Below are 288,358 nucleotides of genomic sequence, written 5' to 3' on the forward strand. Positions count from 1 at the left end.
ATCACTTTTGGAAATTGTTTCCAAGTTAAGTTTGGGTCTATAAACTGTCGTAGTGGCCTACAGTGGGTTGCTATATATTCTACTTTCACAATGTACTAGGCCTAACTAGGGCAAACAGTATGTTACCAAAACATTATGTAGAATATTAAAGTGAATTATGATTCATAACCTTTAGGTATGGTGAGTGCCAATTTGCTTCAGGCCATTTTAAAAGGTGTACAGTATTGCACTTGAGCACACTCACTTTCCTTAGTCTTGAGAAAGAAGAGGATTTGAAAACTAACTAAGCTTAAAGGACCACTTCGCCACTTTTCAACCTACTGTACTTTCATATAATTGGTCCTCACTAATGTTCATGATAAAATGCCACCATTTTTTCTACTCGTTCTGTCTCATGGGAGGGCTGTGGTCAGTTCAGTGACATCATCGATGGGGAATCCAAGCTAATAGAAACTGCAGGCTTTCTATTCCTGAACTGCACTGCGATAATGGAAGTCATCGTTCTCATGATAATACAAATCAAATTGAAATCTTGTTAAAAAACAAATCTGCCAAACGATGATGTCACTGGTGGACTTTGGGTTTCTGAACTGCCCAGAGCCCTCCTATGAGACACAGACTGAGTAGGAAAATATTGTGATATTTTATCATGAAAATTTGTGAGGACCAATTATATGAAGATGAGTTGAAAAGCGGTCCTTTAAATAATTTTCTGTTAAAAATGTTGATTGAAAATAAAATGTCCTTAAGCTGGACGGCTTATATCACACTTTCTCTAAGACTGACCCCCCTAGCATCTTAGTTCTCATGTTTCTGAGGATTCCCGTCGCCTGTCAGGAGTCTGACAGTATGCCCGAGTCCATTCTGGAACTAAGCTGTCGCTCGTCAAGCGGACCCTTCTCCTCAAGGCGCTTTCCCATATTTGAAAAACAATGGATGGACTGAGTATTTTTTTAGGCTTTGCCAATTATAGCACATTCCTTATTTGTTTGATAAACAAACTCCCACAGATACTTATTCTGACAAGAGCGAAGTCAGCCGAGGGTCTCAGCTTGAAGGGCTTACTACTGGAGCTGGCAGGGTAAGGAAGACCAATTCAATTCATCTTCTTCTCAGATATCAATGCTGAATAGCCTGTTGTCGCAGGATCATCTGTCTAATGTGTTTTTGAACTGTTGTATATACTAAAATAATAGGCAATGATGTAAAATAATAGGCAATGATTCACTTTTTTTTTTTACTATTTAAAAAACAACAGGTGTAACTAACCGGTGTCATGCTATCAGTGTAACAAATGGCTGGCCTTAATCATTCAACAGCTGTAATGGTACCTCAAAGAATTTCAGTTACCTTTCATTGTTTCTTCTGTGAGTTGATTCAACCTGTTATTGCCTTTAACACCAAGGCTTAACCTTACTAATGAGTACATTTACTTAGATGTAAAAACAACAAATAGCATTTTCTAAATGTTTTTGCTTAGTTTTTTAGATTTGGGATGTCACCGAACGTAGCTATTTGACACCAAAAGACTGTGGGTAGGGAAAAGTCAAAATATGAATTCTATACTGCTCTCAGTATAGCCCAGCAGCTGTGGGGCCCTGCACCTCTGACATTTCCATATGCTGGTGCAGTAAAGGTCAGCATACTGTAACTATGGAATGTCTAAGCGGTGAAGTGGCAGGAGAGATGAAGAGTGATTGGACAGTATAGGCGATGACGGCATTGTGCAGTCCTCAAAGGACGTCTGACTCTAACTGTATGTACAGTACCAGTCTGTTAGAGATGAGAACATGTTGCATGCACTACAATGTAATGGACCTGAATTTCCCCCCTATAGAGCGTCTCAGTCAATGTTTTGGGCCGATCAAATAATTAGAAAGAAGAAAAACACCTGCACTTTTTTTCTTCTAATTATTTGATCCTCACAAAACATTGCGTTTATTGTCATGATTTGTCACAACAAGAATTGGCTTTGTCCGAGGCTTAAAAGGTCTTTAAATAAATACTTTTTGAAATGTCTATGGGAAAAATGAAATGAGGAATTCTATTCCGGGCCTGTCGTCGGGGGCGGGACTGCGACGCTTTATTGAGTCTAGATTTATACTGTCAGTGTCTGGTAATAATAAGCATAAGGCAATCCATTAGCACCCATTCTTATAAAAGAAAGGAAATGGTCACAACATTCAAGAGCATCACTAAATTAGGCTGCCATATCGGCCCCTTTCAAAGAGACCATGCAAGGATAAAATACCAGTTATTAATTTTCTTTTAAAGTCAGAAGAGACTTAAATCAGTGTTAAATTAAAACTAAGGAGTTTACTGTGTAATGTAACAAGAAATGTCAATTAACAAAACATTTGCAATTAACTTTAAATTAAATTACTGTAGTAGGATATTGTAATACTAATTCCACCAGGTTTAATTCTATTGTCATTGCAGATACATTGTGTATACTATCTATCAGCTGTACCATGACTCTCCAATCTCCGCATATGCGGAATTTCCAGCACTCATTTTGCAAGGTAGCCTACAATGAGTATTTTCATGTCTGTATTATGTGTGCTTTGACATCTGAGCAATATCATATACTGTGATGCTAGTGTTCTTATACAACAGCTTGAGTGTGCTAAATTAAACTCTGCCTCTTCTATTTGTTTCAGACACCATATTGCTGTTTCTCATCCTCAACTACAATGGAAGCTTAAGAACGGGCCTAATCTACAGTGTACTGTATCCTCTGCTCCATTAATCTACTTTATCTTTGTCTTTTGTCTTACAGTATATATGCTGTATAGTGAAAATCCACTACAAAAATCTACTAGCTAGCTACTAGCTCATAATTAATCGCATCAATGTGTTAACATTTACAGACTGTTGTAGCCTTTAAATATTTCCTCCAGATTTGTAGGCGGATGGAAACTACTGACATTCCAGGGATGGATCATTGATATGGCCATGGTAAGCTTTCTGAAGGACCTTCCCCACGCCCCAAAAATACAAGAATTACTATTACTACTACTAATAATAAGTGTTAAGGAATGTCATTGTGAGAAGAGAAAATCTGGCAATAATTATCAATTAGATATAATGAACAATATCACTGTATAAATGTTTTACTCTTTTGTTTTGCCATTTGATGTCTGAATTCACAAGCTCAAATCACTGAAACAGGATACCAAACAGATAATGTAACACAGCCCACATGGGGAAAAACAACACCCATTAAAATCCCATTAATCCCCGGAACGAATGGTCCGCTGCATTAAACAACTACACTTTTATGGTAAATAAAAAGATGGATCAGGGGTCAATAAGTAAGAAAGAAAAAAATCTAATCAACTTTGACAGCTTAAAATAATTGTCATACTAGTGTAATATATACTGTAGTGCAAGCAGAGTTCAGGTAGGTTTATGCTGCAATACATTCCATACATCATTGTCTTTTTTTTCCTGCCCCCATCAGAGCTTATGTACATTATTCAGTGCCAGCAGCAAGCTCATCCACCTGCAGACTCTGTGGCAGTCCAAGGACTCATCCAACATTAGTGCCCTCTCCTGGAGCATGTCCCTCTACTCCTCACTAAGTAAGGCCTAATACTTGTATGATGTTAGACTTGTATGGCAAGTATTTAGCCTTTATTGGTTGCGTTATTAGAGCTCCTATTCTTCCTCTGAGCTTCTTCATTAGTGAGTACTGTGTTTATGAATGTAATGTCTGTCCTGTTATTTTCTTGTATTTATTGTTACTTATTTTGCCTCTTCTCTTGGCCAGTTCACACTTGTAAAAGAGACTTAATTAGTCTCAATGTGTTTTTTTCTCGTTAAATAAAAGGTTAAAAATGTTGTTTTGTTTATTAACCCAAAATACTACTGTATATACTGTACCTGCACAAGACTTCTGCAATTGTACTATTAACATTTCAAAACATGATTTATTCAACATATTTTCTAAACTAAAGTCTGACTTAAAACATAATAATACCAAAGTTATCAAATAACTTCATTGCCATTCCATACTGATTTTTAGTTTGTAGGTATTAACCCTGAATATCCCACTTTGGAATGAAACTTACCCTAATGTTGTTCTTCTGTGTTACAGCAAGGGTAGTAACTACACTGCTAACATCAGCTGACAAGCAGGGTTAGTATTATGGCTTGTTCTACACACACACACACACACACACACACACACACACACACACAGGGGAAGAGTAATGATTTGATTATATTATTCTCTAGGTTGTTTTTACTTTAATAAATACTGTGATAAATACTTTAACAAATACTTGCTTAATTTACAAGGTAAAACAAACAAACTCCTGGGTACATTTCTAGGAATAAGGTTTTGTAATTTTAAGTTTTCATTTGACATGGCTGGAATGCCTATAAGTTCAATCAAATGCATTCATGTTGGATATGTTCACGCTGAAGCTCATAAAGGGTAAAAACAAAGAAATGTATTACCTTGTATGTCTGGATCTTTGTGTCCTCCAGTGCTCCTGCGGACCTGTGTCTTGACAGCGTTGAATTCCTGGATGCTAGCGGCCATACTGTGCTACAGACGTAGTAGCCGGAAACAGGAGTGACTGACAACATATAAACCCACCGACATACCCATGTCCTGCACACTGATCTTAAATGTATGTCTGTCTAAATGCAGAAGTGGATTTGGAACTTCATGGGGCCAGTCCATTCTACATAGACTTCTATTGGTTTGTCCCTATTTGAAGACTTCAAATAGGGACAACCGGAAGTTTACGGAATGCATTGCAGTCTATGGGCTCACGAGAGTACATGAACCACGTAACCGGGCTGTATTCCCCCTCAATATCGCAACTCTTCTATTAGATGGTCCTGTGTTCAGTGTGTGTGTGTAGTAAAGTCCTTGCGTTAACCTAGGTGGAAAATAAATTAGAACAGTGTTTAATTTGGTTTATAGACTATACTGTTTTTCATATACATTATTTATGGACTTATGGTAGATCGTTGTAGGACGTCCTCGAAATGTATGAAAATTGTGTTGTAGCATGGCTTGATTTGTGTTTCCGAGCTCTTCTTTATCAATATATTTGATTATTTTAGAGGCTCCCTATTTGTGTAGCTAACAAAAGGTCTAGCTGTTAGCTAGAATGCATTATCACAAATAATGTCACATCTAAATATTTATGACTTTAATCCCATATAGACAAATATGAATCCATTATTCTATGTCAGAGAAGCAACATTTATTTGTCAAGAATGGCAAAAGGAAAACAAATATACAATTACACCATTCCTGTTCACATTATTTTGTATCAGTTTGTTCTGTATCAACTGACACTTGGTGACAAAGAGCGTATATAGACTGTTTATAGTGTTAATACAGATCCCATTCGGTCTTTTCATACATTTACAGGCAAGGAGTACATGTGCAGTTATATTTGAATCCATAAAAATAAAACTATCACATACTGTAAGAAAACCTCTGTGTTGCAATACACTGATCATCATCACTCATATATACAAAGATTCACACATGCCTAACATTTTACAAAATCCAAATTGTAACTCAGACAATGAATCTGAGAAAATACTAGTAAAAATAGTCATGCCTATAAAATAACCCATTTGTAATCACCTGTGGTAGTGTTGCGTTGTTAACGTATTCTACTGATGGTGGATGTCATGACATCTATAAAAATTAAAATAAAACATCACTGTGCTTATGTTGTGTTAACCCATTTAGGCCTGACGTCGAAATAAAAAAGAATTCTTCTAAATTCTGACGGTTTTCTGAAATACCTCATGTTACATCAGTGGTGCTCAATATTTCATGTCAAGGACCCCAAAAATCATATGTAATTGGCCTCCGACCCCCATCTGAAAATATTTTGTTCCAGGAACCCCCCAGAAGCAAAGATTTGAGTTAAAAACGTTATATATAAATATATATTCCAAATTTGCGGCACATTTTCACGACTTTTCAAAAATAGACCTACAAGCTCGTAGCGCACGCGCTATGAGCTTGTAGATCTGCTATTTTTCAATAGCTAAATTATAACAATGTTTAAAACCCCAAAAGGGGTTCCCGCCCAAAATGCGTTGAAGGCACAAGGAGATTTACAATCCCCAGGATGACTGCAAAGGTTTCCGTGCTTCCATGCTTGGCATGATGATGGCTAGATATGTCCCTGCACGAACCCCATATTGCTGTAGAACCCTGCTGGTCAACGATCCACATGTGTGAAAATTCACATCTTTGACTAGCCAGGGTTAACTGTGAAGACATAAAAAAAATGAAAGTATGTGAATTTCTTGGAGGATAGAAACAACACTGTCACACCATGGCAGACTTTCAAATGTACGCCCGCCCACACAGCAAATCCACACAAATATGCTGTAAGGAAAGAAACGACAACCTACCCAGAAGTCACACGGTGCACAAATAAAAACATGCCTATAAAAATCTGCTTGTTTAAGAACAACAGTCACAATGGTGACCTTGTATCACACAGTGCAAAATATATCAAAACCAAGATGTGCATGCCTACTGTAGATTTTAAATCACACAGTACATGCATCTGGCCACATGGCGCCCTATTAACTGCAAACACACAACCTTTCCACAAAATGCAGTGGTGCAGTTACCCTTTCTCCCCCCCCTCTGTCACTTCCTCAGAAGAAAATATCATCGTCATCTTCGATTGACCAACTCCAGTCTTTCAGGCCAAACGCAAGCAATCTGAAAAAGCATCAGGTTCACAGAGCGGTGAAACTAGGATTCCTAGTTTGGATTCCTAGGTGAAACTAGGATTCCTAGTTTCACCTGCTTTCCACTGCAGGCACGACACATGCCCACTAGTTCAGTAGGAGGAATTACAGAAGCATGATGTTCACGTGCCCATCCAGTTTAAGCTAATGGCTAAGTACTAATTGATATAACATGATGTCATGAAGGTTAGTTAGTGGTTAGACGTTAAGAGTACATCACAGCAGCACAGCGCAGACAGACAGACAGACAGAGAAACTCTGGTCCACTACTTACAGTCTCCCAGCAAGAGAGACATTAGATAGGTGAGAGGGTCAGAGGCGGGGAGGTCAGGGGTCAGTGGAAGATGATGCGGAGCATTGGGCCAGTGCTGAAGGACGAGAGCCAGTTCAATTGTGACCGAGCTATGAGGGCGCATACTGCAATACCTTAAATCAAACACGCATGTGTGATGTAAACTACAAAGCTACAGTTAGTCGATTCCGTTGAAGTCCAGAATCTTTGGCTATTTATTTTTATCATATTGTTATTGAAGAAAGGAGGGACACCCGCACACTGCCACTTGTTAGGTTAACGTAACAACCTTTATTTAAATAGCAGAGCAACGTTTCGATCTTGCGTTGCGGCTTCAAGCCTGAGGAAGGTCGCAAGACCGAAATGTTGCTCTGCTATTTAAATAAATGCTCTTTAACCTAGCAAGTGGCAGTGTGCGGGTGTCCACTCCCTCCTTTCTTCAATGTCTATTATGCCTTGTCACCATCACACCAAATTGGACCAAATTGCTAACTGTGTGTACGGAAGCCTTCTCTTTAATCATAGTTATTGACATGATGTAAATACATCGTAATGGTCCATAGGCTATGAACTGGGCTGGCCTTACTTCATACTCAGAGGTTGAAGTATGAAGTAATGGCAAAATGGCTGCGAGGTGATTAGGTTAATTTGAAAAGGAAGGGTTGTACCTGACGAAGGCCCGTAAGGGTCGAATCGTTGTACCAAATAAAAATGTCCTGGGAGCAGAGACACAGTGTGCGGACAACCCTTCCCCATTGTACGTATATTTTTGTCCAGCACCTGTAGAATTTCTGGAGATGTGCGTGCTTCCTTTTGGATCCTATCTCGATTATGGTTAATTTAACAGAGCTCAAAGCATTAAGCTACAGCAATCTAGGGCTAGGCTGTGCTATATATACACTCAGTATCGGTTTGATTAAGCATGAATATTATAGCGTTATGCCAATATTGATGGTTTAATAGGCAAACAACCTGCCTGTTCCAAGTCACAGCTTTGAATCTGAAACAATGATTTCAACATTGGGAGGATCATTTTCTTATGGCAAAATGAACGGAACGTTTGGAGAAAGCTGGACAATTATTCTGTCTTTAAAATGTAGGTATGTAGGTAAGAAGCGATGTCTCATGGTGAAAGCTAAGAGACACTAATATTTCCAACCGTTTTCATTGCATCCACCTCAACAAATAAAGAAAGGCATAAAGAATGTTAAATAATCAGAATTGCAATCTTTTAAGCTGACAGTGAGAGGCAAATACATTAGTCATTGTGAGCATGGGTTTTATTTATGAATGAGATGGTGTGTTAAATGGAGCCAAATGGAGGAAATACCTAATGTTTTGTAATACATTCAAGCAGGAGTAGGGCTAACTTAAAGGATTTCACTGATGTAAATAGTCTCCCCAGTAAAGTACTCACCTGGTCTTGCCGGCAGGCTGCTGCTGCTGCTGCGATGATCTGCTAGGCTGGATCTTGATGGCCCCACGATGCGGGGAAAGGCTAGGGGAGCTCCTGGGCGAGGAATGGGGCGAGAGGTGAGGAGACGAACGTGGAGCGGGTACTGGAGCGAGGGCTTGTGCTGCAGACAGCGGGCTCCCCGCTGGGAGCTTCCTCGGGATGCGTTTCCTTATACGGCTAACCCAGCGCTGCTGGTCCTCCTGGGAGCTGGCCAATAGCAGCAGGTCTTTGGCGGTGGACATGTCATAGTTCACTGTAAGAATAAAATTTGTATTAGTACATGAAATAGGAAGATATTATATATGTTAATTAGGTAATTAGGCCAGTCTCAATCAGATTTATTTATTATTTATTTCTACTGGCTTTAGGCATTCCTGGCCTTGTTTGATCCTGTGTGTGTGTGCCACTGAGCCCACATGGAAATCACATTTTCATAGAAACAAATGTCGGAAACGGCTCCTGAACAAAAAAAGAAGATAGTTGGCACCACTGAGCGCCAGACGACACACTGACCCTTGCACGGCGCAATGACTTCCTCTTTTCGGTCCAGGTGGTCTTTGTGGCACTTGGTGTGACAGCGGCGACACTCTAGGGCTGGCGGGGGCTTGAAGACGTTCCATAGTGGCCGCGTGCAGGCCTCACAGCTGGAGGGGAAGTGATAGAGGGTAGGGATGAACTCGTGACCCTTGTGGCTGATGTAGGAGGGGCGTTCACCAAATGGCAGGGGCAGAGGCTCCGCCAAAGATTCCTGCTCACGCTTAATTTCTCCTTCATTGGCATACAGGACCTGAAAAAAGGACAAGCGGCGTAAGTAGTTAAAAATAGATAATGTAATAGAGAAGCAGAATATCTGATTTATCATGATAGACTGGCAAAGACAGGAACGGGAGAATAGCATGCTCCCCCAATATAACATGATTAGTTATGGGATTAGAGTAAGCCACCTGGAATATTCTTGGGATTTCTTTGGCGTCTGCACGGTACACATCAGTCTGCGTGACGGGTCGGACATGGAACAACTTACTGTACGAGGGAAAGAAATACGACAATTAGGCTCCTTTGATACCTAAAATCACTGTGTTTACACCATAATATGATGACTACAGTATATACAGCCAAAGATGTAAACCATATAGCAAAATTGTTAACTTTTCTTTTCCTTTTACGGAATAACTCTGATTCTTTTGCTGCACTGACAAGATGCAAGATAGTCAAAATTGTGCTTACAGGAAAAACTAAGTTTACCATTAATTAAATACCATTAATCTGACAGACTCACTCAATTTCCAGTGTCATGAACGGGTTGGACTGCTCTTTGTCCAGTTCACTGTTATAGAACAGGATCTTCTTACTGCTCACTACCACATACTAGAGGGAATAATACAGTTATAAAATAAATAATGTTGACAATAATGGGGATTACAGTTTGTCAAGCAGGGATAATGAAGTGTTACCTTTCTGTCCCAGCCAAACCTCTTGGTGTTCTTCGCAGGAAGTGACAGCCAGCCCTCCAGCCTGGTATCTTTTGAACAGAGAGGAAACAGGAAGATGTGAGAGGGATGACTCGCTTTCATGTGCACAAACACTTCCGGCATTTTAGAAGCTTCCGTCACAAGACACTAAGAACGCTGTGGGAAATAGTTTCCTTTGAAAAAACTAAGCGTACACCTTGTTGTCTGAAACTGTTGGTAGTGGTATGCCTTTCCTTATTGAATGAGGAATGTAAACCGTGGAAATAGGATATTCTGGGGTAAATTAAACTAATAATTTAGACATTTGTGGCAAGTGTCTGGTGAGGAAAAGCCCTGAGGACGAGGTTGCGCTGAAACAACAGAGCTTCTTAATACGGCACAGTTGAGAAGCAGGAGTTAAACTATTAATCTGGTGTCCATGAGGTCAGATGTAGAGTTGCTGGCCTGCTCCATATGTAGGTGATGATCTATTCTACATCATGCTCCATATATGAGCATGATGTAGAATAGCTCATGATGAGCTTTGAGTGTACAGGGTTTGATGAGGTCAGATCAACATATGGAATGTCAGAACAGGTCAGCTCCATATATGGAGATCTACAGGTGGCAGCAGGGGCAGTGTCTTGAGTGTACAGAGTTTGATGAGGTCAGATCAACATATGGAATGAATTCTGTATTGGCCATATATGGAGCGTTTCACGAGGTGTGACTGACGGACTGGAGGTTTTCATAGTAAACTGCGACCTACAGTCGCAATTATGGTATTTTCGGAGTACTGTAAATCCACACAGCAAACGTCACACAGTCAAATAGTCCAAAATGTGGAGGAAACTTTTCCCGTTACACATTTCTTGAGGTGGAACACACCTTTTTAAAAGCAAGCAAGGTGAAGCTGCGTGTATTTGAATATCAAAACAAGATTAAAGTGCAGCAGAGAGAGACAGAGAGGCAGGTAAGCAGGCAGGCAGACAGACAGAGTAAGAGAGAGAGAGACAGGTAAAGACAAAAATAATATGGGTTACGCAGGGACATTGTCAGATAGTTGAGGTCAATTCACTCTGAATTCAACCAGCTCAAACTGCATAGATGGGAAATCGAATAAATAAGTTACCCTGGTACCTGCCATTCAGAAATGTAGGTAGGCACAGCTTATTATCACCAAGAGCTCAATACTTCTACTATAAATTATAGCTGTGCATGTTATAATAATAACAGGGAGATGGCTGGGTGATATGGACAAAATCAAATATATTATGGACTATTGGTGTGTTCACAAAATATTTATGAAATTGTTGGTAAATAATCATCATAATGCTTACAGTATAATAACTAAGTGGGTAAGGGAAAATAATAGAACAGCTAGACTGTATGTTAGGCATGTTCCAAAAAATACATCACTTTACTGTAATGCAGCCTTTAAAACCAGGAAAAGACTATACTTATGTCATATCACGGTATTAAGATTGCCAGGATCCCAGACGATATCAAGTCTCCTAAGTCTACAATATATTGCCCAGGCCTAGCAGGCGGCATGTACAAAATATAAACTCAGGGCCTTGGAATACAAAAAGACATGTGGGAAATAAATTATTTCAAATAATGTATGATGCAAAACCAAGGGTGCACATTTTGAGTGGCTCCATTGATTTGTAAATCTAACTGTTCGGAATAAAGGCCCTCTCATTTTTACGTGAGCCGTCGTATAACATTTCTATTTCAAACTGAGCGGAACAAAAGTGAATTGACCCCGTCAGAGACAAATACATTAGTCATTGTGACTAATGTGTTTAACATAAACATGAACCACCATGCAGTGTCACCTGCATGTTCAGGCTCTGGGGGACGCTCGTAGGTGAGGGCGAGAGGACGACAACCCTGCCTTGGGCGCCCATCCCGCACATCTCCTTCCTCCTCCTCCTCCGTGTCAGAGTCAGAGTCAGAGTCAAAGAGAGTGTGAGCCGATCGGAGGGACGGCCGCGTGCCGATATGGACAGATTTCTGAGTGCGCTGGTAGGTGAATGACATTGACTCCGAGGTGTGGGACTGAGTGATGTGCACTGCACCACATCCATGAGGGGGATGGGAGAGGGGGATGGGAGTGACATGACGTGAACAGAAGAAGAGTAAAGTTGAAAACAAAAAGAGGAAGGGTACGAGAGGAGATGGTCTAAAAGAAATTGAACTGAAAGGACAAAGACACTTGGTGAAAACAGGAAGTGACAGAATGGAACACAGGAAAAGCCCAGGAGAAAAGACTAAACAAAGAGTAATGCAGGAAGTGCAGATTTGTGTGTCCGTTTGCATTTAGAACTGCACGTTGGTGCAAAAGCATTCCATAATGAGCATTTGGAGGAAAAACAAAACAAGTTCATCGGTCTACCTGGGTACCCATCGTCATCCAGGTCGTTTCCACTGCTGATGCTGGTGGAGTCTAGGGAATGAATGCTGAGGGAAGTGATCTGACAACGAAGCTGCTCAATGTCACTGTCCTTACTGTCCAAAGCCATCTGAAGCTCAGTGCGGGTCTGGGTCTCGTCTGCTATGAGCTGAATATCAGACAGACACACAGACGATCATCAGACGTGTAGTTTGTAGCTTGTATTTATAATGGAAGATATACAAACAGAGGGATTTTTCCCCCACAATTTTCAATTTCAATATTTAAGAAGAGTCAATAGTCATTGTGCAACATTTTAGCACATAATATGTGCTAAAATCTGAATGTACTATATTATAGTACATTCAACTCCCTATTGCACAAACGTCTCCATTGTCTCCACAGCAGGATTCTAAATATCCCTCCCTCACCAGAATAGATACTGTGTACATATTGAGAATAGTCACATGGCCGACATTTTGCCCCTGATGGACTGGGCTGGCTCTCCCTCCACCTCCTTCCCACAGGAAAATAGCAACCACGTTGCTGTATATACCTGTAGTATATTCAGTTTTTACATCCACCCTTAATAACCAATTAACCGTGATGAAGGATCCAATGAAGAATCATTGGATCCTTGCACCTAAATATTCTTTGTGTGTTAACAATGGAGGACAACTGACCGCCTGCATCTCATTGAGCTCTCTCTGGTACTTGAAGATGGTGCTGTTGAGCTTCTCCTTCTCCGACCTCAGCTCCAGCTGCAGCTTCCTGTTCTGTTTCTCCTTCCTGCGCACCTCTGTCGTGTCGTTGCCGCGGTGACCGCCGCTCACAGAGTCCCTCCGGTTCATGACCTCCGCCAGCTTGTTGATGGCCTGAGAGCAGCGGGAACAGAGGAGCTTTACCAGAGATGCTTCCGTACGTTAGGAATACTTTCAGAGAACAGGAATACACATGCCATGCGCCTGCAATCAATTCCTTCAACAACTATTAGGTGATTAGAATGGTTAGCGAGAATAGCTCGTCTACAAGCTCAAGCCAATCCGACATCTCACGGAAACATGTAGATCTGCTAATTTCGCAAATACAGTTTAGAATATTTGAGGATCTTTTTACTTCTTTTTTAAAACCTTTTCTGTAATATCACACTGAAATTAGGGACGCCTATTTGAATGGGTTAATGACTTGACCAAAGGAATTTGTTCAGTGTTCAACATGATTTTGAACATCAACCTAGCCATATCACTGTCACACAATAATAACAATAACAATAATAATAATATAAACAATTATAGGACATGCATCATGTGACTGCAGTGACATGAGTACCATACTTCTTAAAAAGATAACGCTGTCAGTATGGATGCTTATGTTTACATTTTCTCTAAAGTCATTATAAAATTGTCAAATGTACCTGAATAATTGATTGAGTGTTTGTTAAACCTCACTGCCCGGTTAATATTGTTATGAACATTAGAATTTTCTCTCAAGACTATTTTCACCTAGCCCTAGACATTCCAAATCAATTCGCACTTCAAAATGAATTAAAAAGCAACATGAATATGACCCGACAGAAACAGCACAGTAAAATGTAATTACCTACTGTATTTCAAGCAATGTTCAAGTCATTGCAAGTAGATTTTATACTGCACTGAAATAAACTGAAACCAGTGGCTTCCTCTAAAATAAGAAAAATGACTTTGAAATATGGCCGGCAGTAAAGTCAAGTATACAGTGAGTCGTAGTTAATGGGCTAAACATGCCAGACCACTGGTATGTTCGTTTAACTCCTTAAGCCCCAAGTTATTTTTATAACTCCGGTTCTCTGATGATAGTATTATATAGTTTGTCATACAATGGCGTGTCGTGCACGGAAGTGTGGTGTCATGCGGTGAAGCTCACAGCTTGTATATATATATATATAATACAGTATATATTCCATAAATTCTGCGTATAATGACAATGACTTGCCCTAGATGATAGAGCCAAATGGACCCTTATGGATCTGTAACTCTGGGAGTGTACAAGTGAAACCAAACTGGGGGTCCTTGAAATTAAACGGGTTTAGAATCTCTGCTAGAGCCGTAAAAATCTTCTCTTATGGGGGGATCCCTGGCATATCTTTTCAAATGGGGGTCCGCAGGCTAATGAGTGTTAATTTGGGGGTCCTCGACATGAAAAAGTTTGGGAACCACTGCTCTATTTGGTTAAATTTGTACACTCAAGTTACTTTACTGTGCATCCATACTGTCACAAACCATCACATACAGTATAAAGTAGAAACCACACACCTGAATCTTTAGAGTCCTCTCATTCTGCAGCTGCTTCTCAAAGGAGAGCTTCATTGACTGCTGAACCTTCTCATCCTCCTTGGCTTTCTGGCGATCTGCATAAACAGGAGAAGAATGTCAATCACATACACATCCATACCGGGCTCCCCCACATTTTGACCTTTTCACGACTATGACATGACATACAGTCCGATATTTTGTTAGATATGGTCAAAGGGTTGCGCTCTGGAATCATTTGATTAGTCTCTGGCCAGAAGGCTAAAAAGCACTTCCTGCTAATAGTTTAAAAAGTCACAGAACATCAAAGTCACAAGCAGGGGATCAGAATATATGAGCTAAGATTTCGTCACAATCCCACATCTCAATTACATTAGCCACATTGAATATCGGAAGAACATACAGCATGTTAAAATAACTAAAAACAGAAACATTAATAGCTACAAAGTCAAATATTTTTGTAAGTCAGATTCTGTTAGCTAATAGTTGAAAATACATTTGTATGTGGTTAATTGTGTCTTGGTCCATTTTCACCATGGCGTTGAACCCTGAGCCACATCGCGACTTGCGACTGTAGGGAGCGCCACATTAATAAACTGCACTCTACATATTTCTGGGATCGGTCTCAGTACAGTGGAACTACGACACTTACATTGCTGCATTTCCTTCAGATGGTTGTTTAGTTCTTCTTTCTCGTTGGCCAGGTTGGCCACATCCACTGTCAGAGTGCGGTTGGACTCCTCCAGCTATAAGGGGCAGCAGGGACACAAGTTAGTTTCCTCATCCAGAGAATGACTTGATATAGTGTAAAAGACCGTCAAATCTGGTTTCTTCACAGAATCACGACGTATTCTGTTCTGTATTGTACGTGTCAATGTTGGGGAATATTCAACATGAATTTGAAGTATCAATCACATACTAATGATAGTAGAGCCTCCAAATTAATTGGACATAGGAATCTTGCATAGCAAAATATGTGTGTTCATGTGAAGAAATGCACACCATTAAGACACCCTGAGGGCAAGAAAGTGCGAGGTCACGCTCAGGGTTGTGCTGAAACTACAGGTATGGCAATGCCCATATAAAAAAAAAAATTACGTTTTCAAGCCGGGTAGGGCGACAAATGTGTGCTAATTAGTAAGGCCAGGCGGGGCCTCAGGCCAGCCCAGTTAGGGCCCAGTAAAGTCGGTGGGGCGAACGGTTCTCGAGTTAAGTGGATTAAATGGTAAATGGTGCATTTATATAGCGCCTTTATCCAAGGCGCTTTACAGAGATTGTGCATTACATTCACCCACACATTCATACACCAATGGCAGCGGAAACCATGCAAGGCACCAACTAGCACATCAGAAGCAATTAGGGGTTCAGTGTCTTGCTCAAGGACACTTCGACACTAACTCTGGGGGAGCCCAGGTTCGAACTGGCAACCTTACGGTTACCATCCAGCCACTCTACCCCTGAGCCACCGCCAAACCGATTACAGACGTACAGACACACACACAGAGACATGGTGCATTTATAGATAGATAGATATTCTAGCTGCTCCCAAACGTCCTCCCTTCTACCTCCCAGACTCACTGAGCTAATGGTGGCCTCTTTGTCACCGAGGTCCTGCCTGTGTCGGGCCATCATGTCTTTGATCTCCAGCTCCTTCATGATCTTCTCCTTCTCCAGGTCGGAGTACTGCTCCTCAGCGATGGAGCGAGCCAGCTGCTCAGAGTCGGCCTTGGTCAGGCTGACCTCCAGCTGACTGGCCAGGGAGTCCCTGTGTGAGGAGGGAACATCAACACCGTTAGTATGGGATAGCAGGAACCTGGGGCTCTCAGTTATTACTGGGGGGATGTGGGATAAAAACCTGGGGGTCTGTTAGTATGGGATAAATCCTGGGGGGTTTCTTTTAGTATGGGATAACAACCTTGGGGTCTGTGTTAGTATTTTCTCTTGAAAAACCTGGGGTCCATAAGTATGGGCTAAATACTTGGGGGTCTGTTACTATGAGACCTGGATCTTTATTAGAATGGGATAAAAAAAAAAACGTGGGGGTCTTATTTGCAGGACCATATCCTATCATAATTCTCTCCAAGGGAAGGAAGGGAGAGCAAGTGTGTTAGCAGTGTGTAGTTAAATGAATGGTGTCCATGCCATGGGTCATATCATCTGGGAAAGCTGCGTATCCATTTAAACTCTTACCGTACCAATCCACTTAAAATCCTCTTAAGCTGGTTACAGTAGGCTAAAAAAAACGCTAATCAAGATTATCTTGGTTAATTCTTAAAGGTCAAACCGATGAGAATATTTTAGTAATGTTATAGAATAGATGATGATTCCTTCACTGCTCCTTTTGTTTCTGTGGCAGCGTAACTAACCAGTTGCCATGTATCTCATAATTCTTTGCTTTCCATGCCAATATGTCAGTTATTCTGCATAGGGCCAGAGTAACATCAGAAAGGGGAATTAATTAGGTTGATCCAGAAAATATGATATCAGTGTAAAAATCTCAACATCTTTGTGAAGATCTTTACTCAAGAATTGCATTTGAAAATTATTCAGGTATTTGCATGCCATTTCAACAATATTCTTGTCATTTACATACTTACATACTTTAACTATTTGTTTTGCTTAAAATACAGCATAAATTCACAATGTTAATCATGCATGTCAAATTATTTCACTGTAAGCAAGAGTTCTTTCCCATTTCAAAGTGTACCCAAATCAGATGTTTGGCCTATCTGGAATAGTCTAAACAGCACAAAATCACATGGAAACTGTTCTTTTGCTAATCATTTTTTAATCACATTCCTTGTTCAGACTGCATTGACCAACCCAATCTGGATAGGAAACACACCTCGTTAGAAGTTGCTTCTAGACCAGCAATGGTGACGGCTATTGGTCAGAGCAAAATGTTAATGCATTACCTTTCCTCCTGGTATTCCTCCAGTCTTTGCAGTGCATCTTTGTAGAGTTTATTCTTCTCATCACACTCCTCCTTCAGCTCCCGAATCTGTGTCTTGTACAGGGTCTAGGGAAAAAAACAGTCAGCATACATTTGGGTAATGGCTTTTACTGAAAGTTTATGGCACAGCATAGCCCAGGTAAATAGAAGAAACCACATAGATTATATAGAACTTTGTCAAATCTGAAGCATTTGTTTTTATTCAGAGTTCTGGCTTCATTAAATAGCGAGTGCGCAGTGCCAGCCGATATTTGCTTGATACTTTATACTTGCAAAACCAAATATATCAAATATAATACATTTATTCCAAGGCAACTTCCATGGGCAGAGAGAGAGGGCATAAGATTGCACTGGGGATTTAATATTGTAACGCAAGGCTGGTGTCCAAGATATCAACCTGGACGGCCTATACAGTAAGACACATACTGTAAGCCAAGGGGACAGCAGCAGAGAGCCGAAAATAAGATAAACGCAAGTTACCGTGAAATATTGCTCTGCCTCCAGTTGGTCCTTTAGTTCCTTCAAGTGTCCCTCAGCCTCCAGTCTCTCTCTGTGATAGGACAAAACAACTGTCAAGTAATGTATAACTCTCTGTAGTCCTGTTTTTGTCAAACAGGGCAAGGCAACGAGCACTAACCTGCAAAATACTGAGTTACTGTTAATTTGGCTCAGAGAAAGTGTAAATGTAACCAAGCACTACTTCCTCTAGTCATTTCTTGACAGGTGCACGGTCAAGAAAGGTATTTTACAGTCAACAGCACTCACTCATTCAAAAATGTCCTTCAGGATTACTACCCAATCCAATTTAAAGGGCATGAAACCCTTTTCTTTCTTTATTTGTAGTTTGTTTTCCAGTTTATGTTAAAAACGAATCATCATATTTATAATGGAAGTGATTCTAGAGTGTGTCTGTTTACATTGACAACGTTGACTACTCTCTATGCTTGCAGACAGTGGCACAACCATGGTTCAGTCTGGACATGCACCTAAATGTAACACCAATATACATTTGATTAGCTGCAGGGCAGTGCAGGCTGTGTTGTTTATACGGTCAGTCTTATGCAGCCCGCCATGACTTTACTCTGCTATAGTTTTTAACCTGAACTGGATAACAAACTACAAACCAGCCTAGGGATTAACCTCCCTTTAATAAAAGTAGCCTACCTGAAGGGCATGATGCAGAACAATCCCACTTGCTTGTATCTGGACTAGTATTTCATGCAGGTTAGAATTAGAACTAAACAAAACATACTCTCCCCCCATGCCTTAGGCCTGGTGGAGACAATAATGAAATACTGTGACTCAGGTTCTGTGTGGATGTCTGTGCATGTGAGCTCAAGTAAGTGTGTGTGTGTGTGTGTGTGTGTGTGTGTGTGTGTGTGTGTGTGTGTGTGTGTGTATGCGTGCATGACCTGCGTAGGTCGTGGGTCTGTTTCTCCAGGGTCTGCTTCAGGGTCTGCTGCTGGTTGAGTTCCTGTTTCAGCTGTTTCTCAGAAGAACGCATAACTGACACCTGCTGCATCTGCGTCTTCAGGTCGTTCTGACTCAGACTTCGCTTCTGAATCTCCTGCTCCAGACGCAAGCTCAGGTTTGTCACCTGGAACGGATGCACACAAACCCAGAAAAAAATATAGTTAAAAAATGGTAATGTAACATATAATGTTAATACCACATCGGTGGATCACATTGTGAGCTAGATTGGCTATTTTTGGCAAGTCTGTCATGGATTGTGATCATCCAATGTACTTAGTTGACTGGGGTTCCCCGAGAGCTCCATCTCTTCCACAAAAAGCTCTTCGCATTTGTGTTTTTAAGGAAGAACACCATGCATCCGATCTGTAGTACATCATAATATCTCAACAAATCTCTCCTAATCGTCCTAATCGTCGACTGTACACGTTTAGGAGTACAGTACCTGCACACCTAAAATAGGCTGTCCCAACTAAGGCTCAAGCCCCAACTATATCCATCTCTAACATAAACCTAACCATTTCATTGATGGAGCTTGTTGGGGGAAGTACAATTTCAATTACAATTTAGATATTAAGCAGAAGCTTAAGAATGGCTTACAATAAGCAAGGTACATAATCACATACACTGAATGCAGCGAGAACAGTAGTGGTTCAAGAATCTAGGACACCAGGCAAACCATCTCTAAACCACCTCTCTAAATAACATGCCATCTAAATTACATTCTTAATGTTTGTGGGGGATCCGCTCATCATCCGCACGTAATACCGACGGAGCATTAGTCCGGCATGCGGGAACCGCTCGAACATGTGCTGCTCCCGTGCTTGCGGTTATGGTTAGGTTAGGGTTTGAGGTAGGTTGTCGTTTGTTGGACCAATGACTAGTCTGAACTAAGTACTGCACCCTGTTTGTGGTCAAGAAAAACAAACCTAAGAAACAGTACACAGCCTCTGAGTAAATGTTGCCCGAGAGATATTTAGATTCAGGGCAAGAAAGTCCCTTAACCAAGAGCACGGGAGAAGGCTCAATGCAAAATGTCACGCACACACCTCATCAGAGAGCATGTCCTTGTTTTCCTTCAGCTTATCCAGCTTTTCCTGGGACTGCTTGTAGTCACAGTCCAGCAAGGAGTGGTCTTTCTGTAGCTGCAGCAGCTCACTCTCCACCTGCAGCTTGGAGTTACGCTCCTCCTGAAGGCTGCGCTCCACCTCTGGAACACGCACAAGATAAAGAAACAGAAACATGAGGCGACTAATGATACAGATTAGCTCAATTGTCCTGGATACTAGGGTTTGATCTGACAATACAAAAAGCATTCTTGCTGCTTAACATTTTTGCCTAACGTACTGCAATTAAGGTCAAATAGTTTAGGAAGTTAGTTTTAGGATTGATTTATAGAATTTACAGATTACTTTAAAAAAACGATATGGCTCGGCAGGCTCAGGTTGGGTACATTAAAAAGGGTACTGGCCTGGCATGCAAACATATCTGATAATCACTCAAGGCAACTGTACCGCATCAGTAGCAGTATCGTTTGACTGTAGACAATGTAACCAGTGCTACAAAAGATATGTGGAAAGTGACAAAACACCAATATATATTTCGAAACCTGAACAGTGGCTTGTGGCCAGAAGGTTCCCAGTTAAATCCCCCAGACTGGCACGGAAAATTACACGTTGAATGAGCAACACTCACCCCTGCCTCAATAATACAGTTGCCCTTGAGAAAGGCATATAACCCCCAAACTGCTCCAGGGGAATGAATGCGTGGGAATTAATGGGTGTAACTTCATGCGAGTGTGAAACAGGGCGTCAACATCAAGCTGATTTTTGGGACTGTGACTGTACATTGTCACAGTTACTTGACAATTCGCACACATTAATCTAAATATAGTCTAGAATTAATAAGTATGAAATTGCATTGAGGTGTGGCACCGCTCTGCCATTCCGCCAGCCTAATCTAGAATAATCAAGATTCAAGAAGGTTTATTTGTCTTTACTGAGAGGTGAGGTCCGCAAGACTGTGCTTACAGCAACAACAATAATAACACTGGATATGATTTTTTTTAAAACATACTTTTTAAATTAAGGATCTATGCTGAAAAAGTATCAACATCAGTGTAGTGTACTGTCAGTCTGTCACACAGTACACTTTACAGTGTGTGTCAAATGCTTTTTTAAGAATTGCAGTGGCCTGTGCTGTTCAGTTTTCTTACATCTCTTTCCCCTCCCTCATAGTCACCTTTCAAGGCTCCGGACTTGGCCTCCTCAATGGACTGGTAGATCTTGTTTTCATCAGCTAGCTTGGCTTTGGTGGCCCTGTGTTCTGCCTCCTCCTGTTCCAGACTCTGCTGCAGGGTCTTCAGCTTGAAGGTCAGGTCGATCTCCTGGTTGCTCTTCTCCTGTGGAAGCAACAGGACCAACACGCTCACTTGATGGTCTGGGATTTAAGAACCATGATGTGAATATGGCCAATTACACATGATTGCACTATGGCATGATTAGTATCTCACTTGTGCTATTGTGAACTTATTGTGTGGTACTAAGGCAAATTTCCTTAACTGTCGATAATACAGTCAATCTATCATCATTAAGTTAAAATGTTAAAAAAAAGAGTGTCTGTCTGTGGAACTGGGCAGGAATCTGAATGACTGTCTCAATATTAATTGAGTTGTCTCAATATTAATTGAGTAGTGTAGTATCTACTAGGTTATTAGAATGTTATTAGTAGTATCTTTAGTGGAACATTTCTTTTCTCAATGAATTGGTTGCTATAGGATGCTACTTAATGTTGTCTATTTGCTCTATGTCTGTCTCACAGGTGGATGGTGCATAGCTCTGTATGTATCTGCCAATGGCATCGACAACACCAAATTCTGGTTAATGTAAATGATATTCTTTAGCTTCTTGGAATGTTGGCACACTAAACTAGTAGCACATTTGTTGCATTATTTATATTTATTTTCATAATTTAGTTTTCAAGCTAACCTTGTACCATATACATAGAATATGGAATCATACTTCAGGATACCATGCATATTTGAATCATGAATTATGTTAAACCTGGGTGGAGAGAGTCGATAATTAAGTCTCTATGTGTGCTTAAACAATGGCTTTTGTAACTCCAGGGGAGCAGTGGCTGCAGATATTGAATTGAATCTCGTTAAACAATGTTACCCGGTCAAGGTCAGTAAGTCTCTTTTGTAGCTGCTTCTTCTCAGCCTGGGCCTTGGAGAGAGAGGTCTTCACATCCTTCACCTCCTCTTCCAGACCTGAGATGCGTCCTGTAGACAAGAGAGACGGGGTTGAGTGAACAGGGAAGAGCGAGTGAGAACAAAAAGTCTTAAAGGCATGTAATGGACATGTGGTTTTGATGTTGCTGGCTGGGATGTGTTATTCTGCCTTGAATTGGTCGAATTAATTATCATTTTGCAGGTTAATAAGGATTTGGCTTGACGCAACCTTTTGGAAATGCAGAAATAGGAAAATGTGTTGCATTTTAAAATGCAGGCGATCATCATACATTAGGTGAGGCATTGCACCATCCCCTGCACAACTGTTGCCTTCTAATGTGCCAAAACAACACACACTTTCCCTAGCACAAACTCCACCCAAATTTGACAGGGAGGGGAAAAAAGAAAGAAAGAAAAAAAGAGACATCATCAGTGCAAACAGGCAGCGCTTTTGTTACAATAATGCCCCCTCTTAGGGAAATGCCTTGTTTTTATATATTATGTCCCCTCTTAGTGAAAGGCCTACTTTGCAAGTTTGCAAGGACCAAGTATTCTCAAGTTCTTGAACAAAAGGGTCTCACAAGAGGTACTGGCTCTGGTCTAGGTTTGGCTTTTATAAACCTCTGGCTTTAGTCAGGGCCAGACTAAGCCCTTTGAACAGATGTTTCCATCAATGATCAGCTCTTTCCCCAGTCAACAATCTACATCTAAATCTGGGTCCAGCTCTGAGGTCCAATTTCTGTGTAATTCCTTTTTTTCCCTGCGACCATTTGCACATACTGTACAGTAGTATACTCCAGCAGCGTCGCCACAGCTGGCCTATTAAGTCCTATTTTTCACGTCCAAAACAGTTTAATTAACTACAGTATAACAAGGAATGGAAGCCAATGTCTACTGGATGCAATAATTGCATGGAACATAATATACCATTAAATAAATAAATAAATAATTTTAACCATGGTGGTAAGGTCTTTCAGTCATGTAAGGTTTCTGCTGAGCATACCTCTGGAATTAATATGCACCGAATATTTTAACAACTAGCTACTTTTTCTTTACTTAATAACCTGAGAATTTGCATTCCCTTTCAAGTCCTTATCTGCACACAGACCTCACTACACATTACTAATCCCCAGGACCAAGCCCCCACCATCCACCCCCAGAAACGTGCCTGCACAGAAATGTGATGTGATGTCTTCTTACCACCCCCCCCCCCCTCCTATGCGTCTGCCCCTATCACCCCACCCCTTCTTTGTCTCTCTCTTCTGCTTTCTTTTTCTTTGATGTTGCTAGAAAGTAGAAAGATGTATTTTTGGCGCTGCTCTGCGGCGACATGGGCATAAGGGCTACGCTTGCCTGCGGGCCCCTTGTCTAAGACAAATTTCTTCCTCGGGAGACAAATAATAAAGAACCTTGAACCTTGAATCATTACCATTAAAATCAAGCTGTATTTTATCAATGGCTCAAGGCCCCCCATCTAAAAGGCTTATCACGACTCTCTTTGGAGTGGTTCGACCTTGTTAAGGACACCTGGGATGCCATCTCTATAGAGTGTCGCAGTTGGCTTTGTCCACGGCGTAAACGTCTTTAAATAAATACTTTTTGAAAAGTCTATGAGGAAAATGAACGGGGAATTATTTTCCGGGTCTCTCGAGGGGGCGGGACTGCGATGCTCTATTCCAAGTGTTAACGGTCTGCGATGTCTCACCCTGCAGGTCAGTGATGGTCTCTGTCCCCAGGCTACGGTCATGTCTCTCAGACTCCAGCTCTGCCTGCAGGCCCATAAGCTGCTTCTCCAGCTCCATCTTGGCACTTTCCAGTTGACTGCATTTGTCCTGCAGTTCCCTGAGGCTGACCTCCAGGCCCTGAGCCTGCCTCTGAGCCTCCGACTGGCTCTTCCTGAGTCGCCCTGCACCTTCCTGCTCAGCCTGAAGCAGAGCGCTCGCCTCCTCCAGCTAGAGATGAGCAAAACAGCATTTCTTGCTTATGAAATTACATGACTGTTCAATCACATGATGTAGCACAAAGTGTGTGTGTATGCTAGGCCGACAACCAAATCCAAGATCCACACAGCCACGCCATTCCCATGTGAGATCCACATGGAATTTATATACCATGTGTACTACATATAGTACTACACAGGCAGGCACCCCGTTCAATTTACCAGCCAGTATTGTTTTTTTTTACCTATCAAATATTTAATGGTCTTTAAACGACCAAAACACTATACCGTAGAAATGTAGTATTTTTAATTTTAAGCAAATCTTCCAAATCATGTTTCTCAGTTTTCAATTGTCTACTGCTGTATTATGAAACAAATGGACAGGAATGGTAGGTAAATCACATGCACTATATTATACAGTATGTAGACTCAAGGTAACAGCTGTGCTCCTCACCTGTCTCTGCAGGTGTATGTTCCTCTCATTGGATATATGGGAGTTCTGGTTCCTCCTCTTTAGTTCCTCTAGCTGGTCCCTTAGGTTGTTCACTGGGAATGATCAGGAACAACGGTTAGTTTCTTATTATTCTTTGAGAAACACATACGGGTATTTTGGTGCGTGGCCGAATACTCCATTTTCCTTCATGGGGTGAAAATCTTAGAGTATATATGAATAGAGACGGCACCCGGAGGAAACCCTGAGGCGGAATGGACATAGTGGCCGGATTTGGTATTGCAGTTTGAACCCAAACACATGAACGCGCTGGTCCGTTGACTATCATTGCGCACGTTCATGATGACACGTGAACGCTGTTTCATACGTGAACGCACGTGAACGTGTGCAATGATAGTCAACGTCACCGCGTTCATGTGTTTGGGTCCAATCCATCCCAGAATGCACTCTGTTCCTACTCAGAAGGAGGAGTGAAATAGCCTCATGCACTTTAGAGCAACTTAATGCAAGTGGATGGGAGGAGAAATCCGGTGCCGTCTCTATTCATACTCTAAGGTGAAAATAAGTAGGAGACCCCCAGGGGTCTATACTAGGGCCCCTCTACACTAAATATATTTGCCAGAAATACCAGATCTACAACCTCACAAGCACTGTGGCGCGTTGTGAGCTTGTAAATCATTTATTTTTGCTGAATGTTCCCTAGAATATGGAAGCTAGCTTCATTAACTCATATGTTCACCCATAAGGATAAATTGTTACAGGATTTTATTTAAGTTACGTTACGTCAAGTCATTGGAACAAAGGAGACCGCAAAATTATGAGTTCCTCACATTCATTCTCCAGAGTGCGTTTCCTGTCCGTCTCAATCTCCACCTTTCGCAGGTTCTCTGCATTCTGGTGCTGCAACAGAGCTCTTTCTCTCTCCATCTGTCTCAGAGAAGACTCCACACGCTGCCTGCTGCTCATCTGGGCACACAGAGACAGCTCAAATGAACAACCTGGCATCACTATTCTGGGCATCTCATTAGGAGCAAAGTTTTAAAACATTTTCAAAAAAGAAAATTATTAGAAGATTTACAGGCTTTATACAGGTTGTTGCATCGGCTATTTTCACTACACAACAGCATCGTACAACAAATTATAAATTAGACATAAGTGGTTAAGTCCAACTTAAGAACAATTAACAAAAGCTAAATTAAGAACTTTCCGTCTACAGTATCCTGCACCAGCCCTGGTGACTGTAGGATAAATACAACTTAATGTAGGGCCTAAGGAATCGTTCATTAATATCGATCCATCGGTCCGTTCATCCAATCCTTTACTGTACCTCATCTTCTAATTCTTCTACCAACTTCTCTAAACGGCTGGTGGAATTTCTGTTGACAAAGAGCAAAGACAAAACCAGAGACATTCACGTGATTATACAATTTGATGTGATTATATTCAATTCAGTTTTGATTCAATTATATATCAAAACATACTAAGGGCACGGTCATACTGAACTTTTATTTGACCCATGAGGGACGGATTCTGCCAATGCATTTCAATGGATAGATAGGGGCAGGTATCAATAAGATTTATCTTCTTCCTGCTCCTTTTATTTTCTGTTATGGAATATGTAAAAAAGTACAAAGTAAAATGAATACCGGTATATATCATGTAAAGCCCAGACCAAGAGCATGCTTAGACTGTTGCCCTTCATGAGGCGGTTTAGAGTCCCTAAAAACAAATGGAAAAAAGGGGAAAAAAACACTCCATTCCCATTGGAATACATTGGCAGAATGCACCCTCATAGAGTAAAAGTATACTGTAGACAGAGAGTGACCGTGCCCTTATACTTTTTTAAAGACTATTCAAGCTTGTGTCTCAGAAGTGGTATTGACAGTGAGAATCAGACCCGTCTGAAGTGAGTGGTGCTGTACTGTACTGTACTGTACTGTACTGTACTGTACTGTACTGTACTGTACTGTACTGTACTGTACTGTACTGTACTGTACTGTACTGTACAAGCCTCCCTGGCGTGTATGTGTGTGTGTGTCTGTGTCTTAGGCTGCGCAACAGCGACACACATAGCTGTTATAGGAGTGGCTAGCACCACTCAAAAAAGGTGTCAACAACACTCAGCCATACTTGTTCTTCTGCTCCAGGTCATGTTTGGCCTGCATCTCATGGTTGAGCTGATCCTCCAACTGCCGTTGCTTCTCCTGCAGCTAATACATACACAGAGCAAACCTCAATATACTATCATCATCATCAGAAAACAAACCATTATCACTGCATCATCGGTTAATGACACAGAACAAACCTCGTTATCACGGCATGGTCAATCTATTCTCTATACCAGTGGTTTTCGTATCAAAGCCCATTATTTATTTGTCATTTGAGCCACGGGCCACCATTTGATGAAATTTAGCCTCTCAGACCCAAAACTAAAGAAGTTAGTTGAAGTTGGATAAGATTTTGTCCACAATTCCATGCTGTAATGATGTGGTCCCATAGGGGAGATAACAGGGAAAATAACAGTGAAACGATCAAAATAAGAATAATTTGTGTGTACTTCCTAATACAGGTGTTTAACAATAATTTAGCTCTTGAGAACGTAAAATGCTATGTTTCATTTTACACTCTCAAGAGTTAGACATCTAATAAAGGTCCATTTGGTTACCAACTCTCCATCATTTAGCTGGGGACCACCTGTAGCCCCCTCAAGGACCACTCTATATTCATGTTAAATGGCAATATCATGCAATCTGAGAACATTTGTCCTGAATTTTGCAGCGTATGCCCACGGTTTGATGACGTACGGTGGGGAAAAAATCAATCATCATCTTCAGAGTACTGTGTGCCTACAAACCTATAACATGCCAGGAATACCTTACCTCTCTCTTACTGTCTGAGCAATATTCTTTTTTTTCTGAGCTATCCACAGCGTCTTCAGAATCTTTGCTTTTATTTGCACTCAGTAGCCTGAGAGGAAAGGGAGAATTAGAGAAGTGGGTATGAGACCAACTTTACCTGAGCATGATTTTCACAAGTTATGCCAATGTCTCTCTCCCTACTAACCAGGTCCATGCCCATTCACTGACCAAGGACACGCAACAAAAACCTCTTAATTTAAGAATTTGAAATCTACCCAATACCATAAGGTCTTCATTGGGAATATTTAGTTATTTAATTTGTAAGGGACCATGTACAGTGTTAAACATAAAATAGTCCCTCAGCAGTCCCTTTGACAGCTCACAAATAAAAACATGTTTTTGTCAAATGTTTGCTTGTCAAAATAAAAGCAAGATTATTTGCATACATGAAAGACCATGAGATAAAATGTCAAATGTTGTTTGGTGATTACCAGACATTTTATTTTTTGTTTTAAAAGTAGCTGATGGTACTACATAATGAAGACAGAATGTAAACCCAGTAACCATTGCAAACTCCAATACCGCTATCTTATTCTTAAACTTTCATTATGTCACACTGTGCAATGGTAAAAAGGTAAAATCATGATTATCCACCATGTCATACAAAATGTATATTTTGTATCATCGCAGTGATCGCACACTGTGCGATGATTGATGAAACTACAATCTATGTCAGCCAAAGAATGACAGGGCAATGTTTTACCTCGACAAAACACCACAAGAAGAAGAAAAAAGAAACCCAGTCTAGACTTGTCAGAAGAGGACAACATAGTTTGATCATTCTCCAAAAAGAGAGCCGATACCATTTGCTATTTTTTCACAAAACGCTAAACTGTATGCATATTCTGTGAACTAGCAGATAGTGATTGATTCCTTGTGCTTTAACAGATATAAAACTGGTCAAATTGCTGCAGTAATTATTTTCAGAAAAGGTATTCCGCTTCACAACTGATGGCCTTTCCGATGTTGGTAGCCGTTATAACGGTCTCACGTCAACTATTGGCATAGCACAAAAGATTCAGGAGCTGCCACAACTCCAGGGCCTAATATGGCATGGGCCGACTGAAGGACACAAAAGTATGACGAACGTTTGAATCACAGTGTGGAAATTTCATCTGAGACACCACTACTATCATACACTGATATCTATGGTACAGTATATGCCACTATAAGAGAGCATCAATGCTTTAGTGTGGGCTTTGTTCCCCATTTTACTCACAGATGGCCATGAACGAGGCGCCAGTCTGGTAGAGAGGCCAAAACTACATGAGGTGCTGGAACAAGGCAGCAGTGTGGAGTGGGGACAGGCATACAGTGTCTGGCTGCTTTAAGGCAGTGTTAAGGTTAGGGGCGTGATGTCGTATTAACTCTTTGAGGCTTTAGGTATGGCGATGACCTTAAGCCCATTTCCTGAGAGCACAGAGGTTCTTACAAATGGTGCCCTACACGCAAACTATGGTTTTGCTAAAGACAAAATGTCTATAAAAGATACGATAACAAATGTAACACTTGTTCTAAATAAAGAACAGAAAATATGCAAGACTAGCAATTATGGTTTGAAAGCTGTGACAAACAAGGCATGAGCCGAGTACAGCACAAACAAAAAACAAAATACTAGCAGCACGCTATACAGAATGAAACAAAACACTTACTGATCCTCCTTGAAGTAAGTAAAACCCACAAAGGGGAGCTGGTTGCCGACGAAGGCTCTGGGCGGAGGAAATCTCTCAGGATCACCTTTATCATCCTCGATATCATCAAAGTTACTGGTGTCTATGTCACTTTTCAGTTCTGGAACTACTGGGGCCACAGCTGAGAGAGAGAGAGAGAGCGAGAGAGAGAGAGAGAGAGAGAGAGAGAGATATTGGTTAAAAAGGATGCATTACATCAACCGCACAAGTCAAGACCAAAACGAATCACTGCCAATTAAGAGATGTTAACAATTAGCACCTCTTTGACAAACACTTTATGAACCTTGAATAAACACATGTATTCCTCAGCAGTGTTCCTGAATGTAAGCTATGCCAACTTGGGCAGTGGTGGTAGAAATTTGTTCTGTGCAGGTTGGCGTAAAGTACTCCTTTCCACCTACAGTACCCGCTTTGTGCCCTACATACACAGCGCCTTTCACACGCACAGCCTAAACACACACAGAGTATGTTCCTTCTCCCTCCTCTGCAGAGCAGACACTCTTTTAAAGGCCCTGTACAGCAGGCAGACAAACAATGTGTCAAACAACCAATCCGAGAAAAAACTAGCACTGGCCATTTATAGCACAGTATTGGCAAACAAGAGAGAAACCATCGATTCAGAGTCAAAGGTGAAACAAGTTTGATCACGCTTGTGTCAAATCATATCTCTTCGCTGTACCAAATGCAATTCACAAGATGGTGGATGAAAGACACAGAGGGACAAAGACGGAGAGATAGATTATGCGCCGGAATGAAACAAATAAACTAAAGACAAACGGCGGAGAAGAAAGAGAAAAAAGCCAAAATGTGGTGAGACAGGGAGAGACAGGCTGCTCCATGGAGGCCCTTGTGGCACGACTTCCCAGCATGCTCTCTGATAGCGGGTTGCTAATGACAGGCAGCTGTAGCCACAGTGAGAGTGAGAGAGAGGGAGCAACCCTCGATCTTGGGCGTCCCTCTCATTAGGGCCGACCCACACGGGCCGCACACCCTGCCCCGCCTGACCCTGGGGGGGCACCCCATTCATTCATCCATCCATCCCTCCCTCTCGTCTTCCAATGCGGGCCAGAGTACTGGCTCCTATGCGCTCCTACATCCCAGAGCTTTATTTTTGGGAAAGGGGAATGGGGCTCAGCTTTTGGGGGCAAAGGAGCTAGACAGTTGGGAGGGAGTGTGAGTGTGAGTGTGTGTGTGTGTGTGTGTGTGTGTGTGTGTGTGTGTGTGTGTGTGTGTGTGTGTGCAATAGCATTTTGAGAAGTACAGCCGTGACACAGTAGTGGTTTCGAGTTCCAGACCACCAGGCACTGATCAGAAGTTATGTCTGTCGTCTTAATCAGAGCCAGGTGAAGGGGAGAGAGAGAAGAGACTCGGAGACTAACAGTACGTTTTAACAGCGGGCGACAGCCAGACGAATTTTCCGGAAGTGCATTATGTGTCTAAGGGACTCGGCGACTACCGCCAATAGCAGGCGAACGGCCGATAGTCGAAAAGTGGGCGGAGGAACGTCGCCCGGAAAGATCAAAAAATCATCTTTTCGGCCGATACTGGCCGATTAGGCGATGTGTCGGCCGATGCTCGCCTGCTGTTAAAACGCACTGCCAAATTCCAATACCCCAAATCTCTGCCACTTGCTCACTCACACTAGGTGAAATTGGTGACCTTCTGAAATATGTGACAATCGTATAGACATCATGCTGGAGTGACTGAGTGTGCAAGGAAAGAGCAAGGAAAGGAGCCTGCGTGTGATTATGCACAGAGACAGAGGTCCTGTTTGAATTCCACTCTTTATTCCTCAACATCTTCCTCTGTAGAAGGTAGTCTCAGCAAGGATTCAGGTCACAGCGTGCAATTATAAAGTACCAAGTAAAAGAGTAAGAAAGTGCAGAGTAAAGTATACAAAAATATAATTAAATGCACCAGATGGTGAATGGATGCCATCCACAAAACCGGAACATGGCATACTAAAAACAAACTGGCATATTTAAAGAAAGATCACGCAGGTTTAGTATGGCTGGTGTCGTGATGGGGGCCCCATAATGCCATGTTCTACCCATAGAATTACATAGGATGGCAACATTGACCCACATACAACCTGCCACTCTTGACTGGCACAAGCCAGAGGAGTTGAAACTAAACCTCACAAACGATGTGTCCTGTATATTCCTGTGGTATACTATATAACTATCTCAGAGTTACAAAATTAATTTAACACTGACAATTGTTACTGTATATGCCTGGTGTCTGTGTCATGAGCTTAATCTTAGTTCCCTACACAGCCCAAAAAGGGTGTTCATTTACCTAAAGATTTACTGTATCTCATATTACACATATACTTGTGGATGCGGTGTTATCATGCAGGGATGTTGCATCATGTGCGCTACTGCTGTGCACAATATCTAACTTTATATCATGACATCATGTAGTGCACACATATGGTGATCATATGGCATATGCAGCCTATACTGTATGCACACTGCGTGCGCAATGTCTCTGGAGATAGAAATAAGTCATGCCGTGAGACGCTGTAAATGATCAAAATGATAAAAAGCATGCAATATATGCTGACGACAGTGGGCTTAGAGGTGAAAATACTTTCAGAACTATGTGGGCTTACTTCCAACTCAACCGTAACTTCAAATAAATACAAAATAAAATAGGAATGACACGCACACACACACACACACACACACACTCTCTCTCTCTCTTCACTCTTATTCCCTCCTTATTCCTGCTCTGCCTAGTGCCTACATACATATTACACATTAAACGCATACACTTACTTTCTCTAATGTTGTCAAATGTCCACTGGTCGTTCTTGAAGAAGGGGTGGCGTTTGATCTCATCCACGCCGCTGCGACCCAGACGCACCTCCCTGTACATAGCAACGGAACGGAGTGGTCAGAGAACTCGCTAGCACAAAGCACCACTCTACCCCCACCTACCCCCTGTGCGCACACGCACGCACACATGCACGTGCACACACACAAACAACACACAACACAACACAGTCTGCGGACTGGCCACTAGGCACTGACCACAGTCCCTCTGCTGACCAGTGTGGAGAGCCACATGACCGCGGGTGGACACTGGACACGCCTCAGGGCCTCCTCCTCCTCTGGCCAGGGAGTAGCAAGGGGCAGCGAGATAATAGATAATACAGATCCAGGAGAACAGAGGTGGAAGAAGAGCACTAACGCAGGTGAAGGAGGCAGCAGGGACCAGTGTATATGGGACAGCACATCAACAGTGCTGACCGACAGACTCACACTGTGCAGCTACAACCACTGCTGGGGTTGCACTTTACCCCTCCCTACCTCCTCCTCCTACTCTCTCACTACACACACTCTTCTCTTACACACACACACACACACACACACACACACACTCTCTCTCTCTCTCTCTCTCTCTCTCTCTCTCTCTCTTCACTCTTATTCCTGCTCTGCCACTGCGTACAGAGCTGGAGGGGTGCGGCAGTTTGGGCCTGCCACGTGTGGGACATTCCAGACCCAGCCAAGAGGAAGAGGAAGGCAGGGGAGGGAGACGGAGTATGGGGAGGGGAGGCCAGAAGAGGTTTTTTCAGCCCTGTAGAAAACAGAACCTAAGACCACGCCAGACTTCCAGGCTTGCCCGGAATTATGGGAGAGCAACGGAGAGAGTGACAGAGAACAGGGAGATGGAGAAATGGAAAATGGCACAAAGTGTACTGTAATTTCATTTTTTTTATAAAGTAGAACATGGCAAACTGGGAGCAATCAGAAACACATGGGAGGCTGGGCTGGAGTTCTGGCCCAGAGAAGAGATGCAGCGGCTTCTGGAATGAGTGATGAGTCAGCGAGGGATAGCAGCTAGAGTGGGCGACTGGGCGTCAGCAAGGTTCAATTTGCTGGGGGGGGAATGGAGGAAGAAATCCATTCCTCTGCTATTGATATCGCCCCATGTCATTCATTTTATCGCCAGTGGGAATATTTTTTATCCTGCTTCTGGTCTGATTGTTTGATAATTTAACAACCGGTTAATTTAAAAAAGTAAAAAAGGGACATATTTGTCAAACTTTTTCATTCATCACATATTTCAATTTCTTCAAAGAATAAATAAATTCAAAGATAGCAATGCATCACAATGAGGTGTTGTCATACTGTAGATCGTCTATTTTTGCTATACATTTTGTCATACAAAGCAGCATGGCTTAAGAGGTTCCGAAAATGCTCTCCCCCCTGACCCGTATTTTATTTTAAACAAATCAAAGCCTGGGCATTAGGAACAGATGTTGTGGGTAAACCTCATGTGTGTGTGTGCAGTCGGCAAGGTGTGCGTGCACGCACGTTTGCATTTGAGAGTATGTCTGCGCGGTGAGAGAATGGTGAGCAAGAGTGTAAATAAACTGAGTGACGCAGAATGAAAGGCCGCTCTGTGCAGAAGCAAAAAGGGCCTGTGTCTGACTGAGCCCTCCACGGGGGCGGAGCGTCTAATGACAACAGGAAGTGGTCTCCACCTGAGGGACGGGCCACTGACCCTGAATATAACCCCTCAACTTTACTACTGACAGTGTACTAACACCAATACTACTGCTACTTCATCCCCTCAACTTTACTACTGACAGTGTACTAACACCAATACTACTGATACTTCATCCCCTCAACTTTACTACTGACAGTGTACTAACACCAATACTACGGATACTTCATCCCCTCAACTTTACTACTGACAGTGTACTAACACCAATACTACTGATACTTCATCCCCTCAACTTTACTACTGACAGTGTACCAACACCAATACTACTGATACTTCATCTCCTCAACTTTACTACTGACAGTGTACTAACACCAATACCAAACTGATACTTCAGGCGGGTACCAAGTATAGACTTGTGACTCTGGTCAATGAAATATATACGATTAAAGTGGTTAACTTTAATAAAGACCATGGCCGGGGCCTAACTGATAACCGGCTCCTCAACATTCCACACACTGTTGCTACGTTCAAAATCGTTCTCTGCGGTCCAAGGAGTGTCAGCTCACCTACTTACTGTAGCTTGTATCACAGAAAACAATGCATATCATGGAACAATTTATCAGAAACCCACAGCATTCAGTACTTAAACCCTGGACAACAGGATATATGAGAATAAGTAGCGCACATCCCCCGGTCTTGGTGCTGAGCCAAACTGTTAAACTAACAGATATCATGAACAAAAGCAAGGGCTCGCAACTCACTTTGTAATGCTCCAGGTTAATTTATTCACAATCACAGCAGTGATTGTGAATAAATCTACCTGGAGCATTACAAAGTGAGTTGGGAGCCCTTGCTTTTGTTCACAAGGATATATGACTTTGAGGAAGCATGTAGGTCGCATAGTGGCAGCTGTGTCTGATTATTCAGTTGTCTGTACGCACCTGTATGGTTGTGTTTGTAACAGTTTTATTTTCACCATGCCCTGCGATGGCTAGTCAGCTGGTGGGACTGCCACCTTGCAGCACGCTGAGGGACTGTGAAACTGCTCATTAGTGCCATCCTGGTGCCGTAGCATGTCACTAACCAGACTTTAAGAGAGCAATCCCAACAGATCCCAGCATCTCGCCTCGCAGCCTGGATGTAATATCCCAGGACCTTAAAGCATGTAACGTGACTTTGGCACAAGCTCAACCACAGACCCAGATGGAGAGACCTGGTGGCTATGGTTGGCTCTACGCGCCCTGAAGTGCAAGAGGACTAATATAAGTAAGTAAGTAGGTACGCACCTGTCAGACAGAAAGTCACAGATAAGGTTTTTGGCATCCTGACTCATCTCCATGTCATCTGGGAATTCAAGGGAGTTCTTGTGGTCCATGATCTTCCCATATGTTCCCACTAAGGAATCTGCATAGAAAGGCGTTTCACCTGCACAATGTTGAGAGAAAAGGCGTAGAAGAGGATTGTGTCAATAAAGTTAATTCTGATGTGCCTTCTCCTGCTCACTATCCACCGCTAAGTCCTCTTTTTAAGATTCAGTCCTCTGCCTAACCCAAGGAAGCTCTTTTCCACCTAGCAAGTCAGATTATGGGTTCATTCGTTTACATGGTATTTTTCTTTGAGGGACTATATAGTTGTTTCTGCACTCTTCTTGGGTGAATATTTACAAGTTCAAGCTTACTCTGATCTCAAGTCAGTCACTCTGGATAAGAGCATCTTCTAAACACCTAAATTGCTAAAATATGTTGTCAGTTTGATTAACTAACCATATATTTAGCTGACAACCTAAAATGGACTTGTGCCGGCATCTACGTATATCCGAGATTGGCTGGTACAGCTCCTTCCTATAAGATGGAAGAACAGGAGCATTGTAATTGGCTAGTTATTAAGTAGTAAAGAAAGACCCAAATTGCACGATAGACAGGGTCCCGTTTGGCTAGATCCGGGCCATAACCGCATGGGACGCATTTCGAATAAGCTGGAGGGACGATTTCAGTGCAATTATGAATTCACAAAAGTGACAGTCTCAGTTGTCATTGACCAATTTGAAAAAGACTCGGGAATTATAAGGACATATTGGTCTGCTGGCAGCGTGCACAAGAAATGGTGCTCTAGTAGTATGTGAGAAACTGTGGACAGAGATACAAACAGGGGCAAATGCAATGCATGAATCTCCTGACGGACATTAGCTTACTCACCAACAAGCATTTCGTAAATGAAGACGCCCACAGACCACCAGTCGCATTCGCGGCCGTAATAGCCATCGCCACCTTGGGACTTCAGCACCTCAGGGGAGATGTAGTCTGGTGTGCCCACTGCTGTGTCACAGTGCACCATACCAGTCTATAAAGTGACAAGAAAAACTGTTGGCAGACGTTTTGGAGACGTTTTGGGCAATACAAAAAAAGCAAAATGGAAACCAAAATGTACGGTATCACTACGAATATACAATCTCTTTAAGTTGAGAGGTCTGTCTTATCAGACATTCTAACGTGTTTCTTCAGAATGGATACAAATTACGTCCATGTCCATGTTTACTGGTATATTAGATTTTAAGACCAATGAATGCTTAAGTAGCCATTATGAAAAACTCCTACTGGTAAAATGAACAGTGGATAAATCACTTCCTGAAACTTTGTACTCTGTAGGTAACAAACAAATAATCCCTGGTATTTTCAAAACAACCTGATGCTGGCATCTTTGGTATTCTAAAAACAACCTGATGCAATACAGTAGCTCTGCCTTGACATGCTTCAATTCACAATCTGAACACTTGGTGGTGCAATGGAGCACAATAAACATGAACTGGGCTCAACAGGAGATGTTTCAAGAAGAACCATGCCAGACATATAAATTAGCATTTTGTACAGACAAATGTGAACATTAAAAAGAAAGAAAGTTAAAGTGACCTGATGTTAGGGCTGCAACAATTTTCTTTGAATATATATCAATTAATTCAAGTGAGGAATTCGGATAGATTTTTATAATTGATTAAACCACCTTATTAATAACACCTTATTTAATACTTTGTTACAACAGCGTCACACAAAAGTAGCGAAAACAGCTACATCTATAAACTCACAGCGCAGGCAGCGTGTAGATCCGACTATTTCAGCTAAAAATGTATAGTGGATTAATGGGTTAAATTGAGTAGTTTGATTAACTGCCCCAACCAGAATGAGATCAAAAGCCCAACCCACCGAGTCCATCTTCATGCATGTGCCGAAGTCGGCCAGCTTGAGATGCCCGCCTCCATCCAGCAGCATGTTGTCCGGCTTGATGTCTCGGTGGATGAAACCCATGGAGTGGATGGCGTCCAGCGCCAGCACCACCTCGGCCGTGTAGAAGCGGGCCCACTTCTCTGGCATGTCGTAGTTCATAGTGAGGGTCACTAGGTCGCCACCAGGCATGAACTCCATCACCATGTAGAGGTGGCTGTTGTCTTGGAAAGCACAGCACAGCTAGGGGGAGAACAAACGTGCATGTCATGCGAAGTATGCTCTGTGTCGCTGTGTGTGTGTGTGTGTGTCGCTGTGTGTGTGTGTGTGTGTGTGTGTGTGTGTGTGTGTGTGTGTGCGTGCGTGTGTGTCTTTCACACCTGGACAACCCAGGGGCTTTTTGAGAAGGCCATAATGTCCCTCTCCTCCCAGAAGAACGCAGAGTCGGAGCGTTTGATCATCTCAAACTTGCTGAGCTGTTTCATGGCGTAAACCTTCTGAGAGGTCTTGTGGCGCACCTACAGCAGAGAAGGGCGAAGCAAAACGAGATATTTAGCATGCAAATACCGATAACAGCACAGTGGTGCAATTAACCCCTTAAGCTTATTTTATACTTTAAAAAATGTTCAAAATGAGCCAAGTATCCGATCTACCTCACAATGCATTTTCAGCCTGTAGCTTATTTAATTATTTTATATTTTCTTTTTGGCCTTTTGTGTAAAGTGTAAAGAGACAAGACAAGAGACAAGTGAGACAAGACAAGAGACAAGAGACAAGACCAGACACAAGACACAAGACAAGACAAGTGAGACAAGACAAGGGTCTCAAACCCAGGTCCCCGTATGAGTCACCATGCAGCTGATGGGTATTTTCTTATTGATGTTTTAATTGTATCATATTTTATGTTCACATATTATTACTATGTTAAAAAAGACCTTGTAAATATTCTTGTATCTGGTGGACAGGACTGCCCTGTCACCCAGTGATGTCATATCAATATTTGCATGTGTATTAATTCTATCAGCTGTCACCCACTCCAGATTGATTAAAAATGGAGAACAACATAAAGATGAGGATAAAAATACACTCTCACCCCATGAGATAAAGCGTCAACAACAGAATCCTAATCACTGAACGTGATTAAAGTAAAAAACAGGATTCAGACTAGCGGACGCTCATGACCGCCTGATGACACCTTACTCTGATGAGGCTTCTCGACCTATTGAAATGTGACAACTGAATTCTGAATCTATGACATGTTTTCCAGTATTGTATTTTGTTTGTGCAAAATGATGTGAAAGGAGGTTCAGAACACTTACAGTACGGAGAATTCTCTCTCCTACTTTCCTTGACATTTCTTGTACAACGCTTAACCTGAAGAACTTGATCACTAAAAATCTGATTGTTTTACATGGTTGTCTGTGTGAAAATTCTTTTAAGGTCTTTTCCTCTCTAGGCTCACTAGAGAGAATACTTTTGGGTGATTGATTGAGGTTTCTCACGTTCCAAAGGAAGAATAGATAAGGTGGAGTTGATTTATTCCTAACAGCAGCCACCCCAGAGCTGCTAGTTTTGATCAACAACTCAATAAGCTAGTTTTTAACATGTTTTGAAAAAAACAAACATTTCTATTATTATAATCACATGCCCAAAATGATGCTCATGATACAAGGATAACAATGGAGTATGTATTTGCCTATCCCAGTGGATTTCAAATCGATTAACTGAAGGAGAACCAGAGATACCAACAGAAATCTTATAATAATAGGCACACGCCCAAAGAAAGACGTGCTTACACAAGATTTGGACACATACAGAGCCCCTGGCCCCCTGATCCACCCCCCCCCCGCCCCACACACACACACACACACACACACACACACACACAAACACAACACTAACACTTTAAACACAAAACCACCCCCTTCCTCTGTCACGAACTGGGCCTGTCTAAACGTGTCTCTATGCACACAACAGAGGCCAGAGCCAAGCTACTATTACACACTAAACACTATAAGTTACTGCATAGTGCATACATTCGATTTTAGCCATGCCACAATGTTTAAGTTCTGCTCCCGCAAGAGTTTCAATTTTTTGTAAAACAATGTATATATTTGAATACTTGGTGGTGCAAGTGTTAAATGCTCTATCGATTGTAATCATTGTGTGTGTTTGTTCAGTAACAGATGTCTCACCGTCTCCCCAGCTCTTTAGTAAACAGGAAATATCAGGAGAAACAGAATACAGGAGAGAGAGACACGTGAAATTGGAAGTGATCAAACAAAGAAATGAGCAGGCAAAATTCTAAGCGAAACAATATCCAATTGAATCTGCTGAATGGGTTTCCTTTCCCGATTGGATGGAATTGGTGGTGACCCACCCGAAAATGTATTTTCTGTTTAGACAGGGAGACGCCCGTTACTGAGAAAACACTCTAGTCTAAAGCAATTACAACAATCAGAATGTGGAGTTTTAAAAGGTAGGGTATTTCTTTGGTTAAATAAAAAAGTGTTTTGTTAAAACTCAATATTCTGATAGTGATCATTGCTAGTGTTTGTTCTCGAACCATCTCTCCAGCTCGTAGGTGACAAATTGCTGCCAATCAGGAGAGAGTACCCATTTTTTTGTGTTCTCTATCCTGATTGGATCAAATTGGTATCCTGATCTGAAAATGCATTTTCTGTTAAATAAACAGCTGGAGAGACCTGGACACTTCCGTTATTGAACAAACACTCTATAGCAATGAGTATTATCAGAATATACCATATTTTAACTGAAGAAAAGCACTTACTTTTTGACAAAAATGTTTTGGTTTAACCAAAAACGATCACTTACAGCACCTAGTGATGTCACAAACGATCACTTATAACACCTAGTGATGTCACAGATTTTCGAATAACCTATAAACCTAAAGCCTAATTTATACTATTATTTGATAGCAAGCCTCACTGCTGCCAAAAGGGAGTGGGGCAGAAAACAAACTGTATGTGGGACCACACTTTACATCCTGTTAACCAAGGGAAAATCATCTCACCAGTTGCACTTCGCCATACGCTCCTCTCCCAATCAACTTGACTTTGTCAAAGTCTTCCAGTTTCACCTGAAGATCTCGTAGCCGTACCACTGCCTTCGCATCTGGTGGACAGGAACAAAAACACAGAGGTCACGCGGGTCACCATGCCAACATAAAGGTCAAGCTTTGTACCATTTTGGTTCAATGTTGTGGGGTCAGTTATTTAAAACTAGGTCATAGAAGAGACTGACACCAATGTTTGACCCAAATGTGCACTGCAATGAAACTACTGTAACTTAAAAAAAATAGTTTAAGTCAGGACTGCCCTTTACTGCAGAATTGACAGATCTACAGTACCAGCAAAACGTCATTGGCAATTGTGGCTTCAGTGTTGACCATGTGCATGCATTTAAAATGACAATACAGTATTGGGGACAGAATTGACTGAAATAACAGCAATACTGGCAATATTATCTACTTATCTGCATTAAGTAGAGATAATAAAAAGCTGTGGAAGAGTGAATGTGTTTTTAATCTACCAGGCCATTAGATGCTTCTAAGACTTTTAGTTTAAACCCTTTCTACAAACATGTCTTCAGACAGGGAGTTGTTGTTGTTCATGTGATCACTTTGCCTAGTTTTCAAGTATTACTTACATCGGTTAAGGAAGGCATCTATGTTTTTGTTTTTCCGCAGGGTGGGGTAGTCCAAATCAAGGGCCAAAGCGTTCATGGAGTCCTGAAAGGAAGAAAATGAAAGTTAGGAATGTAAATACACTTAATGCACTCCCTGAACTTCCAGGATTTCCTCAAGAGCATATGGGCCTAAAAGGAAGACCACTTCAGTTTGCCTCCCCATCTGGCCTCAATATTAAGATAAACCATAACTACTGTAGTAAATAAAGTACAGAACCACAGATCTACAGACAGGTTTTCAAATCAATTATTTTACCACAGCATTAACATAGGGCTTGATGGAATGTTTCATTACTCTATTCATCAGGCTGACATTACATATTTACCACTGGACCCATACCAGGTCTCTGTGGCCTGCAGCTACCACCACAAATTGATTTTCTTTGGAAATCCTCGCACTTAAATTTAACTGACACTGAAGAAAACGGAAAACGTGATGTTTTGTGGTGTTTTATGCCCTCCATTCTGTTACAATGCTAAGTTACAGGGTGCTGTGAAATGTAACGTGGATGGTAGAGAATATTCGGGAAGTGACACGGGGACAATGAGGGCATGTAAAAACACAGTAGAACATTCAACATCATCCTTCAAAAAAACAAATCTCACAGTGACATGACATGATGACACAGACTTTGCCCAGACCATTTACATTGTGGTCTATCATATCTACAGTATCAGGGCAGGGGCGGTCGTGGCCTAGGCCAGGGTGTAGTTTGTGGGTACTGTGTAGACTGTAGAGATTTCATCTGGTAATCAGAAGGTCACTGGTTCACATGCTACAGTTGAAGTGGCCCTGAGCAAGACACTTGGATAAAGACTGAGACAGCAGAATTTGAGGGATTAATAAAGGTGCTCTAACATTTCACACACACATCTTGTCTGTATGTTACGGGTCCCCCTCTAAAATGAGATGCTTCATTCATATCTCTCACACACACACACACACACACACACAGTCCATCTCCCTGAACACAAACAGAAAGGTGGTGCTGATCTCCAGACTAAAACGCTGAGGCCTTAGTAATGTCATCGGTGCTTAAAGTAGTGGTGTGGAGTTTCACATACAATCAAAATGTCATCCCAGTCCTAATGTGCGAGGCTGGCGAGGGGGTTGATAGGGATGTACTGTGCCACCCCACAAGTTCCACAAATGTGGTCGGTCAAGTGAAGTCAATCAGGTTAGAAGTGTCTGTTTGTCTGGGGCCATGTGAGTGGGTGGAGTAACCAGGCATGTGGAACAATTTTGAACCTTTATATAAATAGAGTGTGCCAGCAGTCGAGAGAACTCCCCTGGAGCAGCCATGTGCAAATAGACCTGGAGCTCAGAGGCTATAATGGGACAAACAGCTTATCTGACTGGGTTCAGACTTTAGTGGGAATTCTACGAGCACTGGGGTCCTTTTGCGCATGCTGTGTGTGTGTGTGTGTGTGTGTGTGTGTGTGTGTGTGTGTGTGTGTGTGTGTGTGTCCAGAAGCCATGCAGAGACCACCTTTTAATTAGTTTTCTGTTGAAGTTACATCTGACACACATGAATGGTTTCAGAAAATACAGGAAGTGTGTGTCTATATACATAATACACGGTGGGGTGAATTACTTTTTTGTATTGTTATGTTTATATGATAAGGACCGACATTTATCTGCTTGACCAGTAAATACATTTGTTGATACACTTGACGCCATGGCCATCAAATACTTTATCAGATAGACTGACGCCTGTGCACAATGACACAACATGCCTCTGTTGATTTCCTACTCATTCTGTTAGTATCATTATCATAATATCATTATTATTATTATCATTATTTATTTATTTTAATTTCTCATATCTTCTGGTCACGTCATGTCTGTCTCTGTGTGTGTGTGTGTGTGTGTGTGTGTGTGTGTGTGTGTGTGTGTGTGTGTGTGTGATAAGCTGTAGAATTCGAGTGTGATACTGCCTGGTGTCTGCCTGCCCTGCGACTCAACTAAACCATCATTCATCACCGTTAGTTAGAGGGAGACTGTTAAGAAGACCACACACATTATTCATTCATTGTCCGGCCTGGCAGAGACAATGATCATCATTGTCATCCAGAGCACAATGAAGCATAGTGAAAACAAGGCTGCAATCAAATATGACTGATTCTTGCATGTTTTATAAACCAAACCGATCAAAACTGAAACAGTGAGCCGTTATTTATTAATCCTACTTTTTGTTAGCTTCAGATTTGAACATGCTGTACCAACCCCCTCAGGAGCTACTGAGACTCACTTTGATTCTGTCATATTGGAACTGAATAGGGATATCTGCAGTAGCCAAGGTTTAATTAATTCCAGTGACACAGTTAGAGGATCCCTAAGAGCAAACTGAATAATTGGTTTATCCTTGCAACGTTTCTGAACATACAGCTAGATTTTGCTACATTACCTCTGTACAAACTCTGGGTTTTATGTCTTGTAACTGGCTACAGTATGGGTCCATTGTATTATTAATAACTAGTAGTTATTAGCTTTGAGTTATTAACCTTAAGGATAGATTTAGCCTAATCTTCCAAGAAATGATCTGCTGACTGAGGATCATGAGAATTTGTTAAATCATTGAAGTAAGTTTAATAGATAACTATTAAAGACTGCATACAGGATACACTTTACACTTTAAAAGGTTGGGGTTGCCTCAAAAAATAAACTAAAGGTAGAAAAACAACAATCTGGACTCATCTGCTGCATACGTTTTGAGAAGAATATAAAAACAAAGAATAGAAATTGAAAAATAAGAGAATTGGTGACTTTATCAAAAGTCCATTAATGTATTGCGTCCTCATTGTAATTACTTAAAAGCACTTTTTTTGCTGAAAGTTTATTGTTCAAAGCCCAGGTGTGCACGAACAACGTATACACACCTGGGCGGCGAGCGTGTGCACGTGTGTGAACTCAGCTCGTGTTGATCCCCACACACATGCTCAGGCGCGTTCCTGGTTTGTACATGAGACAATTGCAAGTGATTTTTAAAAGTTAAATATTCAGCATGAAAGCAGAATTTTGTTATGAAATTACTGAGCATACGACTGGATAAAGGATACTTGGGATTACTTGTTTTGTGGTAACACTTACTATGCATCCCATGATGTCTAATTCTATAATGCATTATAAGCATACTTATGATTCTGCTTATAATACCATATAATTATAGTTGTGAAATAACTCAAAAATACTCATGCTTTATTTTGGGGTTTTCAACAGGTGGTCCATGGACCACTGGTGGTCCATGAAGGTGTTGCATGTGGTCCCTGACCATGCATTTATTTAGTAGTCTCTCGAGACAGACTGTTGACTCGTAAAATTCAAAGGAAAAGAGGGAACTGTTTCTTTTTCCTTTGTTTTCCTTTGTTTTTCCAATGTGCACTTAGGAATGTAGCAAAGTGAAGATTTTGCACTAATCTTTTGTGCACTGTCCCGCGGAAGTGCGTCAATGTTGTCAGTTACTGGGAAGTCTGACGTTCCACAGAAAAGGGAGTTAGAATCATCATTACTAGAAAATGGGACCATATAATCATAAACATGGGATGCATTTAGAAACACTGCTTGTTGCAGAAAACTTTTATTTGAGGGGCGTCGATGGCCTGGTATTTGGGTAGGCACTGGTAGTTGCTTTGGCACTGCCTGGCAGCGAGTCGTGGGTTCGATTCCCGAGCCAGGCAGCCTTTGTTGTGTGTCACTCCCTGTCTGTCTCTCTCTCTCCCTGGGCCCGTTTCCTGTCCCTCTTCACTGTGGTGTCCAGTGGAGGCAGAGGAGCCCAGACAAAAAGAGGAACGTGTCTGGTCATGCGTGTGGGGGTTCAACACGAGCATAGTTCACACGCACAGAGAGACCTGGCCAACAATAAACGTTCAGTGAAAAAACTGTGTTTTTGAAGAAAGCTTGATTTTTGATCAAGCTTTTCTGGACCCGTATTTCTTCCGAACTATCTTCTTCTATTCTTTGTTTTTATTTTCTTCATTCACTGTAAAGGAATTTGATAATTCTACATATTCAATCAAGCCTTCACAGTGTGAGTAATTCATAGTGGAAAAAAATACATTTAGTGGTAAATATTTTAGGAAACATTTTGGAAATGTGTCATTTTATAGGGCCAAACAATAAAGAACAAAATAAAAGCCCCATCTCTGTTGATACAACAAAATTTGCGAACAAACAGGATATAGTACTGTGAGGTCACTACGGCTTATCTCCAGACAGTCAATTCCAGGATATGACTTCAACATCCTGTGGGGTTCCCTGCATTAGGCAGCATCATTGTTGGGGCCATTTAGTGCCGTTTGGAGTTAGACCTACGGCTAAATACATTGTCATCTGTGTTCAAGTAACTCTGAGAGTATAAAAAAATAAATAAAAAAAAGTAACTCTGAGAGTGTAAATATAGATTATTATTATTGTTATTAATTGCGACCGAAGGTTGCAGATTACTATGAAAACTTGCAAACTATTATGTCGGTCACGCCTCCATATATGGTTGCCAGTCCATTTGGCCTCGTGACGTCACACCTACAATCCCTGTTATGCCCATATATGGAGATCCCTGATGATCTCCATATATGGAGCTGACCTGTTCTAACATTATGTTGAACCTTCCCCACCCATCCTTCCTCTTCGATGTCTCCCTTTTGACTGATAGCTGTCCATTCAAACTCTAGACAGGCCTGGCCTCAAAGTTATTTGTGTAGCCGTGCCCGGAAGATGGCAGTTCTTAACAGGCTCGAAAATTAAGACCCAGGCCCACTTGGGCCCTCGCCAAACCCTGTACACTCAAGATACTACCCCCACTGCCACCCTTAGATCTCCATATATGGAGCTGACCTGTTCTGACATTCCATATGTGGATCTGACCTCATCAAACCCTGTACACTCAAGATACTACCCCCGCTGCCACCCTTAGATCTCCATATATGGAGCTGACCTGTTCTGACATTCCATATGTGGATCTGACCTCATCAAACCCTGTACACTCAAGACACACTCCATATATGGCCAGTACAGAATTCATTCCACATGTTGATCTAACCCCCCATGACAAAGCACCAGCGCTCACCCAGCAGTCTGCCATCACCCAGGCGGATGCGTGCACGCTTCTCGCCCTCAGGGCGATATATTTTTTTCCTCATTTGTACAGTCAAGATTTAAACTTTTAAAGGAACGATGAAGACTTGGTGTCGAATAGTATAGCTAGATAAAAGGCTGTTTAAGTGACACTGAGCACAGTGAGCAGGGTAGAGAAGGACATATGTGCATGTGACATTTTGTGCATTTTTGAAGATTGAGTCAGGGTTGATTGACTTTGCAGTGACAGGAATATAGACTATCTATTAACAAACACACCGTTTCTCAGTGAAGAGCACTGGGCTAGTTGTTACATTTCTATGGGCCTTGCTTTAGTTGTGAATGATGCAGAACCACCCAGAATAGACAGTTTGCTGGCAGGTATACAATGAAGAGTCATTCAGTCTTGTAGACTCAGGGCAAGTCGTGAAATGTCACCCACTGACCTCAGTTGTGATTTCAGCAACATTGCGACTTTTGTTTCTTTGCTCTTCATCTTATTTAATCTCTTTATTTCACATAATAAAATACATCTACTCAAAGTTGAGTAGATCATCAGCAATCTGCTGATGATCTACTCAACTTTGAGTGGAAGACAGCATAATTCTGTAATCATCGACAGATAAGAAGCACATTTATCCTCCAGACTAGATTTTTACCTTGTTCGTAGCGTAGGCTATTGGACAGACACACTGTTGCATGAGAAAGTGGTTCGCCATAATCACAGGGGATGAAATGTTATGAGGAAACACTTTGTGGCAGGTTACAAACTATGTGTAGAATTAGGCCAATGTCTGACAGCAGAGGCGTGTTAAGAGTGTGTCTAAAGAGGTGTGTAACAAAGTGACTCCATATTAGTCCTCCATATTAGACTCCATATTAATGTGCCATGTTTGTCATCTGAGACTGCTGCAGAGTTCTAATTAACTCTGACAGGTCAATGTGGTTCCATTTGTACACTTTAAGAGATTATCATCACTCAGGATTTTACTCTGTACCTACTTGTCTGGGGCATTCTTTGGACAGGTCAGGGAGAGTTTACACCTACAGTATCAGGTGGTCACAAGGGGTTTGGCAGTCTAAGCCAGACAGGTAGCCTATATATAGTTGCCACGTTATTGGAATATAGTCTAGCATCTTTGGGAACTTATTTTTCTTGAGGTGTAGCTTATGAAAACGCTAGAGAGAGACTTATTGTCTTTTGATTTGGTAGGTGTGTCTGGTTTGTACCGTTTAAGGACCGTCACCATAATGACCATTATCTTTCACATTGTGACATTGGTCCTGACATTTGTCTATTTTCCTCATCAAACGGTTAAAATAAATCATTACTGTTGTGTTATCACTTGTTATATCGGTCACTGACTCTACATAATGCTGCTGCTGGCATCTGACCAAACCACATTGTAAACTTACCAGCAGGCTTTCCAAGTTGAGCGCTGACTGTGGGTCCCTCATCATAGATTCCAGCTTTTTCAGTCGACTGTCATGTCTCCTCTCGGCTCCAGACATGATGGCAGTTTATTGTATCCAGTTCCAGTTATTGGAAAGAGTTCGTTAAGATTTGAAGAACACCTGTAGTGTAGTTCTGTACTGTGTACTCCGCCGCCTCCGTCACGACTTGCTATGCGAGTCTGCGACTGCTGGTTGTTGGAATATCATGTCAGCTGCCTGCTCCCAAGTAAACTATACTGCACAGTCACGGCTTGTTGTGACAAGATTGTAAGGTTAATTATTCAACCGCCGCCAAGGAGTAAACGTCTTTTAGGACTTTTCTATGTTTGCCAAGTTGCTGCATTTAAGATCAGAGTGGACTCGAGGAAGTAGCCTAGACTCCACGTTCAGGTGCGCGTTTTTTCGCTTCAAGGTGAGCGTTCCAAAATCTATGCCCGAAGCGGAACGTGGTGAACCTGTAGCCTACTATAACCGCGGGCACAAAGAAAAATGAAAAACCTGTTTGCTCTCCTTATTGTCACGCTCTTCATTAAAAGTTAAAACATCCGAACAAGAGTGACCGGACCGGTATATTCCTCGGTCTCTTGCGTGCCCAGCTAGGCTATTAGCCTCATACCCTTCTGAACAAGCCTACACATTTCTGCTACCCACAAGCCCTCGGCGAAGCAGGAATTCCAGTCCTCTTATCTCATTGATCTCTTTTACCGTCCGCCCCGATTGAGCTCCACCAACTTTCAGTATTTTTGGAACGCTGATACGCTGACTGACGTGCACACTCACTGGGACAGTGGGACTAAAAATAGACCATTACATTCATTGACTATACGAGCTGTCCTTATCTATCATTCACTATAACCTTCTTTAATTAATTAAAGCATACGTTAATAATTGATCATTTCAAGAAATTGATCTGTGTGTGTGTGTGTGTGTGTGTGTGTGTGTGTGTGTGGACTAGCAGTAGCAAAGTCCCTGGGTGGGTCAAAATGATATTTATCGTTTACAATTTTCATTTTTATACGACAGCCTATAGAGGTCATATGGCCAGACTTGCCACTGTATCAATGAAATAGGTAGGCCTATTACTTACCTATAATAGGCTATATAATGCCACTGTAGAGCTGTACAAAACATAAATATAACAAACAATTAGGGCAGAACTTGTTGCTTGTACAATAACTTTTATTTACTTTACAAATTGGTTTCCATCAAACCTGGTTACTTACTTACTCTTCAAATACAAACCATCTTTGAACAATCTATTCACACAGTAGGCTAAATGTAGAACAGGGACACCAACAAGTGTGGGTTTTAGGCAACAACAATAGCAATATAATTTCTGACACAAATAATTTGTCAAAACATTGGGTTAAAGAGACATAATGGTCAGCAATGGCAATGATAATAATGTGCAACAAAGTGATAATGGCAGTCTCAATGTTGGCCTCCAGGGTTAGAAACAGAGGACCACCTATGATGTCACAGCTATTTGCATCGGGTGATATCATCACTGAGTCAGATGAGCTGTTGACATAGTCCCCTCCTCTGGCCATCTGTATATACTGTAGATAACAGTGACATAATGGCATGGCCTACACAGTATAGTGAGGATATGGACTGGAATGAGTGGGGATACAGTGAAATGTGTTTCTGCCATAGACACACACACACACACACACACACACACACACACACACACACACACACACACACACACACACACACACACACACACATACACAGAAAACTAACACAGCATGACATTTTCTTTTGGAATGTGGTTGTATATGCTGGCAGGGGTGGATCAAATTAGGGGTTATTCTGCCAAGGATGCCAAAATTTGTAAATTTGTTTGGCCATGGACCCCCCCCTATTTTTTTGTGATTTTTAAGATATAGCCAATCAAGCTCACAACATGTCACATGACGACACATGAGCTTGTTGTTTGTCTACATTTGAATACACTAGCCAAAGTATAAAATGGGGTTAAAGTTGTGAAACAGTTCCTCATTTTGCTGGTGACCCCGAACGCCCTCAAGGACCACTGGGAGTCCCTGGACCCCACTTTTAGAACTTATTGTAGGTCAAGCTGATTGTGTATTTATTCCTGGGCGAATAACAGCATCCCCCTTGAAGTTGTGTTGAACTATTAATGATATTAGATTCTTGGCAGCCTGATGAGTCTTGGAGGTATCGTAACATGAGAATAACATACTGGCAGCAAATATAGGTTAGATCAGTGTATGTGAGAAACTAGTATCTATCTGGCATGAACTATCAAACATCAGTTGGCATTGAGTGCAGTGTTGTGTGCAACATGAAAGTTGCAGACTTTTGGTCGCCCTGGCCTATTCTGTTAGTTGCTTTGCTTGTCCAAAACAGGCAGGTGCAAAAGTTCCAAAGTCAAACACTGCACTCTAGTGGGCATATATTATACAAGATTTTTGCAAAAAGGGCAATAAGAGCTTCGGCACTCATTAAAGTACAATCGTGAAACAACAAAAACAGAACAACTTACAAACAAATAAAGCACTTTTTAGGGGAGGTGGGGGTCTGCAGAAGCATCATCCATAAGTTAATAAGGTCAGAGAAGTATCTGCGTAAAGTACAACAAAACAATGAACAAATGAAATCTTAAATTGGGATGTTGACAAGACAAGAGTCCCGAGATGCTCTCACAGGATCAAATGTCATAACGTATCCCCAGAAGAGGGAACTGTAATACTGATAGCTTCACACTGCAGCCATTGACGGTTGAAAATAATACCACATTTGGTAATATGACTACCCTGTTGTCCAAAATCTTCGGATAACACAGATAACACAAAAGGATCAGAATCAGTATCACTCTATTTGCCGCGTACAACGAACACAAAGGAATACGCCGCCAGGAAACATTCCTGTACGTTTATAGTACACAGTAAAATCCTCACTGTTATTTAACTCTGACAATGTACAAAATGTAGCCCTAATGGATCCTTGGTTATATTTAACTCTCAATAGTAATAACTAAATGAACACTGACGATTTTACTGTGTACCCAGAAATCAAAGTGATCCTGATTTTCTATGATCAGGCTTGGCAGATCGAACAAATGGTTTGGGGGCTTCTGGGAATCACACGTTTATGGACCAGTGTCGTTAAGACCACTGAACGCTCACATAGGGCTGGGCAATATATCGATATTGTGATAAAAAACTAGGCTAGATATCGTCTGGGATTTTGGGTATCATATAATGATGTTATATGGTATACAGTAGCTGTTGTCCTTTACTGGGTTAAATCACTTAAGCCCTATTTTACTTTCAAATATTTTAAAAAACAGCTATCCGATCTAAATGTGCCACATTGTGAGCTTGTAGATTTGCTATTTTTGGAAACCTTTTTAAAGAAAAAAAGTTTGATATCCTCACAATATGATGATCTTCACAATATCGACATTGAGGTATTTTGTCACAAATATCTGAATATTTGATTTTGTGCACACCACATAGCCCTACGTTCACAGACTATCTCAGGTGGCATAGGCGTCCCCTGCACAGCCTAGCCCGTGTAGATTTACACACAGTTGTGAGCAGGCAGAAAGAGGAGCATCCTGTCTCCTTGGAGATTACATTACATCGCTCAGTCTTCCCACCTAGCAGCCTGAGAGAGACTCTTCTCCGCACCGTGTGTAAACTGCCTGAGGATGGAGTCTCAATCTCAGCAGAATTTCTCTCCTCCCTTGAAGGAGGTTGAAAGGAGAGTGTGAAAGAGGGAGAGAGAGGGGAGGGCAGGGGATCACAGGCAATCACTTGTGAGGGATCAAGCCTATAAAGAACTAGCATGTTCTGTGTACTGTATTTAGATTGGGAGGAGAGAAGGTGCAGGCAGGAGCGTAGGGTAGACTAGAGAGATATTCCTGGCTCTCGATCAAAATAAAAAAGTTTTAAAAAGTTTAAAAAAAAAAGAAAAATAAATCCTGAAGTCTGAGCACCCGTCGGCCAGGTAACCCAAAACCTGGAGTGGGGAGTCAGCGTGGGATATGGGGAGAGGAACAATGTGGCTCTTTGTGTGAGCCGGGCAGAGAAAACAAACCGTTTCCCCTGGAAAGAGATCATGTTCAGGCTCCATCTGAGAAGACCACACAAGGCTGATCAGAGCTCCGTCTGCTGCCGCACGGAGCAGGACCAGGAGCGCATCCGTACAGCCACGCTTGCACGTGCACACAGATAACACACGCACATTCGCACTCACACTTTAGGGCAAATATTTGACAGGCAAAGGATCAGGGATGCTCCGCATCATGTTCTCTCTGAACACAACATACCACACTGGCCAATAATACTTATTTTTTTCTTTTTCTTCCTTTTTTTTTGGTCCAGGACAAGACGTGTGACTGTGCTGTGCTCGTAAGTATTCTGGATTTCCCCATGTTGGCTTGGGATGATGTGGCCATCTGGGCGACTTCCTGCTTTGGCACCCTGCTGGGCATGTGGGAAGAGCTGGACACTGCAGGCCAGTCTGGATGGGTTGACAGACTGGAGGGTGTTAGCGCTGGTGTCGTCCACAAGAGGGCATGTCACTGGTTCTGGCACCACGGTACAGTGTTAAACAGGGAGTCTGTTCATCACATTGAAGGAGAGAGAGAGGAGGGGGGGGGGGGTTAGGCAGTGGAGAGATATTAGACTCTCGTCTGACTGTAGAATTTCCATTTCTACCATATCCAATATCAACCCCTCCTTCACTTCCCTCTCCTTCCCTAATCCGCCCATTCCGCATAAACACTGTGAGAATGAGGCTTTTAGACATGTCAACACTCAGATAACTGTCGCACAGCGCACAATCAAACGAAGAACATCTGGACTCTTTTCTCACACACTAATACAGTTTCATTCAAACATGCATATTAAACATATACACATACACCCTCCCTCGCGCCACGCACGCGCCACGCACGCGCACACACACACACACACACACACACACACACACACACACACACACACACACACACACACACACACACACACACACACACACACACACACACACACACACACACACACACACACACACACACACACACACACACACACACACACACACACACACACACACACACACACACACACACACACACACACACACACACACACACACACACACACACACACACACACACACACACACACACACACACACACACACACACACACACACACACACACACACACACACACACACACACACACACACACACACACACACACACACACACACACACACACACACACACACACACACACACACACACACACACACACACACACACACACACACGTAAGGTCCAAGCCAGGATTCTGTACTCCCTCTGTCCCACTGCGTTTTAGTTTCAAACGCTCAGCGAATACCCATGTGGAGAGATCGGGTTACACGGGGCTATAAAATATCCCAAATAAAGGCAAGGAAAACTGAGACGTAAAACCGGGCTATTTCCTGAGGTGAAATCCTCCAGTTGGCGGCGGATCCTGTCAGAGTGGGTGATTTTTTTTAAAGACTTTTAGCAGCAGAGACAATGGAACAGGACAGCAACATTCACCTCCGCGCACAGAGGTGCTGAACTAGAGTCATTGGCGCAAGGCAGCCAGCTCCCATTACACACAACACAAGGCCATAAATCCGCCTGCACAACGCTAGCAACACGCTGTGATTTCATATGTATCGGTTACTAAGGGGACGCACAAAACCACAACAAATGACAAAGGGTAAAAGTGGGACCTCATTTAGTGAAAGGGAATCGTTTAATGCTTTGGCACATAACTTTTGGAGTATAAGATAACAGGTTATGTAGTGCTCTTTCCACCAGGCAGTCATCTTTTTCAAACACCATTATTATTAAGGTGACCTTTTGGCCTTATGGAGGCTTGGAGAGGGAAAATGGAGGGAAGTGAAGCACAGTGGAAATCTAAACCCTCTCAGTTCTTTCGGCGGTTTAATCCCAGGACATACAGTAAAGTGAGAACATGACCTCATAATGGTGGATAGTTTGTAAAAAAAAAACGATAGGTGGTGTTGGGGTCATTTGGATTTCCAATCAGGCAAGTGAAATGAAGAGAACCCTTTGATTGGCCCACAGAAAGGAGGGGTTTCTGTTCTGGTCTGGTAACAACAACATCTGGTTGGCAGGAGACAGCGGTGGTGAGTGAGGAGAAGGAGGAATAGGGGAGGAAAGTGGAGATGGGAGACGAGTGCTAAACTCATACATGGGAGTGAGACAGGGCAAGGCCAGAATAGCGTGTCATTATGACATACGTAACCGGATCGCTCCAACTCTGCCCCTGCGTTTTCTAATGAAGCCCCAGAGCTCCATCACCATGGGCTGGCTCTCATATTCACAGCGCCTTGTAGTCTGCCTGACGATCACCTCTGTCTCCAAGGCAACCCCAGGAAAGAAGGGTAGCGTGCTTGCCTTGTCTGCTCGCCCTGCAGGAGGCAGGCAGTTCAAAATCACTCACTGGCAGTCCCTCTCGCACATCTATGACTTTGAGCTCTCTCAGTCAACCTGGCTTCAACTTCTCCCTCTCTCTCTCCCTCTGTCTCTCTCTTGTTCTCTTCCTCTCACACACAGGCAGACAAATGCTCGCGTGTCCTGGCAAAGCCGGGTCTATGAAACAGGCTGCCTTGCAAACAAAGCATTGTGACTGTCAGGCCGCACTGAGGTGATCTCCTTTCAAAGTGACTCTCTCTGTCTCTGCCCTCCACCTCCTTCCCATACTGTAACCCTAGAGGACAGAGGAGTGCCAGGTTACTGGGATTCTCTCTCTTTGGCGCCATGCTGTTTAGTGACCATGCGCATATTGTGTGACCTATGATTGCCAATGTCCTGTGCGTGCATGCGTGCGTGCGTCTGTACAGTATCTATCTATATGTGTGATAGGCATGTTCAAATGGTGTCTGCAAATAATTCCTGTACAGTAAAATCCAAAGTGTTTATTCATCTCTGTGGTGTTTGTTTTAACCTGCTTGGAGCGTGGCACACAGGGAAAAGCATTGAGAGCTTGGGATGTTTGAAAAATCACAGCTAAGTGTTTCTGTAAACGATCTAGAATGCTTTTCTGAGATTGGAGATACAGGACACTATTTGATCTAACCTCCACCCACCATCCACCAATGTGGTGTTCCTATACTTCAGTTTGGTTTGGTGTATCTATCTCCAGTATGGAGAGGAGGTATTTTGTTCCTTCTACTATATCTATCCCTATATTCAGTTAGGTATCTAATACATAGTACTACAGTTTGTTGATTATGGTTAATTTATGATTTTGATGACAGATGTTTAACAGAAATTATTTTGAGTTAAAATAAGATAAAGCATATATATATATATATATATATGCTTTATCTTATTTGAATCAAGTCAGAACATATAAAATAACATATAAGTCAGAACTTTGTAAACAAGTCTCACCTCCATCCCCTACTTATTCTGATCACGGATACGTAGGCAGCGCCTTTTCAGAGCTGGCTCCATGTCTCCCGAACCTGGTGCACTAGGAGTAGGAGGGCTCCGCAGGGCACCCTTGTCCCTTAATTTGGGCAAGAGCAGCGCGGTGGTGGTGCCCCCCCCTGTCTTTGGTGCTGTAGGCAGAGCGTAGGCATGGTCCTCATCAGGCACATGAGGGTCCTCTCCTGCCTCCCCGCCCACAGCCAAGGTCTCCTCTGATTGGATGACTGTGCCTTCAGCCCGGACAGGGCCGACCACAGAGCAGTTGTTCTCTTTGATGGCCTCCAGCTCGCTAAGCGCAGGGTCTGGGGGCGGAGCTGCTCTCTGGGGTAGGGAGGAATCTGGGCTGGGAGCGGCAGAACCTGAGGTCATCCCATTTGGACCGTGGTCCTGGAACACCGGGGAAGAAGACGTAGGGTCGTTGGGTGGGCTGCTCCCCCTGGGGCTGGGCAGAGGCTGTGAAGGTGTAGTGCTGGAATTCTGCGGGCGGTAGGCAGCATCATTTGAAGGGGACTGGGGTCGAAGAGGAGTGGGCTTGATAACATCATGGAGCACTGCCCTGGTACCCAGCCCAGGTCCTGACTCACCTGGCCCTGACAAGTCAACCACCCCGTTGGTGTTGGGCTCCACCTTCACTTGGGTCCTCTGGAGAACCCTCTGGATAACCTGTCTTTCCGGCTGCTGATGCTGGGTAAGATTATAGTCTGTCACTGTCTCTGATCCTGGGACAGAGGAAGGTGATTCGTTATATCGGGCACTGGGGGAGGATGTTCCACTATGTGGCGTGGATGCTGGGGATGAGAATGGCCTTTCTGATTTAACCCAATCTGTGTCCCTTCTGTTGGGCTCTGCAGGTGAGGGGAGACCCTGAGTGGAGGTTCTGCCCAGTCTGTTGGCTCCTTGTCTGCTGTCCCCCATACAGAAACTGGGAGATGGCTGCCTGGCGCCCCAGGATCTACCCCTGTCTCCTCCCTCTGGCACAGGTTGGATGACCCCGCCATGGCTTGGGGCCTCTGGGGTTGTTGATTTAGCAGGGATTAGAATGGGGATAGGGATGGGTATTGGAACAGGGAGCGGGACAATGATGGGATAAGGCACCAGGATGGTGGGCTGAGGGAGCAGAGGGCTAAAGGAAGGAATACCATTCCAGTTCATCATAGGATGCATCGGGACAGGCCCCCGAGGCATCATGTTGATAGGAGGAGAGTGAAGGCCAGGGAAGTAGGCACCTGGGAAGGGATGCCCCATTCCTGGTGGGTTCATCGATGAGGCTGTGGGGGGCTGCATGTGGGGAGAGTGGGGCGGGCGGTGGATGGGGCTGGAAGCAGGTCCCGGGTGTCTGTGAGAATTGGTGACTGGGCTTTTCAGGCCCTGAGCATGAAGAGGAGGTCTGATGAAGGGCATGTGCATTTGAGGCATGGGCTGGTGCTCCATGATGAGACGAGGATGAGCAGGAGGGGGATGATGAAAGGTAGGAGGAGCAGCAGGGTTGGACAACACCTCCACAGCAGGGGGATGCGGAGGGGGTTGGATGGGTCTCTCCAGCAATCTCAGCCCAGAGACGGGGACCTTGGAGGAGGACGAGGCTGCCTCAGATGGAGAGACAGAGGCGGATGCAGCCGATCCGTGGATGGGCATGTGTCCTTTAGGGGATACATTTCTGTGACGGAGTTCCCCTGTGCTGCTGCCGCCGCCGCTGTTCCATGATTCGGGGGTGAGCAGCTTCTGCCCCACCTCGCTGCCATCCGCCCTGCCATCTTGGCTGGCTCTGCTGGGACTGGAGCTGGTGTTTGTGAGCGCCGCCCTAGCCTCTCGGTAGAAGACGTCCATTTTGTATTGATTCAGACACTTGGTGCTGCAAAACTGGACCCTCTCCTCACCAGATCCGAAGTCCAGGTATTCTTTGGTGTGACGGACGTGCTTGCACCAATCGCATACCTGCGGTGCAGGGGAAAGAGACTGTGGAGGGTCACTTTAAGTGATATGCCAGATCTGAAAACATGTTGATAAAAGGAGTGAACCATGAACACATATAATCATTGTTTGAACGTAATTGGAGATATAAGTAAACCATGCAACAGGAGAACTTAAGCTCTGAGATAATGGACCACTGAGACTTACACTGTGTTAGTGTTTCATATGTGTAAAATAATACAAAAGGTACATTGATAGTGTGTTCTTCTTACTCTGACATTGCTGTTTATCTTCAGCACCAGCCTGGGGGACTCCTCTGTTTGGGGGTGCTGGGGAGACCTCTCTCCATGCAGATCCTCGTCTCTGGCCTGACACACAGGGAAAGAAAACACAGTTTGACACCCAAGGCATGATCTATTGGGGAGCATTTACTTGATCACAGTAGCCTGGATGGTTAAAACCACCAACTCATCTGATGGTTACTTTAAATCATAACACCATGTTTGAATCATCCTGTGGTCATTAAACCAAAAGTGGGACGCTTCTTACATAACACGAACTGAAATAGCCTCCGATGCAAATCACTGGCTTGTCATCAATCTCGGAAGCAGCAAAAAGGTTTGTGAAACCATGGATGTAAGGTCAGTTGTGTTGTGAAATAGACACAATGCAACTGATTGGGGAGATAAGTGTAGATGATGAATTGTCATATTGTCAACGGCCTTGCCGTATGAACATAGGAAACTCCATTCGATTTATGTAAACCGATGCTGTGTGGATCTGAGCGCTCCCCCTTCTCTGTCGCCCATTGAGTCGTGTTGAGTTACGAAACATGAGGCAGCTGCAGGTAAGGTATGCGCTGAAAGTGGACACCTCGCCCCAGGCCCCCTGCCCTTCCTCTCAGACAAGCACGGACAGGCCAACGGCAACGTATTGCTCCCCACCTCCAAAAAACGAGAGGCCTTGTTGCACGCAGACTGCTCTTTTGTCTCTGTTGTCGTGTGAATCAACCAAGCGTAGCATAAACAACAGCGAGGGTGAAAGGCGATAGCCCTGCCTGCCACCTCGCACCTCCAAAGAGCGGGTATCCATGTCATAATGGATGGTGAAAAGTTGTGGCAACGCGTATCAGAGCAGTTCTATAGAGGTACCACTTCCCTTTCCTCTGGACGAAAGCCACTTAATGACTGGCCACTCCTCCATTAACACGAAACTGATACCAAGTGTCCTCTCTCAACTTTGACCTCTCTCACACCATTCCTACACTAGCCCCTCCATTGGAAACCAGAATACCGTATGTGTTCTCTGAGATCTCGCTTTTTAAATTTGTGTAAATTAATCTGTCCAATATGACCTCACTGTCAAGATCAGTGGTATCTATTTCTGAGGGTTTGTTTACCTGCCAGAATCCTCTGATTGGCTGTGTCTACTACTTACTGTATGTGAACACTGAACACCTGGCACTGAACACCTGGCGCACACTAACACTGTGCGTGCGACGTGTGTGTGCGTGTGTGTGCGTGTGTGTGTGTGTGTGTGTGTGTGTGTGTATGTGTGTGTGTGTGTGTGTCCTGCTATACTTAATAATTGGTCCATCCATACATCCGAATACACAATCCACAATCTTAACAAGTGTTTCATCTAGTGATTTCTGTTTTGCCTGAATTGAAATGTCAATAACAAACCCAGGGATATTATGTTAGTTATGTTAGATTGTACTGTGATCAAGAGTGTGACATTTTCATTTTCCAAATTTGACCTGCCTAGCATTTTAGACTATAGAGTCCCCTCTGTAGGCTTTTGCAGCAATTAGATGAATGTGTCCAATGCATATAACGGTATGCTCCTGAATGTTTTCTTCGAAAGTAAAAAAAAAGCACTGTCAGTGTTTATCACCAGACAGTGAGTAGCCAATTCCATATCATTCAAGGCATTGTGCAGTAATGCATTATTTATATTACATCAGCTGGAATGTCATATCTCTGACCAATGGGCCAGCGAGATTGCTGAAACAATGAGTTTTCCTCGTTTAACTACCAACCTTGTTGCGCTTGAAGTAGGCCCGTCTGCATGCAGCGAAGCACTTTTCGCTGCAGAAGCTCTTGAGCTCCGAACCCATGCATAGGGAGTAGCGCTTCACTCCTTCCTTCTGACACCATACGCACACTATCTGCACATTTTGAACATCCTCCACTAGAGAGGGGGAGAGAGCGAGAGAGAGAGAGAGAGAGAGAGAGAGAGAGAGAGAGAGAGAGAGAGAGAGAGAGAGAGAAGAATCAACAAAGGAATTAATGCTATGGCACTTCCCCGTCATCCCCAGTGTTGTGGTGATTTTTTAACAGGTGGGATGCTGTGCGCACACACATGCATTGTAATTTAATAATGGTGGATAAATTGTACTTAGGTTTACTAGTGCATAAATAGTAGGAAACATGTTTGTATAGGAAATCACTAGTTTTTACATTGCGGACATCAGTTAGTTCATGAATCCATCAGCCACTGTTCCAAACATTCTCTTTAGACTGCTTCAGAACATCTGACAGTATACCCACACCTACAGTACTTAGCAGGTCACACAATGGACCATTGATGTGCATCCAGCCAGGGTCATTCCTACTGTATGTTAATCCACACTGTTACACTGACACTCGTCACTTTTGTAAGCTTTGGTAAGAGGTGGATCAATACGCGAGGTTGCCACAGTCTTGCGGGTACGCACGTTCACATCCTTGCATGTGCGTGCAGCCGTGCACGTGTACATCTGTGCCTGTACGTGCACATGCTCCTGCTCAAAAGACTGACGGGACGCCGTGGTACCACGTGCAATGAGCACTGCACCACTGCTCATTGATGTCATCACCAGTATATACCCATATGGGCATGGTTATCTCTGAGTCACAGTGACGGGGCGCTGTGGTCCACCCACTGGCGGGCCGATGGCGGGCTGGACATTAGTCAAATTTTATATAGGATAGGATATATAACAATATCAGTGTATTCTGTAATGTAACGACACTGTGATTGTGTGTATTTGCCTAACCACGGAGGATACTGTAATGACACTGTGACTGTGTGTATTTTGCTCTGTCTGTCTGTTTGTTGATTGATCGATTGATTGATTGAATATTTTCTTTTTACACTTTGTAATTTGTACAGAGGTCAATGTGGTCCTGTCTGTCTGTCTGTCTGTCTGTCTGTCTGTCTGTCTGTCTGTGTATGGTATCTTTCTCTCTCTCTCTCTCTCTCTCTCTGGTTCTGCAGTTCTGCACTTATAGCCTATTTAGTGGGAGGGGAGGTTAGGTTTAGGGTGAGGGTTTGAGATAGGTTGTAGTTGTAGGACTAATGACTGGTCTAACCAATGACTAGTCTAAACCAAAAACTGAGAGTAATAAAATATGGTGGGATGGGGATGTTGACAAACATTGGTCACTCTTTTGTCACTACGAGTCTTAAGCAACCTGTGGCTGTCCCCTCTACTATGCCTGACCCTGACCTGTACTTTGGTCTCAATGGAGGAATACCATGTGTGCAGGATAATGTGTGCTTGTGGGTGTATGGCGGGACTATGTGGCAAGAACGAAATGCCAATGACCTTGTGAAACATGAGAACAAACATAAACGTAGTATCGATCTTATCACAGTGTAGTGATTCTCCCCTACCTGCAGAGGGCTTTATGAGGGGCACGATGACAGGGGCGCTCTTGTGTTCCTTCGGGCTTGTCAGGGATGAGCTTGGCGAAGACGAGGAGGACGAAGAGGAGGGGACACAGGAGGATTCTCTCTCCCCACTCCTCATGGCCAGAACTGAGGGACCCACCTTGCTGTCCAGGCTCTTCGGTTTTGGCAATGAGTTTTCTGGAAGACATAAACACATAATCATATAATCAACTTTCATTTTTTTCATGGAATATGATACCTTAGCTGCATACATGTCCTTGGCACGATATCGCAACATCTTTTGAAACCATAACAATTCCCCTTACAGGCTTATAGTACAAACATGTTGTGAAACTATAGACCTAACATAATGTATGAAATGTGAGTCTCGACTCAATTGCAGCGACAGTGATTCGGTGTCTGCAGTATGACAACCAGTAGAACCTGTTACTGTGCTCGCTGTGTATCGAGGGTGACCCGGTCTTAAACTGTTGTACTGTATACAGATACCTGGTCTCACCTTTTAGCACAGACACGTGCTGACGTCGTTCTCTGTAGTTCCGGATCTCGCCGGCCTCTGAGTCTCGAAGTTCCACCTTGTCATATCCATACCAGCCTAGCAGCTCGTTCATGGTGCTCTCAGCAAATGTCTGCACGGGATAAAATGGCCAAATATATCACTGATTAATCACTTTGTGAACGGGGACGGGATAACTGTGCCTCTGCCCACCTGTGAATACGAATCTGCACATGACCTTATATTGTATGCTGTCGTTAGTGGAACTTTTTATCCATAGCCTACACTTAAAAATAATCAGACCTTCCTAACTCCGAATCAATGGACAGGGTTCTTTTTTTGCCTCGGCCCCAGCCGGAGAAATGAATACGAGCACAGTGGAGTACAGTATGGCACTTTTTCCATGATGTATTCAAGTTGTTTACTCTTGCTAAATCTGAGACGGAAAGGTTGAAAACCTAACACCAGTGTGAAATCTATGAATCATCCTTTGTTTATTACGTTTAATTGGAAGAAAGAAAAAAAAAGACAGAGAAAAGAAAACTGTTCTCCACAGATGGGACGTGTGGTCTCTTTTTTTTATTACGACCAGATGAGAAAAAAAAAGAAAAACACAAAGGTCTCTCTCTTCATCCACCCACCTCTCTCTGTGGCTTTTGGGAGAACCGGATTGGAGGAGAAATCCGATCCGGAACGGGCAGAAATCAGAGCGGGACACCCTACACCACAGCGAGGTCCCACGGTTCTCGGAAATGCCCCTCTCTCCTCTCCCCTCTTCTCTCTCCAGTGTCCAGCGCACACGCACGTCTCACACACTCTCTCTCACTCTCTCTATCTGTATACAGTCTTCTCTGTCCCTCCCTCCCCTCCCCTCTCTCTCTCTCTCTCTCTCTCTCTCTCTCTCTCTCTCTCTCTCACTGCCTCTCCACTAGCCCCCTTCCTCCTTCCCCTCCACCCCAGCACCTTCCAGCCCTGACACCCGACACAACGTAGCCTCTCAGGTTTCAGTCTTTTCCAGCACAGCCAGTCTGCTGTGGTGGTGTTGTAGTGCTGTAGTACTGACTGCACATTCTTTCCTCTGCTTCCCTCACTCCGACCTCTGCTCTGCACTATAGGGCCTCAAAGAAACTGATCTCTCCCTCTCTTGGTTACTCTGTGTGTGTGCCTGTGTGTGTGTGCGTGCACGCAGTCGTATCATATCCAGCTAAATATGCCTAACCATGATTAAAGTCAAGTATCTGGTGTCTGGGAGCTGTGCACCGGTCTGACGTGGAGAGCGCGGGTCCGACTGCGGTGTTGAAACAGATTCATTACTGTGACAACACTGGGCCGGATTGCGGCCCCACTTGAAATTACACTGTTTGTCTGTCTGTCTGTCTGTGTGTCTGTCAGTTACTCTGTGAGTCAGTCTGTCTTTCTCTCAATCGCTTGTCCTCCTTGCTATTTCATTGTTTGACACTTGTCCTGTCCACAGCCCCAGCCTGTGAGCCCACCGTGTCTGTGTCAGTGTTGTTGTTGGGTAGATCCATGTGCCTATCTCATCTCAAAGCAGTGCAGTGTTCTGCATTGATTACTACTTTCGGAAAATAAAGAATTTCCATCATCAAAACCTTCCTATATGTTACAGTACATTCAGTTCAGTTGTCATTTTGTCTTGCTATTTTCTCATTAGTGAAAGACAGGCCGTTTTCCCCTCCCCACCGCTTCCCACAATGTTGTTTTTGTTTCTTTTTGGCAGTTCAGACAAACATCTGCTTTGTGAGAGTGACAAGCCATATCCCAAACCACAGAGAGAGTTGCAGCCAAAGGCAACAAACCAGGGCCGACCTCAAGATTCAGCCCAGGCAGGCTTACATCAAGCAGGGATAGCGTTTCACATGTTTTGATTAAAATTAGTTAAGTTGTAACACTACACCTCCCCTGGATATCAAAAGCTACAATCCAAACCACTTACACAAAAAGAGCACATTTCCTCTCTCACGAAGACCAGAATCTCCAAAACTGCTTGTCCTTTTAGATTTCTCCATTCTTACTTGAGGGAGACTTGGATATCCCTTACGCCCAAACGCACAGGTCTCAAATAGCCAGTTTCAAAACCCAAACAAGGAGGCAAACCATGGATTTGTTTCCCAGTAGTAATAGGCCTGTATTGGTAGGACAGTCAGAAAGAATCATTCACACCACTTTGAATGAACTTATCTAGCCACATGTGCCCCCCTTGACAAGAACAGCACTTGATTCTTGATTAGAGGAGACAGTAGGTTATTTAAAGTATATTATAAACGCTCTCGTTTTGGAAGAGGTGCGGTATAGGGGAGAACAAGTGCGCGCATAACAGAAGCGGGGAAGAAGTGATGTGTTTTTGCCGTATGGTGACGCACATCTGGAACTCCGCTGGACATTACAGCTGGCCTGATATCGCGTCACTGAAAGGCAAAGGCTAACAGCCTGACACTTTCATTTAAACTCACTGAACTTTTTTTTCTCCTTAGTTTTTTTTTCATATATTTTTTATTTCTTATATTCTTTGGTGACAAGGAGCCAGGTCAAGAAAGTTACTTTTCCGTGGCAACAACATGATCACATAACTATAATAAATACTATTTAGGCAACTGTGTCCGAGCCTTCCGAACACTGATTTGTGCGCTCATTCTGGCCCACGAAGACGGTACAAACATCACTAAGTTATCAACACGTCAATAAACATGTCAGAAGATAAACACCGGCTTTAACAGCATGTCACTGACGCTCTCACCTTCATCTCCTGGTTGATCTCCCTCTTGACGGGGTGCGCGGGTTTCCTGCTGCGTTTATTTTCCGGCGGTCTGCCCTTCTCCATCTCTGGCATAGTCCTGGCTGGATCCGTTTGGCCGAGAGAGAAACGAGAGAGCAGCGCGTCACTTGAGGCGACTATAGTCAAGGAGCACAGAGCGAAAGCTGTCACTCTCGGTGACAGCGGCTGTCATTCCCAATCCCAGACGTCTGAATCCGTCATCTGGGGCTTCTCCCATTGAAGTCCCACTCACTGAACATGCGTGCGCTGTGGGCTGGTGCCACCGCCGAAACAATCCCTCTCACTCTCTCTCTCTCTCTCTCTGGGCCTGGGTAGAACAGGGAGGGGCCTCCGAATGTAACCCAACACCTGGCGCCCACCCCTCCCAAATCTCAACAGATACATTTCATTGAGGAATGCAAGGACTGTGTTTTATCTGGGGGGGACAAAGTACAAACACTGTCTGTATATTCTTGTCTTAAAATAAAGGGATGAAAAAGCCGCGCGTGTAAATGATACCATGGCAGAATGTTTGGGGCTTTCTCAAATGGCATCTGTTTGATGATGACGTGCGTGCGTGACTGTTAATTTGTTTCTTTTGCACTTTGTCTCTGTGTTTTGTGTAGCACTTGTGTAGCAATTGCCTTATTGAGATTCAAATATGATATGCAAAAACTCTTGCCATCTGGGAAATAAATAAATATTCAAATCAAGGCAAGGATTTAATTCTAGGCTACTTCTGAGAAGTCAGAGTGATAAATAGGTATGGCTATCAATATCTATCCCTCTCTTTCATTTCACTTCACTCATTCACTCATCTCCCCCCCCCCCCCCCCCCCCCACACACACACACACACACACACAGCGCACTGACACAAGAGAAACAAACCCAACACCTGGCTGAAATCGCCACATTTAGCCCTTTGGCTCTCCCTGCCTGAGGAAAAGTACCACAGACAGATATAGAGGATGGTGTGTTCCTGCAGTGTCCGTGCATAGAAAAGAGCGGCCTTCAAACGTTTGTCTCAACATGGATGAAATCAGTGGTGAACACTAAACCAAGTAGGCTACAAGTAAATGTAGGCCTACTTGTAAATGTATCGTAAATGTACCGTAAATACAGTACATTTACAAGATTCCTTTACAGGATCTCCTCACTGGTCAACAAAAACACCTTGAAGACCTTAACAAGAGCCCTCGTACAAGGTTTCTTTGACTATGCATGCACCTCTTGGTACCACAGCACCTCAAAGGCCCTTAAAACAAGACTCCAGACCTCCCAAAACAAACTGGTCAGGCTTCTACTTGGCCTCACCCCCCCGAACCCACCTCACCCCTGCCCACTTTGACAGGCTGGGATGGACAGAGTACAGCATCTTGCAATGGGTCTGGTCCACAAGATTCGATACACCACCAAGATACCCATGTACCTGTCTAATTACTTCCTTAATGTGAACGAAGTCCACACCCACAACACCAGAGGGAGTGCAACAAACCATGTACAACCCAGATTCGGCACAAACAAGGGACTAAATTATTTTCGCTCCTATGCCACCAAAATGTGGAACGCCCTACCAACAGTCATTAAGACATGTGAATCCCTTGACTCCTTCAAAACCGCTCTCAAAGGGCACCTATGGACGGCTGCAATTCGAAACTGGCCCCCGTAAAATCTGAATCCCCCACCACCACCCCCCCCCCCTTTTTTTCCTCTCACTGTATATGTTTCTTTTCCCTTTTTGCTTCCGTTATGATGAATTCCTGTTCTGTTCTTTAACTATATAGAAGTGTCTATTTGTGTACAAGTGTAATGCTTAATTGGGTCGTCCACTCACAGTTAACAGTCTTTGTATTGAGTTTGTGCTTGAAATGTACTGTAATTCTGCAAACTGTTAATAAATATTTCAATCAATCAATCAATGGGAAACTGGCGGTCTGGGGTCCACAATGCAGCCGAATACTGATATATTATTGATTTCAGCTGTTACAATTCCAAACAATCAAACATGGCCCGCTTTAATTACTTCAGTCTATATTAGTAGCTTAATAGGTAAATGTTATGGTCTATTTTATGTCCAATATATTTGTATTTAGTTCATAAAGTTAACATACCGGTAACTATAATTAAAGGCATTTGAAAGACATTTGAAATTAAATAAAAAAATTGCAAAGAATTCAGGATTTCAATTAAAATATAGCAAAAAATACCTGATCTACAAGCTCAAAACGCGTCGCAATTTTTGCTACTAATATGCATTATGGCCCTCTGCATGGAGCAGACTGCTGGGCGTGCGTTTTGGCATGGGGGGTCAGATGAACATGGAATGAATTCTGTACTGGCCATATAAGGAGCATGTCTTGAGGGGATTGATGAGGTCAGATAAACATATGGAATGTCAGAACAGGTCAGCTCCATATATGGAGATCTAAGGGTGGTAGTGGGGACATTCTCTTGAATGTACAGGGTTTAATGAGGGCCTTAATTTTCGGGCCTGTTGAGAACTGTAGTTTTCCTCGGCTGCCGGGCGTGGCTGCACTAATAACTTTTTGGCAGGTACGTCTATAGAGTTTGAATGAATGGACAGGTATCAGTCAAAAGGGGAAGGATCAACATATGAAATGTCAGAACAGGTTCTGAGTTCTGACATATATTCATATATGGAGATCTAAGGGGTTGAGGTTTGAGGTCAGATGTAGAGTTGCTGGCCAATATTGGTGATCTCCATATGGGCTAAATTGCGACAGCAGGTCGCATATGACAACAGGGATCTCCATCCCTGATGATGTCACGTGATGTCACGACTCACAAGACCATCTGGGGGATAATAAGTGACTGACTGACTGACTGACTGACTGACTGACTGGAAATGGATGTTTTCATAGAAAAATAAAGCTCACAACATGCAGCAATGCGATGTGCTGTGTTTATCACAATTAAGTTTTCTTTTCTTTGAATCTTTGAATGTTTTGGGAACATGACACATTTTTTATACAGCAATGCATTGATATTAAAAAGAATAAAGTGCACTTTGTAATATACTTTACCTCAAGAACAAATTTGATTCACCAACTTTCACTTGTAGATGAATGATATTTGACTCAATACCAGGGTACTTTTTACACCGCTGTAAAATCCTCAGGACTTGCACCTACACATCAACTCAGTTGATGTGTAGGTCACACATCAACTCAGTTGATGTGTAGGTGATAGGCCTACTGTGATTTTTGTATGACTATATCCCAACAGGCTGCCTTGCACACACACTCACACATCTTTCTTTATTCCTATCCCTTTCTGACTTGTTTCTGCTGTTCACCCTCATTTGAATGGCAAAATTCAGTGAAGAGAGAGAGACACACAGACAGACAGACAGACAGACAGAATTGGAATGAAGTCTCAGTCAGAACCTCTCTTTTCCAGGCTTCATCTGCCCCTAGCTCTGGTTCGAGGAATCCAGGGACCAAGCTCATGTAAACAGAAATCCGATCCAGAGTGCTTGGCTTGGGTTTCGCCCCCTTGTAGACCCACTGATGATACCCGATCTGGCCCAGCTTTGGGAACAGGGCTTATCTGATGCCTCACAAAAGGCCCCTCTCCCTGCCTCACGATAACAGTGCACATCTGGTGCGTTTGCAGGGAATTCTGTCTCTGTCCCCTCGGTTTCTCTTAGGAGAGGAAGCAAATAGGGGGTCTGACTGACTTGCAATTCCACCCAGAAATTCACTTACCCAAATGGCAGGGGACTAGAGACAGTATTTATAGGCCTAAAGTTACAATCCAGAACATCTGGATTTAATAAAATAAAAAAGAATTGGCCACTTTGTGTACCCTAATGTAGGCCTATCATTATTTTCAATACTGTCCCACAGACAGATGATTATAGTGTGTATCCACCCTGTCAATGTAATATGATTGAAAATGTTGGTATAAACAGGTCTGTGAGTGTGTTTAGCAGAGAAATGTAAGACGATACAGCCGTGATTTGGAATGATTCGATGTTGCCATTAGAGGGCGACATCTACTAATGTGTTGGCACTGCTTGCCATCGAACCATTTCCCTACATCTAATTACCATACGGTAACGGTATTACCCAAAAAAATTAAACTATAAAATATGACTGGACTATTCGTCTTAAAGTCAATCTACTAAAGTCCTGGCACTGTACCGTTGCATTTGTATTAAATGAAATGCAGCATGCCTACCTGGCTGGAAGAACCATGCAGACTTGCAGAGGCGTTTTCTCTTTGGTCTTGTGATCATTCAATCAGGCCCAATAGTCTACACTAGATGTCGCTCTTGTCATGTCGAAATAACTTTCAATGGCGATGCAACAGGTTGCGTTACAATTCCCATTTAGCTTGAAATGCATTGTAATTAGTTTTCCATTTTTATTTAATTTAAGCCTGTAGTAGATTACTAAATCAGCAAAAAAAAAGTAGAACATTCAGTCCAAAGGAAACGTTTTCAATTCCTCGGACACTGCCTCTGAGTTTTTCCATTTTCAATTAGCATTTAATAGTAATTAAAAGCCTGGCTATATTAATATTTTAAATGAAAGTATTATAAATTACAATTTAAGCCATTTCGACAAGGCGTACGTTGCTTTCCTGCATGTATGGCGTTAACCTCAGTTGTTACTTGCCGTTGCGGAGAGTCTGTGGAGGTTGCTGCTACGTCACTCAGACATGATGCTGGTATAAAAAGCTCCGTCAATTGCCGCGACCACATTGGAAAGAACCAGCGTCAGTGGGCATAGTGCTCTATCTAGCCAAATCCTTGAATTCCTTGAAAATATGTCAAAAATGATGATTGTTCAACTCGGAGTGGTTATTTTCGCCATATGTTTATCGACACAGGTATGTTATTCTATTCACGTGTTCATTATTTCTTAAGCAAATTTTGGGTAGGCTAAGTTTTTACGGTGATGTTTTTTGTATTGTGATGATGTGTGGTTCGCTTTAGAACGTTTTCGCAAGACAAGTGGATTTAATAACATATCGGTCTAAATAAGTTGATAATAGCCTAGATCCAATTCCACGAGCTGCTTTCTTATTAGAGTTGCGGTTTATAGATTTTTCTCAAAAATACCTGTCATATTTTTTTTAGATTCAATTCAAGTGAATAAATGATTTAAAGGTAATGTATATAGTCGACTGTGCAACGGGATCTGGCTAAAGTTTCTCTCGGTGGCGTGCCAAAGAAACCTGAAACGTAACAGGCTGTTAGTTTGCCCCTCTCCTCTCCCAGGGCTACCACCCACCGGTTCACCATCACCGATTGATTACATCATTAGTGAATTGTTAGAATCAAACCATTTTTTTTCTCCAATGATAAAACAGAACAGAACAGAGCAGAATATAGGCTAACCGAATGGAACAGAATGCACTTATAGTAGTGGTTCAATTCACAATAGTCATGCAGTGTTTTTATTTGCACTAATTTTGTTTGTTCTGCACAAATCCTATAGGCTAGCCTACTCTATGTTAAAGCTCTATGTGGTAACTCTTCCGTTTTATAACATCTATAGCATCTTTAGTTGTTAAATGATTTATTTATTTCTTTAAAGCTCAGATTTTGTAGGAAAATTGTAGTTTTGTATAAAAAAATCAAAAAGGGGAAAAAAAGAGAGAAAAAACTGTTTTTGAGAAGTGTGGAGTTCTAATCCTCGTGCCCCTCCCTTTTGCCCACAGATGGTCTCCCAGGCAGCGAATGCGAATGACACAGCCCCCACGGCAGGGGGCAACTCCACCGCCAACGTGACCACTACCATGGCGACAGACACCTACAGCAGCTCGGCCAACTCCACCTCCCCTACTGGAGCAGGCGTGTCACTGCAAGCGGGAACCTTCTCCCTTCTGCTCCCCACCATCATGGCAACCTCTCTCCTGCAACGCTACTGTTGAAAATCCTCCACCGGACCAGCCTCTATATGCCCCGCCACCCATGCCCCACCAAGCCACCATCACCGCCACACCCTGCCCCACCCTATACTCCCTGTGCACCACCATACCCCTTGGTCCCCTCTACGCCGCACTGAACAGAGACCACAAGACTAACATCCAGTCGCCACAATGGACTCTACAAACCCTCACCCCATTCCTGCCCCAGTTTAAAAAAAAAGATGAAAGTTCATGAGGCTGGCAATTTTTCTCTCAAAACAGGGGCGTAATATTCACTGGAGGCCATCACCCAGCTCCTCTCCCCTCCCCCAGCCCACCAGATGGGAGTCGAAAAGGAAGAGCACTCCTTGTACGGCCAACTCCCGTTTGTCCAGCGTTTCCATTGTCACATCATCACATTTTGGAGATGCTCAGTCAGGGCTGTGGTTGTCATGTCACATGTCTCGCTTAAAAAAAAGAAAGAAAAAAAAAAGATGATGTGGACCACTTGAGTGTACAGAAGTACTTCTTGTAGTTTTAATTTCACTTGGAAATGAATATCAGAATGGTTTTGTATGTGAAGTGAAGGTTGGCACATGAAAAAAATGAAAAAGCAACTACTGGAAGTCTGATAACATTTTGGTCGGGTTTTCATAATTTGGCTCATGGTTTTTGTTATTGGACATGTCAAAGAGATGTATGTTACAAATAAGTTGCCACAGGACTTCTGTCAGTTTTGCCTTGTGATTTTTAAAGTTATGGTCCTTTACAATGAGGGTATGACTGGCACCTTTCCGCCTTTGGTGCATGGGTTAGCCCCAGGAAATGACTGTACGTAAACCTACGGGAAGGTTTGATGTTAGATTTATATTTCCCCCCCCTTATAGTTTATATTTTGTATAAATGGAAATGTTATAATGTTTGTTAGTTCGAATAATGGAAGAAATGACGATGTACAATAAATTATAAAAAATAATTATTGTACTTGTTTCTGTGACTCTTGTTTTGGCCGGTTAATAAAGAACATTAGACTTTTAAGTTACATTAGTACGTTACCTCATGATTTGTCTATCAAATAGTGCATCACGCACCATCCTACTGAAATAAAGGCCAATTCGTACTTTGTCGTACGATTGTGTCACAGTCTGTAAATAAGAGATTTGATTGCCTCATGTTCTTCAGTTGAAAATTATTTTCAGTGAGCGACACACTCCTATATAAATTAACTATATAGCTCTAGTTGTTGTCCGCACCAAAGGCACGTGGATCTCTGTCCACTAAGTCTTTCTAATACGGTTGGCTTTAGGAGTGTAGTGATGGTGTATTCATTGATACTGAGCTGCCAGAGGGTCTAGACAAGCAGCTGCTGAGCTGGCTGGAGTTGGAGCTGGACTCAGCAGCATTCCATGATGCCCCCTAGATCTCCTCTGGCCTAAAGCCAAAGCAGCACACAGGCAGGCAGGGTACAAAATAGCACAATAGCATTCTAGCATGGGACATATACATTTTGCTTTGTTCATTTGACAATTATTATACAGTAAGAGGACCCATGTTCAGAATGGCAGACAAACACTATAAAGTTGCCCCTGCTCTGACTTTAAAAGTTGCATGGCTTTTCAGCCTTTAGCCAGTAAAATGTGAGGATGCCTGCAGTTGAATAATTTCCTATACGATTAAGAGTGGAAACACGTTTGCCATCTCTCTGGTCCATATACAGTAGCACTGGCTAGTTTTTTTCCTGAATTCTCCAAGGAACATGAGCAGAATACTGTGTTCTTATTAAGTGCACAATTGAATTATTCCTTGCTCTTCGGATTAACCATCACCCTTCAGAAAAGGACGGTTAATGAAAAGGATATCTCCCCACCTAATTAAGCACACAAACAGCACACAAACAGAACAGAACAAAACAACATATATTTGTAATAACTACAGCAAAGTTTTCTTTTTGTCTTTCTCTTTTTCTTCTCCAGGAAGTCATTAACTAAAACACAAGAGGGAATTAAAAAAAAATGTAGCCAGGAAATATTGCTGCTGTGAGGTCTGAGTGAGCATAGTGACGCCAGCGTGAATAGAGTGCCGTTCGGAACTGCCTCAGCACCAGTAAAGCCATAGCCTCACGTCTCATTAGACCAGACTATTGTCTCTCTATCCTCTCTGCACTATTAACCTCCCTCTGGCCAGCAGCACCACTCCATTTCCCCACCATTCTCCCTTCCCTTTCATTTCCTTTTCCCGGCTCTATCTGTGTTTAATTTAGTCTCTTAGTGCTGTACATACTGTAAATTAGGCTTCTCAGGAACTATCCAAGATAAAAAAAAGAAAATATATATATATATCGGAGAATTTCTCAGCCATGATAATGGATTTGAGTTAAACTTCAGGGCTGATGAGATGTCTGTCTCACTTGTTAATTGAGAACCACTAATGAGACCGAGTTATCAGTTTTACTACACATAGCACTCTAGAGTCTAACTAGAAGTAACTAATTGACCAATATAAAGAATTATTTATGTTCCGGTTCAGGCCATCTTTATTCTCATCTCAACTGTAATTGCATTTCTCCTCCCAAGACCTAGACCTTTTGTCATTAAAACAATGCTCAAGACAGGACACATTTATCTCATTCATTTCCCATCCAGATCTTTCCTGATTTACCTGCATGGTCCCCAGGGATCAAACCAGAAACTTTCTAGCCACAATATTTAGGCCACTGTGGCCTATATAGTGACACATAATTCTGTCATCTGTCATGTGCACATATTTAGTAATGATCATTGAGTTCAAACAAGGATGTACTATATTACGGTTAATGTTGTATCTTATTTAATGGTGGAAACTGGAAAGGACTCTGTTGTTGTTACCAGTCTAAGTGCCCTTATTATGTACTGTATGTTTTTGTTTGTTTGTTTTTTTAAGTAATTGTATTGTCTGATGTATTATGTATTGTTCTGTTGTATTGTCTGTTTGTACACCTGTCCTGTTCTAAAGTGTAAACTGGATAATTCATGAGGCCACAATCCCTTGAAGAAAGTGTAACCACATACTTGGTTACAAAAAGTGCTGAAACGTATTGGCCATTTGGCCAAGTCATTTATATATGTCTTAGAATTTTTTTGGAATGAGAAAGGTTTGACATAGATGCTGTGATGTTAAATTAATCTGGGTACATCATTTTCAACAAGCTACTATGTTTGTTTGCAGGGCTGGACTGGGACACGGATATAGCAGATAGCAGAAACTCTACCGCCCGCTCCGTCGAGGCACACACAAACAAACAAGCCCTAATACCACCACTTTTACATAAATTATACAAACCAACAGACAACTACACAACCCTTTGTTGCTCTCACAAGAATGCTGGCAAAAGGATTCAAGATACAAGAGGGTTTATTTGTCACTCACTTTGCCTGCCTGTCAATTGTTTTTATGATTATTTTGTTTTAATCATATCATAACCTGAGCGGTCCCCTGCGGTCTCGGCCAACCGGTATGTCCTGTGGCCAGTCCACCCCTGTTTGTTTGTCTTCTCAAGAGGCGGCTCCTAAGCAACCTTTAGAAACTTGACACAGGGCCACTGCCTATAATGAAAGGAATAATTATGCCTATTGACATAATTGTCTCTCCTTAGTTACGTGCGTGCATGCGCGCACACACACACACACACACACACACACACACACACACACACACACACACACACACACACACACACACACACACACACACACAGTTTTGTACTAGTTTTACGTTTCAAACCTCTACGAACTGCTGTAAACCAAATATTTCCAAATTTCCAAATAACATGATTTTGCCTTCCTCCAAGAGTTTAACTCTTCCAAGAGTTAAAAAAAAATGTCCGACTAGCAAGTTGTGCTGCTTCTTACACCCCAGTGACCCCACATGACCTACAGGGGTTGGATGGCCCAACATTACCATCCTTAGATCCCTGCTATCCTTAGATCTTGCAAGCAGGACTAGGGGCGGCTGTGGCTCAGGAGGAAGAGCATGATTGTCCAATGATCCGTGGGTTGGCGGTTCAAATCCCGGCTCCTCCTGTCCACATGTTGAAGTTGAAAGATTGCACGCTGCGTTCATGATTTAAGGCTTTTTGTTCAAAACGGGGCAATCTTGCAAACTTTGAAAGGCAATATTAGCCAATTAGGATGGAATATGAAATATCGGACAGATCCGTCTTGAGCACATGACTATAGAGATACTGTGTAACGAGTTTTTGGACAAAGTGCAAAACATACTCTCTCCCCATGCCTTCGGCCTGGTGGAGACAACTAGAAAGTGTGCACAATGCAGAGCAGACTTCTGCCAAGGAAGCAGCTTGTGAATGTTGTGCATTCAAGCCAAGTCCAATGACACCCCAAAAAGACCCCCAGTATGGTGGCACCACTGTGCCAACCCATGATGACAAACATTTTCTCAAATGTTGGTGGTGTAATATTAAATTTGTTTGTGTTTTGTGGTGTTGCATGAAGTCATGTGTCCTCATGTGATTTCCCGCCTCTAAAATCAATAGCTCTGTCTTTTGTTCATTGGCAGTCGGTAGCGCTGTCGCCTCACAGCTAGAAGGTCCTGGGTTTGATTCCGGCCGGGGATGCTGTTGGTGCTGGGGCCGTGTTCTCTCATCCGTGTCCATGCTCTAGGTGGGGTTGGTTTGCATGTTCTCCCCGTGTCCCCTACGGTAGGTACCCTCACAAATAACATGCGGTAATGCTGGTCTCTTTACTGCCTCGTCAGCCAGGGCGTGTGATGGACGGGTTAAGGAACTCGTTGGAATAATGTGTTCCTTCCACCCGTTACGTTTTTATGGATCTTAGTGTCTTACCAACAGCAAGAAGTATCCACCACATTGTTCCAGCCACCGTCCACAGGCTGTTGAGAGCCATTATTTCATGTACAGTATTGCGACAGTTTCCTTACATAGATACATTTTTGGCTGTTTATATGAACGTCTTTTAAAACTTTACCAAAGCAAGTTGTATGTATGTATGAGCATGTGGAAAAGGGAGGGGTACATCTCCCTTGTGTTGCAGGGAGCGCAGAGCCAGCGTGAATGGTCTGTCAGGAAGGGAGTCGTGAGCCCTGGATACTAATACAGTATATTAGAAGCAGGGAAATACAAGCCTAAAAACAGCATGATGGGATGTGGAGAATCATCTGTTAAATTATCCACTAGGAAAGCCCGTAATTTACAATTTAGGCATTTAGGCAGTCTAGATCAGAAGGTGTAAAATGCTAAAGTTACACTCAGACTTAAATCAACACTGGCTGTGTATCTGACCTAAATGCAGCATATGACACATTTACATACTTATGTCAGAGATGGGTGCTGTTCAATTACGGTATCATCATTCATCACGTGTTTTAGGAGAAAAAACAACAAAGCCATTCAAATCCCACAGGGGAAACAAATTTACAATACTGCACTGCAGTCTGAAGCAGCCAGGTGACATCTGTGACTGCAGGCAGCACACTATTTGCATGAATTTACACATCTTCAAAAATATTCCATTGCAAATTTGCAAACTTTCCTTCTCTGGAAACACCACTTAAACCCTATTGTATATACTACGGGGACAGGTTACCACACAGGTCTATACTAAGACCCTTCCTTTTTTCCCTCTACACCAAATATCTTTGCCGAAAATCACAGATCTACAAGCTTGCAATGCAATGCATTGTGAACATCTGTAATTGTCGCCAAATGATTCCCCCCAAAATAGGGGAACTGACTTGTAAAAGGTTATTTACATTGTCAGAAATGTGCTCCCTCTGAATATTTGGTGTGGGAAAATTATACAGCTAACACCTTGCCATCAAGAAATCTCATTAGCCTTAAAAATTATGAGAAGCTCCAGCACTTTCATCCTGGTAATTTAATGGCCTAATACCATCACAAATGAAGTGCTCTATAGCAAATCACACAACAAGAACCAATTTAATCCCAAATTAAACACAGGAAATGGGGCTGGATTGGGCACACCCTGAGGAAACCATCCTCCAACACAAGGTAGGCCTTAACCTGGAACCCTCAGGGGAAAAGAAAGCCAGGAAGATCTAGAAACAGCTGGAAAAGGTCTGTCGAGGCGGAAAAAAGGAACATCTTGGGAGGAAGCAGAGAACACCAAACCAGCTGGAAGAAATTCAGGAATGACCTATGCTCCCCAAGTCAAGTAAATCATTCACAACTTGCATTGTTCCTGGGTCCATCTAGACTAGTTTAATAAATGTATATATTAAAAAATGTATCAGTTTTGAGTGGTCCTTCTCTATAGACAAACGTTGTAATGACAGCGAAGCTACGCAAGGTTTCATGAAAAGTAAAAAAAAATACCTTCGTCCCAGGTGGGACATAATGCCTTAACGATCTTCCTCCATCGGGACCTGTCTTGTGCTGCATGTTGTGCCTCGCCCCATGTCAGGTTCATGTCCTTCAGTTCGGCACCAGGTTATTTTGGGCTGACCTTTCTTCCTTTTCCCTAGTCCATCCTAGAGCGACCCGATCCTGTGCCATCCTGAACACATGCCCCAGCCATCGGAATCTGATCTGTTTGATCTCCATCACTACACTGTTGCACTTGGTCATCCGGTGACGTTAGATACCCTATCAGGCCAGAAGATTCTACAGATTTTCCTGAGGCATTGGTTGTGAAAGGCATCGATCTTCTTCATATCCTGAGTTGTGACTCGCCAGTCGCCAACATTCAGATCCATACAACAGCACTGACTTCACATTACTGTTGTAAAGTCTGATCTTGATTCTTATAGTGTAGGCCTACTGCTTAGACTTCCAAATAGATTGGAGCCTAACAAAACACTGTGAGCCTTCCCTAGCCTTGCTCTGATGTCCTTTTGTGTTGCATTCTCTTTGCTGATCAGACTTCCCAGATATGTGAACTCTTCTACACATTCAAGTGTGCCCGTTCACAGTGATTGGTGCACTTGGAGTGGAATTGATGCACATCACCTGTGTCTTAGAAGTATTTATGTTCAACCCTGTTTGTTCAGCAAACATATTAAGTCTGTCAGTTTTCTCCTGCAGATGGGTGTAAAAAAACACATGTTTTATCTATGACTATCTATAAGTTTTTATATTGGGGGTCACTAGGGGGTCACTGGCTGGGGGGACACTGGCTGGGGGGGACACTGGCTGCGGAGGGTCACTGGCTGGGGGGGCTCACACATGGGGGTGTCACACTGGGAGGGGTCACTGGCTGGGGAGGACACAGGGGAACACTGTGTGGATTTACTGTCACGTATAGTTCTTATAAGTTACAAAATTATATAGGTTTCACTTTACCAAATATTACTATTACTTATATTAGCTCTGGTCCATAGCCTTCTACTGCTTCTACGATTCTGCCCTGCAGTATAAGGCTATGGGATCGGTTTTAAATCTCAAATCGAAATCAGACCAGCCTCTCCTCTTTAGTGGAAATCTCACAAACGTTTGACCTACTCACCAATACAAAAACCGGTTGTGTCAATAGAAAGCCTACTTTCCTTAGTGGACGCACTCTGAGCCCCCACCACACGTATAAACGGTACTTTTTGGCCAAAAGGGGATTTTATTTCCACCGGGAAAAAAATACTTTTAGTTACTCCGCTGCGCTACCGATATTGCCCAGATAATTGCCTCCGGTGAAAAAAAATCCCTTTCTGGCCAAGAAGTACCGTTTATATGTGTGGTGGGGGGCTCAGAGTGTGTCCACTAAGGCAAGTAGACTTTCTAATGATACAACCCACCTTTGCTTTGGTGAGTAGCAAAAACGTTATTTTTATTTACGTTAAAGACGAGAGGCTGGTCTGATTTCGATATATATATTATACTGCAGGGCAGAATCGTAGAAGCAGTAGAAGGCTATGGACCAGAGCTTATAAATTACAAAATTATACAAAATAAATACTATGGATCATCTGCTTTGACTGTATATTAACTACAAGTTTCACGTAAAACATATACACCTCAAATCAATCAACAAAATTGATCCCAGTAGGTCCATTAAGTGAAAAGACAGCAGCTGGAACACATACAGTATGCATTGCTTTTGTGAATGTCCCAAAATTGCCAGGTTTTGGAGTTGATGAAAAGTATCCAGTATCTAAAGTAGGTATATATTAGACTCTCAAAGATCTAAGCTGCTTAATAAACTTCTCTGTTTAGCTAGAAACTGCATAGCATAATAAATAAATAAACCTCCACCTGTAACACAGTGGGCAGTAGGCACAGAGTAGCCTACTTCAAGACGAAAATAATAGAGAAAGAAAACAGCTTTATACACATTATCACATATGGTGGCCACTGATAAATTACCAGCTCCAGAGGCCTTCTACAATTTAACCTATGAGGCTATGATTATTCCAAATCCATTTCTAAGGTATGAAGAATGTGTGTTTATGTGCTTATGAAATGTCTACATGACTATTACATGTTTGGATCCCAAGGATTAGTTCCACCCACCCAGCCTGACTTATTTTATTTTATTTCATCAAAGAAAACTACAGCTAAAGAAATCTACCTCCTTCCAGGAGATTTTTTTGGTTCGTTGGGTACTGCGATTCTTCTGCCCTACCCGCTGTTGCTTTCAGACACAATGCTCCACCCCTTTACCCATGAATTATACTTTTTTGTTGTGTCGTGCACCGAAAATAGACAATCTACAACCTCACAACACATCACCCTGCGACGCACTGTGAGCTTGTATATCTGCTGTTTTCTGTGTTCCACAGCGGCGTGCAACTAAGCATAAAACAGGCTTTTCAATATCGAAAGACAGCCTTAGTGAATCAATTAGTGTAGACGGCTCAGTCCATTGTGGGCCTGTCTGCATCCTAGCTCTGTTTGCTAATCACTTTAAGCTTGTGAATTAGGACCGCATATGGCTCCCCTGTTCCTCTGTGCAGTTTCCCTGATTCATATCAAGTGGCTGCTGTCACCATGGAAACCAAAGAAAGGAGAGATATTCAGTGGCACTGCTGGGGGAAAAAAAGAACTATCCTGTCGGGAACATGTGTCCTTGTTGGTTTAGACCTCAGATATTTACAGAATGTGTCAGGGAACCAAAACACGTTGTCCTCTCGGACTGGCTGAATGGCTGTTGAATGGCTCCAACTCATTTTCAGCTGCTTATAAAGATTGGTAAACAACACATAGGATATGATGCTTTTGTGGCTGCATTCGTCCTGCTATAATGAGCCTTGCTTTGTGAGCCACAGTAGTGTAGTGTGACCTGTTTAACATGAGAGCGAAGAGGGCCCACTCGACTAACCTGATTTTATAAGCAAATCAGGTTCTACCCCAGATTTCACAGTGCTGCTGTCCCTGTGTCGGTGGCCAATGTGCTGTGCTGTGCTGTGCGTCCTCAGAGACTGCCTTTGATATAGCTAAATGCATATCTAGGACGAGCTCCATCCCGTGCTGTCTCTCTTTTAACCTTTTGGAAGGACACCTGATGCCACCCGCTACCACCTGTTTGCTGGGAACAGCTCCCATCCAGTCTGTCTACAGCGGAGTGTGTCGAAAGAAGAGGCTTTACGACAAAGGCCCAGCCAGGAAACTACAGTGTACATGAATTAAACACGACTACGCAATAACTGCTGAATACATGGATGTGTGACTGAGAGAGTAGTCTGTGTGCCTCTGCACCATCTGTTCTGTGATTATGTTTGGGGAAAATAGAGAAGGGATGCCGTTTACTTCCATGTTCGATTTACCTGTCAAAACCACCTGACAGATTTAAAGGCTGCACATAAGCCTAGCACACATAACAGGCTTACGAGACATCTCTGAGCAGATTGCTCTAAATTTAGAAATAACATTCAGAAATATAACAATTATCATCAGCACAGAATGTCAGATTCAAAAACATGCTATAAGAGCATCGCCTACCCCTAATAAGCTGTACACCTGTACTTTAAGTGCCCAACTGTGTGACAAAATGATGGATGAAGTATTAAAAAAGTGTATTCAGAACTGACGTTTATGTTTTGACGAAAACATTCCAGTTTACCTTCCAATAGTATGGACTGAATCTATAGTCTAAATATCTAAATAGCATCCAAATTATGTTGGGGGAGAGTTTTAACATCTGTCTTTTGTGATGTGTTTATGTTTATTTTCCATGTAGATTTGTATTTATGAAACTTAAATAAAAGCAGTTGATAATAAAACATAAATACCAACCATGATTTGTGATTCAGCCCACTGATTGGTCAGTGTAAAACAACACAAGGAAGACATTTTTGCCATTTTGTCTCAGAAATGTCAGCTTTAAATGCTTCACATCAAGCCTATAGTGTATAGTATATGATGCATTCCACAAAAACAAATATCACAACAATAAAGACCACCGGTTGCATACACATTTTGCTTTTACTATTTCCCCAATTTAGTCATTGCCAATTCCCATCATGCCACTAATGCTAACCCAGATACCCTCAACTAATTGCCTTTTCAGTACAAGAACACTGTATTCAACATGAGGAACACAACAGACATGTCAGTGTCAAGCTTTCATCAGTGCCCATTTATGTCTGGCACACAGTGTTGATAAACACACTAATCCGAGTTAATGAAACCGTAGTGTGAAATTGCACAGACAACTGCTTTTAGAGACGATATGGCCCGATTAGCACGATGTGCCAATCAGCCACCATAGTCTTTCTAAAACAATTGTCAGCAAAACCCTGGGAGCACAACAGAGAAAACCATTCAAGTGACATACTCAACAAACACAACCAGTGCGCAGATAGCAGAAACTCTACCACCGCTCCGTCGCGGCACACACAAACAAACAAGCCCTTATACCGCCACTTTTACAGAACAACATAGGCCTAAATGATACAAACCAACAGACAACTACACAACCCTTTGTAGAGGGTTTATTTGTCACTCACTGATACAGGTACAGTGAAATTATCATGATGGCACTGGCAGAATGGCAGCACGCCCGGACCTTTCCTGGTGGCCTGCCGCCTATTGGCCTGCCTGCCTGTCAAAAATAATAATAATTATAATACTTTTTTTTCTTTTTTTAGTTTTTTTAATCATGGTGGCCCCCTATGGTCGCGGCCCACCGGGAAAATGCCCGGTATGCCCGGTGGCCAGTCGGAGTCCAGCCCTGGACATACTGTGTGTAGATTCCAACTCCCTGCAGTCAGTGTTAGGAACAGAGACCAGTTGGCAATATTGCAGACAGAGGTACCTCTGACTGATGCACAGCCAAGCTAATTCTCTCTCATAATTTCACAAATAAGTCAAGGATTGTAGATTGACTATTGCATTATAACACTCTCCACATCTCTGAATCCCTATCCACTATAGTTTAATCACTATAACTCCCATGCCCTCATCTCAGCCCGGTTTCTTTTCAGACATCCGTGGAAGGAAGTCCTGCATCATTGTGTGCTCCTTGTGACATTCTGCAGGGCCCTGCTGTGTATGTGGGGGCCACTGTCTCAGCTCCAACATGGCATAACACTTAATTACTGTACGCTGTATGCTGTAAGTATCAGACTTTAAGCTTGCCAGTAGTTCGGCCGCTTATTCTTTTCAGCTTTATATAGGCTACAGTACACGCACGCACGCACGCACGTACGCACAGACACAGACAAACAGACAGACACACACACACACACACACACACACACACACACACACACACACACACACACGCACACACACACAGAATAGGTGAATGTGAGACAAATTGTGACTGTAAGTGCTTTGAGTGGTCAGAAGACTATATATAAGCCGTAAATGCATTCTACTCACTATTCAAATCATTATGACAGAGCCTCACTTCCTGTTCAATCCTACAGAATCTGTAGGCGGAAGGCGTATGCAATGGGACAGACAGAGCACCTGCCATCTTCAAAACAGGAAGTGTATGTGAGATTTGAATGGTAAATTAGATAGATACCTGATTGGCAGAGGAAACATTGGAGCGTTCTGAACGCTGTTTGTGGAGTACGTGAAATGCAGGGGGCTGGCTACATTTGAGTGGCTCCAGATGAAAACCTGCTATCTGCACATGACAATCAGGCTAATAACTTACTCATCACAATGGTCCACAACTCATCATGTCCCTGATTGACCTGATGCACACTGGAGGTCAGAGGACTGAGGGGCCATTCGTCTTGACAAAATCAGAAGTAGGTTGCCTGCTCCGCTGACCACCTTGTGTGTCCTTCCCTGCTAACACTCCACTTGTAGGGCATTTTGTGTAATGAAGCTATTTTACTTTCAGACGTGCCCAATTGAGTGTCATACACCGTGGCCTGTGGCAAAGGTTTTTGAGTGTTTGTGCAAGTGGTTTGCAACTTTGCAGGTTCTGTAGCTATATGGTTGAAGCATATCAAGGATCACTTTCAGCTTTTTCATGTATACAAAACAGAATAAATAACTGACAGCTACATACAGTACAGTTATATACTGTATAGTAAATTCAATATCCACATGAATTCTATCAATGTTCCATGTAGTATTTTAATTGTCCCCCATTCAAAAACACTGAGGGAGTATCAATTCGCTGTGGAGAGAGAAGGGAACGCACATAAAGATGACGTCAGGGGTGCAGCCACTTAAGTCAACACTTGCTCAAACCTGGATCCATTCCACTTCCACTGCCTTCCTCCATTCCTCGATGTCCAGATGAACTGGACACTTTGTCCCACAGCGAAGCACAGAAGAGTGCATGCAAAAACTCAGCGTCCCAACTGGCCCACTTGCATATAGTGGGGCAGAAAAGGTACAAAAAAGAAAGGTACATGAGAGAAGAAAACAAGACCTCACACTCACATTGTAGTAGTTGGGGAGGGAGTGTACTGTGTACTGTACTGTATACTGTCGTGCACATGTTTTGTGAGTTTGTGTCTGTAAACTACTAAAGCATATATGTACATTGTACAGCATGCTTAATGAGTATGGGAGCAGGTTGTCAAAGTTGGAAGTTCCCTCTGCCTCTGGACCGTTCAAATTGAGAGCAATAACTCAGCCGTCAGCCATCAGCACATACTATGCTCCATAATCCCCAGGATAAACAGAGCCTGCATGGGCTGTGTGTTGTATATCTGATGCTGCCTTTGCAGTATGGAGGAAGCCAGTAGATAAGATGCTATCTGTGCCGTGAATGACAGAATGCACTGTGCTTCCTGTGTCACAGACTCCCATCTGTGCGGTGACCGTGACGTGCGTGCATGTGTGTATTTGTGTGTGCACTGCAGTCATAACACAACTGCACCAGGCAGGCATTACGTAGTGTAGCTCCGTTTGGAACCTCATATCTACGATTTAGCTCCGAAAAGAGGTTCCGTGTCAGGATATCCCTGCATGAGTAGAAATGGGGTTGAGCCCGTCCAAAAACAGTGGCGAAAACCCTTTTCGCAGTATCGTTCCCAAAAAGTTAAGGTATCAGAACCGAGCTACAGATGATAAAGTTAGGACAGACACATACAATCTTAAGACAGGGGTGAAACAACTGCTTAAATGTAGTCCAGTCAACCCCCATCCGCATGCGCAGTACTGCTTCCGTAAGACTGCATTGGGAAAACATGGTACTGGCTGACTTCATTAGCTTTGTATGCGGTTGATTCACCTCTGTCTAAAAATTGTCCTAGGTTTATCATCTGTAGCTAGCCAGTTTATGGAAACGATACTGCAAAAGGGGTTTTCGCCACTGTTTTTGGACGGCTCAACCCCCGTTGAAAATGCAGCGATATCCTGACACAGAACCTCTTCTCGGCGCTAAAGTATAGATATGACGTTCCAAATGGAGCTATATATAGTTGTATATTCCACTATTTTGTGTTTGGAAGAACTCATGAATAATGTCAAAACCTCCTTAGATGCAGTATAATACAGGCTGACAGACATGAGAAAGGTGGATGCGCTAAAAACTCGCTATAAGCATAGGGGATCTGGAATTACATCCCTATATTTCCTGTAGTAATTTATCTGAGCCATGTCAGAGACTTTATGGCAACTAAAAGGTCTCACGTTTGTTGCTTGTAGCGTTGATTTTATCCACTCTGGCACACTGGTAAAGTGTGCTTGAGCACTGACTGAACCCCTATCTGCTCTGAGTGCACTCTGGTGCCTGTTAACTCTGATCTCTCTGGTTCAGGGAAAACATGCATTATGTTGGTGTAGAGCAGAGACATTTCTTGAAATGGAGAGGTGCCCTAAAACAAAACTCTCAATGAACTCTCCATAGATGAACATAGGAAACAATGTGCTTCCTCTGTGTGAGCAGGCTCGGCTAGCAAAACAACAGGTCTGTTAGCGCATAGTTCTCTGCCAGAAGTCACAGTGACAATTCATTGCCCTGTAATGACGTTCTACAAAGTGCTCTATATGCAGAGCTCTAACTCTTTGGATATCTTCCCTGCAGTCATCCAGATAAGCTGTCGGTGAGTTAAGTATCCAAGGCACTGGACCTGTGGACCATAGTGTCAGTCTGACCTAATCAAGAACAAGTGGGGCAGTTTCCAAGGAGAGCAATCACTCGTTCATTCTAAAAATATCCTCCCAGAGCCCAACCAGCAAAAGGTGGCCGTGTGCTGCTATCCTTTCCTTTCTGTCTTGGCTCAGAAGAAGCCTTTCAGTGACATTGTAAACAAGATTTCGACTCATTATCCTCCCCTGCTCAGGGAGCAGTGAGATGCCCAACCGTATTGCAGACTCATTATATGGCTGTGGTCTGCCAGGCATCTAGAGACTTGATTGATAATTGGTTTGCCTGATTTAAGAGAGAGAGAGAGAGAAAGAGAGAGAGAGAGAGAGAGAGAGAGAGAGAGAGAGAGAGAGAGAAAGAGAGAGAGAGAGACAGAGAGAGAGAGAGAGAGAGAGAGAGAGAGAAATATGGATGGATATGTAACCACAGAAACGGATGACAGCGTGACATCACAACATGACGTCAGCCCCAGCCCCATGAAGGGCCAGTCATGGGGTTGGCCGGGGCTGAGCCAAAACAATAATAAAAAGTAATACAAAAAAGAAATACACAGTAGCGTCTTTGGGCCGGTGAAGACCACAAATGTCAGGACCGATTTCCTGCGGCAGTCCATGCCTGGACGTCACATTACCTTATAAAGCTGGCGCATAATGAAGAATACTGCACAAGCTTTAGCGCATTAAAGTAAGATAAGAAGCAAGAAGAGTCTGAATAGGGACTATCCAAGAAATCCTTGGATTCAAGTGATTGTAACCAGCTACCCATAAGTAATAGAATCCTTTTCTTTTTGTTGTATTTTTATCTAAATTTATCCCACGATTTTGCAACCCATTTTTTCACCCAGTGTCAATTATCGAATGTAATCCTGGGCGCTAAACTTACCTCAGGAGGGCAGCAGACTGACCTCATGCTCCCTTCTATGCATGAGGAGTCCAAGCTGCTTCTTTTCACCTGACAGGTTAGCGTTTCCCCGGCCGGACGTAGCGCGTGGAAGGAACACGTTATTCCGACCAGTTCCTTTCGGTATAGAGGCAGTATAGACTCTATACTGCCTCTATACCGAAAGGAACAAAAAATATGCAGTAATACTATAGAGGATTACTCGCGTATGGGCACTGATGACACGGAGGAGAGAACACGCCCGCAGCGCCCACAGTGTCCCCAGCGGGAATCGAACCCAGGACTTTCTAGGTGTGAGGCAACAGCACCACCGACTGTGCCACCGTGCCCCAATAGAATCCTTTTCAGCTACAGGTTCTCCCTAACAAAGAACCTCGGCAACAATGGTTCAGATGAACGAAATAGGGAAGAACAGTAGATGGACAGACATTTATACAGTACTGAATGCATGCATGAATTGCATATCATATCAAAGACACTGTAGGATAGAGGAAAAATAATGAGAGAAGGACTGCCAGAGATAGAGAAAGAGAGAGAGACAGAGAGAGAGAGAGAGAGAGAGAGAGAGAGAGAGAGAGAGAGAGAGAGAGAGAGAGAGAGAGAGAGAGAGAGAGAGAGAAAGAGAGAGAGAGAGAGAGAGAGAGAGAGAGAGTATTACTTGCACAGGAAAGATGTGGCCAGATGCCCTGAGGGGAGGATTAATCCATACTCTCTATCTAAACGTCAGGTTTAGTGGTCATTACAGCAGCTATCATTGGTCAGATGGTGACAGTGCACATTTGCAGTCTTTTCTGCCTGACCATTAAATTAGATAAATTAAGAGCCTTGCTTTATTTAGAGTAATTATGTGATTTTAGGCCACTGGTCCCAAGACGGCGAGGAGGCCCAGATAACCATGGCTATACTTTCCAGGAAGCAGGGCGATCTTCCACACAGACACACTTTTTAGATAGTTGTGACTCTAAAGCATACTGTATGACACGTCACAGGACAATGTCAGTAGCTATAGGATGCAACTAAAATATGAACTTACTGTCACATGACAAAAGTATCAGGTGAGTCTGACCCATTCTTGCTGATGGGGGGGAAACGCTCTAATCATTCTGGCTATGGTTCAGACTCAGTACTGAGAGACTGCACCCCAGCTCACAGCAACATCAAACTGAGGGCTTGTTTGGTCTGATTTGGCTGCATACTGACAAACTGAACTTCATTAGGCAGGCCCACTGTAATGAGGCTGCAAAGACAAAGCACACAATAAGTGGTGTGTCCTCTGGGTGCTCTGATAATAGTGGAAGTTCTGTTTGTTGCGCGGTGTCATGCTGAATCATGATTATAGTCTACTGCTACAGGGTCCCCTAGGTCAGTCTCTCTCCCTCTCTCTTGCCTTTATTCTTTCTTTCAGCAACCAACCAAATTCCTTGCAGTGTCACTGCAAAGTTGCCAAGAGATCATGAGAGTGATTATATGGGTGAAAATATATACATATTGCTAGAGATCATCTTGCTTATTGCATTATAGGGGTGCAAGCCCGAAGCACTGAAACCCTACTTAGTGTGGTTGCCAAAGGCAGCCAGACTATAGGCCTACTAATTGCCCAACTTTATTTATATATTTATTCCGTATAAACCTTTTAGGGTCCCTGTGATGTTACATCATCTTACTTTACTTAGCGAGCTAAGTGTGGTCGCCGGTCGGTGCAGACACACTTTTTTCCCCCAGAATTGCACCCTTCTAGTTGGTGTAATTGCACAACCAGACTAGCTTGGCTCCAGCCCTGAATCACTACCATTAAAAAAATATGTCCTGGCGACTTTATTCCAGATAAACATACCGTATAAACTTTTTGTGACATCATGTGGGTCAATACATCCTCATCATACTGTACCTAGCGAGCTGCTTGAGGGAAATTGCAACCAAATTGCAACCGCACTTTTTCAGAATTTCACCTTTCTAGTCAGTGTGGCAGGGCAATCAGACTATTGTTATAGTTGGTTTATTATGTTTATAGAGTTCTGAACATCATGGGGTCTATGTGGTTTTCCATTATTATGACGTATGTCGTGTTTCTGACATAATGACATACAGTATGACATATGACATCAGCATCTTCCCTTAGGTAAACACTGATACAACGTATCAGTGTTTACGTAAGGGCAACCACACTTGCTACACTCACCACACTATCACTTACCACACCTGAAGTTCAGTCATGCGAGAGAATCAGAGTAGAATAGCTGGAAAGGAGCCAGCTTAGGTGGTTCAGGCATCTGGTAAGGATGCCTCACGACGAGCGTCTCCCTATAGGCAGGTCCTCGATGCGGGTACAGGCTTTAGTTCCGACACTATAAAATAAAAAATATGCAGTTGAAGATGGATAGATGGAATGGATGGATGGAACCACACTTTTTTTTCACTTGCAATTTCTGGGAATTGGTATTAATATTTGACTAGATGGTTTTTATTGTTTTCTTTGTTTATTATTAGGGGTAAAGCCCGAAGGGCGTATAGAGTCCTTATTGTTTTCGTATGGATTCCGCCATTTTTCACAGTTTTGGCAGTTCTGTGCTGTCGTTTTCCTCGAAATTCTGAAATCTGATAGAGGATCGTGAGAATCGCTCAAAAAGCGAAGCTCGCAGTCATTCATTAAAGGATCTCTGACCTTTAGATCTCCCAATGGCTCAATGAGTCAATTATGTGATTAGCTTGATCCACCTTTGACGACATCAAGAAATCGATTTCGTAGCCTAGTTATTGAAATCTTCAAAGGCAGAAACGCCTAATTTAGAAGACGATAGTAGGCTATATAACATCTTGGGAAGACCTCGTGCCTCTCTATATTACCAGTTTGATGCTGCTTGCAGCTATATTGTCAATTTGTCACTTGAAGTTAAAGGTGAAGTCATGTATTAGTTACTTGATGGGGTTTTCCATTATTATGTGTTATGTCACCATGCTGATGTCAACCTATATAATCTATAGGTTTTCCATTATTATGATATCATCACAACTTCCAGAATAATTGTTTCAACCCTATTGATGAGGCACGTGTTATCTTTAAATTATGGTACCACACCCACATCAACACCACCATCCGATCCTACTTCCACCTCAGAAACATCAACTGCCTCCGCCCCTCCCTAACTCCCCACAGTGCCGCAATCCTGGTTCACTCTCTTGTCACTTCCCGCCTGGACTACTGTAATTCCCTTCTCTTTGGTCTCCCCCACAAACTCCTCCATAAACTCCAACTAGTCCAGAACGCTGCTGCCCGTATCGTCACCAGAACCCCTGTCATCAGTCACATCACCCCTGTTTTACACCAACTCCACTGGCTCCCCATCAAATACCGTATCGACTTCAAGATCCTTCTCCACACATTCAAGGCCATTCATAACCTCGCCCCCCCATCCCTCCCTGACATCAGAAACATGGACTATATCACCATATTTCAAACTCACCTCAAAACCCACCTGTTTAGGCAGGCCTATGACTCTGTGTGACCTCTGTGTCTTCTGCTGCAAGCTGTGCCCTAGTTTTGTTCCGCTTTTAACTGTGTTCTTGTACTGTTTTTAACCTGTACGGCGACATTGGGTGCCCTGAAAGGCGCCTTATAAATAAAATATAGTATTATTACTTTCAAGTGCTTAATTTTTCATGCCCTGTTAGACCTCTAATGATTTTGCCGAAGCAAACCTTCAACTTCTTTGAAGACTGCACGTTTTGTTTTCCTGACTCAACCGAGCAGTCTCATTGGCTGCTGCACTGAGTTCAAAGGGTATGACTATTGTAGCTAGGGATCAGGATTTAGAAGAGTATCATGCTAATTGGTAATAATGGCACTCGTTTATTTGTGTGACGAATAGCGAAGAGCCTTTCGCCCAATTTAGCGGATAGTATCTACATAATACGGCATGCCATGCATCCGTAATGTGTCCTATCTTGACTTGCATAACATTCAGTGAGCGCTCAGCGCATGAGCCAACCTTGACATGCTAACATTAGCTGGATAGCTCGCTAGCTAGTGTCCTGCGACTCCTGTACTTCCAAATGTCTCTGTAGGTTAGGTTAGGTGTTAAAAGGATCACTGTGTAGACCAGACAGAAATAGTACTTAAATGGGGTCTGTCAGACTATTGACATCGATAAGACTTTTGTGTCCTTCCTACAGGACAGCGGTAGGTTCGACCAAAACATTAGCCCGTGCAAGATGCAATGTATATTGCAGAAGACATTTTTGCAGGTCTTCAAGACAACAGAACTGTATGCCAGCTTGGGTTGTTGACGAGTATGGTACCAATGCCGTCTTGAGGTTCACAGACGAAGCCACCATCCCCACTGTTACTGACAGTGATGTGATGATCCAGGTTCATGCTGCTAGCCTCAATCCAATCGATATAGCGATGAGGGGTAAGTGGTTACTACTGTGCACTTATGCATTCATGTTTTAAGATTGAATGTTTAATAGCGACTCATGGTAGTCAGGTTTGGTGCATTTTGTAGTTTTAATGTTACAACATTTTTAACTATGTTACAACATTTTTAACTATACTATTACAATGCAAAGAAATGCAATCAAACTATCAAATGCATTAAGAAACAGTAACAATAAGAGACATTTAAAAGGAACTATTGAAGTTTTGACATGTGTCAACTAGAGATTGATTGATTAAAATATTTATTAACAGTTTGCAGAAGTACAGTACATTTCAAGCACAAACTCAATACAAAGACTTAACTGTGAGTGGACGAACCATTAAAGCATTGCACTTGTTTACAAGAGGGTCCACCTTGTTGAATTCATCAAAACATTTAGAGACGTACAAATAGACACTGCTATATAGCCAAAGAACAGAACAGGAAAGGAGGTAAAAAGGGAAAAGAAACATAAGTGAGGGGAAAAACCGTCGATTCATGTTGAACCAGTCAACTGGTGTGTTCTTAGCCCTAGAATGGCTCTGTTACATACATTGCAAAGTATTTCACATACAGAGCCATAGAACATCCAGGTTAATTTCTGTTCGGGCGCAACATGGCGGCATAAATGTGATAAATGCTCCGTTTGTACTCGCCCATTAAATAATTCCAAAGATGTGGAGTGAAATATGGTCCTCTAGTTTCATATCCATGTGAAAGTTCTGGCACAAAACGTGTGTTTAGTCAATTATCTCCACCTTTTCACGAGATGCACATCTTTCTCTCCGGGCAAAGGGGCCCGGAATGACAGCTGGACTTAATTTATCAAAATTTCTCTGATCACCACAAACATGATCACCTCAAACGTCACCACCAATTGACCAGGGAAGCACAAATGTTTGGGACACACAATTGGCAGGTGCCTTGCGATAGGTGCTGGGTAATTAATCACACCACTTTCCAATTGTGTGCCCCAAACTTTTGTGTTTCCCTGATCAATTGGTGATGACGTCTGTGGTAAGCAACAGGAAGTATTGGTAAAATCAGTCCATCGATCATTCCGGGCCCCTTGCCCGGAGAGAAACACGTCTGTGTGCATCTCTTGAAAAAGTGGAGATAATAAATGACTAAATACACGTTTTGTGCCAGAACTTTCACATGGATATGAAACTAGAGGACAATATTTCACACCACGTCTATGGAATTATTTAATGGGCGAGTACAAACGGAGCATTTATCACATTTAATGCCGCCATGTTTCATTATTTCATGTGCTTCATGCGAGCGCAGGAAGTCGAAAGTCGCATAGCTCTACCGGCATTAGAGCTATGGATCAGGTGACAGAGGCTTTACATTTTAAACACAATGCGTTACTTTGATTTTAGGTGGATATGGGGCTACACTGCTGAACCTCAGGCGGGATCCAAAGATATTGATGCAGAATGACAGTGAGTTTCCTCTGATACTGGGCCGTGATGTCTCTGGCGTGGTGGTGGACTGTGGCTCTGGAGTGACCCATTTCACTCCAGGAGATGAGGTAATGGTCTGGCCTGTCCCCTCATTGTTGGATCCGCCCTGCAGACTTACAGTTAAAACAAAACATGTATTTGACCAAAGAGGAAATGTGATGACGCAAAGTGAACAATAACATTAATTTGACATTATGTATTACTTATTTAACCCCAAACAACAAAGAGTTAGCTGCCAAATTGCCTGTTTCAGGTGTGGGCTGCGGTGCCTCCATGGAAACAAGGAAGCCTTGCAGAGTTTGTGACTCTTACAGAGTATGAGGTACAGTATGAGTTGATTCTATCTACACACACACACACACACTATTGTATTTTATTTTATGTCCAAAAAGTATATTATACAGAGAATCTGGGGTCCTGCGAGGCTTCCCAGACTGGAGAATAGACATTCACCAACGCAAAACAGGCTTTGTTTCGATGAGTGACGTGACGACGTGGTTTTGTTTATTTTTGGTAAAGTCGGATCCCTCGCACGGCAGTGGAATTTTCACCAGTGAGCAGCAGAGGCTTTCCTGGCAGGGCATTGCTGAGAACTTGTTAATGCACTGGACCAGGGCTAACACACACACACACACACACACACACACACACACACACACACACAACGTCAACAATAAATATGGCAGATTAAAACAAATGTATAGTAGAAATCCCAAAACAAGGTGCTCTTTGGTACAATTGAGTGACAATGTTAAATGGCAAAAAAGGAAAAAGAGCAAGACACTCTAGTAGAAAAATAGAAAAGTCTTATTTGAATTGGCTACAGCATGACAAGAATATAAAGTAATGCAATCCATTTTTTGCCAATAAATATGTCAATTTACCTTTTTTATTTGTTTTTCTTTTTATTATTATTATCTTTTTTACTGCAAACTGACCAAAATCCTGTAGGACATTTTGTTTATTGTCAGACCTTTCGACCTTGAACAGAATGAAATTCCATATGATATCTCAGTTTTCAAGCGAGCAGCAAAAAGGGCATGAGTGTCAGAACTGTGAACAGCAAAATGCCTGGAGGAGGTATGCCCTGTTATGTTATCCTGCAGCCGTTTACGGTACGTTAATTAATTGGGATTACGTTATTCTGGTTGCGTGAGCCTCTGAGGCAGCAATTAGGCAGATAGACAAACTGCCCTGTGTTTCCTCTGAACCCCCTGGCTTGTTTGGAGTCGTTCCCTTGGCTTGTTGGAAGCTCTGTTCACATGGCAGCTTCTTGGTAGTTCTCGTCACACGCACTAAAATCCTCAGTGTTAATTTAAACCTTGAGAGTGTAACCATTTCGTTACATATGTATACTCGGCGAGTTATAAATGGACGAATTAACACAGATTTTACTGTGGCCACTTTGACACTGCTTGTTGATATTGAGCTGGTGTTTGTGTGTTACAGGTCTCCCACAAACCAAAATCGCTGAGTCACATGGAGGCAGCATCCATTCCCTATGTAGCCTCTACAGCCTTGTCTGCCATCGTCAATGCAGGTGGCCTTTGCAGAGACAACTGCTCCGACAAAAGGCAACTCTCACTACAGCATGGTTACTTAAATTAGATGCATTACCCTTATTTCCAAATAATCCCAATTGGTGTATGTGTTCCCAAACGTTTCCATGCCAAAGACCCCCAAATCACTAGTCACTAGCCTTCTGAGGTGTACATCGGCCTTTTGCTAAAAAGACGCCCAAATAGCCATAGTCTCTGGCTGTGGGCTCCCTTTTTGCGAAATGTTTTCTAGAAAGTCCCCCAGAAAATAGCCTATCTACAAGCAAATGTTTGACAGTGATTACAGTTCCAAAATAGGTACACCAGGTTGAAAGCAACAGATTCGTGAAATACAACCGATAATCAAAGTGGTTAAACTAGCACAATTATCTTATGAATTGAATTTGAGTTGGAAAGAAAATCATATGTACATAATATTTTTTACCAGTGTTGTAGTTGTACTTCTGTACTGTAACTGACTCTGTATTTCCCAATTGTTTTTCTTCCAGAGTTTTGATCACTGGAGGATCGGGAGGTGTGGGAACATTTTCTATTCAGGTAAGTCAAACTCCACAAGCTCCATCAGCAATCATATCTGACCATTTTAAACTCTGCGTGAATATGCGCCCACAGCACTCGGGTGGAACAGTGGTAAAGTAGCTGCCCACCACCGCAGAGTCGGGGCTCGGGGCTTAGAATGCACTGTGGTGCATCCGGCTTTGCCGAGTGTTTATACGAATACAACAGGCCAGTGTGCGGCGGAGGGAAGCCGGGCAGAGAGGGTCATAATTGTTACTGCATGTACACCTTACGGGTTGGGGTGGCGCCTGTCAGAGTGTTGGGCGGGAGGAGTAGGGCGGAGGCTTTACATCCTCCTGTTGGGGGCTCCTCAATGACAGGTGAGTCGGTATGTGGCTCAGGAGGTAGAGCAGGACGTTGCAATGATCCCTGGGTCGACGGTTCGAATCTGGTTGGTGTGAGCTTGCCACCATTTATGTGGGAAGTGAGGACGCTGGCGTTGACTGTTCGCCGCTTCACCTCCCAATGTATGAATGAATGAACCATTGTAAGCGTTTTGAGTAGACACGTAGTGCATAGAAAAGCGCTATAAAAATGCAATTCTTTATTATTATTATTATTATTACAACAGCAGAAACAACACAGGAATGTGTGTGGGGAGGGAATAATTGGCATAACTAAATTGTGGAGATAAAAGTTTTAAAAGAACAAGAAATAACATGTGTGCACTGATTGACATGTATATTTCTTTACCTCTGTGTGCGCTGCCAGTTATTGAAAGCTTGGGGTGCCCACGTCACTGTAACATGCTCTCACAACGCGGAGGGACTTGTTAGAGGGCTGGGAGCCGACGAGGTGGTGGACTACACTGCAGGGGACGTGGCTGCACAGCTGGAGATAATGGAGAGGTATGTGTGATTATGCTGGAAACCGCATTAATGCCCGGATATCGGAGCGTGTTTCTAAAGAAGGCTGGAGGAACAAACAGATGTAATGATATCCTTGGCTTATTCATAGAAGAGTGAATGAATTTGAGCAGAGAATGTTCTCTTCCAGAAATAGGCCCCTGTGTCACCATGTCAGTTTGTCTTCTTAAGATTTTATGTCGGGTGGAGTGTGGAGGAAGTACAAAGTAAAAAGAGTTGTGTGTGGCTCTAATAGAGCCTTCTCTAAAAAGCAAGGAACATCTGATTCACTTCCTGTTGTTTCCATGGAGACCTGACGGGATACTAGATGCCCCTATTCGCCACCCTCACATCTTTTTATCGAAATAAAATCACTCAACCATAACCTCCTCTCTGACCCAAAAGGAATTAGCACATTAACAAGCGATTTGTCATACTGAATTTAGTCCACGATCTTGTAACTCATCATCCCATCAGGATGTTGTGTGTTGTTTTTAAATATATTAATCCACGCGTAGCAAAGCTGAAAAGGATTTTGCCTCCCAGATACTCCCCTGTTCATAAGGCTGACACTGTGCAGGTTTGATGTGATTCTCGACAACGTGGGCGGTGAGACGGACCAGTGGGCTCTGGGCCTGCTTAGGTCCTGGGCTGGGGCCAAGTACGTCACCCTGGTATCGCCCTTCCTCCACAACACTGACGCCATGGGCCTAGTGGATGGAACCATCCGCTCAGGCTTCTCCCTACACAACAAGGCCATACAGGTAAACAAGCATTTGAGCTTACTTAGTTAATTTACTCACATAAAAAGTTAAAACACATAGGGGAGTGATGAAGTGAAGTGAGAGGTAGGTAGAAAGATGTATATATTATTTTTTTTACTGACTTGTCTAACCACCTGCCAGAAGAAATATTAATTGGCGCCTGATTCGGAATACAATACAGTTCAGTGAGCTTTGGGAAAACAACAAGCAAGTTGTAAAAGCAACAAAAAAAATGTCTGAAATTAGTTACTTTTCTTTTCTCGATCTAAGTATTTTAGATTTGTTTTGATTGTCCTATTGGCATTCATGTAGATTAACATATGTCTAAGAATGTATAACTATATTTAGGAAATGGAGATTGGACTGAATAGAATATTTAAAAACTGCCAATGGAAAGGATTTTTTGCGGCCCATTTAACATTAACCAGCCGTTACTGTTTAATGCCTCAGAAATCACCTTTTTGTTGGAATTGGTAATCAATGATCAACACAGTGCACAATGTCAAGAATTACACAGTAGTGCCATGCCACGCATAAAAGCTTAATGACCTTAACAAAATGAAATGACATCACAGTGAAGTGGGTGTCCACCTGTTGCAGCTGGTGGATGTTTTTGTTTTGCTCTGATTAATTTTCAGCCTCCACATCAGACGGACTGATGTTCCCTTGGTGGATTAGGCAACAAAGAGGCTTGCAGGAACCTGACTCTGCTTTTGTAATGGATTCTTTATTCACGAGAGTTTCTGCTTGATCAGCTGTAGCATACGCTGAAGGGTGTAATTTAAACCTGACAGCATATACAGTATGTGCAGAAGAGGGAATCTCAAGACTTAATTTGTTTTTGGTTTGTGTGTGTGTGTGTGTGTGAGAGAGTGAAAGCTCCTTGTTTTTGGGACGTGGTCCCTTTAATTCCAACTGCTCTGTTTGCGGAGCATGTGTGTAATAGGTGTAGTGAGTTTGGACTGAACAGAGAGTGGATGAATAGTTTGGAACAGGGTGGGGCTGCTCTGGGGACTGAGTCAAGTTATCCTTGGGTTGTGCAGGCATGGCTGACAGCAGAGCTGGCGGCATTAGGGTCGTGTGTGTGTGTGTGTGTGTGTTTGTGTGTGTGTGTGTGTGTGTGTGTGTGTGTGTGTGTGTGTGTGTGTGCGCGCGTGCGTGTCATTTGCTGAAGCAGCAGTATTTGGGCAGATTGTGGCTGACTCTCTCTCCCCCTGCAAATACCAGTGTTTGTGTGTTTCCCACCAAGCCTCCGGGGCCCATTGTCCCCCCCCCCCCCCCCCCAGGAGCAGTCGCCTGGTCAGTTTGGCGGAGCTCAGACCTATGAGTCAGTCACACCCAGTGCAGTCAACACTGGACAGTGACTCTTTGCAAATGGGCAAGTACAGCCTAACAGCACCCTCTGGTGGATAATTTGAGAACATTGTTGAAAGAAGCAGAAAGACATGAGCCTCTGCTGTCTGTTTGGAAACTGGCCCCAGTGTTTCAAAAGCCTTAGAGATGTGGCAAAGTGAGGCTCATAATTAGCATGAATTATTAAATAGTATTAACCACTTAAACCCTATATGCTTTGCATATCGACAAATGGTCAATCTACAAGCTCAAATTGCATCACGAAAGGACGTGTTGTGAATAATGTAGATCGGCTTGAAAGAGTGAGCATGTCGATCGGCTATTTGTGCTGATTTTTCGCCTAGAAAATGTATCACAGACTGCCCAGAACATGTTGTGTACACACTCATTGTAACAGCTGCATGTCACCTGGCTTCTTAACACCTTTCTAAATCTGTGCATAGCTGTAGCTTCAATCTTAAATTTGTTTGTTTTTCTTCGGTATGTCATCAATAAAATGCCAGAGGTGGGATAAACAGCCTATTAGTCACTGGTGACTTGTTTTGTTGGTTGACATCTAGTAGCAAATCTAAGTATTATACTACTTTGCCTACATCCACGTATATTGACTTCATGCATTAACTATGCATGAAGGTTTGATTGTCGTACTTTGGTGGCAGATGAGACGAACATGAATGAGTTGTTTTATTATTATTTATCCCCAAGCTCAATACTATTTGGAGTGCTGTAGATGTATTCTAATTTAATTATCATATTCTCATATAAGTTCTCTCAATAAGTTCTTCTAGCAAGTAGCAACATAATTGTCTGAGGGGAACAGTATTCAGTGCACTGAAACTTGCACCATCACATTAGAATTCAAGGTGCAGTATGAAAAATCCATACACGGCAATAACCAAATGATGATGGCAGCCATCCAATGATATCCCTGTTGTTGTCCGGTGTTTCTTAGTGTCGTGACATAATGATCTATCTTGCATCTTTAGTTATCGTCTCCTCTCCTCTCTGATTGCCTCTCAGAACATTATGTCACACGGGGCGTTTTACCGCTGGGGATTCTTTGCTCCTGATGGCCCTGCCCTGGACGAGGTCTGCCAGCTGGTGGAAGCAGGAAAGGTATATATATTTATTTACTGTATATACCTGCAAACTGACCAACCTACACTGAATGACAGGGGAGAAGGGGAGAAGATGTGTTATGTAGCAATTTTGTCAGACTGTGTGCGGCATGCAAGTATGCACCATCGATGCAATGGGAGATTGTACACCAGACTGAACACAGGAGCGTGCCAGGGATGCCGTGCATTGCTTGCTGCCCTATTCAGATCTCCTCCTCCCCGCTGTGCTGGTTGGTTGTGGCTGGTTTGCCAGCCCGATGAGTCAGGCGCCCCCGGCAGGCTATGAATGGGTTTTCAAACAGTGCTGAGCAGCCATTCGTTAAGCGCACCGGACCTCAGACCTTTTGTCCTAGGGCTTACAGCAAGCAGCATGCTCGGATCTCTGTGTGTGTGTGTGTGTGTGTGTGTGTGTGTGTGTGTGTGTGTGTGAGGTGGCCGTGTGGTGGGAAGTCGTATTGATGACCCACACATACACACACACACACACACACACACACACACACACACACACACACACACACACACACACACACACACACACACACACACACACACAACAACCTCTGACTCCATATCTCTGGTTCTCATTCAGACGTGTGGACTGGAGTGGACGGTCTGCAGTGTGATGCTGTGCTCCCCATTCATTGAGAATGACGGGAGATGCTGACAAGAATAACAAGTCCGGTTGGAGTGGTGTGTGTGAGGGGTGGGGGGGGGGGGGGTAGTGGGGTGGGGCGTGTAGTTAAGTATTGTCCAGCCTCATCACATTCTAAACCCCTCCATCTCTTTCTTTTTCTGTTTCGTTGAACACTATGAATGCAACGGTGAATGACTTCGTTGCTGGGGATGATTTGGCATTGGCAGGAAATGCAGGATTGTGGACATTCTTACCCCGATATATTTATAAAGCAGTGATTCCCAAACAGCGTGCACACTTTGTGTGCCATGTGACTAGTCCAGGTGTGCCTTGGGGATTTTGTGACAACCACACAATATTATTGCAATATGCAACTATGCACAAAGTTTACAGTAGTATTGTACATCAGTACTTTTCCCCCCAATTTTAGGCATGTCATTATATTTCTTCTTTTTTTAATACTTTCTACAAGGTTATATTCCGATACTCATTGGTCTTCAATAATAGGGGTCTCCAAAATGTGTTTAAGTCAGTGAACACACAAATACCAGTACAAGAAGTGGTGACACAAAAAAATGAGCAGACAGAATTGGAACTGGAATACTTGAAAATTGAAGCTGATAAACTTTCTCCTGATGGGCTGAAGATTTGCCACCCACCTGAAAAATTTCAGTAGCACCGAAGAGACTCTTTAGGACGGTACCCGCCCCCCCCGAACCTAAAATGACGTCACATTGTAGGCTCTACAGAGCCGAACTGACTTTTATTCGGCTCTAAAATAGCAGTATGAATTGGCCCTTAGGCGATATTTTTGCACGGATATGAATACAGGTGTTCCCTGAGAGATTGACTTGGCTTGGTTATCTATGATAACGCTTCTCCTGGTCCACCTCAGATTCTGCCGGTGGTGGAGGCCCAGTTTCCATTCGCCCAGGTGCCTCAGGCCTTTCAGAAGGCAGAGCAGGGCCACGCCAGGGGGAAGACGGTGGTCAGAGTGGTAGAAGAGGATGAAGGAATCACACAGGTCAAAGAGATGGCCGAGGACCTTCCCAGAGAGGTTGGAGATGCAGAGCATATCATGGAGCGAGCCACACTAAGATAATAGACAGAATGCGGAGAGACTATATTTTTCTTTGCGATCTCCCAAAGACAACTACTGAATGGGAGTGAGCTCAGCTGTCCAGAGAGACAAAGATCACGGGGGATGTGCAGTCAACAGCATGCATGACTTCACCTTACATGAATGGTACAACTTGTATCCAATGGCTGAGGGTTGTGGACCATGTGGTGTCAATGTGACAGCTAGCCGCATACAAAGTAAAATCCTCAATGTTCATTTAACCCGTAGGGTGAACTTTTTTTTACACCCTCATAGTCTTCAAATGGATGAATTAACAGGATTTTACTGTGTAGGAAATGACACCTCTCACAACCTTGCTAGCCTCCATCCAGGGTTTTTCAGTGATGTAAAAGTGAACCAAAGTAAAGAATTCAAGCTACACTGGGGGAATAAAATGGTAAAAGCCTAACTTACAATGTTGTAATTGTTTTGACTGGTTATATCTGTTGGTTACAAAAATAAAATAATAGATTTATCACTGGATTATTATTTTTTGATTGGGGTTTCCTTTACTTTACTAAGCGTGGCTGAAATCATGCTTGAAAATGTAGTTTGAAATTATTGGCTGATAATACACATTTTATTTTATTTTATTTTATTTGAAAATAACAGTTTGAGTGTAGAGTACAAGAAAGTAACAAATGAGGGGATTTCATCATCACTGATGTTATTTACACAGAATGGAAAACGGCAGGAATAAAATACCTGTACCAAAAAGAACATTGCATTAACAAGGTGTGAGCGAGGCATTTATAATATTACACTTGCAAGCAGCTTAATTCATTGGAAAGAAATACTATATAGACCTCATGGTATATTACTGGATGTGTAAAACAATATACATGTGCATTACAAGTTAGAGTCCTTTCTCGTAACGGTAATGAATGCCATTTCTTTGTCCTTTTCTTTTGGTGTGTAAAGTGGCTAGTAATACAATCTTATGGATTTTTCCACAACTCCCCCATGTTGACCTTCTCATGGGAAATGATATGGTTCTTTAGCAGGACATGTCCACATGCTGACGCCAACATTGCATCTCATCCTTGCCCCAGAGCCCGCGGGCACAGAATGCTCTTTCAGAGAATATTGGGGCTCCAATAATGCTGCTTCCATGGGGCTCCAATGCTGCTTCATAGGTCTTCAAAGAATCTCCACTGTCCATCTTTGGGTGAGTTTCTTTGGATCAAAAGTGTTGAGAATCACTTGGTTTTTGTCGTAGTTATGACCCCCTGCAGAAGAGAGAGGAGATTGCTCACCAGTGAGTGTGTTTACATGCACATGAATATTGCAGTAGATGTATTAGTTTTCTTTTTGGTGTGTTCATTTCCTTGAATGAGCTCTGTGTTATTAGAAATGTTTATATTGCACACATCTGTACTTTAAGAAATGAACAAAGCTATAACATACTGTAGTCTTTTAGGCTATAATTTATTCTTACTCTTTTATAAAGGCATTATTGTAATTAGGGTCTGAAATGTATAAACATTTTAAACATTACTTAAATGAGAATGATCTAGTGTCTGTTAACCTCGCGTCACCAGGCTTTCCACCTCGGAGGAAAGCCTGGTCTGTGTTACAAAATTGCTTTATTGAGAAAAATTGGTTTGAAGGACAGGAAGTTCCAGATTGATGGTTCCTACCTGATGACTACAAAACAATGACTAGAACGTGATGCAACTATATCATCCGCTCCGGACCGGATCATGAACCCGAAAAGGAATACAGTGTGAATGTAAACCTACTGTATCTTTAACACTAGCATGGTTTATTCCACAAGGTGTCACTAATTCACAGTGATTCCAAAGGAAGCCTCTTACAGAAACACCTGTGAACTGATTCTAAATTTAATTCTACCTGATGTAAGAGTCTAAATTACTTCTGAATGATACAGAGACTTACTCAGTAATGTACCATAGTTTGAATTTTCTGCTGTGTAATTTCATATCTGTGCAAAATACAGAATTTCTTTTAATCTGCATGGCGTATTAGAATTTCAGTGTGATTTGCAACATTACAGCATTGAAGATGGTATCAAGTTAAACTTCAACAGAAAGGCTAAATATGTTGACTTTTAATTTCTAATGTTGTCTAAACCTGGCTTCTGGCACACATTGTATTATGCTAAGTGACAAACCCAACTTGTCTAGTACTAACCGATAGTACACACACACCAAACATCAAAGGAAGACACAAATCAAAGAGACACATTTACACATCACACATCAAAGAGAGTCATTTGGAAATATTTGACACGACATCGAATAGGTGGTCAACAAGTCACAAATTCACTATCACTCCAGCCCACCTTTAGCCTCCAGAAGCAGATCAGGGGAGGCAGTGAATCGGATGAGACCGTCAGGTGTTATGCTCCACAGCTGCTGTTTGCTGGGCTCCGGAGAGAGACCCATACGGCTCCCTGCCATGATCACACTCCCACTGGGGCTCAGGCAGCACTCCTCCAGCAGCTACGCACAGTACAAACACAGGGGGGAAAGGTTAGGATGAGACTTCTGCTAGGGTCTAACCATCTATCTAAGCCCTGTATACTGATAAAATAGCCAATCTATAAGTTCTTCTATAGCTAGGTCAGCTATTTTCGCTAGTGGTTACATTTCATCGATGAAACTGTTTGGTTAAGCTGAGGCATAGCACATTTCATACACAGGGAATACAAAGTGCTTTACATAAGGTGTAAAAGGCATTTAGGCCTGGGCAATATCTTGATATAATATTGCATAAGTGTTGTCTTATCGTGGTTTCTACACTACAGTAAAGTCGTAATTCTGAACTTGGGTTCATTGTTTACCTGGTATAGTAGTTTTTAAGTTGTAGGTATAAGTGTCTGCTAATTTGTCAATTTGTAATTGACAGAAAAGTACCTCAGTCACTGTTACTCAGTATATGCAGTCCATTGCACCAACCTCTATAATACTGTATAATAGTCTAATGGAGTCATGAACTTTATACTATAAAGTACTGATTCCCAAACAATGGTTCGGGACCCATTTGCGAGTCGCAGAACATCATGGGTAATTTCATGAAGCTATTTTCACTAGTTTGGGCCCCGGGTCTAATCTAATCGTCTAATCTCTTTTGGGTCTCGAGTCTCGACCTAAAAGGTTTGGGAACCACTGCTATAAAGTACTGTATGAACAAATCTCTATATAAGAGAGACTTTGACTTCTCATTGATTAAAATGTATGTAGTTGACCTTAGATAATCTGAACTGGGGTAGGGAGGGGTAAAAGCTTCACTGAGGTCATCAGGTGGGCACCCTCCTTCATAGGTGTTTCGTTGATAGGCCAATGGGTATATGTCAATTATGTAAACAGGCATAGCATTATGTCCTAGGACTAGGACCCAGTGGTTTGATTTTCTGCCCAAAGGGTTTCAAGATGCAGTTTAAAGCTGAGTCATATTATGACTCATATGATGAGAGACTTGATGAATCTGCGTTGCTCCGTCTCACACTTGACATTGAATGATACTGGTAAACAAGATGAGATAGACATTTTGTTGAAAGGTCAAGGGCCCAACAATGTCTGTACCTCCACAGGCGGTTTAAGAAATTCAGCATGACCCTCTGGATAATTATGCTGTACTAGCAACAACATCAAGGGTGTTCTGACCAGCTGCATAGTAATCCCTCAACTGCTTTTGTTGGCCCATGCATCCAGCAAGCCCAACCCAGTAATCACTTTGAGTGGCACCGCACAAAGCCACAGGTGAATGTATGTACTGTGTGTCAGACATTAGTCAGTCTTAACCGGCCATGTATGTCAGACTCCGTAATATCAGTCTTAACCGGCCATGGTCTAAAACTTTACTTTATCGGCCCACAACTATAAAAATAGTGGCATAAGCAGGATTCAAATTCAGATTTCTACTGACTAACGAGCAATGCTACGAGCTGGCTGCCAGAATGGTTTTCCAGACTCTAGTAGATTATGACAATGCCCAACTCATGTAAGAAAAGTGTAAGCTCATATTTCTTATTTCTGACAGAAGGCGTTGAGGGCTGATGTCACCCTTCTGCACACAGCTATCGACTGTAGATCACTACAGAGGCTGTCAGGGGTACGCAACAGGCAATATGGTGATTAATATTGTATCGTGGTAAAATGTCTCCACAATATCTCTTTTCAGAGATATATCGTAATACAGTGAATGCGCATTCTATGATTTGCAGTTCTATACCTTAATTTATACTTTTGTAGAACGTTAGCGAAAATTAGTAGTATTTGTCTAAATGTTTGTTACTCCTTTTTCTTTTAGTTTTTGTTACCTTGTAGGAGGTTGTACTGTTAAATAACTTAAGGAACAATAACCTTAAAAAACCCGCATGAAAGAATATTGTGATAATATCATGTATCGTGAAACAGCTTGAAAAAATATTGTGATATACATTTTTCCATATCGCCCACCCCTAGGCTGGTGTAACTTGTCAGAGGTGAGCTTTGACCTATAGGAATATACGTACACAAAGTGTTGTTTGGCTAGGCTAAGAAAAATAAATGATATTATAGAACTATTGTTCTATCTTTATAGAATAGTTGGCTTGGGATAGTTTTGACAATGGTACTGGTACCTTGCAATGGAGATGTCCTTCACTGTAGAACCAGACCTGCTCAACTCCTCCTGTCTCCTCTAGTTCTTGAATGCGCATGAGTTTCACATCCTCCAACTCCCCAGTCACTGACATCAACATCCCAGTCGCATTGTTCCTCAAATGGAAGGGAACCTGCTTCTGCTCAGGGGACACATGCAATTTCTGTTAATTTGGAGTATCTAGAGGCACATCTATACAGAGTCTGTCCGCATGAAAATATGACATCACCAGTTTCACCACCATCTTCTGCACAGTTAATATTTATTGGTGTGTGCATACAGGTACACAACACAGTATGCAGCGTAATAAGTATGTGAGAGTTTGAGGTAAATAATGCCCAGAATGCAAAGTCCAGTCCCTTGCATTATATTTTTACTTGTGTCATGTTTATCATCTTAATGATTTTAAGCAGCACGTATCAAATGACAGCCCATAGTTCTGCCAGTACAGTACCTTGTCCACACACAGGGTTGTACAATTTTCTTGTGTTTGTGGTCTGGGTTGACCTTTATTATGGTTTGATGGCTGTTCAATGGCGCTAGGATAGAGGCTGGTACAAGTTTAAGTTCACACAGCAAGAAAATGATTGTACCACAAAAGGAATGCTTCCATCCTGACCCAGCTCGTTATTTGTACAGTATGTACGGTGCCAGTGCTCTGCTTTTCATATGTCATCATCATTGATTTTGATGACCATAGCGGACACTTTTTCACGATTGGCTGCCTCTAAGCCAATGGGAGACTTATCCGTAAAACCCATAGCCGGAACGGCATAAAATCCCATACTCGCCGCAACATGAAGCCGTATTGGCTGCTGTTGTGTAAGGGGTTTGTATGAGAAAGCAAGTGAGAAGTGCGAGTGGCAACAGAAGCTAATGTTATGAGCTAACTGAGAGCTTGCTGCACCTGGCAGTTATGATTGAGTCAATCTTGTAAGTAATTGGATGACCTTTATAACACAGCTGTACATACAGGAAAGCTTTGTCCATCCATGGTGATACTAAATACCCACTCCATACTGAGGTTGATTTGCTGTTCTCAGAGTGACACTACAGACAGAGAACTAGTGGCGATAGGGTTCATGTGGGTAAATGGCTTGGCACGGGAGCAAAGAAAACTTGACCTGGACAACTTTAGATTATTACAAATACATTAAATCTGGGAATAAAAATAAAAAATAATTTGGACTTGGAAAAATGCAGTATGCAAGTATTTCAGATGTCTATATTTTCTGAAATGTGAGAGTTTGTCTTCTTTATCTTCCGGCTTTTCCCTTCAGGGGTCGCCACAGCAGATTTAGGTAGATCTCTTAAATTACTCCGATTGGGAGAAAATCGGCTAGTCCGTTCCTAGGCTAATGCTGTAACTTGATCACTCAGTCAGTAACATATCCATCTGATGGGCTCACTCACTCTTTCATGTTCCAGCCAAAAAACACCCTTGAAGTAGACGTAGTGCATGTGACCTCTTACCTGGATAAGGGGGCGCAGGGATCCAATTCGCTGCCAGCTGCAGAACGTGTGCCAATCAGGTACTTCACTGGGCTTCAGCAGAATCTGAGCTCCCCGATAGTTTATACCCTCGTATAGAACCCACCTGTTAATAAATTAATCATGTCAAAACTCAGACATTCAAAGGATATTCAGCAGCACACATCGCCATATCTAGCATGCCTTCCTTTGCTCTTTGATTGTGACTGCCAGAAAGTTCAGCTGTTTATTTGAAAGCCATTGTTTAGTACAAGTAAAGATCAATATTGTTTTCAAGCCCCGGCAGTGGCGTAACCGTCTGGGCACCCGACTGGTAATCCAGTCGCAGTGTGCCGCGGGTTCGACTCCCGAGCCAGACACGGCCTTTACTGCATGTCTTCCCCCATCTCTCTCCCGTTTCCTGTCAGCCTACTGTCTGTCCCTTCAAAAAACCAATAAAAGGCGTAAGCCAAAAAGAAAATGTTTTCAAATGAATTCTTTTGTAAATCATTGACATTTATTTGTTTCAATGCTGCCATGCAATTCCTTGCCCACAAAACGTTTCCCACAATGTTTCATACATTTTAGGCAAATGGATATTTCAGTGATGCCTGCATGCACTCAATGGCTCCATTCTCTGGCTGAATCCCCCTCTCTCTTGTGGTTGGAATTTGACACTACACAGACAGGTCTGGCCTTCTGTTCCCTCGGGGTGAACTGACAAGTGCCATCTGAATCTCGCACATCACCCTCACATTTCCACTGGAACTGTATCTAAATCTGCCACATTACACTACATTTTATAAACTGTCAGGTTCCAGGATATACAGTGGTCCAAAATCTGCTACTCTGATATTTCAAAAGAAGCAATTATGTAAATGCTATTCAAATGAAGTTTCTTTAAGGAATTGCTATGTCAATAATGTATGTGCTCTCTGTGGTGATGAATAGCTAAAGGGAAGAGTTCCATGCACTCAAATCCACACCACACTGCTTGACAGGTTTGTCCGTGTCTGTCCTCAAAACTGTGTGAGCACTGTTCTTTTTATACCAGCCACCCCAACGCTGAGCTACCAAGTCTTTGTTTGAAGGGCATGTGCAAGATAATGGATGTTCTGTTTCACACCTAACTGACAGACAAAAATTGCTTCAACAGCATAGTGAGTTCTGTTCCAGCCACCTTCCCCCCCCCCCCCCCCCCCCCCCACACACACACACAAATGTGACACATTCCTAATAACATCATGCTGGCAATCTCAAACTATAGGTCGAAATATTAGCTTGATAGCAAAACATTTATTACATTCAGGGGTCATCAATATGTCCATACACGACAAATGACACAAAGTTTTGATTTTCTGTTTTACACACCATTATGTTATTATTTTGATCATAATACCCAATTACTAAGTCTCCAGGTTTTCTTCAGAATATGTATGACAAGGATCTACTACAAGTTCAACACAGTCCACTAGTACTAGTGGTTCTCAAACTTTTTATTTGCAAGGACCACCATAACTCTGAGAGTATACAAATGGAACCCCATTTGTACACCCTCAGAGTTACAGACCTGTTATGGTCATTCAGGGCTATCTCTTCATGTGTTTTCTGGTAATATTATTGACCGCTCATTTTGTATGTCCGTGGCAAGCATTGAATTTTGACAAAAATGGCCACCACAAGCCAACATGGTTATGACTTATGACCCCTGATTAGTCAAACGGTCAAAGAACGGTACTCACATCCCCCCCTCCACTTGGACAGACTGGACTCGGCCACAGCCCCCAGCCAGCTGGAGGTTGACGGAGCCGGCCGTCAACACCACCCTCTTTCCCCGCAGACCACAGCGCTCAAACAGAATTATGGACGGCAGTGAGAACTCCTACGGAGAGTGAGAGAGTGAAGAGACAGTGAGAGAGTGAATTCTGTGGGAGGACGATTGGCCGCCATGATGCTGCTTTCTTTAGGTACAGATTTATTTTAATGATCTCCACCTGGAACACGCCATGTGGTTAGAATGATTGTAAGTGTAAGTGAAACTTACAAAGCCAGTCGTCTGCAGAGAGAGGATGGAGGAGGTGGGATTCACACAGCCCACTGATCTCAGATCAGGGTAGTTCCCCACTTCTAACACATACATCTTGTCAGTGAACTCCTGGCCCTCGTATGCCAACCAGCTGAAACACACACACAATGCAATAGATCTTACTTTTTTAATAAATGTTAAATGAAAGTCATCACACATCTGATTAGAATTTGACAGAATGTAAGTGGTGTATGGGTTGGATGCATCAGGAATTCATATTTCCAAAGCATGGGTAATTAGTGCCTCTTATAGAATATTTGTCATAAAGTTATGTCATTTAACTGCATATTTCCCTTGTAGAAATTTCAGGCATGTCTTTCCTTCTGTATTGGTTATGCTTGTAGATTGGCAGGTATTGCAAATGGTCAGTTTTTGTTAATTGTTTAAAACAAGGAAAACAACACTTATTATGCCACATTACGATATTATTTATTATTTAACAGTGGTGGAGTAGTTATTATAGGTAATGTAAGCTGCCAGGTTAGAGCAGTCAGGTGAGGAACATATAAATCACACACAACACTTGATGCAAAGTGATGTTAACGTTTGGCAATTCACGGCTCTAACTATGCACACCTCTAGGTTTGTATGGATCCTTGTCCTCCTTCCATGGACATGTTTTATTTCATCTTCTACTGTGTCCTAAGTTATGTACTGTATACGCTGTTCTTTCCTTCAAACTGTAAATTAATATAAATGCAATTAACATACAAAACATGGTGGTGTACTCTACTGTCTATACCAAGTCTAACACATCATTGCCACCAATTGGAAAACCACTGGAAAAGTGACGATGTAATGTTAAAAACGTGTTATGCATTGAATCACAATTGAACTGACTGTGAACAGTCCCATTTTGTTAAAATGGTGGAGCCGTACTCACTTGCCAGCTAGCACTCTGCAGGATGCCATGGAGAAGCTGTCCTGCAGGGAAGATGCAGTGTCCTCCAGGATGAGGCCAGAGCCCTGGAAGTTAGGCTCAGAGAACAGCAGCACCTGAGATACACACACAGCGACCCACAGCACAACAATGAGTCTTAACTTAAGGTGAGTTGAGGGGCGCGACAATGCAAGCGTAAAAAACTAAAAGCTCAACACAATCCAGGTCTAGTGCACGAAACGAGCACGCGTGCGATAATTTTGAGGGTCCGTGCCCACGTACATACGCTTTCGTTATGTACATATGCTTTTGTTGTTGTTGCTCGACTTCTCTGCGCGTACCAAAAATAACATGCAGGTCTCATTGAAAATGAATTACTAGGTGCATTACTGGCTGCCCATCTGAAAGGGGCTTTAGTCATCCAGTCTGACTCATCCCAGATCAATAACTCCCCAGATTTAGATAGATTTCACCCAAATTTCACCTGAACAAGTGAAGCTCTGAACTTATTTTGTATTACTCACCTTAAACTTGGATGCATTCTCATAGTCATCCTGAAATAAACCCAGAAAATCAAAGTGAATACAAATCCAACCTTTGAATGAGATCAAGGACCTTAAGCTTTTATATTAGACCAGTAGAATGTAGAAGATTTTCGCACATATTTTTCATATTTTTGAGCGGTGGGCACACCACCTCCATCATGTAGCTTTGTGTGTCCCTATGTCTGTCTGTCTGTTTAGGGTACCAACCAACAAGTGAGAAAGTGGTGCTGTTGAGCTTCACACTGTGCACAGGTGCATAATGGGAAGCTGAGGGTTTTTTTTAAGTGAAAGATTATATAGATTTGCTGTGAAAAAATATAGATTTGCACACATTTTCAGGTCTAAATGGGTTAAGGGTGTTTATTTAATTATCAAGCCACCTTGACCTTGCTACCTCCGAAAATTGGTAATGTGTCAGGGTTACGTGTGAATCACTCTTACCAGCATGACAGGCATCAGTGAGGCAATTCTGGGACGCAGCGCCCCCCAGTCCTCTGGGCTTCCATACAGGCCTTTCTCCAAGACGTATAGCTCGCCAGAAAAGCCTGGCTCTTCAAACACCACCCATCTAGGGAGAGAGAACACAGGAATGAAGATGATTGTAGAGCAATTCTCACACCGATACATCATTCTATGTAATAGATACTGCTGTTGGTGTGGACGTACAGTAGTGTCAATTTCTGGGATTGGTACACATACTTTCATGTCTGCAATGCTCTGCATATGCCTTATGCTTATACAATCAGTTTGTGATGAGAGGCATAATTTGTGTTGGTAATTTACTGTTCTAGTGCAATGTTAGGGGTGTGCCCGCTGTTCAGAACACATGCATGCCCAATTGCCCATCCGGAGCAGGCCAGTTCTAGAAAACTGCTCATCTGATCCAAGAACAGACATAAATACAGAGACAGAGATTCCAGGAATTTATAGATGGATGCCAGTGGTTTAACAGTTCAGTTTAACAGAATCTAGAGTGAGGTTACTCTACCACATTACAGACAGTGGCTGAATAGCTGTGCACACAGTACTACAGTGTTGTGTACCCTCGTAAGAAATGTTGCTGTTTGGCAGAAACCTTTTATGTTAAAAAAATAAGTTCCTTTTTTATTATTATTATTTTTAAAATACGAAGTATCTGTGAAAAAACAGGTTTCTGCCCGACCGCAACAATGTCTTCTTCTTTGGCACTAGAATGTGTGTTTGTGTGTATTTCCTTCCCATGTGAGCATTTCCACTAGAAAGTGAAAAACAGGCAGAGAAAGCACATTTTCAAGTGTGTGTGTGTCAGTATGAGGAATGAAAATAGAATAACTGCAAGACAGACTGATAATATGTTTGCATTGCATTTATACAGTACGTCTGTGGTGGTCGTGTGTGTGTGTGTGTGTGTGTGTGTGTGTGTGTGTGTGTGTGTGTGTGTACGCACGTGTGTGCGTGCATGTGTTTGCATTTGTGCGCACTCGCGTGCAATAAATGACTCTCTATCTGCAAGGCTGAGTCAACAGACTGAGCCACACAGATTAGTCAAAAGCTCATTGGGCCATGGCATGAAAGGGCGAGGTTGTATAATGTAATTACAGGCATAGCACAAAATACTTCAAGACTGCTAGAGCCATGCCTCCTAAAGCGGGGAAAATGTTACACTCTGTTGGCCACCATTATCATGCATTATGAGAGTTTCAAATGGGTTAAACTTATTTTGTCTGTAGGTTGATAGCTTCATTATAGTCTGACCAAGAATGAAGAAGAATCAATACGGCTATATTCTTTTTTCACAAAAATATTACAGATTCAATAGAGATATTTCAGCCAGAGAACTCTAAAAGAGTGAATAGGTCTCCACCAGGACAGGAGCAATTTTGGAAAAATGTCAAGTGGCATTTCTTCCTCAGCCAAAACGGGCAATTCCTGAAATGTTTGGAAGCCAATGTTAGCCAAATCAGGATGGAATATGAAAAAACAAACAGACCGGTCATGATCACATGACTATCATGTGTACCGATATGCATGAGATTTGGATAAGATCTGGTGGCGCCTCTTGGTGGCGCTATAAAGAGCAGATGTGACAAATGCAGGTCAAAGGTTTTTCCTTGGCTCGGGAGTGTGCATACAAAGTTTTACACGCAGTTATAGTAAAAACACGAATGGGCCAGTTATAGCGCCACCATGAGGCTGAAGTGGCATTTCTTCCTCTGCCTAATGGAAATGTGCATGCAAAATTTCCCTCAAATTGCACTCGTTCATGATTTGAGGCATTTTGTTCAAAACTGACCAATCCTGCAAACTTTGGAAGGCAATCTGGGGATGGAATATGGGAAAGCGGACAGGTCCGTGTTGATCACATGACTAGAGATAATGTACCGGTATACCGATTTGCCTGATAAAATGTGTACGAGTAATGTATTTTGCTAAATTCGGCCTCATGGTGGCGCTATAACAGGCCATTGTGGACAAATTGGGGCAGAGGTTTGTCATTGGCTTCCAGGGAGTGTGTGTGCACAGTTTGGCATCGACCGGGCCAACGCCGGTACCAGAGATCATCTGGTAACAGACGGACACACAGACGGAGTGCAAAACATTCTCTCCCCATGCCTTTGGCCTAGTGGAGACAATGAATGAGGCGAGCTTAATTACACAGACAAATTGGACAGCTGCTTGACATATATACATTGCCCACATAATGGTGCGCATGCATGTAAACCTCTCGAGTGCATCTGCCTGAACCAACTTTCCATAGTCCTTCCCAAACAATAATATCGTTTTATGTGTTAACAGAACATGATACGCTTTAAAAATAATAATAATAAATGAAGCCTACTGTAGGCCTATAGGGCTCTATTTTCGTCTAAGCTTTCTAAACCCACTATTTGGGGATTTTGCATTGGGGAAGCATTTAGATTTAGCATTTGGCATTGCGGCTTACGGGCGCCTAGACTCCACTAGGCGCCTTCCCAAATGTGTGTGACCAAAATAGAATTAGGACAGAGCAAGCTCCTATAGTCGTAATTTTCGGGCAGTGGCTGACTTGTGGACAGCGTCGCGAGTAACAGCAGGGACGAAAATAGAGCAACTTGTCTGTGACACCTCCAATGTCGAATTAGCTGGTGCCTATAGCTACTGTAGGTGGTATGAAAACAAATAATAAGGTAATCTGTCAGTGCCATGGTGTTCCTGTGACTCACCTGGCTCAGCAGTCAGATAAAACTGTCAAACTAGGCGTTGTGGATCAAATATGCCTCAAGGGTCAGCAACGACATTGCATATTTCTCACCTCAAATGTTTTCACAAACATATTTGAGCTGAGATTTTATTCTTCATTTTCTGGTTATTCAATCACATATTATGATGGGTCAAGTTTCTAAATAATTTAATTTTACTTTTAAACTATTATTCATCAGTATGGTCACCTGCATCCAAAACAAATCTCTCACAGTCTTACAGAACAGGGTCAGTAGAACCTTTTCAGTATAATTAATTCAAAGATACCATAATGTATATTTGAAATGTGTTACAGTATGTACTGTATACCATGTCAGCTGTAGTAATGTGACTATCGGAGGACTTGAGTTCCTCTATAGATTGATCGGCCCTTGTGGCAGACACATTATGCCAATTCTGATTTGCCTCATTAGGCCCATGTCACTGCAGTGCTGATCCCTCCCTATTGTTTGGACTTGGCAAGGGTGTAGAGACACACGTGGTGTCGCCAGCCACTACTTTTCACCTGACAGTGAGGAGTGCCATTGGGACACATTGTGGAGAAAAGCGCTATCCTTCCAGTTAGGCTCCCTGCTGAACAGGCACCTTGAACATTCTTTAGGAGTCGCTAGTAGTGCAGAAACCGAGATCGCCCTCTCCAATCGGCTTCCCATCCATGCAACACAGCCAATTGTGTACATTGGAGCCAGGTACACCGTGGAGGCTTTTGTGTGCTTTTTATTGGCTTTTCTATTTCAAGAGCACATTGTATAGGCTTCAGGGTATACAATGCGTGTCAAAGTCAATAAAGTGAGTCAATAAAGTGAACCTACCGGTACTTTGGTAGAGGTTTGGGTTGTGTAGTTTACACTATGTAAGTCAATGAGGAGCATATTTTGAATTACCAATTTCTAATCAATGGAGCAATTATGTTTTTATTTCTTGCCCACATTTAGCGTTACATCAAGATAACCAAAATACACAACCCAAACCTCTACCAATGTATTCTTGCACTTGTCACTTTAACCCATGTTAGTCTGAAGTCTGATTTCAGTAAATGAAGATATGGGGCTGCATTATTTACTTTTGTAATGTAAAGAACTATCAAGATATTTGCCATATGGCAAATAATAGTTCTTTACATTACAAAATTAAATAATCAGATATTATAATATTATCTGACTCTTCCACCATTCTTCATACAATACATGATAACACAAAATGCCTGATAAGCTGAGATCATTTTTTCATTGGTGGCTTTACCCAGCTAATCATGTCTTTATCACTGATCTGTGATAGTCTGCCACCCTTGCGCTGATTTTACATACTGTACATGCATGGCCACGTGTGCAGGGTGTGGTACAGTCACATGGCCAAATAATAGTGGAAGACTTTGACAAGACCAAACAAGGGAGTTGCAACCCGGCAAGTCATTAGGGATTAGGCAACTACACACCTGAACACTTGAATGAACTAGTAATATAACTGAATGAAAGGGTCGGGTAGAAGAAAGCAGGAAATATACCATAGCTGTGTCTATATTTGTCAATATACATTTTCAGTACTAGCTAAACAACACAGACAGGCAGCTGTTTTATGGGTGGAGAGTTGTGCATGCCTTGGCACAAAGCAGGTAAAACACAAGCAAGCCTCAAGTATGTCGAAGGGGGAAGAGAGCGAGGTGTGCCAACACGCAAGCAGAACCGACGGATAATATGTAAATAACCTCAAACCACAGAAATGATAACAGGTTTTGAAGACGACAGGGGCTTTCAGTTCCAGAGGAACACCCTGGAGGCGTTTGACTGTGTTATCTTCCATGATAGCACACGTGACCCATAAGAGAGGTGAGACTTACACGCTCCCCATGACATCGACAGACTGCGTCTTCAGCCCGTAGTCTGTGTCCTCCATGTTGGGAACAGGAACCACCAGGTCAATGTTGACACCCAACTCGCTGAAGTTTCTGTCACTGAACATTTTAATACGTGGTGTCATGAAATCCTGGAATAGAGTCAAACAAACCAAATAAGCATTATATTATACGGTTATACTGTGTTTCATACTGTACATACAGCATCTGGTTGTCTACAAAATAATGTGCAAACCGATTATTTACTTATCAATTATTCTATTGAATTACTTTTTTGATTAGTCAAATAATCGATTCAGAACTTAAGCATTATTGTATAGTTACCCGCACAACAGTGTCATGCAGAAATAGTGGAAATAGCAAATCTACAAGTTCATGCGTTGTGAACTTGTGAATTGGCCAATTTCACAATTATTGACATTTTGTTTATGAGACATGCCCAAATCAGGGATAGATTATGAATCGTTTATTTAATTAACTTATTAATTAGCAATACATTTTTTAATCATAGATTGTATTGTGAGTGAGCCCAGTGTGAAACCTACTGCCATTACTGGTCGCAGTGACAACAGAGGCTGCTCGGAGTCCCCTCCCCAGTCCCGCCAGTCAACATATTCTCCTTCCTCCAGGATATGCTGTTGGCCTTCAAAGCCTGGCTGGCTGTAGCCCACCCATCTGAAACAGGGATTACATCAGATTTGCTAATTATGGAACAGTTATTACCAGGAAAGTAATGTGAATGGACAAGAGGCTTACACTGTATAACTATGCAGCCGTGATTATGGTGGTTTCGTGCCTATGACCAATTATTGACTGCCATGCTGATATATGGCACTTAAATCACATTTCATTACTTTGATGACATGTTTCATTGCATGTTTTTGTAGTTGACATTTTGCATTTGATTACTTAGGGCAGAAACCTTGTGTCTCCATATCTGATCGTTTCATAAATGAATGTCCTGTTTTATACTTTATTGAAAATAGCTGATCTACAAGCTCACAACTGAACTCATCACATCACGATGTGAAAGAAAGTTTTGAACAAGTTTCATCTCGACAATGATGATGTACTGTACTGTATCGTGAACTTCATTGTGTATGTATGTATCTACAGTATAGGCAATTTGTTATGGCGTCATTAACCAAATTGGGAATGGCAATAACTAGAGACATTGCGAAACAGACATTTCTATGTTGTGGCGTTTTCAAGTCACGACTGCATTGTGTAACCTCAAAATATCCTGCTGGCATCAAACCCACTCCTAAATAAACTCTATAAGTTCTCCAGCTCTGTGGTTGGCAAAACCGAGCCAATACAAGCAATTAGAGTAAAAGCGTAGCACGATGAAACGTTAACAACTCACAGTCCTCCAATGATCTTTAACGAGCCCACAGATTTCAGTTCGTTTGAGTCGAGGCTTGTTCCATTTCTAACATTGTCGCTTTGATCATCGCCAATGCTGAAGACATCACAGTCAGTCTCCAGACAGATGCCCTCAAAGCCAGGCTTCTCATATAGCACAGCCTGGACAGAAAGACAAAACAAGTATTGGAAAACCATTTGTTCTCCCCTCCCAACACAGATATACAGTAACCAACATGTTAAATGATGGTACTACAATAGTAGTACGTACAATAGTATTTACAAATATAGAATGAATAACCTTTTTATGCCCTTTTTGCAAAGCATTTTGTAAGTGTTCAGAAATAATAACATAACAATAGCAACAGTGATTTAGTTAGCTGCTCTCAGCCCAACTCACAATTTGAATACATTGTGATAAATGCAGTTGAAATGTGGTGTACTTATCACTAAAGCTTATTCAGAAATGTACACGGAACATACCTTGACTTCATCAGGATTCTCCACTTTCAAACCACCCTGGAAGGCACACAGACATTATTAACAGCCAACATCTACTAACACCTAATTTAAATGTACAAGGTATAAATAAATAAATAAAAAATAACTCATAGCTGTGCAGAACAGCACAGGAAGGTTAACAAGGTTGCTTGATTGTAATGAAGTGAGAGTAAAATTATTATGAATATTATCTGTCTGTTGACCTGTGTAACAATAATAATTCTGAAAAGCCTTGATACCAAATAATTTATATACAGGAGTGTCACATCATTAGTGTCTACAAAATCCAAAGTGAAATGGTGAGGTCCTTTTGAAATGTAAATTGTTCCACACAATAGCAGATTTGTGACATTCATGAATGTGTTTTTGGGGGTCAGCACAGGAAGAATATATTGAGCACCTAATAATAAGGACTCATGATTATGGCTAATTTGATTTGATTTTATTGTGTCCCTGAGCCTGATGGAAGGCAAGATAGGTTGTATAATATTCTTCTTATACTAAAGATGAGGGCAAGGTGCAACAGCTACTGAAATAAAATGTATGAATTACCCAGTTTCACAATGACATAATTAAAATCATAAAATCATAAATACTTTAGATTTCTTGAGCCCTACAAACAGCAGATTGACATGATTTTGCAATAGTCCGTCAGAATCATAATGCTCTCTCCCCTGGAGCATAGTAGCGTACATTATGACACTGGGATTTAGACCTGAAACACCTACAGTATACGTTGTTATACCTTCCACGCCAGGAACACCTCTGTCACTTTAGGTGTTGCTATAATTTTATAATAAGGTTTTTCAGAAAACTTACAGTAGGTCAGCGGTTTTAGAATTAGCCTCAGATCTGAATGGGTTAGTGAAGGTTTATCTTGTGTTATTAATAAATAATGCTACCCACCATTTTGAGGGGTCTAAGAGATCCAATGAAGGGTGAGGTGAAACCCCAGGATTCGGGAAAGGGGTACTCGCCCTCCTCCAGCACCGCCAGCAGGCCTTGATAACCTGGATCACTGAACACCAGCCATCTGTGCGTTGGAGGAAAGAGCAGGTATCACACATACTGTACTGGATGTCCTTTCATGTTTCCCCCGAGCTCTTTACAGTTGTATCGTTCACTTTTAGCATGGTATTGGGTAGGTCCTGGTGGGGATTGAATCCCTAATGCTAGTTGTGTAAAGACCAAGCTGCAGTCTTTTACATAGGATGATGCACAAAGTTCACATACGGTAGGAATGTACCCGTCACTAACTACAGGAGGAGAAATCCACCCAGCTCCACCGATATAAAACTGACAACTTATGATGACGAACGTAGTATCATAAACAATGAGGCAATAATAGTTTGTTCAGTTACTCTGTCCAGGTTCTCAAAACTACATCTGTTGAGCAGACATCACACAGATAACTCAGTGTAAGCATTCTTGGAGACGTGCTGATGCTGATTTATTCCTGGATGTACTGATGAATTCTGCATGGCCATCTGGGAGTAGTTGACTTTCATTTGAGCTTGAGGAGCTAAAGATGTATTCTGGGATGGAGGAGGCCTTTAAACAATTTGTGAAATGTGGCTTTTTTAGCAGAGGTGCCAAGGTAAACCAACAAAAGGCGTGACTGGGTTGTGAGAAGAGGTCTACTGTCATTAAAGTTCTTTCAGGGGCAGGGCACAAAATGTCCTGAATACCTCCTGCTCACACGGAAAAACATGCTCTCCTTTGCCAAAACCACCTTTGTCTGAGAGAGCAAGAGAGGGGGGGTGGAGACTGTGGTAGAGCCACAGTCTCCACCTCTCACCCCCTCTTTCTTGCTCTCTCTCCCTCTATATCAATGCCTCTCTCTCTCTTTTTCGGCCTTTCTCCCTCCCTGGTCTAACATGTAGGGGCAGGAGGAACATTCCGCGGAAGGCAAATGAGTAAGAGTGAACTGAGGCCACAGAAAAGGATCAGCACTACAAAAGGCAGTAATAGTTATCTGTTTCCTCCGCCTCACACTCAGTAGCTGCCAGGTGAAGGGAGAAATTAGAAAGAAGATAGTAAAAACAAAACAGCATCGATCTGATGTTTTTCCATATCCCTTTCACTGGATTGGGTCCAGTGACCCTTGCCCACCAGTAGTGACAACCAGTAGTTTATGGTATTGTATTTCAATTCAAATTCAATCTCTAGCTCACTCCCAAAGTAGCATTTTCATCGAAAACAATAGCAATCATAATGTATGCATAGGCTGCATGACTCAATTTTAGTTGTTTTTTAGAGCTGTAGGAGATGCAAAAACTCATATCTTATATCTAATCATTTCGAGCAGTGATTCTCAAAGTGGGGCCCGGGGACCCCCAGGGGTCTTTGGGGGATCCCGGGTGGTCTCCAGCAAAACGTGCTCACAGCTAAACTAGCTCACAGCAGTGCTGTTATCTTTTGAGGGTCCCAGGCACAAATTATTTTGAAATGACGTCCAAATACGTCAATCAATTTGGGGTTCCTTGACATGAAAACGCCTGAGAAGCACTGGTTTAAAGATGGGATACACTTACACTCCTGAGTGGACTTTGATAGAGGCAGTATTCTGTAGGACGCCGAATGAGCCGGTCTCTACTGTGTCATCGTGGTATGGTGTTACTCTGCCGTGGCCCTCTGGATCAGTAAATGTGTCAATATGGGGAATGCTATAATCCTGCAAAATTAGGGATAAAACAATTAACCGTCGTGGAACAAATTATCCAATAACCCAGTTAACCAATATTCATTCCTTAATCACATGATCCCTAGCGTACCTATTCTGGAGTAAACATTTGGTAAAAATAGCAGATCTACAAGTCGGAACAAGTACTATAGGTAAAGAGAAGTCCTGCACGCTTCAGCCAGCAGAAGTTAGAAGGCCGGGCTATATAGGATTTAAACTTAAGGCAACACAACAGATAATTTTAAATGCTGGAAACAACAACACAACTGTGTTTATGTTATAATTTGACATTCTCATAAACAAAAAAGTTTTGCCTCATCCCAACATTCAATAATTATGCAGTTGATTTGTGATGTCAGGAGTGACATACTCGTACTGGTCACGCTGGGCGAGACCTGCTAGACGAGTGTCTAACTGGAAGTACCAGAAGTATCGCCCAAGGAAGTAACGTGCTTTGCAGATCTGAGAGAGCTGACATTCCCAGACATAAAACCCACGTTCTGACATATTTCATTACCAGGCTTTTCTCCTTGTGAGATGAGACAAGCCTGGGAAAGGTTAACCCTGGTAAACTCATTCTAAACTCCTTAGGAACAGATACAAGAATGTTTACGTGAAGCAAAATTACAAATTTAATTTAATTAAAGCAAATGTTGTACCACCTATGCACACTAAATACAGTATGCACAACTACCAACGTCCTCCAATTCTGCTACCTGTAGTAATCTTTTCAGAAGTCTCAGTCGCCCTGAGACTGGAAGATTGGGGTTCAATCCTGGCCAAGTCATACCAAAGACTATACAAAATGGTAGCCAATGCCATCATTGGGGGTAAGTCCCTGCCACATAAGTACTAGCATCATGTCCGGGGGGTGTACTTGAGCATCAGGCTGCCGCTTGAGCTATGAAAACAGGAGACCTATGGGCCACAAGGCTTGGGAACTGTTGGTTCCCATGGCTACTTACTATTTAAAAAAGAAACTGATATTGTTGTCTAGATATGGACTAGTATGTAAATATCCTAAGTTGTCCCTTATCGTTACACTACCTCATAACATGGAATCTATTTTATTTTCATTTTACAGTCTTTATATTTGTTCTTCTTTTTACAGAGTACAAACACTTGAAACACAATTAGCTAACGTTGAAACCCAAAGGGAGGTGATATAGATGATATAGACAAAGGAGGCAAGAGTATTTGACCAGAACACTAACCCAAACAGCCAGTCGAATAGATCCAATCACCATGGGTGGGTGTGGCTCTGTGCCTGGCTCTGCCCAGGCGTTTGCCAGTTCTATACAACCCTCCTCCAGGGCAATAGACCGGCCCTGGAAGCCAGGTTTCTCATATAACACCCAGCTACAATGGAGAGACAGACAGTGAATCACATGAATCACATGAAAAACATCAAATGAGGAACTTAAACTGAAAACATGTAGAACACAAACAATAATGTACTGAACAACGCAGTAGGCACAGAAGGACATAAGGATTCTGTATGCAAGTTGTTTTTGTTTAATTCTTTGATGTTACCTTTTGAAGTAAAATGTGATGTGATGTAGTATTTTTTGTTACAGAGGTTCAACACTTTTGTTTTAAATGTGTTCTAAATACATTGGATTGGATGTGTCGTCTTAGGATAGGCCTTATAAGCTGTAGCTTCAGCCTACAGAAGTTGCAAACTGCATGTGGTATTGCATTGTTTTCCATTGTGGTTATTTGAGTATCTATATCCTTTTATATATGTAGGCCTATATGAATTTGTATTTTTGTTAACTTATTTTTGCTAGCCCAGCTTTGAGGGTCTGTGTAAACACAAACATTGAATACAAAAGTGTGTGTAAAAACAAACTTTGAAGACAAAAGTGTGTAAACACAAACATTGACGACAAAAGTGATGACGCCAATTGTGATTGTCCACTATGGCCAGAATGAGATGATGTTTGATGATGTATGATGATAAGAGAGCCCCCTCACATGGGTGTGATTTTGTTATTACTGAATGGGGAACCAAAATACAATGGCTCTTATTTTGAAGAGGAAGAAGGAAGTCGTTTCAGTTGTAACCAAGCTGCCATGACAAGCTGTTAGACTAACCAAGTAAACAAGAACCCACGTGGAAATTATAAGTTCATATATTTACAACAATGTACAATACACTTAAACAATGTGCACACTTTGGAATTACGTTAAAGTTTGGAACCTCCGCGCTATTAGGTGAGTAATTCATTTTAACTGTGATGGAGTATGTCAGTAGGCTACGGCTGCAGTATTCATGTGTAATCTATCTCATGCTGGCTAAAGTAACATTGTGGTAGAGACCCCCCCCCCCCCCCCCCCCAAAAAAGAAACCGTTATGTGCACCCCTGATTATAAGGCTTTTATCATAATGGCGACTGTAACAGAGGGTGGTGGACCATGTCACTCACCATCCTCTGACGACCTTCACAGAGATAAGGTGGGAGAAGTGGAGAGAGGTTGCATCTTCCAGGTCCCTGAAGACCTCATAGTACTGGCCTTCAAACGGAGCTTTCTCAAACAACACCACCTGCATGGAGATATGGAGGCAATAATTAACTTGCTTAAGTGCTGTGACGAATTTCAATGAGAAGATACATGATGTATGCATGCATTTAAGAAAAAGTAGAACGGAGTAGTATTATCTAATCCAGTGTCATGGTTCTTCCTTTTCCCCAGTTTGTAATTATTATTATAGTGAAAACAGTGGGGGGGAAAGCCTGAATGTCAGTAACAACTTTTTTTTTAATGTGAATTATGATTAGAGCATTCTTCACAAACAACTAGGTCTGTCATAATTACATAATCAGCTAATTATTTGAGGTAATCACAATTATATTGCATAATCGTCATAATTGTTTCCATGTGGAAAAATGTTCACACATTTTCAAATATTGTGGAAATAGCCAATCTACAAGCTCACAACATACACACAATGGGACACTTTGTGAGGTTGTAAGTCAGCTATTTCCACCATTTTATGTTTTACAAATTGTGAGTATAAAATGATTAAATATGGCCTATTTTGGCAATGAATCGTCATGTAAAGTTTCACGGTCGTGACAGTACAATGCAGCAACGTATCACTGCACTGGAGTGCCTGCCATCTTAATCATAAACAGCTGAGCATCAGTACAGTTCTATTTCTTGTATACTCTGTTTACCCCTAGAAGAAATATATATATATTTAAAACAGATGTTGTAGAAGAACAATACATTCTACATTCAAATTCCTCTTTCATTGCTTGCTTTATTCTCTGTGAGGGCAGAGATGTGATTACCTTTCCGGGGCGCCTGTGAAGTCCTTTGACAGCTCTTATCTGAAATGCAAAAAACACACACATATAGTTATTATACCACTGCATAATGCTAAGCATGAGAAGCATTCTTGAACTGCTAGAGTAGCAGTTCACTATCTTTGTATTTGACATTTACATTTGGTTATGATTAATATTCTAGTGACAAAATAAATCCTGCTAAATAAAGTCTGCCAAAACACAGTTTCTCTCTCTCTCACACACACACACACACACACACACACACACACACACACACACGCACACACACACGCACACGCACGCGCACACGCGCGCGCGCGCGCGCGCGCGCACACACACACACACACACACACGTCTGGCACACATACATAATTTTTATGCATCCTCTCCCTCTGTGGTTCCACCAAATGCTGTTTGAGTCCAGGCAGTGTAGAGTGGGTGGGTAGAGGAACCGCAGGCATTCTTGGAAGTGCTCCATCAGACACTAGAAGACCTGATTTCACTTTATTGTCTGCTCCAATACCAAAGCTTGAAGTTGCTCCATCAGGCAATCGAAGACCCGTCTTCACTTTCTGGTCTGCTCCCATACCAAGTAAGCTTGGAGGTGCTACGTCAGGCAATGGAAGACAAGGCTTAACATCATTGTCTGCTCTGCCGCCAGTGACTGACAGCGCCATCCCTTCAACAATCTAAACAGGAAACAATCAAATAAGGAACAAAGCAATTTCATTGGCCGCTCTACTCCCAACATGCAGTTGATTTACCGGGTTGTACAGTAGTAACATTTTACAACAGAGAAAAGTGCCTCTATAAGGAATGCCTCTATGAGGAATTCCTCTGTTGCTACAGACAATGCATGTACATTCTTGTATGTTAGCATGATACCCTTGCTAATCGTGCTAACATGTTACACTTGGAAGTATATTTTATCTGAGTTACCTTATAAATGGATGTAAATTCCAAAGTGGTATGTAGCTAGCTACTAGCTAGTTATTTAAAAAACAATGTACAGTATGTGCAAGAGCAATACGTGGCTAAACTGACCTCTGTGTTGAGCTGTTTCTGCTTTTCAGTGCTCTGCTCTGATTTCGCTGGCTCTCGGGGGAGGTATTTCTCTAAATAGTCCGGCAGCTTGATGTCGTTAAAGGAAGGAAGTGGAGGGCCTGAGTCACTGACCACAGACCGGGCTGCCTCACCATCAACCAGGGCAGGGTTCTGGTTGGCGAGCATCTCGTGGAACGGGGCTACATGTGTAGGACTAGGCAGCAGTGGTTCGGGCACTGCTGGAAGTCTAGGCTGGGGGGCTTCGGTAGGTGACACGTCTTCAGTGTTTGCCTGGGCATGAACCTCATTCCTCTTCCCCCTGGAGGTGGCAGTCCGGAGGCTACTGAAGATGCAGCTCCCCTCCAAGCGAGACTTCACCTTCACCTCTGCCGACTCTTCTTTTTTCTCCTCTTCTTTTTTCTCCTCTTCCACCTCCTCCCCCTCTTCTGTGGTCATCTCCCGCAGCCTAGAGCGAAGGTCCAGGCTGTTAAGCAGCATGCTCCTGTCCGCTACGCTGACTCTGGCTGGCTTCAGGCCAGCTTTTGTGCTTTTGCTATGGAGCTCGCTCAAAAAGCTGGAGGCCGCGTCCAAGCTGTATTCCTTCCTCTTCCTCAAGCCAAACTTGAATTCGTCAGGGTCAAAGGTTTTTTCAAAGCGATCCTCCTTGATGGCTGGCAGGGCAAAGGAGGGCTGTGGGGGGCGTAGGTGGCTGTGTTTACGAGGCGGCAGGGAGAAGGGAGAACACAGTTTCTTGATTTTCTCTATGAACTCGTCATCGTCGAGGTCACCTGATGCGTCCAGAAGGTCACTCTCACTGACAGAAGAACTCAGTTTGGGCTCAGATAACCGGAACTTCGGTTTTGGAAAGTCCACATCTAGCCAGCTGGAGGGGGCATCTCGTTGAGATGAGGAATCACCTCCACTTAGCCTTCGTGATGAAAGTAGCTTATCCCGGGAAGGACGCTGGGCAGAGTCTGAGCTCAGTTTTGTGGTCTCAGTTGAAGTGGCTTTGAGAGTTGCAGCTGAGCACAGGAGTGACCCAGGCTTATCATTAACTTTGTTGCCTTGTGGGAAGGGGTGGATGTCACCATTTACAATGGGTGAAAGTTCATTGGCCAGAATAGCAGATTTGTTATCATTTGTCTCCACCGTAATTGTGGTGGTGGTGGTAGCAACAGAGGCTGAGTACTGTGGCCTCTCTGTCATGTCCTCTTTGTCTGTGTTACTTTTCTGTGCCCCTTTTGACATCTCATGCTGTTGGTGGATAGCAGTAGCTTTCATTAAATCCCCTGCACATTTGACTTCTGGGGACAAGGTATTTATAATTGAACTTTTATTCACAACATGTACTCCCTCACTGCTCGTAGATGAGGGAAGACATCCTTGCTTTTCTGATGCAACTGGTGCTTCTTTCCACTCCATTTGGTGTGTTTGGACATCATTGGGAGAGTTCAGTGACATATCTTTATTTGCTGTTTTTACACTGCCCCCTTCGACCGCCATAGATGCTTCAACAGGCTTAGAGTGGGAGAATTCCTGCGTAGCATCACAAGTTCCATGCGTATGTGAGTCATCATTAGATTGCTTTGTTTTTGCCACAGACACAGGCTTAGGCTGTGGTTCCCCCGTGACCGCTACTGGCAGAGTTTCAGTTCCAGGGCCTGTTGTATCTTTTATAGCTGCCCCTTCATTAAGAAGTTGTTTGACAAGCCCTTTATCACTGCCTGTCACGCTTGCAGTGTAATTTGTCTGGGAGCCATTAGCATTTGTGTTATCGAGTTGTGCTGTAGCTACCCGACTGCTGGGCTTTGTCTGAGAAGTGAAGTCTAACAATCCGATAATGTTTCCCAAACTTTGTACCACTTTCTCTGGTTGATTGGGTGCAGGCTTTGATACATCTTTAATAAGCTTTGTTGCTTCTTTTCCCTTCATATCAGCCTGGCTACTCTCTCTCTCCAGGGTGTCCGGTCTACTGTCTGAGGCCGTGCCATGAATCATATTTTTATCCAAACTCATAGAATGTTGGCCACGTTCATTCTTCTCAGCCTCCAGTGTTTTTGCTGTGTCATTCTTAATCGGTTTCAATGTTTTCTGTATGTCTTTGCTTTTAGGCTGATTTGTGTTTGCCGTGTCATTCTTTACCGATTGTGATGCATTCTGAATGTCTTTATTTGCATTCTTATTTCGTAATGTTGTGCCTTTGCTTACTGGTTGTGCTGCTTGCTTTATGTCTGTTTTGTCTGACTGATTTACCTTCACTTTTGTTTTACTTTCAGGCTGCCTTATTGGCTGCTGGTTATTTAATTCAGCAGGTGCACCTGGCTCTTCAATAAGAGGCTGTACCAGAGGCAAGGGGGAGGGGGCTGATGTTTCACTGTTCTCCTTGGAAACATTTTCCCTCTCTTCAACAACAGAGACCCTCTGCTCCACAGCTCTCTCCCTCTTTTGAGGTAAAATATTCAGATTGCTATCAATAGGCTCCTTTGTTCCACTGTTGCAAACAGCAGTATCCTGTCTGGCATCTTTGTTAACAGGGGGTTTTGTCAATACCCCCTTCTCCTTTGCTGGTTTGTCAATGTTGTCTTTTTTACACAACACATTTCCCTGTTTGTCTGACACATCTAGAGCTTGCTGGCTGGTTTCAGTGGGTAACTGTTTCTCCACATTTGATTTACTGTCTAAGGATTTGTGTGAGGGTAATGCTACTGTCTCTACAGGCTGTACTGTGAGTGAGGCAGGCTCCTCGGTGCCACCAGGTTTCTCCAGCATACAGACTGAGCTGTCTGGTTTGATGTCATTATTTTGACTGATGGGGCTGGTTGGCTCTTTACTTTTCCTTTTCTTCGAGCGGGAGCCTGTCTTGTTTGGAGCTTTGGATTGTGCGCTAATCTCTGGCTGTTTGCATTGACTATCTGTTTCATCAGGTTTTATAGGTAACTCGGTTTTTGAGGCCACTTTTGTTTTGGAAACAGCTTGGTGTTGTTTAGCAATAGGAATGTTATCTACTGTAGTGGCATCTGGTCCTGCTGGTTTAGAGCATGTCTTTAACATATCTATAGTTGGTGTTTTGTCTTTACTAGCAGGTTTACCCTGAACATCCCGTTTTGATAACTCTGACCCAGCTGTTGTGACAGAACTGGAGGATTTTGGGGGCATTATTTTCATTGCTTGCTTTTGATGTGCTGTTTTGTCCTCAGATTTTTCTGTGCATGCTTCAGAAAAATCCCTTGCACGCTCTTTTACTGACTTCAGTCTCTCTGTAGGTGGAGCGGAGCTGGACCTGGCATTGCCATCACGTTCAGCTGATTTTGACCTGTGATCCGGCCACCCCATTTCTCTGGTGACATCTCCCTTCAGCTTGTTGGTGACCTTCCGGGCTGGGGACACATCTGCACTCCTGGGGCTTTGGGTGGCCTTCCTGGCACCCCCCAAGGCCTGATGCTCAAAAAGACTTATCTTATCAGCAATCCTTCCAATGGCTGGCTTTGATTCTTCATCGATTTTCTTCAGGTCCTGTGGTCTGAATATGTGAGGAGATCAAATGTTTTAATGCAATGACAAATGTTTATAACCAACAATAGCACATTATTATTTAAAAGTAAACTTTTAAGCTAAAGTCTGAATTGACACATTCTTTCAATGTGTCATGAGTCATGAGCTTTATTTTAGTGCATTCATATAAACAAAAGGGTTGCTATGTTTACATTATGACTCACTCAGTTTTTCCTCAGTATGTCATACCACTGGGTTTCCCCAAAACCTTAGATACCAGCATAGCAACTTAATACTTGATCATTTGTAATCAATCCATTTTTCTAATTGTAAAATGGTGCATTTGTTCATTAAAACAGCTGACTGCATAGCGGTTGATATAAAAGTGACTATTCATTGTTTCATTCAGAAATAAATGACAGTCGGGCTATTATCTTCATGAATCAAAGCAGACACCTTCGAGGGTAAAACAAATACATACCTTGTGTATGGGTCAGGTTTGGTCTTCTCAGAGGCTTCTTCTTTGGTATTCTCTAGTCTTGACTGAAAATGCTGATTGGGGTCCTCATGCATGTCTGTTGGTGGTCCTGTGGATTCAGTATTCACCAGGAAGTTCTTTGGAAAAATCTTCACCTCACTCCGAGAAACCTTCATACTCCTGCGTTTGGACTCTGAAGTCTCCGTCTTCCTCTCCACCTTGTAGGCAGCATAATCCATGTCCTCCTGATCATCAACCACACAAGCCACAGTGGCTAGAAAGGTTGAGTCCTGAAAGTCTTCCTGTGGCATGCCCATAGGTGTGTCCTTCCTACCAGCGTGGGAGGCAGGCTTGTGTTTCCCTCTTTCAGGTGAGGCCTGAGAGCTGGATTCCTGTATGGAGGAGGAGTTTGCGCAAGCCTCTGCCTTTGCAGCCTGGGGACCAGCCAATAGGTTATCTGATGTAGGCGAGACGTCGGGGGCCATTTGGGCCTTAGAAGGCGTGCCCTCCGGGTGCCTGCTCCCGCTATTTCCCTGGATGTTCTTCCGGGATTTATTCCGGCTCCCTGCATTTTTACGCCCCATGCTGTCAGCGTCTGTCTCCTCAGGTTCAGGTCCTGACACTGTGTCTATGCGCGGTTTCAGTGACACTCCCGCAAGGGCACTGTAATGAGTTTGTGCACCGAACCGCAGAACTGTCCTTTTCTGCTCAAACCCCTCTGGCAGGAAGACCTTTGGTGAATCAACACCCTCCAATGATTTTGATTTGGAGATAACTTGGAAGCTCTTCTTGACTTCCTGTACAGAGCATGTATCATCCCCGCCGTGAGTCACACTGGTCTCCTCCAGGTACACCTGGATCCTCCTGCCTGTCGGGGAGTGAACCTGACCGTGAGCCTGGAGTTGGGTGTGGGCCTGGTCAGAGTGCCATGCCTCTCTCCGCTCAGAAGAGGAAGACAGATGAGTCAGATGACTTGCATTCCTCCCAGAGGCGGGACTCCAGCTCGCTGAAAGACCGTTGCTGCTGCTGTCCACCTTCTCCCCGTCCTGCCCTGTTCTCTCCTCTACAGCTTCCACAAACTCCTCCTCTGAGAGACTTGCTTCTGTTGGCTCTGTGCTGTCCTCGGGTGGGCCGTCTCTGTGGGCAGACTGCGTGGCGTCCTGCCCTTCGCCAGAGAAATTATCCTTGGAGAGACTGCGGAGCTGTTGGGGCTTGGAACTTTGTCCCTCCTCCTCCTGTTGTTCCCCTGCCCGGGGGCCTCTCACATGCTCCTGGTTCTCCTCGTTATTTTCTCCCTCTGACCTGGGACTCTGCTCGTTGGCTGGAGAGTCATCCTCGCTAGTAGGGCTCTGGGGACCCCTTCCTCGCCAAGGGGAGAACCAGCTCCCAATACGTCCCAAGACTCCAGGACTCGGTGGCTCCTCTGGGCTCTGGGCCTGAAGACAGAAAGTGAATTAACTCAATATAAATATCTCAACTTGAGAAATGTGAATTTTGGTGTATAACTGTGTTGCAATGCGTCACATTTCAATCTGTTATTTTTGGCAAGCAACATGGTCATACAAAATGATGCCTAAAGTACAAACCAGCCCTTATTAAGCATGCATAGGTTTCAATTGTATAATAAGCACACTTCAACTGAGCTGATCGAAGCACAGGGGTTAAATGGTAGACAGTATAAGTAGGCTACTATATATATGGTATACAGTATGTCACAGATCAAACTTTATCAAACTTTGTGCACAGATGGTGCACAATGATCCATGGATTATAGATAGGCCTACTGAAAATACAGCATATGTTTTATGTACAGGCTCATTTAGCATAGCCGTGCATCTCTCGAGTCTCAGCATGAACAAAAGCGTGCAGCAGGAATGCTTACCGTAGGAAATACCATATCATTCAGACTCTGTATGTAGGTGAACATGTTTTTGGTTTAAGACAAAAACACCTACAGACCATAGAACAAAAACATAATCATTCCTCTTGCGTAAAAAAGAAAAGAAAAAAGGGGGAAAAGGAAAAATAAATGGCTCAAAAAAAGTTGTTCTGCCTTGAAAGACGTGAAAGACCCGAAAATATTCATCTGTAAGTAAAAGAACAAACTCACCCTCAATTAGACTATGGAAGAAAAGTTTTTTGTCTTCTCCAGCATATAAATTGACAAAAGTCCCGCACTTATAGTGCACTCATTCTGCTCAATAGAATGCATATAAGATGCATGCATGCCTAACGGATAAACTTCACTAATGTGTCAAGTCAGACTCGAGTGCAGATCAGTTATACAGAACAGCATGCGTGCGGTTGACTGGAATAGAAGGTATGTGCGCTGTCTGGTTAAGTTCTGCAATTCGGAACGGTGCGCACACGCAGCCTAGTGGTGGTGGTAGCACATTATGCTCCATCGTCCCAGCAAAACTTTTCCAATGTCCGCCGTTGCCATGTCCACAATGTCTTTCTGCTTGTAAATAGCCCATTTTTTTGTAGTTTGGGACGGGTTTGCGTATTTTTGGGCTTGTTTCCTAGTGTTTAAACCAGTGGTTCAACAGGGGCCACCATACTAGTCCAAATTTGTGTTAAAATGTTTTCCCCCTATATAATGCCTAATACCTCTCTCATATATATATATATATATATATATATATATATATATATATATATATATATATATATATATATATATATATATAATTTGGAAAATAGCAGATCTACAAGACGCATTGTGATCTTGTAGATCGGCTGTTTTGAAATAGCTTAATTTAAAGCGCTCATGTCGTCTGTCACCGTGTCATTTAGTGGCTTCTGTTGGGCTTGTTTTCATAGACCTGGTTGCTTATTTCTGTCGCAATATCTGGCAACACTGGAAATGACGCATCGACATTGTAATTTTCGTACTGTAAACTGCTGCAGACAGAACACTGTCTGGCCCGCTTGGTTACATTCAACGTTCTTTCTTTCATTTGGCGGGCCGCTCAAGTCACATTTTCCATGCAGCGTCGAGGAACTTATTATTAACCCTTTAATCAAATGCCCCGGGATTCGGGGTAGGGTATAGCGAATCGTTTCTTCTCTATTCTCGTCAGATAAAAACAGTTTGAGCTGAGCTCAGAGTAATAAAGCTAAAATGCTGGGTAGGCCAAGAAAGACTACTTGTTTTTCTCTTTCAGAAAGTCAATTTAGAGCGCAAACCTTTTAAAGTAAAGCTTTGTGTTTTAATTAGCTCATCGCTGTGCTACCAGTTGATGAATTGAAAATGGTGGACCCTGTTTGTAAACAATGTACTGCTTTACCAGTAGTGTGTCATCCACAGCTGCACAGCATAGATATATATATAATCTTTGAACTTTGATCCACAGTAACAGTTTTTGTATGGAGTTGTGCTTTCATTTGAAACGAGCTTATTTGGCTACTGTAGTATTTTCCTGATTTAGCTAATTCAATGGACCCTTTTAGTCATTGGAAAAAAGTAGGACAATACTAGGCTATGATGAACAGTGCCCCTTAATCATAGAGTATGCGCCCTTAATAGGCAAAATAACCCAAGCCTGAGTAAACTAACTACCGTAATTAAATGATCTTGCTAGCCTATCAGCGATAGGCCTACATAATAGGCTATGCAAAACAGCTGGTTCACACAAGAGAAGGGTATCTTACCATGATTAGGCGGTTAATGTAATCCTTTCTCCTATAGAACCTTGTCCAGCAAGTTGCAACACGCTACAAAAAGCGACTTGAAGTTGAAACCCCCTCCTGGCCTCGAGCAGTGCCACTGCCTCCGCCTCTCTCTGGTGGTGGTAAGTAGAGTAGACCTGTGTCTGGTGGTGGTGGTAATGAATATTTATTGTAGATTCACTTCAATGAGAGAGTACATTTTGAAGCAATGGCAATCATCGCACGATTGGGGCTGGTGTAGGCTACAGGTGGAAGGAATCTGGCCGGACCAGGTAGCACACCCATGGCTGCCTGGTGGTGACTCAGCGGGCGGTTATTGTGCAACAAGCTGTTTACATAAAATAAACTATTTAAATGGGAGAGAGAAAACTATTCACTCACCCTATTTTTGACCACCCCCCCCCCCCCCCCACACACACACACACACACACACACACACACACACACACACAGCAGCCTACAGTTTTATGAACAATTTGGCTATATTTATTCTGACAAATGTAAATGTGTCATTATATGTGTGACCCACTGTTTACTTTATTTCGACAGGACATTAATGGACATTACAAATGGGGTGGCAGTGGCTCAGGGGTAGAGTGACCGGATGGGAACTGCAGTGCAAGGTTCCCAGTTCAAACCTGGACTCCCCCAGTGTCGAAGTGGAAGTGTCCTTGAGGAAGAGTGTCGAAGTGTCCTTGAGGAAGACTCCCGGTGTGCAGGTTGGTGCCTTGTATGGTTTCCCCCGGACTCCGGCATCGGTGTGTGAATGGGTGAATGTAAAGCACAATCTCAATCACAGTGAAGCACATCACACTAGAAAACAAAGCATAAAAACATACATGGAAGAACAATGTACAAAGGTATAAATTGCATCTATATGGAGCAGCCACCCTATGAATTATTAATCTGCTGCAGAAACTGAAACCTGTCTTCTAATCTCCACCCCATGAAAAATGCACACATAGTAGGTTGTGTTTTCTTTCTTATAACAAAGTGCCTATAAACAGTGGGCTTATTCACAAATACAAAACATGTTTTCTCACTCAACAGTAAACAAACCAACATAGTCTACATAGTATAAGACTATAAGTGTATAGGCTATAGAGTATCTGCAGATTCTGCACATTTCTAAAGTGACAATTTAAGGACCTTTAAGACCTTTTTAATACCAAATTGTCAAATATTACGCAAGAATGAGGGAAATATTGTTAAACGAAAATCAAGCTCTGTTCTGATGTAATACACCACATACCATTGCCTAACAATGCAGATTTTCCTTAATATTAGCCGTTGCCCAACAACGCAGAATTTGTGTTGACATCTGGCATTTCCAGTGAATATATGAGCATATTTGCTGATTTGGTAGACATGTCCACTCCCATCCGTATATGGGCATACAAAAGCTGAGTGCCCTACACACACACGCACACACACACACACACACACACACACACACACACACACACACACACACACACACACACCACCTGCCCGCAACATACACTGCCACTACTTGAGCTTCATATTATATACTGTATGTATAACATACAACACTGACAGCAATATAGTATATTGTATCTGATATTATCTAGAAAGAGTTTTACTGTAAAAGTTATACATAATTGTATACACTCTTGAGAAGATGTTACAACTGTTACCTATACACAAAGTAGATAAACTTCTGGAAGCTGATTTGTTGTAACTATAAAATTGTGCTGACTGGCTGCTCAAGCTTTTTCTGACCCACCTATGTGGCAGTAGTAGTGGCTCCTTGAGCAACACACTGAACTAAGTGGTACTGATGAGCCTTGCATCATTGCCTCTGCTGACCGTGTGTGAATGGTTGAATGTTTTGATGAAGTTGCTATAGTAGTCCATTACCTGTTCATCGATATTTGAGTGAAACAAATAATTTAGCTTTATGATTTATTTCATTTTTGTAACTGTGACTGATCCAGGTAAGCTGGGGTTTTGCTACACATACGGATAATATCTCTGCTGTTGGGAAGAAACCACCTAACTCCAAAATGTTCTAATAATTTCCTGATGACACCTACCGTACCTAACAGTGATGCAAAGTGTGTTGTATGTATTATTTATTTGAATTAACATCTGAGTGACAAATATAACACCCATAAGCTTCCAGATCATTAGACCTCATCAGAAGTTCTCTCTATCTTTCGCTTACTCTCTTATTACAAAGATGGACAAAGAGAACCAAAGGGAATAATATAGCATGATGAATGATTCAGCTCAGGTAGGCTCAAGGCATGCATACATAACGTAATCCAGTAACATTGTTACTTGACCTCACAAATGGCAACAGCTGTTTCATTTGTATCGTACCCCTGTGACATACAAAAAGTATTAATGAATAATGCTATGGAAAAATCCCAGAAATTAAAAATAGCCACAATTATTTCATATTTGAAACACTGATTTATAATGCCACATGTAGGGTGTTGTAGGGGATGAGAAGTAATTTTTTTTGTTTCATTCTCATTCGAAACATATCAAGGACACAAAATCCATTGAGTTTGTTACCCACATTATGGGGAAAATGCCTAGATGGAAAGATAAAAGATAGAATCTCTGTTTCCTCCTGCACTCTGGAACCTCGCAGGGGGCTGGACTCTTGTGTGTGGAACATTGAAGTCTTTTGTTTCATGTGGCTTTTCGTTTAATCTGCTCAGCATTGCTCCAGCAACAGGTGGTACATTATAATAACATAACATCCTAACATGTTTTTGTTGTTAGCTGATTCATTTCCAGTACCACTGCGTAGGCCTCATTCTATTTGTCATAAGGTCCCTGGCTATAGAACCGTACACACTTGCATTGTTGAGACATTCGGTACTCCGTGACCCAGAAGTAACATGACACCATCTGTATCACTCTCATTACTGGCTACCTAAGTAAGCCTAGGGAAGTGAATGACCCGTCCTTTTTGCTACTTTTCATTCGTTCAATATTCAATATCCAACACACGGACGTAAAGGGTGTTCAGTGGCACTGAGTTCTTAAAAAGAAATAAAAAGAATAATAAAATAATCAAAAACCTCAAAAATGGAGTTTCCTCCCGACAGCAACAAAGTGAAATTGATGTGAAGATCTCGCCTCATATCAATGCATTTACCAGAATGGGGATGTCTGAAGTGGACAGTGCTGGAGATGTGTCACAACAGATGATGATTGCAGTTTTTTCACATATTGTATATTATTTTACCCCCCTTATACATTTGAGTAATTCATCAAGTAATAAAATCATCAAAGGTTGGTCAGGCTTTTTATTTTGATGAAATGACAAATGTTGTCAACACTTCTGTTGATTAGCTATCCTTACAGGGTTGTCCTTAATAATTTCCTGATGACACCTACTGTACCTAACAGTGATGCAAAGTATGTTGTCTACCTTGTTTTAAAATTACACCAACAAGATTCCAAGATAATTGAACCTCAAAGGTATTCTCTCTCTCTCTCTCTCTCTCTCTCTCTCTCTCTCTCTCTCTCTCTCTCTCTCTCTCTCTCTCTCTCTCTCTCTCTCTCTGTAGTTCACTCTCCCGTCTTTCGCTGTTCTCTTTTCTCTGACAATTCTCCATTGTTCCTGTGCTGTTTACTGTTCCTCAAATGATTAGATTTGGCAATTAGCAACTTAAACCCTATGGTTGACCGGAGGCCTGCTAATCTTTTCCCTCCAGTCAAATATCTTCACAGAAAATAGGCCATCTTGTCTTGATTCGTCTAAATAACAAGTGGTTAATATCAGTGATTAGATTTGGCATTTAGTGGAGTGGGATGGGATGGACTGGAACACAAAATGTGTCCCTACATTGCTCCACCCAGTGGTTGTTGATACTTATTACAGCCATTGAAGGCCAGTCCTTTCATTGGAAAAATGTGATAAAGCCCAGTTTTGAGATGAGTCACTGCAGATGTGAACGCGTACGCGGGGCTGTGTGGGTGTACCCATTGTGTAGCATTATCTTAGCAGACCTTGAAAAACAACACCCGCAAAGATCTCCACCTATCATTTTCACTTCCATTTAACACTTAAAAAAGGGGCGCGCATCGTACATCATCATGACGTAAAATAGACAGTGTATTTTATGATATAAATTGTCCATTCATCGTCGATGGGAATTTAATGTTTGTAGGACGAAGTTTGTGCACACACACCACAAGCTGGATATAGGAGGGGCCCTCAAAAATGTCATCTTCATCTGGTGGACTGGAAACATATGCTATGTATGCTTCATATACATACTGTACCTCACATCATGTTTGAGGGGTGCTAGCCCCTCCTATGTCCAGATTTTATTGTGCGTGTAAACAAACTTTGTCTGTCCTAACACAAACATTGAATGCCATTGACAATGAATGGCCGGTTTTGAGTGTTTGTGTAAACACAAACATTGCGTAAACACAAACATTGAAGACGAAGGTGAGGACATAAATTGTGATTGACCGGATTGAGATGATGTAAGAACGCCCCTCACTTCACACGGGAGTGATTTTTATATTTATCTATCATTTGCAGAATTCTTTCCCTTAGCTTTGGGACTGTTATCTTGACATACATGTGTATGTCATTGTCTTTTACAACATGGGGTTTGAGAGAACTAAGCAGCAATAGAGACAAATTGTGTGTGAGGCATGTGCATGCATGTGTGTGTCCGTGCGTGTGTCTGTGCTACTGTAATTGGAGGATTAAGTCTGGAAAATGGAACTGCCCTCCCCTGATTGTGCATTGTTTGTCTCCCCAGGACCCAACCTTATTTTGTCTGTCATTATAGCTGGGACATGGTTATGGATGAACATACTCTCCTGAGAATGTACCAACTTACAGTACAGAACAGATCAGAACAGTAGCACCACACAGACATTCTATGTCTTGTTGTGGGTGAAAATCAGTTTCGCAGGGCTGTGTGGGTGTACCCATTGTGTAGCCATTGTGCTTTTCTGGGCATTTCAATCCTCTTAGCATACATTGAAGAACAGAATCTCCACCACATCATCATTTTCACTTCCATTTAACACTTAAAAATCACACCTGTGTGAACTAAGCGGTGCAACTATGCTTTGTATGCAACTATGCAATGTATGGTATTTATCATATCATATACTAATTTAATTTAATAATTAAATCAATCCATTCATTTATGGTTGGTATAACATTTGTAAGCCACTTTTTTGTTTGGATGCCACCAGCAATACCCTCAGTAAATACCGATCCTGCTTTGCAAATTGAAGTCCTTCCAGATTGATTTTAAAATCAAAAGGAATGTCAACAGACTCCACACCAAAAACTGCTTCCAGGACATTGTGAACACTGTGGACACCAGTGCAAAAGAAACGACTCACATTTTCCAGCTGAATTCTCTCCATGTGGGGGAACTAGTCATTTTCCACTCATGTTTACATATTCTTTCCCATTCTTTTGTTGATATAGTAAGGTTGCCCTCTGTGTCCCATTGGCAAGTGTTGAATTCTTAATTCTTCTTAACTTCTTTGCTGGGGACCCCCTGGAACCTCCTCAAGGACCCCTGGGAGAACGCACAAACCCACATTCAGTGTGATCACAAGTGGCAGTGTTCGTGGGTGGGAAGCTGGCATGTGTTCTTGTTATCTAATTCCTACTGGTGATAGATACAAAACATAGCCTACATTACTCACTTCAGCCCTATACATTTTGGCCATTTAAAAATAGCCAATCTACAAGCTCACAATGTGTCACAGATCTGCTATTTTCAAAAATATTTGTATATATTTGAAATGGGACACTTTCTACTTTTGGTGCTTTAAGTACATTTTGATGCCAATACTTTTGTACTTTACTCAAGTATATTTTGAATTACAGACTTAACGAAGTAGTTCTACATTGCAATATTGATACTTTGACTTAATTATAGATAAAAACAATCGAGTGCTTTTTCCACCGCTGTTGGTTGGGGCACTGGCCTGTCCAGCAGGGAGGGCCAGTGGGGAAGAGCGTCATAGCGCAACACTCACGGATGCTAAAGTTATATTTTGTTTAATTTCACTTGCTTTTCACGTGGTGCCTCCGCTCCATTACGCAGCTATGTGTGTCCCTATCTGTATGTATGTATGTCCGTCCCAGCACGGAAGAGCACGGAAAGTTGCAACACGATAACTCATTTCTCGACCGTTTTGGACACAGGAAGGTTCGCCAGAACCGGGCATGCCAGCTGGCCATGTTCCTGGGGGTCCGGATGTTCTGGGGGTCCCCTGTGTCCCTATGTATATACAGTATGTCTACGCATCCTAGCATGGAAAGCTGCAACACGATAACTGTAATTTCTCGACCCTTTCGGACACGGGAAGGCACCGGAACCGGGCCAGCCCCGTGGGCGTATTCCTGGGGGTCTGGATGTTGCCCCCGGGGACCCCCACACACTACAGTTGCACCACTCACTTCACACAGGTGTGATTTTCACTTTTCACTTGCTTATAATGTATGCCCTGATTGGGAATAGTACAGACAGAGGCGATGTGCTGTGTTTGCTGATCGTGCATCTACCACTCATCCAAAGGGGAGTAAACCCGTGGCCAACACAGATATTTAGCTGCTGGGCTTTCGACAGGGTTATAATTTAAAGAATCATTGAATAAATTGAATAGCCTTCCCATGTAGACATCTCTAGGGAAACAACAAATAACATTTGTCCTGCCATGGTTTATCTGAGTTTTAAAGAACATTAGTTTTAAAATGAGAACATATACAGTTCTTATGGTGTTTGAATAATTGCTTTTCTTGGTCCCCAAAATTGCACAAATAATTGGCTATTTGTCACCCTCGAAGTGACTGATTTGGACGACCTGTTAGTGTTGTTTTAACACTGATAGACTTGCTGGCATTCTCAACACATCCCTTTGTTAGTCACAAAATACAGCTTGATCATTTGCTGACAAGTCAAATAGCAAGTTAGCAATGTTCCAATGCATAATTATACCGCCATTACATAAACTAGAATAATATGTTTACGTTGCTTAAAGGTTCTTCATGCATAAATAAGCAGATGGGAGATGCTCCGTGGCATACAGTACACACAGATCACAGCAATATTTGTTTGTTGTTGTGGCTGAATTGAAATTCTGAGGGACCTGTTTTAATTATTGTTTAGCTGAAAAGCATTGTTTTATTCTTTGGCTATTCTAAAATAGCAAGCTTGTAGATCTGCTATTTTTGGAAAAGAATTGAAAATGTGTGCAAATCTTTGAAAACATTTTATTTATTTATTCAATTTTTGCTTCTGGGATCCCTGGAACAAAATATTTAGATATGGGGGTCTGTGGCTAAATACATACGGAAAGCCGAGATTTATTCACACAGAGATACCCTTGATCTGTCATAAGGCTCATACATAGTCTGGATTTTCGGTGGTTAGGTGACCACCGAACTACAACATGACGTCACGAGCCGCGGTGAAGAGCAAACCACCGCCACCGCTCGGGGGGGGTAGGACCAAGGGATTTGGGATTTGTTTATAAACATTTTGGTATTTGTTTATAAACATTTGTGATTTGTTTATAAACATTTGTGATTTGTTTATAAACATTTGTGATTTATTTATAAACATTTTGGGATTTGTTTATAAACATTTGGGATTTGTTTACAAACATTTGGGATTTGTTTATAAACATTTGGGATTTGTAAGTCTCATGGGGGGGGGGTAGGACCACTACCAGTTGACCTGTAGTAAGTCTCATGGTCGGGGGGGTAGGACCAAGGGATTTGGGATTTGTTTATAAACATTTTGGTATTTGTTTATAAACATTTGTGTTTTGTTTATAAACATTTGTGATTTGTTTATAAACATTTTGGGCTCTGTATAATATGTTGCCTAGGGCCTCAAAAGGCCTAGAACCGGCACTGGCTCCAGCCCTTCTCTCTGTTTTTACTCACCACCGCTCAACGTTATTTCAGCTCCGGTGGTCAGCTCTCCACCGGAGCGGTGGTCACCTCACCACCGGAGCGGTGGTCACCTCACCACCGAAAATCCAGACTATGAATAGGCCTATAGTAAATCAAATAATTTAAAAAACATTATATTGTATATCTGTATTGTACTGTACTGTACATTCTTATCTTAACACATCCTTTTGCCCACAAAATACAGATCGATCATTTGCTGGTCTCTCTCTCTCTCTCTCTCATATATAGAGCACCGAAGTCTGACGTCACTTTCAGTAGAGGGCGTCAGTCCCCAGGTTCATGTATTTTTTTAGTTGCATTGAACTCCCCATAGGAGGATTTTAGATCGCTTCATATAAGAACTGTGTTTGAAAAATAAACCGATCATCTCGGCCTTTCTGTCAGGGGGGTGGCTGTGCGTCGTTAATGATGTCCATTCATATTTTATACAGCCAGTTTCTGGAGAAAATGTGGCCGCAAAAGCCTTGAAAAAGCATTGAAACTACATATGAAGGCAATGTCGCTGCTAATATACGTCACGCCCAGCAGTCAACATATTGCGTTCCTGAGATTCCTCGTTGACATAAGCTCAGCTGGTGGTGACTCGACTCGTACTAACCACGAAACATTAAATATCAATGAAATAAAAATAAACGTAATTAACGTTCAGTTTCTGTTGTGCGACGGGCAGATGCAGCCACCCGCCTACCCCGGAAATGTAGTCTCTGAGTTGTTTGACTCGTTTCTAACGCTTATTTTGTTACTCTTTGGGTATATTTGTACATTTCCACCTTCAGTCAATGCTTCATATCCATATGAGGCCGGGGTGATCGGTTTATTTTTCAAACACAGTTCTTATATGAAGCGATCTAAAATCCTCCTATGGGGAGTTCAATGCAACTAAAAAAATACATGAACCTGGGGACTGACGCCCTCTACTGAAAGTGACGTCAGGACTTCGGTGCTCTATAGGCTACGCATGCACACACGCGCACGCACACACACACACACACACGCGCGCACACAAGATTACAGAAGATGCTCAGAGATCCTGAGCATGGGATTGGCTGTTGTTGGCCAGACTGACAGCCGGCTCACAAAGCAGTAGGTCATGGTCTTCCAGTGTAGAACTGTGGTCTGAGGTCACAAAGTTAGGGATGTTAAACTGAGGCGAGAATACCCTTTCATTGTTTAATTTGGCCTCTGCTTCTTCTCCTTCCTCAAGCATATCCTCTCTGCCATATGAACCAATACCTTGAAGCCTCCTGTGTCCCTTTGGGGCTTGGGTCCCAGACTCGCATTGCCCCCGGGCCTGTTCCTCCTCACTGACGTAAAAATGTAACAATGCCAGTGGGGGGCGACAGAAGGCCTTGCCAGTTTCATCCTGGGCACTGTTGATGTCCACCACACAGTCACCTAGACGACGATGGCGCTTCTCGGCAGGCTCCAGGTTTCTGTCAGGATGGGATATAGAAGATAATAGGAAAAGAGAATCGAGGCAGGAGAAAGACAATAAACATGACCCCAACTCGAGTTTCCACCTAGCAGCTGTGTGTAGCTATTTGTCTCTCCCCTCCTGCAGCACAGGTGACAGACGAGACAGTAATAGTAATACCCATCACTACATCCTGCTGCATGTACAGTATAATCGCGGAAGCCGTCTGTTCTTTTTGTGAGTTACACTGTAGGGTGTAGGCTACTTGGATATTTGTGATCTTCTCTGTCTCGTACCTAAACACTTCCAGGGATTGGGTTGCAGGCCAAGCATATCAAGTTGATGCTCGCAAAGGATAGGTTTGTTGTCTCTCACAGATAAAATGAAGAGCTTTCATGTGACGAGCTGCTGAAAGTCAAGTTCACTATAGTCAGCCCTTCGCCAAGTTGTGGAGTACCCAGTGTTGTGCAATGCTGCGCTGAGAAAGCTTGTCCCCTTCGCGTCGCATTGTTGAGGTCGGCTTTTTGGCATTGACATAAAATATAGGCCTATACACATCCGACTCTTTCTCAGCACAACACAGCCACGTATCATAGAACTGTGTTCAGATGTAGCCTACAAGCAGAACCTTCTCAGGAGTAGATCACCCAAAACATGACTTATTTTCTATCACCCATGAAGCCTTGAATTCATGGAGATTTGTTTTGTTTTTGTTGCATTCCTAAGCCATTAATTGAATGACCGGGTCATCGTCCGAAGTGCACACGTACTCTCACTCACACATGCACACACACATACACTCACACACACACACACACACACGCACACACACACACACACACACACACACAAATTGAGCAGTACTGTCTGAATACCAGCACCCACAAATTGAGTAGTTTTATTAGCAAAATGTTGGGGTACTTGGATTCAGGAATTAGGGACATTTGCGGCCTGCGAGGCGCCCCCTTGTGGCCCCTGGAAGAATATAATAATAATAAAATAATATATATATTTCATTTTTATGGCTAATGAAAGTTACAGGTATGGTGTGTGCGATATGGATTACCATAATGACAGTAATCCTTAATCATATTCAACGGCTTTTGGCACCAAATGGACCATAACAGGTCCATTTGGTTCCATTTGTACTCTCTCAGAGTAAAGTAAGCCTAACCCTGACATTGATTTTACTATATAATTTTTTTTTTTTTTAAGTTATAATAAATTGAGGTCCCAAATATAAATTAAATGGGGGTCAGTAGCCTATGCATGACAAACTGGGCATCCTTCAAATTAAAATGATGAGAATCACTGCTAGAGCACTGCCATATCATTTGAAATGGGGTCTTGCCCTGAAAATGAATTAATTTTACACTCTCAAGAGTTGAAGATCTATAAGGGTCCATTTGGTTACCAACTCTCCATCCTTTAGCTGGGGACCACCTGGAACCCCCTCAAGGACCACTGGTGGTCCCCAGACCACTGGTTGAGAACCACTGTTCTAGGCCTATTCTAAGCTTAATTAATTCATGAAAAAATAAAAAACCCCAAATCAGGTAGGTTGTTGTCGGTCGGACCAATAGTATGTCGGAACTAAAGCCTGTACCCCAAAAGTAATGCAGTAATTACATGCAGTGGCTCTAGTAATACTGCCTCTCCTTGGTCAACCAGGGCACTGATGGAGGGGAAAGGAACTGCATGGTTGGAATAACGTGTTCCTTTCACGCGCTACGTCCTACCGGGGAAACACCCCCTGTCAGGGCGGCCTGCTCACTCCTCATGCATTGAATGAAGCATGAGCTCAGTTCTGGGCTCTAGGTTGGCAGAGGGAGAGTAGCACTCCGCTCAGGATTAGGCATTGGCGTAGGAGCAGTTTATTTCACTACGCCAGACCGCGCAATTGCGTAGATCCCAGAGGCAGGCCCACCTCCCGCCCGCCTTTCGCCGCATCAACGCCCGCCTACCCAAGGAGTCCCCTGCTTCAACTTAGCTGCGAGTCCCCAGATTGTTAAATCCGCCACTGGGCACCGGGTGAAGGAATGGGTTACAAAAATCGGACCTAGCACACACAACAAATAAAATAATAATTATATACATTTTCAAATGAATTCATAGTCAAGCAGTCAAGGTTCGGACACAGAGCCCCCTCCAGCTGTATATATATATACTTCCAGACCAGACAAAGGATCTCGGTGCTGACACGCCCTCCCAAATCAGGTGAAATAGGACAAATATCTGCGTAGCCTTTTTAGTGGAAAGAAATGCTCGTTTGTCATGAGTGCAAATAAATGAAACATGCACCTAGGTCTCTTATATTTTAGTTGATCATTATGCACTAGCAAAAAGCAGTAGCCTAATTTGTTGTTGCTGTTATTGTTAATCTCTGTCAGGGTTTGACTGTCCCGTTAAAGTTATCTGAGGAAGTTGGAACTGTCAATGGTCTTGGATAATGCTCGGCAGTGAAGTAGAACCCCCTCCCCCCTTTCCTCCCGACATAAAGAAAGACACTATATAGGCTTAATAAATTAATGTATATTTGTTGTTGTTGGTTGGAGCCTTTTCTCCTTTTCCTCCCGTAAGGAGATGGCAACATAACAAAGACACTAAAGCCTATGAATGAATGCTCAACTATATTTGTTGGTGAATGGTGGTGTCCCTTTCCTCCCGCCGTGGAGATGCTCAACATAATTGTATTGGATCGTTTTGTTGTTGGTGCATGCAATAGTGTTTCCACATGTGTTTCCACATAATTGGAACTTATGCGTGTAGCTATAGGCTAGTGGTGTAGGCTTTTGTGTTGTTGTTTATTGTATATGTGAGCATTTGCTTGCTATTATGGGTGGTGAACTTGAAAAATAAAGTGCCCCCTTTGAAAAAATGAAGGCCCCCCCCCTGCTGATTATTCCCTGGAGACGGCACTGGACAGGAGCGTTGCGATTACACTAAAGGCTCATTCATAGTCTGGATTTTCGGTGGTGAGGTGACCACCAAACTAGAACATGACGTCACGAGCCGCGGTGAAGAGCAAACCACCGCCACCACCCCAGCCCTTCTCTCTGTTTTTACTCACCACTGCTCAACGTTATTTCAGCTTCGGTGGTCACCTCACCACCGGAGTGGTGGTCACCTCACCACCGAAAATCCAGACTATAAATGAGCCTTAAGACTTTGTGCATGGTTGACACATTATACTGTACATCCCAAATCCAGTTCTTAACACACACGCTATACAGAGATAGTTTAGTATTTACCTGTCCAGAGAGAGAAAGAGAGAAGAGAGCTTGATAATATACAAACCCCTTGCAGTGGAAGGTACAGGTCAGGTGTTTTCTTTGGATTTCATCAAGCTGACCCCCTCCACCACCTCCCCCAGATGTTAAACATTGATGAAAGGATAAACTCACTCTTGATGTGGGGCTCCTGTTTTCGTCAGCAGCGTGAGAACAAAGAACATGAAGATGACAAACACAGCAAGTCCGACCCAAAACCCGATGACGATTGAGTCTGCAATGGCAGAGAAAAACTTGATTTCACTCCTCTTTTCTTCCAGTCCACACACATACACATATACAGACAGGCTGACAGCAAAGACTCGAGGGAATGGAAGTGCATGCTATTTGCTTTTTAAATGTAAGGCATGTGGGGCAATTAAATGTAATGTGAAATGAAAATGTTGTTCAACATACCAAATAGGCTTATTTGTTAGATATCAAAGTGAGACCAACAGCAGAATGGCTGTTATAAAATATATTTTTATTTACATAAAATTAACACACGCACGCGCGCGCGCACACACACACACACACACACACACACACACACGCCATTAGTAAACAAATGATGACACAAATTAGTAAAACACTAAAATAGTCAATAATCAATGTAGGCAATCTGCTTACATCTATGAGCTTTGAGACCCTCAAAAGACACCGGCTCCTCATCGTCATAATATTCATATTGCCACACGTAGTCACTGCGGCGAGAGTTGGCTCGGCTTTGGTTGTAGAATTCGGACATCTTATTTGGACGAACCTTTTAAATGAAAAAGAATACGCCTACGAGAGGCAGACGAGACTACAAAACCCGTTTCGGACCGTCACCGACCTATCAACAAAAGTTTTCCAAGCGAATTTTCATTTTCCTGAAACTGCAAAAATAAAAATCGCTTTACCTTTAGCCTACGTTAAACCACTCTTCCATCAGGACATGTACAATCGGGTTGGCAAACTGATGCGCGCACACACAGCGAGTGTGTATTGTTCTTTCTGCTTTGGCAATGTAAACGTATGTTTTCTCATGCCAATAAAGCCCTTTGAATTGAATTGAATTGTGTCGACTGACGAGAGCATGAGAGCAACACGAAGCAGCGCGCGCGCTCTCACACACACACACACACACACACACACACACACACACACACACACACACACACACACACACACTTAAACTTGAAGTCATGATGAGTATAGGATGAGTAGCTGCTTTCTCATCATAATGGCAGTTTAGTATCTCATATTTATGACTTATAGATAGTATATCTGTCATAATTAGCCTATGACTTATATCATGACTTAATTAGCATATCATAACTATGACTTACTTAGTAGACGGTAGGCCTACCTCTCATAATTATGACTTAAAGCATCTCATAATAATGAGCTAGTAGGCTATCTCATAATTAAGACTTAGTATATCATGTGACTTTAAATAATAATATGACATACAATTAATAATAATAATAATAATAAAACTTTATTTGTATAGCACCTTTCATGACATGAAATGCAGCTCAAAGTGCTTTACAGAACAATGGAGAATAAAAGAAAAGCAAGCCAACGACATTAAAAAACAAGCAGTAATGCAATACAGTGAGGACATGAATAAAAATATGAGTATTTTCTTATTTAATGAAAGCAACGTTTCGGTCCCTCCATGCAGACCTTCCTCAGGCAGGGACCGAAACGTTGCTTCATTAAATAAGAAAATGCTCATGTACCGAGCAAATACACAGTGTGCGGGTGTATCTTATTGCTTTCATTGATGTCCACTGGCCTACGCCAGTGGACATCAGTATCTGGCTAAATATCTGGCTCACCAAGTAACACCATTACCTGTTACCTATCCACTTCGTGCCTTCACAGAGTGCTTCCACCCTTCACAGCTGCTGCCATCCTCACTTCAGATCATGACCTCCATCCTGCCTCTTGTCTTTCTTTCTCAACAGTGCGCCTCCAGGTGGTCTTTGGTCTTCTTTTTCTTCGTTTCCCTTCTGGTGCCCATGTCAATGCTAGTATAAGTAACACCATAATAACTGATAAAATACAGGAGCGTAGACCTGCCCCATCCTACACAGCTGCAGGAGGAAAATGTATTTTTTTCTTTGAATTATTTTGGTTTTTGTTCCATTCCTAAACCAATTTGGTTGCTTCTCTGATGATACTCTGTCTAATCAGCACCACTGATAATATTTCTAATGTCATTACTCCGTCCTCAAATCTTCTATTAACGGCTAGGTGTGCTGTCATGCTCATTTCAGCACGGCTGGAGAGCCTATTTCAACGAATTGCTTGGTCTTTTTTGGGCAACTCCTCTGTACCACTAGTACCAGTGGTTGGGAACCTCTGCTCCAGTCCAATCCGGCTAATCACTTGTGGCGTCCTCAATTTTCTGTCCTCACTTTTTATCTTCAATAGTCAATACGTACATTGCTCAGCCAATCAAATCATCGCTATGGGGTACACACAAACACACATCTGGGCATAGGAGAGGCCCCCATTTTTTCTGGGGACTGCTTGCCCCCATCGGTTCTTGTATTCTTGTTTGTTTTACTGAGGTTAAGGTTAGGAACAAGGTTAGGTTTAGGCATAGTTTTACTGAGGTTACATTTAGGAATAAACTATAGATTTAGGCATAGTTTTATACTGAGGTTTTGTAATACTTGGTGGCACTCGTTCTGAGGTCACCAGATTTTATCCGTGGCGAGTGTAATTTAGGGGTGAAAATTCTTGTATTCCAGCCAGGTGTTCAAACACAAACAAACACTTTCACCATGAACCTGCCTTCACTACTCTTCTAAGTCTTCTCACAAAGCCAGGGACCCATGCACAGAACACACACTTGAATACCAATTTCCTAATTCAAAATCAGAGCATGTGCACTATAAACTAAAGGACTCATGGGTGACTGGCACAGAAATCATTCTATCAAACATCAAAATGCATAAATGCGTCGTAAAGGGATGTGAATCGCTACTCTCCTTTGAAAGCACTCTTAAAGAACAATTACAGCTAGGTGGCTGCAATTCGAAATGGGCCCCAGTAAAAAGTAAAAACCCTACCACGCAACAGGCAATAATGATTCAAGTTTTTTTATTAGGAAAAAGACCCCTTGAGATGTACCAGGCTCCCAACACAGATACAGATGTGTAAACACAGACACAGATGTGTAAACAATAAGACAAAACAAATTACATACATGGACAAGACAAAACACTAAACATTGCAAACACATTTTGACAATACTATGTCCGATACAGTGAGTGCAAAAGATAAATAATAATAATAATGGTAATAATAATAATAATAATGATAATAGTAATAAAAAGTTTAAATGAAATAAACATGGTGATATAATGGCATATTTATTTACCGATAACAAGAACATACAACTTCAAAGTAAGAAGACAGTGCACGCTTACAAACTGGGAATGTTGAGATGGATCTAATGTTGATTGGTAAAGTATTCCAAGGGCTTTAAAAGAAAAGGCATGTTTACCAAATTCAATACTAACCAAAGGAACAGAAAAGTAAACCTAAGTGTCTAGTATGTTGTGTTGAAGGAATAAATGTTAAATGGCGTTTGAGGTAAATAGGATAGTTTTACCTTAAACTTTAGCCCTATGCATATACTTGCAATTTGATATTAGCCGATCTACAGTACAAGCTCACAGTTTGTAGATCTACTATTTTCAAAGCATTTTTATTCAATTGGAAACTTGTGAAATGGGATATTGTGCAATGTACTTTCAGTACTTAAGTATATTTTAATACGAATACTTTTGTACTTTTAGACATCTATTATACTGCAATGTTTAACATTGCAGTATTGACTTTTACTTAAGTAAAACTGTGTTGAAACATGACACTGCATATTAGGACTTTGTTTTTCTTCACCAACAAGGCAAACATGTGCACCTGCTGTGTCCTTAAAGCAACCCTTTGTAATGGCTAAAAGTACTCCTATAATGTTTGACGTAATTACATTTCCTAGGTTATGAGAAGAACACATTTGCTCTGACTAATATTTGTTCGGACTGCTCTTGTATTTTCTTTCTCTCTGTGTAAAAAACAAGCAAATGGAATGGATGTGCAGAGGAAAAGGTGCACATTAGCTGCAAAAGACAGCTGTTCATTACCTCTGAAAGCCTTCTGTTACCATGGGAATGAATGGAAGTATCAGAAATGCAGGATTGCGATTAGAACTTTTCATGTTTGTGAGTGAGTGCATCATGGGTGTGTTCAGTACTGTATCATCTGTGATGTGTTCCATTATGGCTGCAACTATCGAATATCGTATCAGCCATTTATTGATTAATCAAATAATGGAAAAGCACCGTTTTTCTATTGTTTTAAAAACTAATTTTACAACAACTAATTAATATCCACCATAGTGTTATTTTATCCTTTTTTATGAGTAGAATGTATGATCACTGATTCACTATGCTAGTGCAGATACAACTTTCTTCCACAGAATTACTAAAAGAAAGACTAAAAACTTGAAAAGATTATGCTTACAATGTGGTAGGTGAATAGGGAAAAAAGTGATCTAATAGCTATCACAATGAAACTTCTCCAGTTGATTACTTATATTAAAACTAAGATCGTTTTCTGAAATTATATGTGTAAATATGCAAATTAGGCATTCTATTTACATTTCGGGACGATAAATCTGAAGATCGGATAAAGCCAGGTTAAAAATTATTGTTTTATTTTGTTGACATATTAGAGACAAAGAAAATTACAGAGGGAATTTCAGATATCTCTTATCACTCCACAAACGGGCATAAAAACCTCAATTTTCGGCATGTTTTTAGGTATAAAATGTGATGTAAATCAGGCTGTGAATGATATATCAACAAACCCCTATGTAAATTCCTGCAGAATATAGTTATGAATAAGACTTGGTGTATGTGAGTGCAACTGAAGTGGAGATTCTTTGTCCCAGGCATGAGGAAAACTCATTTTGAGAAAAACCCTTTAAAGATTTGTATTCCAAAACGTTTTATTTGAAGCCACTATTTTGAGACAAAAAATCTCATCCAAACCTTGGCAACAACATATAATGCCATAATCATTGGAAAGGTCTGGACCTCGAGCTGACTGTGGTTTGATCCAAATATGGTCACTTCCTTTGTACCAAATTATGAAAATAGAGAGGGTGGATTTTCACCCAGCAAAACGAGCTGTCATTGGCTAAAATAAACTACTAAAAAAGAAATCAAAATCTGTATTTTGAATTTTTATTTTGCTTTACCCGACATGGGGTCCAATAGACCCATGGTTCCCAAACGTTTTCACGTCAAGGACCCCCAAATTTACACTAATTAGCCCGCGGACCCCCATTTGAAAATATATACCAGGGACCCCCATAAGAGAAGATTTTTACAGCTCTAGCAGTGATTTTCAACCCATTTCATTTCAAGGACCCCCGTTTGACATGCATTAGTCTACAGAGTACAGACCTCCATTTTATGGCATTTCTATCGCTGGGACCCCCAATTTATATTGTAAAATCAATGTTAATTTAACTCTCAGAGTTAAATTAAACATTAAACATACATTTGTTTTGTACACTCTCAGAGTTACAGACCCATAAGGATCAATTTGGTTCCAAACTATAATTTAGCTGGGGTCTGGGGGACCCTCTGGAACTCCCTCAAGGACCTCTGGGGGTCGCCGGACCCCACTTTGGGAACCACTGCAATAGACAGAACGTTTGTTTGGAGGCAACAGATGGAAAGTGAATGCTGATAGAAGAGTTCTCCCCCTCTTCTACAAACAGTTACCTGTAATGGATTAATCCAGGCTCAGCATGCCCACTTGCCCAGCATGGCTCTGCCACCACCCCCTAGCACACAAACCACACATGCACACACACCTTGACCTCAACACATGGTTTGAAATGTACCCATACTACATATTGTGAAACAAAAATGTCAATCAATCAATCAATCAACCACATGCTGTAATAATAATAATAATCTATATTGTCCCGAAGGATATTCATCTTCACAGGTTTGTTCAACACCAACAACAAAAGCAGCACATAGTACAGAAACAACATAACACCAAGACAATACAAAAAAAAAAAGAAGAAAAAAAAACATGAGTTCCCCACTGTGTACAGAAACCATCCTATCGGCGGGGAAGTTTGTTTAATGCAGCGATGGCTGAGGGGACAAAACTCCTACTGAAACGAACCTCCACTGATTATTCAAACACTAGTCTACCGGAAGGGGGCAGGGAATTCAGACGTGCAAGGCTGAAACAAGTGTTTTAATATGTAATAACCATATCTCCATAATGGTGATTTTAGCTATGGGAAATTCAAGACAGATTTGAATCTTATTATTAATGCACAAACTGTATTGTTGGACTGCTAAAAGGCTGACATGTACTTTACATTTCTGAGCTATACAGCAGGCGCGTAGCGTGGATCAAATGATTGACTGGGCAAATCTTAGTGCCTGATATATACATCAGTGCCCATCTCTGAAACATAGAGCGAGTAGATGGAAATAGTACCATCTAGATCCATGCATCCATCTTCTACTATGTTTATCCGGAATCAGGTCACTGAGGTAACAGTTCCAGCAGAGAATCCCACACTTCCCTTTCCTCGGCCCAGTGTTGATTTCGTCAACAAATACTACGACAACCTTTTCTCACTGACGAAAACGAAATGGAAACTAATTGAAAACTTAGCTATGAACTAAGACAAAATTTCGTCAACAAATAAAAACTAGACTAAAGTATAGGAAGGGACTAGTGGACAAGAGATCCAGTATACGTCATTTTACACTTGGTTGCATGCTGAAAATAGCAAGATTGTAGATCGGCTATTTTCAGCAAGTGTAAAATCAGTCATCAAGATCAGTCATCAAGGCCTTCCAAAATACATTTTAGTCGACTAAATCAACTGTAGATTTAGTCGACTAAAATATTCATGACTAGACTAACACTAAAACATTCCAGGAGACTAAAATGTGACTAAAACTAAATGTAAACAATTCAAGAGACTATAACTAAAACTAAAATCTGTCAAAATCAACACTGCTCTGGCCACATTAGTTACTTCTAACTGGGGATCCAGGCGTTCCCAGGCCAGTGTGGAGATAATATCTATTATGTATACAATACCCCACCACCAGCAGATGAGGTGTACACCTATATACACCTACCATTATGCAGTATTAAACATTAGTGTGGAAAGGAGAAATCAGTACTATTATTATTGTTGACATGCAGTTACTATGTCTGGAGGGAAGTATAAAGTGACAAAGTGTCTTGCCAAACAAGTGTGTGTGTGTGTGTGTGTGTGTGTGTGTGTGTGTGTGTGTGTGTGTGTGTGTGTGTGTGTGTGTGTGTGTGTGTGTGTGCTTGCCTTCCCCATGCTGACCATTCTGTTTCTCATTAATTTCTAAGGAACACTGCTCTCAATGAGATCATTATCACCTTCACAGTAAAAGCCAGGTTACAGATCCTTCCCACTAAACTCAACCTTTCCCTCTGGTTTCCCTCCACCCATGCACCTCATTGCTTGCATCACAGTCACACCACAGGGCTTGTTACAGAAACTATGTCACACATTCGGAATGGCTGTTATGACTATACATACATGCATACCACGACAGAATAGTTGATCTCATAACAAAGGACATATCTAAACATTTTGCACTGTCTGTGAGAATGTGCAAACATTCCTGTGTCAAACCTTCCATGTTTCAACTCTGTACTGTAGGAGAAACCTTTCGCACACCTAGAAATCAGGCGTATGCACAGGTGCGTAGGCCAGTGGACTACGCAATAAGGTACACCTGCACACTGTGTATTTGCTCGGTAGCCTACATGAGTATTTTCTTATTTAATGAAGCAACGTTTTGGTCCCTCCGGACTGCCTGAGGAAGGGTCCGAGGTGCGCTGGGGGTCGGGAGAGGGTTGGGGTTAGCTTTAGGTGTGCTTCCCCGGGGGAGGTTAGGGTTAGGGTGAGGGTTTGAGGTAGGTTGTCGATCGGATCAATGCTCCGTCGGACCAAACACATGCACTCGGAAGGTCTGGAGGGACCGAAACGTTGCTTCATTAAATAAGAAAATACTCTATACCGAATACTCTATATACACCACTGTGTATATACACTATACACAGTGTGCTTTCATTTTTTTTATTGCTTTCATCAACTCTGTACTGAAAATCCTGACATTTTTGCACATCTCTTTCTGCTAACACACCGTGAATGGCCTTCATCAGGTGATCACCTGATGAAGATGAACAAAAGATGAACAAAAGATGAACAAAATGAACAAAGATGAACAAAATGCAAAACAATCACCTGCTGCCCTCTGACTCCACCTGCTGGTTGTGTTTGAGTTTTGAGTTCTTGGTTGGTTCCCTTTTTCAAGACTATACCAGTAAGACCATAGACATATAAACGCCTCTTCCGGCTCTGGGGCATCTGTATCTCAACGGAAGGCAACATGGAGGCAACGGGAGGCAATGGCGATGCGTGATTGTATTGCATTGGCCATAGCTTTCCCGAGATTCCTTCCGAAGCATAGCGGAAGCAAAACGGAAGAACGGAAGGGGACATTCGGTAGGCCAATCAGAGGCTCGTGTCCCTTCAGGATTCCGCTTGACTTCCTCCTTTCATTGGAGACAGATCGCTCCAACGAACTGCAGTGACCAATGAGGCATCATCATTTTTTAGAGCCCGGGCAGGGGCCTTTTTGGGGTGGTTCTGGACAACCGTGGGTCAGACGGACTCGACACTGGGCACTGTGTCCCCACGTGTGTGTCGAATTTGAAGTCGGTGGGGTGAACGGTTCTCGAGTTATGTGGATAACAGACGTCCGTACAACACACACATGCACACACTTTTTACATCGGTGTTGAGTGCATCTCAATCAATTCTACACCTGACCATCTGCTGTACTGTCACATGTAATTGTCATAAACACATGTTCTTGTCTGCATGCATGCATCCATTAGCCTCTTTCAACCTGCCGTACCGATTTTGGGCATGTCATTAACAAACATTTTCAAACATCTTCTTTTTCCCCTAGAGAAACGCTCACAGTATGGATCATACTTTTTTGTCATTTAGGACTACTGATTGGATGGATGTTGCAAGATGGAGAGAGAATGGAACAAAGAGAGGTCTGTGTACAGTCAGTGACTCATTTACTTCTTGAAGAATGTGTATAGAAATTAATACTATTTATTCATGATACTCCTCATCACTGTTCAAATAACAGTGGGATAGGCCTAATACACTGGTTGTCTGGGTTTGACTTAACTTGAGAAAAACGAACATTGCCTGCCAACAGTCTGCACCTAGACTGCGGACACGTCTGCCTGTCTGTCTGTCTGTCTGTCTGTCTGTCTGTCTGTCTGTCTGTCTGTCTGTCTGTCTGTCTGTCTGTGCGTGCATGCGTGCGCGTATGTGTGTGTGTGTGTGTGTTTTGGATTGTGTGTATTGGAGTACAAAACTCTGATGCTAGCCTTCATAGCAACCAAAGGTATAGCACCCTCATATCTCGCAAGTCTGATCGGACCCAAACCCTCCCGCGTGCTCAGATCAGCCAACGCAGGGAAGCTGGAAGTACACGTCCCAAACTCTTCTCCCTTCTGGCTCCAAAACTATGGAAGCCTGGAAGGCACTTCCCATTGCAATCAGAACAGCAGACACACTAGACTCCATCTTAGCCTGTATAGCACTTGCCGTAGCACTTGCCCTAGCCTCGAGGACCTTACAGGCATATATGCAAAGGCTCAATTTACGTAACTTGGATATAGTTTTTGTAGATATAGCACTCTAGAATGTTTTGTTCTTGCTTTCTGTAAATCGCTCTGGAATAAGATGTCTGCTAAATTGTAAAGTGTGTGTGTGTGTGTGTGTGTGTGTGTGTGTGTGTGTGTGTGTGTGTGTGTGTGTGTGTGTGTGTGTGTGTGTGTGTCTCTCGCGCGTATGTGTTAAATCTCACAAACGGGAGAGGGTCCCTGGAAACATTAATTGCAAATGAATATTTCATAGAAAAATAAAATTGTGTTCATGAATGAAATAATTTCAAACATGAAGTGAAACATGAAGTATCCAATATTTATAAATTGTTTGGAAATATATGGAGTATTTTTTTTAAACCACAAAATAAGTAACTCAAACTGGAGAAGGGCCTTGGGAACCACTGAAGTTGTGGCTGAACATTCACCCCTAGGTGTGTATTTCTCACATTGCACCCAAATTAGCACCAACAAAAACACCTTGGCCTGGGAAAGGACAACCAAGGAGGGCATGAGAAGTTGAACAGCTTGAACTGGAACGAAGTTCGTGAAAGTTCAAGATGTGAGGTCAGAGAGGACAGGTCCAGGGCAACATTTTCTGAGGTGCCTTTCCAATACAGAATCTGCATTGAAGTTCACTCAATGCAAGAAACAATTAAGCAAACAACAAACAAACAGGAAAAACTCTTGTTTGTGTGGGAATAATTTAGATGTAGCCTATATGCATAGATACATTAATTTTCATAATTATATTATATTTATAACCATTTTTATTTGTCATGATCAATGCGGGAATATGATGATTTATTGTTTTTGTAGCCAATAGAAGTATATATTTGTAGGCTCCTTAAATGTTGTGATAAATTGATAAAAACTGATATATGGAGGACCCTGGTGTAAACAACTACTGTTTTTTTCTGATTTTATCCTTGTAGCAGTTTTTACAAGGTGAATTTACAAGGTGAATACAAATTTCAATCAACCAAAACACAAAACAATTTATTTTTACACTAGCAAGGCTAGGCTATACCAATTATGTAGCCTGTAATAGCCCACTTTGGGGAACTATTACGCATGCAATCTGATTAGTCTATGGTGTTACTTAGGTCAATAAATCTTATCAACCACAGTCAAAGCTGCAATATAAACAAGACTGGCGCGTGTTCGCTATCTCTATTCCCTCCACGGTCCACCCCCAACAACAACAATTCTATCATCAACCCCCAATGGACTCTTCACCTCACCATGTAGCCTGTTGCAGCACGTGCTTCTTCACACCTCCAAAAACAAACGGCTGGAGGCAGCATGCGCCAGGATTTGTTATTCTTTTTTTAAATACAATTTAGAACGTCTGACCACAGATTCTGAATCTGAATACTGTTGAATGACAAATAATAGGTTTAAATAGGCATAGGCTAATCCTGATTGGCAATGTGGTTGAATAGAAGACATACAATAGCCTATAGCTGTTTCACTCTAATTGGCATGCACGTGGCGGCTAGCTATACACACGTGCCTTAAAACAGTGGTTCTCAAAGTGGACCCATGGGTGCTTGATTTGGGTTCCATCATTCATGAGTTTGACTAATGTTGTTAACAGCGTTTAAATCAGTTTAACCACTTGAATCCTATAGAATTGTACATCTGCTTTTTCTATTGCTACAAAAATGTTTGGAACATTTCAAAAACACAATTTCTTTATGGGGGTCCCACTTTTATGGGGGTCCCCATGCCAAATATATTTGGTCCTTGACATTAAAATGTTTCAGGTGCATATAGGGTTAATGGTTGTTAACCATTTCAGCCATTGTGTTTATTATTAGGCTATCCCACGAAAACCGTTAATTTCATTTAGATTAAGCAAGGAAAGGACATTTACCAATGCCATATGGCTCGGCTGAGGTTTGCTGAAGTGTGACTTCGCACCTCGACACGGTGGCACATGCAGGACACTTGGAGACGTGTCGGTGCGCAGTTTGGCACGAGTTGTGCGTCGCCGATATATAGCCCAGGCGTCCATGCTGACTCCATTCCATTCAGATTTTCTAACGGGACATACCAAGGAATAACCATCACAAGGAGTCATGGAGACCTTTACCGCACAGAGTGGATTAACTTCTGCAGGCCTATTTACTACTGGACAAAACGCAGTTAACCAGCAGGCTAACGCTTTGTGGAGACCATGGACTATCGAGGCCACGGCCGTGGCACATAATATGGTAAGTCCTCCACGAAGTGTTCAGAAACATTATTTTGTGGAAAACGCGTGTATGATTATAATGATATGATATCATATGATGATAGATGATTAACATGAAACATGTGTGTCCTCTCCACAGCCTAACTCTAAGCATGGAGGACGAGTCTTCCCCGAAGCCAAACAAGAACACCCCAAGAGCCTCCAGTTCACTCACCCCGTGAAGTAAGTTTAAATTCAATCTCTAAATATATTCGAGGGATTTCGAGCTGTTTCCTTATAACCACTAGCCTTTTTTACGACTATAAGTTTAGAATGTCATGTGTATTTATACCATGTTTTGTTCTCCTTTTTCCAGGTTATTCTGGCCGAAAAAGAAATGCTTCGATTATCTTTACCAGGACGCAGAAATGCTCCTGCGTAATTATCCATGCCAAGCGACCATCTGTGTCTATGAAGACTCCAGTAGTGATGAAGACATGAGTGACGACGACGAAGAGGAAGACGACAAACAGCTCAATTAAATGGCTCTTCTGAACACCTTTAAACGAATCTTTGTACAGTGAAATAATATATTTTGTTTAATTTATTTTTTTGTAAATAACTGTAAATATGGCCTCTTTTATATATCATTTGACAAGCTTAGCTGTCAATTTAAGTTATTGGTGACGTCTACCTGCTTTTGTACTTTTGTATTGGAATAAAATAATTGAAAAAAAAACAAAAAACTGTCTTATTTGGGGTATTGGCCTAGCCTGCAGGTGAGGTGAATACAAGTAAAGAAGGGCAAGAATATACAGGTTCAGTTCAGATTCTGACAACTTCATTTATCCTAAAGGGCAATTTACTTTACTGTCCACATACAGACATCCCGTGGGCAAGGCATATGTCAAACAAAGGCAACGGCTCAGCACACAAGGTCATCAAGAAAAAAAACTAATAAATAAACAACACACACATTCAGAGATAATAGCTATATGTTTTTTGTTTCTCCAAGTGGTGGAATTGGAATAATGTTAAAACGACAGGATAGAAAAAGCCAACCCACCAATGTATAGATGGCACGGGATTGGAAGTGACACCTGGCCAGTTGAACTGGTCAGGTGTCACACTGTCACTTCCATTCACGTGCCAATGTTTAACACAAGGTTTGTAGCCTGTGCCTTTCCCTCTTGACCAACTGGGGTACGTAGCTTGTAGCCTATTTCCTTTACATTGCTGTCTTGGACATCATTTTTGCATGATACATTTTGCTATTTGTAGCCTAAGCCTACTTAACATTTACGGTATATGGTATGATGTGCTGCTAGGAGTTAATCTGACAAATTGTTTTTGAATTTAAATATATAATAATAATAAAATATATAATAACAAATAATAATTATATACTCGTATATATATATATATATATATATATATATATATATATATATATATATATATATATATATATATATATATATATATATATATATATATATATATAGACGAATTTGGAAAAACGTTGCCATACAGAGCTATACTTGAACATTTCAATCCCCCAAAATTCCCCAAAGTGTGAAATTGGTGCAGGAATTGCAGGGTGCGAAATAACACTGACTGCTGAGTGCTACTACACAGTAGGAGCACCTGGCATTTCTGGTTGAGATGAAGTCGAAAATTGACCTGAGGGTATACAATGCCTATTTGTGCAGCCAGGGCAGGCTTACAGATAGGCCTGCATGGTATCCTTCACGTTTTAAGAAGTCTGAAATGAGCCTGAGATTTCAATTATGGATTATTATAACGTCTGCAATTGCGACTGCCACATCATTCTTTCTTTCTTTCTTTCTTTCTTTCTTTCTCCATTTCAAATATTTCCATCAGCCCAGCTGTTTGACCTCTTCAACTTGCCCTGGTGTCTAACATCCTTTCGTGGGAACCTATGTGTTTTTGGAGGGTGCAAAGTTTACACACCTTGCGCATGGATCCTGCATGTAAAGCAAGTTGGTGTGAGTGTAGCCTACACTACAGTACCTGAACTTGTGATCAGTGTTGCCAACTCTCGTGAGTGAAATAAGCCAAATCTCCCCTCGTAAAATAAGCCAAAACAAGCTCAATAATATGGCCATTATGATCCTATAAAAAATATTTGATGCATTTCTCATTATACTGTAAGTACTATGTACTGTATGCCTATAATAATTAATGTTTTGATCATACACACATACTTTTGCCAGGGCTTAGAGACAACAAACTGATTCTGTCACTCAATGTGATCGAATATATTAATAATCAAAAAATAGATGAGCTATTCTGACACATTGCATGTGATTCTATATGACTATATCGTACATTATATGTATACAGAACTTTAATGAAATGGATGAACTCTGCAACCCCTGATGGTTTGCATGCTTTCCCAGGGTTAGGTGTGAGGTTGAGTGATAAATGCCACTTAAGTGGGTGTGATATTTGCTCACCTCCAGGTCTAGATGGCAAGGCATGATGTTCATCCTCCTGACCTATCAACTGAACCTATATGTAGGTCATATGTAGGCCTATATTGCAAGTTGTTGCTAAAGATAATTGTTTTATTCATTGCTTTCATATTCCCTGTACTGTATATGGGCATCCCTCCCTCTACTAATACATTTTAATAATCAAAATAAGGTCACAAAATGAAAATCATCTTTGCAAGCTTCATGGTGTACTCACTGCAAAAATGAATGCTTCAAAAAGCAGACTTTCTCCAGCTCAAACATGGTCACATTTATCTTCCGCTGGACTTATTCTTGACTCATCTAGTCTAGTCTGGTGAACTTTCATGAACTTTAAACCTGGTCAACTTCTCATGACCTCGGTTGTCCTTTCCCAGTCGTAGGTGAGAGCTGAGAGTTAGGCCAGCCGCCAGACTAGAGTCGGTGCTCATCATTTAGGTGTGAGGAATACACACCTCACACGGTGAACGGTGTTCAACCACACGTTTCCTAGAAATTGGTTTTATGGACCCTCTCCTATTTCAGTATGGATATTCTGCTTGTATATCCAGACAGTATTTTAGATGTAACATGCATAGTTGAACAATTTACCTGCCTGTCTGTGGTGTCAGACATCTTTTCGTGGGAACCTATGTGTTTTTGGAAGGTGCGAAGTTTACACACCTTGCGCATGGAGCTTGCATGTAAAGCAAGTTGGTGTGTACTGTGTAGTGTAGCCTACACACTACAGTACCTGAACTTGTGATCAGTGTTGCCAACTCTCGTGAGTGAAATAAGCCAAATCTCCCACCGTAAAATAAGCCAGAACAAGCCCAATAATATGGCCAAATATAAAAATATTTGATGCATTTATCATTATACTGTAAGTACTATGTACTGTATGCCTATAATAATGAATGTTTCGATCATATTTACACACTTACCTTTGCCAGGGCTTAGAGACAACAGACCGATTCTGTCACTCAATGTGATCGAATATATTAATATTCAAAAAAGTAGATGAGCTATTCTGACACATTGCATGTGATTCTATATGACTATATCTATATGTACATTATATGTATACAGAACTTGAAATGGATGAACTCTGCAACCCCTGATCGGTGCATGCTTTCCCAGGGTTAGGTGTGAGGTTGAGTGATAGATGCCACTTAAGTGGGTGTGAAATTTGCTCACCTCCAGGTCTAGATAAAAAGGCATGATGTTCATCCTCCTGACCTATCAACTGAACCTATATGTAGTTCATATGTAGGCCTATGTTGCAAGTTGTTGCTAAAGATAATTGTTTTATTCATTGCTTTCATATTCCCTGTACTGTATATGGGCATCCCTCCCTCCACCTGCCATTACTTACTTGTCCATGCAGGCTAGCTATAAGGATATACTGTAAGATTAGACTTGTATTGACCCACAAGGGAAATTCAGTTGCCAAAGGCAGCACAGCAGTCACGATACAGTTACAGGGCAAGGAAAAGGTACTGTAGCAGAAAAATAACGAAGCACCATCAATAATGAACAAAATATACATAACCGCATACACCCTCACCTATAACCAACCCAAACACCAGAGGAAACAAATAAGAATACACACTGTAAATACATTTTAATAATTAAAATAAGGGCACAAAATGAAAAGTATCTTTGCAAGCTTCATGGTGTACTCACTGCAAAGATGAATGCTTCAAAAAGCAGACTTTCTCCAGCTCAAACATGATCACATTTATCTTCCGCTGGACTTATTCTTGACTCATTCGCCAGTCCAGTCTAGTCTGGTGAACTTTCATGAACTTTAAACCTGGTCAACTTCTCATGACCTCGGTTGTCCTTTCCCAGTCGTAGGTGAGAGCTGAGAGTTAGGCCAGCCGCCAGACTAGAGTCGGTGCTCATAATTTAGGTGTGAGGCATCCTTTCGTGGGAACCTATGTGTTTTTGGAGGGTGTGAAGTTTACACACCTTGCGCATGGAGCCTGCATGTAAAGCAAGTTGGTGTGTAGTGTAGCCTACACTACAGTACCTGAACTTGTGATCAGTGTTGCCAACTCTCGTGAGTGAAATAAGCCAAATCTCCCCTCGTAAAATAAGCCAAAACAAGCCCAATAATATGGCCATATGATCCTATAAAAATATTTGATGCATTTATCATTATACTGTAAGTACTATGTACTGTATGCCTATAATAATGAATGTTTTGATCATATTATTACACACATACTTTTGCCAGGGCTTAGAGACAACAGACTCTGTCACTCAATGTGATCGAATATATTAATAATCAAAAAAGTAGACAAGCTATTCTGACACATTGCATGTGATTCTGTATGACTATATCTATATGTACATTATATGTATACAGAACTTTAATGAAATGGATGAACTCTGCAACCCCTGATCGGTGCATGCTTTCCCAGGGTTAGGTGTGAGGTTGAGTGATAGATGCCACTTAAGTGGGTGTGAAATTTGCTCACCTCCAGGTCTAGATAACAAGGCATGATGTTCATCCTCCTGACCTATCAACTGAACCTATATGTAGTTCATATGTAGGCCTATGTTGCAAGTTGTTGCTAAAGATAATTGTTTTATTCATTGCTTTCATATTCCCTGTACTGTATATGGGCATCCCTCCCTCCACCTGCCATTACTTACTTGTCCATGCAGGCTAGCTATAAGGATATACTGTAAGATTAGACTTGTATTGACCCCACAAGGGAAATTCAGTTGCCAAAGGCAGCACAGCAGTCACGATACAGTTACAGGGCAAGGAAAAGGTACTGTAGCATAAAAATTACGAAGCACCATCAATAATGAACAAAATATACATAACCGCATACACCCTCACCTATAACCAACCCAAACACCAGAGGAAACAAATAAGAATACACACTGTAAATACATTTTAATAATTAAAATAAGGGCACAAAATGAAAAGTATCTTTGCAAGCTTCATGGTGTACTCACTGCAAAGATGAATGCTTCAAAAAGCAGACTTTCTCCAGCTCAAACACGATCACATTTATCTTCCGCTGGACTTATTCTTGACTCATTCGCCAGTCCAGTCTAGTCTGGTGAACTTTCATGAACTTTAAACCTGGTCAACTTCTCATGACCTCGGTTGTCCTTTCCCAGTCGTAGGTGAGAGCTGAGAGTTAGGCCAGCCGCCAGACTAGAGTCGTGCTCATAATTTAGGTGTGAGGCATCCTTTCGTGGGAACCTATGTGTTTTTGGAGGGTGTGAAGTTTACACACCTTGCGCATGGAGCCTGCATGTAAAGCAAGTTGGTGTGTAGTGTAGCCTACACTACAGTACCTGAACTTGTGATCAGTGTTGCCTACTCTCGTGAGTGAAATAAGCCAAATCTCCCCTCGTAAAATAAGCCAAAACAAGCCCAATAATATGGCCATATGATCCTATAAAAATATTTGATGCATTTATCATTATACTGTAAGTACTATGTACTGTATGCCTATAATAATAAATGTTTTGATCATATTATTACACACATACTTTTGCCAGGGCTTAGAGACAACAGACTGTCACTAAATGTGATCGAATATATTAATAATCAAAAACGTAGACAAGCTATTCTGACACATTGCATGTGATTCTGTATGACTATATCTATATGTACATTATATGTATACAGAACTTTAATGAAATGGATGAACTCTGCAACCCCTGATCGGTGCATGCTTTCCCAGGGTTAGGTGTGAGGTTGAGTGATAAATGCCACTTAAGTGGGTGTGAAATTTGCTCACCTCCAGGTCTAGATAACAAGGCATGATGTTCATCCTCCTGACCTATCAACTGAACCTATATGTAGTTCATATGTAGGCCTATGTTGCAAGTTGTTGCTAAAGATAATTGTTTTATTCATTGCTTTCATATTCCCTGTACTGTATATGGGCATCCCTCCCTCCACCTGCCATTACTTACTTGTCCATGCAGGCTAGCTGTAAGGATATAAGATTAGACTTGTATTGACCCCACAAGGGAAATTCAGTTGCCAAAGGCAGCACAGCAGTCACGATACAGTTACAGGGCAAGGAAAAGGGCCTGGCTGTAAACAAGTTCTTGAGCTTAGTCCAGTTACCCTGGGTAAACATAGTACCTTTCCCTTCCTTTCCCGTAGCAGAAAAATAACGAAGCACCATCAATAATGAACAAAATATACATAACCGCATACACCCCTCACCTATAAACAACCCAAACACCAGAGGAAACAAATAAAAATACACACTGTAAATACAACTCTAATACATTTTAATAATTAAAATAAGATAAAAAAAATTGCATTTTTGCAAGCTTCATGGTGTACTCACTGTAAAGATGAATGCTTCAAAAAGCAGACTTTCTCCAGCTCAAACATGGTCACTTTTATCTTCCGCTGGACTTATTCTTGACTCATTCGCCAGTCCAGTCTAGTCTGGTGAACTTTCATGAACTTTAAACCTGGTCAACTTCTCATGACCTCGGTTGTCCTTTCCCAGTCGTAGGTGAGAGCTGAGAGTTAGGCCAGCCGCCAGACTAGAGTCGGTGCTCATCATTTAGGTGTGAGGAATACACACCTCACACGGTGAACGGTGTTCAACCACACGTTTCCTATAAACTGGTTTTATGTGTGTGTGTGTGTGTGTGTGTGTGTGTGTGTGTGTGTGTGTGTGTGTGTGTGTGTGTGTGTGTGTGTGTGTGTGTGTGTGTGTGCACGCGCGTGCGCGCCTTTCATCCACCTGCAATTCATCCCCCAAGCATTATCCCTACATAAATCCCCACCACACTTTGTTTGTCTACCTTTGGTTTCTAGTTTTTAACCTTTTTAACCTTTTAACTACCGGTAGTTTCTTTTAGTAATGTATATATTTTTTTTTCTGTTGTGTAAAGCGACTTTGAGTACCTTGAGAAGCGCTATATAAACTGTATGTAGTATTATTATCATTATTTACCAACATTTTTAATCATTGATTAAATACTGTGTTATTCATTTATTTGTTTGAGTTTTGCAAAGTGGACTTTTGTGTTTGAAAAGAACCTTCTTTCTATAATTCATGTTGTCCTCTCTGACCTCAGTCACATCTTGAACTTTCATGAACTTTGTTCCATTTCACCTTCTCATGGCCTCCTCGGCTGTCTTTCCCAGGCAGAGGTGATAGCTATGTGGATTTCTGTTGGTGCTAATTTGGCTGTGAGAACTACACACCTCAAGGGGTCAACAGTGTTTAGAGTTTCCCATGGACCCTCTCATTTATTTTGTTGGCAGTGGTTGCAATTAGAAGTAAAATTATATGATTTAATATTATATCATTTTCAGTGTCAGACATCTATTATACTCACTCCACGTTAGATTGATCAAAGGCTCTGTCCACCTAGTGGTTCTCAAATATTGTGGTTCCATTTGTACTTAAATGAACACTACAATTTACAGTGTAAATTGGGGTCACAGAGTAGCCTTTAATCAAATAATAAATAAATTAAATATGGCCACCAAATTATTTATTTATCAGTGGATCCCAAATGAAAAGATTTCATGTTAGCGACCCCTATACATGATTTGTGTTAATTGCGTTTAAAATGTTTTGAAAATATACCACATAATAAAATATATGATGTAGCCTATATGGTTAAAGCGATTAGATTGAAGCTATTAACTCATTTTACTGGGGACCCCCAGCCCCTGCAACTCCTTCAAGGACCCCTGGGGGTCCCCGGACCGCACTTTGAGAACCACTGTATTAGACTGAAAGTGGAGTGTGTTGCGGTGTGGTCTTGTGATTCTGGCGTCGTGAGAGAATGAGCGTGTGCTTTGGAAGTGTGATCCTTAGCACCAGGAAAGGTGACAAAGTGAAACTCAGCCCCTGTGAGACATATAGCACAGAGTTCCCACAGTGACACCACTGACACCAAGCCCTCTGAGAGCGGCTAACTAGACTATTTCATCTGACTATGCTTTTATTTTTAGATTATAATATTATTTAAAATAATATTATTTTAAAATAAAATCATTTAAAATAATATTATAATCAGTATAGGCTATCAGTTACATTACGGCTTTTTTATGCATTTCAACAATTGGCCAGCTGGGGGGGTATTGTATAACTGCTGAACAGGGACAGGAAGTAGGATAAGAAGGACGTAGGCCTAGTTCCACACAGACTTTATCCTCGACTCTCTGCCTTTTACTTTATTTTAATGAATGCTGCTGCACTATAAAATGCGCATTTTGTATGTATTTACAATGCACATTGTTTAGGCCAGTATGTCTAGTTGTAAGCTACCAAACGGTGATGGTTTGTCATCACTGTCTCATCATCATGGAACATGAGGTAACATCAAGCTGCTTTGGTTCACACACAAAAGCTTAATTGTTTTTACATTGAAATATGGTTGTCAAAATCATATGGCTAGGCTAATAGCCTAGGCATGTTCATTATATAAACTACTCATAGGCCTATGTGTCAATTCATTTTGGAGTCACCATTTTGTTTACCAATGTTGCCAATGTTTACAACTAGCTCTGTTCCATAGCTCTAATGCGCAGAATCGTAGAAGCAGTAGAAGGTTATGGATCAGAGCTAGTTTACAACATACAATCATCATACATACATTGTCATTTATTTATGAGAGAGAGAGAGACATAGGTATTGATGTCTTATCACTCTGACTTCTCAGAAGTAGGTTTTTGCATATTGTTGGTACCACTGTCCAAAATACAGAAATGGTAACCGAAGGTCCCGAAAGGGTATATTGGACCCTCAAACTGTCTGCTAAAGCAAAAGTAATTGACAATATATTTTATTAAGTCACACCTACACCTACTTTGATGAGTCACTGAGGCAGCATTGCTTAATTTGCTTTGTTTTCAAAATATGTTTTTCTTAATTTCCTGAAAAACGCATATTTCTCTAAATTAACATTTTGTAGTTGGGTGGTTTCTTCCTGACAGCAGATATATCATATTTTAATTTCAACAAGGCAATTCCAAGTGACACACACACACACACACACACACACACACACACACACACACACACACACACACACACACACACATTGCACACATGCATTTCTGTGTAATAGTAGTCTTGTGTTGCCAGACTGTTGCCTCTTCGCAATTTTCAAATATAGCATTTGGAGATTGTAGAATAGTTCTCTGTGAACCTGTGCTGATCCCACAGGCATGCATAACGTTCTTTCTAGGTATGCTCACCAATATGCACAGGTCCATTAGTGAGATGCAGATTTCTGGGTACTGTAAATATTAGGACGAGAAAAGGAATCGTAGTGCTAGAAAAATACATTAATAAATACTTAAATAGATTGTAGGCTAAAATAGACTGGCGCTCTGTATTGTTGAGATCTATTTAGTTGGCATCGAGCATCCTTTCTCTTTCTTTTGGTGCAGTTTGTCTGACCTGATTAAATCCATTGGAAATAGAATGGAGAGTTTAAAATGTAGACTGGCATTGCTGGTAGATGGTAGTTTTCCTTAGTAGTTAATTCCTTAATCTTAACCTTGATTAAATATCCATTATGAAAAGTGATTTCATTTGGTGATTTAACATTATATGATTACAACCCAGCCCAGTGAAGATGAGGTTCAAGTATTCTGGAAATGTAAATGACTGAGTTAGGCTACTAGTCTTCACAGGAATCAATTTGTTGCTTCAATTTGTTTGCAATAATTTACTTGAGTTTATTTGACAGTTTTCTATACTGTAAGTATTTGCAAGGCTGTATTAGTATCTTAAAGCTTGAAATAAATGCTGATATACTATAGGCACACATGACAAAAACATTGGCAAAGAAAGGTATAGTATTTGACCCTATGCTATTTGACCAGCAGAGGGGACCAATTTCCCAAAACAGTGACACTGACTCAACCACTGGTAATATTCCAAGTTGCCACCTGGGGGCTGTATTAGCCTATCCTATAACATTTTGCATCGATACCCTGATCAATACCTATCTCAGTATGGTGTAGTCTTAAACCCAAATGCATAACCCATTCTGACCTGAGATCAGATTCATACGAGGTTTCCACTGGACACACACTGGTCTGATTAATCCATTCTGACCTGAGATCAGATTCTAGAAAAATGTCAGTCGTTCTTCGATTTTTCAAAAATAGCAGACCTACAAGCTCGTATCGCGCCACTCGGTGGCGCGATATGAGCTTGTAGATCTGCTATTTTTCAATAGCTAAAGCATAACATGATGCTAACACCAAAATGGGTGCCCGGTCAGAATGGGTTAAGAAAGCCCTGGGTTAATGACATGTTTTACACTTATTGTTCATTTATAGAATGCAAGGTGATACTCTTTAGACATTGGCCAATTATTTGTTGAAAAATGCATCATATTTTGCACTGCAGTGCCTGTAGTATGTGGTAGTATGTACTATGTGTAGGTAGTGCAATATTTATCAGTAGTGATTCTGTTGTTCTTTTATTATTAGCCCCACATAAATAGTGAGTTTGGTCTCTCCTCTGTCTGAGGTGTGCACACTGGAGATAATTACAATTTCAGCAACGTTTGCCAGGTGATTACAAGATAATCCCCTATTTCATTTGATAAGTCACGCATTGCTTTAACTCCGAGTTGGACCTAATGGAGTATCTTTTCCACAGCCACAGTGATTTGTATGCCGGGGCGAAAGGACAACGTTGGATTGGAAGCAGAAAAACAGCACGCCACTCATCTTTCCCGATTACCCGTCCACCACTGGTTGAAAAACGAGCAACGTCAAGGCAGGTGGAATCACAGCAACCTAAATTCAAAAGCTAAATCATTGCACATTGTCTGACCCAATAACATGTGGTGGGGGTGGTTGAAGCAGGCTTTCTCTCCATCAATCTATCCATCAATCTCCCCCTCTCTTTCTCTCTCTCTGCCTCTTTCCCCCTCTCTCTCCACATCTCTCTCTGTCAACATAATTTTTGAATCGTCGTGTTTTGTTGTTGTTTGGTCCTCATCTAACAATTTAGTACACACACACACACACACACACACACACACACACACACACACACACACACAATCACATTTACACAGATAAAGAGATTACAAGACAAGGTGAGAGATATGGCATGACGAAAAACAAATGGTGGAAGAAGACTGAAGTGAAGTTAGAGCTGCTTGGTATTCACCTGTCTCGCTGGATCAATAACGGTAATTTAGGCTGATTCGTCCCCGTAGGCCTCTTAGCAGACAGAAAGGGAGCAGGGTCAGCTACTGCTGAGCTACGGGGAGCTGGAATAACTTAGAATAGACACTCTGAAAATGTCTGCCCCTGTCTGAGAATTTTCTGCATAAAGCCTGATTTATACTCTGACCGGGTTGCGCGCTGAAAATAGCAGATCTACCGCCTTGTGGGCTTGTAGATCTTCCTTTTTTCAGTGTGCAACACTATCATGATTGTGACTAATTGTCACATAAACTGCTCAGCACTGGTTCTCAAAGCCGTTTGCCGGGTATCAATCAACAGCGTTCCAATTGGACCATTATTACAGGTCTGTAACTCTGAAAGTGTCCAAATGGAACCATATGGACTCAGGTCAAATCCGACGACCTCGGAACCACCAGGTATTCCTAAATGCTTAAACCTAACCTTATTCCTAAACGTAACCTCAGTAAAACGATGCCTAAACCTAACCTTATTCCTAAACGTAATCTCAGTAAAACTATGCCCAAATTTAGCCGTATTCCTAAACTTATCCTCAGTAAAACTAATTCAAGAATAGGCGAGGGGTCTGTGAACAAATATGTGTGCAAGTGTGTTTTTGGCCGAGCATTCTGTTTTTTTGTTAATGAAATGGGGGTCTGTGGCCTAATGCGTATCAAACTGGGGGCCTTTGAAATGAAAAAGATGAGTGAGTCGAGGTACCGAACTCGGATATGTTGCCTTGTATTTATTTTCAAACATAAATATCAACAAATAATCACCCTTATTTAACCATAATTTAACCATAATTCTCTACTTTGCAACTTGGCGAGAAGGTGAAGACTGGTGGTGGTGGCGGCGGCGGCGGCTGCGTGTTGAACAGTTCACAGCGGGGTTAGGATACTATTGGTGTGGGGTTGGGATGGGGAGTGAGGCTTTCAGGTCTACGGGTCAGGTCCCATAAATAACATGGGAAACAGAGGTGTCAGGTTGAATGAGAAATAAACTCCAACCCTACCAACCCACCCAACCTTGATGCCTACACGCACAATCCAAAGATAAAGTCCTGCAAAATCAGAAATATTTAGTTTATTTCTTTTTTTACTTCCCCTGGAACTTTAGTCCCATACATTATGAATCAACTGATCGTGGTCCACATCGTACACAACTACACATACATGCTGAGAGCCAGTTAGTGTCACGGCGCGGGGTCGGTGTCGGACTGTGGTTTCGTCAGATGGTTATAGGCGTGGAGGATGCCGTCCGTCACGTCAGGTCACCAGTCTGAGAGGAATGCTCCATGTCAAGGAAGTCAGGGGTGGAAGGACATGTCGGGGTCAGGGGATCCCCTAAGGAGAGGCTCACAGTCAGACTAAACCAATATGGAGGTACCCTTCCCCCCTCCAGGGAATTATGTGTACTGTTTATTTTCACTCGCACTAAGGAGTGTGTGTGTGTGTGTGTGTGTGTAGTACTGTATGCATACATGTACTTGTACTGTACATAGCGGCTCTGCACAGCAAGAAGTGCCTTTGTACTGTTTCCTTTCCACAAGGAGTTGTTTAGTGGCCTGTGGTCTCCATCATATGGGAAATTGAGAATACATTGAGAATACACAATAAAAAGCCACAGTGTTCTTTAGAAATGAACAATCGTCGGTCACTTTTGTACTCTCTGAATTAAGTTGAAAGTAAACGGCTCACAATGCATTGCGATGCGACACGTTGAGCTGTTTTCTATTTTCTACCACGCCAAAGCATAATATAGGGCATCCATTTGTGAAATTACATACAAATATGAAATATGGAGATAAGAATATTTTAGATACAGAATCACAAAGACGAGGCTGACCTGTGTTTTTGGAGCAGGCTTAAAACAATATTACTGGTGGTCAGTGGTCTGTACAAGCCTATGCTCATCAAGTCTGAGATATCATCTCAAACCATATTTAAAGTGTGTTGGTTATTATTATTATTTATATACAGTACAGGTCCATTTGGTTTCATTTGTACACTCTCAAAATTACAAATGGATTAATTATCAAGAGTTTAAGGTGTGAATGTAATGATTTGCTTTAGCCTATGCTGGTAGGCTCATATCTTCGAAATTATAAAGTTAAACCTGAAACACCATCATACAGTATGCCTAAATGCTGCCTCTTCCTGATTTTGACAGCAAATTTTGTTTTAAATACATTTTCATTTAGTTTTCGTCATATTGTAGTCAACCAAAATGTTTTAGTGTGTGAGTCTACAGTTGTTTAGTCGACTAAAATATATTTTGGCAGGCCTTGATGGCGTCGTAACGGCTGATCTTAGGCTTGTTTGCATGCTGAAAATGGCCAATCCACAAGCTCTTTATTTAGTTTTTGTTTAGTTTTCCTCTGATAAAGAGACAGTCGACATTTTCCGCCATAGTTTTAGTCTGCCAACTCAACACTGGTATGTACTGTATCTCTCTCTCTCTCTCTCTCAGGTGAACTTGGTGCTGAGTCCGGACAGCGGTGACGTGCAGGTGGAGAAGGCCGACAGGAGGGAGTTTGTCTCTCTGCTAAAGACCATGCTGCTGCTGGACGCAGAAGACAGGACCGTCCCGTCCGACGTCCTCGCCCATCCTTTCCTCACCATGACTCACCTGCTGGACTACCCACGCAGTAACCAGTAAGTCACAGACGCACTAGCCTGGCCCAGCCAGCGTGCTTTCTGGTATAGAGGGGCGGGTAGCGCATGGAGCAAGCGCTGTATAATATTGGTTCACCGATCTGAACTTCACAACGCTCGACACGGCTCGCTTGAGACGGCGCCCCTCTAAAACGCTACTTTATTGGCCAAAAACTGCGGTTGTTGGAAAGATAGTTGTTGTAGCGGGATGCTAATCCGGACAGCAGGATCCGTAAATATGGTTCATTTGAAGACACTTGTACATTGGGCTGGTAATATGGGTTGTTTCATACTTGCTGCCTCCCCTTTGCAAAGTAAGACATTTCAAGTTTGAGCATCGTTGGCCAAGATTGGCAAGCATATGTTGCTAACATAGAGTAGTAGTAGTCCATTAGCTTCATAATCTATGGCCTACTGTCTTTAAACCTGTAAAACTTTATGGATTGTGAGGCAGCTTTCTACAGTGAAGAGCCTGTAAAGCAAAGTCATTTTATGATGCGTGAAACAGCCTGATAAGGAAAAGACATTGCAGGCCTATGAAACTGCTGTGGGGCAAAACATTCAGTTCGTTTTATCACTGACAGCACAGAGGTCTGCTAAAACATGCATATCGGTTCCATTAAAAAGACAAACCACATTAAACTGTTTGTTTTGTCATCAAACTCTAGATTTCTCTCGACATCATTAATGTTTTTTTCAGGAAGCAGATACAGTATATTTATAGTCGAACACGTGCAGAACTGAGGCCAACTTTTGGCCGACGAGCCATTTCTATTCCGGTATCATGACCTAATCACCATATCTTATTATCATTCACACAAAAACACTAATTACAAAGGCAGGGTGAGCCTTATTTATGCTAATGGAAACGTGAATATGTGAAGGATGGATTAATCTAGAGCATAGGACCCTGTGCTGGTGTTAACTGTGATTAGCATGCGATTACCATAGTACGCCTTACATCTACTGGAAGCCCTCGTTTCTCCTCGGTTCATGCATGTCTCTCTACACGATGCCCCCATGCGACACTGGTAAACAACAACATTAGTCATCACACAAAATGAACATTTTTTTTTATTTCATCCTCAAACCAAAGCTATGTAATTAACACAAACTGGATTGTGGCACTTTGTGCTGCTGCATGTCTGGAAAGTACTGGAAATGTTAACTCATTCATGATGGGAACCCCTTTTGGTGTTTTAAGCATTATGTTATACTTTAGCTATTGAAAATCTACAAGCTCGTAGCTTGTAGATCTGCTATTTTTGAAGATCACACTCGTGTGAAGTGAGTGGTGCAACTCCATGTGGGGATCCCCGGGGGTGCCCACAGGAACGTGGCCAGGCTGCCGACCCGGTTCCGGCAGGCCACCTCGTGTCCGAAACGGTTGAGAAATGACAGATTTATGGGGGGGGGGGTCCTTTTTTAATCGGCCTACATGGGTTAAAGAAGCTCTGAAGTCACCTGTGCCTTTTTTGTTACGCACAGTTGTAATTACTTTGTTGAACCCTGCTGGAATACGTTGTGAGATACAGAGGAGTGTAGAGAAATATATTTTTGTATATTGTTAAAATTGTAAAATGGACCTTAAAGTGTCATGAAGAACCAGACAACAAACCAAGTCATGAGGCCTGGAGCTCAAAATAACCACTTTATACTTTGATACTATACGAAAAATATTGTAGATTGTAGATTTTCAAAATGTCTGGAATTCTTCTTGTTCACCTGTGCCAGGTTTAATGCGGTTAACCATATCCGTGTACCCAGTTTGCAGTAACAGTGTAACACATCTGTGTCATTTTCAAAATATCATACAAACAGTGGATCATGAGCCATGTTGACAAGTTACACAAATAATTTGTTACCCAAAGCGTGTGTCTCCCCCTGCATGTGGCAAACCTCTGCGCCATCTGTTCCTATACAGCCAGACCACCATCATGGGCTCTCCAACAGTGACAGTGGACAGGATGGCGCGTTTGTTTAAGGAGACACGAGAGCACAATGAGAGGGGCCCATCCCTCTATCCTTGCCTTGATCCCTCTATTGATAGGGCCCAGGCGTGGCCCCCTCGTGCCCTCCTTACCCCCTTCTAGTCCCTCAGACATCGGCCCTTTGCTAAGCCCACTCTGCACACCCGCCCCAACATGCCCCCATGCATCCCCGGCTAGTGCCTGCCCTGCCTGGATGGCTGGTCCGAGGCTGGGGGCGAGGACACCCTGCACACATGGTACTCGACCATAAGGAGCCCATTGACAGAAGCAACAGATTGGCTTTGAGTGTACCTGATGGTCCCCCTACACCCCCCTCCCACCCCCACCCCAATCTCTCCTCCCTTGTGAGCAGCCAGAGACAAATCTCAGCGTCCTCTGTCTTTCTAATACAAATTGCCTGTGTGTGTAGTGGATTTGAGAGAGCAGCAGAAGCCATTGGTGGCTAATCTGTATTATAAAGGGAGAGGTGATGTTGAGTGCATTCCTTTTCTGACTTGGGATTAGGCAATGCTTTTGGTATTACTAGAGACAGAGAAACACTGAAACGTGCATGCGTGCATGCGCGTGCGTGCGCGTGCAATGCATACGAGAGAAGGCATGTGTCTGTGTGCAGGTCATTCAATTTGGGATGCACGCATCTGCAAGTGCACGTGCGTGTATGTACATGTGAGGAGTTTGTATTGGAGTGGATTGAGTATTAGCCAAGGAGAGGGTCATCTGGCAGTGGCTTTAATAGCCATTCTCAGGTGTTGTATCTGATGGCTTCAGCCATGGTGGTGTTTGCTGTTGGGAATCAGGTCGCCTCCCCCATCCTGCGTACTCCTCGCTCCCCCCCTGCCCTCACACTGCCCTGCCCAGGTCCCTGTGCACCCCGACCAACACCAGGCTCATTACGGTACTATCGATCGGGCTCTCGCTGCACACCAAAGGGCAGAGGATTCTTATCCTTCCCTTTCTCTCTTTGGTCATCCTTACTCCCCTCTCATAACCTCTCATAATCTTTTGTCTTTTCTCCATAGCCCTTTGTTTTGTGTTCAGTCCCCCATGCACATATTCCCATCCCTCAGATGCGTTTACAGTTTAGGTATCTATAGTTGGCTATGATTGATTCAAGAATATGGACAGTCTGAAAGTCCTGGATCAGAAGCAGTCAGTGGTATGGAGAGAAGCATTGGTGATGCAACAAATGACAGGCCCTTCAATTACTATTATAGCAGACACTCAGGGCAAATTACAACTACTATAATACACCTACAGTTAGAAAGGGGTGCTCCGCGAAGTGCATACTGCATCCTCGCCAAGCCGGGTGGCCTACCCCAGGGCTGTGTAAGGTGTTGGATTTGCTGCGATGGTCAGATGTGAAACCACTTTTGAAGATATGCTCTATAGAGGCCCCTCGACATGTGACTCCATGTTTGGTTCTGTTGCCTTCATGAAATATGGAGTTTTGTAAAAGATAGGACCCTTTTAAGTTTGGAAGCCAATTACAGGCAAATGGTATGGAATATCAAAAAGCTGTTGACGGTGTCACATCGGTATCACATGACTCTGGTGAAGATTGGGCAAAACAAAATTATTATTATTTTCTTAATTAGACAATGAGTTCATAATGGCAATTGTTTGTAAAATAGGCTCCTCTCACAAACATTGGAAGCCAATTTTTATTTTAGCCTATCTATTTCACACTGTTGTCTGGTTGTATACTCTTACTATTATTATTATTATTATTATTATTATTACTATAATAATTATTATTATTATTAATGCTACTACATTGTCCTAGGAATCAGAACGAAATACATCTGATGTACCTGACTGTATGCAAAACGTAAAAGAACACTGTGAATCTTTAACCTTGATCCCTCAAAGGAAAATGATCAACACCAAAATAATTGAAAATAAAATATGCATCCTTGGTGCCCAAGTAAGACTATTAGTTTTGTGCCTATGAACAAATCAATTACTTGGATTGTAGCTATAGTCAGTTGCCCTTTCAAAAGTTTTATGGCATTCCACTACACTACCCTCTCCCTCAAACTCACCCTCCTCCTCCCTTCCAATGTTTAAAAAATATGAATGTATGTACTCATATTGCATATACAGTTGCACATAGTTGTGACTTGGATGGATCATGCTCTCCCACCTCCTCCCAAGTCCCGCTCTGAGCCAGGAAAAACCTAGAAACAGTTGTTCTCGAGCCTCAATCACTGAAACATCTGAATTCGTCCACGAATAAGTAATAAAGAGGTCAACATCAGTCATTTCATATTTTGGACACTATATGCAACTACTGCAAAAAAATTAAAATGTAAGATAACTTTTTACAAATTACACATTTTTACAATGAACAACTTCAAATATTGCTGTGTAGGCCTACAGATAATGAGGAAATATCCGAGTTGACGAATAGACACTCAACAGACAATTTAAATTGCTGGAGGTGGGGAAAGAGAGAGAGAGAGAGAGATTTGTCATTATTCTTATACTTATTGTAAGTATTCTCCATGTTTGCAGTGTACCTTGTGTGTAGCCTCTGTATTGTAGAGAAGGTGATTTCTGAGGTAAGTGGAGATATAGGGAGACCGTTTAAGCACTCACCCCCCCAACCCCTTCACTCTACATAGCTCCTCAAGCCATTCTGTTTCTTTCTCTCCGTTCCCCTCTGCCTTGGCAGGGATTCAGTGTCTCGTAAAATAACACCCAATTTATTGTCATAATCTCTGTGAAGGTATGCTGCCTTGTGTGGGGTACAGTGTAAATATGCTCTGAGGTGCATTTGAATGAAAGGCAGTTTTGACTTTTGTAGCCCTGGTCACATCAAACGCACGCACGCACGCGTTCACGCACGCGCACGCCAGAATGAATGAAAGACGGGATTGGAACTGAGGCTGACTTGAAGTCTTGTCATCTTCAAGGTTTGGTCTTGTATTGATGCCACTTGAGTGGCACTGGCAGTTCCATCTAAATCTCAGCTACATTACCTTCTGCCTTATTTCATTACTACACATTACTAGATCATTTAAAAGTGATCACATAAAATGTCTTTGACCTTTCATTGTACAAAGGATGAGCATAGTTGCTCATTCCTGCATTGGCCATGGAAAGAACCCTCTCATCAATCATGGTGTATTTTTTTTTCTTTCCCATTTTGAGAACATCTGTGCACTATGCAACAGAAACCATGTAAATATGGTCTCGTTTGCTTTGCAACGTATAGCTATATTTCAGTAAAACACTCAGAAATACTTCTACATGCATTGACCTCTCTGCTCGCAAGCTCTGATGCTCTGTGCGTGACGGTAATTGCTTGCATACCATATTACGCCACGCTTCCCTGACCTTGCATTCGGTAAGAGGCCTGCAGCCTCTGGCATCCGACCTGCACCGTTTGCACCTCCATAACGTCATCTCACCACCAGTTGATTTAACTCTCACAGAGTTAAATGAACGCTGCATATTTTACTGTGACACATGGCACTCCTCAACAAATCTGGAGTGGTCCTTTAAGTTTGAAAGAAGCATTGCAGGTCCATTTATTCACTTCCATGCTGCGTTCACACTAGCAGCGACACGCTACACGCCATTTTCACTGGAGCATCAACATGAAGACACAAACTGATGCCAGACACAGTGAAGCATTAATCAGTCAAATACTTTTGGTTGAATCATTTCCACTCCCCGTCTCTCTCCACACAATTCCTGCTTTTCATAGGTTGTAACGAATTCTTCTTATTTTGTTAATTTTGTATCTTTTTGGTTTCCTTTTGTCTCACTCCCACACATTTGACGCACATTTGATGACGCCAACAAGCATGTTGAGCATCACTTACATACTGACACGGCGACAATCTGTAAGCTACATTATCGTAACTTTTGCAGCTGTTTGTGTAAATGCAGCATCAAAGTTGAATAATAATCACACACAGAAATATATCTTTATTATTAATTTCCGATTGGAGAGTATACTAGTATAGACAGACAGGCAACCATGGACAGAGAGAGAGAGAAGACAGACAGATGCGATCATGCGACACAGGAGTGGGATTCTAACCCTGGTGAGACCTCAGGCTCACATGGTCTGTGCACTAACTGACTGAGCCACCAGGTACCCCAACACTCCAGGTTTTGACGGTGTACAGTATGTTATGACGGTGACGCAGTGCAGTCTCCTGCTGTTCCCCAGGTTGCCTACCTCTGACCCCCCACCACCTCTATGTCTTTGTTTCACGGTTGACAGAAGAAGTGCCAGAGCTCCTCCAGCTCGGGTGATTTATGACCAGCAGCTGCTCTCGCAGCCCACGACCTGCGCAGCTGGAAGTCAGATGTGGCCTCCCTGCGAGCGAGAAACTTAACTGGCAACCTGACTTCATTCGAGGGTTAAAGAGAAAAGGGTGTAAAAGGAGGGGCTATGTAGGTGGAAAGGGGAAACCAAGTGGGAGAATGATGAAGTGGCGAGGGAGAGAGAGACAGAGAGAGAGAGTCTGAAACCCTGGGATCTTTTGAAGGAAATGACGAATGACTTGAGAGTGAGAAGAAGAGGAGAAAACAAGTTGCAGAGGATGTCGTTTGAAAAAAAGAAAGAAATAAGAACGATATGGGATAAAAAGATTATATTGTAGTACTGTAGTAGTGTGAGAGTTAAGTGACCATGAAATGCGAAGTAGAGACGTCAAGTCCTGGCTGTGGAAAAAGAGAGTGAGGCATGTGGTCCAAGGCGATTGATTTGAATGCATCAGCTAAGCTCTGCATTGATCTCTGCCGGTGTGGAGAAAGCAAAATGTTTGGATTATTTCATAAGCCAATTAGCTGCAAGGAGACTCCTCTCCCTGTGTGCCTATTGACCCAGAGTCTGTGGCCACAGCTTTATTGTCTGGGAGGGGATGGGGGCGGGGGGGGAGGCGCTCTATAAAGGATCAATAGCAGGCGTGTGATTGGATTATGGGGTAATCAATGCATTGTACTAATATAACTTCAGCCAAGTGATTACAGGGTTCTGGGCCAATAGGAGGCCTCGGTCAGCTGTAATGACATCACACCCCTACTATAAACGTAGGCAGCGGTTGAGAGAAAGGTGTGTTTCTAATGATTTCTTGTGTGTGTGTGTGTGTGTGTGTGTGTGTGTGTGTGTGTTTGCACATGTGTAAGTGTTTGCATCTCTGCTCTCTGTGTATCGTGTGTGTGCGCGTGCGCATTAGTCCACATAAGCATTCACATGCAGGGGTGTGTGTGTGTAGGGGGGGGGTGGCAGGCGGGGCAAGATGATGGGTTGATTTCCCGATTCTTAAGGCAGCTGAGGAATAGTACTACCAGATGGTCTGAGATTGCTTGCTTAGAAGAGCCCATCGTTAGATTCCCACCGTAACATTGTGACAAGACCAGGGGATCTAACAACACATGTGGGGGCCGCATCAATGCATCCACTGTTCCAAAGACCACATTTAACCATTGACTGGTAATTTGTTGGTGGCATGATATCAGATTTGTTTGTTAAAAGGCATGCATGTCTAGTGAGATTGTCAAAATAACATTTTGTTGATGAATGCCATTATGCTATACGATGAATACCGTTTGTTAAGAGAATTCACGTTATATTGCTTGGGAATGATTCATTGGTGATAATGTAACTGTTAACATTAAAAGGGGTCGGTCTATCTGTCTGTCCAGGAATTATCTTGCAAACTGTTGTACACGTAAGCTGCCAATATGCCATATAATAGAATAGTCCCCACTCCTTTGGGGTGTTGTTGTCACTATATACAGTATGTATACATGCACATATGTGAAATTCATCCTCTGTATTTATTACCCATCCTATAACAACTAGAAGCAGTGAGCAGCAATTCTATGGCGCTCGGTGAGCAATTAGTGGTTACCTCAGGTACATACATCGACACATTGCTGGCCATGAAACGTGGGACAACCAGGGGCTCTGGCTCCCCTGGCGAGCTCACTATCCATGCCATGGCCACTTTTCTTTTCCACAAACATTTTGAATTTGTGATTTGTGGTCATAGACATGACCACATGAAGTCTTAGATCCACAACGAATAGAGCCATGTCGTCATTAGACTCTTGACATGTTTACAGTACGGCTGATCACACCATCAATCCGTCAAGATAGCTTCGACTAGCAGGTTATTGGAATTATTGATCAGTATGTGTCTCATTCTTTTAAATGGTGGATATGAATAGCTCATGAAATCGGCAGTGTTATTTGTATCTCTGACAAATGCTGGCTCCATTTGTACTCTCTGAGTTAAATTAACGCTCCAGATTTCCCTGTGCAGTAAGCTACATTTTAGGGGAAATTGTTAGCAATTTGTTAGCAAGTGCATTTGCAGGTACCTAGAATGTCCTAACTAAGCAGTGGGGCAACTACAGAACGGCACCCGGAGAGCAGTTATATGGGCTCATTGTCTTTGACACTGATTCCCAGGCTCCACCACCTGACCCAAAGCCACCGCAACCCTAAAACCCTTCACACATAGATATTTGCTTATTTACTTATGTGGACAAACGCCAAGACTGCACAGATGAGGGGCCGCAAGGCACAGCCAGTCTGCAAAGTCGTCTATTGTCAGGTGGATTGAGAGGAGAAACGTGACTGGCAGGCTAATCTTGTTAGTTACTCAGCACAACAATGCCACAAAGTATAATGGCATAATGATAATGATGAACCTTTTCAGAAGCAATTACCTGTGTTTATCAACAGGCGTTAAGCGATTTGCTTTAATTGAGTGAGTGATAGACACAAATTTGGTGACGGCCATTTGTAATGTAACTGAATTAAAGTGTTAAAAACTAGCTTAATTTACCACACGGTCTGCTTGTAGTATAAATATATTAGATCATTTTCACCCTGATTCCTCACTGATGGGTGTGAATGGGGCATTGCTTTCACCTTTGCCAAGGAATAAAACCGAACGGATAAAGATTTAAGGCCCCATAAATCCCTTGTAGAGCGTCTTTGTTTGCTTTCATTTTAGCTGCTTTGTCTCCTAACTACAGCATAAATCTATGGACATGCATCTGTTTGTAAAGTTCTTGTTTACTCAAGAGTTTAGTGGGCTTTGTATAGAGATCTTGTGCAAGTCTGGACAGATAGAGAATGTTAAATCTCATCAAGCAATCCTATCCATTCACTATGCTGTCCACTATGATTGTTGACTGCCAATTTGGTCTAGTGTATTGGCTAGTGGCAGAGTTTTGTTCTAAAATGTAATAATCACATTTGCACTTGAACTGCATATAGATGCCCTTAAAACTTAGTTTGCACACAAATGACTAACACTGCTAGGGATGTGATTATGTACTATTCAAAACAGTGAGCCGTTTGACTTAAATTTGTCCTGCTATTTTGAATCCACCATATGCAGATTTATAATTATTATCGTGCACTTGGTAGTCTCACATTCTATTATACATGACGTCAATCCTAGTTAGCAGTATATGTATGCTAAACCCCTGTTTTATTTCACAAGACATGCACACCACAGGTTTCCGTATCAGCCAAAAGCTTTGATGCCTGTATGTCACTGCTGTCGCTTGGCTGGTTGTTTAAGTGTCCATTTAAAAGCCGCTCTGTCCCAGAGGGCTTGTCTTTTACCCATCATCCCCCATGGAAGGTGCTAATCACCGCACAAAGCAGGGGAAGGAACAGTGTGCGTTGTTAGCCCCCGTCCCAATCTTCTGCCGCATCCCCCCTTTGACATTCACATGGGCACTTAATTCCCCTCTATTATGTTCTTATGTTTCTATAGCCGCCTAATGAGATAAGAAAGGGGAGTATCAGGTTGTGTCCATTGATGCGGTGTGGGCTGTGGTGTGTGTTAAAAGTGTGCACATGCATGTGCTGGGTGTACGCGAGACCATCTGCTAATCACAGGAACGCGGCATGTAATAACAGAATCATGACCGTGGAGATCAGCGCGCTCGGCGGGGAGCCTTGTATTCATTGGGCTTTACAGGCAGTCATCCGACGCTGAACGGACACTCCCAACTCATCCACCAGCGCCCCCCCGTCCCCGTCCCCCCACCAGCGCCCCCGTCCCCCCCCCGTCCCCCCACGTTCCCCCACCAGCCGGGGCCCCATAGGCTTCGTGTTGCCACGGGCGACGTGACCATCAGGGGTCGGAGGTGCTTGTCCGAGGTGAGCTCCAGACAGTGGGCCCATCTGATAGGACCATCTGGACGAGTGACCTGACATAATTAGTTATTAAACCTTCTCGGAGGGGTTGGAAGAAGTGGAGGTGGTCCGACATACGCTAACTGTCTCTGATGCTTAACAGACTCCTCTCACTGCTTGCGTTAATACCGGACGTAACCCACCTTACAGTGTCATAGAGAAGTGTCTTTAAAGGGAGCACCCCGTCAACGCAGAGTATAGCTAAAACAGAGGATTTATCATAGAAAGGGAGTGAGCCCGCCAAAGTTTTACAGAGGCAATTTGCCGTTGTCACTACACATCCCCCGTTGGTTTAAAAATGTTGGCTAGGTCAAGGTATTCCATCATTTCTGATCTGTTCTGCTTCATAGACAGTTCCTGGGCGGCTTGTGAGGGGTGGGGGTGGGTGTGCAGAGTGTGCATGGAGGACTAGCGGTACGGTGTCAGTGCCAGCCCCTCCTGCTGCTCTGCTCCACTGGTGCCGCTGCTGCCGCTGCAGGGGAATCTCCTCATTGGCATGCAGGGAGGCAACTTAGCTCCATGGAGCACCGGGAGCCTCTCCCTGGGGACGGTCTCCTTGTTCTCTCCCCATCTCTCTCTCTCTCTCTCTCTCAGCTCCTCTTTCTCCTTCATCTAGCTTTTCCCTCGTCTGTCTCCTCTTGTGCTCTCCCTTTGCCCCTCTGCTGCAGCTGTCACACAGTATTGCTCAGTATAGTGCTCAGAAGAAGTGAGCGAGCCAGAGGGACGGTTCTGTAGGGAGGGATACATTAAGGGCCTTGCCGATGCCCTGCTTTAGAAGCTGAATTTGTTTCCCACATCTGAAGGACTGGAATGTCCTCACCCAAATTGTACTGACTCTGTCTTAAAGTTAGCAAGTTGTTTTCCTTTCAGTACACATTTGAACATGCTGGTCTTTTAGAACTGTGAAAAGCCTCAGCATCACACATTTAATGACTGACTTTTGAAGATTACATCTGTAATTTTCGTAAAGGATTGGGGATCACAAAGTGCAGGATCATGTTCAGATTTGTACAAATTCCTGTCATTAAAATCAATCAGGGGCGGTGACTCAGGGGTAGAGTGGCCGGATGGTAACCGCAAGGTTGCCAGTTTGAACCCGGGCTCCCCCAGAGTTAGTGTCGAAGTGTCCTTGAGCAACACTCTGAACCCCTAATTGCTCCTGATGTGCTGGTTGGTGCCTCCCTTGCATGGTTTCCGCCGCCATTGGTATGTGAATGTGTGTGTGAATGGGTGAATGTAAATCTATGTAAAGCGCCTTGGATAAAGGCACTATATAAATGCACCATTTAATCCATTTACCATTTAATCATGTTTGATATTATTACGTCAGCTCTGACGGATCTCGTATCGGAAGGCAACAGATTTGAATCACACTAACATGCTGCCTGTCTTCATGGCCAGAATCAGATCACACACACACAAACATTTGCATAATAGATACTGTACATTTTGAAGAACGATATTAATGATCTAAGCATATGAAGTTAAGTTTAGTGGAATCTTCGGAATGTATTGTTGTCTAAGGCAGTGGTTCTCAACCAGTGGTCCGTGGACCACCAGTGGTCCTTCAGGGGGTTCCAGGTGGTCCCCAGATAAATGACGGAGAGTTGGTAACCAAATGGACCCGTACAGGTCCATTTGGTTTCATTTTACGCTCTAAAGAGTTCAATTATTGTTAAACATCTGCATTAATTGATTTACAAGTCTCCACAATTGGAGAATGTAGAAGAATTGTTATTTTGTTAAGGTTTGCCTGTTGTCTCTCATTGTGGACAAAATCCTATCCATGAAGTCTAGGGTCTGAGAAGCAAAATGTCATCAAATGGTGGTCCGTGGCTCAAATGCAGAATAAATAATGGGCCTTGATATGAAAAAGGTTGAAAACCACTGGTCTAAGGCATGACTAAATACGTTCAGATACAGTGAAGCATGTGCAATGAGCCATTGACATCATCAAAGGTTGCCGTAGCGGGATCTTGGCGGATCAGCGAGGTGTTTACAAGAAGTGGGAAGACTGAGACTGAAATAAACAAAGCACAACTCGGTGCCATGTGTCGCGACGCAGAGCCTAGATATCACAGAGACACAAAACGAGCGAGGCAAGGCGGCGAGAGAGAAGAGCCAGGCTGAGGGATCCTCCAGGTCTTTGTGGAGTTGAGTGAAAGGGGAGCGAGGATACCAGCCAGGCTAAAGCTGTGTGCAAATCAAGCGTGAAATCAGGAACAAAGGGATTCACAGGATTGAGGAGCATTAGATTCACACTGTCTGAGCTGTGTGTGTGTGTGTGTGTGTGTGTGTGTGTGTGTGTGTGTGTGTGTGTGTGTGTGTGTGTGTGTGTGTGTGTGTGTGTGTGTGTGTGTGTGTGTGTGTGTGTGTGTGTGTGTGTGTGTGTGTGTGTGTGTGTGTGTGTGTGTGTGTGTGTGTGTGTGTGTGTGTGTGTGTGTGTGTGTGTGTGTGTGTGTGTGTGTGTGTGTGTGTGTGTGTGTGTGTTTGTTTAGTTTTGTTACAGGGGGGGATTCGCTTTGGTGTTTGCTACATATAAATTGTTTCGGGTTTAGGGATAACTTTTTATGGAAATATTTTTATTTAAATTGCAAAAGGGCCTCCAATCAAAATCGCTAAAGTTAATATGATTTTACTTTACATGAAAAAATTGAATACTCATAGTATGTGTACTTTTTTTTTGCTACAAAAAGTGTGCAAATTCTGGATATATGGCTAACCACTGCTTTATAGCATCTTGCTGCAGTACTTTTTATTCTAACTTTTGTTAAAGACCTAAATTATTAAGTCATCTTATAGGCCACCCAGGCATCTAGAACTATATGTACTTTAAAACGAGAGAGACTCGGAGTAGAACCGCTGCTCCTTCGCCTGGAAAGGAGCCAGCTTAGGTGGTTCGGGCATCTGGTTATAGGATGCCTCTCGGGCGTCTCCCTAGGGAGGTCCTTGACGCACGTCTCACTGGGAGGAGACCCCGGGGCAGACCAAGGCGCAGTTGGAGGAAACGCATCGACTCACTGGCCTTGGAACGTCTCGGAATCCCCCAGGAGGAAGTCACTAATGTTGCTCTGGGATTTTCCAAATCACCCAAATCACTGAATGCTCCTTGTGGGAGCTATTTAGTATTTCAGTATTTTTCTATCTATCCTGATTGGATGAAGGCTTTGCCACCTAGCCAAAAAAGAAACCTAAGGTTTTTTGACCCCCAGGGGTTAACTGGGGACAGGGATGAACTCCTTATATGGTCAGCACACTAGTAGGGAGGATTATCACAACAAAACAAAAAAATAAGTGATATTTTAATTAAGTGAATATACCTTTAAGCTAAATGTGAACTAAAATAGATATTCTGATATGATTGTTATGTATAGAGAGTGTTTATTCATCAACATGGGTCTCCCTGTCTAAAGTATCTATCCAGCTCTTTAGTATACAGAAAATGCATTTTCAGGCCCGGGCTACCAATTTGATCTATTCAGGAGAGAGAACTCACACAGCATAGCCTACAGATTAAATCACTGAAATCGGAAGTGATAAGAAATTACTATCACTTTTTAATATAAATAAAATACATTTTATTATTAATATATATTTATTTAATAAATATATATTATTAATAAAATGTAAATGTGTAATATTTTTTGGGGGCCCACTTGCAATATCCTCATGGCCCACCAGTGGGCCCCGGCACATACATTGAGAACGACTGAACTACTGAATATTTAAAAGTGAAGAAGGCACTATTATTTGGGCTCATTTATTATTTTGTAGAATGCTATTATAAAAGCAATCTGATTTTTCTTCAGGAAGGATACGGTTAGATTTGTTTCACAGTGTGGGGGGGATTAAGGGGAAAGTGATATTTTAAGCAACAGCCATGTTGGAGATTGTGTGGGCAGGATGCAGACCAGGAACATATATTCTGGAACTGTCAAAAAATTAATGTATGGTCTGCGATGAATAAAATACTAGGCTATATGATATACCTAAAACATGTGCGGTACTGTGTCTAGGAAACCTGACACAGGGAAATATACAAAGAGAAGATATATAAGTTAGAGTATTGTTGGCAGCTATAGTAAGAAAGGTTTTGGTACAAAGTTGATCCTCCGGTCCATGAACAGTGGCTGAGCATTGTGGAAGAGATGTTTATAATGGAGTAATTCATTGACCGAATATATAGGAGAAATGGACTTCACCAGAAAATATGGACAAATCAGACTGTTTTGATGCTGTATGTGACCCCTTGCACTGCAACTGAAAAAATAAATGCACAATAAAAACTAAGTAGTAAAGAAGAAGACAATCAATCTGATTACATTATGACGTTTGAGTTCCAGTCGATTGTGTGAATTGCACATTTAAATAAATTAGTAATCACTAATGGGCCATACAATGTCGGTGCTGGAACACAAACCTAATTTCCTTTCCAGTCACTAGATCAACATCCCACCTTGACCTCAGTCTCATGGCTCAGCCAATCGGCTCAACCGGTGATGACCTCAATATCCTGGCCCACCCAATCAGAACATCTAAATTGGTTCAGGTGCACTGGGGTCTGACACACAGCCTTAAGAGGTGTCAGTAAATGCAGCGCTTCAGTGGTTTTCCCAGGTCCTGTGCTATGTCGGCTGCCTCATTTGCGGGTGACACACCAGAGGTGCACGTGTTTATGACTGTTTGTGAAATGCGTGTGTGTAAGTAATCCGTATACCTGGTTAGTATGGAACTCCTGTACAGCTGCAGCTTGTGATATAGCGTTTGTAGAAGGCACAATGACCACAATCCCCCACGGTAGAATGCGTTGTAAAAATACAGTAAATATGCTGGAATTAAACGTACTTAAAACCTCTGGGACTTTGACGAGGATCGTCTCTGTAGTTGGTCTGCACTTTCCCCCCCCTACACTCTTTCCTGGCAATACCAATGTAGAAGCGCACAATGTGTTGCGTTGCAACATGTTGTGGAATTGTAGATCGGCTATTTTTGGTTAATGTTCCCCCATGAATAGTGATTCAAGTGGTTAAGTTGTGTTTTCCAGATAAGTAGGCTACTAGACTGAGGGGTAATATGTCGTTTTGCATTGATAATAATTCCACGAGGTCGTATAATACACACAAGTGTACTATGTACATTGTACAAGTAGAGAAACATGTTGAAACATTTTCTTCAATGTTGGTCAGCCCAGAGGCCGCTTAATAAAGATCGAACGAGCATTCCTCTTTACCAAGTGTCACGTTGAATTATAGAGGCAACTCTGAAGCAGCACTTTAATTGATGTATGAATATGCAATTGTGCCTTTATCCTAGACCCGAAATCAATCAAGTTGGACATTCTGGGTTAATGTGAGCCTTGCCATCTACAACCCCCACACATCCTGTGGCTTTGTTTGTGAGGTCAGGAGCCACTTCTTCATTTCTCCTCCATTCTGGTCCAATACTGAGATACCGAGCCTTATCCCTGACCTGGCTCTGGTTTGGTCCTACAGTGCATAGAAAACCAATAAAGCCCTTTTATCTTCTCTAGCAGCTAATGCATCGACATGAAAACAAATGTTATGCAACCGCTGCTTTCCATTATGACATTTTAGAACAGTATAATATGTGATCATCGTTTGCATGGACACAAGCAGAGGTTTGTCATCTTTGAGTATACCAGTAGAAAAACAAATTAAGGCATCGAGTTTCACCAGCCAGGTTGCATGAGCCTTCTAACTATGAGCCATGTAACAGCGTAGATGTAGATCTAAGTGATAGGATGAGGTTTGTGTGTGTTTGTGCGATCAAAATGTGTGCACTGCACGCACATGTGCCCTTGCGTGAGAGAGAGAGAGAGAGAGAGAGAGAGAGAGAGAGAGAGGCGTGCTTGGTCTGGGCGATGGCCCCTGTGTGTAGCCAGTTCTACATGTGTAGTCCTTTAGCGCCCAATACTATACTGTAGTGTTATTAGAGTGATTGAAAAATTCATAGGTCTAGTATCCCGAGTAACTATAAACAAAGATGTATTTGTGGACACACACACACACACACACACACACACACACACACACACACACACCTATCCTCAAGCTGGATGATGTCAACAACAGAGCAGTGTAATAGCTCTACTTCCTGGAATGACAGCGTTGGTGATGTCTGGCAGCCCATCAGATGCCTCTGTCAGCGGTGACTGATGGGAGCTCGGCATCCAGACCCAGACGGTGTCCAGGTCTCTTTCAGCTCAGACGGCCAGGGCCAGCGCTAGCACTACACATGAATAACTTACATACATTAAAATACACAGCAGAGAAATTACCTCTGCGGGGAGGTCAAAGTGGTTAAACGTGCGAGTTAAACTGCTCCAAACAGCAGAAACATGTGCCGGCACTGTTGGCAGCGCAGCTAATGAGATTCAAAGTGTCTACAATTAAAAAAAAAAAAAGAAAGCTTAGTAGTCACATGCAACAGTTTTCTCTAAGTCATAGTGATTTGCAACGGATGGTTTTGTTATTATTTCTCCCTTTTATTTGATTTATTTGAACTGATGTTCCTTTCAAACTGTGTACTGTATATCTAAGAGTTTTCACGAGGGATAGTCATTGTTGCTGCGAAATAGAGGACAATATTTTGCGCATCTTGTTAAACAGTTCAAATAATTTGGTATTTGTATTAGGCTCGTAAGCTGAACGCATACAGTATAGTCCTATTTAGTCATTATTACCGATGTATTCTTGAGATTGTATACTGATTTTGCAGGGCCCGTTGGCCATTATGGTAGGAACTCCAATTCTGAGAAAATAAAAGGAAAGAGACAAAACAAAACAAATTTCTAATTGTATTTTTTGGCCACCGCAGAATTATTCTGTTCATGGTCAAACCAGCTTTTATTGGCAACAGATGTAAGACAAAACTAGCACAGCCAAAATTGTTTGATTGCAACTGTATTTATATTTAAAAGACATATTCTTCCAATTAATAAATAATCTTGTGACTCGTTCAAAAAGTTGTTGATCGTATTTACATTATAAATAAAATGACAGAAACAAAAGACATTTGACATAGTCTTGGATTTGGAAAAGAAAACCCAGCCAGCCATACAAACGAACTTAAACGTGGAAAAATACTGGGGGAACAAAGTAAAACTCATCCGTTCGGTGGTTAAATATGTGAAAGAAGACATTTCCCTTTTCTTTTATGGGGGGTGGGGAGGAATAGTAAAAATTCTTAGTTTCAAACATTTGTGTGTGAGAGAACAAAACTATTCTTGTAATCTACTCTCTATGGCCCCTATAGAATATGTAGAATCATTTCCCCATGTTTTCTTTTTAAGAACAATATTGGCTTATCTTTGAAAAATGGAAATCCAAGCATTCAAACAAAGTGTATATAATCCCACGAGTAAGTATTCTACAGGAATAATGACAACACATACAGAAAACAACATTTTGCCAATTAGACCCACGGACAAATAAATACTAGAAAACACTGGACATCTTTCAATGGTGAAGTGCTCACTTTCCTGTGGTGAATTGTACGTGAAAAACATTATGCCGTAAGCAATCTATTTTGGTGAAGGGGCAATGGAACGGCATTTTCTTAGAGCCTTGGGAAACTGAAACTGGGACAGATTAACTCAAAGGACCACTGATGCATGAGACGGTTAGGACAGAAACGCTTGGTTGATGTTTAACCACAATCAAAACTTGAGTCGCTTTTACAGGGAAGAGAATTATTTATTTTTTTCAAGTACCAAGAATCCCTATGTAATGGAGCAATCCCTCAGCTTACCTTGGCTAATATCAAGGATAAGTCACAAAATGCTTAATCATCTGAATCTCATGAAAACATCCTCGGTGAAAATAGAAAAAGGTAACAGCATACATGCTGGACTAGTTACTTAAAATACTGCTGAATGCACTACCAAGGGACCATAAAGCCAGGCTGCCTTTTTTCTTTTTTCTTTTTTTTTTAAACTTTACACAGTATTTTGCATGTCAGTATGTGCATACAGTGGCATCTTGCTGCGACGTCCTCATTTAGACGATCTGGCCATCTGAATAAGATAAGGTCAGCTTCCATTGGTGATGATAACTGAGGTGGCCTTGTGTCCCTGCATCTGGTCCGCCTGCATCCTCATATGTGAGGCCATGTCATACTGGACTCCTCCGCAGCTCAGCCCAGAGTAGCTGCGCAGGCTCTCTGAATCATACAGGTGTTCTAGAGAGTAGCCAGTCAAAGCATAGGCTGATTGCCTGTCCAGAGGCTGTCTGTCTTGGGATTGATAAAGCAGCGGGCTGCCCTGGGCCTGCGGCGGATGCGGGGACAGATCTGTCTGCATGTACTCTTTAGTGAGGGACAGGCCTGACCTGGAGATCCCATCGGAGCTGGGACTGCTGAGACGGGACAAGGAGATTGGACTGGTCGCGTTGTCGTCGTTGTCGTGGGGACAGGGCACTTTGCCGCTGTCCCGGTGGTGGAGGCGTTCGGAGGTGAGGTCGATGCTGGCGACTCCGGGGCCGCGGCACACCACACTCGACCCGGGGTTGGAGAGGGGGAGGGAGGCCGTGAAGCAAGGGCTGTGAGCCTTGGCAAGGCCCGACACTTCCAGGGGCCCCTTGTGCTGCTGCAGACGGCTCTCTTCTTCTTTGATCATCTGCTGTGTGGCGCGGATGAGCGTCTCCATCTTGCTGGGCTCTTGAGGGCTGGCCCGGAAGTGGTCACCGTGGTAACGCTCTCCCGAATCACTGGTGGAACCGCCTCCGTCTGGGGAGCTCACAACACTCTCTTCGTCCCAGTGACCCCGCCCTGGCAGAGAAAATGGCCAGATTACAAAACAATGAATTGGGTTAATAAGTAATTCGGTTTCTGTTGTATTCATGATGAAGGTGAACAATGTTCATACATTTGCACACAATACAAATACATTCTGGATAGTGTACGGCTTCTTATTTGTGTCTTCTGAATAAATTATTATTATTTTTACAGAATTGTGTCTGTTAGACCAAGTTATGTCTTGGTAAAAGTGTGGCATGGGGTGGGGCAGATAATAGGCTACTGTACTTTGTGGAAGTGAAATGACTTTGCTTTTGATTGGAAGCAATTTTTGGTAGATGGTACAGATGGTAGCAATCAGCAAGCAATCAGCAAGCTGGCAGGAGATGGTGTAAACAACTTAGCATGGCCTATAATGACATTTGGACAGCAACTACCAAAAGTAGCACATTATTATTATTTTGCAAAGCAGATGGCCATGGTCTCACACCTAACATCTCACCATGGATTGCACCGTGGTAAGCTCCGATGTCATAGCCCTCGCCGTTCTCCAGCGTTGACTTGGGCAGGGACAGAACTGAGCGCGTGGCGTCCCACCATGCCTCACGCCCCGACTGGGGAGTCCCCAGGAAGTAGCGTCCGCCCTGGCAGCGGACACGGTCGCAGGTGCTGGCATTAGGATGGACTTGTGCGTGGGCAAGGTCCTCCTCCGTGATGCCCAGTCCGTAGCATAGGGGGGCAGAGTCTGGATACAGTCTGTAGGCACAAGAGGCCTCCGCAGATTCCCCGGCATCCAGAAGCTGGGGCGAGGCGGAGTCTGTCAGTGGACTCCCTCCCCATTGGCTGTCCTGATCCGACTCGGATCGCTCAGTGTTGAAAGCTGAGAACTGTTGGACAGAAATGTGTTTGTTTAAACTACTTAAACCCCTTACTTCATTGACCGGAATCTCCCCTTTTCTCTCCTCCTTTTTCCCCCCCTACACCAAATCTCTTTGTCGATCTACAAGCTCACAATGCACTGCAACGCGAGGCTTTGTGAGCTTGTAGATCTTTTGCGGTATGTTCATCCCCCGAATAGAGACCCCGGTTTCATGAGGTTAAACTTCACGCTCACTAAATATGGAACCATATGTTTATCTGGTTATAGCCATGATGAATCTGATGAGCATGTCTCAGTTAATGGGCTGTTTATTACCTGAGGGTAGGGTGACATTCTGGCTTTGGCCTTGCTCGGTGTCAGACGTGACTTGGTGGTCTTCCTGTCCTCGGTGTGAGCCGTGGCATAGGGGAACGCCGGCTTGCTGGGGCTCATCTGGTCCAAGGACAGCTGCATCCCCTTATATTCAGTATCCCTTTACGACAACCAAAGACATAAATATACATCTAAATAAATGTTTTCATAACTTTTGCTTGTCCAGGGTAGAGTTCAATCAGTCACACGTGACGTCCACACCTGAGAGCTGTGCAGCACAACCACAAGTCCTCTGTGGCTGGCCGTCAAACATTGCATGCAATTGAGATGAAATGCTTTGCCCAAAGGCACCTGAGTGGTTTGTGTTGTTGGGAGATTAGGGGTCGTTACTTATTTGCTTTCCTTGCCCAGAGTTTTCCAGCTGTTTCTGGGGGTTGATTTCTCTAGCCTTCAGGCTACCATTAAACTCAATTTAATCTGGAGAACTTCTGTTACATACACGGTAGTGTTTCCTATCACAATTTACTAATGTTGAGTGTTTCCCAACAACATGATAGTGTTAACTATCACATTTATACCATTTATACAGCTGTTCAGTGTTTTTTTTTCTTCAGCATATAGCAGCAATAGTGTACAAACCATGTGACAACCAACATCACTCTGTAGCAGACGTCTTGGCCAATATTACATTATAGATAACAAAACAGACCCATTTCACAAAACACTCTTTCTGTGAATGGAGTGATTGTGAGGACTATGAGAAGTGAAAACAGAATTTAAGATAAACTACTGAGATTAAGCCCACCCATTTCTCTGTATTGAGTAGTCTAGTATAATGAGAAAACTAACAGACACCCTAGGTGAAGTTAATCATTCTTTGCTGCTGTACAACCATTGCCGGAACATAATGTGTGTAGCCATGTGCCCTCTCTCTCTCACACACACACACACACACACACACACACACACACACACACACACATGCATGCACAAATGCATTCACGCACGCACGCGCGCACACACACACACACACACACACACACACACACACACACACACACACACACACACACACACACACACACACACACACACACACACACACATGCACGCACACGCACACACACTCTCACTCTCCAACCTTTCCCTTTAGTGTCAACAATAGGCCTTAACTTACTCTCAACTTGCGCTCTCTAATCACACAAACACACGCATATGCATGTTTTTGATTGATTGGAGGCCACTTAGGCCAGTGGTGTTGATCGGTTGTTGTGCAGACGGTACATGAGCCATTTCTGACATTTTAACCTACTGTCCTGCAGCTGAACTCCATCTGGGTGTCCACGTCCAGGGAGCAAAAAGTCTCCCGTGTCAAGAACTCAGCAAACACGGCCCTATTCTTAACTTATCACATCAACAGTATGTAATAGTAGCTACTGGCATTTGAAACCCCATGTGGCCCATCCCTGACCCCCACACCGACAGCCTCTTTAATATGTCTCTAAATATGACCCATTCTTTATGTATGACACTTTAGGGGGAAAGGCTGTGTTTAGATAGTGTGTAAGAGTTGTTTGCTCTTGCAGGTATTGCAATGGGCGGCTGGGCTCTGCATCCTATCTGTGACCTGGGTGACTTATGTCTGAGCCAATACGGTTGGGCTTTTGTGCAAACTCAGCTGTGTTAGCAGAATTCCGCCTCGGGGTCAATGTCAGACCACGTCACATCTGAAATGTGCCACCAGCAAAACTCCCAATCATGATGTATTAATGGAATCTTCCTGGATTAACCACTTAAGCCCTATACTGTATTTTTAAAATAAATTTAAATTGCACTGTGCAACGCCTCCCAAGTCCCAATGAGACACATTGTGAACTTATAGATACTGTATGCATTTCTTTTTTTATCTACATTTTTGTTTGGATTTTTCAAAATGTTTGCCACTTTGCCTACTGTATAATGACTTGCCAGTGTTAAAGTGGTTAGGAAAAAGTGACTGAATCTTCAACAAGTTGTACTAATAATACTTATAGTACTAATGTACTTTGTCGTCTTCTCGTTCTTTTGGAGTGCTCATGCAGTAGCCTATACGTCTAATACGCCAGTACCATTCAACAATGTATTGTTGCTGTCAGGTGGAAACCTTGTGTGTCCAAATGTGCTACATTTCAAATTTTCGATGAGCTTGTAGATCTGCTATTTTTGAAAAATCGTGAAAATGTGGCGCAAATCTTTGAATATATATTCTTTCACAGCGAACATCTTTAACTCAAATATTTGCTTCTGGGAGGTCCCTGGAGGTCTGCGGCCAAATATAGATAATTCTGGGGCTCCTTCATGAAAAAGGTTGAGCATCACTGACATAGAAACATAGGTTTTTCAGAAAACTGAAGACATGGCAAAAATAGTCATGCTCTTGATGCATCGCGACACCTTGTGTATTGGCTATATTTGCTACTTTTGTGTCAGACTGTAGTATGGGCAAAGTAGGGCATTTATTCACTGAAAAGTCTTAAAAAGTTCAAATATAGAGATACAAGGTTTCTGCCTGACAGCGACAATATATAGTAGCCTGTATATTTATTTTACATAATTTATTATTGCTAATTGTCACTGATACAGAATGAAAGAGATCCTACGTAACTAAAGAAGACATTTAACGACTACATGCCTGCACATTTGTATACACTCACAAACGTGTGTAAGATCTCACACACACACACACACACACACACACACACACACACACACACACACACACACACACACACAAGCAAACACAAAATAAGGTACGTGTGGATCAACCAAACTAACATGGGCAGCCTCTTTGAAATAGCTATTGATTCCCAGTTCACCGTTTTATGGATTTTTCTTTCCGTATAGCCTGCAGATCGATGGTGACAGTAGAGGTTTTGTGATGGGGTTGAACCCAGGTGTTTGTCTTGCTGTCTCAAAGGGCCGCAGTGATTTCTCTCTTTTTTCCCCCCTCCCCTGCTCTCATAACGCGCAACGTGTGAAAAGCAGCATCAGTATTTTGCAGGGAATTAAAGGGGGAAAACTGTCAAAGGATAAAGATTTCTCTTATAGAGATAATACATTTTACTGCCTTTGACACAGTGAGTTGCTGTCTGGCACAAATTGGTGCATGGTACAACAATTTTACTTGATAAATGTTGATATTGCTGCATGTTGATTGTTGACTGCTCTGCTGTATGCAAACACCCAGAGATACAGTATAGGCTATATTTCCCCCATCTGTCTGTTAATGTTTAACATTTACATTAATTCAAGCTGCCTTTCCATTTTCAGGAAAATCTGTTACATTTTACTCAATTCTTATAGAGCACACTATAATATTCTATAGTGCTTTTGCTTTACATTTTAGATTGGAAATGGGAATGGAAGGTGGAATGTCATTTAGGACTTTGGTTAGGACTAGTTATGTAAATGAGCCTTACGTGAGGACATAGTTGACGCTGACAATGCAGTGGGGCCGGGAGGAACGGCTGTTGTGAACGATTGTGGCGTAGCTCTGGACCCAGACCCAGCCTCCGTGCTTGGCCAGGAAACGATAGTATTTAGTGGTGACTTGGCCCTTCACCAGCACTGCGGAGGAAAGACAAGGCGATGTCACAGATTGTGTTGGATATGGTTACAGTTTTGTGTGTGTGTGTGTGTGTGTGTGTGTGTGTGTGTGTGTGTGTGTGTGTGTGTGTGAGAGATAGGCTGACATGAATATTTAGGTGGACAGTAAAGTATTCATAAGCATATGCTGTGTATTTATTGACACACTGAACAAGGTACAAGTTACTTGCAGAAAGGCGGGCCAGAACTGCTACACAGCACCATATAGGTCAGACCTGTTTGAACTCACAGAGGTGGTGTGCACAACGCAGGTGAAAGGTGTCACAGCTGTGCACGTGGTGGTACAGGGTTTTCTCTATGAGGTCCTGGGGCTCATAACCAGTCAGCTCCGCTACCCTGCATGCAGAGGCCGGGGGGAAGTTCACAACATGTGAGTGACTCAGCAATTTTCCCCCCACATAGCCTGTATATGTTGGATAAATAAAACCGTGTTGTTTTTCTGCAGATCCACCCCCTCCCTTGTTAACAGGCATGGGGACATTATGGCTTGGCTTACAGTAGCATGTAACTATAGGCTGATGATGATCATCATCATCTGCTGGACAACATGGTAATGCTTTGCAAATGTAACAGAAGCAATTAACTGTTTCAATGAATGTCAAACAATACAAAAAATAAATATAACTCGACAAAGACATATAGTAAAGCCTGATTTTGCTCCGTCGCACGGCGGTGTCGCACGCCGAAAATAGCAGACATGCCTTCGGTTTAACATGAGCACGCAGGTCTGCGCGACGCAAATTGTTAAATAGCTATAGCAATTTATTTTTGGTGAACTGAAGTGGGGCTATGAGGCTTAATATTTATAGTTAAGGATTGTGTGAACAGTTTTTATAGGCCTATATACCTGGAATCGAGAAATATGAGTTTCATGTCCAGGCTGGCTCTGAACATGAACATGTTGCTGTGGAGTTTGATCTCCGTGACGGCGCTGGGAGGCAGCGAGTGTCCCACCGCTACCAGGCCCACGTTCTGGTAGCAGCCTTCAAACGGAGAGATGTCCAGGCTGTACTGGCGGATCTTCAGGTAGCCACTGCAATGGATCACCTGCCAAACAATTACAATTTGTTTTATGCCACAGCAGTTGGTTTAGGCCTAAAGATGCAACAATTATTAAAACCGGAGCCTGCTGGAATAGGCCCAGAGGCCCGTATATGTTTCATTTAGCCCACACTTACCTAACAATTTTATTTCAATTAACTTGATAAATTAATTTATTCGGTTAATTAATTGAAATAATAAACCAATAAAGGTTTCAATCGGGGTTAGCCTTATTACCTTATATCCACCGCTGGTGAGGCCTGCATTTCTTTTAGCGAGCACGCATTTCATTCTCAAGAAGAAGGAGCGCTCCACTTCATATTCTGAAAAATAATACATTAATTATATAGGCCATCCTGGTTACGTGACGTCCCACTGGGCCTATTCCATGAAAAAAAATGTGTTTGCTAGCGAATACTATATAGGCTACAGACAAATAGCCTAAACAATTCAACGTGTCAAATAGAGATCGCGACATAGCCTACCTAGCCTACCTTGTACATAATGAGAATGGTAAGGTTGGTGCGGTGTCAAGACGGCCGTCATTTCGTCGTGGTCGGCCGGGTGGACGTACTCGTAAATACTGTTGCCAGTCAACTCTACCTGTTAAGAAATAGCACTCGGCTAAATAAGGCTATGGTAATTTAATAGATCGACACTTTTTTATTATAGCCTTTTTATTTAATGCTTTTTTGAGAGGCTACATAATAAATAGCCTATAATGAAGGCATGCATGAGATAACGCTACAAAGTGAAAATACAAAAATAAATACTGGTATACAAAAGATATAAATGTCATTAAGAAGAACGCCCAAAACGTTGTCAAAACGAACCTGAGACAGTCCCAAATGGACCGATGCCGTTTCTGAAATGTACATGATCTTCCCATCCGGAGCCACAACAAAGATGAATCCATCCAATGTCTGCAACACACCATACACAATTAACAATTAGCCCAGTTCGCAAAACCATTAAGGCTTCGTTACGCCAATTAGACGATCGATTTTAGCCTACTTGTATAACAAATGTGTTAATTAGTTTGGCGGTGTATAGGCCATGCATGGTGACAGGTGTAGCCTATAGGGCATGGTGACAGGTGTAGGGCATGGTGACAGGTGTAGCCTATATGCCATCATGGTGTCAGGTGTATTCTATATACCTGCAGTAAGTGTGATCCTAGCTCACGGCCGACATTGTCCAAAGATCTTCTGGGATGACCCCAGGCTTCACCCAAACCTATACAGAACCATCAGCACATGTCAGCATTTATTCTGTGAAATGATTAGTTATTGTAGCTACAACTGTTTTTCAATTCGATATTTTGTGTTTTTTTGTATTTTATTGTATAAGATTAACAAAGAATGTATACAGCATGTTAGTGAAATTAATGAGTGTATATAGGGCCTTTCTTTACCCTATATACAATAAGGCTAGTAAAACGTTAGGCAATACATGCATGCATGTTTTTGCAAGGCCATAAATCCTAAATCAATAACTCTAAGTTACAGATCCTTGCAGCAAAAATGTGAGACCGTATAATAAACGTCTTTCTCGCACAATAATCACTAAATCACATAATATATACAAGATCATACAGCATTCATGATTCAAGATTGTATTTTTACATGCATGGTTTACAATTGCATCAGTGAAATTCTGTGGTTTTGGCTAAGAAATTGAAACAAACGAAATAAAGTAACAATAGTCGTAAATGTAAGATCAAAATATTAAACATAGCACGCGCACTGTTTTAGGTGCTGTGTAGGGTCCTATACTCATGCACGCACACACGCACACGCAAGCATTGACCATATAGGCCTGTCAACCGATTTCAACCAAAAGAAATAGCAGATCTGCAAGCTCAGCTTTAGAATGGATCTTAAGTGGTTAAACAGCATTTGAACTAAACCATATACAGCTCACCTTTGTGTATAGGCTATATATGCCTCACAGCAACTGTATAGTTGGAGGTGATGTGAAAAGGCTATAGCTTTAGGTGGTGCAACATTGTGCATCTCTTATTCTCAAATTATTGCCATTCACTGAACAAACAATCCGAGTTAAATTCAACAAACAGGCCTATTATTCATAGTCTTTTGGGGGCAATTGAGAGTGTTTCAAATGCTGGATTAAAAATGACCAAATTAATAATAATAATACTGATAATAATAATGAGCCTTTTTGCATATAGCTCATTTTATGTTTTGCTATTGGTTTCTCACACACACACACACACACACACACACACACACACACACACACACACACACACACAGATATATATCTATAGACTATCCTGCATATGGAATAAGATATGTGATATTAAAGGGAATAGTGAATGTTATGTTCTCCCTTGTTGTTTTGTCCAAGCTTTCAACTGAGAACAAAGGAGATATATAGCCTACTGTATATGCTAACTATACTGCACACACGACATGGTGCTTGCACTGTGTCTTAGGACGGTTATTACTGCGTGGCCTATATGTGTTTCAATTGTGACCTATCAAAATATCATGAGAAAGGGTGATTGGAAGATGATGCCGTTTTTAGAGACTGACATGACTTGCATTGATACTAGATATCACAGTCGGAGGCCTTGTTTTTGGCGGGTATATACGGTTCGCCACTAACCCCGTTTATTAATATGCTGTAACGAATCGATAACGCGTGACAATAACAAGTGCAATATGCATGTTGTTGGTGCGACTGACTGTGGAGCATTTATGTCCAGCTAAACAAACAAAAAACAATACCCTTGTCATTTCTGCACCATACATACGTTTGTCTCCTGCTTTTACACGCCACGGCTTGAGGTGATTTGAACCTATAGAGCTGTATATAATTGGTGTGTCTTGTTTTCAGTCACGCAAAGAAGAATCCTGCAGAGACCTAAATATGGTTGCAAATCGTTCGCTTATTGCTGAAGCCTTTCCATTCACTGACCTCGGTCCATTTATAAAGCCATAGGCCTAAATCTGCAGCCTGGGACATGTTCGGTTGAGACACGGTTATATATATTTTGGAATGCGCGAGGTTATCCAAATAATATTAGATTGTGTATATTAGGCCCATATGCTATATATACACAGTAGCCTATTTCTTTTTTAAATGTAATGAATTCATTAAGTAATTTGATTATATTGGTATTTAGTTATTAAGGCGAGTCTACTGAATTAGACAGCTAGAACAAGAAAGTGTTTGCGCTACGCAAGTTATAGGTGTATGCGCTGGCATAATTAAATTGTGAAAGAGAAATAGTAGACATATAAATGGAAACCACGAGGATATAACTTGCTTACCCTGAGGGAAGACAATTCTCATCTTCAGGTAGCTTGTCGTCAGTCTAATGATCGACGCTTTGTCCAGCTGAGATGTTATGGCCGACGGCAGTGGCAGCATTTTGGCCAGTTCATAGAATTCACTGTTCTCCTTTTCTCGTCTAGTCCTTGCGGCCGTTTTAGATTTCTCCTTCATGTCGCCGTCCTTCCCCTTTCGAGAGATATGTGCTTATATCCTTCCTCGACGCCCACGCTGGTCATTCAAAACACGGGGACAGAGTTCTTTCCGTTTTGTCGCCTTCTCATGATATACTTCGTTTCGTCAACTAAAACGGCGGCGATTGGATACTTTACATCCTCTAACCGGTTGAATTCCAAGGAACTCGATATCCTGGTCAGTCTGATGGACTAGTACGCTGAAATTCTTCGAGTTGAAGTAGTTAAACTTGCAGTCATAAAGCCGATGGTGCCATCACTGACATTCCTGGAAAACCTGCAAGATCAATGTACAACCAGTGTCATTATTCACGCATTATTCTTGCCATATAGGCCAATTCAAAATATATAACAGAGGGGAAACATGACATGCCGCAGCAGTGACTGAAACAACAGCAACAATGTTCTATAAAGAATAATATAGTTAACATATATAGGGTATATATACATATATATATTTTATTTGGGCTATACACTTTAGCCTATAGGCCTTGCACAGCGAGTAGCAATAACAAATAACTTAAGCACTGCGACTGAAAATACGAAAATAAACATAGCCTATATGCATTCATATTAGTCTATGGCTAATCTTTCAATTCCAAAGATGATAAAAAAAAAGAAATGTCTGCATGGTTAATCCTATATAGACCAATATGATTCGTGATCGCACAATTAAAACAATATGCTGCAATGCATGCGTCCTACTTTTGCTCGGATTCCATGGCGTTCAGCCCGCAGGGAATTATTTCAGCTGTCCTGAAGCGGGTTCACTGTGAGCTCCTATAGAATTCCAGGAAGGAAATTAAATGCTGTATAGCTAGCGGACCCCTCGCTGCACCATGTAGGCTACTGCATATGATAGCATACACACACCTCTCACAATTAAAGCCCGTCTCCCATACAGGCTCAATGTGATGTGTCTATACTCTGCTCTGCCGAGCTGCTGCTGCTGCATGCAGGACCGGCCCACTCACACTCAAGCTCTCATTGGGCAGCATTGTTGAAATCCACTTGTTCATTGGTCACACACAATACAGTCTAAAAAATGGATTGATATTTTTGTGAGACATTCACCTCTGACCCGTACCACATGCAGCACAGGTAGGATATACAGTATAAGGCTATGCGTTATGTGTAGGAAGTATACAGTATAGGAACATTAGAAAAGATGAAAGTGACGACGGTTGATATAGGCAGCCTGTTCTTGCATGGAATCGGATACTTCACTTGTGGCTGCGGCTCTCCACTTGTATGATTATGTTTGAACCATTTTACAGCTTTATATTGTATCGACAGATTAGAGAGATCCTCCTTTTTAAAAATTCAGTCTCTTGCCAAATGCCAGTGCTGTTTTTGGTTAAGAAGAAAAGGTGTAATTTGCCTAAATGATGTTGCTCGGAAAATATAGTCTGCAACTCTGCAATCAGGTCTAGCGTGCGTGACTTAAGTTGGTATAGGGTTAACTTCTATCCATTCAAAATATACGCCAAATAATGGAGTATAGGCCTATATTAATTGACCAAATTACGCTTATTTCTTTCAAATAGCAACAACATGTTTTTTTTGGAATGACATTAAATTAAATCTTGACAATATAATCTGTCTAGAGTCTATAATGACATATAAATAGGCTAATAATGCATGCAATAGCAGTTCAGAGTTCTTTATTAAATGTTGACCATTTATGAGAGGCACTCATTCTCGTCTCACTCGCGGTCTCCCAAATCCCAATGTCCTTCTCTCTCCCAGCATCTTCTGCATACATGGGGATTTTAAATAGAGAATATATCTCTGAGGAGCCCGTCAACACGAATTAAATTCCGATTAAAGAATATAGGCATATTTGCTGCCGATTGAGACGTTTAAGCAAACACATTAGGCTACTATACTTAACTTAACTTAACTGACAAATGAGGGGCTATATATTATGACTTGTCCATAAGCAAAAAAAAGCAACCGTCAATGCAAGAGAAAAATGCAAAATAATCTGTACATTATACTGTAATATATTTGAACTGTATAGGCCTACATTTCCAGTGACAAATGCATGACGCATGACCTATAGCACAGCAATGCCATGCATCAAGACAGACTTAATATGCAATAACAGTCTGAACTTGACTCGTGGCAATGATTCTAACAATAGGCCTGTAATTCACAATTTCACTTAGGCTATATCTGAAGTCGATGTCTCTTTCTCCCGTTTTGTAATAGTCAAATCCAAGGCTATATTTCACAGAAACCCATATAGGAAGAAGATGCCTTATTCGTTGACTTTGTGTTTGATTTGCCCATATGGCTACACGTTTTTGGAGGGCCATGCTTATTTTCTTTTTAACTATTTATAATTATATTTCTAAAGTATCAATCTGATCATAACCCCGTTTGTCCGCGCATTATTTCCATATTAAAACAAAACATCTTTATAGGCCAAAACATTTAATCTGCATGCATGTGCAGATATATTGTTACTTAGAACCAACCCAATGCAGAATATAGCCTATATGGACACTATATAGTCGAGACTCAGAGCAGACCTACATGAGGCTCAGGCTCAGCCATAAGATATAGGTACACAATGACATCGTCAAACACGTTTATTATGTGAGGATTAAACTCCGCCGTGTGCATCAGAAGATGAGCGCGCCACGGCGCATGCAGCGTTTTAATTAGAGGGCAGGCGCTCAGCTGGGGAGTGGGGAGAATGAATGGCACACAGCGGGCGCGGTGACGGGGGCGCGGACGGACGCACGTCGCGACAGTGAGCCAGGCTATCTCATTACGCACACAATTAGCACTTAAATTGATGCTGCATCCTGCCATAATTGGAGATTGTCGAGCTGCCCGAAAGTAGCTCTATATTACTCTTCCTGCAAGAAATGACCGCGCGCGCGTGTGTGTGTGGCTGTGTGCACTGTGCACGTTTGACCTATAAAGTGCTCTGAATTAAAGGAAAATGTCCGTTTGAAAAACAAAAAACAAATTATAGAAAAGCCAAGAAGATAATTTCAGATGCCTCCACATTTCCCTGTAGCAATATTATTTTTATTTTTATTTTACCAAGCCCTTGAGGATGACCATGCACGTATATTGAAAAAGATATCTGTAACCCTCCACTTTCAGTGACGAATCCCTCATTATTGCCTCTCATTTCAGGGTCTATTATCAGCTGTCCTATAGTCTGTCTGACATAACCACAGGGCCAGAGGTCAACCATGGTGAGCCAGTTTACTGCATAACGTTCCTTTACATGAAGGAGAAGGAAGCGCGACATATTATGACAAATTTAAATATTATAGTTTCTTTTTAAATTTCACATTTATTTCCCCATGTTTCTTCAAATTTATTCGACCCATTATTTTTTACTTTGGCATGAATATGTGTGCAACTCTTTGAATATAATATTTATATTTTAATAAGTGAAGTTTTATAAGTGAACATTTTAACCTAAATCTTCTTGCTTCCGGGGTCCCTAGACTGGGGGGGGGGGGGGGGGTCCTTGACATGGAAAGTTTTGAGAACCACTGAATAGAATTATAGAAACATTTCAGACAACTGTTAGATTTTAGAAGACATTTTTAGAATCAGCCATTTTTAGATCAGTCCACAGACAGCCAATCAGGAGACCCACAGCACTGCCCAGCAAAAACCCTTAGTGTTAATTTAAGTTCCTTAAAGTTAAAATGAATAATAACGACGATGAGTTTTCCAGTGCAGGAAGAGCTCTGAGGGTATATATGTATGTATGTGCTCTGCGCTAGCCCTGAAGACTTATTGCCAAGCCTGGACATCCTGCTTAGCACCCTGCCATATAGGCTGTCACAACAGGGAAGCTCGCTTTGCCATCCCTTCACAGCCACTCCCCCCCCCCCCACCCCTGAACCACACCGGTCTCTGCATTTTATTTGTGTTACAAATCATACCTCTCTGTGGGAAGGCAAGCCTGAAATTCTCCCCAGCATGGAAAAAAAGAAGGAAAAAACCCAGACAGAGGGTTATTTGGAGGTGGGGTTTGTTCGTGGTGATTGCGGGAGCGTGTGTGGGTGATTGACCTTGGTCGCGCTTGTATCTTTTGCAGTAGTGAGGCTGAATATGACCGAGCTATGTGGTGGTAGAATGGTTCTTCTGTAATGTTGTGCATGTGATAACAGTAACACGCAGCGGTTTCACTTATAGCATGAGATGAAGTCAGCGTGCGTGCATGGTCTGCTTTCGGTACAGTCCAGTTCAGAACTGGGGTAAAATCTTTAGGCTATCACTCATGTTTTAGATTTGCTTTGTGATTTACCTGCCATGCCCATGTATGGCTATACCACAGAAATGCTCCATCTCCGTCCCTCTTTCTCCCTTTCACTAATCTTCTTCTCTGTACACTCATGGATAACCTCATCGACAACAATCAGGGCAGATTTGAAAAAGTCGATTCGCTTGCAGCATCATATAAATCAGGATGGGGGAAGCTTGTGTTTGAGAGAGAGGGAGAGAGAATAATATATAAAAAATGCAAGAGAGGGTGAGAGGGGAAGGTATAATAAGATGTTATATAGAGGAAGGGAAGAAGAGAAAGAAGAAAATCACCGGCGGTCAGAGATTTCAAGACAGGGGAGTGAGGCTCTATGAGTATGACGGCACAATCCTGAGTGTCTATACTGTCTATTTAACTCTGAGAGTGTACAAATTGACCTGTAATGCCAAATGTATATGCTCCATCGTAACAACACTTAAACCCTACTGTATATACTTTGTTGTATACAAAATAGCAGATCTACAAACTCACAGCGCATCGTTCTGCGCACTGTGACATGTTGGGAGTTTGCATTTTCTTTTGCAGAATGTTCGCCTAATATTCCCTTCTTTTTCTATACGGTGAGCGAGTCTTTTCCTGTCAAAGTTTCCCTAATATGCCCAGAACAGAGACACTAGTGTTTAAGGGATATGTCCTGCATGTCTATAAACAATTAAACATGCTTGCATGTTTAACCAAGACTCAGAAGTTGTGCCTTTTGTGACCTCATGACTCTGTGTTCACTAGCAAAGACAAGATGTTATGTTGAAAGGACTCTTCGGTAGCATTTCTACTGCTGGCCATTATATCGGGATAGGGCAGTTGTTGGAAAATAAATGTGTTTTTTCTCTCCACCAATAGCTTCTTCATCAGTCCCCTTTCAACCTCTCTCTCTATTTCTCAGTATGTCTGTTTCTCTCTCTCTCTCTCTCTCAGGCTCTTCACTGAGCCCATCTGCTGTGTGTGTGAGCCTTAATTAATCACATGACCATTTCCTCTGTGCTTGTTGCATCTGAAGGTGCCTGGAGTACACCAGTCATCCCTGCATGTTCATCAAAATGCTAATGCAGTGCAATCCAAATTAAAGTTGTGATTAACATTTCACAGTTTCCTGTGCGGGCAAATTGATCCCTCCGCTGGGCTCAACAGTACCCCTCTGTGTCTCTTGCTCTCAATGCGCCCCTCCATCTCTCTCTCTCTCTGCTCCCCTCTGTCCCTCTCGCTCTTTCTCTTTGGGTGATGAGTGTCTAGGGAAAGAGTGTCTTTCCTCTTGGGTGTTCTTATATCATTTCTGAAGTGGAAGAAATAAATATGTAGTCCGTATACATGCACATGGCAGGTAAATAAGCTGTCTAAATGACTTTAATAATATAAATCTAAGTATGCATAAGTGTTACAGCCAGCTTAAGGTCATCCATCTACCTATTCTTTGGTTCTAACATGTGCATAATATACTGTTCCATTTGTTTGTACGCGCACATTAGTGAGACGGGTGGTGGTGAGTGTGCGTGTGGCGGCGCAAGCGTGCACACACGCTGCCCGCTTTTGCATCTGTGCATTTACACATGATGATGTGAGCTTGCGTTTACATGCATGCGCACAATTCCATGTGGGTGTATCTCTCTGCATTGTTGGTGTGTGTGTACACAACACACGGATGGGAGCAGCCATTAAGCTCCACTGCTGATGCCGTGACACAGTTCTGACTGTATTTACCCTGCTCTCCAGCTGCTTCAAGAGGCATGTCTCGTGGCAGCCTCTGGGCCTTCCAGCCACTGACAACAAGCACACGGAGACTAGGCCCTATAACTGGAATTGCACTGGGAGTGGTGGAGGAGGAGCTATAATCACACACACAAAATCTAATCAGGTGAATCCCGGGATCCGCATAAGCACGGCATGGCTCCAATATGGATCTATGGCCATTCTGTGAATCTCATTTATGAAGTCAGTTGACGAATCTATGATGTATGAAATTGGGGATTTTTTATTTTTAAATTTTTATCCCACAATTTTGTAACCCAGTTTTCTTTTCACCCAGTGCCAATTATCTAATGTAATCCTGGGCGCTACACTTCCTCTGCCAACCTGGGGGGGCAGTGGACTGACCTCATGCCTCCCAATTGGGAAATTGGGGAAATTAAGGTTTCAGTCTGATCAGAGCCCCCATTGATGCACATGACGTCAATGTTTGTTTAACTGCTATAAACATAAAAAGTCCATAGACTTGTCTGTCATATAATGTAATATCAAAAGTTGGAGGGGCTAGCGCCCTTCAAAAATGTAAGTGAAATATTTCTGAAAGTATAAAACATTAGATTTTTGTAAAGGTTCAAGGTTCAACACATTTGGTATTGATTGGTCTATAGCGGTTTGTGAGATTATACACACAGCCATGCAGACTGGCCTTGACTCCTGCAGAGTTTCGCCATAAAAATATGAAGAAAAAATAAAATAAAAACTAATGGGTCCATTTGCAGCCTAGTCTACATGCATCAACTAAACATGCAGTTTTGAGTCACCAGCAAGTTCTTGAGTTTGTATTTTATTTTATTGTTAACTGCATCTGTACTGTAAACATATTTGCTAGTCTGCCATAGTGCTCATGGCCTTATACTCATTCACTGCCCAATTATAGTGTTTTACAGCCTGGTGGGGTTGTTGATGTGATGTGATGATAAATGCTTTTCTGGATGGATGGTTGTTAATTTGCCAATTTGATTCTATTCATTCTGATTATTGTCCAATTAATTCAGCACATTTTTATAGCTACTTAAGATGCTCAAGATAGACACATGAGGAAAGCTTAAGGTTACAAACTCAAGGTGCTGTAGAGGCAAACGGACATTCCCGTTGGATAAATGGTGACGGAACACACATTTATGCATGCTAAATTGTAAGTTGAACACGTGCATGCCATGCACACGCACGCACACGTGCACATTTAAACATCTTGCTGTAATGAAAGCCCCTGGCGTTCATCACTCTGTCTTAAGCAGTGGTTATTGAAGCATTAAATATGTCTACACAGGGCTCAGTGCAAGGCAGCCAGATCAGTGTTCTCCTCAGAGGGGGCTCTGTTTGCATACAGACAGGTTGGGGGATTGGGAACGTGCGCCGAATGGAGCACGGGAGCCGTAACCGGGCGCCCACCACTCTGGTGTTAGTGCCATTATGGGATGTCACTGTGGGAGAACGTCGGCTCTTCAGCAGGATTACTGAGATTCCTGCTGAAATTGAGCGGAATTGGAAATGTGGTCGACGGCTTCTCTCCCAAGTGACGTGCGGCCACTCGTGCGCCATGTAGGCCTACACTCATATCCACAGTCCACGCACGCAGCGCGCACACACACACACACACACACACACACACACACACACACGTTTTCACATTAAAATTGTCATATAAACATTTTGTCACCGTAAGATGTGCAGTAGTGTTGAATTGATGATTCTGAATCTGCAGTGTGTAGGTCTGCTAGAAGAACATATGTTGATGTTGATGATTTTCTCCACCAGGCCGAAGGCATGGGGAGAGAGTATGTTTGTCTCCACCAGGCCGAAGGCATGGGGAGAGAGTATGTTTGTCTCCACCAGGCCGAAGGCATGGGGAGAGAGTATGTTTGTCTCCACCAGGCCGAAGGCATGGGGATTGTCTCCACCAGGCCGAAGGCATGGGGAGAGAGTATGTTTGTCTCCACCAGGCCGAAGGCATGGGGAGAGAGTATGTTTGTCTCCACCAGGCCGAAGGCATGGGGTGTGTGTGTGTGTGTGTGTGTGTGTGTGTGTGTAGGTTCGTCATTGGCATCCAGGGAGTGTGTGTGCACAGTTTGTCATTGACCGGGCCAACGGTGCCGGAGATTAGCTGACGCAGACGGACGGAGACAGACAGACAGACAGACAGACACACACACACACACACACACACACACACACACACACACACACACAGGCCAGAGAGGAGAGCCAGTACAGTACAGTACAGTACAGTACAGTACAGTACAGTACAGTACAGTACAGTACAGTACCACTCACTTCAGACAGGTCTGATTTTTTTTACTTGCACTTATTGTGCAGAATAATTTGGCCTATAAGGACTACTGACTGTGTAAGATTGTCCTAGCCGTCTTATCTTATACTGGGAAGATTAATAGGGATTAAGTCCATATTCCATTTAAATTCCTGTTAATGAGAATTAATTCAGTTTTGGGGGCCGTATAATTCTAGAAGTCTACTGATCTTTGAAACTTTGCAAGAAACCAAACTTTAATGATCAGTTACAAAGAAAGTTAACGTTTTCTGAGCTTGAAGAGGGCCCCTTTTATTTCATGAACTTACTTTGAGTTGGAATATAATATATACCCATCAGTCAAACACAGTAAAATCCTCAGTGTTCCATGTATCAAACCAACCAAAAAGGCCCTTACAGGTCATTTGGTTCCATGTGTACACACACTCCGAGTTAAATAAACACTGAGGAGTTTACCCTGTAGCAAGGCTGCAGCTAAAGACAATGTAAGAACACATGTGTTACTGCATCTGCTATACTGCAGTTAACAGCAGTCCCAGTGCTGCGTGGGTACAGGTCAACATAACACTATGAAAAGGGCACAAGAGAAGCCCTTTACAGCCCAGTAGCACAGCTTCCTAATGGGCTTAGGGGTCAATCTGGGAAGGCCACACTCCCTTCTAGGGTCTCTTCTCCTGTGTCATAAAATAAACACGTTGCGATGCGACCCTGGCAGGGGTGACCATTAACACTCCTGCTGTAGGCCCCAGAGGTCACCCGGGAGTCAGCAGCCGCTGGTGGAGGAGGCAAGAAGAGGTGGTTTCCAATCGTCAGAATAAAGCTCTATTTAAGTTGACTCTTGTATCGCTTTAAAGAAAAGTTAAAAAATTCTTTCCATTTTATCTCGTTTTGTACTGCACCCTGCTGGCCTTTTAACCCATTTAGACCGTAGGATGTGTGGAAACGTCATAATCTAACCGATGGATTGCGAGGACGTGTACACACATCCTATAGCGCATTTTCATTGATATCAAATGAGAGGAAAATATTCAGATTTATTTTTCTTTTTTTGGGAGGGTTAGCCTCTCCTTCTGCACCATGCTTCTTGCTGTTCACGCATGCGCGTTGCCGTTCACTTCCATGTTTACCACTCGGATAGAAAGGCTAAAATCTAGAAAACTTAATCTAGCGAGCTCTCCGTGGTTTTGACCAGATGGATTAAAATATATATATATATATTTTGTCTTTACTGGGGACCCCCACCCTGACAAGAACTTGGAATTGTAGGAGTTGAGGCAAAACACTTTGTCTGACTCGGTATAATATTGTGAAAATAGCTTATATTATTATTTTGAACTTGTTTTCTTTCTTTTTATTTTTTTCTTTCTAGACATTAAAAAGGAATCCATGCAGCTTCAGAGGAAAGTGCCAGAGAGACCTAGCCCGGCATGTAATATGGCAGATGATTGGTCTGGTTTCCAGGCTATCCATGGCCCTCCGTCAGTGAAGCTCTGGTGCAGCAGACAGGCTGGCATTCACCTTGGCCTTGGGGAGCCATGCATGGAAGGAAGGAAGTGAGACGTGGCTAACCAGCTGTTGAAGTAAGCAGGCACGAACACCAGAACAGACTAGACAGGACTCACACCATAGAGCAACTCTATAATTCACACCCAATATGAGAGTGCCAACTATCAGTCAATGGCCACGAATAATATACCAGGCAAATTCTAATAATTTATTTTTTATTTTTTTATTAGTTATTTTTTTTTGTCTTACTCTTTTCGTTAACTGTTCTTTTTACGTAGACTATACCGAGGAGTGGAGTTTAAGCAAACTTCTGGAAACGTCATGTTCCTATGTCCTGTGTGGCTATCCTCATCCATCAAGTGCTCTGTGCGGTTAAGAAAAAAACAAATAATTATTTGCAGCTATAGTATTCGACCCATGTTTACAACAAGACCAACTACTACACGCCAGAAAAAATAAGACGGGGAGTCAGGATTCATTTTCCGTTTTGGCCTCCCTGCAAAGTGCTCATTACGCCCCCCAAACCCCCCCCCCCCCCCCCCCCCCCCCCACACGCACACACATCACACACGACACACACACATACACACACACACACACACACACACACACACACACACACACACACACACACACACACACACACACACCCTGCAACAATTACAGGGACATAGATCACATTCTTGGCCTGGCAAACACTAGATAACCCCAGCAGGCTTCGGGACATCTCATTCGCATTGGGAACGGTCTGGAAGACGCTTTGCTAGATGGATTTATACGTGGCCGGCGCTGCTTTCCAGTGATTGAATGTCTGTGTGCATGTGTTGAGCCGACTCGGCGGGGATCTGTCAGGGGACTCATAAGGCAGGTTTGAATTAGGCGTGGGATAGGAGGGGCGATGGCGTGCAAGCGTGTGAGCTTGCTGTGTGCGCACATGTACGCGCGTGTGTGTGTGCCTATGTGTGACTTTGAGTAGTTTATGGTGAAAGAGCGTGTAAATAGTGACCGGAGACAGATGTGGTCTCATCCTTGAAAGGCTGAGAATAAAGAGTTTTTCTTGCCATCGTTACCCAGACAAGGCCTCGCTCAGACCCAGTGGAAGATCAGGGTCATTCCTCAGGATGACGTGCTGATGTTATAGTTGATAGGGAGACTTAAAGTGTGTAGATGGGACCCCGTCAATAGCCTAAAACCAGACATAAACACATACTCAAACGTGCATGCACACGCATGTTAAAACCACTTAAACTCTTAGTTGACTGGAGTAATGGAGCATCCCAAGGCTTTATACTGGGTCCGCTCTTTTTTTTCCTCTACACCAAATATCTTTGACGAAATGGTCTACGAGCTCATTATACATCACAACGTGACACACGTTGAGTTTGTTCGTCAGCTATTTCCGCCGGTATGTTCGCCCCCTATAATATGGATGCTAGGTTTCATGTGGTTAACTATGCAGTGCAAGTGTGCACATACAAGACACACATTTACACCCACCTTCTATTTAAAAAAAGAAAAAAAACATGCAGAAAAGTAATCTGAAGTTATCACTGGTTGGCAATATCCTGTTCCACAAAGTGAAATTCAGCTCTAGAGAATTGGAGAGCTGTAGCACCTCCAACGCCCCTCGCCCTTCCCCCATCCATCCCAAGAGGGTTGTAAAACATGAGCCAGAGAGTTGTGCGGGACATAAACCCCACTACCTTTTAATGTAATATTGATTTACAAACGGTAAAACACCTCTTGGTCATGGTTTGTTAATTGTCAGTCCCTGAGGAATTGGGAACTGGTGGCTGAACTCGTGTTAGCGACCAAAGGGAACCAGTGGTCAGTTTCAATCTGCATCAGAAGGTTTTAGGTGTCGGGGTGTCTAGACAGTTGGCTTGGCGGTATATGCTGACAGTAAGCGACTGATATGAAACAACAAGATACATTACAGCAATGAAATACAGCGTTAAGGCCATGGTGAGAACGAACGGAACAACTGCACTCTGTCCAATGTGTCCCGAACCAGTGGGTCACTTCTGATTTGTGGACATGGAAAAAAAACTTTAGCCACATGAACCCTAGCGGCTATTCTGGGGGCGAACATTTGGTGAAAATAGCCGTTCTATTCACCGAATATATTTACGTAGACTAGAGGGGGAAAAGGAGAGGGCCTGGCATAGATGCCTGGGGGACTAAGTATAGGGTTTACTTTAAACGCATTAAAGGGGAATTCAACTCATTTTCTAATAATATACCTTAGAAATACTAACATAGTCCCCCTCCACTTCTGTTTAGCCTAGAACTGGAGGTCTAACTTGGGCTCATCATGTTATCAGTGACATCACGTCGGTGTACTCTGCAGGCCAAAGAGTCAAATAAAAGTCAAAAGTTGCAGTTGTTTCCTATGTCAAGCATAGTATTACTTTCATAAAACACCCTCAAATGAGGAGGCATAATTTGGTATAATGTTTAAATGGAAGAGGATAGAGCTAGGCTGATTAATGAATGTAGAAGAATGGTAATAATGATTAGTATTGAAATATTAATTTAGCAACAAACTAAATTTCATGACAAAACACAAACAATGCAGAAGTTATTAATCAAATAAAAGTGTAATTGGTAGACGGCAGCATTTTCATTAATTCTCTACTAGAACCTTCAAAATATAAACGGTGTTTCTGAAAGGAATGTGTAACTTGGCATATTAGCCAATTTGTAAAAGTAATAATATATATTTTTTGTCAAATAGGTTTTTATTGAGAACAGATTATGAATTTTGTGATGTAACTAATTACATTTTCCTTTTATAGAAAACAAATGGAAAAAAAAATAAAAAGACAAAAAAGAGAAAGAAAAGTAATAATTTCTTTGTTATTAAATTAATTATTATGTAATGCATTATCATTACTCCCAGTCATGGTCAAGGGCAGGCAAGGTCCCATTAGGAAACCTGACCTAGTCTGGTATCGTAACCAATATGTCAAGGTTGTGTGGCTTGGCCTAACCTCCTATATGTTTTGTTTCTGTTTAGTGCAATCAGGATTCCGTCCTGACTCTGCTAATTATTGTGAACCTGATTTACTTCAAAGCTAAACAATGTCTTGAAAAGTAATCTACTAATCTCACGGCACAGAAACATCATGTACAATTCAAGCTGCGTAGTTGGTTACATGTGTGCTACAGTTACAGTATGCTTTCATCCATATGAACCAAACATTCAGCGGAAATATAGCAGATCTACATAAGCTCACAGGACATTGCGGTGTGAGATTGTGTGGCTAGAGGGGGGAAAGTTGTGGGCCAAGGACCCCTGGGGGACCATGGTCAACAAAGTATAATATAGGGTTTAAGTGGTTAAGATTGCCCAATCAGAATCAACACCAAAAACCTTTTAATTATGTAGCCATTATACCAGTGCTGTAGCCTAGGTTTTTTTCAGACAGTATACCATAATTATTCCCTGCGCGACATGCGCACTTATAGGCTATATTGCTGTGGTCAATGGATGAAATGGTTAGCAGACAGTAGGCCCCTATGCTTTTAAATGAAACGCTGGCACGGCATACTACATATAGAATATAGCTTATAACGGTACTACACCACTGGCCTATACCAATATAGTTGGATTTACTATTGCTATACTGGTGCATATTGCTTTTTCCATTGACATCAGTAGGGAAATGTGGACTGTTTAATCATAACACAACATAATTATTTGCAAACCCCATACAAGGAGCATATACTATTTGTTCGTGCATTAAGCTACATATTGTGACCGTACAGCAGAGTAGAGTAAAGGCCATCTGGAGTTGACTGTTCACATGCCATAGTTCCAAATGGTTGGCAAACACCAGAGCCACAGGAGGCACTTCATTGCCGTAATGCTTTAAACCATCTTATTGCCAGGCTTACTAAATGTTATAGCAAAATGGCTCCCAGATTACCACCTGGAATTAACCATGATGCAGGACGCTGCAGCAAAGATGGCTTCCATTCACATTTGAATCCCCCCGCCGATAAATGCTTCCACATGAGACTGCTCTACCGCTGGAAGGCTGTGCTTCTCTTTTTTGAGACATGGAACAAACTATGTTGGTTTATGTAAGACGTGTGCAAAGAGAAGTAGGCCTCTGTCCTTTTTGAAAAGTCGTTAAGCCTACAGTACACCGAGTCCAAATGAAACTCATACAGCAACAACCAAAACATAATTTTCCATATCTCATGCAAATCTCAGAGGCACCCGTCTCTCTATACTTTTGTATGTCTTCTTGTGGTAAAATATCATTTACATTTCATGAGCCTGCTAACCCTTTTTTCCCCTTTGTCCCTTTGCAATGACGTGTCACGGGGCTGATTTACTGGGGCCAGTCATTTCCATGCAGGCCAGCGGCTCAAATGCCCTCCCTGGTGCAGATGAATATTTACATGGCAGTTAACAGGTGGCGAGTAGTTTAATGGCGGTAATTGCTCCATGGCACGTGTAGCAGAAGAGGAGGTGTTTGACTTCTGTGCCTCGGGGCTATCCTGCCCCATGATAATGCATCCCAGGAGATTTGTGTGTGTGTGTGTGTGTGTGTGTGTGTGTGTGTGTGTGTGTGTGTGTGTGGGGGTGTGTGTGTGGGGGGGGGTGTGTGTGTGTGTGTGTGTGTGTGTGTGTGTGTGCGCTTGCACGCTTGCATGCGGGTGCTGACCCTGATGAATACGTAATCAACGTCAAGTATAGCAGCTGTACTATATTTAATAATGCATTGAGTATTATTATGGAAAAGTGCTGCTTTCAAACAGTTTTATAACCCAAATGCTGACATGTGTCAAGCTTTTGTATCTTTTCCATTATTGGTTATTCCATTCCAGAATCATGTACATCGTTGTGGGTAGCTTTCTTTCTGCTAATGTTCAGTTATTCTTTTTTTATTATGCTCATTCTGTGTAATCGGTGTCTATAAAACCTACCGTATTCTGAAGTGAAATATGCACACTAAAGCAGCACACTGCACACAATGTAATGTAATGTAATTACAATGTCTTGTACTAAAAAGTGTCATACAGTGTGTATTCTCTATTCCAGGACTAGTTTTTCACTATTTATTTATTTATTTATTTATTTATGTATACCTTCACATGGATCCTGCTCTCATGGATAATAATAATAATTTAAAAAAGCAAAGTGAGACAGATATATAATTCAATTTAACAGGATAGAGATGTGGTTTTTGGGATTAGTTATTAACCAATAACCACTGCTGTCTGTTCCTCAGTCCACCAGAGAGAGATGAGCTTTTAACGTCCGTCTGACACCCATGCAAATGAGGGAGCTCTGGAATGCTCCACACGCCAAGCAGATGGACCTGACAAGCCCCTCCCCACCGGCCTTAAGGTACATGACATCACCACATATGGCCACCTTGATTGATCTGTCTATTAAGCGCGATGGCTGGCTCAGAAAGGGTGGGGGGGTAGAAGCAAGGCTAAGAAATTAATGGTGGTTCTCAAAGTGGGGTCTGAGGACCCCCAGGGGTCCGTGAAAGGGGTTCCAAGGGGTCCCCAGCTAAATAATCATACCAAATGTACCCATACAGGTCTAACTCTGAGAGATTATAAATGGAACCAAATGGTTCCATTTGGATCCACTGGTCTACACTCCCAGAGTTATGGGGTCCGTGAAATAATGCATACAAAAGCGGGGGTCTCTTTGAAATTCAAAAAGTTTGAGAACCACTGTTGTCGAGACTGTTTAATCCTATATTAAAATTGGCTTAAGGGAGGCGGGCGGACCCATGACATATAAGCATGCCCATATATGGCCATATACTGATGGAGCCGGCTGGACCAGCTCATGAACAAGGACTATTTATGAACGATTGTGACCGTTATATGGTACAGGAATATAAAAGAAGACATATCACAGGTTGTTTTCTAATCACTTGCTTTTCGATGTGCACAGTACATCATTTTATTGAGGCATCTAAACAGCGGCATTTCTGTCTGGGAGTTATAGCAAGATTTGGTTACCAGACAGGAAACGGTGGACAGTATCGCAATATCTTGGCACGTCCAGAAACGTACTTTGTGCTCTATAAAACTATACAGTGTACACATCGAAAAGCAACACAGCAGGCAATGATGTGTTATATGTCTTTTATTTTCCAGAAGCGATTATTTTACAATGGTTTCAATCATTCAGAAATTGTGTTTGTTCATATGCTTGTCCACTCAGCTCCATTGACTCCAATGTATTCCACCAGAGTTTCGGCAACAGATTGCCACTGAGTGTGACGAATCTCGAATCTGCCGGCTGGAATTGCAGGGATAGAGAAAATGACGTCGGCAACCCTTCCTTCATTCTCACTTGTTCCTATATAGGGTCGCGTAGCAGCCATGGCTAATACAGAGTTAAAGTATAACACTGCGTAGGGGGAAATGAACAGTGAGAGAGGAAGGAGGCCGGACGGGCCTCCAGATGTAGACACACCACAGCGCTGCGGCGAAGAGCTTGTGTAGTCCTACTGTGCTTCTGGCAGGTTGCTGCGGAGGCCTGTCACTGCACACAGCAGGGTGTCCAGCCTCTACATGGTATTCTGCAGTGCATCGACAGGGGAGATTCATAAATCACTGGAACACACACACAGTCCATTTCGTCCACCACCACCACCACCACAGCCAAGACAGTCCTCTAGTCACACTTACAAAACCACAGATATTTTAATAATATCCCTCCTTAACCGCCCCACACAGTTTGACCACCTAAACCCTCTTAGAGTAAAAGCGTAAAACTGTACGTAGTGAAACTGACCTGAGTTCTCTCTGTACGTTTTGCTGTGAAAATGTCAATCTTTTCACCAAAATTGTCTATCTAAGCATCTACATGTAGATTGGCTATTTTGGCAAATGTCTGCCCAGAATATGGATGATGGTCAAGAAGTTAACATTGTGTTCATACTATAGGGTATAGGGCATATCTAAACAAACAAACAAACAAATCCATAAATAAATATTGTGCACATCATCATCAAGTGGTTGCACATCAAACACTACTGATGAAAAAAAGAATACTAAGCATTTCTCCTCAATATGGTCCATTACTATCATCAAGCTAACTGCTACAGTAGAAGGCTCAGAATTGTGAGTGTAGAAAATGTTACAATTATGTTCAGTGATAATTATGCTAACAAGCCATTTTCAGATTTGCTCGAACCCCAATCTCCCAGTCTCAGGGCGGACACTGTAACCACAAGGCTTTATAGTACTTTATAGTTATAAAGAAGAAAACAAATGAATTGTGACATATTTGGCTGAAGATATAGCATAAACATATCAGACAGAACAGACAAAACGTTTTGTTTTCATTGCAAAATGTCAGAATAAAAAATCCACTTCCACAGAGTATTTCCGCCCCACATTTGTACTGTGGCTGCTCATTTCACTGCCACTTGTAATTCCATCCTCTGGCCTTGCCTAACATGATACATTACAATTAGTTGTGACAGCTATGTTATCACTTTGGCAGATTTTATGTTTTATTTTTAGTGTTTCACATGGATATGACAAAAACAACATTCAGAAAAAAGCAAAAACAAACAAACAAAGAAAAACACTATGGACTCATTCATTCTTACATTATGATGTGGTCCTTTCCTAAACAGAATGAAGGATATTGTATAAGTGTTAAACTACTTTGCTCCAAATACAAAATAGTTCAACTGTGTGATTTTCAATTAGTTTATTTGATTAAGATTGTAGGGCACCAATGTGTTGCTGACATCAGAAACCGAGCACACTTTATATAGCTTCAGTACAAGTACAAGCTTGGCTCAAGTCACTTTATAGATTGATAAACAATGTTTGAGATTCACAGTATCACAGTGGGTAGTCTCTTCAAAAGCAGTAGGCAAAAATATATTTTGTTATAGTTATTGTTACAGTTTCTATAAATAACCCACATACTAAATGAATATAAGAACTGCAAACACATAATTTTACAGCATTTACTTGCTCAGATGCAGAGAACAGGACAAACATGGGCGACACAGAGATTGTCAGTATCACCTCGTTTTTATCCTAGAATGCAACAAGGCAAAGCTCATAAACCCTTCAATTGGGGCAGAAAATGACAGACTGTCCTCCTGGAAAGAGCGGTTCATTGGTTTGGGTTGAAAACTGGCAGTGATGAAGAAGACAGGGATGTATATTTATGCCAGCCAGACACCCACATACTGTAGGCCTCCATAATCAATCCTTCGATCTGTCAGACTGCAGACTCAGCCAAACAGCAGTGTATGCGACAGTAAGAGAGGAGTGAGTGTGATGGAACTTACTGTATGGTAAACACTGTGAGGCTGTGCCCATGGCCATTTTGCTAACCTTTATTTATCCAGGGAAGCTTTTGCTGAGAGTACATCCTACTTTTTAAACACCACCCTGCTTTGCTGTTGTCGAGTTACACACACGTTTAAAGTTTACACTGCTGGCTGTCAAACAGAACCGCTCTCTTTGTCAGCTAGCCACTGAGTAGCCCTACTGTGTTAGGCTGGAGTTTATTTTTAAGTGCCGTGCTTATGAAGGTGCCTTATGGTTGTTTATGGATGGAGACCATTTACTTGCTTACTTTCCAACACAAACTCCAGCTTTGTGTGTTTGTGTGAATCATAGCGATTGGCTGAGCACGACATCGAGATGATTTCATTGGCTGAGTAAAGTACGTATTGAGGATAAAAAGTGAGGGCAGAGAATTGAAGACGGAAAAGTGAGGACGCACATTGTGATTGGCCAGAATGAGATGATATATGATGATGTATAAGAGTGTCTAAGAGCGCCCCTCACTTCACAGTTCACACAGGTGTGATTTGTTTTATAATTACATGGGTCTAATCGAGCTCTCATTGTAGCGGTGCAAGAAATGTGCATTCAAAATGTATTATTATTATCATAATTGTTCATTAGCAGCTTAACTCATTATCCTGTACCGGAGAGACTGGGGTGAGTTCAATCAAAAATCATCACTGACCAGGTGGAGATGGTGCTGTAACTGGAGGGATCTATTTGACCTATACTGCCAAATCAATGATGACCTGACATAGCATAGCAAGAAAAGAGGCCCCTTCACAATCTTGCAGTTAGCTTCGTCTTTCAAACTTCTTGAACAAAGGTAGTGACATATTCTGTCATTTCACAGAACCCCTGCCATTTAAGCTGTAAAAAATATTAGCCCAGGGCCGTTCCACCGGACTCACTGACATCTTGAAATAATACAGTGGCACACTGAGAGATAGAAAGGAAAAGAGATACTTGTTCTCATCTCTCATCTCTGGCCTGGCCCGTCTGAGAAGCCAGTGTCGTGATCTCTATAAATATAGTAGCCGTTTGAAAAATAACAGGGGTTCGCATGCCACTGCGATGACATGCTCCCCACACTGTCCACCCAACAGCTATCTGGAACGCAGTTTTCCATAATGTTCCACCAAAGATGGAGCTTCCAACGCCAACACACACACACACACACACACACACACACACACACACACACACTAAAATACACATCTTATACAGGGACCAGTGGACACGAGAGTGTGGCAAAAGACAGCCGTGCATGAGATGAGCTACCTAATCACGAAGCAAAAGGCCTAGGAGAGACAGGAGGGATTAAAGGATGAAGGGAGTATATGGACAAGTGAAGAAACCAGTGGCCATTTAACGTGACCAGTCATGAACACGTCGAGGCGGACCGGCTCTCTGGTGCAATTACCAAGCGGATGGCGACGCGACTCGACCACAGCTCGTTTTAATCCACGGAATGACAGGCAGCATGAGGACAACATAAGTGGCGATGTGTCAAAAGGCAGTGTTTTTCTGTTTGCGCGAGGAGCATGCAAACGTCACCATATAGGAATGGCAAAAGAAATTGGCAGATGATACATGTAATTACACCCTGTTGTCATGCTTTCTTCACATTCTGTCTGCATAACCCCTGTCTGTCCCCTTTTCTCTCCCCCACTTTTTCCTCTTTTTCTCCTCATTGTTTCTCTCCATATTCCCCTTTTCCCTGCATTTCTATCTTTGTAGTGGCGGTTGTCTGAGCATAGGCAGCGCAGGGCATTTTTTCTTTCTACATATTTCAAGGCTTTGGTAATGTATTGGCTGATTGATACAAGGTCCCGCATACCATACGGCTCCACTGAGATTTACAATCTGGCCCATTCCTCGAAACCATTCAAGAGGAGTACCATGCCAAAAATATCTTTTGGTGTTTAGTTATAGGAGGTTAAGAGGAGGACCCCTTGTATCCTAGTTTCTTTGCTGCAGCACTTTGTTCTCTTTGCATGTGACTATTTACCCTGTTGTTTGTTGACTAGGGTTCATTCTTACTCTTATTACGAACTTGCAAGTCACTATAGATAATAGCATCTGCTAAATTGTAAATTGCAGGATGGACATAAAACTTGCTGCACATGAGTTCCAAAAAGAGAATTAAAAAAATGCAAAGGAATGGAAAATCTGATTAGAATAATTTAGAATGATCTGATTCTGGTACTGTAACCCATATGGGTCTCCCTTGCAGGGTGAGAACATTATTTGTCACCAGTATGACATCATTATCACAATTGACAGTGACATCACCCAGATCAGCACATGCCATAAAACATATTCCTGTCTTCTGTTATAATTAATACACAACTTCCACAATTCAACTCATGAAACTCTTCCAGACATTATAAACATCACCTTTCAGTTATATGGGACTGATTTGCTATGTTTTGTGGATCTATGATGTAATTTTCTGTGACAGAGTTGTGACATGCGCATGAGACCCATATATTCTTGAGAATACACATTTTTTCCAGGCAAAAAGGATGGAAAAGTAACATCATTCAATCAGCCAAATACTGTGAAGTTTTGCCGTGGCTGCTGTGTCCGTCTGTTCTGTGGGCCAGGTTGGCTGTTAGACAACTGTGTTGGTTTAGGATCATCTCCTGTTTGGCTGATGGAATAGTGGAAATGACTGTTGAGTTTGCTGGATCCTGCCAGCCATTGTGCCAAGTTTGTTTCCTGCTCTGTCGGTGAGACTCACTCAAATTAAATCCACAGCATTTTCTCAATTCGCCATTTGTTTGAGCACGACTACTTTGTGATCACCACAAACACCACGCCTTCTGCTTTGATTCCAGATGGAGAAATGCCCATCAAGCTAGGTGTTCGCTAAATACCCAGCTGTGTAAATTGTTAATTTGACGTCAGTAAACAAAAACCTGAGCTGTCCGCTGAGACAAATATGATAATTGTTTGCGGATTATGGAGATCTGGCAGGCAACTTGGCAGAGACTGTGAGTAAACTGGGAGAAAGCTCAACTCAAACAAAAGGCACTTCCTCAGGCAGTGGAGCGGTTGAGCTGTATATACGGTACACAATACGGTATATTCCGTGAGAACACATGTTTATGAGGTTGACATTTTGGTTCAATCACTATTATACACTGCATTGGAGAAAGAAACCCCAGTAAATAAAATGTATTATGTTACACAGTTATCAATATATACAGCTAATTCAATTAATAATTGTGGGCTTGAGTAGTGAGTCCATTATTCCTGGGGCCGTGTGACATCATGTGGGGCAACCAATAGGAAAACAGAGGGAGCGGGGTTACACCGTTTTCATTGGTTACTAGACTGTGACGTCATGTCATGTGACGTCATGTCAATTGACACTCTTTATCGACTCTTTGGTCCAGTTTTATAGCCCGCACCCTGTGATGTCATGTGGGTCAACCAATAGGAAGACGATGCAGGGCACACAGTATTATCCAGTTAGTTTTATGCTATAGGCAACACTATTGTTCTCGGTCCGAGATTTTTTTCCTTGCAAAGTGAACCTGCTTCAGAATTTCACCTTTCTAGTTTATGTTATTGTCTTAACCCTTAACCCACTGGGATTAGTTAATAACATGCCAGGATATCGTCCCATTCAACCCTTATTTTGAAGATGCAAAACACCGCGACCGGATGTTGTGTTGCTTAATGGTGTGTGTGTTGTCGGATGGATTGTTATTGTTTCACAAGCCGAGGAGAAGTATAGGCCGGCACCATTTCTGCAACCGCTAGGCTCCGTGCAGTAAGCGTCGTTTTGACCAGAAATGCCGCCTGGGATGGGGATTTGGAGACTAAAGCGACTGAAATCATGCATGCTCGTGGACAATCAAGATGGCACAGTCCAGTGTCTAAGCTAACAACAGATACTGTAGCCATACGAAGCTAATGTGAGTAGCCTTTCCACTAGATCGGATCAAACACATTTAAACAACTGAATAAACGTAGGCTACGTATTATCGCTTCCTGACAAATGACAGGCTACGTTTTTTGGTGGGGATATGGTTAAGTCTTTCGCAACATTGGGCGGCCCAATAGACGAGTGCTTGGACATGGCCTCAAATGCCTGACAGTGAGCTTCTAGTTTGATTCTCAGACGGTTGGATTTGCTGCATGTCTCTCCGCTGCACTCTCTTTGCGTTTTCATGACTTTGACAGATTACTTTTTGTATAGTCATCTCTCATCTGTCTGAAATATACCTCTTTTCCACAGTAGTAGCAGTGAAAGGTTCTGAGGCCGACGGAGGACGATTGAGAATGGTTCCATTACACTGCTCCTCCTTGTGGATAGGGGAGGGCTGTCTTACTGAGACATATAGTCCAGGAAGTAAGTGAGCCCAGTGTCGATGACATCAGAGACACTGGGCTTACTGCTAAAATCTAAAATATCTAAAACCACATATTACACACATTCATCGGTTCTGTGCATTATGCAGAGGGGAGAGGATATAATGTATAATATAGCCTGTATATGTTTACTCAATGTGTGTTGCACTTGCAACCACATCAGTTTCAAATTATCCCTGACGCTCGGCCGTTTAAAACAATGAGGGGTTAAACCAAGGGGCTTGTTAGCTGAGCCTGGAGCATGTAGTAATTCATAAATCTGCACAGAATGTTTGCAATTACCACAAAATACCAAAGAGAGATTCAAACCGCTAGACTAGAGGGACCAAGAAATTGTGCAGCATCTCTATAGATATACAAAGTACAATAATATACCACCACCATCCTATTTTTACAATCCCCCCTCATCTCACCTCACCCCACCCCACCCCACCTCTCTCTCTCTCTCTCTCTCTCTCTCTCTCTCTCTCTCTCTCTCTCTCTCTCTCTCTCTCTGGAGAAGTACTCTGACAATGGGTACTGTAGTGTATAGTCTGTCTAAAAGGTTCAGCTGTAAAGTGCATGTGACGCATAGCATTAAAGTCTTCAAAGAAATGTAGGGGTGCAACAGTTAATCAAACTAATCATTTATCGGTATAGAATCTGTCTCAAAATAATTGAGATCATTTTCACCGATATTGATGGCGCAATTATAATTTGATCATCAATGGCTTTGTACTCGCAGAGCAGCCAGTCTGCCTATCCCTCTCTCTTTAAGAACATCAGCTGTTAGTGGGGAGGGGGGCTTACCATCTATGTACAGCAAAACAAAAAAATTACATTTTAAATTCAGCAATGAGATCAATATAATATAAATATAATAAAAATAATGTATATCGGTATCTGAATTGAATTGGTATCGGTATCGGCCAATATGACCCTGCAAATCAGAGATCAGATATCAGTCATTTGTGCATCTCTAATTTAATTAATTATAAAAGTGTCATTCGTAGCATTTGTAGCATCCATGTCTCGGCCCCATACAGCAGTACCCATTCCACGGTAGCCATTCTCTTGGGGCCATCTCGCATGTCAGATGTCCACACTGGATGAGCGGCTGTCAGGGTACTGTGTCAGGGTACCTGGAACTGGTAGCGAAAAGCTGAAACTACAGGAGCCAACCAAATGCATATAGTTATAGGAGGGGAAAGAGGTGCACCGCCTACGTAGACACGTTGTGGCACGACAGCGGAGCGATCCAATTTGGGGCAAAAATAGGCAACGACACTTGCTGTTGTGGCTTTCGCTTTTATTTTATATTTTTCAAATGTTATCTTTTTGTGGCTTTCGCCTCTATTTTATTATTTTTTTATGGAGGGTCAGACAGTAGGCTGACAGGAAATGGGGGAGAGAGATGGGGGAGTGACATGCAGTAAAGGCCGTCGGGATCGGGAGTCGAACCCACGGCACACTGCCAGACTGGATTACCAGCCAAGGCACCTGGACCGCTGAACCACGGCCCAGTTTATTTTATATTTTTTATAGAGGAACAGACAGTAGGCTGACAGGAAATGGGGGAGAGAGATGGGGGAGTGACATGCAGTAAAGGCCGTCGGGATCGGGAGTCGAGCCCACGGCACACTGCCAGACTCGGGCTCCGGCCAAGGTGCCTGGACCGCTGAGCCACGGCCCAGGCCTCCTGCAACAATATTTATGCTCCACACCTTTGCGCAACAAAAATAGGGCGAAAGTGGTACAATCGATTTGTTGATATATAAAACACATTGATTATTTGATTAATCAAAAGAGTAGAATAATTACGGGTAAAATAATCAATAGTTGAAGCCCAAATCAAATGGTTGATTGCCAGTTCTTTAAAGAGGACAGTAGTGTTTGGAAAGCTGTGGCTAGCAGTCTAATAATCCCACTGCCACTGTGGGACCACAGAGCCTGGCTGGCACTGGGATCAAAGCCTGAGTTCCTCATCCTTTCTACAATGGAAGCCAAATGTCCAAAGAGGCTGAGGACTTTAATGTCTAGAAAAAGTGAGGGGACAGCTTTGGCACTGGTGGCGCGCACACACACACACACACACACACACACACACACACACACACACACACACACTTTGAGGCACTTGTCTTCAGGGATGGGTGGTCTGTCGGGGCTGGAATGGGACGTGTGTGTAGGGGTGTGTTAGCTGCCTTTGTGTCAGGGAGTGGGGTCTTTGTTCCCTTAACCAGGGAGGTGGGACCAACAGATTAAGCCTTTAGAAGTGCAACCGACCACCATGGGGGCACGCCACAGGGGAGTGTGCACGTGCGTGCGTGCATGGCGTGCATGTGTGCATGTGTGCTATCTTGTAATTTTGTGAAGGTGTTCGTTTTAGTATGAAAAAGTACCCATAATAGTAAATAAATTAGATTGCCTGTTTTTGAAAATGTTGACATTTTAGAAATGTTCCACCATGCACAGAATATGCCAGGTTGAAAGTCACTAAGTCTGTCTGTGGGTTTTATAAACATTTTATGCAACTAAAATGATTTGACAATAATAAACGCACGTTTTCTCGTGCCAATAAATCTCCTTTGAATTGAATGGAATCGAATATTAACAACAGCTTGTGACTACAACTAACTAACTACATTGGACAGGTTCCTTGTTCTCTTTCCTGAAAAAGTAACGTTTTTTTCACATACAACAAGCGGTCTGCCAGTGACAGTTTGTAACTATTTGAATGCATATTAGCATGATTTAGCCAGATTGTGATGGGGGTCAACAGGTCAATAGTTCTTATCCATCTGTCCCTCTGATGGCATGGCTCCCAGGTCAGTGTGATTCCTCTGTGAGGGAGCTAATCTCCCCACGGCACTCAGTGAGCCTCCTGTGATCTGTTCCTCTAAAGCCCCTCATCCCCACACGCTGCACAATGGGTCCGGCCGAGGGGAGGGACACCGTCATAACACACGTGCACGGACACTGGCACGTTCACTTGTATAGTGTATACACACAGATACATGCTCGCACACACACACACACACACACACACACACACACACACACACACACACACACACACACATACATACAGCGTTTTGGATTACTATACTATACTTGTGAGGACATCAACATTTTACGATGCCAATTGTATGAATGCAGTTTCTACAATTCCTTTGCCGTTTTTAGTGTAAGCCGTTAGCCCAAAGCTGCAACATAGCCCTGCAAGGCTGCAACGCATTGTGAGCATGTATACTGTAGATTGGCACTTTTTCGGTGTGCGGCATCTGCATGAAATTATTATAGAGGCATACACTCCAACCCTAACCCCTAAAATTCCATTCCTTGTTCAACATAAAACAATAGTGTATGGGCCAGGAAAATGGTACTCAAAATGTCTATTTCTCAAAATCTATTATCCTTATTTGGCAAGTACAGTATTAGTAATACATGTACATACGCACACACACTCACACACTCACACACACACACACACACACACACACACACACACACACACACACACACACACACACACACACACACACACACACAACTCAGAACACACACAAACAGATGGGCTGTTATGCAGACAAAGGTGGAGAGGCAAATAAATACCTCTTCTTTTGATTGGAGCATGTCTGAAGCGTCATCCTCTGTGAGACAGATTGTCCCAAAACATTCAGAGCAGACATATACAAAACGCTTGGTTGTTTTCCCTCATAGACGCTGGTTTGTTGAAACGTCAGGATTTAGTGTCAGGGACTCAGGACAGGCCTGGGTCAGCATGCTGTTGTTGTAGTTAACCTCAGCATTTGGTTTAAACCCTATTGGTTGACCGGAGTCCCTCAGAGCTCTCTACTAGTGGCTTTTCTGTTTTCTCTCTGCAATAGCCAATCCATAATAGAAATTATGGGGTTTAAGTGTTGAAACTGCTTGGAGCACCAGATCTCACCACATTGAGATTCTGGGCCCTATTGCCTTACACACCTTATGCCTAAACGTTTTAGGTAGGCATGTAACGATATATCATATATCGATATATATCGATATTAATCCCGACGATATGAATCGATTCATTGAAATAAAAAAAACGGTTTTCTTTTCTTTTTTTAGGGGGGCTAGTGTGTGATGTGAAATGTGAGCTTTAGTCATATTCCATCATATTCAAGTGCTTTTGGAGAGAAATGATAGTCACTTTCAGTAGTAGAGCACTGTAGAGGGGAGCTGTGTGTGTCTGCCCAGGTGATGATGGTCGTTGATGCTCATCAAGGAAGCCAATTATGTTTCTGCACTGTCAAAAGTAATGCTTCTTTTGCAATGTAGTTAAATAAAAAATCTCAGGGGGAAGATAAATTATATAAAATTTAAAACACAGTAATGTTTCTTTAAAATATATATATGTAGTTTAATATCGTGATACGAATCGTATCGTGAGTTGAGTGAATCGTTACATGCCTAGTTTTAGGTATTCCTTACTGACTAAGTAAGGAACACCAGAGTACCTTTCATTTAAAGTAAACTACACTTTTTCAGTAGATTAGTGGCAGCCATATAGTCTTCCTGAAGCCTCTCCCTTTCATGAAACATCGCATTATCCTCCACTCTTATATTCTCTCTCACACTCTCCTCTGCTCTTCCCTCTCTATTTTTCCTCTGTCTGTCGTGCCAGGCGTCTGAGCAAACAAACACACGAGAGTTTGCGGCGAGCCAGACGGCACGATGTGGGATTGTTTGCGTTGGTTGCTCCCGTGCGGGAGAAAGTTTTCTTAAGAGCTATACAGAGGTCTGGAGCTCAACGGTGAGACCACAAAACAAATATTTACCATCGCGCCTCCGGTGCCATGGTCCTTTTTTCTCTGCCCCTTGGACGAGGAGTTGGAGGATGGACCATGTATTTTGGCCGGGAGAAAAGAGAGAGTTGGTGGTCCACGGATGCTGGAGAGGGGCTTCCTCTTACCACTATTTTGCCATGATTTGAGTCAAAAGGAAATCGTCTCTCTTATGGTTTATTCATACATTACATACTGAAAACTGCTCAGTTGAGTTATTTTCAGCAAGCAACACGATTGAAGTATGAATTAGCGTTCACTGTGTTAGCTCTCTTGACTTGAATGAAAGTTCATCATTTCATCCATCATTGAAACATGACTGAACAGCATTTCATCCAACTTTGATCTAGGATAGGAATCCTTGGTTTTATAACGATATCCACATTCATCCAATGGTCCTGTAGCTAGGTTTGTCAACCAGCCTCCTGCTGCTGAATATCCACAGGGGGAGGTGGTGGTAAATGTATACACTCCTCTTTTTAACACCATTGTTAGGTGACATGTCTTAGAAATTAGAGGCTTTTATTAGACTTCCTAACACAAAATAAGTGGATTGTCTTGAATAGTCTAAGAAAACAACAATTGCCAGCCAGTCTGTTTCTGATTCATGGATAATATATAGCTCACTGCCTCGATATATATCACTTTGATCAATCAAAAGAATGTTGGGTCTTGTGCACTGGTTCGAAATGATTCCTTGATTGTGAAGGCTGACAGCGCGGCCGGGTTCCCAAATGGGGAGCCACACAAGTTATGCCTAATCTACCCATCTTAGTACGTTGGTGTCCCGTGCAAATAGCAGACACAATCTCACAATGTGTTGCATAAATCAGAGTTTAGTATCCTTCTTTCCCCACTGGACCCAAACCCTCACCCACACCATGTTCCCTCCACTGACCCAAATAGTCCTGCAATGCCCTTACTTCCCTGCTTATAATCTCTACACTCACTATGCCTTCCTAATACGATCAAGAACAAATCAACAGACATCCCCATCCCTCCAATGCGGCTATTAAGCTAGGCTTCTGGCTGAATATAAAGCGCCTGTGCCTTCGCTCCCCTGCCCGTAAAAATGCACATGTTTGACTGTGAGGTCACAGAAGGAGACAGAAATACCCACTTCCTGGATGGGGGCGGCACAGTAGGGGGGCCTCTGTCAATCAGGCGGCAGCACAGAGACACTTTGGGACGCGCACCGCCACACATCAGTGATGAACAATGAAGCGTTACAGGAAGTGGATGATTGCACACGTTGAGCTACTGAGGGCCGTGCTTGATGGACAGATATGCAGGTCTTTAATATGCTGCAGAAAGGAAATAGCTGTATGCTTTACTGACCCATGCATGAAGCCGTCCGCATGCCGGTCACGGACAGCACTTTTTTTTCTTTTTCGGTAGCTGAAAATATGTCATTTTGGTCGAGGCGAAAAGTGTCGAGCGGCAAAGCAGAAGTTCAAGTTATAGCCTTGAGTGCCTGGCAGTCCTTCCATCAGAGAGTTGTTGTGAGGTCATCCTGGCAACAAGTCCTGCTTGAGTTTCCTTATCACGCCTCAAAGCCAGAGGTGAGCAAGCATTTTCTGTTGCTGCCCACAGGACCTGGTCCTGTCCCATCTTTGACAATTTTAAATTTTAAATTTTAAAACCACGGTTGCACTGTGGTTTTTGTCAACTCCAACTCATTGCTGATTGTTTCTCCTAACTTCTTATTTTACTGCTATTACCATGGTTATGCGCATGCATAAAGTGAGTGGCAAATCGAGTGGCAAAGTGAGTTTAATGTTGTTTAACGTGGTTTAATGCAATCAGAAAGGACTTTTATTTTTGGATGTATGGGCTGTCAAGGCCCGCATAACTTCCGGGTATGAAGATGATGATGTCACATGCATACCCTTTAATGACTGTACACTCTTTTGTGATTTGGGCCTGTGTTTTCCACTTTAGTCTTGCTTTTTGTATATTATTGCAAATACTCTTATCGGCTGCATATGTCGGTCGTATGTCAGTGTTTTCCGTCGGCCAAACAGCGATTGGCTGATGACGTAACTAAGTACTGTACGTTTGGTGATCGGATCGAAACAACCAAGCGTTTTGTATACTGTATGTCTGCTCTGAATGTTTTGGGGCAATCTGTCTCTGTGTGTGTGTGTGTGTGTGTGTGTGTGTGTGTGTGTGTGTGTGTGTGTGTCGGAGTAAGAATGGTGGTCCCTTCTTGGCTGTTGATGCTGACATAACTATAAGGTACGTTTCAAGCTTGGTATAAGGTCAATAACGGTCAACAGCAGTTGTAATAGACATTAGTTAGTAATGAGCTACACTTCCTAACCGTCTGCCCACTGTACAAAGACATCAGAGACATATACTTCCCACGGATTACAATCACCCAAGTACAACAATGTGCAAACACAGCAGCGAGATTTGTGAGCTGCTGTGACAGGAGAAGGACCTCCATACATAGAAATTCTGTTATATAAACAGAGCAACTAACTTTAATTCAATTACATTAGAATAAATTGCTGCTACTTGTCGCAGATGTTTTTATACTAAGTGAATGCAAAAACATTGAAATACTGCTGTCAACTTTCAAATGTATATATATCCTATATGGATGTATAACTATCTCTGACAGAAAATGCACAATCTTTTCATAGTTTCACAAGATAGTATTACCCAAAGTGTTAAAGGTATATTCAGTGATTTCACGTCATTCAAATATCACTTATTTTTTGTTTTGTTGTGATAATCCTCCCTACTATAGAGTGTGCTAACCATATAAGAAGTTCCTCCCTGTCCCCAGTTAACCCCTTGGGTCAAAAAACCGTAGGTTTCGTTTTTGGCTAGGTGGCCCAGCCTTCATCCAATCATGATCGAGTGGGGGCGGGCCTTGGTGTGCGACCTGTCGCGTGTCCCCCCACTGTAGTGCGTGCATGTGCACATCTTGTTACCGGGGCGGACCGGAGGGTTTTCCAAATCACTGAATGCTCCTTTAATGTAACACAGCTCTGTTTACACGTTTATTTAATTCCTATTTATATCCAATATTTATTTGTAAATACATTGTTTTATTTTGATTGTCTTGTTTCACTTCTGCTTTGGCAATGTAAACGTACGTTTTCTCAAGCCAATAAAGCTCATTTGAATTGAATTGAATTGAATAGTAACAGTACTTGCACGCTCTGCTTGTGCACAAGTAGGCCATGTATGGCCTACTTGTGTGCAAGCGCAAGTTGGTACCTCCCTAACCCTATTATTATTATTATTATTATCTGGCTCTGCCTCCATTAGCAAGCATCTTGTGTCAACTTAAATGTACCATATACATACAGGTGGCGTAACTTGCCATTGTTGCAGAACACACAGACTGCACATGTCACTGTAGGCTACACTAGCCTTTTCATCACATTATTACTCAGTGATGCTTCAAGCAACACCAGTCCTTTGTTCAATAATATTGACTCTAGTCTCCAAGAAAAAAATACCAGATCAGCAGTAGACCTGTGGCGCCCTCTAGTGTTTCTTACAACTCACTGTTTCTCTGCTGCACTTGCACAACATCATCACTGTAGCCGCACTGGGAAAAAAAGTGAAAAACATATTTATTGTTTGATGTTGTTGAAATTCTATAATATGTTTTGATGTAATGGGCATTAGTGTAATGAAGTTGTACTGTATATTGGACGGAGCTCCATTATCCAGCCTCTGTAATGATGATGATAATAATGACGGTAATGATAATCATAATGATCACGATGATAATCATAATCATAATGATGATAATAACTTATAATGATAACATTTTCATTCATTAAAAATATTATTTCAAGTTCAGTACCTCTCCTTTCATCCAATCCTAACCTGGCCTGGATGCAAGGCATTGTGAGCTTTTAGGTCGGCTATTTTCAGCGCCCGTTAGAAAGACCACTACAATAGCACCGCAGTAAAATACATTGTCTCAAGTACTGTACTTAAGTACAATGTTGAGATGTTTGTACTTTACTTGAGTATTTACTACTTTTATACTTACCTACTTTTACTCCATAACAATTATTTGAAAACTTTAGTTACCACCTGGCCAGTTGAATAGATAACAGGACATTTGGTCACTGTGCTATAATAATAATAATAATAATACATTTGATTTATAACGCACTTTACATTTGAAGCAAATCCCAAAGTGCTACAGGCAGAAAAATAAGAATAAAAACAGTTAAAACATTCTGTGGACACCTAAGCAGCTAAAAGGTTAGAAGAAGCACACAGGGCAGCTTAAAAGTCTGACTTGGCAAATGCCTTACCTGGAAGGCATTTGGAGGAAGGTCTTTAGTCCCTTTTTAAAAGCATCCATGGACTGTGGTGCTCATTCAAGTCTGATCTAGCAACACCTCAGTCATTTACTTTTGTACTTTTTTGAATTCCAAAACTTGCAATGTTGATAATTCTACTTTTTACACAATTACACCACTCAGTTCAGTGGCCTTCTGGCCTGAGATTGGTCACCCCGGAGGTCGGGGTGCGATCAGCCCAGCCGGGTGATAGCCTACCAAAGGGTTTAGCGGCACTCAGCATCAAGGGTCCGGGGGTAATATAGCGACATATAGCGTCATGTCCAGGGGATGTAGCCTACTAGTACATCAAGCTGCCTGGCACTGCAGGAACCATGGGAGATAGGCTCCTGCCCTATGGGCCACATGGCTCGGCATGGCTTACTTACTAGCACCACTAGATGTCACCTTAGTTTTACTGAAAAACTGTAGGAGCCACAGCCAGCAGGAGAGATAAAATTGCAACCTTAGAGAGTACAGAAAGTCTAGAGTAGACCATAGAGTTATTGGATCTATAACCAGCATAATGATCTACTGTCTGAGATTATATTGCATCTGCACGGCTTGCAGTTCCTCAGAGACAGAAGTTGCTTGTTAACATTTCCATTGCCGTAACACACAGCATTATTGCTGTGGCCTCTAAACTTCTGTTCCCAATATGCTTCATTAAATATCTCTCTCTCCCCCTCCCTCACACACTGTTCTCATTCTCTCTCTCTCTCTCTCTCTCTCTCTCTCTCTCTCTCTCTCTCTCTCTCTCTCTCTCTCTCTCTCTCTCTCTTCTCTTTTTCACTGTCTCATTCTCTCTGTTTGTCTTTCACTCTGCTCGTTTCTTCATCTGTCTTTCAGTGCAGGTTTTTCATGTTGTACATTATATACCAGTAAGACACCCTGAGAAGCGCATATGGAATGAACTCTGTACTGGCCATATATGGAGCATGTCTTGACTAGTGCACAGGGTTTGATGAGGTCAGCTCCATATATGGAGATCTAAGGGTGGCACCGGGGGCAGTGTCTTGAGTGTACAGGGTTTGATGAGGTCTGGCCATATATGGAGTGTGTCTTGAGTGTATAGGGTTTGATGAGGGCCCAAGTAGGGCCGGGCCTTAATTTTCGGACCTGTTGAGAACTCTTTTCACCGGCTTCCAGGCATGGCTGCACTAATTGGAACGTTAATTATTAATTGAGTGGGCAAAACATACCTATTATTAGATTGTTGTCACCATGAAACTTCCACAATTGAGTGCTTACACGAAGACAATGATTTACTGTATTAATTTTAAATATGCAAATGAGGCATTGTGTAGGAAAATATGAAAAATAATCGACAATATGAAAAAGCTACTACTGTGGAAGGGTTATCATGTATTAATTTACTTGTATTGATCCTATAAACAATTTAGGTCTAGTTTTTCCCACCAATTTTGGAGCTCTGGCTCATGGACTAAGAACCAAAAAGAACTGAACCGGTTCCCATTGGGAACCAACTGGTGGTCGTGGAAAGGGGGTCTCAGTATGTTAACTACTTTTATCCTGGTTTGTGTCTCTCGCCTTTGTGAAATTTCTTAAAGCCTAATCTCTGCTTTGGCTAAAACGTGTCAAGTGACATGTTGTCACACAAGCAAATTGGCTTTTGCCATTTTAAAGTTTATCTGAAGGGAGGGAAGAAGTCTTTTAAAAATATTTTTTTAGATCAGTATTAGCTGACAGTGAGATGACAGACGTTTGTTGTGCAGTCTCCATTCAAAATAAAATAACAAAGAACACACTGGGGGAAGTGCACACACCCAAAACACATTCTCTCCGCCATGCGTCACATGGCTAACTAGTAACTACTAGGAAAAAAATCCTGGTGGTGCTATAATAGGCCAATTTGAAAAGTGTGCCATTGTTTTGGTGCGTACATGAATGTTGTTCAATGCACTGCAGTGCACAAGTGTATAATGATAATGTACAAGCATTCACACACCCTACATGCTTCTGCCAAATGTAACCCAGAGTAGAGCATCTAATATATAGCAACCTCGTGTTAAACACCACAAAAACTAAAGAGATGATCTTCGATCCAAAAGGTGTCTGCATCCATGACCCAGTAGTCATGGGGGGCACGCAAATTGAGCAGGTTGTATCCTACAAGTTCCTGGGGATCCAAAATTCCAAATGGACAACCAGCTCAAATGGAATGTGTCTATGTCTATCTGTGTGCCAATTTGGCACAATGCTTACACTTTCTCCGCAGGCTCAGGCTCTTTGGTTTGGTGTGAGCAAGGGAGTCATGTCAACCTTCTATGATGCAGTGCTGGTAGCATTATTAGATAAGGCATGTCAGCATGGTTTGGGACACTCTCTGTCCAGCTCAAATCTAGAATAGCTTAAATGGAAAAAACAGGTAATTGGTAGGAAAGATTCTCCATCTCTTCAGACAATCTTTGAGAAAACGGTGCTCAGTCTGTCAAATAGAGTGTTGTCTGATCCTTCACATAATCTTATCTTCAGAGTATGAGCTGTTACCCTCTGGTAGACATTATAGAGTGTGGCGTTGCAAGAGAAACTGCTTCAAACTTTCTTTCCTTCCCACTTGAATTGTTCTACTGAACAACCGCCACATAGTTCATATAGCTCTTAGTGGGGAAGGGACTTCTTGACCTTTCGTCTGTTATTTATTGTTCTTACCTTGTGATAGGCTACTATACCTTGAAATTCTCTTGTACTTTTTATATTCATATACCTTCTCTGATTGCAATTTTGCACTGATCTCTTGTGATACTCTTGCGATACTGTACAATGGTGCTATTGTGTACACTTAACAACACACGGGTTGACACTTTCAAAGAAACAAGAGAAACGGATGGATAGCACTTACACCCGCCTTCTAATGAGAGCGCAAAATCTGTCTTGGAAGAGCCACCCATCAACTGATCTAATATACAGCAACCTTCCCCGTGTTTCTTCACTAGTCCGATCCAGAAGAACACAGTTTGCCGGCCACTGCGAAAAGAGCTGACAATGAGGTTATATCTTCCTTTCTTCTCTGGAGTCCTGCCTCAAAGCAGACCAGAGGTAGAAAACTGTCGTTCTCGGATGTCATCGCTATAGGGACACAGGCATCAGTAAGCAGGAACTGGGGATGGCAATGAGGGACCGGAAAGTCTGGCGTGATATTGTGAAATCCACGATCTCGACCGCGGTCGAAAAATGATGATGATGATTGTGTATCTGTGTGTCTGTCTGTGTTTTAAAAACGTTGATGTACTACTGCACTTTTGCCCAAGACAAATTTCCCCTCGTGGGACAATAAAGTATATATCTCATCTCATCTCATATTTAGAGAGACATTACAAAAGTTTCAACATTCATTAAAAGCCTCTCATCTTGGGCTAGCAGGGGTGTCCCAGTACTAGTGCTGTGCCAGATCTCCTATCTCATCGGGAATTGGCACCCAGTGGACCGTTTTCGGCAATCAGGCCGCAGAGGATATAGGCTTTGTCAGTGAATTCTTCCAGAACTCATTAAAGCGGCTGTCTGTGGCGTTCCAGGCCCTGCTTATAGAACACCACATTATAAACGTATTCCATCCATCATGTTCCTCCTTGACATTAATATCTGTCAACGCACCTTTGAGAATGCAATACTGCAGGCATGCAGTGAGACATCCCTCACATCACACAGGCCACGACAGGGGGATGGATGTTTAGACACAATGTGCGTGCACGTGTAAACCAAGTTGGCAGGTACAGGTATGTCGACATACCTGTATGATAACGCATGTGCCCGTTGGCCAATTTGATTATGGGGAAAGAAAGGGCTTCTTACAGTATGACTGTATTCTATCTCCATTCTAAAACTCCACCTATAATGGCACCACGTCCCAGAAATGTAGTCTCAGTCAGTAGTACACTGTCTGAACCAAAGCTGTGCCTGCACTGCAGTCAACTCACAACCACAGCTATAAGTCCAGTCTTGGATGTGGAATTCCTCTGTGTTATCTTTGAATGAAAACGATTCTTGCATGCATGCACAGTATTATAGTATTTTTTTTATTTCTTTATTGTAATTTGACAATTTTCTTAATTGAAATAGATATTTAGATTTTTTAAATTGCATACCAATGGAATTCCATAGAGCGCCGAAGTCCTGACGTCACTCGCTCATCCCCTGGTTCACGGAAGTGATTTCTCTATGGAGAATAATATGGGCTCATCTTAAAATCGTCTCATATAAGCATTGTGGTCAAAAATAAACAAACTGTTTCTGCAAAATTGTCGGGGAGGTGTCTCTGAATCGTTTACGACCGTCCGTCAGTCATATTTGATACAGTCTGTTTCTAGAAAAAATGTAACTAATTCAGCAGCATCATTAGCGTTTTCTCTCAATCAGTTGATTCTACATATACATTTTTCAAACGGTTCCAATCCACCTATGGGTATTACAATGCAAATAAAAAGTACATGAACCAGTGGACTTAGCGCCTTATACCGATAACGTCAGACTACGGTGCTCTATAATTAGCATCATCCTTTGTTCAATGTCAAAAACCATGAATCCATCGTCTGATCAACCCAAAGTTCAATCACACGCACTGCCACGCAGGCACGCACACTATAGAGAACACGTCCACAATCACTTAAACTTTTCACCATAGGGGTGTCACAAATGTTCTCCGACATACAGTGCAACATGTCACATTTAATGTGAAACATTGCACCATATGTCATAGAAATGCTATTTGTCCATGCAGCAACCCACACCTTGCATTCCGGCAACTGCACTTTGCAATTTCATGAAAATATTTCTGTATAGGCTGATTGATCAGCTGGTTGCTACACTTTGGCTGCCTACTCTAATCACTTTATTATTTTTATGTCAATTTGGACAGACATGGGGGCTGCTGTACATCATTTGTGTTCCCAGTCTGGCCCTGTACAAATATAATCGACACAGTGCATTAAAGATTAGCATCCTTTATCATCGCCTTTCCCCTACTGTGCCTTTTCAAAACAATGTCATCACATGCACACAATGATGGTGGGAGGTATAGGGCCATGGCAGAGATTTGTACTCCACCATATGAGCATTCATTTATTAGTTTCTCCTCTTCTACCTCACCCCCTCCCTCCATTTACCTTTCTCTCTCATCCTCCTCCTTCCCTCTCTTTTTGTTATCTTCATGTATCTCAGTCACTTGCCCTCATCTCCCCCCATTCCCCCTTTCCCTCTCTCTAAATCTCTCTCAGGATCATAACCCGACTCAGCGGTTTTGAATTGAATAATCAGCCAATTGGGTTGTAAATCAAGCCAACGATGGCTTCTCAATTGCACACTGGTTAACCCCAAGACCATCTATCTACTTAACAGATATACAGTAGCGTGGACAGAGACAAGTAGATACAACACGGTGCACAGTGTTAATCACTGCACATTCTGTGTCCTTTCCTCTTCAGTAGTGCAGTACGTGACTTAGGAGTGCACAGTTTCTTTGCAGGCCCTGCAATCCTGTGTCCCATTCACAACACGCTGTAGTCCTGGGGGTCTACAAGTGTGTCTTCCATATTTCAATGCTGAATGGAGCTGTTCCGTTTACATTTTCTAAAGTTTATTAACCACTTGAACACAAACAAAATGTGCAGCACTCAGATCTGCAGATCAGTTTTATAATTTCCCATATATTAACATGCCCAAAATTGAGAGCAGTAGTTAATGCTTGACTGCATCCAAAGTTTCCTCACCCTTCTATCCTTACTTAAACTAGATGTTCAACACGCCAAGTCTAATTCCTGCTTCAAGGAGTGTCTCCATTCTCGGACATTTGACAGCATGCAGGGTGATCACAACTAAAGCGCAGATTGGCATTAGTGAGGAACGATCAGGTTCAGCTTGAACAGCACACAGACAAATCCGGAGTCTTCATTTAAACTCTTTCAGGGTTGAATTAACTCTGTTATGCATGTTGGTGATGGTGGGAGCCCACAAATGAGGGGGGGCTGAAGCATGGTCCATGGAGGGTAATGTATCAGTGTGAAGCTCTTCCTTGACAGCACTCTGGTAGTTATAAATGGAAACGCATAAATATTCTTGCAGTTTTTTTGTTTTTTTTTAGCTACTGCCAAAGGAGATCTGTTACGCTCGCTGCTATATAGACACAAACCAATGGCAACCGAATCCACTTCGACCTTAACCATATGTTGTCCCAGATTAGTTGTTCATTCTCGTTCATAGCTCACTTTCCACAAGTGACATCTTCGTCCGAGTCAATTAATCAAGTCAGTAGAGTCGATGAATACATTTACTCTCTTGAGCGTTGTATCGGCCGCAGGGGTACCAAAGAAGACATCAAAAGGATTTCATAAAATGGCTCCTTATAGCAGCATGGAAGAGTGGTGTGTTCTTTTTAGAGAACTCAATGGAGATATGTGGTTCTAATTAGATTACCAGCTATCTCAGTGGGCCTCCTGTCACTGCTGGTGCCCAAACCCTCTCTTTAATTAGTCTCTGAGAAAAGGGGATGTCAAGTAAAAAGTAAGAAGTGTATAGGCCTGATGTAACACTACTTGGTTTCTGTTCTAGGGCATTCATGGAGGCTCAGAGCAATAGGCAGGCCTGGGAAAGATCATTCTGAAATTTTGTGGATTGCGGATTGCTGAATACGAGATTGCAAATTACATTTGCACTTAATTAAATAATGAATTAATGAACAATTTCAGCATATTAATCTAGTGGTCTTCAACATCCATGTGAAGACTGGTAGTACGGTATAGTAGAATAGTCTCAGTTTAGGTTTGTTAAGCTCTAACTTTAATAGGTCCTCGGATAAAGGTCTTCTAAAGGCATGCCAGTCGACATTTTTAAAAGCAGTTTAAAAAGTTTTTGTTTCGTAAACATTTTCCCCATGTTGTCACCTGATTCTCATATACAGGTCTATGTTTTGTTTTTACCAGCTGTGCAGGCTGGGCTACTCGGGTTGGTATAGTGGCAATTAACTTATCTTCTCATTGGCTGCCGTAGTCACCTATCTTTCTCATTGGCTTCCTCGTCTCTAGGCAAGCACACACTTTTTGCCTCTAGCCGACCTTTCAGCCAATGGGATAGTGCCTGCATCTTTCCGCGTGCTGAAAATAGCCGATATACAAGCTCACAACCTGTTGCGGAGGCGACGCGTTCTGAGCTTGCAGATCAGCTACTTTCAATGTTGAAAGTACGACGTGTTGCATGTGCAACACGTCGTACGGCGAAGCATAAGTCAGGCTTCACTTTGTTTTTAGCCGAGGCAACGTACACAGACACACATGTCTCCTCAATAAACAGTAAGGGCCGATTCATACTGCTATTTTTTGAGTCGACGGTATCTGACTAGCCCTCGCTGGCGCGGTGCGTGAGTCTCCCTCGTCCCCTAGTTGGTGTGTGTGTGTTTCAAGTGAGGAGATGGGAAATATAACGACCTATATCTATATGTTACCTCAATGAAGGAATATAGTAACAGACTCATGGCCAAATTTATCTAGCCTACTAAAGACTACTAAAGAGATTTATAGTTTCAACTGGACAGGGCCACGTGGATGAGTGAGCAACACATCACAGAGTTGTGAGGTGCACGCACCACGGCAGAGACAGATTACATTAAATTGGTGTAATCAGATTTACTACTATGCTATTAGCAGGACTTTTGGCTTTGTGCAGTGCTTTCATTTGTTTCCACACACACACACACACACACACACACACACACACACAAATACACATAGACACAGATATTTACATTTCATAGCACAATTCTGTAGATATAATAAGCTGGTAGTTAATTTTTTTTTTTTTTAAGATATTTTTTTGCGGCTTACGCCTTTTATTGTTTTTTGAAGGGTCAGACAGTAGGCTGACAGGAAATGGGAGAGAGATGGGGGGATGACATGCAGTAAAGGCCGTGTCGGGCTCGGGAGTCGAACCCGCGGCACACTGCGACTGGATTACCAGTCGGGTGCCCAGACGGTTACGCCACCGCCTGGGCCAGCTGGTAGTTAATTGATCTTCATCAATTCTTGTTTGTTTTTGTGTTGCTTTAATCCTTTTTTTTAAAGGCCCTTTGCCTTTATTGATAGTTATTAGTGAAGACAGGAAATTGGGAGAGAGAGAAGGGGAGAGACATGCAGCAAAGGTCATCATGAACGGGACTCGAACACGCGACGTCTGGCCAAAGCCTATATGTGGCATGTGCCTGGACCACTAGGCCAGCAGGCGCCCCTTGAGTACTATATTTTGCATTATTGCGACTGCAGGTTGGATTTTCTATGAAATCGTACATCTTTGTCCGTCAGTCACTCACTCACTCAAAATCCCCATACATGGGGAAAGCCCCCATATATGGTTCGGTTCCCAGGTCTCGTGACATCAGGGATGGAGATGATGTCATAGTAAATGCTGACCTGCAGTCAGTTGGAGATCCCTGATGTCATCAATGTTGGCCAGCAACTCTACAGTACATCTGACCTCAAACGCTTAGATCTCCATATATGGATATATGTCAGAATCTGTTCTGACATTTTACCTGTCCATTCAAACCTGCCCCAAAGTTAGCCGGCGAAAACTAGAGTTCTCAACAGAGAAGGTCGCTTCTCGACCTCAGGCGTCTTACTGGTTATAGTACTATGTCTTGTTTTTAACTTGATCGTTTATATTGTGTCCACTGTACAGCACTCTGTAACATTGTTTTGAAAGGTGCTTTATAAGTAAAAAATTACTTACTTACAAATAACTGTTGTTTAATGGAAAAGAATAATCAGTTATCTGATCCCTGTATTTTTACAAGTGGGGGCCATGGCTTGGGTGGCCAATTTGAAAGGAGAGGACATTTGTTTGCCATGTCCACAAACCACAGGCCTGTTGGAGTGCATATAGAGAAGGGGAGAGAGAGAGAAAAACACAAAGTTGTTATTTTGACAGGAATAAACAAGACATTCTCCTGCTTGTTAGTAGGTGGTACAGCTCCACAGTTACCATGGTAACACACCCATCCCCACAGAGAAGGGCTCTGACTCCATCCTGGAGGCCAGCCTTTGATTGATTGGTTGTCAGACACAAGACGAAAGTGTCCTCTGACAGACAAGCACCACAATGATAGAAAAGGTGAGAAACTGTGAAGGTGTTATGTTATGTGTGTATAAGTAGCAGTGGTGGACAAAGTACTCAACCCCAACTTGAGTCAACGTAGATTTCCTGGTCAAATATGACTAACATTTGTACAACTCACAACACATCGTGGTGCGACGCATAGGGATCTTGTAGTTGTGCTATTTCCACTTTGAAATGGGTCTTCACTCTTCAGTGGTTAATTCGGGTGCAGAACTTACTTTAGTACCAAAGTGCTGTACAGGCATTTCATCAATACAACAGATAGTGAGAACACAGCAAAAATAAAATTACAGACAACAAAGCAATTATGAGCAAACTACAGTGAGCATAAAAAATAAATACACAATGAGTGAATTCTCAACGGGTCTGACAATTAAGGTCCGGCCCTAACTGGGCCGACCCGAGGCTCGGCCCGGTCTGACTAATTAGCATAGTGTTTTAGGCCCGAAAACCCCCAAAAAGAATTATATATGATTGTATTTTTTTTATGGAACCTGAGGCTCGGGCCGACTAATTAGCATACATTTTCGTCCTGGCCCGAAAATGTCGGGTCGGGTAGGGCCGATTTCAGGCCGAATTTGAACTCTAATTTGTATTTGTATTTTTGTTGTGAGGTGAGATGAACTTCTAAATCTCACCTGCACAACCCACTATTATGCTGTTGTTGCTTAATTTGTGTGCAAATAACACATGATGACAGCAGGTCATGTAAGGTGAAGACAGGTCACAGGCGTAGCCGGTGGAGGATCCTTTTGTACATGTCCTCTGTTGAGCTGTCTGACACTGAGCTGAATTAACAAAGACGCTACGTAGTAATGCTAGTGTTTTCTACATTATGAGTGTGAAGGCGTGACGGGAAATGCTGAATGGTGACGTATCAGGTGCCGCTCTGCTACCTTAATTATTAGGGTCGATCGGATTCAATAACATATGGCAATACTGGGTGTACTGCAAGTGTACACAAGGCACGTGCACAATTGCACATACATGCAACAGTGATGCCACTGTTTCTTGGGTTTGAGGTCCACCAGGGTTCCAAACAAACCCTTACAAGTCTGTGACTCTGAGAGAGAAAATGGAACCATTTTGTACACACTCAGAATTAAATGAACACTGAGGATTTTACAGTGTAGATTGTGGTCCCAGAAAAATAAAAGCAAATGTATAAAATGGAGGCCTGACCCCTATGTGCATTAGGCCACAGAGTCTGTGGCCTAATGCACATATAGGGGTCCTTGAAATGAAAAAGAATGAGAGTATCACTGATTTAATCAAAATACACTCACTTGCACAGAGTCTGGTTCACACCATAGACTGTAAAAAATATGGACAAAGCGTTCTCCGGGTCTAACATGAACGTAAAATGAAGCCTGTCAGTCCTTGTTATTGTAAGTCGCCATCTTTCTAGATCCGTTTTGGCCCAGCTGGCCATTGGCTGGCCCAGACAACGAGGCGGGACTCCGTTGGTTTTTATTTTGACTCGAGTGGGAGGGGAATCCCGATCATAGACTGTAACGGTAGCCACGCCCCTCAGAACATACGCGACTTTATGGTCATTCTTTTAATAAATGGGACCATAATTTTCCAAAAAGAATATTATGACATTAGAAATGAGACTTTAAACTAGTGACTGGAAGCAGAAAGTATTCATGACCATGTTTATTAAGGTAATACAGTCTAGGTGAAGTTGGGCCCAAATACATGGACTTCTATGGGGCTATGGGTTTTTCTGGGTCCAATGACAGCGCCACAACAGGCCATTTTATGAACTTTCAGGAAATCCCGATTTCCTCAGTGGCTTCACAAAATATCTGTCTGACTGCCCCCCTGGTTCACACGCGTTATTAGGTCGTGGCTACAACATACAGAAAATGACGTTCCCACAACATAACCCCCCCCCCCCCAACACTACAGTATGTCCCTTTAGGCCGGGACTCCATACTAAGGGATTGAGGGTCAGCAGAAAGTCTGCAGTCAGCTCCTTCTCTCCTTCTTCACAGAATAAGGATGACAACAACACTGATCTCCATGGAGACGGAGGAGAGAGTGGGCTTGGGGAGAGATGCAGTGTACTGTAAGAGGGAGCAAAAGAAGGCGAACAGGGGGGAGATGATAAATGAGTCTACACCATGCTGTCATTTGCTCTCTGGCATCCAGTCCAAACCACAATTTAGTGTAAAATATTACGCCGGCCCCTTCACATGACAAAGTTTAATGCTGATGTATGAATAGCCGGCAACGATCCCCGGCTGTTATTGAACAGTGGGAGGCAGCTATTCTCCGCAAAGGGCAATTAATTAGTGTACACACAGGGACCTTGTGGAGAATGGACACAGATAAAAGCCAGGCATATTGTTGTTTTGTGTGTATTTTAAATTAAATGCACTGCAGATGAGTGACGGTCATTAATGCTTGATGTTTAGGAGGGTTAGCAGGAGGCAGAGTGGGTAGGTATCTAAATCACAGAGTACGTTTCTGGCAACCAATTCTCGCGATACTGCAGAGACAGAAACGACAGCTGCCGCTGTTTAGATGCCTCCATTCAATTACATAGTGTGCACATTGGAAAACGAGTGATATGTCTTCTTTTATTTTCTTGAACCGACAAAGGTCACAATCATTCAAAAATGTTCTTTGTTAATACGCTGGTCCAGCTGGCTCCTATTGACTTCAATGCATTACATGCAACTTTCGGTTCCAGTTTGCCTCCCATGTGTGTCAATGACGCAATTTGCCTGGCCCTACCTTAATTTTAAGTACGGTACCTTGCTTGATTGGCATAGCATCCACATCATAGGAAAGTGGTATTTGGCTTACAGGTTTATATACTGTAGGCCTGCATATTTATCTTAAGGTTAAAGATTCACGACTGTTCTTTATTGTTACATCTTATGTACAGTACAGGTGCATATTATTGTTCAGCGTCTTTCAGACCCTATTCTCCTATATAGAGGAGAAATGTGAGATTGCATGGTGACACCATTTAAATAGGTTACATTTGAGAAACGGTGGACAACAAGTGTCAGGTTTAAACATAGAAGTATCTCCCTCAATTGTTCTATTCAGTGTCTCTGAATGTTGTATGTCCTCATATTGAGGGCCCCCTCGAAAACCAGATGCTGCATCTCAAGGGGCTTCCTTATTGTTTGTACCCTTTTTAGTAATGTTTACATGTGCTCTTTTTGTAATGCTTGTTTTTTGTATGGGGACAAGCATTTATTGTTGGTAGGTATTAGATTTTCTGTGCTTTAAGTACCTATGTAGTTAATCAAATTAACTTTTTGTGAATGTTTGATTTCATATGTGCCACTTAATTGTCCGTGGTCCCCCTCCTTCTACCAAATCTCTTTGCTGAAAATAGCTACAAGCAGCCAGTTGGTGGACTGACATTTACTGTGCTTGAGTACATATTTTGAGTATCTGTACTTTACTTGAGTATTTGCTTTTTTGATTACTTATTACTTTCACTCCCCTACTTTGTACTGTTAAGGCTGTGGACTTGTGTGAAGTACTTGTTACAATTGTACTCTGCGTACTTTTTACTTTCATGGCCAATGCAAAAGCAGGAATACATCATCCAGGGGTGTAAGACTATCCATCTATTCTAGGATATCCCTCTTTCACTCAAACAAAAGCGGCGGTGACAGAAGAACGGGCGCTGAGTCTGACCAGGTCAATAATAATAGTCTAACAAAACAGACAAACTAGCCAACACCCAACCCAAGGCCATATCTCAAATCAATGTATCATGAGATGTTGGGTTGAGAAAGGGTTCATAATGTTTTCTGTGTTTCAAATAAAATACTTGTAGTGGGTTGAGTATGTTTGTCCTTCACTGCAAGCGGCCAATGTGTTGGACGAATATGTAGATCGGCTATTTTTTCAGAACGTTTGCCTGTACGTGAAAATCTGAGTGAAAACTCAGGTCCAACACAACCACAGGATTCAAATAATGACTAACCAGACCATCATGATTACCATATTCGTTTTGTCTGCCACCACCATTCTGTGGAGGTAACTATGACAGCATTTCGTCTTTTATACCGTTGATTGTGGTTCCACCATCCCACAAAGATATAGTGTGCTGAAGTGCCATTGTTCGACTGATTCCATTGTATATTGACTGTCAGTCTTTTCTCTTTGATTACTTCCTGGACAGTGTGCTGGTCCATTATGGGACAGTCCCTCTGGAACAGGGGGCTGAGATCGTTTATACAGTGGGCAGAGACAGATTCTCCTGGGTTCTGGTACCTGATGGGCACTTATAGAGATCTGTTACCGTTGCTGACTCACTGACCCTGGCCACCATGGCTACAGAGCAGACCTTCTTTGACCTTCTTTAAATCAGAATCAGGAATTAAATCCATAAACAAATTGAGGGCACACTAAATATTTCATTTAGCACATCACTAACGCATCACTCAAGGCAATACAAGTATTGAGATGTAAAATTATATCCAAATAAAATTATATTGTAAATGTTTCACCATCGATTATATTCATTGATTATATTCACTGTAGAATCCACAGAGAGTAGGTAAACAGTCCATCTACAGTGTAGATGGACTGTTTACCTACTCTGTAGGCTGGCTGACCCTGTTCATATCAGCCTCACATCAATCCAATGTTGATAGTCTGCACATATCAATTCATGGACAGTGTGTATGTTTTACCTGTATTGTTCTACTCTTACCTGTATCTGTCCTGTGTTTAATGTCTGTGGTGTGTGGTGCTGCAATGACATCTCTTCCCACAGTGATCAATAAAGGTGCGTCTACATGTTCTATTCTGTTTTGATCCAGCCCTTCGCAGAACAATTTAACAACCATCCCATCACCAAGTCAATGTATTGTACACGGTATCAGTTCAGTCATTTTCAATGGAGGAGAAACATGAGTGTTCACAGTGACGCCATTAAAATAGGTTGAAACTTTGGACCACAGTGTCAAATGATCTACTTAAGTAGTCTCCTTTCATGAAATGAGACTGGTATATTTTTTGGGAAGGTTTGCAAGTTCTACAATTACACTTTCTTTTGTGCAGAAGAGAGGGATCAGACTATAAAGTCTGACAAGTCTCCCATTAGCGCAAACAAACAGTACAGGTACGTAGTCTACTTACGACAGGAACTATCCTATTTTTTATTATCAACTATACTTGTATGAAAACAGTTATTTTTGAATAAAATATTGACAGTTGCCATGTCACTCCCACAGCTGTAAAGGTCTGAAATACTCCGTCTGCCGCCATGAGCAATTTGGTATGAATTTCTTTTCTCGTTCCCACTATATGTTTACTTGGATATCATTTGATAGTTAACACAAATGATTGTAGGTCTTTCAAAATGTAATACTGTATTGTGCGCATGTTTCTTTTTCTCACACAGTTCAGGATTGCCATTATAGCAGGATTTGTGGTTGGTAAGTATTTTATTCAGTCATTTCAATGGTTATCATTGAAAGGCTATTGTGTTTCTGTGCAATATGAACATTATATTCAAAGGATCAATTTGCTTGTCAATGTTTTGATTCACTTTTTCCCCCTGAAATTTAGCCATTCTGCCAAGTCCCACTTCAGAAACCAGTGAGCGACTCAACAGCGCAAGTACGAGATTTCCTTCAATGGCATTGGATGTTTGGATTAAAGGTCTCAGTCGCCATGACTGATTTCATAAGATTAAAGCGTATTAGAATGGGTCAAACAAGAGTACATGTTCAGAATAATCTTCCATAAAACCCTTATAGTCTTGGATATTTCATAAAAGCAAAGGTTAAAGTCTCAATTGGCCACTGGTTGGTAAAATGGCAAGAATATAGGTTTAGAACGATAATACCTAAACATCGTAATTTGACATATTGTGCATAGTGTGCAGGAGGAGAACCTTCTGTTTTACAGATTGGGATGGCCTAACAATGTGCATTATTTGTTCTATTTTTATTCAGATGTGTCTGCCACTTTACCTCCACCTCCACCTCCCACTTTACCTCCATTAGAGGGTTCTTCAGAGGGAGAGCCATGTGCCCACAAAAAGAAGCTGGCAGGTACAGAGCAAAGTACTGTAACTGTAATAATATTCATAGCATAAGATAGAGTTGTGTGTAAGATTTACACCAGGCAATGACTACAAAACGGTTGAACAAAAAATAGTATTCCTGTAAAAAATAAAAATAAAAATGTATTTATGTATTTATTTATTTTTCCGTTTCTTCTTATTCAATACCAGTAACAGCAGAGACATTAGTTTCTGAGGTAGACATGGAGCCAGAGGACACTGATGGCACAGAGGACGAAATGGAAGGTATGTACAGTGGGACCAATCTACAGTTGTACAGGTTATTATAATGTTATGTTATGTTATGGAAGGTACAGTGGGACCAATCTACAGTAGTACAGGTTATTATAATGTTATGTTATGGAAGGTGCAGTGGGACCATTCTACAGTAGTACAGGTTTTGCATTGTTTCCAAAATAGGGACCATGTTTCGATCGTGGACCAATTTGTATGGGTCGCGACTCGCGAGTAAATTTCCACTTTTTTAGTTTCCTACATAAACATTTTTATTATTATTCAAAAGATTAAAAAAAATCAAAGAAATATCACTGGGTAATTGTACATGATTGAGTTATATGTACAATTTGCAGTAGGCAATGAGTATGAAACAGTGTTGAGTGCATTTCCACTTGTTTAAATTAGTGAATCTTAAGCTGTTGATTTTCTTTTACCCCAAATAATGGGCAAATAAAGGTTGTTCATCTTCTTTCATAATTAGTTATTGTTGAAGTCATGATTATATATGTTTACTACCAGATGCTGACTATGAGGGAGAAGAGGGAGAGGAGGGAGAGCCCACTGATAGACGAGAGGAGGAAATGGAAGGTACAATGGAACCAATCTACAGTAGGACACGTTACTGCTATAAGATTGATCTTCACTATGTGAGATATATACCGTACTGCAGTGTACAGTACCCTTACGCTATGACTGTGAAATTGCTGAACAAAAGTGTAGGCAATAGTGTTCTGTAAACCATGTTCATATTCTTCTATAAGTATTGATCAAATTAGTTATTGCTAATAATGTAATGATTATGCCGGTTCATATTGTTCACTATACCAGCAGATGCTGAGGATCACAAGGAAAGAATGACAGATTCAGGGTCCAGCACAAGGGAAACAGCAATTGAGGGGAGAGACAGAGAAACCAAATCCCAAAGTCTTTTTTTAAGACATTTTGTGGGGGCATTTTAAGCCTTTAATTGCTAGCGATAGTAGATAGAGAGGACATGCAGAAAGAGAGTAGGGTCATGATGACATTCAGCAAATATACAGTATTTGTTTTAACTTCATTCAGGTTTGACTGCTGTTCTGCCTTCCCATCACCTTCCCTCCAACCATACCAATGGCGACAGGTTTCCCCCTTATTATGTGAATCCAAATAATGCCCGTAAGTACACATTTCTGAGATGACCTTTTAGTGTATTATAAAATGTATATAAATGTTATGAAAGTATTAGAAAAGAACAGAATCACTGCATTTCTTCTTTCTTTCTTTCTTTCTTTCTTTCTTTCTTTCTTTCTTTCTTGTATAGATCTATAGATACGTTTAGTGATAATGCATACTCTCTATACTCCTACCACTGCTAATTCATCCTACCTTATTGCCTATGTTCTCAGCCTATCAGAATGCTTGTTACATTCAAAATGATTTCTGCCTAAGTCAAACATGTTAGCCTCATACCATTTGGAATGTAACACGCATTCTGGTAGGCGAAGACATAGGCAATAAGGCATAATGAAGCAGTAGAGTCGAATTAGGCAGGAATAGTAAATTTAGCCAAATAATTAGGTACATTTTGCTATGAGGCTAACGAATATGTATTTTCTTGATGGCGTGTCTAGGGTGTTGGACAGAGTGGTTTGACAGAGATAACCCATGGCCATGGCACTGGGGTAATGGAGACGACGAGACTCTTGCACAGCTTCGCAACGAGAACCCTGGGAAGATTTGTGATAACCCGTCTGGAATTGAGGTCACAACTACAAGTGGAGTCAGCTCAGCTCTAACAGGGGAGGTTTTTGCAGCGTAAGTATTGACTTAAAGGAAGTATTGGTTCAGATGGATTATGGTTTTGTTATGTTTTGTGTCATATACATTTTACTCAACTTAATAACATAAGCCTATGATCATATAAATAACGGCAAAGAAAAGCAAAAAGATGGTCCACAAACGTCCACCTATTGTTGCTGTTTTAAGTGGGTGATGGGTTTATGAAACACTGCAAGGAACCATGTAATACAAAATTATATTTATTCAGCCTTTAAATTATTTTATGTCATTTAAATGATTTTGTCCAAGTATGGTCATCTTACAGCTACGCCAACACCAGGAACTTATTGAGAAGAAAGCCAGTTAACATTACTGTACATTTCTTCAAATTGTGTTCATAAATATAGCCCATCATAAGCAATACAGATGTTGCTCTAATGTGATCAGTAGTCTACTAAGTATGCGACCAAAATCAAGGCGGCCACTTTACCTCCTGAGCCCCCATTCAGAATTTAAACTGTGCATCAGGGGAAAAAAAGAAAAAAATAACATACGCCTCCTTCTCTTTTTCAGGATGGACACAACCACTGGATTCATATGTAAGAACGAAGACCAAAAAGACTGTCGATGCCGTGACTACCGTGTTCGTTTTGTCTGCCACCCACCATTCTGTGGAGGTATAACTAATAACTATGACACATTTTTTTCTTTTATGTTGTTGATTTACAGTGGTCCCACCTTCCCATATCAACTTGTAGTGTGCTGAAGTTCCATTGCTTGACTGATTACGTTGTATAGTCATTTGTTTTGTCTTTGATTGCTTCTTGGGCAGTGTGCATCAAGTGGACCAGATGGTTTGACATTGACAATCCAGGTGGAACAGGGGACTGGGAGCTTGTGAATGGCCTGAGGCGACGCTACCCAAGAGAATTCTGTGACTGCCTAGTCTACATAGAGGCTGTTACTGTTGACACACTCACGCCAGCAATGTCTACAGGAGACATTTTCTACGTGTAAGTTGACTTGACTTCAGCAGACTTTTAACCACTTGAGCCCTACAGTTAGTACAGTATATCCTATAGGTTGGATGTTGTCCTCAACAAATATGATATGGTCATTTAGCCTCTCCTATTCTTAGCCTTGCCGCCTACTGTATGGTCATGACAGGATACACACAATCTCCCCTTTTCATTTGGCATATTGCTGAAGATGATCATTAGAACATCAAAGTGGGATGTGAGTGGGAAAGAGAGGCAGGAACAGATGGTGTGTTACAAAGGTGAAGAAGATGGACAGGCCTTGGTGTTGTCTGAAACCTGGGAATAAAGCAGCACACACAGCAGAACACACAAAAGTCTTTGTAGAGTAAATGCGTACATCACTAGGTGCAAGCTGCCACCTTGCAGTTTGTTAAACACTTGGCAAGGTCTGGGGGATTTGTGCTTAAAAGTGTGGGGAAGAGGAACTTTGGAATATGGTGGCATCTAGAATAGTTTCTGGGCATATAACTTTATTCACAGGTTTCCAGAATGGTGGCATTCTCGTTTACTGTTCTGGCTCATTTCCCTATTGCTACTGTGTATCCTATTGGCTGATTTGATATCCTCATTTGATTGATTGTTGCCAAGCCACTCAAACACAGTATAGGGAAATTAACCAGAAGGACTACAGTTATGCACAGATTTATGTTTAGATTCACTACCAAAATTGAGCTTGGATGTCACCCCAAAACATCAATGAATGCTGGTCTGACATATACTGTATAGTCAGTCATGTCAAGTGTTGTTTTTCTTTCCTTTTCTTTTCTTTTAAATCTATGCCCAAAACTAAATTGAGCCATCATAGTATGATAAAAGCTTGACAAATGTTTCAGTTTAAAATGTTCTGATTTTAATACCATTCTCAATTACTAATTGGGATACGTCATTCATTTTTCAGCTACAATCCAACCGTTGGATTCGCTTGCCGAAATTGGGATCAGAGATGCAGAGACAGAAGATGCCGTGATTATAAAGTGAGGTTTGGATGCCCATGTCACTGTTAGACCGCCTTGAGTCAATGATGATACTGGAAGTTTGAAAACACCAGTTTATAAGTTATTGTACTTTTAATCATGTTTTATATACATTAATTAAAAGAATAGTACATTTTATGATGTTCTATATTGGCAGAATCAGCTTGGTTTGCGTTCGTTTACCGCTTAAAATATTGACTTTGAGAGCTGTTTCTCTGTGAAATGTGAGTCAATGAGGAGCACATTTTGAATGATCAATTTCTAATCAATGGACCAACTATATTTGATATCTCGCCCACCTTTGGAGTTACATCGTGGCAATTACTACACAACCCAAACCTCTACCCATGTGTCCTTCCTTGAACTTACCTGTATGGGATGAGATTTCTTACTCTTATTTTTTACTTTTTTGTCTTAACTCGCATTTTATGGAATAAAGAGATAAAGAATAAACAGTTTTCTCATTATATTTATAGGGCACATACGGTACCTGTATATCTTATTTCCACCAGTCTAGCCCACAAAAAGAAACACCAGAGCAGGTCTATCACTTTCTAGTTTTATATCGGTTGCACCCCCACACTATAGGAATAATGCAATAAAAGCTCTATTATGTGATAAGCAACACAGTGAACAAGAGCAATTATGCATTTGTGTGAAGAGACTGCTCTCCTGCTCCTCTTCACACTATGGCAGCCAAAGCTAGGATAAATTAGTTTCTACCGCTCATATTGACCTCTCTCAGATGCTCAAAATGACAGTCAATGGGCAACTGTAAAGCCCTTTGAATAAATCGGTAGCATTCATAGACCATTTAAGCCACATACGTTAATAATATACAAATATAATCTGTGTGAAGTGTTCATAGTATGTTTGCTGTAAGTTCGATATTTTGGTTCGACCGTGGTCATTCTATGTAAATGTGCTATTTATATACACTTTGATTTAGATTCTTGATTCCAGTAAGCTTACAGTTCTGGCAAACAGGCAGAATATTAACAGTCCTGTGATCCTTTCCTACACTGGTTAACAACTTTCTTGATGCAAAGGGATCTTGCAAGTTGTTTTGACTGGCTTAGGGTCAGAACAAAAGACGTCATTGGGTGTGGAAGGTGTGGATAGTGGATACCAAGTTTAAATTACAAGTTTGTCTATACACTACAATTTCAACCGGGTAACTAGATACTGTAGCAGCAATATATTTCAAGAACTGACCTATATATCACACTCTTATATTTCCCCTCAAAGATGTTGCCCCAAACACAATACAACCGTTCACATTTAGATGAATGCATGTGGCATTGTTTTGGTTTAGAGTCTAAACCAAAACCATGTCACACTCCTTTATTATCATCCGTGGACTGTGTAACATCCATTTCAGTAGTCTTTGTTGACACCTCAGGTACAGTAGCTACGTTGTCTGTTTCCCACAATTCACGTAGTTTGTAACAAAATCACAGAAACAAATAGTGCAGGGTTGTATCGCAGAGGAATGTTTTTGGAAAGCAACAGCTAGGTTTTCAGAAAATCATTGTATAAACTTTAAAATACATAAATAAATAATGCGAGTGACACTCACGACTAACACTCTTGTGTGTTTAGAGATGTTGTCAAAACAAAAAACTCATTTATGTGGAATGGTCATTGTGACAAACATAGCAGTGAAAATCTTTCTTTTGTGTACACAGTAGCATCATCTCTATGTTAAATTAAGGGGAGGAGGGGGAGATGGTGGACACTACAAGTTGAGCAGGCCAATAGGTCCATCATTGTGTGCTAGTACAGGCTGCTGCAGATGTTCTACCAGTCTGTAGTGGAGCCAGTGTCCTCTTCTTTTCCGTGGTCTGTGTTTAGTTTTAGTTTTTTTGGGGGGGCAACATCAGGATGCCAACAAACTGAATAAGCTGGTGAAGAAGGCCAGCTCTGTAGTTGGCATTAAACTGGATGCTATCCCTGATGATAAACCCCTCTCATCCCCTCTGTGTTGAGCTAGCACGGATGAGGATCATTTTCAGCCACAGACTCCTCCATGTCCCCTCTGGGCACACCACAAAGTGACTTTGTGCCAGTAGCCACCAGGCTCCACAACCAAGCTTGACCGCATAACCTGAGAACTGTTCTTTGGGATTACTGACTCCTGCTTGACTCTGGCACACGTGCACTGCACATGGACCAGCTGATGTGCACTACAGAAGCATATCATATATTCATATGTTCATATTCTGTATTATTTGTTGATAGACTGAGACTTAGTTATATTCACTCCTATATGGCCGATTTACACCACTGTACATACAGTATTATCTATGTACCCAACAGTGACGATATGCTCTAGCCATTTAAAAAGAGACAAAAAAAGATGAGAGTGGAACTTAGACCGTTGATCGTGAAGTACAATATGTAGATAAAAGTGCTGCATAAGTATAGAAGTGTTGGAGCATTAGAGCATTCCAGCCCCCCCCGCCCCCCATTAATCTTCTCCCAATATACCACGGCCGTGAAGGCCTATATATAGACCACAAGATGATTAAGTGGTGAAGCACTCTGCCACAATTGGGACTGAACACACACACACACACACGCACACATGCACGCATACTCCTTTCTTACTCATTCTTGTTCCCTACTTCCCTCTCTCTTTCCGAATCTGTCGCTTGCATATACTGTAGCTCTGTATTAACTCCCAACATAGCGCAGTTCAGTTCTCAGTCAAATTATGTTTGACTCGAGGGGAGAGGATAAGTCATTCAATTCCCTTTTTCTTTTTTTCTTGGTGTTAAGCTGCTCACAAAAGCATTTGTGGAGATTGTAAGTGTTCTGTGGCTGCATGTGGAAAAGCAGCAGCAGCAGCAGAAGAGTGACTCCCTCAACATGCAGTAATGTGAGCGACAGTGGTTTCAAACTAGAGGAAGAAATGCTGATGTCCACCACGAGGAGATGAAGGGAACAGGCCTTAATTCTGACGGAGGCAAAAGAGCTCTGGGATCACAAGGTGTCCTTGTGTGCAAGCCTCATTCAGCACAGGGAAAACAGATAGGCTTATCTGCATGCATGCATGTAGAAATGATTTATTAGACAGGAGAGGAGGGTGAGAAGAGAAAAGAGCAAGGGAGAGAGTGGTGGAAGTAGAGAATTAACCTGCACTATGCTCAAGAGTGGCCTCATTTGTCCACAGCCGTGGCAGTATTGCAGAGAACTCTCCTTTATATTTCCGTGCGCTGTATGCAGTACAATCCTAGTGTAGAAATGGATGTCCATTTGGTTCCAATGTGTACACTCTTCACCGTTAAATAAACACTGGGATTTTCTATCCAGTAGAAAGAATCTAAGGTGTAAACATTGCCTGCAGGATTTGTTTTAAGCAGGGTTATACTAAGACCATCATTCAACTGTGTCGCTCAGTTGAAAATTAGGGTATAAATATAAATTAGGCTTTAGGGGGTGGAGACGACCTTTTGTGGGAAAATTACTCCTGAGTATCCGCACAAAAGAACCCTGAAGAGATGCAGGTTTTTGGGGGGTGTGATCGGATAAGATTCACTGTCAGCTAATGCAACTGCAGGGGGTGAGGCTATGAAATGTGTTGCAATGATTGTTGGTATTACATTACAAACTTTTACAATTGTCCGATGTGATGACCATGCATGCTTAGTATATCATTGACTAACTAAATGTTGTCATGCATGAACAATTGTACCCTGCACCCCTAATTTGACAATATCTCAAAATCTGCATGTCAAATAACTTTTGGTGTAAGACACATTTATGAATGACACTTTACAATGTCCTTCATGTTTTACTGTAGTGTAAATAAAAAGAGACTCCATACCCTTGCAACACCAACTGACTTTAGTCAGATAATTCTTCTTTGGCAGGCATGAGTCTTAAAAGCTTTTAGTGCATTAAATCTCAGGGGGCTGAACAAGACAAAAGGCACATCATTGTACCTCTCTGGAAGGAAATGTACAATACCAGCTAGCAGCTACTCTCACTCTGACAAGCCATATTAGTGTTGCTAGGTTGTACCTGCCGGCAAAACCCCTTCATGCTACTGTAGCTGTCTGGTATATTTTGTTTCCAGTTTACAGGAGCTGATCCTTTGTTCATAAAAGGCTGAGTGCTGTGAAGCTGTTATCCCTGTCTGAGCCTGGTTGTCTTAGGCGCCGGTGTTGAGCTTTCTCATCCTCGGCTATTACTGTAACTGCAGATCCACGAATATCTCTCTGGGCAAGACGGTATAGAGGCCATTACTGGGATGGTGTCCTATAAGGATTAGAGAGGCGGGTTTGTGAAGGTCGTCGATATCATGTCACTTATTATCTCCAACCATCTTGGTAAAAAAAAGTGACACTGCTCCCCGGTCTTTAACTCTACTGTTAACTTGCACTTGAGCAAGGCACTTCAGCCACCGACTGCTCCATTTAAGCTCCTGAGTGGAAACAAGAGCAGTATGGGGGTTGTGCTACCGTAGCTGAACTCCCAGGTGTGAACATGTTTAGCTGTAAAAATGTGAAGCAGGACATGTCTAAAAAAGACCATGCTTGCTCAGCAAACTGTCCTTGGATAAACAAAGGTTAAAGAGATCTATGGGGGACTGTGAATTCTATAGGGTAGTAGTGACGCTATTCATAATGCAGTGGTAATAGTTGCTGCAACTGCCAGCAACATGAATTATGGTGTGATATTTTTTTGAGGGGAGCTAGCCCCTCCTATGTCTGTGTACTGTGTACCCCATAGCGATGATTTGATTGGCTGAATGCTTAAAAAGTGAGTACCGAAAAGTGAGGACGCTAATTGTGATTGGCTGAAATGACACGTGGCTGTGCACGGAATGTGATGTATGATGATAAGAGCGGCCCTCACTTCACATTTCACACGTAAATGTACAGTATGTAGGCCTTAATGGAATTTGTAAGAAAATTATCAAATCCATTAAAAATTGTCTGGTAGTAAAAATATTTCCACATTCTGTCAGTGGGAGTCCAATTTATTAAATGTGCAGTAAGAAAAATTGGGTGTGTGTGTGTGTGTGTGTGTGTGTGTGTGTGTGTGTGTGTGTACCCTGTGTCTGCCTGTGTACACATCTGATACGCAGGGTGGAGACACACGTGCAAACACCTGATAGCAGGAGAGCACAGCAAACAGCTTTTTTCTGGATTTAAAACAACAGAAAAAACCGATGTCCATATCGTGTGAGCCCAGTTTATTGTTGACGTGTTCTGACTTGAATGGCTGAGTTCTGAAATTACAGATGGCCGTCCCGTCATATTATAATGTGCCGCAGCAGCGCTGAGCGTGTTGCGTGCTGTGGGGATCCGTCAGCGCTAAGGCAAAGTGACAGTGTGTGCAGAGAGGTCCTAATTACTGCCTCAGCTGACTAATTGTTGTCCCCGAAGAATGGCTTCTCTCTGAGGACTGCAAGATCCTATTGACAGCACAGCACAGACATATGCACTAGCAAACTATACTTTCAAAGGTCTTCACATGTAATAAAAAACCAATCATTATTAAACTTGCAGTGCTTGCATGGACTATAATCATAAGTGATGGCTGAATGAGTGAAATGTCATTTAAACCATACTATACCAGTAAGACGCGTCGTTGACGACAGACTGCTGGGTGAGCGCTGGCGCTTTGGCATGGGGGGTCAGATCAACATGGAATGAATTCTGACTGGCCATATAAGGAGCATGTCTTGAGTGTACAGAGGTCAGATAAACATATGGAATGTCAGAACAGGTCAGCTCCATACAGTATGGAGATCTAAGGGTGGGACAAGTGTACAGGGTTTGATGAGGGCCAAGGTAGGGCCAGGCCTTAATTTTCGGGCCTGTTGAGAACTCTAGTTTTCGCCGGCTGCCGGGCGCGGCTGCACTAATAACTTTGGGGCAGGCCCGTCTAGAGTTTGAAATTTGAATGGACAGGTATAAGTAAAAAGGGAGACATCGAAGAGGAAGGATGGATGGGAAAGTATCAACATATGGAATGTCAGAACAGTTTCTGACATATATGCATGAAGATCTAAGGGTTTGAGGTCAGATGTAGAGTTGCTGGCCAATATTGATAACATCAGGTATCTCCATATATGGGCTTAACTGCGACAGCAGGTCGCATTTACTATGACATCAGGGTCTCCCCATCTCCATCCCTGATGATGTCACGTGATGTCACGAGACCTGGGCACCATATATGGTGCCTGACGGCGCATATATCACATCTGCTGTGGTTGACGGTGAACTTCGTCCATTGAAAATTGTAGGCCCTATCGTCGGGTAGGTAGGGTACATAATATACTGGTTGACAGGTAGCCCTGTCTGAAGCTCATAATAAAAGCAATATCTCCCCTGGCCAGCGGTGATGCATGCCTTTTGCTTGATTGGTAGAAATGTGGTCTGTCTCTGTCATCATGCTCCCATGATCCATCCTAACTATTAGGAACAATGGCCTGCATCTACAGGCCAGTGCCAACTCATCTAGCCGTGGGGGCTGACATGAGTATGTCCTCACATGCACACAGGCAGAACATGTACACTTCGAACTCAGGCCCTTATACTGCAACAGTTCTTGCCACTGCCTGAGCCACACTTTGTGTGTGTGTCAGTATGTCTGCGGTCTATGGCTCTATGCGGGCTTGAAATCCTTAAATCTGTGAGAATCAACTGGGCGTCGTCACTCAATCAAATAATAAACCAATCGGCTGTATGTGAAGATCCACTCCAGAACAACAATATAAATATATCAATTAAGGGGCCATGCACTCACGGACAATATGTTAAAATACAATAAATACACCATAACATCCATGTTACCTACAAAATGAATACACAGAGATAATAATACTAATAATACTAATAATGGAGAGGCATGTCAGGTAGGTATATTAAAAGAATGGTCTGATATCTAGGTCCATTATATCATGTGCGGACATTCCACTTTTTTTCTTCATAATGGGTATTTTATCAGATAAATTCCTATTCTATGAATTGTATTCATCTCAACGAACATATGGTGGAGCTGAGCATAACAGTAAACTGTACATAAGAGAATAATTCAGTAGCCTATAGAGACACAGCCTTTAGTGTGGGCTGGCAAAAGTGAATGAGCATCTTTGCTTTCAGGGTCTTACCATTCAATGCGCATCATCTTGTTTCCATGGTTTCCTTGTCTTTTCACCAGCACCGGCGGTGAGAGATCAGTGGAGGGCTTTTAGCAGTGACTATCTATTTATTTGCTTAAAGCCCCTCCGCAGTAGTTGAATAGATAATACTGTACATTCAACTCCTGAATTCTCGTTATAAACGAGAACGGATTTGGAGTCTTCATTAATTAAAAGCAATGCAGTGTTGCTGTCCCTGGTGTTTTCAACAGTGCCTTAATTATCACAACCTATCATCCACCACAATATGTATTCACCTATTAAACTACTGTATAGCCTAGCTGTTTGGGAAGCTTGGTAGCTAGTTGAAAGCGTGCATTCACCTGCATATCGAACAAGTCAATGTATGCCAAAAATGGATTGCCCTGTTTATGTATAGGCTTACAGCTGCTTTTATCTGGATTAAGCCGTTTTAATGTGCATATAGCCAGACATACAAATTTACAATTCAATACACAAATCATGTCATAAAATGTTTAATGAATTGGTTTCATTGTTGCCTGTTCTGTTCTGTGTTCAGACAGGTGGATGGTGTGGAGCACACGCATACAGCAGACAGGTGGATGGTGTGGAGCACACGCATACAGCAGACAGGTGGATGGTGTGGAGCACACGCATACAGCTGCTGCAGGTATGTACTAGTGTAGAGGGCCGAGGCACAATTGTTTAATTCCTGAATTTAAATATTATTGAATTATATAATATTGTATGATCAGTCAAAACAGTTGTGATGCTGGTTTATATATTCCCACATCCTCTGCTGGTTGCTGGTGTCAATTAATTACCCAGTGACTGAAATTAAATTGCTGAATTGGTGTGTTTGAAATGTTAAAGTTTTATTAAGTATAATGTTCAGTGGTTTTGTTAAAAGGTTTAAACTTTTTGTCATTTAGTTCATATATTACATGCATTTTTCAAGTGGCCTTTATGTCATATACAGGCCAGGTTTGGACATTGTCAGAATATATTGAACTACCGGTATGACTGTCCGTATATACTGTGTTATTTTCCTTTCCTTTTTGTCTCTAATTTCAATACATGGTACAATTTTCAACTGCAATACTGTCTGAGCTGAGCTGCATCGAGTGTTCCGCATTGAACTCCCAATTGCCGCTAGAACTGGAGATTCACTCCCAATCTTCCGCCGTAATCTGAAGACTCACCTCTTCAGCACCTTAGAAGTTAGCACTATCACTTATTGTCCTAGCCTTGACGACCTTGCAGATTTATGCAATGGCCAAAATGTAATTTAGATAGTTATCTATAGACAGATGCAGGTCATTTGTATACCTGGCATCCTAGTGTGTATAGTTTCAATGTACACATTGATTTTTTTAATGTTATTCTGTTTAAAGACTGATAGGTCCTTGGTTTACCTATGGTCCTAGATTACTATTTCTATGCATTTTATGTATAGAAATGCATATGAGATTCATGCATATGCATTTGTTGCATTACTATAGTGTTTTCCTGTAAATCACTCTGAATTAAGAGCATTCGCTAAATGCCTACATTGTAATTGTAATTATTTAGTGTTCATCAGTGTTATTTTCCTCCAATATCACACCAATTTTAAAAGTACATATAGTCACTGGACTATAATGCACTCAGAAGATAGGTGTGATAATGGATGAAGCTATCCTTATTTCCTGTAAGCATTATGCTACACATATAGCCTACCTTTTGTTGTAAACACACATAGCTTTAAAAAACATGTTTTGACACTTCAAGCATCAAGAAAGATAAACAATGTATTACAATATTGCATTCAGTTTGGTAGTGCAGACTCAGCTGTGTTGGCTACACTATAGATTATCTGCACAAGCATGACACAGAATCTGAGATCACTAACCATCCGAAACAGAGCGTATAAGATACTGAGTTATTACATGAACATAACATTGAACCCTCCAAGGGCGAAGTATATATCATTTTGGGAGTCAGTGGCTGCATATCAAACAACTGTGGGTCCTTGAAATGAAAATACAATATGCAATATGTCAGATTTAGGCCAGAGGGCGCTGTCACTGTAGAAAAATGCCTACACGATTTCTCTCCGTGCAGGCTCACCAACAGGCTCAGGCTCACAGCTCCTTTCATGCTAGGAGTGAAGCTCTATCGGCTTGCTGCCTGAAACCCTGATCTTTTCCCCATAATTATGCTAATAGACCAGATGGCACAATGATGAGCGCCTTGCTCTTTGATATTCTCACATTGCAGTGTCGGCATAGTGCGGACCCTCTGTCTCTCTCTCTCTCTCTCTCTCTCTCTCTCTCTCTCTCTCTCTCTCACACTGTCTCACACGCACGCGCGCACACACACACGCTCACACACACACACACACACACACACACACACACACACACACACACACACACACACACGCTCACACGCACACACACACACACACACACACACACACACACACACACACACACACACCATGCAGCCATTCACACTGGACTATAGGCTATACACTGTTGATACAATGCGATCAAAGACCCCTAGACTAGCGGATCAGATTGTTCTTATGTCGTAGCCCTCCACCCACTCAAAGCGGGGGCCCATTGCTGTTCTACATGAAAGGTTGGATCCTGCCAAGCGCAAGAGAAGGCGAGAGAGAGGTGAAGGGACGCTGACTGACACGGTGCACATCAATAGCATTTACGCCGACGGGAGGAACCATGGATTTTTCGCCGACCTCGAGTTGGCCATTTAGATATAGGCCTATAGAAACAGTATAATAGGCCAACGTACAATCTTGAGAGGAATTAAATAGTTTCCCTTGAAATGTAATCAGCTCTGAGATCTAATCTGATTCCCACCGACACTATCGCATGCGTGTTCGCAAGTCTAAAGTGGAGTTATTTTCACAGGTTAAATATCCATACGTGCCTTTGAGCAGCTACTGTCGATATAAAGGATGTTCTGTTCTGCCAATCCCAATGCTTTCATATAGTTTCATCCAAATCTTCCCAGATTTCTGCAATGAAGGCTGCATGCATGTGCTTTTAAAAGAGATGCCGCTTGCAAATTCCTGCAACGATTTAGATTACAAATAACCCCACAGAAACTATACGCCTGCAGGGTATATTATATATTATTATATAGCCTACTCACGAAAGTAAACCGGTGTGTACAGTAGACTATAAGACTGGAGTGAAAATAACTGTGCCCGCTTTGCACCAACCAAAATGCATGAAAGTCAGTGCATGCACATTGGCATGTTTATAGGCGATAGAAGTTTTATCCAATATTCAAATTATAGAAAACTATTCAAATTAAGCCTTAGTGGCATGTCATTTTTATTGTGGAGCGGATATACTCGTGGTATAATTCAGGACAGTCCACCAACATTACAGTAAATTACTGCTGTTTGCTGCGTTGCTGTCCATGGTGCTGAATGCCTTTCCAATGAGTAGATTTGGGGGACTGTGTGTGTGTGTGTGTGTGTGTGTGTGTGTGTGTGTGTGTGTGTGTGTGTGTGTGTGTGTGTGTGTGAGAGAGAGATCTTATAATTCATTAAATATCTGCATAAAACAGCCTACTGGTTGGGTGCCCTTGGGATATAGTCTTGGTGGAAATTGGAAAATGTAACTTCTATACTAACACAGACAGTAGGCCTATAGGCTACCTATACCTAATGTTTAAATGTGCATGTGTGAAATGTGAATACGTCCATAACCAGTTTAATTTGAGTGCAAGCGTCCTTTGACTGTTTGCAACCAACGTAATTACTATAGGATGTCGTTGCAATTGTATTTTTAATTGTTCGTATAGCCTGCATGACATTCACTCTATCTCTGTTACTCAACTCTGTGTTTCTCTCTGTGTTTCTTTCTCTCTCTTGTCTCTCATATATCTCTGACGCGCGCACACAGCACTAACCTTGGCTCGACGTCAGAGCCTGTGCAGCAGTGCAGCATAATGGGAGCGTAGGCAACCCAAAGTGCCTCATGTGTCGCTGCTATCGCGATCCTCCCCTGATTGGCGGTTCTTTACTTCCCTTGACACTCCTGTATACGGATCCGCGCTTTCACCTCAGCTAGCCCACGCTTGCATGGGCCCCCACCGGATTGTTCACTTCTCGACATGGATGTCCCACCGTCCCTTGAACCGGAGGATTGTTTCTTGGCGCAGTGAAGAGGAGGATCATGCCGGGACTGCTAATGGATTTAGGGGAAGCGCGAGTGACCATGCCGTGATCTTGCGCGTGGGTTACCGTCCACCCTGCCGAACGACCGTAGAAGAACGACCGTAGGGGAATCAAACGCGTACGGGGGATTACCACTGTGCATTCTGACAAACAACATGAAGATTACCTTCCCTGTGATAACTAGTCTCGTTTTCAGTTTCAACCTCAGGCTGGTCCCGCTTTTGCTGCTGTTTCTTGGATACTCTCGCGGGATGCCACACGTTTTAAGATTCGGTAAGATACTTGTTTGTTTTTAGGGTTATAGCCTACTGACTGTAGTAGGTTATCTGTGATTATGTTGCCAATTTACAAACTGAAGGCGTTCTCCCCCCCCCCCTAAAATTACATTCACAGGATTCAACAGCTGACCTTTCCTTTCTAGAGTTGACAAACCATGTTTATACACTCTATCTCCCTGTAACAATGGCTAGACTATAATGGATGTTTTATCCCTAATATTTCTTATTATATTTTATACATTATTCTATATTTTCCCCGGGTATCAATTAAGGATCATAACTTGCAATAACTGATGTAAACTATACCCAATTACACACTGTCTATATAGTCGTGTGCAACAGCTGAAGGGCAGCAAATGAAAATACTTTTTCAAATAATGCATTAATTGGTTATACTTTAGGGCCAGGCTATAAAAAATGTCATAGGCCTACACTTTTGGCATGAATGTGGTCCTCAGGACAGGAGCAAGAGTCAGTTTCCTCCTGGTCGGTCGGTTTCCCTGTCAGTGGCCTCAAACTACTGACACCTCAACAGAGTGTCAGTTTCCTGCTGGTCGGTTTCCCTGTCAGTGGCCTCAAACTGCTGACACCTCAACAGAGTGTCAGTTTCCTGCTGGTCAGTTGCCCTGTCAGTGGCCTCAAACTGCTGACACCTCAGCATGTCCTCTGCAGTAAATGTTTTACATGTAAACATTACCACAGAGTGGGGATCAATCACTCAGCCATAAGGCCAATCAATACACTTGGCAGCACTTTTCAACCTCCATTCGACTAAACCGCTATTGATTTGGGAATCCCGTGCTTTCACTTATTGTATTCCTTCGTCTAAATCTAACGGAAGATTTGTCCGTGCGTTACATGAACCCCATTGTCCCTATTCTGTTCTGTGGCAAACATTTGATCAAAAATACAGATCTACAAGCTCACTGTGAGCTCGTAGATGAGCTATTCTTGGGAAGAAAGAGCAGACCTGGTATAGAGCCCTGGGGGATCTTGATAAACGAATCAGGGTTTAAGACAGGTGGTCACGCTCTTCCATTGCCTCCTCTTTGTTTGCATATGTGATGAGCATCTTGGAGTGACGAAAGGATGTCATCAAACGTTGACAAGACATTCTCACAACCTCAGTCCCCGTCGTGTGGGTCCTGTTTAAAAGTCAGGCCGCGTCCGCATGAGCCGCCTCTATGGCAACGGCATGTGCTTGAGCTCTCTCTGCCTCCTGCCTGCTGCATCCTCCCACTGTCCTCTCCTCTCTTACCGATTTCCCGTCTCACACGTTGTCTGACAGGGATGCTGGCTCTGCAACCAGCTTGCATCAATAGCTTGCCGGAGATACCCGTGTGAGATACATCTCCGGCGACGACGTGCTTCATGCCTCTGATATTGGGCTCTGGGTGACAGGACATGCATGTGTGCTTTTAGACCTGCGGCGTCTCTCTGTGGTCCACGCCTGTTGCTATATTTCCCACAACACCGGCCAGCCAAGAAATTTCAGGACACACTCATGGACAAACTGCAAATCGACATTGTTATGCAAATTGAAGCGAGTGCTTGAATAACCACAACAATGTGCAATGGCCTTCAATGTATTTGTTACATTTTGCTATGGACACTTTGCTATGGACTCCCCTGAAAGCTATTCTTTTTAAGGTTTCTCTGCTTATATTCTCTGCTTATATTTTATCCCTGGTAGTGAATTATCATCTGCTTTAGTTCTACTACAATATGACAATAGTTACATCCATGTATGCTAGTCATTCCATGAAGAAATATGCTTATCTGTCCATATTTCCTTACAAAGGAACTTGATTTAAAAAAGGAAGGACTGAGTTAGACCTTCTCTCTGATGATAATCTTAATAGTGTGTGTGTGTGTGTGTGTGTGTGTGTGTGTGTGTGTGTGTGTGTGTGTGTGTGTGTGTGTGTGTGTGTGTGTGTGTGTGTGTGTGTGTGTGTGTGTGTGTGTGTGTGTGTGTGTGTGTGTGTGTGTGTGTGTGTGTGTGTGTGTGTGCGTGCGTGCGTGCGTATTGTATGAGAAAGAAAGAGATATAGTCAAAGACGCAGAGCGATTTAAAAAGAGACCTTGAGAGAAATATAACCCATTTCATTTCTTGTACCCATGTCACAACACTAACAGACCATGCATGCTCAGCGTATTATCCCAGCTGGCCCAGAAAGCCACTGGGTAACGAGGGGTCAGCTCCCCAGGGCCTGTGTGTCCCCTTCCTGCTTCAGCTCTGTGTTGCCCGGCCCTGGACTTGCATTGTATAACCGCTGTTCTGCTGTCACTCTGAGACCTTTACACATTGTAACACTGACACTTATTCAGCCTTGTGTATTCCCATGTAGCACTGCTCTCCCTCCATGTGTCAACTAGAAAATGTCCCTGTCACCAGCTGCAGACAAATTCTAATCCTACTTTAACACAATCAGCGCCGGGATTTCTTTCAAAATAGCAGCTCGGGGTGCCGCGCAGATATGGCAGCTTTTACTCAGAAAGCCCCCCCCCTTCCGTTCTGTACAAAAACCGGGAGAAATAATGTTGCTTGCTTACCTCGCTATGATTACGATAAAGTCGCTCGATAATCCCTCGTGTTCATTTTTTAAACGAGATGCATGTTGATTGAAGTAAAAAATTAAGAGCTTAGTATATCCTTCACATGAAAATGTTTGAGAGCACTGATATAGAAACATAGGGTTTTTCAGAAAACTGTCGTGATTTAGAAGGCATTTGTAGAATCGTCCTCAGGTCTAACATACTCATTGGTTAAAGTAAAGCACAGTATTGTTCTGGATTGTAGTTTCAAAACTAGGCCATTTTAAGGTGTCATCGTCATCTCAAGCCGTAAAATCGGGTGACTGCTTGCGACCGGATGGGACCATGTGGCACTATATGACGTTTGTGGACTATAGTTAACGTTGCATGCTGGGGGAAGTGATGATTTACGATGCTGTCCCTATGGAGAGGTAACTCGCACAGCGCTGAGTCGGCTGCTGAAGCGGACGTCGCAACGCTCAAAACTGCAACTCACTATAGAGCGTCGCAGTGTCGTCTTTCTGAAAGTCCCCTTTCAGAAAGACGAGGGCACCAGGAAATAATTCACCATTCATTTTTCCCATAGACGTTTCAAAAAGTATTTATTTAAAGATCTGTAAGCCTCGAACAAAGCCAACAGCCGAGTTAACAAAACATGACAAAAAAGAAAAGAAAAGTGTTGTACCTTGCCCTTTTTTTCTTATTTCTAATTATTTGTTTGGCCAAAAAAATATGTTTCTTTTCATGATTTGTCAACTAAGCTGTTTACTTTTTCCGAGGCTTACAGATCTTTAAATAAATACTTTTAGAAACGCCTATGGGAAAAATGAATGGGGAATTATTTCTTGGTGCCCTCGTCATTCTGAAAGGGGGCGACGCTCTATGGCCTAACGGCTCGCACGGCGGTGCCTCTCGTGGCTCAAGTCCGCTTGAGCCATCCTCTTAACAGGTTTTTTAGTGGAGCCGTCGTCCCTTTCTACGTCTTGGGTTTGAGAACGGAACTTCTGCATTCCAGGACAGGCTGCGTTACCGGGACGTGGTAAATGACTTAAAGGGTACCCCCCCCCTCACTATAGGATGCCTTGAGAATGAGAATACAGATGTGCCATTTGAGAACTTTACATGTCTTGCCATTAGCAATTCAGTAGATTGCATTGTCAGGAACAGAACATCAGTGAGAACGGGGGGGGGGGGGGGGGGCGGGGGATTTGCCAAGGTGTTATAATTTATTCTATTCAGATTCCCTGAATAGGTAGAGTTCCTCTGCTGGACACCTCTTTTCAGTAGCAAAGCAGTATAATTAGCAAGGCTAATCAGTGAAAAAAATCTGACACCTCTATGTTGGTCTTGTAGCATATCCATTAGCCTTGGAGACCGCCACATGAATTTTCCTTTCAAAACTATGCACAAAAGTGAATTTCATTTTCACCCACTGATCTTTGTAAATCTGTGATGTGACAATTAAAGCTGATTCTGATTCTAAAGCACCCATTAGCAAGGCACTGGACCACAAAACTGGCCCCAGGGGCACAGCAACGCAGCTGCCCCTGTGTTCAATCGCTCTGATTAAATGCATGTGTTTATCAATGGATAGGTAGCCTGAAAGAGACCGGTCCGTTTTTTGGCATAGACATAGACATAGCCGTAGAGAGCTGCAGACCATCAGTAATCAGCAGAGAGAGAGAGAGACTCGTTAGCGCTCCTGTATGCCACAATTGAATGGGTACTCGCCCAGGCGTTTCCTTTTCTTCGAATTGTTTCGTTTTTTAGTTTTTTTCATAGAAAAGAAAGGGGAGAAGAACAAGGGGGGGCAAGGGGGAAAGGAGATCAAGAAAAGAAACAAAGTAAAAAAGCTACGTATTTATACAGATAAGGTATAAAGATACGTGAGCATAGCAGCAGGTCTATGCTGTGCATTATTAAAAAGAACACATGAAAAGACAGCAGAGCTGGTGGGCACCGTAGATGCAGTCTGCAGTTTACAGCTGGAATACACCGGCCTGTGTTTGTAGACATATAGAACAACAAGTTCAACCTTTGAGTCATACACCATTCAGCCAACCTTCCACCCCAATATACAGTACCTGTACCATCCATGAATGATAGGCCCGATTAATTGCCTGTAGCAAAATGGGCTCACTGTAGCTTAACTAACGTACAATCAGCATGCACAGTCTTGATGAGTATTCATCATATACTCTACATACAGTACGTACATTCACAGCAGGAATCCTTGGGTTTTCTTCATCACCTGAGGAAGTAGTTGGGCTTATCTGTTTGGGCTTGTTATTAATGTGTATCATTCATGCACTGTGCTGAAATAAAAAGCAGGCTGAGGCACCACCAGGAAACCTGTTTTAAAGGGATATGTTTGCCAAAACCTTTGCCAAACAAGAAAGCCACTTTCATTAAGTAGCCTAATCTAAAATCCAATTTGTTGTTTAAGCAAGCAGTTTTTTATGCAAGTCAAAAATGTAATGTACATGTGAATTACAGTGTACTATAATTGTATATACTCTACTTATGTCTACCCCTTGTCTGGCGTCTACAGTATGCTATACTGTAGAAGCCCTATTATGCTGATATTCATGGCTGTCAGCACACATTACAGGAGCATGAGATATATTGGCTGAAATAACCACTGCGTTGTTTCAGTCTACTGGAACTTGCTGTGGAAGTTCACCTTTCTCTGTATTTGTATGCCAGCAAGCAAGTTGGAATTTAATAAGGTTTATAGTTCAGGGATATTTTCAATGCCTGCAGCACCATATGACAGCTAAATGGATTCTTGGGCAAGTTAACGGCCCTAATTTTATAGCCACTTTATTCCATGAAGATGGCTCATGCATATACTTGCAGTCATATACTGTAATCACCTGGTTTGTGTTTCATGCACTCTGGCGAAACATGACAATTACAGTGGGTGCAGACTGTTTGGAGCAGCACATTCATGATCTAATTTAGTTATCCCCAGAATAAATGTTTAGTCACTCACTATTAGAAATGACTCAGCACCTGCCATTACTGTATGTCAGATTTGAATAGCATTTGTATACCGGTACATGATGTGTTTTGTAAGTCACAATGCCTGAATTGGAGAACAGTCATTGTGGAAAAATCCACTATGAAATTGATGAATGTTTTAATTCCTTAAAGCGGCTGTGCTGCGAGAGTTGTAGTATCATTCAACACCGTCCGCTGCCATGTCCCAAGGCTCTCTACACCTTCTTACAGTATCGTTCACTGAGACAAAATACTCCTGCTCATGTTAATATTTTCCCTCACTAAAGAAAAAAATATGTTTTATTTTATTTTGTATTTGTTTTGTAAATGTCAAGTCCCTACAGCAAATAAGGCATATAGGCTATTATGTACTTATATACTGCCAATATACAGGTCCCTCTCTTATTAGTTCTTCTAATTCTTCTAATCCCTTGGTTGCATTGTGAGTGTGAAACTGTGGGCTTAACATACAGGTGAGGGTAGAGAGAACTCAATCCACGTTTTTTTTCTTCTTTTTATTTACTTAATTCACTTTAGTTGCTTTTGCTTTCTTCCTGTCTGAATTATCAGCTTGCCAGAGTTTAGCTTGGGATTGCAGGAATTATGGATAACACCCATGTGCCCTGGCTTGCTGCCAGCCCGTTCACAGCAAACATTTAAATAGGCACAAAGCTGCTTAAAATATTCATGTGTCACTCGGTGCCCGCCGTAGCTTATAGAAATATGAAACTATCTCCCCTCCCCTTGTAAATGATTTTTCATGGTTTAAAAATACCCACCACGGGTTTCAAGAACAAAGAGGAGATCTGTCTTGCATTAGCATGCAGCGCCACACATGGGTTTGAAGCATGGAAGTATCTAGATGGATTTCTAAAACCTGTTTACAGGCCTGTGTCTTGTCTTTGAAGGTCTCTCCGCCATGCCTCAGTTACAAAAGGCTTTCTCAGCGGTGATTAATTCAGGCCTGTGCTCATTTTGAAATGGAAAATATCTGCGAGGTGTGAAATGAGGAGATAAGAAGTCATCTTTCTGTGCTTAGCATTTATTCCTCTTGCATGGTTTATTGGTCTTGTGTGCCGCAATGGGACTTGTTTGCGTAACAGGACAAACTCCCTCGCTTGCTTCATGAACCCCACCATAACATGAGAAGTCAAGTCATCCAACCTGTTTCCAACAAAGTGGTTGCCACACAGGCTGCAGTCATACGTACGTATGCTACACCAATGGTTCCCAAACATTTTCACGTCAAGGACTCACAAATTGACGCTAATTAGCCTGCGGACCCCAATTTGAAGAGATATGCCAGGGACCCCCATAAGAGAAGATTTGTACGGCTCTAGCGGTGATTCTCAACCCGTTTAATTTCAAGGACCTCCAGTTTGAACTGCATTAGACACCCATTTAATGGCACTTCTATCTCTGGGACCCCAATTCATATTGTAAAATTAATGTTAATTTAACTCTGAGAGTGTGCAAATGGAACCAAATGGTCCATTTGTCTATTTGTACACTCTCTGAGTTACAGTCCAATAAGGGTCCATTTGTTACAAACTATCATTTAGCTGGGGACCCCCTGGAACACCCTCAAGGACCCCTATGGGTCCCCGGACCACATGGGAACCACTGTGCTACACAAGGAGCAAATGGTTTTGACCAAGACCCCACAGGAGCTATACTGTATTGTGTCATGCAGGGGTTCTGCTGCTGTCTTGTCATGTCAGTGGCATGTTCTATATGGAGAAGACCTTCGTTATATCCACAGCCCATCGCTCTTTGTCACCGCCAATCACATGTTTTCCCCGGGCCGGGCAGTCAGTGGGGTCAGGGGTTATATGTGTAATTGTTCTGTGAAACTGTCCCCAGAGAAGAGCCCCGTATTCGCCTTGCCGCCTCGCTGCCTTTGAGTGAAGGAGCTGCAGAAGCAGGCCGGCTGAAGGTCACTTGAGGAGTCGTTTCCTGATGTTTTATACACACATCTGTCACATTCCCTCACAGTGAGGGAATGGGTGATGCATCAGTGTGGCTGAAAGGTATAAGGCACATGTTTTTTAAAAGGGGAGGGGTACCTGGGGGGTCAGAGAGAGAGAGAGAAAGAGAGAGAGAGAGAATTTAATTGAGAGAGATAATTTAATTGAGAGAGAGAGAGAGAGAGAGAGAGAGAGAGAGAGAGACACTGTGTGAGTGTTGAGACCAGCAGCAGATACCACATTAGTTTGCCTCAGAGCGGTCCACTCTGTTCCCTTTCCATCATGGCCCACTTTCCTCTAGTGTTTCCTGTGTGATAACCACTGTGAATTGAGATGCTGGGGAGTTATGGCTGAGAGAGCTGTGTGTTGAGGCATAGTGGGAGCCAGCCAGGACCTACTGTATTGTGGGCAAATGTTTCTGAATTTTTTCAACTAAAGTAAAGTAGCAAGCTCACAACGCATAACAATGTGACATGTTTTGAGTTTGTATATTGGCTTTGTAATATGACAAAGCATATAGGGCTTAAGTAGATATTGTATACACACTGCTGTGCTGCCTGAGGTTCACGCCACCTCAATAAAGGTATATCTAGCTATTCTACACAGACTGAATTTCAAGAATGTGCATGCAGAATAGATGGGACTATGGGGGCGAAAGGGAAAATCATAGTCGCAGGCTCAAAGATTGGTTTTAGGTTTGTAAGCCAGCATAAAGTTGCATTAACAAACAAGACTGGCAGCATTGCTACAGAGTAATAATATAATGCATAATTGCATTGTCTAAATACAGACTTAAGACAACTTGTGGCTATCTAGAGATTTGGCATGCTCAAGAATACAAACAAGGGTCTACAAGAAGTATCAGTGCGGCACTGTCTATTTTGATGTTGACTTGGTGCGTGCGCGTGCACACATGCATGTGTTGGATACGATAAGATAGACATATATTGATCCCATGAGGGGAATTCAGAGCATGCACGCATGCCATGTTGGCTATAGTGTGTTTGCATTTGTACAGTGTGTGTGTTTGTGTTTACAAAGGGCATTAATAAAGAATGCTCCTGTGAATTAATGATGACTTTAAACAGCTCTGAGATGCACAGACCAGACTACATGCTCTTGGTTGTTTGCCAAAAGAGCTGTCGCAGCAGACATTGTGTTCACTCTCGAGCCAGTGTGAACCACTCACTCCCTCACTCTTTAGCAATCAGCTAAAGAGAACCGTAGAAAAATGATTTACCAGCTTTAAATATTATGGTGTCTGCTCCCTCCATTACTTCCGCTTGTAGATCCCGTATACTGTACCAGTAAGACGCCTGAGGGCGCGTGCATGCATCCGCCTGGATGACAGCAGACTGCTGGGCGAGCACTGGCGCTTTGGAAAGGGGGGTCAGATCAGCATATCTGCCTGGGTGACAGCAGACTGCTGGGCGAGCGCTCGCGATTTAGAATGGTGGGTCAGATCAGCATATCTGCCTGGGTGACAGCCGACTGCTGGGTGAGCGCTGGCGCTTTGGAATGGGGGTTCAGAGTTCTGTTAAGAACTCTAGTTTTCGCCGGCTGCCGGCTGCGGCTGCACTAATAACTTTGGGGCAGGCCCGTCTAGAGTTTAAAAGGACAGATATCAGTCGAAAGGGAGACATCGAAGGGGAAGGATGGATGGGGAACGATCAACATATGGAATGTCAGAACAGGTCAGCTCCGTTTATATGGAAATCTATGGGTTTGAAGTTTGAGGTCTGATGTAGAGTTGCTGGCCAATATTGATGACATCAGGGATCTCCATTTATGGGCTTAACTTAATTTAAGTTCACTCTCCTGAATGGATACATTTGGTATCCTGGCCTGAAATGTTATTTTCTGTTTACTATTCTGCTTACTACAGTATATGTTAACGGTAAACTGTCTCTCCAGTTACTGAAATAGTCTGTAGCAATGATTGCTATATTTAACATTTATTTTAACGACAACCAAAATATGGGCACTTTATAGGTCAGGGTCCATTTGGTTACATTTTGTATACCCTCTTAGAGTTACGAATGAATACATCAACACTGTGGTGTTTACTGTGAAGAGCTTCCAATTAAGTTTGAAATGTGATGCTTTATGCTTGAGGTGGGCGTTAAACATGTGAGGCATTTAGCTTTTTGTGGCAGTTTAGCGGCAGTAATTAAGAACTGCCAACTGACTGTTCTGGGAGAGGGAAACAAACACAGCTAGTCAAATGTCTCGTCATGGGAGCTGATGACAATGCTAATTAGGGGTCAGCGTGTGTTGTGCTTACTGTATGTTTGGCTCTGCTATTAATGTTGGCAGGAGACTAATGGCCTATCTGTGTGCCAGGGATCACTTTTAATTATGCATTGATAATGGCCTCTGTGATGTTGTCCTGGACCCAGAATAGGCTACTGTGACACGATGCGAGAAACTCAACTGTAATGCATACCATTTCCAAACACCGACCTAACACATTGCCAACCAAACTACAGCAGACATATTGCTCCTACCTGACCAGTGACCACAGGATCTAAATGTCTCTACAGGAGAGCCGGGAGACAACGCACAACCACCGCATTTGTGGTTTATCGTAATTTTTTTGTTTTTACAATTATTTGGGGGTCCACTTGCAATACGCTCCCGGCCCACAGATTGAGAACCACTGCTCTACCATATTGGTTAAAATAAAATGTTATTCTGACAAAAAGAGTTCTGGCTTTCAGCTTTAAAGTAGCTCATGGTGATTCACCTTCAGTTCACAGCCATCGTAGAGGGAGAAGCAGGAGGAGAGTGCATGTGAGAGAGAGACAATAGAATGACAGAACCGGTACTCAGCCCTCTGAACATTAATCTCATTGTGAAGCCAAAACACAGGGGGAGACAAGCTCGGAGGAGAGCTTGCTTAAAACGATGTTCTTAGAATCTGTGTGATGCCCTATTGTCCACCGTCCACCGGGGCTATGCAGAACATCTTTGTCTGCGTGAACCTTGAATTACATTTACTTCCACCCTTTTATGCTCAGAGACCTTTCAGAGGCATATTCCCCCTGTTCTTTAAATGAGGTTGTGTCGGTCTCTTTGTCAGAGGATGTCATGAGAGAGGAGAGGAGTAGCAAGGCACGCGCGTACAAAACATCATGGCAGAGTAAGACAGCATTGGATTGATTTTCCATCTAGTGCATTCTCAAGCAGTCCAACCCAGTGCAGTTTCAAATATTGAGGAGATAAATAAAGAATAAACGGGAATCCAATAGGCCCCTGCCCGCCTGGCAAAGCTTCCACAGAGACATGCCCACACCCAGCCATCGGCCTTTATACAGTAGACTGTCACATCAATGACAAGTGCAGTGCCTCACTTGGCAGGATGTGAGTGAATGAATGGCAGAGGTCATTGGAGAACTAAACACTACATTTCTGAATTTTTGTGTGAACAGTTTGGACGCCACAGACGATTATCTTATTTAATAATGTACAGGTTACCAAAGATGTTAAGACGAAGTATGATAAATTAGGTTTAATCTAGAGTTTAAGTTAATGGCAAAGCCATTTTTGGTCTCCACATCTATTGAGATCATCAATTACCACTACTTGTAGATAGATAGATAGAATACTTTATTGGCAGTCGGTATGCCTCCCATTTCAGAACATTTCAGAAGCAGCTTTATCATCCCATCACAGGTTTACACATGAAAAGAAGTGGGTGATTTTTATCCCCTCCTAATACTGTTTTGTCATTTACTTTTTACATCCATCTACAGTAGATGCATCTTGCCTTATCTATTGAGAGAGGCTATGATTGATTGTGATATGTGAGTGTAGGGAGGGTGTGTTAAAAGCACCACGGACGGAATTGACACATTGTCCTGTAGTTAACTACAGTACTGTATTCCAATAGTGTTAACCTGTAGCTACCATGATCAGGCAGGCCTGTGTACTGCGCTACAGCGGCCAGAAAGGAGACTGATGAAACTCAACCGCAAGCTGACATTTACTCTTCCCTGGAGCTGAGACAGAGGGTGGGCGATGCAGGTGTCCATTTAGGGCTAATGGGCCATCCATTCACTCGTTTAATTGAGTGTCCTTTATCTGCCTCTGGTGACCTATTTTATTCTCTCTGTCTCTCTCTCTCTCCGTGGTTTTTTTGCCATGTCTGTCTCCCTCGCCCCAAACACATCACCCATACTTCTTCTCTCAGTTTTTGCCTGGTCGCGAGTCGCTATCTCTCTCACCCATTCACCTTCCCACCAGTCTAGATAGCATATGCCGTCCCCTGTTGTTTTCTGAGCACATGGTGTGTGTGTGTGTGTGTGTGTGTGTGTGTGTGTGTGTGTGTGTGTGTGTGATGCGTGACCGCAAAGTAGACCTTCGCTATCCAACCAATAGACCTTAGACCCCTTTCAAAACAGACATTTTGACAGGCGATCACAGCTGAAGAAGAATATCATTAATTATGGGTGCGTGTCATCTACAGTAGGTGTTACTGTGGGCCAGCAGCTCCCATACCGTTAATTTCACGCTGGCATACTGAAAGACTTCAGTGGATTAATTAACCTTATTACCTTCAGTTATTGCCTTCGTCAAAATGTCACTTCTGAAAAGGATCCATGCCTGTGTTCCATAAAGTATCGTATTGTGCCGAATATAAGACTATTCTGATTATGAGATGACCCCCATTTTTCAAGATTAATTTGCGGAAAAAGAACATTGTATGTCATATAGTCCAGTCCCTGATTCTTTGTCTTATATTCAGGCCAATAGGGTAAAATCTTATCACACGAGCTATCTAGATGCAATGCATAATGGAATTAAACAATTTTTGACCATGATGCATTGAGCCATTTCAAGTCATGACAATGTGTTGTCTCAAGGTTAAAATGTAATTCTTTAACCTTTATATTCGCTTCATCTGCAAAGGATCTTCATAGTTGAAATGGCTTGAAGTCATTGGAATCAATAAGGAAGTATACATAGCTTTGAGCTATGGTTGAGCTCTGGTTGGCTTATTTCACAAAATGGGCAGGTCGTAATATTTCTTAGCCATAATTATACCTCTATTGCAGATTTAATTTAGTTGAGAGGTATAATGTGTGACCGGTTGTTGTAGCTGTTAGATTTAGAATTTGCGTATTAAAAGGACTCGATAGCCTATCTGTGCTGTAATATGGTCATTTCCTGGATGATAATACAATTCTTGTCTTTGCTCTTCTTGTCTGTATTCAGGTTTTTAGTCCAACCCAACACACTGGTTGCATTCACAAACTAACATTACATATTTCAACCAGCCAGGTTGTAATACTGCACAGTGCACACATCCATGGCATACAGTTGAATAGGGTAGCTCTGTTATTGTATACGAGTAATATATGATCATATCATTTATCTAATCAATTATCTAATATAACAAGCCACTAAGGCAGGTAGCTCTTTCTGTATCTGTCCATAAATTGATTAAATTGATTCAATACCAAACCCTTTTTCGGAATTAGATTACTGTGATTCTATTTCATGCAATCCATCACTTATGGCCGAGCAGTGTACATTAACTTCTTGACCTTTGCCATCTGGCACAAGATAGTGTCTACTCGCAGGTTTTTACACTCCCTTTGTACTGTGTTACAATAGATAGAGAGTGGAGGCCAGAGTATATGGGACCTTAATGATGAGCAGGAGGAACATGCGGGAGAATGAGAATGAGCCTGGAAGTGAAAAGGGTGCTTGACTCCCATCTAATTTTCTGTTACCTACGGTAATTATGTACTCTCTGCTCGTGTGTGTGTGTGTGTGTGTGTGTGTGTGTGTGTGTGTGTGTGTGCGTGCGTGCGTGCCACTGTCTATTCAGTGCTTCTGCCATATATTGCATAAACGCTCTGAGGTTATTTTCTTATTTCACTACACTTTAAATAAAAAAATGTAAGTATTTAATTATAGTACCGTATTTAAATTATTATTTTGTTTTAATTTTGCCATTAAAACCATACCAAAAGTACCTAGAAAATGTATTCAATGCTGGCTAAACATCATTGCGCGGTTAAAGAACGACTTAACCACATTTTTAACTATCTTCATATACCGGTAATGTCTAAAATTCATGATGACTTCACCAGTTTTCAACCTATCTTCATTATAATTGCTCAACTTATGTAACTTAGATAGAATTTTATGTAGACATATACTATTATAGTATATGCACAGTTTTATTATATAGATATTCCACTCTTACGTATGATTCACAAACTATTTTTGTATGATGTATTGCCATGTTTTTGTTCTTGCTTAAAGTCCTCATGTTCATGATAAAATAGCATCAGTATTTTCTACTCACAGGGCCCCTTTTTCCCGCCTAATATTGAACCAGTTCAGAGTGTTTCCACTGAAAATGAATTGGTTCCGAACCCGATTCCGAATTCGTTTCCGAACTGGAATTAAAAAAAAGTCAGCCGGTTCCGTGAAAGCACCAAGGTTCCAAACATCTGAACGGAACCAGTTCTTCAATCAAAGTTCTTTTGGTGGAAAAGGAGCTTCTGTGTCTCATAGGAGGGCTGAGCTGAGGGCAGTTCAAAAACCCGTCTTCACATCATCGATGGGGAATCGAAGCTAATAGAAACGGCATGCTTTCAATTCGTTACAATGCTATAATGGAAGCCATCATGCTCACGATAATAAAAATCTAAATAATAAATATATTTTTTTAAATCTAATTTTAATAAAAACTCTGCCTAAAGATGATGTCACTGGAAGACGGATTTCTGAACTGCCCACAGCCCTCCTATGAGACACAGACCGAGTAGGAAAGAAATTGTGCTATTTTATCATGAACATTAGTGAGGACAAATTATATGAAGATAGGTTGAAAAGTGCATGGTGAAGACATCATGAATATTAGACATTGCAAATGAATCCACGTGGCGCTTTAAAGCGCACCAATAGAGGGTATGCGCATTGCGCATGCATAAAGTGAATGGAAAATCGAGTGGCAAAGTGAGTGGCAAAGTGAGTTTAACGCTGTTTAAAGCAATCAGATAGGACTTTTCTGTTTTGGATGTATGGGCTGTCAAGGCCAGAAAGTTGTTTCCGCATTACTTCCGGGTATGATGACATGACACACGCATACCCTCTATCTATAGCATATATTTGATTTGCTGCAATGTGTTGGGAACTCTTTTGTCAAGAGATTTGGTGTGTAGGTGAAAAATTGAGGGGGTCAAGTATTTAACCCTGGAAGACTGCTGTAAATGAAGTGCATCGCGACTGTAAGTGGTTGAACATGCCAGTCCATCGTTATGGTCCTTCGAAACACTTGTACCCCTATCCATATACTGGGGTCAAAAATAGCACATCTAGCCCCTGTATGTAGATCATTTATTTTTCGTGAAGAGATGTGGTGTATACTGTAGACAGAAAAAAGTAGCCTACAGAGCCAATTCAGGTCCACTTTACTAAGTATAGGGGGGTTTAAGTATACTTAAACACTGACCTTGAATGTAATGTGCCATAAATGTTGGCGAATGAGGAATTTCTGCTTATTCCAAGCTGTGCTCCGGTTTTGTAAGACACTAGTCTGGTCTATATATCTAACATGAACGATGGCCGGGTGTGTTTTGCAGTATTCCCACCAGGCGTGTCCTAGGTGGTACGTTGAAACACTGCTGGGATCCCCACTAAGTTTCCAGACATGGTCTGGTTTTTTTGTTTTGTTTTTCCAAATAAAAATAGTGTTTATTTATTTAGGTGACTGGTAGTGCTGGAGGCCTGCAAACAGCAAGGACACTAGAGACATTTAATCCATGCCGTTACTCACTGTGTACAGAGATACAATATATACAATGTTCTGCTTGCTTTTACTGCACTTGGGAAAAGAAAAAGGTGAAGAAGAACACATCTAGAACACGGAAAGTTAATTATTTGGAACTACAGTTCAGTCTCGGTCTTGTGCACATGACACACACACACGCACACGCACCGCACCACACACACCATTCCTTGCATTTCTCTTTGCCTGCAGCGTATAATTAGCATTTCTCACACACGCTTCAGCTTGATTAAAACTTTACGTTACAGCAGTGAGCAGTGCTGTGAGGTTGCCATCTGTCACCTGCCTATGCCACCATGAGACGCAACCGAGCCATAAGGACTAGAAAGACTGTGTGTTTGTGGGTGCGAACGTGCAGGATGCACACCTGCCCGCTGGACAGAGAGAGAGAGGGAGGGCGAGAGAGAACAACAGAGACAACTAGAAAAGGGTGCTCCTCGGAGCCCAGGCTGGGTGACCCGACCAGGACTTTGTCAGTTATGGCTTGCAGCTGGCGTGAGGCAGTGTGGGAAATAGCGTTTCTATGGCATAAATATGGGTACATCTTTGTGGTACCATCTATGGGCAGAAGAGAAAGCACTTTTGGAGGTGCACTCTTCAATGTCCAACTTCCAATTTGGGGTTGATATTGCGTCATGATATTATTTGGCATTTCTTGACTGACCATCAATTTTTAAAGCTAGCGGTAAACCATTGAATATCAATACTTTTTGTTGACGTGTTTGTTAAATTGTGTGTCACAACCTCGCACCTCGCGGCCGTTTGCGTGCGCTGTCTCCGTTGTGTTTTGTTATGGCTTTGAATTGGCTGTGCTGTTTCAGCCGCATTTGAAATTATATTGATACTCTTCCTTCCCTGTCACCCTGTGAGTGTGACTGTGATCATGCAGTGCTTCTCTGCTGCGTTGCTCTGGCTCTGCACTGCAGCCTGCGTGGCTGCCAGGGATATTTGCCGTTTCTTGGTGTCCAGAGGAGCCAATCAGGTTAGGCTGTCAGTATGACTAGGGCTATAGAACTTTAGAAGTTTTCATGAGCTTCATGAGCTTTCATTAGTCAGGTGGTTTCACCTGACAAAAAAAACAACCATTCTGCAACAGTGACATTGAATCTGATCCAGATCGACGTAGGGGGGATTCACACTATGGTCCCGGATGCGCACTCGGGACCACTTGGCAGATGTTGTGGTAATGTGAATACTGCGTACCGTTCCCGGGAGTGGATCGCCCAACCGTCCCCGGAACTGCATCGGGACTGATTGAAGTGTACTCGGATGCCGATCGCTGCAATGAAGTGTACTCCAGTGCGAAAGAATCAAGGCCAATGTGAATCATGGCCAGCGGGGAGTCGGGGACCAGGCAACCCTATTCTGGAACAGTTTGAATCAATCGGACTCAGTGTGAATCCCCCCTTAGTGTAGGCCACATACATGTATGTGTCACATACATATAAAAATCCTCAGTGTTAATGTACCCATTCCTAACTAATAGCATACAAATATAACCAAATGGACCTACAGACAGTACCTGTACATTTTCACACTGAAAGACGAACACTGAGGATTTGACTGTGCATGCGTGGGTGCTCGCTCATCCTCAGCATACGGTATAGGTGGTGGGTGGTAATTCATCTCAGTTTCTTTGGCACTTTGGAAGTGGGACAAAGCTGCAGTAGAAAACCGCGAGGAGACGCATGTCACCCACCGGGGACCTTCCGTTCCGGGCCCGTGGAAGGCACAGTTTGCCACAATTAGCGCCAAAAGGGATCCCTGTTTGACAAATTAGCACACAAACTGTCAGGTGGTGTTTTAGCACATCGCAGCGAGCGCTTGCAAATTAGCACATCCACCGAGGAGGGAGACTGACACAGTATTACGAGGAGAGACAGAGCCAGGGAAACGAGCACACCTGTTATCTATAGGCTCTGTCTATGCCACGCACCCGACAATAGCTGATCTAATAAGCTGTGTGAAGTTGTAGAGCTGCTATTTTCTAAATATGAAGCCCTTGGTTTGCACACATGGACAGATGTTTTTACCCACAAAAAATGAACACGTGACGAACTCTGACGAAGGCTTTTACAGCTGAAACGCGTAGGTCTTTCTTTTTTTAATACTCTTTGTCGAGCGTATGCCGCTTCAATAAAGGCTTTTTAATTGACTGTAACAGAGTGCCTTGGACCTCTTTTTTTATTACCATTATCGAACCCTCGCCAACGAGCACCTGTTTACAGTTTGTACAACCACACGGACCACGGCAGCGCTTCTTCTTTCTATTCAACGTGCTTTGACCTCTTGCCGTTCAACAAGTCTGCGACAGTGCGTCTTTTTTATTATTTTATGAATAAAAATAAAAATGTAAATGAATTAAACAATCGCATCAGACACGTGTCTAAGGGCCTTACGTTAGGCTTAAATACAGTGGTGGAAAATGTTTTACTTGAGTAAAAGTATCAATACATAATTCAAAATTGACTTGAGTAAAAGTTCAAAAGTAGGTATCAAAATGTATTAAAAGTAGTAAGTACCAAAAGTAGAAAGTAGTCGTGCAGAATGTCCCGTTTCACAAGTTTTCAAAAGTATAACATTAAAAAAAAAAAAAAAAATCTTGCGACACATTGTGAGCTTGTAAATCAGCTTTTTTCAAATGTGCAAAATGTAGGAAATACTGGAAATACTTAAACTTTATTAAACTCAAATAAAAGTACCTCAAACTTGTACTTAACTACAGTACAGTACTTGAGTAAATGTACTTACACCACTGTTTAAATGTTGACCACTTGCCACGTGGGACTCACACACATTGTGGGATTTAGGCACACTCGTATGAGTGTTTGTGTGTGTGTGTGTGTGTGTGTGTGTGTGTGAACGTGCGTGTTCATCATTATAAGTAGTGAGATTGATCTCTTAGCAATGGTGGAGCTAATTATTGTCCTGGGTGTAAATGACCCAGGACAGGAGTCTCTGAGGGGTGAATGCCGCAGGCGTAGCTTTTAAATTCTCCCATCAGTCACAGCATCCTGGGACTCAACTGGGTTTTTACCTGTCAGGTTTGTTCAGGCTCAATCCTCCAAGGTGTCTCTCTCTCCCTCTCCATCTCTCTCTCCATCTCTCTCTCTCTCACACTCTCTTTCTCTTTCTCCTCTCTCTCTCTCACACTCTCTCTCTCTCTCTCTCTCTCTCTCTCTCCCTCTCTCTCTGTGTGTGTGTATAAGTAGAGGCATATTTATAGTATATTTAGGAGAAATAGACATTGAGACTGTTGGTTAGGGATGGATATAGGGAGGGACAGACATAGCTGGGCATTGGAGTGGCTGCACTCAAAAAGAAAAGATTCAGCTGGTATTCATAAAATCAAGTTTTTAAATGTTGATGTCCTCACAATTATATAAAACTGTGCGTGCGTGCATGAATGCTTGTGTCCTACATTTGAGGCAACCAGCGTGAGGTTTAGTGCAGTGCTTGGCACTGGCTGCTGACATTCCAGTTCCACTTCACCATCAAGAGGCTTTGACAAGGATTTTGAGTGACTGTGTTTGGCAGTAAATAACAAACACCAGGCCAGGTCATGCAGAGCAGTGAGAGCACTCCTTCTTTTCAACAGCCAAGAGGATAATTGGCCATTGTAATAGCACTCCATATTCATGGTTTTCATAACAATGCACTGAAAGACGGATTAATGTGTGGATATAGAATAGATGGATGGATGGATTGATTGATGGATGGATGTGGTTTATTGAGCTGTTTCATTGCAAAGTTTATGATTTAGATTTGTTTGTTTGATTCAGATGGAGCCTGTGTGTGGACCTCCATCTGAAAATGTTTGTGCCAGGGACAAGATTTCTGTTGTTAAAATGTTAATCTCTACACCAGGACTGTGGTGCTCTCAGTTGGTCGTGGAGGGCATTCGAGGAGCAATTGAGCAGAAGACCCGGAGCTTTGTCATTTTGCATTTAAAAGTCCAATCAAGGGGGCACGGTGGCACAGTCAGTAGTGCTGTCGCAGCTAGAAGGTCCTGGGTTCGATTCTCGCTGGCGACACTGTGGGCGCTGGGGCCGTGTTCTCTCCTCCGCGTCATCAATGCCCATACCCGAGGCGGGGTTGGCGAAAGGGCCTTTCTGTGTGGACAAAAAACATGCAGTAATCCTGGTCTCTAAACTATACCTCCCCCTGGCCAGCCGGGGTGCCTGATAGAGGGGAAATGAACTGGTCGGAATAACGTGTTCATTCCACGTGCTACGTCCGGCCAGGGAAACTTCCTCCTGTCACGTGAGAAGAAGCAGCTTGGGCTCCTCATGCATTGAAGGAAGCATGAGGTCAGTCAGCTGCCCTCCCCAGGTTGGCAGAGGAAGTGTAGCACCCAGGATTACATTAGATAAATTAGAAAAAATGGGTTGCAAAATCGTGGGATAAAAATTATATTTAAAAAAGAAAGTCCAATCAAGGTCCAGTGGGGATGCGACAAAAGCTTAAAAGCAACTAAATCTAAAGGTAAAAAGTCACATTGCACAGTTGCATAAAGTGCTGCTGGATCACTTAAAACTATACTAAACTACAAACAGTATAGTTTGTAGTCCTCTCACACCTCTCACAAGAGAGTTACAGGCATGGGGAGAGAATAGCCTGGGCAGCATTCCATTTCGGGTTTATGATCTGGTCGGGAGCGGATGGTAACTTCGTCATGTTGTAGTCAGTGATTTGCAGTCATCTGGCAGGAATCAGTACTATGAATGGGTACTTCTTATTCAGCCTTGTGGTTTCCTGCCTGATGACTACAAATCAGTGACTACAACATGGCGTAAATTACCACTCCAGACCGGTTCACACTGCGATTTTGGAACACAAACCAGGCTTTCCTCCGAGGTGGAAAGCCTGGTGACACGAGGTTAGGGAGAGTTTTAATGTCACCTTGTCTGCTGTCTTACACCTGTTTGCATTAACAACATAGAGTCAGATTGTAACTCCTCAACCATCACATTGTTCACATGTTGTAAGAACTCCAACTCAAGCACCAGAATGCAGCAAACCTTTTGCAGAGTTGCATGCAGACTAAGCATGGGGCTGTGTCGTAGATTGTACTCATTGTCATGTAGATTTTCACTGGCTGGGATCCAGTTAGTGCATCCCGGGGTCAGAACCTGGGATCTCCTGGGATTGGTTGAAGACTGCCCCTGGCCTGGCGTGGGAAGGTCAGCCCGTCGCCCGCCAGGGGAGCTGCAGATTAACGAGCGGGGGCGATGCCTCCGTGCTGAACGTCATGCATCATCATCCGTTCAGCGCCAAATATGTCAGGGAGCGATTCATTCCACAGGGATGTTTAGGGGAGATATTTACGGAGCGTTTTCCCCGTCGCCACCGGCTGTTCCTCATTCTTAACGGCTTTGAGCGCTGATGCTGTCCGTTAAAGGGTGGTTCTCAAAGTGGTTCCATGAGGCTAGATGATAGATTTTTAGGAGCCAAATGGACCCTTACAGGTCTATAACAACTAAACACTGATTTTATTGTTGCATTTACTATGAAAACCTGCATCTCCCGTATGGTCACGCCTCGTGTCATCACGCCTCCATATATGGTCACGCCTCGTGACATCACGCCTCCATATATGGTCACGCCTCGTGACATCATGCCTCATGACACGTCACGCCACCATATATGGCCATCTCCATATATGAAGATCACGACACTGACCTCATCGAAACCTTGATAACCATACATGTAGAAGAATGGATCATCACTTATATCTATATGAAGCCGGCCAGCAACTCTACAAACCTTTAGACCTGTTCTGACATTCCATATGTTGATTCTCCCCCACCCGTCCTTCCTGTTCTGACATTCCATTTGTTGATCTGACCTCATCAAACCCTGTACACTCAAGACACGCTCCATATATGGCCAGTACAGAATTCATTCCATATGTTGATCTGACCCCCCATGCCAAAGCGCCAGCGCTCGCCCAGCAGTCTGCCGTCACCCAGGCGGATACGTGCACGCGACCTCTCCCTTTTAGGGTGAGGTCGCTTCCTGCCCTCAGGGTGTCTTACTGTAGTGTAGATTGGGGTCCCAGAGACTAAACAAGAAATGACTCGAGTCATTATATATCAGCTTGCAGTCTCTATAGTCATGGTGCGGTGGGGGAGAGGAGAGCGGGCTTAGTGTTCCATTGGCCGTATATGGCTAGTCTCCCATTGGCTTTGAGGCCAGCCAATCTTGAAAATCTCGCCACTACATCGCTACTAGTACTCGAGGCTATCATTGACCAGCTTTGCAAGTTGATACAAAGACAATCAACTGGGATGTCTGTGGCCTGATGCATATAGCTGAGGGTCCTTGAAATTAAATCGTTTGAGAACCACTGCTTTGAGGTGTGTGTGGGGAGGTGGGGGGTGTTGCAGGATGATTGGGAGCTATAGGGCAGTAAACCGAGTGGCCGGCTGACGGGTGTACCTGTGCCACCTGCCCTAGCGACGGGCTTGTTCCACTGTTGCCATGGCATCCACCCTTAGTGCCGACCCCGTGGCTGCGCCTCTGGCTATTAGTCACAGCCGCGTGCAGACACAGTGGACCCCGGCTTTTCCTCGTCTCCTTCCTCCAATGAGATGCTCTGATTCCTAAACCGCCGAGTGCCTCTTGCGGCCATAGCGTGGTTGCATGCATAAGTCACCATGGTAACCATGTAGTCACTCCTGGTCTTGTTTTCCTGGCGAGAAGCATCGTTGAGTGGATCCAGCATAATTGTGTTCTCTTTCATTCAGGACCCCCTCGAAAACAAGAGGATGCTATAGAAGAGGCTTATCCTCTAACACAGCAGTCCCCACACTGTCTTGGCTCTGCACCCCTTTTACCTATAGCTGTTGTCTAGTCTTGTTGTATTTGGCCGAAAATTATACATTTTTTGAGTGGTGCAACCACTCCAAGGAACAGCAATGTCCGTGTCTATGTGTCCGCCCGGCGCCTATGTGACGTTAATGAGCATCATGCGTGACGTGACAGCTACTCGGCGATGACCTGAGGGACATTTACATGCCTGGGGTCGAGCTCACAATGCGTCGATATCATGCGACCTGTTACTGTACTGTGAGCTGATACTGTAGATGTGCTATTTTGGGGGTGCGGTAAATCAGGCTTTAAACTACGATGTAAAAGGAACATAAAACTGAACGGGCAGAAATAAAATAGACCTTTAATCTACAGTATATTCAGGGTAGCGACTAGGCAATCTTCAGTCACATTCAGAATTCATAGAAATGGGAATAACCTCATACACTATGTGCTTATAGTTCCATTTAGAAAAAGAATTGCTAGTGCGTATAGCCTGGTGTTTGAAGCCTTGCTCTGTGTGGGAGAGGTGATTTGTGTGCCCCAATCAGCAAGTGGTGCACTAATATTAAATGACTTTCATTTCTCAGGGAACTTACTCTGCGGTGCGAGTAAGTTACTTTATAATTCTCAATCCAATATGCAACCTTGATTAATTTTCAATAAACAGTCAAAGGCAGTGAGTGTGCGTGGGTGCCATCCTCCCTGGCTGTGCTTTCATTTTCACTTGCCTCTCAATCACAAGCACTAAACACCATCACACGTGCACGCTTGCACACACGCGCGCAAACTTGCAGCTCTCTCTCAGCATACACATACACAATCACATGCACTCTGAGCTCGGCAGACCAGTTTTTTTTCCCTGTGTACTGTAAGCTCATAACTCCTTCAGTGCTTTCATTTGCTGTATAATTTACACCGGTCCTGATGAGGGAGGGCTCTATAATTCACACACACACACACACACACACACACACACACACACACACACACACACACACACACACACACACACACACACTGATTATTTTAGCTGTAATTCACATGGCTGCACTCAGTCCAACCATGCATGGATGGATGGATGAATGGATGGATGGCACATAAAATAGGCTTTTAGCTAAGGGTGCAATAGTTAAAATAAATCGTAAATGGTGCATTTATATAGCACTTTTATCCAAAACGCTTTACATAGATTGTGCATTACATTCACCCATTCCCATACACACTTTCATACACTGATGGCAGAGGAAACCATGCAAGGCACCAACCTGCTTATTAGGGGTTCAGAGTCTTGGTCAAGGACACTATAACTCAGGAGGAGCCCAGGATCGTGCTTGCGGTCCCATACGCAGGGGCGGCCTTAAGGATCGGGAGGCCCCGTTCATGACGTCTTCATTTTAATAATTCATAATTCAGTCAGATAATTAAAAAGAAATTGTGCATTATCGGACTTCAAAGCATGAACAGCATACAGCACAGCCAAGTAGAAAAATACACAAAAGCAGCTTGATTAAACAATTATTTTACTTTGTCTTGAATTACTGTAAGGTATAACTGGGAGGCAGCATAGACTATACAATGATGCAATCGCAACTCTCAGCGGAAGTTCCAGACCCACAGGCCCAGGATGCCGGCCTGGTTCCGACGAGCTGGCCCGCATCCGAAACAATCGAGAAATGACAGCTAAATCTACATTGTATCTACAGAGAGTCCAGCATTTACAGTATATGAAGCCTCAAGGTCAATGAGCAATTCCAACATTTTGCAACTTCGGAGTTGTAATTCCAAATTTTTGTTTAGCGGTTTTGTTAATTTGTTAAGGCAACGGGAGGCGATGGCGATGCGTGATTGTATTGCATTGGCCATAGCTTTCCCGAGATTCCTTGCGAAGCATAGCGGAAGCAAAATGAAAGAACGGAAGGGGCCAATCAGAGGCGCGTGCCTTCAATATTCTGCTTGACGAACTGCAGCGGCCAACGAGGCATCTATATCTTTTTTATATCTATGGTAGTTCACTCCTAGACCAGGAAATGTGGCTCGTTTCATTTCCTTTTAAAACGAAAGGCCTGCGGTGTCCGAAGCTACAGACAGACACAGAGATAGACAGACTGACAAGTACACTGCCAACATTAACAAAGGGTATTACGTAACTAGGAGGGACATGCAGACCGGTGCCCTACAGGCACCAGTCTAGTTATGTTTAAAAACGTTTTTCCTTTTTCTTTTTTTTGTTCTTCTCTTGTCCAAATGCTCGCCGTCCCCCATGTAGAACAAATCTCTTCAATATGGCGAAGAACTAACATTTTCACATGAAAGAAGCATATGAACACATATACACACCACTGAATGTCAGCATCGTAATAATGTCTCTCCTCTCTGGGGCACTGACAGAGTTCACCATGTCTTAATAGCCAGCCAGACCGAGCAAATTTAAGCTGTACAGTGTGCTAAAGAATACTGATGAGCATAAGTTACTGTCCCCATGCTCATTTTCTGATTCGTTGAGCACGGCCCGCTGAGGTCAGCCCGGTCCCTGGGGGTAAGGGTGTAATAACTATCCAGAAGGTTGGAATAACATGATTCCTATCATCTTTTTACGGTGGCTCTCTGAAATCTGCTCTTTTGAAGATAAATGTGCCATCTCAATCATACGGAGATGCTCAAATAAAATCTCATTACACTGTAAAATCATCAGTGTATAAGTGAACTCAGAGACCACTTTAGTTCTTTTTGGTTCTTAGTCCATGAGTCCAGGACCATGAGTGATAATGTGAAAGGTTTGTGTTCAAATAAATAACAGCTGGACTGCTGCTGATCTGCCTTTTCTTGGACAGAACAGCATGACAACATTTGTCAGCCAAAAGTTTAAGCCTGTTCTTTACTATTCGGGCCTGTGCGGGCCTCACACTCTGTGTAATTTAATCAATAAACGATTTAATATCTAGCGAATCTTTAGCCGCCAAACCTGCCCCCTGGAGAGGATCTATAGGAGAGGAACTATAGGCTCATGAACTTGGATCGTGTCTCCAAAATGTTTCCTCATGGGTCCATTCAGCCCACTCATTTTCTTTTAAGTCTGTCTTCTGTAAAGCTTTCAAGCAGAGGGGAGAGGATCTCAGGGTTTAGTCCATCCTGAGATGTTTTTATTTATTTATTTTTTCATGGAATGCCGGCCCTCCCTTTTAATTAGAATTGATTGAAACAAAGTTGTTAAGTATATGTCTGCAGGTGTTATTATTGTTTAACTATTGAAAAGCGTAAGGGCTTGTGACTAAATAATAACTACACTGGATCCATTGGAACTCAAGTTATTATGTTTTTCTATTTCCTGAAATGTAACAGTTTTGGACATTCGGTTTCCATCCATCCAACAGCGATGATATATTCCCACCCCTGAAATCCATCTAGCCTCTTTTTCCTTAACTTTTTCCTTTAATTAAGGAAGTCTGAACAGAACAGAGATTACAACTAGAACAGTTATCACTTCATGCAATGCTGATTTATAAATAATTAACCAGTTTTTAAGGGGCAGCCGGTTCACCGCTGTTGGGATTGCTATAGTAACCACTCTGGTTTGATGTGGTGTGTGTAGCGAAGCCAGTTTTAGTCCAAAGTAGCTTTGATAATTAACACACATCAAGAGGGGTGATTTTTTTTTTATAACTGTAAAGCAACACCATTAAAAATGAAATAAACAAACTAATGTAATGTGAGCAATGTGACGTGAAACATTATGTGGAATTCTCTAATTACACACTTGACTATACGACGGAGTTTCCGCTCACTTCATCCACACTGTAAAGTCTGTTTCATGTTCATGTAGACCAGTGGTTTTCAACCCTTTTTGTATCAAGGCCCATTATTTATTAGGCATTTGAGCCACGGACCACTATTTGATGACATTTAGCCTCGCAGATCTAAACAAAAAACATTTTGTTGTCGTTGGATAACATTTTGTCCACAATTCCATGCTGTATTGAAACATTGATCAAAATAACAATTCTTCTACATTCTCTAATTGTGTAGAATTCTTGTAAATTAAGTAATGCAGATGTTTAACAATAATTGAACTCCTGAGAGTGTAAAATTAATTGAAACCAAATGGACCCATAAGGGTCCAGATGGTTACCAACTCTACATCGTTCAGCTGGGCACCACCTGGAACCCCCTCAAGGACCACTGGTGGTCCCCGGACCACTGGTTGAAAACCATAGAGTGGAAATGTTTGTGAAATGTTTCAAGGTAGAACAATGCACTGGGGCTGTAATTCTGGTGTTGCTTATCGATCAGCTATGGCAGTGGTTCTCAAGTCTTTTCATGTACCCATCTGAACATATGTTTTGGGGCCCTCATACAATAGATACATAAATGTATGTTGAAAGGTTAAAACCAACGTTTCACATTTTCCCCATATGTTTTTAGAATAGCAGATACAAGCTCACCGTGACAGTCCATTGTGAGCTTGTAGATCTGCTATTTTCAAATGGCAATGTATAGTGTTTACTGTTCCGGGTCAGTTTCCCCACAGCTTCATTTGATTGGCTTCCAGGTCATATATGCTGCTGAGCCAATCAAATGAAGCTGTGGGAAACTAACCCGGTAAACACATTGAGTACAGGAAGTGCATCAAAATAGAAGCTCCGGGGTGCCAGAGTAGTCTGATCGCTTTTACTCTGAAAGCCATGAACCGGAAACACTTTATTAAAAAAGTTGACTTGACAAAGTGACCTCACAATCCCCGACCATCTTAATATATTTATATACGCTCCAAAAAGCGTTCATATTTTGCGGGAGAGACGGATGAGGAGCAGAAATGAAGCGCCAGCATATCGATCTATTCAACACCACGGAGAGCGCCCTGGATGAGGAGATACGAGTCATTCTTTCCGCCGCGCTAACATGGGAGTCAATGACAAGCTAATAGTTGCACAGAGCGTTAGCATACGGCAAGCGAAAAGCGAAATGCCAAAAAAAATAAATAGGAAAAATTCTACCGAAGTCCTGATGTCACTCGTTCATCACCTGGGTTGAGGAAGTATGGAGAATAACATTGGTTCATCTTAAAATCATGTCAGCACTGTAGTCCAAAAGTAAACAATCTGTCTCTGTGCTATTTTCGGGGAGGTGGCTCGTTCATTTATGATAGTCAGTCACTTATAGGCCTACCTATTTGATGCAGTCTGTTTCTGGCGAAAATGTAACTAATTGGTTTCAGTTGGTGCTATTACGAGATTAATGTCGCAAATCTGTTTATATAGTTGGTAAAGTCGGAAATTTCCTACAAAATGTCAGAATATTGCCCTGCACCCCTTTTGTCTTTTTGTTTTTCTTTCACCAAGATGGTCCTAATATGCCGTCATATTCATATGCACACAAGTAAAACTACCGGGATCATTTGTTTATTTTTGGAACACAGTTCTAATTTGACGCAATATAAAAAAAGGAGAAAACACGTGACCCAGGTAGGATGTGTAAATTACACTGAAAATGAGTTTGATTACTCAGTGTAATTTCGAAAATAAACAACTTGAATGAACATCAGACTTCGGTGCTCTATTGGAGCCACAGTGATCCCATGTGGATCCCAAAATTCACAATTCCACTTGATTACATTTTTGTTTAAAAGTTTGGCTCATGCCAGAACATCCCCAAAATAGGGACACCAGGTCGAAAGTGCTTAAGGAATGTAATTCAAATTCCAGACATGGAAAGGGCTGTTTAAACCTTTTGTTCTTTGTTGTTGTCGTTTTCTCAACTTAGGAGGAATATTTGAATCCATTGAGAGCGGCCCCTCTGGAGCAGAGGAACTAGCCTTTAAATTTGCCTTGAACACAATCAACAGGAACCGAACCCTCCTCCCCAACACCACGCTCACCTATGACATCCAGAGAATAAACATCTTTGACAGCTTTGAGGCCTCCAGGAAAGGTGAGATATTTGTGCGCTATAGGCTATACAATCTCACACTCCATCAGGTTTGTGACGAATTGAACTTGCACTGCTCATAGATGAAAAACCATTTCTTTGCAAAGTAGGCCTACATTTTTAAGAAACATGACAAAAATCATTGGCGCCTATTTTTTTCTGTTGCTATTTGCAAATTTCCCTTGAATGCATTCGGTTAACTAAATAACTGAATGAAAATGTTCTATTGGATTGAAGAGCTGCAATTGTACAAAGAATCCTTAAACATCCTTAAAAACAGCAATGTATTACGTGCTGCTTGTTTGATTATGAATAACATGAGATGGCTTTTGGAAATGTAGATGTTAATGTATTTTAACTGTTGGTACAGTACACCTCCCTTTATCACTATCTTTCTCCCTTCCTCCCTCTTCCTCCTGCCGTCAGCCTGTGACCAGCTATCCCTGGGGGTGGCAGCCATCTTTGGGCCATCCCACAGCTCATCGGCCAATGCGGTGCAGTCCATCTGCAATGCCCTGGGCGTGCCCCACATCCAGACCAAGTGGAAGCATCAGGTGTCGGACAACAGGGACTCGTATTATGTCAGCCTCTACCCAGACTTCTCCTCACTCAGCAGAGCCATCCTGGACCTGGTGCACTTCTTCAAGTGGAAGACCGTCACTGTGGTATACGACGACAGCACAGGTACAGGTACAGTGGGTGTCGACTATGTATTTATTTATTCATCTAGCAGAAATTGTAGTAGTGATGGTGATGGTGACGATCCCGGAATTGAGGACTGTGCAAAAAATAACTATGCAAACTCCCAGCCATGTCAAATGAAAGTACTGTATGGCAATGTCTGAAAGAGGGAGAGATAGAAAGA

The 288,358-nt window shown here is 42.3% G+C and overlaps 7 protein-coding genes and 1 long non-coding RNA gene across 18 annotated transcripts in view; 3 read left to right on the forward strand and 5 right to left on the reverse strand.

The window, feature by feature from the left end:
- Positions 1–5,210: 5,210 nt before the first annotated feature.
- On the reverse strand, positions 5,211–47,840 carry LOC308333725 (rho-associated protein kinase 2-like). 5 transcript variants are annotated; one of them, XM_080790190.1, is made up of 35 exons: positions 47,158–47,840; positions 40,629–40,710; positions 39,994–40,094; positions 37,340–37,477; positions 36,942–37,202; positions 35,940–36,084; positions 35,031–35,169; positions 32,070–32,161; positions 29,251–29,410; positions 27,560–27,647; positions 26,811–26,890; positions 26,008–26,056; positions 25,511–25,646; positions 24,684–24,775; positions 23,996–24,242; positions 22,235–22,341; positions 21,300–21,459; positions 20,108–20,268; positions 19,001–19,185; positions 18,069–18,138; positions 17,551–17,654; positions 16,214–16,400; positions 15,288–15,381; positions 14,639–14,733; positions 13,031–13,222; positions 12,351–12,516; positions 11,791–12,027; positions 9,953–10,020; positions 9,778–9,866; positions 9,443–9,521; positions 9,012–9,285; positions 8,460–8,751; positions 7,025–7,118; positions 6,628–6,721; positions 5,211–6,256 (listed from the first exon to the last, which is right to left on the reverse strand). In XM_080790190.1, exons 1-33 carry the CDS (start codon positions 47,251–47,253, stop codon positions 7,085–7,087), a joined length of 4,500 nt encoding a protein of 1,499 aa, XP_080646316.1. In that variant the 5' UTR covers positions 47,254–47,840; the 3' UTR covers positions 5,211–6,256; positions 6,628–6,721; positions 7,025–7,084. The 5 variants fall into 5 exon arrangements, with proteins under 5 accessions (XP_080646316.1, XP_080646314.1, XP_080646315.1 ...); XM_080790188.1 differs by lacking the exon at positions 7,025–7,118; XM_080790189.1 differs by lacking the exon at positions 6,628–6,721.
- Positions 47,841–48,354: 514 nt separating this feature from the next.
- Positions 48,355–63,830, reverse strand: LOC308334225 (sine oculis-binding protein homolog). 2 transcript variants are annotated; one of them, XM_080790861.1, is made up of 7 exons: positions 63,523–63,830; positions 60,771–60,900; positions 60,254–60,448; positions 58,635–58,786; positions 56,866–56,961; positions 54,644–56,638; positions 48,355–51,795 (listed from the first exon to the last, which is right to left on the reverse strand). In XM_080790861.1, the coding sequence occupies exons 1-6, from the start codon at positions 63,613–63,615 to the stop codon at positions 54,653–54,655; spliced, it is 2,652 nt and encodes an 883-aa protein (XP_080646987.1). In that variant the 5' UTR covers positions 63,616–63,830; the 3' UTR covers positions 48,355–51,795; positions 54,644–54,652. The 2 variants fall into 2 exon arrangements, with proteins under 2 accessions (XP_080646987.1, XP_080646988.1); XM_080790862.1 differs by lacking the exon at positions 63,523–63,830 and adding an exon at positions 61,409–61,556.
- A 4,443-nt stretch (positions 63,831–68,273) lies between these two features.
- Positions 68,274–70,398, forward strand: LOC308333886. The gene is made up of 2 exons (XR_013965832.1): positions 68,274–68,398; positions 69,233–70,398. It is a non-coding gene; the product is annotated as an uncharacterized lncRNA (long non-coding RNA).
- Positions 70,399–88,560: 18,162 nt separating this feature from the next.
- LOC308334440 (reticulon-4-interacting protein 1 homolog, mitochondrial-like) lies at positions 88,561–99,102 on the forward strand. Its single transcript, XM_080791189.1, has 9 exons — positions 88,561–89,198; positions 90,590–90,741; positions 90,927–90,995; positions 92,123–92,247; positions 92,721–92,769; positions 93,502–93,638; positions 94,216–94,399; positions 96,773–96,868; positions 98,403–99,102. The coding sequence occupies exons 1-9, from the start codon at positions 88,907–88,909 to the stop codon at positions 98,607–98,609; spliced, it is 1,311 nt and encodes a 436-aa protein (XP_080647315.1). The 5' UTR covers positions 88,561–88,906; the 3' UTR covers positions 98,610–99,102.
- Positions 99,103–99,205: 103 nt separating this feature from the next.
- LOC308334439 (uncharacterized protein) lies at positions 99,206–130,048 on the reverse strand. Of its 4 annotated transcripts, none has more exons than XM_080791185.1 (23): positions 129,801–130,048; positions 128,029–128,097; positions 126,150–127,582; positions 122,177–125,696; positions 121,501–121,821; positions 121,136–121,174; positions 120,266–120,384; positions 119,051–119,195; positions 117,688–117,827; positions 116,060–116,186; positions 115,136–115,171; positions 114,654–114,814; positions 113,833–113,962; positions 113,273–113,418; positions 108,658–108,784; positions 108,196–108,225; positions 107,675–107,787; positions 106,750–106,882; positions 106,448–106,587; positions 104,709–104,832; positions 103,216–103,377; positions 100,933–101,092; positions 99,206–99,856 (listed from the first exon to the last, which is right to left on the reverse strand). In XM_080791185.1, the coding sequence occupies exons 2-23, from the start codon at positions 128,071–128,073 to the stop codon at positions 99,768–99,770; spliced, it is 7,440 nt and encodes a 2,479-aa protein (XP_080647311.1). In that variant the 5' UTR covers positions 128,074–128,097; positions 129,801–130,048; the 3' UTR covers positions 99,206–99,767. The 4 variants fall into 4 exon arrangements, with proteins under 4 accessions (XP_080647311.1, XP_080647312.1, XP_080647314.1 ...); XM_080791186.1 differs by lacking the exon at positions 129,801–130,048 and adding an exon at positions 128,257–128,428; XM_080791188.1 differs by lacking the exon at positions 128,029–128,097.
- Positions 130,049–138,793: 8,745 nt separating this feature from the next.
- On the reverse strand, positions 138,794–143,392 carry LOC308334648 (melanocortin-2 receptor accessory protein 2A-like; the record flags this gene model as incomplete). The annotated part of the gene is made up of 4 exons (XM_080791453.1): positions 143,358–143,392; positions 143,086–143,218; positions 142,591–142,690; positions 138,794–139,205 (listed from the first exon to the last, which is right to left on the reverse strand). Exons 2-4 carry the CDS (start codon positions 143,201–143,203, stop codon positions 138,794–138,796), a joined length of 630 nt encoding a protein of 209 aa, XP_080647579.1. The 5' UTR covers positions 143,204–143,218; positions 143,358–143,392.
- Positions 143,393–185,773: 42,381 nt separating this feature from the next.
- On the reverse strand, positions 185,774–197,897 carry LOC308333795 (single-minded homolog 1-like). 3 transcript variants are annotated; one of them, XM_080790276.1, is made up of 12 exons: positions 197,737–197,897; positions 196,837–197,308; positions 194,697–194,773; positions 194,371–194,460; positions 194,032–194,140; positions 193,775–193,860; positions 193,344–193,543; positions 192,726–192,832; positions 192,310–192,457; positions 188,855–189,011; positions 188,162–188,546; positions 185,774–187,692 (listed from the first exon to the last, which is right to left on the reverse strand). In XM_080790276.1, exons 2-12 carry the CDS (start codon positions 197,009–197,011, stop codon positions 186,956–186,958), a joined length of 2,271 nt encoding a protein of 756 aa, XP_080646402.1. In that variant the 5' UTR covers positions 197,012–197,308; positions 197,737–197,897; the 3' UTR covers positions 185,774–186,955. The 3 variants fall into 3 exon arrangements, with proteins under 3 accessions (XP_080646402.1, XP_080646401.1, XP_080646403.1); XM_080790275.1 differs by having other exon boundaries at positions 194,023–194,140; XM_080790277.1 differs by lacking the exons at positions 194,697–194,773; positions 196,837–197,308; positions 197,737–197,897 and having other exon boundaries at positions 194,023–194,136; positions 194,371–194,421.
- A 46,150-nt stretch (positions 197,898–244,047) lies between these two features.
- The window catches only part of LOC308334649 (glutamate receptor ionotropic, kainate 2-like), a gene marked incomplete at its 5' end in the record, with an annotated part of 102,299 nt that continues 57,988 nt past the window's right edge, over positions 244,048–288,358 (forward strand). Inside the window, 4 exons of the mRNA XM_080791454.1 lie at positions 244,048–244,090; positions 244,601–244,669; positions 287,329–287,496; positions 287,920–288,177. Of these exons, the coding sequence (XP_080647580.1) occupies positions 244,048–244,090; positions 244,601–244,669; positions 287,329–287,496; positions 287,920–288,177 (538 nt within the window). The remainder of the gene's footprint in view (positions 244,091–244,600; positions 244,670–287,328; positions 287,497–287,919; positions 288,178–288,358) is intronic.

The sequence above is a fragment of the Protomyctophum bolini genome, assembly GCF_963924005.1.
Source record: "Protomyctophum bolini genome assembly, chromosome: 19".
Taxonomy (NCBI): Eukaryota; Metazoa; Chordata; class Actinopteri; order Myctophiformes; family Myctophidae; genus Protomyctophum; species Protomyctophum bolini.

Excerpts from the sequence above, each read along its gene's own strand:
- LOC308333725 (XM_080790188.1), bottom strand. The coding sequence starts at position 47,253 with ATGTCTGGAGCCGAGAGGAGACATGACAGTCGACTGAAAAAGCTGGAA. Across the intron at positions 20,269-21,299 it reads CAAGTCCGGAGCCTTGAAAG|AGGTGGAGCGCAGCCTTCAG; the intron begins GTGACTATGAGG and ends TGCGTGTTCCAG. Across the intron at positions 12,517-13,030 it reads AGCTCAATGAGATGCAGGCG|CTCATAGCAGACGAGACCCA; the intron begins GTCAGTTGTCCT and ends TCTGATATTCAG.
- LOC308334225 (XM_080790861.1), bottom strand. The coding sequence starts at position 63,615 with ATGCCAGAGATGGAGAAGGGCAGACCGCCGGAAAATAAACGCAGCAGG. Across the intron at positions 60,449-60,770 it reads GCACGTGTCTGTGCTAAAAG|AAAACTCATTGCCAAAACCG; the intron begins GTGAGACCAGGT and ends TATGTCTTCCAG. Across the intron at positions 56,962-58,634 it reads CCTACTTCAAGCGCAACAAG|GCCAGAGACGAGGATCTGCA; the intron begins GTTGGTAGTTAA and ends CCTGTGTGTCAG.
- LOC308334440 (XM_080791189.1), top strand. The coding sequence starts at position 88,907 with ATGGGGTCTGTCAGACTATTGACATCGATAAGACTTTTGTGTCCTTCC. Across the intron at positions 92,248-92,720 it reads GACAACTGCTCCGACAAAAG|AGTTTTGATCACTGGAGGAT; the intron begins GCAACTCTCACT and ends TTTTTCTTCCAG. Across the intron at positions 94,400-96,772 it reads TACACAACAAGGCCATACAG|AACATTATGTCACACGGGGC; the intron begins GTAAACAAGCAT and ends ATTGCCTCTCAG.
- LOC308334439 (XM_080791185.1), bottom strand. The coding sequence starts at position 128,073 with ATGTTCACCTACATACAGAGTCTGAATGATATGGTATTTCCTACG. Across the intron at positions 108,226-108,657 it reads CACTGATGCCTGTCATGCTG|GATGACTATGAGAATGCATC; the intron begins GTAAGAGTGATT and ends GGTTTATTTCAG. Across the intron at positions 104,833-106,447 it reads GTCCAAGTGGAGGGGGGGAT|GTGGGTTCTATACGAGGGTA; the intron begins GTGAGTACCGTT and ends ATTTATTAACAG.
- LOC308333795 (XM_080790275.1), bottom strand. The coding sequence starts at position 197,011 with ATGAAGGAGAAATCTAAAACGGCCGCAAGGACTAGACGAGAAAAGGAG. Across the intron at positions 192,458-192,725 it reads GCGTTGTGCACACCACCTCT|TGCTGGTGAAGGGCCAAGTC; the intron begins GTGAGTTCAAAC and ends TTTCCTCCGCAG. Across the intron at positions 187,693-188,161 it reads TTACCACGGTGCAATCCATG|GGCGGGGTCACTGGGACGAA; the intron begins GTGAGATGTTAG and ends TTTCTCTGCCAG.